Source organism: Notechis scutatus, chromosome Z, assembly GCF_049901735.1.
Source record: "Notechis scutatus isolate UNSWTSFEM ecotype Mainland chromosome Z, rNotScu1.2, whole genome shotgun sequence".
Taxonomy (NCBI): domain Eukaryota; kingdom Metazoa; phylum Chordata; class Lepidosauria; order Squamata; family Elapidae; genus Notechis; species Notechis scutatus.
The window spans coordinates 46,336,156-46,624,513 of record NC_142025.1 but is presented as its reverse complement, the minus strand read 5'-3'; the positions used below and the strand labels follow the sequence as shown (position 1 = coordinate 46,624,513).

Sequence of the window (288,358 nt, the reverse complement as noted above, 5' to 3'; positions counted from 1 at the left end):
CAGAGTCAGTCAGCAACTGAAAGAAGTGCATGACTTGAAAATTTGTGTGAGCAGTTTCAGTTGCATTGCCTGAATATAAATCAGTTCCATGAAAATGGCATCCTTTTCTAGGAGCATAGAAATGGACTGACCTGTCTACTCAAGCATTATCCTGACTAAAGCATCCTTACAGGAGAGGGAAGCTCTCCTTCAACGCATTCAGAAATGGCAGACCCATCATCTCATAAGAAAATTGGCTCCACCATAAAACTGCTTCTGCTCTTTAAAGCCAAAGGTGTCATTACCTAGAAATTCTGATAGAGACAGATTTAAGGGAAGGCATCAGGTAATGGAATGATGAATTAGGATTATATAAGGCGTGACAATCAGTCCTTCCTTTTCATTCGATATCCAATATTCGATATGAATCAGAAGTAGTGATTATCCATCAAAGGCAAGGAAGTGTATGAGGATTGCTACATCTTACCAAAGTCTTCACTCCAGTTCACTCTTTGAGCGGGAGCTGGAGCTGTCCCTGATTGGCTGATTCCGTTTGACAGCTCAGTATAAAAGGAGTTGTGAAACAGAATCAGCTGTTCTCTGCCAGCCGGCTGCCTGGTTAGCTTGTGGCATGGCACGGCTGTGTTACTTTATTCCAAATAAAGCCTGTTAGCCTTCACTTAGCCTCTGCCTCTTTAACTCTCATGCGCCAAACTTAAAACTGGTAATGAAGGTGGGATGTTAGCGCAGTGAGGCAATTCTGAGGCAAAAAGAGCTGAACTAACAAGGCTGAAGTCACTGAGCTGAAGCACTGTCTGAGCGGTCACTAAGCCATTTCAGATGGTGGTGGCACCTAACTTTCCTCCCTTCCACCTGGCTACTAAACCTGGATGTCCTACATAAACCGTTTCGAGTGCGTGATAGACACTGCCAACTTGACAGAGATCCCCACGAACAGGAAGAAGGCTTACTTCCTCAGCTTCTGCGAAGCCACCATCTTTGACACCACCATCGACCTGTTAGCTCCCCAGACCATAAAAGCTGTCACCTGGGAAGAGCTGCAAGAAGTTCTCAGCAACCACTATGTGCTGAAACCGTCCCGCAGAGCCCACCGTCATGCCTTCCAAAGAAGAAGCCAAGCGGAGGGAGAATCCATCAGTAATACATGGCTGCCCTCAGATTGGCTGCCCTTCACTGTGGATTCAGAGACCTGGACAACATGCTGCTGGATCAGCTAGTCTGTGCTGTTAGAGACCTCCGGTTACAGGGATGTCTCTTAGCCAAAGCTGATCTATGCCTGAAACAAGCCATTGAAGAAGCACAAGCCACGGAAATGTCAACACTTTCCGTGGCAGAAATCCAAGGCTCCGGCAGCTACCCAAGTGAAAGGACCAATGCTGCTGTCCACTATGAAGAAACCAACAGCGCAGACTTCTGTGAGGGTGAAGAAGATGTAAATCGCCTGAAGGGGCCTCAGCCAGCCCAACACAGAAGCAACCCAGATAAGAGAAGACAGATCACACCACAAGTCATCTGCCTAAGCTGTGGAGGCAGTCATCCCAGAGCCACTTGCCGCTTCAGAAATATGATCTGCTTCAAGTGCCAGAGAAAAGGATATCTAGCAAGAATCTGCCAAGCTGGAAAAAGTCTGAACCAGCAAGCTCCCTACCAACCTCAGATAAAAAACTTTAAGACTAAAGAGGACTGCTTTACCATTAATAAAACATGGCCTAGAGCTGAGTCACTATTTAACCAAACTTGCTTTAACATAAACAAAATTAATGTTGATGTTCTCTTAGAAGGTAAACCCTGCAAGATGGAGGTAGACCACCAGTTCCACCCTCTCCATACTGTCCTGGGACATCCTGAAGCACCTAGTTGCTGACATCTCTAAGAAGTAGCTGACACCCTGCAACCTGGCATTGAGAGACTACCAAGGTCAAGCCATCCCAGTCATCAGAACAGGCAAGTTCCACATACAATTCCGACAATTCAATGGACACCTCCCTCTAGTTATAGTGAATGAGTGCTTGCCTGCTAAGCTTGATTGATTTAACTCCCTAGGTTTACAGGTGACTGGAATTAACTCTGTCACCTCCCACCATTTGGAGCAACTGCTTTCTGATTTTTCTGAAGTTTTTGAGGAGAAGCTTGGCTGTTACAATGGCACACCCATCTCACTTAATTTGGACCCCCAAGTGGCTCCAATTAAACTCAAGCTGCACAGAATTCATTTAGCCCTAAGCTCCAAAGTGGATGCCCAGCTAGACAAGCTGATTGCACAATGGGTTCTAGAACCCATTGATTTTGCAAAATGGGAGACCCCCATTGTCATCCCCTTAAAACAGGATGGCTCCATTCGCATTTGCTCAGACTATAAGTCCATGATCAATAGGGGGCTCCAACCAAATGTCTACCCATTGCCTGTTATCCAACACCTACTGCATTTCTTAGGGAAAAGTTCAATTTTCTCCAAACTAGATATGACACAGGCCTACCAACAATTCCCTGTGGATAATCAAATGGCTGAGGTGCAGACAATTATCACCCATAGAAGTGCTTTTAAATGCAAATGCCTTCAATCTGGAGTAAGCGTAGCTCCTGGCATTTTTCAGGCAAATAAGGAGCGTTTGCTCTACAATATACCCGGTGTCATACCTTACTTTGATGACATCCTTATTGCGGCTGACAGTTCAGAGGCAGTTCATTTAACACATTTAAGAAAAATACTTCAGTGTTTCAAAGACACAGGACTGAAACTCAACAAGAAAAAATGCAAATTTGCTACTTCTCAAATTGACTTTTTGGGTTACCATATTGACTCTGAGGGTATTCATCCCATAGGTCAGGGCTATCCAAGAGGCCCCTGCTCCCACTACTAAAACTGAGTTGCAAGCCTTTTTAGGATTCCTAAATTTTTACAGTTCTTCTTGCCCCACAAGGCTACTATTGCTGAGCCTTTACACAGATTTTTGGATACTAAGACACCTTGGAAATGGGGACCTAACAAACAAGCTTCTTTTGCTGCCATTAAATCTCTTTTGACATCTAACAGTGTTGATGCAATTCAACAGTTCTCTTCCTCTGGTTTTAGTCTATGATGTCTCCCCATTTGGAATTGGTTCTGTTTTAGGCCACAGACTACCTAATGACCAAGTGGCCCTATCATGGTTTTTTGTAGAACACTTTCAAAAACTGAAAGGAATTATAGTCAAATAAACAAGGAGGCCCTGGCTGCTGTAGCCTCAGTTAAAAAATTTCATGAGTACTTGTGTGGCCACCAGTTTGAACTAGTCACTGACCACCAATCATTGCTTGGCATGCTAGCAGGCGACAAATCTAGTCCACAGATTATGTCTCCAAGAATGACACTCTGGACTATTTTTTATCTGCTTATAGTTATACATTGCTTCACAGACCTGGAAAACACTTGGCATAAGCAGATGCCTTGAGTAGATGTCTCTTGTCTAGTCTTGTAACTGACCCTGCGCCAACTATTTCCACTTTTCTAATTGAGGACCTGCAGTTGCTATTGACTGCTTCTGATATCACTCAGTTTACAGTCAAGGATCCACAATTGTGCCAGGTTCTGGACTGGGTGCTAAGGGGGTGGCTTAGGGAGCCTGTAGCTGCTGATTTTCGCCAATTCAAAACATGCCAATTTGAATTAAGTGTGCTTAAGGGATGTCTGCTATGGGGTAGCAGGTAGCAGGGTAGTTTATTCCTCAGCAGTTAAGGCCCCACATTATATCCGTACTACAAAAGGGACATCCAGGTATAACCAGGATGAAGGCTTTGGCCAGAAGCTACGTGTGGTGGCCAGGGCTGGATGGGGCAGTTGCTAACAAGGTACAAGGATGTCAGGCTTGCCAATTGTCCAGACCTGCCCCCCATCTGCAAACTCAGGGGAATGGGAAAATATTAAGCCCCCAGGGTCCAGGGTCCATATAGACCTGGCAGGCCCTTTCAAAGGGAAAACTTTCCTAGTTTTGGTGGATTTTTATTCAAAATGGATAGAATTAACCCTGCTGAAATCTACCACTACAGAGGCAGTGACTAGGGCATTGGACAACATATTTGGAACTCATGAGTATCCTGACACTCTAGTCTCTGACAATGGGCCCCAATTTACCTCCAGCCCTTTTGAGCTATTCTTGGCACAGAGGGGTATCAGACACATCCTTAGCTCCCCTTTTCACCCATCATCTAATGATTTGGCTGAAAGAGCTGTCAGGTCAGCCCTAGGACGAATAAATGAAGGGGATTGGTCCCCTAGCATGCCACTCCCAATTCCGTGACTAACTTGTCCCCTGCTGAAATGTTAATGGGAAAATGGCTAAGAACCATCTCGACCATCCTCACCAGGTCTATACCCCAGCAACACCCTTAGACTCAAACAGTAAAGTAAGAATATTTAGCATAGAGGACCCGATCTACGCCCGAAAATACTCAGGAAATCCTTATGGTTGCCCGGGTGGGTAGAAAGAATTATAGGGCCAGAGTCCTGAAGAATAAGGTTGGCCGATGGGAGAGTTTGGCCACGGCACAGTGACCAACTGAGGAGTCATTGGAGTGTCCCTACAGGCTTCCCGGGAGAAAGCCAAGACCATAGAGAGCGAAGCGGATGTCCCCAGAAGAGCAGTGGTCTCGCATGGAAGCCCTACCGTTAGAAGACTTACCGCCAACTCCTGAGGCCTTCGCAAGCGAAGATCTGACACCGCCCCCGGTGGAAACCACCAGCTCCGCAGCCGATCCTTTTCCATCGATAACTGGCTAAACTGAGGAGATCTGGGTGAGTGAGACATCGCCCCGCGTACCTGGACAGTTATGCATGTGCAGTTCTAGGGGAAGGAGTGCTACATCTTACCAAAGTCTTCACTCTGGTCCACTCTTTGAGCAGGAGCCAGAGCCGTCCCTGATTGGCTGATTCCATTTGACAGCTCAGTATAAAAGGAGCTGTCAAATGGAATCAGCGGTTCTCTGTCAGCCAGCTGCCTGGTTAGCTTGCAGCATGCCATGGCTATTTTACAATTAAAGCCTATTAGCCTTTACTTAGCCTCTGCCTGAAACCTGAATTATTTTTCTTCTCCCACTTTCTGGAATAACAAAAAGAAGTTTTGAGGCTGCAGATGGTCTTGGACTTGAGTTTCTTACTGCTAGACAAATAGAAAATTGCTATTTTTCTATCTCTGTTCCACATAAATTGGAATTATGTTTATCATATGGATATAAAGAGATCCAGCATGGCCTATGTATTCACTATAGCATGGATCAAAGATTTTAAAAAGCCATGAATATGAATCTCAAGCAAAATTTGTCAAACTTAGCAATTTTAAAATCTGGCTGATAAATTCTGGGAATTGAAATCTGCATAACTTAAAGTTGTCAAGACTGACAAACAAATAGTGGCCTAGAGGAAGGGGCTTGCAAATACAACATAATAGTTTAATCGAGTGGTGGGAATCAATTTTTTTTACTAGCGGTTCTGTGGGCCTGGCTTGGTGAGCGTGGCAGGGGAAGGACCGTGTAAAATCTCCAGTCAGAGGTGGTATTTGCCGGTTCTCAAACTGCTCAAAATTTCTGCTACCAGTTCTCCAGATCTGGTCAGAACCTGCTGAATACTCCCTCTGGTTTAATTGTATAACTGCTGAAGTCTCCATTTACATTAAGTACATGGATTTTCAAGAAAGAGAAAATACTCAAACTTTGTGGAAGCTAACTATAAACATGAAATGTATGATCATTTATAAAAGCTTTTTTCCCCCAGTGCCTAAAGGGTCTATTCTGAAAATACAAAAGACGCATTGAAGCAATGTGATTTTATGCATCCTGATGACATCTTGTGATTTAACTAAAAAAGAAAAGAGACTAACTTTAAAAAAAAGAATAAATTGCCTGGGGAACTCTTTTATTGGCATGCTGTTTGCAGCAATCATCTGTCTTCATTTTTAAGTTGTGATACTTCAAATGAAGGAATAAGAAAGAAAAAGAAAGTGACATGTTTTTGGAAATACAGCATTTGTCACATATAGATTAGAAGGAGAATATCAATGGGTTGTTTGAGCGCTGATAAAACCTTTCTACCTCAAAAAAAAAAAAAAAATGGAATAGTAAACTGGTGGACTTATAAAAAAACACCCCAAAGTCCAACAGAAAAGTAGGAAAGAACAATACAATGACTCATTTAGTAACTATTCCAAGTTGCAATGGTGTAAAAATGGTGTAAAACCACATCTTTGAAATCAGCCTTCACATTTACAACCATTTCAGTATTACATGGTCATGTGATCATCATTTGAGTGTTTTCCAATTGGTTTATGACTTATCAGCATTAATGGAGAACAGAGAAACAAAAATCATGTGATATCTCATTTATAACCATAGTGACTTGCTTAGTGATTGAATAGAAAGTCAAATTGAAGCCCATCATATTTATATGATTTTAGTGACAAAGTTGTCAGTCCCAATTATGGTCACAAAATAAGGATATTGAGGAGGTGATAAGCCACCTGGGAAAGCCAAGGGAAACCATCAAAACCACTAAAAAGCAAAAGTTAGAATATTTTGGACATGTGATGCAACACCCGGAAAAATACGGCATATTTCACTTAATCCTCCAAGAAAAGATTTAAGGCAAACAAGATCCAGGCAAAAGAAAAACATCATGGCTTCGAAATCTAAGGGACAGATTTGGACAAAACTCAACAGCACTTTTTCATGAAACTGTTGATAAAAATAGGATCATCAACATGATCACCTACATCCAATGATGGATATGATACAAGAAGAAGAAGAAGCAAGGATCACCTGTACATTAAAAAAAAATTCTGCTGTAAAGCTGGTCAGAGAACAGTACTTGAAATAACTCAGAAGTTATTATTTTCTCCAAAGATATGCAGAGGTGATATTTCAGGAACTGGGGACAGAGCTGAATAGGAACTATTAGTAGTCTATCCTCTTCATTGTGCAAGCTCGTGGAATAGTTAAATCCTCTAAGTCAGAGTTCTCCAACACCTGGTCTGCAGACTGCTACTGAGCCACAACCAGGGGTGGGCTTCAAAAATTTTAGCAAAGGGTTCTCTGCCCGGTTGCTGAGTGGGCATGGCCATGGTGGGCATGGTCTAGTCATGGTGGGGGGGCAATTTTGTCCTCCCTGAGCTACTGAGGCTTTCCTTGAGCCTACGGGAGGGCGAAAATGGCCTTTCCGGGCTCCAGAAGCTCTTTGGAAGCTGGAAACAGGCCCATTTCCAGCCTTCCCAAACTTCCAGGAGGCCCGTTTTTCACCCTTCCCGAGCCTCCGATGCAAGTACCTGCATCCAAAAAGGGCCACGTGGAAGGGTGGGGTGGGCATAGCCAGCCAGGAGTGGGGATTTGGGGTGTCTCCAAGCTGCACAGAATCTTAACTAGGGGCTCTCCCAAACCCCTGCAAACCCCCCAGCAGCCCCTGGTCACAACCTATTGAACCAGACCACAGAAGTGAGTGCATCTGCACATGTGTAGGATCTAGGTAACACGTGAAACCATCTCCATTTTACCCCTGCCCAGTCCATGGGGAAAAAAAATATTTTCTGGAAACTTGATTCCTACTGTAAAAAAGGTTGGGGACCACTGTTCTAAGTAATAGCACGTACTATTGCATTTCGGCCTTATTTGGCCAATCAGTTCCATAATTGACTTCTTGATAATAGGGTATTACGTTTGAATTCTGTCCTGTTCAATAAGATGAAAATAAACACCTTCAAATTCAGCATAGTAATTTCTTTTATTTTTGTTTTTTTTAAATGAGATAATATTATCTGTAAAATATCCCTTTCACAGAAGATGAAAAATGTCAGGATCCAAAGTCTAGATTCTGTCACTGTCTACATTTTGGCATGCCTCTATCAGGAACACTATTAAACTTCTATCTCTGTCAAAAAGGCTTATTTTAATATCATTTGACAATATTTGAGCCTTCATTTTAAATTTAATGCATTGTTAAAATTCTTATGCTTGCAACCAGAAAAATATTTTGAACAAAGCATGATCTGCTACTTAAAACATTCGTTCTTAGTGGTGTTGTACTATTCAACAAAAATATCTGCACGTACTAATGTGGATGAATCTTACTATTTGGACATAAATTGTTAATGAATTATATGGTTCACTTTCTTCTCACTTTTGTAATATGCAAGGTTGCATAACCCACAGCAATATTTTTAGCTGAAAGATGGATTTGGAAATTTGAATAGATGATGGTCATATTCTCACAATCCCTCACTGTCATGAGGTTATTTCTCCAGTCATAATAGGAAGTTTCTCCAATATGAGAGTTCTGATATGAATGGCCAATTCATCAAAAGGTAAACTAATAAGGCTGCGCTCCATCATTTTCCATAGGATTTCCATCTCAATCTATTCCACTGTCCATGTCTTTGTCTTGTTTTATATGTTTTATAACTATGTTTTTTAGAGAAAGCACTTGTCACAGTCATTCACCATTCTTATTTTGCAACAAATAGTCCTGAAATGTCTGTGTGGAGAGCAGCTTTTGACAACAAAGATAATGTTAAAAGCTGCCTCTTTGATTTATAACCTGCTATGCTCTCCTGCTTCATTGTTTTAAAATAAATATTAGGACAAAAGAAAAAAATATTAGTGAGTCATTTGGGCCAAAAAAACATAGCATGCAACCAAGGGAATTGCAGTGACACAGGTCTCCTCAAGTATAGCACCACTAATCCCAGTGTATCCAGTATTGAAATGTCTTCAAATTTGCTTTTACATAAAAGGTACTGTCAAATCTAGAGATTCATAATGACCTTTTTCCTTCTGCTTCAAATAACGTGAAAGCTTTCTTTGCAGAATGAAAAAGATAAAAAGAAAGTGATGCAGCACAGGGTGCCTTAATATTTCTGAAAGTGCATAGATTTTCTTCCAATATTTCTGGGCAGTAAGTGATACTTATTTTCTTCAAATGGAAAAATAAAATAAAATAAATGCTTGCCATGAAAGAGAAAATACAGGGTGTGGGAGAAGTTTTAAAAATAGATTCTTCTTTAGACCCTCTCCCATTTTTCTCTCCATTAAAATAAAGCATTCAGTTTTGCCTAGAATCAATTTTCAACAATAATTAGTATAACTTTGCTCATATTTGTGAGATGATAAGATCACCTTTAAAGCCATGTAACAATGAGTCTATGACAATTCACTTATATTATTTTCTTAACATTTTTATTGAGTTATAAGGTGAAACAAGGTATAAAATACAAAATAGGAAAACAATGGGGAGGAAGAAAAGTGGGGAAGGGTTAAGAAAAAGAAAAAGAAGCATTGATTTCTGACTCTCTCTGTTGCAGTAAGATAAGGCATTAACTTCAAATCACAACTTTTTTTTCATAGTAATATAAATTAGCCATTTCTAGAAAGGTCTGTCAGTCAAATTGGTAAAACCCAAAATCAAAATTTCACTCTTTTCCACTTCAACCACAAAGTTCAGAAGTTTTCTCCATGTGGAAACAAAAGTATTTATATACATGTTATTTTCATGAAGGCAAGTTTTAGATAATTTACTCAAAATTTATCTACCCAATCTACCCAAATTTAAACTACCCAAGTAAAATGTTTTTCATAAAGTAATAAACCAGAAATGTTTAAGTAAAATAAAAGTGTAATTGTGGATCATAACCAAAAATAAAATATGTAATATTTTAAAAATGGAATGTAGTTACAGTTTTCTCCAGACTAATTTATATCCTGTGCTGTACCAAGGTGAAACTGGTACTCTAGTTTTTAATAAAATACAATTAAGAAAAAATTCTATACTGCCCCACCAATCTTTTAGGGACTATCAGTCCTACTCCAGGATTTAATAATATGATAGATTGCCTTAGAAGCAGAACACTAACCATATAAATCATATTGATCTTTTAAAAAAAAATTCTGACAGTACAATATTTAACTGTTAGATTCCTGACTTTCTGCCAAGAATTCAGTGTAGTATATGTAGAAAATGTCTTCCTTTTTCCCCTCTCCACAATTTTCCTCGAAGATACATTGGGCAGACCAAAAATGAATGATCAAAAGTTACCCACTGCGGTGGGGTGGGCGTATATGTTCAAATCAGTGGTGATTCTGGTGATTGCCTGGAATATTGCCTGTAGTTGCCTGTAGTTTACCTGTAGTTTACCTGTAGTCTTCTTGGCAAGGTTTTGGAATTGATTTGCCTCCTTCCTAGTGCTGAGTATGAATGACTGGCACAAGTTCAAATAACTAGCTTTATGCCCAAAATGACACTAAAATTCACTGACTCCTGGTTTCTAGTTTGTTCCCTTACTGCGGTTCATAGTTGGGGCAAATTTTGATATTCCAACGCTATAAGTATAATACGGTTCTGTCAATTTTATCTACTGATTAAATTTTATCTACTTTTCCCTCCAGTTACCTAAATAGTATCATATAATCTGTGCAATTAATCAGAATTCATGTGAGAGACTTTCTGTGGATACAATATATTTCCACAGAACTATTCATATGTGGAGAGTCAGTGACTACTCCTGGTTGAGTTAAAGAGAGAAAAGGCTTTTCCATCATTCCTCACATTCTGTAACAAGGGAAAATGACAGAATACTGGTAATCACCAGAAGGCTAAGAAGAATGTTAGTTTAGCTATGTCTAGCAATTCAACTGTAAACCATGATTTGTGGGTAGCTGATAGTGGAGCATCGCAGTGCATTACTAAAAATAGAGAGAGGTTTGTAATGATGTCCACAAATAAGCAACATGTATCATTGGCAAATGGATGGAAGATGAAAGCATCTGGTGAAGGTACTGCATATTGTTCATGTATAAATGAGCATTTAACTATGTCATATGTACCTAAACTGAAATTTAATTTGTTATCAGTAAGGATTTTAGTTAATATTGGTTATGTAGTAACCTTTAGGGGAGATAACTGTATAATAGAGAAAGAGAGTAAAAGTATTACTGCTACATTAGAGAATGATTTATATGTGATACATGATGACCATTGCAGATGGCTAACTCGGTTTATAACAATTTTAAGCCACATGATGAATGTATACATTTACTACATAGACGTCTGGGGCACATTAATTTCAAAATGCTGAAGCAAACTGTTGAATTGTCAGAGGGAGTAAAATTAAAACCCTGTAGCAAGTATTTAAACTGTAATGCCTGTAGCCAGGAGAAAAGCAAGGTTATTCCAGCAAACAGACTTAATGGGTTTTAGACCAAAGAACCTTTAGAGGTTGTTTTTGCTGACATAATTGATCCTAAGAAACCCAGTTTGGGAGGTGCCTGCTATGTTTTGAGTATAATGGACTATTACTCAAGGTACGGTTTCTGTTATCTCATGAAAAACAAAACAGAAACATTCCAACATTTCTTTAATTGGCTAAGGTTTGCAGAGAGAAAAATGAAACATAGGGTAATTACTTTAGCTACTGATAACGGGACTGAGTTTATTAACAATAGATTCCAAACTATGTTAAAATTGGCTGGTGTCAAGCATAAACGTTCTGCACCTTGCAGGCCACTACATAACTTGTTTGTAGAATGAAGAGGGCAAACATTACAAGCCATGGCTCGCACTATGTTATCTGATTCAGGTTTGCCTGAAACACTATGGGGTGAGGCCATAATGTGTAGCAATCATGTGGTAAGCAATGTAGTTAACACAACAACTGGTGAATTGACATTCACTCATTGGCATGGCAGAAAACCAAATTTAAGTTATCTACATACATTTGGAGCACCATCATAGGTGCATATTCCCTCACAAGTAAGACCTAAAGGGCAACATAGAGCGAGGAAATTATTTTTTGTAGGTTACGAAGCCAACCATAGATCATTTAGATTTTGGGATCCAGGCATAGCTCATGTTTATTGTAGCACTAGTGCTAAATTTCTTGAGCAAGTCTTACTGCATATGCCCATAGAAGTTTTGCTACAGATGTAAATGCACATAAATCTACATCAGGTACTGTAGTATTATTAGGAAAGGTGTTGATTGGATGGAGGTCTATTTGACAGAAACATCTAAGTTTGTCAACAATGGAGGCGGAATTCTCATGTTTGTCTTTATTATGTACAGATTTAGTTTGTTATAAGCAACTATTGATTGATATGAGAATTGATGTAACAGATTCTATTGTTGTTTATGAAGACAATCAATCAGCAATACAGATGACTTCAAACCTTGCTGTAAAGACAAGAACAAAACACACAATTTTAAGATATTTAAATGTAAGACAATGTGTGCAAAGTAAGATGATTAAGCTGGAATACTGTATGTCAGAAAATAACATCGCAGATCATTTTACAAAAGCCCAAGGCTCTGTAAAACATAAGGCTTGCTGTGAGGATTATGGACTTAGAATGTAAGGTTGTATATATTGTCCTACCCAAAGGGGAGAATGTTAGGAATGTAAGTCACCTAACAGTTGGGTTGGAAATATATAAACCAGGATAGACATTTTAATACTGTCTTTTTAAGGGAATGCTAAAATTGTAATTGGGTGTGGTTCCTCAAACGGCCATAAGATGGAGCCAGAAACCTGTGTTGCTAGTTGGTCGATGTTCTGATGTTCACTTTTTTTGGTTCCTGCATTTCCCTATTGACTGTTGCTGGTCGTCGTTATTCTTGGATTTGATGTAAGTCTGTTACTGAACTGTTTATGATACTGGACTTTGTTATTGGATTATCCCTAGACTGAAAACTGACTGCTATAACCGTGTATGACTTGGACTGCTTGTTGGACTTTGCTTAACTGTTTACTGGAAGTAAAACCTACATTTTACTATTCAGTGTATCCGTGTGCTGGTCGTGTGTTATTCAACATCATTCTCACTACATCTCCCTGTGTGCACTCATCCTCCTAATGGGGAATTACCTCAACAACCTTCCCCAATAACCACACATTCTTGTCTATTTCAATTTTCCTGGATAATGTTACACCATTCACTCTCTGGTCAGTGTAAGCCAAACGTAACTATTGCTTTCAGAAAACTCTCAAAATGATGAATTATCAAAGGGAATTTCTGCCACTTCACAGAACATAAGTCTGAAAATCCCCTCAGAATGACAGTTTGGGGACAGCTTGTACTGTGGGAAATTGAACCAAAGAGCCACAAGCCTTCTAGACATTAGAAAAGAAGGCGAATCACGTACTCAGAGAATGTGGACATGATCATAACTGAGAATAAAGTATGATCTTGATCTTGGCCTTGGCTTTGCTGAATCAATGAAATATTGTCATGTTTGCCCTTGGTAAGCCATAAACAGTTCTTGTTCAATGTTTCTGGTATTCTTCTTAATAGCAGCAAACATTTTGAATAATCTTCATTGCTTCTTACATTTAGAAAGCAAAAGTATTGTATTTGTTAGATGCTGTTGGCAATAATGTTTTTGTTCTCACCCAGGAATATGTGCCAGGAGTATATCTGCCAATAATATATAAAGCCATACAACGCTTAGCCTTTAGTCCTTGAAATAGAAACTTCAATTCTTTCCCATTGATCAGTGAATACAATCCTTAATTTTTCTTGCTGCTACAAGTATTATTTCCAACTATGTTTATTATGATTACATTAGAGTATTGATAGAACTTACAGTTAACAGCAGACCCATATTCATTCCATAGTATTGACCATCACAAAGATGCAACAGCAAATGATGAGAAAAATGTCTGCTTAAAATACTGAAAGCGAATGTTTGATTATATGATAGGATCTCTTGCAGGATGGTACAGCAGGAAACAGCCAGAGAAGAAGGGAAATAGATATGTCAGTAGAAACTCCTACAATGGCAGTATCTGATACTGTTGGTAGCGCGGGTGAGGGTGGGGTGGTAAGCTTTGGATCATGACAAATATCATCTTTTAGTACTCTATATCTCTTCCTGTAATTGGTTATGTTATATACAATGGCATATACAATATACATTTTATAAGGCATGTAAAAATTTTCACCTTTCAATTTCCAAACATTAGAAGGTGCTCAAAAATTGTGACATGTCTTACGGATTGTAAAGGTATTTTCCTTATTTTAATACAATTTAGATGTGGTTGGTAAGTAACTACATAAATATTATAACTTTTTAACAATTTGTTTGTTTCACTATATGGTGACATATAAAATCATTAATTAATGGTTAGCTAATGAATAGATTAATTAAAATCCATTAATTAATTAATGGAAAGCACATAAATCATTCTGCAAATTGCGTATGGAAAGATCTAGTTCAATGATCATGAGTTGTCCATTAAAGTACTGAATGTTCTGTTCCTGGAAACTACCACCCCACCCCCTATAATATAGGTGGACACTATAGGTGTCTATAGGATGGTGAAATACAAAATGAATTCATAAATGAAATTGAGAAATATGTCTTCCAACAGTATTTTATTGGAAGTTACATTTACATTTACATTAATAACAAAACAGGTTTCGTAGTACCAGATGGGCAGCTATATCAGTTACATGCCAGGACTTGCCAGGGTTGGATTTACAAATGAATAGTACATCAGTAAATCAACTGGGACAACAGGGCATTTCAACCAAAATATATAATATTAAATCAGGAGAGATAGTAGTATTCTGGAATATTGCCAGATGAAAAAACAAATGTTTTGGTACTTCAAAGCTTGATACAATACTACTCTAAGAAATCCATAAATGGATTTGGAGTTAATAGTTTCATAACTTATTTAGTAATTTTTTTTACTATAAATAGAAAAGAGTAGATTATCCAGGTGATTTATTCTTCTTGTATTAGAAACAAAAATGTGCTGACCTAGCCATAATAATGAAATCTAATATATGCATTTTAATTTATTGTTAAGATGTTACTTGAAGTAACATGTATTTCAAGTCAATGCATATTTCTCCAGAAAATATAGAAATCAAGTCATAAGGTTGTAAGAAAAATGAAAATGTTCCAAAAATATTTGGGGGGCGGTCAGAAAAATGTATTGCTGAAGTAAGGAGATAATATCCAAAAGCACCTGTAATTGTAGCTAGAGAGATACATACTTGATTGGGCTGAATGCTACAAGTACTATATGTTAAATACAACAATGTGTGCAGTGAATGTGATGGACATGAATTGGTATCACTGCAGCACTCTAAGGATGAATGTTGCAATTAAAGAAGGGCATTGCCTGATTCAAATGATCAACAACCTAGTTCATATAAATGGGGTAGCAAGAGGTGATTGTTAGAGTTTGCAGCAATCCAACCAGCGCACAAGTAAATAAATCAGCAGGATTCATTTATAGAAGAAACTTGTTTATATACAATAATGTAAAACATTATTTATGTATACAATACCCATGTAGCTCTTTCAACGTGGTAGCAAGTACAAGAAGCAGAAGCAATCAGAACTACCAGAACTGAAGCACAGAAACACAGACGCTATATAAGCAGAGAAGCAATATATTTATACAGACTAGTTACCCTAAGCTATGCCCAGTCTCTGAGCCATTTAACATGGCTCACAACAGTTGCTGTTTCTTAATCAGGAAACAGTTCCCATTGGCTGACTTGTTGTTATGGCTATCCCAACTCATAATTTCTTAAATACTGACAGTGATGAATGCTAGGATTTCAGCATCTGGATAAGAAGCTACAGACTACATACAATATTAGTATCCCATGATTTTTTCAAAATCAGTAATTAATTTTGCAGAAGTATGTTTCCCAGATAATGATAACTTATCCTTAATCTTAGAATTACGTCTGCATGACCAACATATTCATTTAGATCAAGGCCCAGGGGCCAGATCTGCCCCACAAGGTGCTTAGATCTGGCCCATGGGGCTGCCCTGGAAAGAAGAAAGGACTGGCCTACAGTACTTCTGCCAGCACAAGCAGAGCTAGGAAGGGCTGTGGGCAGCCCTCCTGAGCTACATTTTCACTGGCAGCCTAAAACAAAGCATGTGGCCCTCCTGAAGTCCATTTTCACTGGCAGAGGGTTGCAGGAGGCCATCACAGCCAAAAATGGAGCTCAAGAGCCCGTTTTCACTGGCAGAGTGATTGAGCCACCACAAGTGCCCCTGACATGAGTGGCGACAAGCTGGCCATGCCCACTCTGGCCATGCTCACCTAGGTCAAACACAACCCTGATGTGACCTTCAATGAAATAGAGTTTGACATTCCTGATTTAGATGCTGATTATAGTGAGATTGAAGAGACAAGCATAAGGGAGGTACAATGAAGTGGTCTCAAAGGTTAGAAAACAAAATAATAAACAGACGATTTTCTTTATTAGTGTTCACTAACAGTTATCTCAAGGTCCACTGATTTGTTCATTGTTTATAACATACTTGTTTTTACAATATTGTTTTTCAACATTTTGCCTCCATGTTGCATCCTGGAAAATGCCTATGTTTTACACTATTTTTTTCTGGATGACCAGAGCCAAATATGAGAAGAAATTGGAACAATCCTTGATAGGCAATTGCTTCTGTTATATGAAATTATATGAAAACACTGATTTGAAACAAAAGAATATCTACTAGTTCCATTTTTTAAATAGCTAATGATGTCAGGCTCACAAAATTAGAAATCAGGGTTGTCCAAATGAGTGCAAGTTTATTCCATGCTATCCCTAAACAAGAATCTACTAATGGCCAAAGCAAATTAGTGATAGATAAGAGTCAATTGAACTCAAGGAGGGTTGGACTTAGATCTCCAAACTGATGATGCTTCACTTTTCCCCCAGGCTCAGCCTGGTCATCTCCTACAGGTAAAAACTTACATTTACTCCAGTAACCTTGGTTTCTCTCCTGGTGGGCAATAATTTTAAATCTTCTTGTTGTTTTCCCACAATTTATTTTACACTAGCCTTAAGACCATAGATTCGCAATGTCCATAAAGAATAAAAGTGGGTGTCCTAATTACCTATATTTTATGCCTAATAGCTATTCCCTGTCCTAATTTTTCCATTCAGTGATCATTAGACTTTGTTTTTAGCTTTAAAATAAATCACTATAATGAAAAGTACATCTTATTAAGCCACTTATTAAACTTGTATGAAGAAAGTTTTATCAACAAGAAGATTTAAAATTATTGCCCACCAGGAGAGAAACTACAATAAATAGAAATAAGACTTTTCTGAGGGGATGCCCTCCAGATGTAGTAGGCATGCAATTATTCGCTGGGAATTCTGAATGTTCTTATGTATCTGGAGAGTTGGAGGAACTATTATAAATAATTCAAATATTTGATGAAACAGCAACACCTCTATTCTAATTTTCTGCAACTACTAACTTCCTAGAAGGAATGGATTGTCTTTTGACTTTTCTTCTGTGATCCATTGAGTGTGGACACTGATGACCAATTAACATTGGAGTCAATTAATTATTTTAGAGGAATGTTGCTGTAGAACTATTATCATTAAGAATGAATTTCTTTCTGCAATCTTATTTATAAAATATTATAATAATAATGTCTTTATTCATTAGCCCTTGGGCCATATCAAAGTGCAAAGATCCAGCAACAATTTGTTACTACAATTTAATAAAAGCAATTCAAAATGAAATTTGATAAAAAATACAATTTAAAATGGAACTTGATAAAATACAATTTAAAATGGAATCTAGACAAAATACGATTATAAAATATTATAAATAATATCATTATGTGCTAAAATAAAACATTTAGCACATATGCTAAATGTTGAAGTATGATCCACCTTTGAAATGCTGCTATCAGGATATGACTGTACAATATACTCCATTGCATTTATTTGGACAAGTAATATTTCAAATTTCAGTCTGCAAATGCAACCTATTTTATATTCAGTACAAAAATCAAACTGGCTCTTCCCAGCTCCTCATTTGCATTTTATGTTGCTGCAGAAAAAGAAGACAAAAATAGTGGCTTAATCCAGCCTTTTGTTAATTTTCCCCTCATCAGTTTTTAATACAGATCTATTTTTCTGGATGTGAAAACAAATTAGATCCTGCATTCTTCATGCTTTCAACTTGGTCCCACATCCATCATGAATAGCACCAACTTGCTATCCATCACTGACAACATTTTTGCCTATTCACATTTCATGCAACTTTCTAAACATTAATTGTATCAGTTTGTGCGCTGGGATAAATGACGACAAACTAGATAGCAGCACTTATATCTTGAAATTGTACATTTATTCTGTGAGTATGGAACCTTGCAGAGTTAGTTGATACTAATTTTCATTATCCCCATCCAATATTATTCTGCTTTAAGAAATCTCACTGCCCAGAAAACTTGCAAAGAGGCTGAGTAAACTGTTTAAGGTTAATGGAGAGCTGCAAGCAAAGTCAGCGGAAGCATGAAATAAAGCCGATAGGCTCCAATCCAAGCTATTTTTATTTTTAAAAAGACTTGAAGAGCTGTTATGGCTTGTTTTAAGCAATTTGAGGGACTAACTGGTGTATTGATTGACATTAGATGAAGACAAGATAGAAGACTTGGAGTTTGTCTTTATGGACATGAAAAGATAGAATGTACATTTAATTAGCTTCTGATTTATTTATTGGTTTATAGCAAATTCACAGTAATGTAAGTATTTAATGAAGTGAGATCGGCGAGGTAATCTGTCCAAATACAATGGTACCCTTGAGTCAAAACAATGAATTGAAGAAAACATACCAGAAGCTGTTCCATTTCTCTAGTCATTATTTGAGTTTCCAACAATATTTGTTATTGCCCTAAGTATTGTAGTTAACATTGTTTCAGTTAACACTTCTACTACCATCTCTTGTAATATTCTTTAGGTTGTACTATCCAGTTGGTCTGTAGCTGAGCTAGCACTTTCACTTCCCCACTCCACTAACCTGCTTTCCAGCTCCATTCTCCTGTGCAGGGCAACAAAAGAAGACCCAGCCGATCAGCTGGGACTCAGGAGGCAGAGAATAGACGGGAATGGGGCCAGTCAGAAGTGGTATTTGCCAGTTCTCCGAACTGCTCAAAATTTCCACTACCAGTTCTCCAGAACTGGTCAGAACCTGCTGAATACCACCTCTGATTTGATACCTCCCTCCAGCTCAGCCTGGATATCTCCTACAATAATATTGAGCTAGAAAAATTCATCTTTATTCCATATGAGACCACTTTTTTCTCTACTACTATGGCTGTGAACTGTTCATATAGTGTGTTCGAAGATCTGCAGTTTTGGAAAATATAGGACTTAATATTATAGCATTAAGTAAATAATCCTGATAAGCAATGCAAGTTGCAATGCAATGACATCACATGCAATACAATGACATCGTGTTTTCTATTTGCTTAGTTATAGGAGATACATGAAAAATAAAACAATTGTTTGTGTTATTTTTTGTTGAAATATGTTTTTTTCTGTCTCAAAAGCATATTAACCAAATAGATGGAAAATGTCAGGATTTCATTTTGACAAGAAATCTGCTTCAGACATCAGGAAACATTTAAAATTACAGCAAGAAAATTATATTGCCCCTTTCTTATAAAAATAAATAAGTATTAACTCCTTGACAAAGATTCATTACATTATTATCATTCTTGATAAACAAGAATCATTAAAAATGATGTTACCTTTTTTTAAAAAAAAATTCCTTGGGAGCTCTGAATTTTTTCTTTTTCTACGTTTGAAATCCAGAGACCAAATCTGACATTATCAAGTTTGTTTCTTTTTCATTGATGGAAACCACAACAATGTCTCCATTTTTCAATCAACTCTTAAAGTAGTTTTAATCACTTTGTGTTCTTTCTTTGGGAAGTGAATACACTATTTATGTTTCAAAAGATGGATGAGAGAATATCAAGCAAGAAAAGAAGACTAGCCATCCGAAAGAAATTTCCTCTATGTTAGTTGCTGCATTTTATCTAAATTACCACTAGTGACCTTTATGGGAAAAATCTATAAACATGGGAAACATTTCGTTATCAAAGCAGGTTTATGTTCCATGCCCAAGTCCCATGTTCCTCCTTCTGCTAATACAAGATGAAATAATCCATCCATCTTATGAATTTACTATATTTTAAGTACTTTATTTTCTTTGCCATAATAGAATAATACATTTTTCATTTTATTTTTTCCAAATTTCATCATGTATTCAAAGTAAAAAGCTATTTATGGATTTTTTTTCAGCCAAGACCAGAAGAAACTACATTTTTAAAAAAGATTTTTTTTCTCAGAATCAAAGGTTGCATACTTGAACTCCTCAAGCAAAACTAAAAAAAAATGTAGACTTACATCTGAGACCTAATACATTTCCCCCAATCATTTCAAGTCCATTTTTAAACGTAACACGAAGAAACACACAATTTATCAAGAAATGCAGTTTTAATACTTTCAAAGAAAAGCCAGTTGAATCTGTATCTTTTTCAGCTTTTCCCACAAAAGTGGCTCCCTTTGAATGTACTGTATTGCACAAATCCCAAAATCACAACATGGAGAAGGCTTATGTAGATATAAGTTTTAATCAAATAATTACTTCCTTTATTTCTATTATTTATTTCTTCTTGTGGAAAGGAGAAGCACTGAGGATGGACAAAAAATAAACTGAAAAATATGAACTAACTTTCTGGGGTAGCTTTTTGCTAACCGCGTCAGTGGTTTTCCTGTTAGTACAGTGATACAGTGCAAATATGGTTTTCCTTTTCCCGTTATTTTTCCATTTCCCAAACTCCATATATGGAGTTTGAAGATACCGTATCTTAGTTATTCATAGCACTGCACTCCTCTGGACCGAGAGGTCTGATGTTCTTCCTGAGATCAGCCCTGACTGCTCCCACTACTGTGATTAAAGATGTTTCTTACCAGTGTCAGTCTTTTCAGTCAGTTTCCAGCAAAAAAAAAAAAAAAAAATCCCACAGGAATACATAGGTTTGCTTAATGACTATCACATCCACTCATCACTACAGCCTTTGTTTAACAACCTCTGTAAAAAGCGGCACAAAAATTGGGTCCATTCACATGAATGCCTCAATTTACAGTCATTGTGACTTTCTATGGAAATTCCAAGCCCCATTACAGTGGTAAATTGAGGACTGTCTGCACATAAACACCCATTTGTGAATGTCTTTGTATCAGTCTTGACTCCTGACATCTTCCTGGACTAGTTCCTGGAGGTCTGAATCAAAGATATATATATACATGAAAATATAGTATGATTCCCCCCGCCGCCCTTGATATCCTAATTAGAAAAGGCGGAAGTAAATATAAAGAAGTATGATTTTTGTGTGTGTGTCTTCAACTCAGTTTTTGATTCCTGGTGACTTTCTGGATAAGTCCCTGCAGTTTTCTTGGCAAGGTATTTCAGATGTGGTTCACCATTTCCTTCTTCCTAGGGCTGAGAATCAAGGTCACCCTACTGGCTTTGTGCTTAAGGCAGGGCTAAAACTCACACCCTTCCCATTCCTAGCCTGGTGCCTTAACTATTACATCAAACTGGCTTTGTCAACTGCTATCCTCCTTGTCAGGCTCTGAGAAATCCATGGCACTTCTTGAAAGATATGCAATCAATTTCAGCTACCAACTCACAGGAATCAAAGGTTGCCCTGACTTTGTTGTGCACTTTGTAAGATCTGCATTAGCAAAACTTTTCCATGGCCATGTCCCATTCCCAAAGCATCTTAAAAAAGCCCACACTGAGGGGACTTTAGTTCTACCCTCTATTTATGTAGCATGAAAATATCCCACTAAGATCAATGGGGCTGTCTGGTAGGATGATTCACTTTAACTCAACAGGGTGACTCCAGATGACAGCAAAATAATACAGAAAATCCTAACTCTTTGCCATTTGCCAGTGATTATCCAGATTCTTATAGCCCATAACTGGTAGCTTTATTTTGAAACAAACTACCGGCACCTCTCTTCTACCACTACCACTCTGAGAGAATGAATGTTCCATCAACTGAAATTACCACTGGTTCCTTCTGGTTTCTCCTGATAAGTAGCCTTATGTTTGCAAAGCCATAAGGACAGGGGTGTTAAACTCAATTTCATTGAGGGCTGCATCACGGTTGTGTTTAACCTTGGGGGCCGGGATGGACATGGCCAGGGTGGGCATGGCCGCTTAACGTCATTCGTGTTGTGGTGAGCACTCTATCAACGAAAACAGGCTCCTGAGCTCTGTTTTTGGCTGGGACAGCCTTCTGCAACCCTCTACCAGTGAAAACAGAGCTCAGGAGGGTCGCACGCAGCTCTCCCAAGCTCCATTTTCACTGGCAGAGGTACTGCGGACCAGTCCTTTGCTGTTCCAGGATGGTCCTGTGGACCAGATCTAAACACCTGGGCCAGATCCACCGCCTGGGCCTTGAGTTTGATACCCCTGCCATAGGACATATGACCAGATGTACCAATTCTACTTTAATGTAGAATGGTTGACAGAATCTTGCAAATCTGAAAGTATATATCTCCCCATCCTCTTTGCAGCCTGAAAAACCAGAGAAGGCCTTTTCTGAACCTCTTTGTTCTTCCCATTATCTGGGTGTGGCCTAATCTGTGACTGTTCCCTTGACAGTATGCCTTTGCCCACTCTCTGAAGCATTCCCAAAAATCATTACATTGCCCAAACAGGGGTTACTGAGGGGTAAGTTAGAATACCCCTGCCTAAGAGTTTTGCTTTGGACCCTTAAGAGTATTATTTGTACCCTTGAAACTAAAGGGCAAACTAGAGACAGAATCCAGTGCTAAAAGGGAAAAGTACCCATGCATGCTGTCCAATAGGATTGTGACCCATAAACCCTTTCTTTTTTATTAATTAAGTGGAAAACATTGACTGGTAGAGAACTAGGAATATAATCTCATGTGGAAGATTTGTGAGTTTCAGTTCTGGTGTTGATATCAATTTATGCTATGCCTGGTTCCACATGAACTCTATTCCTTCATTTTCAATATGCATTCACCCGAAACTCTACATCTGGTCAAAGATGGTGAGTCATGAGTCTTTTACTAAGGTGAACAACCCCTAAAGGGATTGTTAAAAGGTGCATCACCATGAAGTGAGAAATTATTGTTAATAAAATTATATCTAATAAATAATTAATAGTTATGGAGGAATTAGCATTTCTGAGTACTTATGGATGAGTTATTCTTTTCTCTTTGGTTTAATTTAATTACTAGATAGGCAACCACACAAATTTTCCTTCCTACAGAAATAATAAAATAGGTTATTCATGTCTGCTTTACTTTTAAAACATTCCTTGAAATTATATAAGGTCAGAAATCAAAGAATAGACTGACTATCTTGCATCCATTTATAAAAGTGCAGATTGAAGTTGGAATACTAAAACATTTCACTTCAAAGAAGACTTTTAAGAGCATCACCTGAATTGCACTAAATTGATGCCTACCTTTTCATAGTTTTTATAATTTCCAATGAAAGAGGTTTATTCATTTTATTTTATAGTCCAACCATGTCTTTTGTAGCCTTCAAGGTATATTGATTATTTAGTCCCATATCCTATTCAAGACTGTTTGGAAATGGAAGTATCTGGGGAGCCAAAGAAACTATAGCACAGCATTTCTCAAACTTAGCAAATGTTGGTGGATTTAACTCCCAGAATTCTATCCCCCACCCTCCCCAAAATTCTGGGAGTTGAAGTCCACCCATCTTTAAAGTTTTCAAAAAGGAGAAATACTAGTATAATTATAACAAACATTCTTTTTGATCAGATGTCCTTTTCCAATGTTACGTCCTTCTTGACATCTTTATGAAAACTATCTTAGTCATTAAATGAGCTTATTATTTTTCTACAAACCATTTTTTCAAAGTATAATATCATTGATGTTTTTATCTACTTCAGGAACACAGTATATTTTCTATTAGCTTTGATTACTCACTGTGGTTGGGAAAAATATTTCAGTTTGATTGAATTGCTCTTTCTCTTAGAGAAGATGAAATATACCATCCATTTCAAGTGGCAAAGAGCTTGAACACCAAGCAACTCATCCTCGTCCAAGCACTTTTCAGCTCCTGTTTGGGCTTTACTTTTTGAAATACAAGGTTTTTTTTTCTTTTATTTTCTTTTTGTTAAATGGACCTTTTATGGGATAAAAAGTCCATAATAAGAAATCATTTTTTGTTGAACACTATAAGCAAATAAAAGAATAATCTATAGTATTTCTCACATGGTATTCATTACCCAGTCAAACCCTGGGCTTATGGGCAGCCAAATATGTATTTGCAGCATTTGCTTCCATGCATTGATGGACTAGGTCACAACTAATTATCTAAAATCCTGAGATTATACTGGTCACTACAGGTACTTGCATGGTTTCTCATCTTTTCTATTCCTTCTGGTAAGTAAATTACTTTTAAAATAGTAATGGGGAAAAGCTAACAATGCCTAGTTCTGAGAAAATTGTTTTTATGCAACCATTGCCTAGTTTGAATGTTCCCATTTGTCCAATCACCTGCACCATTTAATACTTCATTGACACCAAATCTACCCTTCCTCTAAAAAATACTGTAAATTCACGGTCCAGAACTGTACACCCCTCTGAATGCTGTGAATTCAGTGAAATGATGTTTACTTTGAAATTCAAAGATACTGTTTGAAAAACCAAAAAGCTTTGTTTGCAATCTATAATATTTATTTATCTCTAACAGGAATAGAGATCAAGTGGCTCAGAAAAATCAAGATAGCAGTTGCACAATGCAATCAAATCCTCACTTATTGTTTACATGTATTATATATGTTACATATTTAAAAATGGTGGGTTAATGTGTGGTTATGACTGTCACCTTGATATTTTGATAACACACACACACACACACACATTACAGATTGCTAGGGGACTTCTTATTGCATGTATCTCAGTATGTCTTGAAACAATTGGTTATATAACATTGTGTATCCTTAGTATTAGTATTAATATTATTAATCTAAATGTATTAGCTGCCCAATTCCAGCGAACTCTGGAAGTCAGAAATTGTGGTATATTACTTTTCAATATTTCCCAATTTTTATTAAAGTTTTTAACATGACTTTTCATTCTTATTATAATAATAATTTTCAGATTTGTGCACAAAGTCTGGTTCTCCTAAAGTTGGCTGCCTTTTGATATCTTTCTAGCCAACATGTCCATTTCTCTTTCCCAGTTATCCTATTTTAATTGCTAATTGCTATCTGATCCAAATTTTATTCCTTGATTCCTTTGCATGTTCTTTTACTATTCTTCACATTGTTTCTTCTTCTGTGTTCTTTGCAAATCCTTTAAATATATCTATGCAAACCCATATATCACTATCTCAAATATTATAAAATGCAAATTCACCCCCCAAAACTCCTTTTGTGTTCAAATAATTTTACTCAGGTTCTCAGGAGACTTGTTCTAAATTTCTTTTATTTCCCTTTCAGAAACAAAAAAACAATCTTTCAGTAGTTACTCTAACATAAATATGTTACAAGAATTCAAATACCAGTTTGGAAAAACTGATCTTTTTACTGACCCTGATCAATAAAAAACATAGTAGTCTGTGCTGTACATTATGTCTGACTTATAAAGCTGACCAATCATCAGTAACTCGGAACGTATCTAGCTTCACTGGCAATACCTTTCCAATTTTTCAAGGGCACATTTTTTTCAATTTTTCTGAAGTTTTCTCTTCTGTAGGTTGAGTGCAAAATCCTAAATATTAGACTATTTTAGGCCAGACTCATTTTGTAGAATGATATGGGGTATATATGTTTAATAAACCAATTTTAATAAATAAATATTTTTCATCTCTAATCCAGTTGAATGTTCTTAATTTATGATTGACAACACAATTCTTTCTATCCTTTATGTGATACAGTTTTATCATAGACTAACCAGTCATACTTTCTGGTAAAATCAAAAGAGATGAATAATGTGAGATGCAATTCCTCATTTCATCCTGCTATGGGACTGCATCATTCAATTATTTCCTCATGAGAATCCCATATTATATGTCTCTCTCTCTGTCTCTGTCTCTGTCTCTGTCTCTCTCTGTCTCTCTGTCTCTCTGTCTCTCTCTCTCTCTCTCTCTCTCTCTCTCTCTTGTGGTCATGCTGTTTTATTATGATTCAGCAAAGCTAATTCAAAATATTTGCATGATTTCATATTTAAAATTTAATATAGTAAAGAATCATGGTTTTTTACTTCTATAAAAAGGGGAAATGGGTGACATTGTCAATTGAAACAATAGTATGCTGAATTCTTGAAGTTCCTGTTTTTCATAAGAGATTAATAAAAGAGAATAAAGGTAGCTCGGGGTTGAATTGTGTCAAAGAGAGTTCTAGTCTCTGGGCTTGATTGTTTTCTTGCAGATGTTTTATTACCCAACTAGAAGACCTCTTCAGTGTAGAAGAGAGCTAAGCCTTAGTATTATTCCATAAGTGCAAGTCAGTTGATCTCATAGGGCAGGGGTGGGCAAACTTTTTGGCTCGGGGGCCGCATTGACTTTTAAAATTTGACAGACGGTCCGGGTCAGCACAAGATTTTTTGGGAATCGCCCCCCACCCTTCCCCCTTCTCCTCCTTCCCCCCCCTCGGAGGCCCCGAGTCAGGAGTTGCTGGCGCAGCCCGCGCGCTCCAGTCCCGCGTTGCCTCAGGAAGGGAAAGGCAAAAAGGAAGAGCCGCGGCGGCGCTTTGCAATGGCAGCAGCGGCTCCTGGTTTTGCCTTTCCCTTCCCGAGGCAATGTGGGACTGGAGCCGCGTGGAGCTGCACCGGCGGTAGCAACTCCTGACAGCCCCAGCCGGATACCTGAGCGGAGCCCGGGCGGTGCGAGCGGAGGCCGCTGAGCGGCAGGAAAAAGGAGCTGGGCCAGCCACAGACCAGCCTCCGTGCAACACGCCGCCCGCCCGGCCCGGCGAGGAAAGCAGCGGGCACTCCCGGGCGCGCGGCAGGGGGTCTCTTTTGGCCGGCCCCGATTTTTTTTCAGAGCGGAATATCATGCCTGGCGCCCGCGAGTTAAAACGAAGCCGAAAGTTGCTGGGAAGTTGCTCGGGTGCTGGGAGCAGGCTTTTAAATTGCCGCCCGAGCAGGACCGCCGAGCCGGAAACGGGGCACCAAGGCAGGGCAAGGCTCCACCAGCAGCGGCCTAGCTTTAGGTGGCTCCAAGCAGCCCGCCCCGCCCGCCGGGTAGAACCCTTCCGCTCCTCGGCGGGAAGACGCTCCAGCCTGCAAGCTTTGCCTTTGCAAAGTTTAAGCCTGGAAGCCCCGGAAAAAAAGGGGGATCGGCGGGGACTCACCTTCGGAGAGGTCGCACTCGAAGGTGATTTCGAACTCCCAGCCGAGGCCTTTGCAAATTTCTTTTCTTTCCTACCCTAGATCGCTCCGCACTGTTTTGCAGCTTTGGGGGCCACGCGGCACAGGGCAATACGCCACACCCAGCGATTTTTTTTCAGGGGCGGGCCGGATTGGACAGACCAATGGCAGTGATTTTTTTTTCAGGGGCGGGCCGCATTGGACAGACCAACGGGCCGGATGTGGCCCCCGGGCCATAGTTTGCCCACCCCTGATCTACAGTATAGTTTTATCTGAAGAACAGCATTCCATAAGTATTTTAGATACATTGATTTTCAGCATTTTTCACTTTACTGGGTTTTGCCAAATTTTCAGGGATATGTGAGACCAACACCATACTATCAGTAGGTTCATCAATAACTTTTATGGCCATGCTAGACCAGGGGTGGGCAAACTTTTTGGCTCGGGGGCCGCATTGACTTTTAAAATTTGACAGACGGTCCGGGTCAGCACAAGATTTTTTGGGAATCGCCCCCCCCACCCTTCCCCCCTTCTCCTCCTTCCCCTCCCCTCGGAGGCCCCGAGTCAGGAGTTGCTGGCGCGGCTCCGCGCGCTCAGTCCCGCGTTGCCTCAGGAAGGAAAGGCAAAAGGAAGAGCCGCGGCGGCGCTTGCAATGGCAGCAGCGGCTCCTGGTTTTGCCTTTCCCTTCCCGAGGCAATGTGGGACTGGAGCCGCGTGGAGCTGCACCGGCGGTAGCAACTCCTGACAGCCCCAGCCGGATACCTGAGCGGAGCCCGGGCGGTGCGAGCGGAGGCCGCTGAGCGGCAGGAAAAGGAGCTGGGCCAGCCACAGACCAGCCTCCGTGCAACACGCCGCCGCCCGGCCCCGGCGAGGAAAGCAGCGGGCACTCCCGGGCGCGCGGCAGGGGTCTCTTTTGGCCGGCCCGATTTTTTTTCAGAGCGGAATATCATGCCTGGCGCCCGCGAGTTAAAACGAAGCCGAAAGTTGCTGGGAAGTTGCTCGGGTGCTGGGAGCAGGCTTTTAAATTGCCGCCCGAGCAGGACCGCCGAGCCGGGAAACGGGGCACCAAGGCAGGGCAAGGCTCCACCAGCAGCGGCCTAGCTTTAGGTGGCTCCAAGCAGCCCGCCCGCCTCGCCGGTAGAACCCTTCCCGCTCCTCGGCGGGAAGACGCTCCAGCCTGCAAGCTTTGCCTTTGCAAAGTTTAAGCCTGGAAGCCCGGAAAAAAGGGGGATCGGGGGACTCACCTTCGGAGAGGTCGCACTCGAAGGTGATTTCGAACTCCCAGCCGAGGCCTTTGCAAATTTCTTTTCTTTCCTACCCCTAGATCGCTCCGCACTGTTTTGCAGCTTTGGGGGCCACGCGGCACAGGGCAATACGCCACACCCAGCGATTTTTTTTTCAGGGGCGGGCCGGATTGGACAGACCAATGGCAGTGATTTTTTTTTCAGGGGCGGGCCGCATTGGACAGACCAACGGGCCGGATGTGGCCCCCGGGCCATAGTTTGCCCACCCCTGTCATAGGGAGTGGAGGAATCAGTAGTATCAGACTTGTAAAATCTTTAAGATCGTATCTCTCAGAAGCAATAATGAACAGAGAATTTATCCATTTTTTTTCTTTCGTTTTGTTTTATGTGGATATTATTCAGAAATACTCTTCCAAATCAGTAGATTTTTTTTATAGTTCACAATCAAAAAGAGTAGTAGAACAGAAATCAATAATCTGATCTTACCTTTGTTCAATCAATTCCTTTTCTTTAATCATAAACTATTTGCAATTTTCTTGTAGTTAAACCAGTGAACAGAATAAATTCTGTCAATGAAATATGAAGCTGGAGAAATTTCCCCGTTCTCTTCTTCTTAATCACAGTCAGGATGTTGCATATGACAGTGTTATCACAAAATTGCATTGAGAATATCTGAAGTTTAAGAAATTTTTAGACTTCCTCAACCCTGTGTTGGAGGTTGAAGCATTCTGTGTTGACATGTGAGTATTTCTGAGAGCTGGAATCTGATTTGAGTAATGATTAATGAATCTCATATATCACAGAAGTGATTTATTTATATACATTATAGAAACAACTAAAGCCTGGCTAGATATGTTCTATCAAGAGGAGAATCAACAAGTGTAAACTAAGAATAAGAAAGTGGCATGAGATTAGCAATTTCATTTTTTAAAAAAATAAGGCATGGACAGAGTGACAAAAATGGGTCACATAATCCATAACTCACTATCTATCTCTCATTGTCCCCTTGTAGAATAGCTCATGAGATATTAAGAGTCAGTGCCATTGCACTCTCATGTCTAACCCTTCTAATATTTTTAGACATTCATATCTACAATTCTCAAAATTCTTGTTAGTGTGACTAAAAGTTCTGACAATTGTATGCCAACACATCACATTAAGTTTCGATAGCCTGCTTAATAGCTTGTACAATAAATACAGTTCTGTTCTGCAATGCAATTGAACAAATGTATTTTTTGCTAAATTCAGTGACAGTACTTATGCTATGCCCATAGTTCTATGCCATATCTGCGTTCTAAGCATCAATCAGACTTAATTATAGCTAAACCTATTAAAGATTTAGCGTTTGTTTTATTTTGCCAAATCCTCCAAAACACAAAAGTCGAACTGGCATTGTTTTGAGATTCACATTCATGAATTTAACTCTTTTAAAGTTTTGCATGTATTATTTTTAATGATACACTTATTATGACAGATAATCATACACAGAATAAATTATAGTATTTGTAGTCCTATCATTTTATCTATAATTTATCTACATAATATCATGATTATGTCATAATGCAGCTGGTAAGGAAAAAATGATAAAGATGAGTATTTAAGCTCATAAACCTTGCAAGAATGGCGGACAACACAGATATACAATTAATTTCAGCTAGCAAAAATATCCCCACAAAGAATTTCATCAAGTGGAGGGCCTGACAGCATATTCCTTTCTCTAAGAAAGCTACAGTAAACATTTGGATGGTGCCGATTGATGTGGCTACTTGAATTACCACTGTTCAAATCATTGCTTTGTTGTTTGATTGTTTTATTGGTGTCATATGTTTTCTTGACAGGTAGCACATTATAGGTTCATGGAGCAAATTTAATGTTCATGTAGGAATTATAAAACAGCACTGAGGTTAGGATTAATGTTTCTGCCTTACGATTTTTGAGACATATTAATTGCTTTTTAACCTTTGCTAAATGCGTACTGAAAGAAATTTAAGAAGATGACACAATCTTGTTTTAATTATTAAGCAATCATGTCATAGCACATTATCAGCCATATGAATAATATCTGAGAATAAACTGCCATAAATTCAGTGGAATTTATCTCTGAAACATATGCAAATAGGTGTCACCCTTGCTTGCGGGTTCTTATGGTCATCTTGGAAAGCCAATTTACTTATTTTTAATCTAATTAATATGGTCATTAATCTACTAAACATACTATATATACACTATATACATACTATATGTTATAATAACTATGTTATAATAGCATAGGTGGTATATGGCTCAACAGTAATAATTGTGAGAAGGATCTCGAGTCCTAGTGAACAATCACTTAAATATGAGCCAGCAGTGTGCTGCAGCTGCCAAAACAGCCAACACAGTTCTAGGTTGCATTAATTGCATTAACATAGAATCAAGATCACATGAAGTGTTAATACCACTTTATAATGCCTTAGTAAGACCACACTTGGAATACTGCATCCAGTTTTGGTCACCAAAACTGGATGCAATAAAAAGATGTTGTGACTTTAGAGGGAGTGCAGAGAAGAGCAACAAAAATGATTAGGGGACTGGAGGCTAAAACATAAAGAACGATTGCTGGAATTGGGTATGTCTAGTTTAATGAAAAGAAGGACTAGGTGTGAAATGATAGCAGTGTTCCAATATCTCAGGGGCTGCCACAAAGAAGAGGGAGTCAAGCCATTCCCCAAAATTCCTGAAGGCAAGATAAGAAGCAATGGATGGAAACTAATCAAGGACAGAAGCAACCTATTGTAGAACTAAGGAGAAATTTCCTGACAGAATACAGTAATTAATCAATGGAACAACTTGCCTCCAGAAGTTGTGGATGGTCCAACACTGGAAGTTTTTAAGACAATATTGGACAACCATTTATCTGAAATGGTATAGAGCAGTTGGACTAGAAGACCTCCTAGGTTCCTTCCAATTCTGTCATTCTATTCTAATTTCATAAAACACATAACTTTAGGTACTACACATTGCTGCTCCACAGTAGCTGTTTGAAGCTGTTTTAGATTTACAAGACAGATTCCTTATGGCAAGAATTCCCACCTCATCCAATCTTTTTCCTCTGGATTCCCCTTCCTTCTAGAAGTGCCATTGCCATGATACTGTGTTGGCTTCTTTATTCCAACCCTTCCCATTGAATTTAAGGCAAATATAGTACTGCGCAAAATACAAAAATGTTTATTGTCAAAAGAGGGAGAGAAGTCAGTGGCCACACAAATCAGTCCTAAGTAAACCTTTAATGGTACCACATAAACCACATCTTGCTGTTCTGTGATACTGGATTTATGCTAATTCTTACAGATGGAATCCACAGATCAGTATTATGTTGTTACATACAGTATTTGATTTGTTTGTTTATATATTTCACTTAGTATTCCACCAATCATCAAAGTTTTTGCGTATTTTTCAGCAAATAACTCTTATAGCTAGAGATCTAGGGTTCAATATAATTCTCTGCTCTCCAATGCAGAGGTGATTTAATTATTTTCAATTTCATGAGACAGAGAACGAAAGAAAATGATTTGAATATAGTAATCCTAGTTCAATTAATCCATAAACTAATGGCATACAGCACTTCCAGTTCTCACCCTTGGTCATTTATGTAGTTCTGTGTTCTTTTCTTTTTGTGTTAATTAATATTTTCCTCTTTCAGATTAAAATTCCTAGCTTTTTTGATGACCCAATATAAGCCAGTACAGAGGGGAAAAAACTGTTTAAAATATATCCAAATCTGTATTTATAAAATACAAGGAAAATATAGAATGTTGATTCAAAGTCAGCAACTTAGAATAAATCACAACTTTTTTCTTTAACTATTGCAGCAGGGCTTTTCTCATGAAATGTTTTGCAGCCCAACAACTGATCTATTATTCCAGTGTTCAAGTCCATTGATTATACAGTCTGGGGCTATAATTCAAAGAAAGTTCATTAGTTTGCTTTGGGTGGTTCCTACACTGCCTTCCAAGATGTGAGCTTCTGACATGCAATTTCTGCACAGGTCTTTATCCTATGCTATGGTTATTTTTTTATATCTCTGGGACAAGGAGAACTATTTATACTTAACAAACTAAAGCAATGGCATTGCTTCAAAGATTTTCTTAATGTCTCTCTGAACATTTTTGTAGCTAAATTTACATGTAGATAAATTTAATTAACAGTGTTCCATGCAACTCAGCAATTAGTCATGCTGACCATATGACCATAGAAATGTCTTCAGATAACACTGACTCCCTTGGCGAAGAAATGGAGATGAGCACCATCCTGTAGAGTTGGGCATGACTAGTTAGGGGAAACCTTTACCTTAAATTGAACAGATGATCACATATTTTGCATAAGGCCTCTGATTCAATCCTAGGTTATCTTCAGTTAAAAAAAATCAGGTGATAGGAGGAATCTCTACTGGAAACAGACAGCTGTAGATAACATTGGTTCAAAATAACTCACAGTCTGACTTGGAATTATACAATATATGTCTTACAAAAGCTGCTTCTTGCAATAACAAACAAATGCATACATAAACAAGATATATGGCTTTCAAAATTCATATAGCTTTAGCCTATACTAATCTGCCATCCTTTTGCAAGCAAATAGGGAAAATGAGATCTGTAATTTCAGGAAAATCTAACTGATTGGTACCATGTAGTTGTTTGAAATCTCAAAACTCAACATTTTCTTAAAAGCAAACTTTTACAATAAATATAACTTTTTCAAAGCAAGGGCATTACTTTGAGCCTAGGGATATTTTTCTTAATTTCAATTCCCATATATAAGAAGTAAATTGATCAAAGACAAATTAGTTTGCAAACAAGATAATAAGGCATGGTGAATGGGTTATGAACCCAAAAACCAAAAGACTAACCTGTTTACCTTGAGCCCAAAACTATAATTCACAGAAAGCAGATACCTGTGTATTCTTTTGTGTTCACAGGCTTTATGTTTGCAAACATATTTTTTGAGAAGGAAATAAATGTTAACTTTTTATAATTCTTACAAATAATACCTTTAAACGGTTGATAATATGTTTCCCCTCATGCAGTGTATTTGTAATAGCTATTTAGCTCTATGTAATAATTTATTTAATGTATATGCCGCCCAATTCCTAGCAATATAGGATAATAATAGATAATACGTTTTAAATGGTCGCATAAAATGTCTTTTATTTTATGTTATTGCTCATTTTATTTTTCTGAGGAAGAAAAAGGCTGACAGTTAGTGACTGGGTTAAACTTCAGTTGTTCTTAACCTATCCTCTAATCATTGCATCATAGACTGTTATTAAATGTGGGCACAGGATTTGCTAGGGACAGAGCTCCTGGTCCTTTAACAGCTGATTAGAAATTCAGTGAATGGCACTGGTAATCTCACCTCCTGTGTACTTGCCCACTGGTGCCCAACGCATCTTTCCTCGGGCACATGTTATTTATGGTCCTGCTGTTCTTCCAGGTACCTTTCTTTCAGGTTTCTGTTTTGAAGGTAAAAATGATTTTGGAAGATTCCCAACTAGGCATGCCATTCTGCACGTTAGACCTAATACATATGAGGGCAAAGGTTAAATCTTTTTCCCTTAACCCTGGTAGTGCCAGTCTCTTTCATGCAAAGATTTCTATATCAAAGCGGGTGACAAGATGAACAAAATAACAGCACTAAACATATTCACCATCAAAAGCTTCTTTTAAAATTGTTGCAATATGTATTCAACTACTACTTAAAAGCCTGCTACTGAGGTCCCATTGATGGGATTTTTGCAGGAAAACATATTTGACTGTGCGGCTGCCAGCATGCCCCTTGAAAAATGTTTCTCGTTTCATTTTCTGCCTTTGATAATAAATAAGATGAATGCACTAAGAAGAAAAAGAAATGGTTCTTTGAATTACATTAAGCCTTTCTTCTCCAGTGGCAGAAAAATCCTGACAGCATACAGAATGTGAACAAAGTACATCTAAAACAGCAAACAAGATAAGATACATTTTCATAGTGAACATGAAAACCATATTTATTGTAAAAAGGGAAAGAAAAGCCATCTTTAAAAATATCTCAGTGCATAAATTTAGCTTTGCTTTTGGAAAGGTGAGTGCGAGTATCATGCATCTCAAGCGTCCATTTCCAATTTACAAAAAAACAGGCCTCTATCACTTTATCCAAGTATCAGTTTTGTTTTCAGTTCTTTCTGCTGACAAGGGGGTACAAGAAGAGGAAATCTCTAGCAGCATAAATAAAAACATAGAGGAAAATGCAAAAATTGGCATTTGGCTTAACTATGGATAGGCTTATCTACAAGGTATACGTGGTAATAATTTTTAAAAGTACCCATATATGCAGTATATATTCATGGATAAATCCATTCATAGATAAATCGAGTCTCAATTTTTTAATCAAAAATACCATGAAAAGATTAATCTGTTGATTATCCACAAATAAGGCACAATATCCACAAATTTATTTTTCAATTAATATTTTGGTGAAAACCTTGAAGTTTAGATTAATCTTTTTTTAAGTTTGCATGCCACATAAAACTAGCTATGACAAATGAAGGGAAATATATGAGTCCCAGCATAACTGCAGGATCCAATCTGGGTCAGTCATAGGGACCAGAGGTTATCAGAACCAGAGGAAGCTAACCACCAGATTATAAGAACATGAGTGAACATTTAGATAAGGGGACCTGTACTCATTGGTAGCCTCATATTGCAACAGAGCATGCATTTTATTTCACAGCTACTAAGATTGTTTGCCAAGTCGGAGCAAAAATAGCCAGATAAATTATTGAAGTTTGAGCTCCTTCTTAGTTAACAAGAATGCTGATTTACCACCAGTTTACCAGATATTTAGGAACCAACAGCAGCACAAGAAAACAACAATCAATGATTTAATAACCACCCATCCACACCCCAGTCAACAATTAAAAGCCACATACAACCAGGCACCACATAAATACTACATGCATAAAATAGACCATAGGTCTCCAAACTTGGCAACTTTAAGATTTGTGGACTTCAACAGTTGAAGTCCACAAGTCTTAAAGTTTCCAAGTTTGGGGACCACTAAAGTAGACTGTTGTATATTATGGGTACATGGGGTATCAATTTGTGTGTGAGTGTGAATTTGTCATTACATTTGTTTTTGAACTGTTTTTCATTTTTACTGGTTACATTTAACCATTATATGGTTTATTTTGCCTTTACTTAGCATGTATGAACACAGAGAACAGTCCAGTACACACGTCCTAGAGAATGACAAGTTCCTTGAGGATGGACTCCAGCACGAATCCCAAATCTTGGAAGAATAAATATTTGGTTCTGCTGGCCAATCCAGATTGGGTCTTGCAATATTAGTTCTAGACAAAATAACTTTTATACAGGAGTTTTCTGACACTCTTGAAAATTATTTCAAGACTTCTCCAAGGTCAAAAAGTTGCTGAAAGCTAGATGTTCCAGTCATAATAAGAAAAAGCATAAATTCCCTGCCATGAGTATTTACCTGACAAGAGAGATATTTTGATCATGGGTATTAGGACAACTTTTCCAGTTTGATACAGTTTGATGTGCTGGAATAGCACTTTCAGCATTTCTACCTGATGTCCAATACATCTTGCACCATATTTAGGAAGAATGCTCTCAATGGTTTCTCATGAAATAGACTGTCGTATATTATGGGTACACGGGGTATCAATTTGTGTGTGTGTGTGAATTTGTCATTACATTTGTTTTTGAATTGCTTTTCATTTTCACTGGTTGCATTTATTTATTTATTTTTATTTATTTCTTTAATTTATATTGCCACCTATTCACCATGGCGACTCGAGGCAGCTTACACAATGTAAAACCATATTTAAAATAAAAAAACAATAAAAACTAACAAAAAGAATCAAATAAATTAATAAAGTACAATAGAACAAAATCTGGAAAAATAAAAAATCACTCCCCAATTCCACCCCCCCGCCCCGACAACAGCTAATCACACTAGCCATTTGATGGGCTCCACCCCACTCTGTGTTCCCCGGGCCTACTGGCAAAACCAGGTCTTCAGTGCCTTCCAAAAGAGTGCTAGAGTGAGGGCCATTCTAATCTTTGGGGAATGATATTCCAGAGAGAGGGAGCCACCAGAGAAGGCCCTTCTTCTGAGTCCCACAAGGTGTATCTCCCTCAGGGATAGGACCCACAACATTCCTTGCCTCCCTGCTCTGATGGGTCGGGTAGATGTGGTCGGCAAGAGATTTATAATTTATAATTTAGCCATTATATGGTTATTTTGCCTTTACTTAGCATGTATGAACACTCATCTGATGCTTTTCAAATCATGGCTTATATTGAATGAACAAAGCAAACATGGATTTTATGAAATCATGTCTATCAAACCCTGGCTATGTGCTATATGTTCATTTTTGAATCTGCAGTTTCTCAAACCATATAAGATTCATGAAATTTGATGTACAAGAATCTGCTCACTTCCAACACAAAGTTTGTGGAGTTCATTCCATTGTAACTGAGTATCCATCACTTTTAGCAGTTTCAATTTTCTTTGTCAATATTCGTGTGATCCTGGAAGCATACATTTATTATAGTTGCCCATTGCCTACTAATGTGCTGGAAACATTTATTCTATAAATGCCTTATTAGACTAAACTATTTTTGCCCTGTGTTTGTAATGTAAATTGCTTTATTCTAGATAATTAAAATTTGGGATTAACTGGAAATTGAATCCATTATATATAATAGTGTAAATGAACAAGAAATTATTAATATGATGGAAATTATCTGGTATGGAGACAATAGTCAAGCAGTGAGATTAACACAAGAGGAGGAGGGGGGAGGGGAGGAGGAGAAGAGGGGAGGGGAGAGGAAAAAGTGGAGACTTTTTTTACATGAGCAGAACTAGTAAGTCTATTATGTCTTCCAGTAAGGTTACAGTCCTATAGCATCTGGATCATCTAGCAAACATAACTGAGCAATAATTTTGGCTATAGTCTGATGTTCAGATATTAAAATACAGCTCATTGTTGGCAAGCACATCAAGAAGACTTTTTATAATATTAAAGATGCCCCTGAGATATGCTAGCACTGTCTTTTAAAGTTTATAATGTATGTAGCCAGGAAAAGCCTAATTCCATTTCCAATCACAATTATGGGAGGGACAGCCATATAGTTAGAATTTCAAATTACTTAGATAGCTATCACGTACAAGCTACAAACCCACTATCAGAGAATACCTATTCCAGGAAAAAGAGCCATGTGATTAATCTATGGGTCTTTAAACATGAGCTGAATCAAAGAAAAAGGAGTCCAACTGTCCAGCTGTGATGTACAAATAACCTCTTAAGTTTCACCAGTAAATGAAATGAAATAAAATTAAAAAATGAAATGTAATGAAATTAATTTGATTTGGGTGCTACCTAACTTCATAACATGATAAATAAAATACAATATGAATAAAAAAGAGAAAAATAAACACATCACAGAAAACATATAAAAACACCCTATAAGTAACTTTAGCCCAGAGCCTGGAAGAACTGCTGGATCTTTCTTCAAAATGCCTTTGCAGTTAGCCATGCTGATCTTAGAGGGAACCTCATTCTACAGAGCACGCACTGCAAAAGAAAAGTTTCATGAGTCACTAAAGAAAACCCAGAGTGCACCAATCCAGTTGGCTAATATCAGCCATATGACACAACAGAAGATGAGTGGTCCTTAAAGAATCACGTTAAAGTCACGTTGCCAATTTCAAAAGCTGATACAAAAATTTATGCCACCAGATAAAGACCGAATGCATCAATTATCACATTAAACAAGAGGAAAACCTTCTAAGCACCAATTCCACCCGTGCTTTTTACAATTTTGTAAACAACAAACTAATAGACTCAAGGTCTATCCCACCCTTGATAGGACCTGATGGTAAAGACTGCAACGACGACACCACTAAAGCCAACATCTTTAACACATTCTTCAGCTCAGTATTTGTAAACAGCAATGGATCATGCCCAGTATTTCCTAGCCGTACCACAGATAACAACAATGATCTAATACATATCGATTTTACAGAAGACAATGTTGAAAAAGCACTACGCAACCTAAAACCATCTCTATCTATTGGACCTGATGGAATATGTGCCTACTTCTTAAAAAAGCTATCCACTGCCATAGCCAAACCTCTAAGCATAAACTTTGAAAAATCTTTCAGGACCAGCTCCTTGCCTAACCTATGGTCACAAGCCACAGTCATCCCCATCTTCAAAAAGGGAGACCCAAGCCTAGTTGAAAATTACAGACCAATCTCCTTATGCTGCGTCACCTGTAAAGTCATGGAATCAATTATTAACCAATCCATCATCCTCCACTTAGAGACAAACAACGTACTCTCAATAAACAATTTGGTTTCAGAAAAAAACTATCCTGTAATCTGCAACTCTTACACTGCAAAAACATATGGACGACACAACTCGACCAGGGCAAAGCAATAGACGCAATCTACATAGACTTCTGTAAAGCCTTTGATTCAGTGGTACACAACAAACTACTCCTAAAAATAAAATCCTATGGTATCTCTGGACAACTGAATAACTGGATAGAAGCATTCCTGGCAAACAGACAACAAATGGTCAAAATTGGGAGCGTCCTATCAAATTCTGTACCTGTCAATAGTGGTGTACCCCAAGGCAGTGTTCTAGGACCAACTCTCTTCATACTCTACATAAATGACCTCTGTGATCATATTAAGAGCAATTGCGTTCTTTTCGCTGATGATGTAAAGCTGTTCAATACCACAGACAATACTGCTACCCTACAAAAAGATCTTGACTATGTATCAGAATGGTCAAACAAATGGCAACTTCAAATCTCAACAAATAAATGCTCTGTCTTACATATTGGCAAAAAAAATCAGAAAATAAAATACAAGCTGAATAGTCAAGATCTTGTTGATGACCCAAGCTCTGTAAAGGACCTTGGAATACTCACCTCTAATGATCTAAGTGCTAGAGCCCACTGCAACTACATAGCCAAAAAGGCATTAAGAGTTGTTAACCTAATCCTACGTAGCTTTTTCTCTGGTAATATCACACTACTAACCAGAGCATACAAAACATTTGCTAGACCAATACTCGAATACAGTTCATCAGTCTGGAACCCACATTATGTATCTGATATTAGCACAATTGAGAAAGTCCAGAAATATTTCACAAGAAGAGTTCTCCACTCCTCTACTCATTGTAGAATACCTTATGCCACCAGACTTGAAATTCTAGAACTAGAAAACTTTGAATTACGCCTGTCTTTGGTCTGATTTAAGCATGGTATATAAAATCATACATTGCAATGTCCTACCTGTCAATGAATACTTCAGCTTCAACCATAACAACACAAGAGCACACAATAGATACAAACTCAAAGTTAACCGCACCAAACTTGATTGCAGGAAATACGACTTCAGCAATAGAGTGGTCAATGTCTGGAATACTCTACCCGACTCTGTAGTTTCTTCCCCAAACCCCAAAAACTTTAACCTTAGACTGTCTATTATTGACCTCACCCCTTTCCTAAGAGGTCTGTAGGGGGCGTGCATAAGCGCACCAACGTGCCTACCGTCCCTGTCCTATTGTTTCTCTTATTCTTCTTTTATTTTTCTTATATGTACCCATTTCATGTATTCACAACTATGTATACACTTATACTTATTATCTTGTAAACAATTGGCAAATCAAATCAATCAATCAATCAATAAATAAATAAATGAATAAATCACGTCATGCCCTATAGGGCTTTACCAGTTAGAAACAGCACCTTGAATCACACTCAAAAGCAAACTGGTATAGTGCAACTCATGGAGGAAGGATGCCCACACTACTGCCTTCGGGACTGGTTCAAGCTTCTGAGTAGTCTTCAACGGCAACCCAATGTAAAATTCATTGCAGTAGTTGAGGTGTGAGATGGATGAATCTAAAACAAATACAGATTATTCTGTCCTCTTGTTTGGTGATGGTAGTTTTTTTGATGTGGAATCTTCCTTTAAGATTTTTAATATTATTATTATTAACGACCATTATTTTTCAAATATCACAAAAAAGATGTCTTAGCTAAATTTTTGGGCTTTATGGATACTTTTTTATTATCTCAAAAAAAATCTTTTCTTTCTATAGGATATTCATTAGCTCCCTGATTCATATCTAAGATTGGCTTCAGAGAGTTACAACCAAGAAAGGATAGCTTTGACTTCTATTAAGTGGATTGAGGAGAAAACGACACTTTTATATCCTGAAAGACAGGTCACTGATGTCTACCAAGATTTTCTTGTGTTATATAACAATGACCACTAGAGAAGGTTTCATTCCACCAAGACGTCTTCAAAATGGCTTTTCAACACACACTCTCTCCCCCCCCGCACCTCTCTTCTAATGAAGTGTTAGTCATATTTCTGTTATATTAAAAGAGAACATATTAATGGGATCAAACATTTTGCTCAATTAATCTTGAGAATTTCATCTTTTCAGCTGAAGTGACAGATGTTATACCCAGTTACACAAGACTCAGGGCATGAAACAGCGTTCAAGAATCTTAGTAATAATAATAAAGTGTTCTTATTTTAATTGCTTAGTCTGCACTCTTATGGGAATGTTGCAAGCTGTTCAGTTCTTGGAAGGCTCACAGAAGGATCAAATGACTTGTTTATTCTACGAATGAACAGCATCAAAGGGCAAACCATAAATTAGAGATCAAGACAAAGCTTTTTAAAAGACGCAGAGGAAAGGACAAAGTCACCTTAATTCACCACCAGTTTGGGCACTTTATATCATATAGCAAACATATTAGTATAGCCTCATTTCTATCAGGCCATCCTGGATTAAGACCCTGAATTACAACATCCCTGTTCAATTCCAAACAATGACCTTGATACCCAATTGCTTCTTTACAGCACAATCTTTCTAACCTTGGCATGGTCAAATTGGATACAATTTTGAACTTTCAGACATTGATCTTTTCTAAGGTCTGACCATTTAATTTCAACACTTTGGGTTAGAACTTATTAAATGTACTATAATAAGTGCAGACAAGAGGGTATGATGCTGTAAGGAAACGAGTTATGGTGGTTGGAACTTTATGCTAGCAAGGGGCCTTATACAAGACAAGCTGCTTCCTAAAATTCCTGCCGCCAAAATCTTTTGTCTCACTTTACTTCCAGCCATAAGCGGTTCCCATTTTCACTACTTGCAGAAGTTGCAGTCAAGCTCAGAGAATTGCATCAACTCTCACTCTATGGTTTCCCCAACACACACACACACTGTCCCATTCTTCTGCCACTCTGTTGAAGCCTGGTTCATTTAATTCCAGGCTGATTTAATTTCTGTCTTCAATCTTCTGCCAAAATGGAAGATAACACCACTTATAGTAACAAGTGCTACCCTAAAAGTTTGACTCTTATTAAAAGATTAACAGATTTACTCTTAATGAAGAGGCTGAACGTGCAAGTTCAATATCTTGGAAATTCCAAACCACTGCAATAAAGCAAATATTACAATAAAGGGAGCCACACCCAAATTGTTGGTTTCCCAATGCATATACAAATTATGTCTACACTATACTTAATAGTTGTAGACTATTATGTATAAAATAGCATTATGCCAAAAAACAACATTGTACGTACCTTTTAAAAAATTTATTCCATTCAATCATGTACAATTTGCATAGTGAGGACAAGTTCCTGCAGTTTTCTTGGCAAGGTTTTTCAGCTTGCCACCTTCCTAAGGCTGAGAGAAAGTAACTAGCCCAATGTTACACAGCTGGTTTTTTTTGCCCAAGCCAGAACTAGAACTCAAAGCCTCCCAGTTTCCAGTTTGGTATCTTCACCACTATGCCAAACTAGCTCTCAATTTTAAAAAGTACTTTGTTGCTAAAATACTAATCATCTGATTAATAATAATGAATAAGTTTTTAATTACAATTAACTGATTTACCCAAATTTGTTTATTCATGTCAGAAACCACTCAATTATGTGAAAGTATGTTATATAATATAAAATTTAAAATGCAAAATGCAACATTAAATATGTAAACAAAGATGTTAAACAAATCTAGTCCGGAAACTAGCAACATTAGTTGCATTCAGTCATGCTGCCTGAGATCCTCTATGTACACTGATCAGGACACAAACACATACATATGTGCTGTTTGTATGTCACCGCAATTGCAAAGGGCAGAAGCCATTAGATAGCCCCTTTTGTTCAGAGAGTCTCTAGATCTTGTTATACCAATGCACAGTCTATTCAATGATTTCCATATTTCCCAGCATTCACCAGACTCAGGTGCCAGCTCCTCCGTTGGTTCCATCCAATATTCGTCCTTTGTAGCTTTCCATAGGTCTATGATCCTTTCAAATTCCTCAAAATTCTTACCCAGATATGACACAGAGACACAAAGTGAGCAAATGGGGAAATGGTGCTGATAAACTTGCTTGTCCCATTCATTTTAAAAATGCACAATAAAGCACAGCAAATAAAACAAAATATGCCTATATTTCTATTTTTGAATTAGAACTAGGCCTGCTAATTTCCTTTGGTAACCTAAAATAATAACGTCCTTAACCTCCTGAAAGTTATCCTTTTCATGCCACTTACATTTCAATATGAACTAATTCTTCTCATCACTTGCTAAACTCTGTCAATACATCTAGACCTCTGTCTGTTCAGCAAGAGCAGCTTGATCCTAGAGATGTCATCACTCTCAATTATACTGTACTTTAAGAGCTTATAACAGATTCATAGGAAGTATTATGAAATGGAAACACTTTTAATTGACTGCTGCAAATCCTCATTATATCGTTTCAGGATGCCTAATCAAGAATGGTACCAAAAGTCAAAGTGGAGAGGGCAGGATATTATCATCTCAATTGCTCATCACCCTGAGAGTAATAGCATTTACTTCATATATGAGAAATAAACGAAAAAGTATGTTTAAACTGGGAACAGGATTCAGAATCATCTTTAACAGTTCTTTAGTCTTAATCTAATCAGATATCAAAAACAATAGCCTAACACTTTAAAAAGAGCAGAAGACAAATTATACAGAATTGCATGTATTCCCTAATTTGAATAATTTCTGTTAACATGTCCAGGAACAGCAACTGGAGGATACACCTACTGTCTCAGTGAATTTAGGCATCACAGTGAGTATTTTCACATGGTTGACACCTTATGCCTGATGCCATATTAATGATAATAAATAAATACAATTTAAGATGGTCAAAAGAAATACTACTTGCTAAGAGTAAGGGAAATATTAGTGTGGCTATGTGTTTTTTTTTTTGTTGTTGTTGGGTGAAGGACTTCACCATGACTTTGGTCATTTAGGTATGGGGAAGGGAAAGGGAATCAGGAGGTCAGCATGATGCTGAACTTTGACTTTAGTTCAGCATTCAATACAGTCATTCCCTCCAGGCTGATCACTAAACTTGGTGACCTTGGCATCAATACTACTCTCTGCAATTGAATACTGGACTTCTTGACACACAGACCACAACATGTCAAGTTGAATAACTCTGTCACACTAAGTACTGGTGTTCCCCAAGGCTGCTGAGTCCCTTCCTGTTCTCTCTTTTCACCTATGACTGCAGGCCTGTGCATGGCTCTAACACCATTATCAAGTTCGCAGACAACACCACGATGATCTGACTCATCAATGATAATGATGACTCAGAGTACAGGGAGGAGGTGCAGAGCCTACTTACATGGTGCGCTGACGATAGCTTATTACTCAACACTAACAAGACCAAAGAGCTCATTGTGGCTTACGCACACTTTCCTATATATATCAACAGGAGAACGGGAGAACATGTCACCAGCTTCAAGTTCCTGGGGATCCACCTCTGAGGATCTGTCCTGGCAGATCAACACCACCAGCCTGATGAAGAAAGCTCACCAACACCTCTTCTTTCTGAGATTACTGAGGAAGAACCACCTTTCCCCAACTATTCTGATCAAATTTCTACTGCTGTGCAATCGAGAGCATCCTAATCAGCTGTATCTCAGTCTGGTATGGAAATTGTACCATTAAAGAAAAGAAGGCATTACAGAGGGTGGTGAAAACCGCCCAATACATTATAGTGATCCCACTTCCTGCCATTGTAGACATTCAGAGGAAATGATGTCTGTGAAAAGCCCACAGCATTGTTAAGGACTCCTCCCATGCAGCCCATAAACTGTTTACCTTTCTTCCATCAGGGAAGAAGTTCAGGTGCCTGCAGTCCAAGAGCAGCAGGCTAAGGAACAGCTTCTACCATACAGTGGGCTCCTTACTGAACTCCTCAACTTGTCTTTTCCCCACACACACACTGATATTTCCCCTGATAATATATAATATATCTTGTATAAACTCTCTGTGCATTATACGTATATTCAATATGTTCATAAACACTCTGTACAGTTGTATATACTTCATTGCTGTTTTGCACTTCTGGGTAGATGCTAACTGCGTTTCGTTGCCTATGTTCATATGCAATAACAAAAAAGTTGAATCTAATCTAATCTAAACAGTCACCTGGGCCACCATAAAGCCCCTGAAGGCATTCAAGAGTATCATCTTCTGCCCCTGGAGACCTGGAGGGCATATAAGAGAGGAGGTTGCAAGGGCTGTGAAAATTATAGTAATGGCCTTGGAATCATTATCTCAGCCTTGGATTCTTATGAGTTGATGGCAGCACTGGAGTACCAAGACTGAATGCATTTAGTGTGGCAGGGAGAGCAGTGACTGTGAAGCATGATCCAGTGAAGCCACTAGGCTTAGTGAAGATTGTGGCAGCTTAGGAGCCATTGCTAAGATTGCAGTGGGGGCCTGGCTTAGCAATTACAACAGGGACAAAATTCAGACAGACACATGCAGCCTATAAAGTGTAGATACATGAAGTAATACTTTTAGGGGTTTAATTTGGTCCCATTTATAAGGTGTAAGGAGATAGGTGGTACTTGGTTACTTTTTTCCTTTCAGAAGCTTGTCCCCTCCTCTAAAAAGCGAGTGCTTCAGCATATGCTAAGGGATGTTTGAGCTCCTGGTGAGGCAGACACATTGGGCTGACTTTGGTGGGAGGGGGGGAACTATGTATATATGCAGGGGTGGGCTGCTGGAGGTTCGCAGGGGTTCAGTAGAGCCCCTAGCTAAGATTCTGTGCAGTTCGGAGAACCCCCAAATCCCAATTCAGGCCTGTCCTTTCCAGAAGCTCCCATGTGGCCCATTTTGGATGCAGGTAAGTGCAAGGCACGCATAGAGGCTCAGGGAGGGCAAAAAACGGGCCTCCCGGAAGTTCGAGAAGGTCAGAAATGGGCCTGTTTCTGGCTTCCAGAGAGCCTCCGGAGCCTGGGGAGGCCGTTTTTGCCCTCCCAGAGGCTCGAGGAAAGCCTCCAGAGCCTGGGGAGGGCAAAACCCCCTCACCGTGGTGTAGGAGGCCGACTAGGCTACACCCACCATTGCCATGCCCACCCAGCAACCAGAGAACCCCTTGCTAAAATTTTTGCAGTTCCCTCCTCCCTGTATATATGTCTTGTCTTTGGTGTCTTTTGGATCCAGATGCTGCTTTTGAATACCAGATTGATGTGTAATAAAGCTGCCCTCAGTCATTAATTTATGATAGCACTAACCTGGCTTGTGCCTACTCAGGTCTACATTTTGCCACAGACAACAATATAAGGTAACCAAGGGAAAAGAAGGAGAGGTGGCTGTTGTCCTCTGTGATTAATTATAGGCTTCCAGAAACTCTGCAGGTGCCTGGTTGAAGTTAGGATTAAGGAACAGTTACAACTGCTGTTTAGTGTATTGTTCTCCCTGCTCAATGTCAATCCTGCCTAAGATACTGGATTCTGTCACTAGGCTGGGGATAGAATCCCCAAGTCCCCTATTTAGCCAGGGATTTTAATCTGCCATTTATTGGCTTTGAATCCAGGGTGACCTGGAAATTTGTAGCCTACTTGGCAACCAAGTACCTATGCCAAGTCATAGATGGCATGATGCACACATACTAGTAGACCCATTTGATCTGAGTTTTGCCTCAGGGCAATATAGAAAGCAAACTATCTAGACCCATTTTGGAAGGGTTTCAGATTGGCATTTAATATAGAGGACAACCTTAATTGTATTTATAGATAAACTTTGATGTAGCCAAAATAGAGGTGATATATTCATCTTTGTGCTCCTTAAACTGTCAGTAGTTTTCAATATTCTATCATTCTAGGTTGAGGATAAGGAGCAACAATCCCTATCAGTCAGTGTTGATTGATGGGCACAGGTCATTCCTTAGATCCCTCCTTTGTGGGATGCCATATGTTTCACTTTCATTCAATATCTATATAAAACTGCTCGATGAAGTCATCCACTAATTAGGGTTTGGTATTATCAGTATGCATGTCCTGAATGAGATATATCAAATACTAAGACTAGCTACCATGCTGAAAAGCATGGTAAATAAACTCAACACAGCCTATCATTATATATAATTTTATTACTATAATGTGCCCAAATCCCTATTTTCTGGGCCACCCATATTCTGGTTTGCAATGCTACTGAATCTGAATCAAATAGCTGGGATCCAATCCAAGAAAGAGCTAAAAAAAATAGAAAGCCAAAAACAGAAAACTATTGCAGAAATCCAAATCATGTTTCTAACTCATCTGAAATGGTAATGCCATGTTTTTAGAATAGTATTGAAACTACAAAATTGCAAAGGCAATCATAATAAGCTGTGCATAACCAAAATATCTGATTACTTAATGTGACATGTAAGAATAGACTCAAGATTAATCCCTTCTGAGTAAAATTAATCTTTCTTTTCTTCTTTAAAAGAAAATTCGGCTTGATTGCCATATGGCAGAGAAATCTATAGAGGCATGATGCCAATGATTTGACTGCTATATGCCATCACATGCAAATACCCAATTTGTACAGTTTCCATTCACAATAGTGAATTGACAACAGTTATCATTTATACTACTATCATCTCTGAAGTAACCATGTTCCCTTTTTCTCCCCATACCTTATGAATGAGTTTCATTTTTTTATTTCTTATTATAGAAGAGCAACTCAAGAAAGTAGTCAAGAAGAAGTTGTAGAAGTTAGGAAACTTTCAACCCTAGCAGTAGGATGAAATAGATTAAAGAACTCTCCTTTCATGTTTCTTCAGTGATCACTCTCTGAACATGAAAACAAGGATGTACCAAAATAATTTTATAACTTTTAAGTAGAAGTCAGCCAAATTCCCACTCCTTGCATCAACTGGAAAGTATATGGGATTTAGAAGATTTAGTAAATTCACTGCCTCTGCATGCTTTCTCATTGCTCCTCTGGTTATGAAAAATATCATATTTAAGGAATAAACACTTTCAATTTCCAAGAAATGTTTATGTATACAGCTCTACAATCAGATCTCCAAGACTAAGTAGTAAGATTAAACCCTGTTTTCCAACTTTATGCTAGCCATAAATACACAGTATTAGTTTGTCCTAATTGGTACCTTCCAAATGTAGAAAGGTCAAACTCTCCAGTAACTTGCCCAGTGTCCTAATCATATGGAGTGCATCAAGTTGGTCAAGCTATGGCAGATAGCTTTACAAGACATTCTTCCTGGGCCCCGCATCCCGAATATTAAAGAAGAAAAGCTCATAGCTGGATATCATGTAGTGAGTTGTTGCAATAGCAGCCAGTGACCTAAGAGAACTTTTGTAGTTTTATTTAAGGGCCTGTGTGGCTTGTGGGAAGGTAAAAAAGGAGAAGTCTAAGCTGGGAGACAGGTGGATAAACAGTGAAAAAGAAAGCAAAAAAAATCACAATTGCATTATCTTATGTTGCAAGATTTTAAAGATAATTGCAGATAGTTTATGACTCTTTTCAGACAATATTCATTTAATTTGCAAGCATTCCCAAGGCATGTATTGTTTTCTCCCCACCATCACTCTTACCCACAATATCTCCCAAAGGTATTACTGCCTAATCACCATGAGAAGGGTGTTAACTAGAAGGACTACATGTAACCTGGAAAGTTAGCCTGAGCTGAACAGGGGACTAAAATCTAGCCAAGTGCCTTTATTTAATGTCTCCTGTTTGAGGAAAAGGATGAGTCATGAGCAACAATTATATTTCAAAGGGCTTGAAGCCATATCTGAACTGAAGGAAAACTCAATATATATTTAAGAGAAAATGGGCAGGATCTAGAAAAGTTTGTAGTTCATCTTGCACCCTCACAGGATTGTCCCAGGCATCATGTTTCCAGCAGCAACTATGGAATTTTCTCCACATGTGATGGACCTCTTTGGTAGCCTTCCCCAACCTATAATCTCGATAGGTGATGCTTAAATAGATTAAAAATAAAAGCTTTGGGAATTTCAGTTTGGCAATTCCAACATAATCATATGTTATAAGCTGAGAAAGATTAGTATAGAATTATCTGAACTAGACCATTCAATCAGAATACTGAAGAACAAGGAGGAAACAGAAATCGTTTATCAGCTTTGCTGAAAAACCAGATAGGGAGAGATAGGAAGCAGGTCCATACTGATGGCTTTGCTGAGAGGGCATTTGAATTAATTTTACCTCTCCTTCAGCTGTTTTAAGTTAGACCAGTTTCTGAATGCTGAGAACAAGGACCTATGTTTACTCTACTTCCTCTTCCTTTCCTTGTCCTCTGAATTACAGAATTCTGAACTGCAAACATGTGTGCAAGGTTTCTCTTTTTCTCATCAATCTTATGTAAACCACTGCAAGATGTTTTTTATGTTTAAAGCAACAATTTCAACTATTTCTTTTGAAGAAACTACTAGATCATCGCTGACATCTTTTGAGGACTACCAACTAAAGCCAGTAATGAGCCAGCTACAGATGCCAGAATATACATAACTTCTCTAGATGTTAAGTGCAGAACCTTAGAACATAGAAGATACTTTTAAGTTTAGTTTTTCACAAAATTGTATGAGGTCACCAAATATTATGGGATCTTGGCATACCATGCCCAAATTTGTAAAATTTTGGTTGAAACAGCTAACATTCTATCATATATATTTATTCCCTAAGATTTATTCCCTAAAATTATTTTAACATTAACTTCTAGGATGTACTCCCTTCCAGTCCACAGGTTAGAAACTGTTAGTTTAAGCAAATATTAAAGATTATTATATGGCTTGAAAGTGAATGGTTGGTAGAACATTCCCACAGAATAAGCTAGTCTTGGTTAAAGATGCTGGCCTAAGGTTAAAGAAACTGGAGGATTGTGGATTCTAGTCCCATTTTAAGCATGAAAATCTGGCTGGGTGACTTTGGTCCAGTTACTGTCTATTTCAGCCAAACCACCACTCAGGGTAGATATTACGAAAAAAATAGGAGGAAGGAGTATTAGGCACGTTCACCACCTTGAGTTATTTATAAAATAATAAAGGAATAGCCAAAAAACTAACAAATAAATAAGCAGATGCAAAAAGTCCATCATATGGCAAATCTTAATTAATTTTACAACAAAAGATGAGTGGGAAATAAATAGGAATAGGAGTATAAGACTTTATAGCATAATGTATTCAAAGAACATTTAAATTAAGTACATAAAACCTTAAGATTTACAATTACAGTAATGCCAAATGCAATTATCAATTTTCCTCCCATAAAGAACAGATAAAACACTGTGGGGATCACTGCAAAGTAAAGAAAAACAAATCACAGACAGTTGTCCTGTGTTCCATTTCCATTCCTAAGTTGTGCCTCAAAAGCCTTCCTGAGCAAAGCTTAGACTCTGGGGAATCATTTAAGAAACAATTACAGTAAATGACACCCTGAGGGAATTGGAGTATTAAAAGAAAATGAAACTTAATAGCCTGAATTGACTTCACTTATTCCTTGGAATTTATGACATCCATAAACTGTAACACAAACACAGAAGTGGAGAGATAAACTATAGATGGGAAGGAGTTTGCTGGCTGTGGGGTTTTGCTTTGACACCTTCATCCGTTGCAATGTAGGACTCCCTCCCATAAAAGTACAACAATCCACATAATCCTCTTTAAAGATGTTTCAACCATCTCAGAATTTACCTCTGGGAACATTTAACAAGCAGCTTTCTTGCTCCAAATTTGGCACAGCTGTTGCTAATAGAACAAGTTTCATCAAGTGAGACATCTGGGAATTATAAAGGCAAAAAAAGAAGGAAAATTAAGGCTCCATAAGATTATTTTATTTTGAACTACATTTTAAAAAACCCATGTGTGTGTATTCAGATTTCATGGGACAGCATAAAAAAGGCTGCTGGAGTATGTATGGGTATGGGCCGCTAGAGAGGAGGCACAGGCCGTGGCCTGTTATTTTGAAGAATCCTTCTATTTGCTGCAGGATTTTAAGGTAGAGATTTTATAGATTTAATCTTCCTAAACTGAATTAGGTTTCCTAGAAGGCCTATTAAGAGTATAAAATCCAATTCCAAAGCATGGGGTGGAGGTCACTGGTAAAAAATGATTTGAAAAAGTATTGTGCAAAAGTATTGTGAGGTATGGTCTTTCAGTGGTTTTTAAATATGGATGTCAAATCTCAATATTTGGATGTCAAATCTCAATATTTGGAAATTTGTGTAACCAACACAAACATTCACATGTGCAGCAGATGAAATTGACTTTCATTGCTACTTCATTTTCTATATTTTGCTTTGCAGCCTTTTCCCATTTGTTTCCAGACGGAGGTGTCTGCCAACTGCTAGCGTCGTCTATCTTCTTTCTGATAATTAATACTTCCTTTAAGAACAAAAGGCAGAAATTAGTGATAGGAAACCATGGAAGCTTTCTGTATGGAAGCTAACGTTGGTCTGACTGCACTGTAAAAGTTTCTGAGTATGGTAGGGCAATCACAAAATGAAAGCATTATTTAGGAGCACTTTTGGGGTGATCCAAATATGTTTGTTGTTTCAGGATTATGGGAATATACTCCAACACATATGGAGAATACGAATTGGGAAGGTCAGTATACATGTGGATAATCATTTTTCCATTGAAAAAAAGGCTTGTTTTCATACTATTTTGTCATACTATTTTGGTATATTAAAAGAAACTCGATTTACATTACTTATAAATGCAACTTGTTCTAATACATCAGAAATATTATGTATCTCCTCTGCACCCAGCACAACTGTTACTGGCAAAAATTAAAATGTCAGTATTAATTTATACTTCTACATTCAACCAGTCTGAATATATCTAAATACCAACAGCCATCCTTCATGCTTCTCATATTAAATACAATTTATTAACAACCCTGTTAAACCAAGATTTTTTCATATTTTGGCATAATTATACTTTTTAAAACTTGCTGAATTTGTTGACCCCATAACCTGACAGGCAAGAGAGGGATTCTCTCCACCTTTCTTTAATCTCTGGCAAATTTCTTTATAAGACTGTCCTTGGGGCCTTCCTAGCTTTAGATATGCCAGCCTTCATTTTTATAAATTGTTATTTCTATCCTTACCAATTGCTTGCTGCCATGGATTGAGTTCTGCATCTGGCATTTCAGATCAGGCTGCTGGTGTTCAAGCATTTAGATTCAGAATGCTATCAAATTCAAAATAAGAAGCAACAAGGAAATGCAGTTTTTTACTGTTTGGAAATCAGCACTGGAGCTATCAGTCCACAGTCACACAGTGTATCAAGGCCTATTTGCGATAATGCAGACCCAGAAATGTCTTCATATTTCTCTTGCCTTTTAATTTACAAAAGCAAAACTGGATGTACTGAAGTAAACGAGACATTTATTTTTTCTTCCTCAGTCCAAGCAATCACATCGTGTTGGGCCTACCAGCACTTACCTGGTAGAATTAGTGAGTTATTGATGTTACAAAGAACAATAATTAACACAAACATAATAAAATAAATAAAATAAAATAGAAAGAAGCTTCTGATTTCCTTTAGCAAATATAAATAGAATTACAAAATTATCCCCTACTCTATAATTACAAAAAAGCTCATTTTTTCTATTACATATATTTTTTCCTAGGCATCAAAACCATGAATTATAATTGTTTACATTTCATACAAAAAAATCTATAAGGGATTTCCAGTCAACCATAAATGTAGTTCCTGCTTTCCTTGAGGTCACATTGAAAGTTATTGTTTAGCCTTCCAGAAACAGCATTTTTATTGTTCAGGTAGTCCTCATTTAGCTACCATAATTGGGAAGAGCATCTCAATCATTAAGTAAAATGGTTGCTAACTGAAATCATGACCGTGTTTATGACATTACAACAATTTTCATTTGCTTGATAAACCTGCAGTGTTAGGTTTTGGTCATCTTTGTAACTGCAAATGATCATTAAACAAGGTAGTCACTAAATTACGAGAACCTGTATTGAATCCAACTATCTATATCAGTGGTTCCCTCTGGGCACTGCCTCTTGCTCTAATTCTAACCTTTTGACTTCTAAGAATAAATGAAGACAGTTCAAAATGCTGAAATCTTAAATTCTAGCAACTTTTAGCTCTCTGAATGTTATATAAGTGATTGTATGGTGAGATAAGAAAATACAGGATTAAAGGAAGATGCATAATCAATTAAATTACTGACCACTGTCCAAAATACTGTATTAACATCAATTTCCCCAAGATGACGTTTCCCAGATCTGTTGGATTTTAGTTCACATAATATCCTGGCTGATATAGCCAAAAATATGATGGTTATAGGAAAGGCTATCACTTTATAGAAAGCTTGTCTATTCTAACTGACAATGGAGCTCCAGCATTTGAATCCTAAAAAAGAGCTAAGAAAAGAATGAAAGAACAGTATTTGTGAAATCTGAGATCACAGGCAAAGAAGAAACAGCTCAATAACAGCAGAAAACCAATCATTATGAGAATGACAAGGAATGGGAACTGTTCTAAGTTTAATGTAAATTCCACTGAGAAAGAAAACATATACCCGAAGATAAAATCCATAAATAGTGTATATCATGCTTGAGGGAACAATAATAAGAGTGCTAGGAAAAAAGGATAGAATCCAGAAATTCACTTGAAAACCTCTGACTCAAATTGTCCTTCTGCTGTTTGTTATCTTGATCCCAAATCAGACTTTGGCCAATCTGATCATGGAAAAGGGATTTATCCATGCATAAGGGAGTGAGTCCTAATTGGTTATTGAAATTGCTTAAATAAACCATTCAATTTTGTTGTTTGATTCTAGTTTATAAAATGCCTAATCTATTTATGTGCAAGTTCTTAAACTTTTTGACACTGGCTTCTGAATGCATCCTGTCCTACATCTTGTTATAGAAGCAGATTTTTCTCAGCATCTATTTTGATTTAGTTCCCTCCCCAGTGGAAAAATGGATCAAATGTAAATGACTTCTTCAGCTTCAACCACAATAATACATCAGCAAACAATCGATACAAACTCAAGGTAAACCGGCACAAACTCAATTGCAGAAAATATGACTTCAGCAACAGAGTGTCGATGCCTGGAATGTTCTACCCAATTCCGTTGTTACAGCCTCAAACCCTCACAGCTTCAACCTCAAAGTGTCTACCGTGGACCTCACCCCATTCTTAAGAGATCCTTAAAGGGGACGTGCATAAGCGCACCAGCGTGCCTATTGTCCCTGTCTTACTGTCCCCATTTATCTGTTTTTGCTTCCTTTGTTCATGGTTATGTTCATACCTATACTTGTTATCTTGTACATGTTTGACAAACAAATAAAATAAATAAATAAATTGTACAATAACAAAAGAAAGAAGTGTCAACAAACATGTGTAAAGAAATTATTAGGGAGTTCCTTACTACCATCCACAGATTTAGGTCTTTAGGATCAGATAAATTTTATCCAACTTTCCTTCAGGACTTTGCAGTTATTGTTCCTATCTTCATAAAAGGGAAAAAGTCAGATCTGGGTAAATATAGACCAATCATTTTAGTGTTGATATCATGCAAAACTCTAGAATAGCTTCTTGAGCAGTCTGTGAACATTTAGAAAATAATATATTCTTTTGTAAGGAGCCATCATGGGTTTGCCATGCCATCTCTCTTTTTAATAGCAGGACAGTTTGACAAAATATATCTTGACTTGCTCAAAGTTTTCAACAAATCTCCTATAAGACAAAGGTTGGCCAGTCTACATGGACATATAGCTGATTGAACAATCATATGCAACAAATGTACAACAATGACTCAATTTTCAACTGGATAGCAGTGTCAGGGGGACTTACTGTAGGACTCCATTTTAAGTTTTATGAAGTTTTATGAATGATAGGGATTCATAAGTACACTGAATGGGATGAGGAGTTATGAATCATTATCAAATTTGCACATGACAAAGGACAAATAGTGAGCAATTTAGAAGATAGTATTAAGATTCAGGAGGAAACTTACAAGTTGACAAGCTGGAGCAATGAAGAAAATTCAACAGCAACGTTATTACAAATTACAGAATGCAGTTCTACCTCTGGAGAATTAAAATCAAAGGCATGACTGTAGGTGGATAAGGATATATGGATAAGGATAAGAATATAGAACAAAGCAAAATCAACGCTAGGTTGCATCAAGGATACAAAAGTATAAGATCAAGCTTACTTATTGATCCTTTCTATTCTGTATTAGTTTAAATATACCTACAACATTGCATCCAATTTTGTACACTACATTCTATTGACAAACTGCTAAGCCATCACATTGATAAGAGGCTTGGAAGATAAAAATTATGAGGGATGGCTGGCAGCAATAGGTATGCTTATCCTGGAGTTACCTGTTTTCAAATATCTAAAGAGCTATCATGTAGAAGCAAAAGCAAAATTGTTTAAAGTTATTCCAAAAGACACAAGAACAAATTATGGGTTTAGAAGGAGATTTTGGTTGGTTATGAAGAAAACCTTATCAACAGTAAGAACTATTCAGTATTGGATCTGCTTTGGAAGATGATGGGATCTCCTCCTTTGTATCCTTTATATTCTTTGAAACAGCAGATTAATTGTCCACCGCCTTTCCAAATATTTTTTTACCATCAATTTCCATTCATTTTCATGAACTATCCTGTCTGTCTCCAGAGGTTACTAATAGGATCCCTTACCACCAAATACAGAAGCTTGGCAGTTGTGCAGACAAAGAAATAGAAGTTACGTTTGAGATATGGTGTTTCTTTTGTAAATTTTCCAATATAAATGACTATACAATATTTATGCCTGGTTGAAAATTTTAGAGACTTGACATTTGACAAGTCTTCACTTGTTAATTCAAAATACAGAAAAGTCCTTTAATCCTGACACAATAGCAAACAAAAACTCCAGTGGTTTTGAGGAGTGGTATATTCTTTTACAACATGATAGAACTTTTTTGCAAAGAAGTTCACAATTCTGCCTATAGAATATGATTACATACAATGTTTGAATGAAATGAAAACTTTTAGCAATGAATTTTGAGCAAAACTTTTAGCCAATGGATTTTTTTAAAGCCCAAAGGATGTAATTGGCCCCTTATGCTTTTATTATATTTATGAAAGATTTAGAAGTTATTGGCAAAACACAGATTGTAAGCACTGCTGCTGGAATGATATGTATCTTACATTGTAAAAAACTATCATGTGGAAGTATGCCTTTATTTTAAAAATATTCAGAAAGAACCCTTACACTATGTTAGAACACAGGTCTACCAAGAATCACTTCCATCCTTCATTCTCTTAGAGAGAGAAAAAACCCTAAATCCTTTGATTGTAAACAGTTGCCTTATCAGCTATTCAATAGAGAGGCTGAAATTTGCCTAAGGTTGTGGTATTGGTATTTTTTAAGGAACTAAATCCAGGTAATACATAATTGTTCAGAGGTTTCAGATGGAAACCCTAGGGAGAACACATAAAAATGTCAGAAAAAAATAAAGCTAAAGATAGAAATAGAGAGATTTAATCCCAGAAGCTATATGATACAGTATGTGTTAGAGGTAAAAAGCTAACCTTGGAGCAATCAATTCTGACTTGATGTCTAAGGCCAGCTAAGGAAAGGTCAACTCTTACTCTTACAGAGAAGGTGGGGAAGGTGGAGTAGGATGGATAGAATCATTAACAGCTGAGCTCTCATAGCCCTCTATCAAGTGCCAAAATACTAAACATCTAGGGCAGCTGAAGAGCTTATGCTAAATGTATTCCTCCTGCAAGCTAGATTCTTTTCTTAAAAAATAATTTTATTAAAGTCTATAATCAATGTAGTAAAAACAAATACAAATTAACTAGAAGAAAAAATAAATAGAGAAAGTATGGAAAAATGTGGGAGGAGAGATAAAATGTCAAAAAGATACCAAAGACAGTAATAAAGAAGTGGCATCCAACATTAACAGAATAATAGAGTTGGAAGGGACCTTGTAGGTCTTCTAGTCCAATATCCCACCCAAGCAGGAGAGACCCTACACCATTTTTAACAGATGTCAGTCCAGTCACTTCTTGAAAGCCTCCAGTGATGAAACTCCCACAACTTCCGAAGGCAAGCTGTTTCCATTGCTTGATTGTTCACACTGTCAGAAAATTTCTCCTTATTTCTAGATTAAATCTCTCCTTGATCAGTTTCCATTCATTATTCATTGTCTGGTCTTCAGGTGCTTTGGAAAATAGCTTGACACCCCCCCTCTTCTCTATGGCAGTCCCTCAAATATTGGAAGACGGCTATCATGTCTCCCCTGGTCCTTCTCTTCACTAGACTAGCCATGCCCAGTTCCTGTAGCTGTTTTTCATATGTTTTAGTCTTTAGTCTCCTAGCCATCTTTGTTACTCTTCTCTGCACTTTTTAACTTTTCATCCTTTCAAAGTTACAAATAAAAAAAAACCCTCATCTTCCCAAGCCTACCTTTTTATCTATATAAAATGCCATCATCTTTTCAATTTTGATTCAGCAAAAAGGCCATTCACAGTTACTGGAAATATCGAATATATAGTTTATCCTTGGTCAAATAGTCCAACTTTATATTCCTTCTTTTTTCTCTGTAAGTCTTAATCTTTAAATCCTTCCCATATCACAGGATATTTGATATTTTATCATACTTTGGCATTTTAAAAAAGTCTTTGAAGTTTTCACCAGCCTATTTTGTAAATCCCATAAAGAGGCATCATTCAGGATTTCTTGTTGCAACCAGTCCTTCTCCAGATTGTTTTTCTTTATTTGTCTTTATTTGTCTTTATTCCCAATTTTGTATTCTTATTTTTTCTTGTTTCCCTGCCTTCAAACTGTATATAGTCTTTGTCAAGTGGTTTTTTGTTCTTATCTTCTAAAAGTTTATCCATTAAAATCTGTATTTTTTCTGAGATATCAGTAATTAATATTTCAGATACAAAAAAAAATAAGATGAGGGAAAAAAGGTATAACCAGCCTTATCAAACTAACTCTTTTCTGCCTGGTCCTTTGGTTCCCTCTAGTGGCCATTTGCAACCTTCATTGAGTTTTGGTGCCTAATTCCTGAAGATTATATTCTTTAAAAGGTTTAAATTGCATTCCCCCTGAGATCTGAAGTTTCCAACCCTATTATTCTTCAACAAACCTTTGAAGACCTGGCGGTTTCCCTATAATTCTGGGTAAGGATCAACTGTATACCCATTATGCATTGTGCTTAACAGATATACAACTGATCCTTACCCAGGGTAATGGCCCACCATTTTTTTCTCTATCTTTTTCTTAGCAGTTTTAATATATTAATCTCTTATTAAAATTGTAACTTAGTCATTGGTGAGCAGGCTTAGACATTTAAAATATAAGAATATAAAATGTATAGTAAATATTGTATGCTGCACCTAGATTTAGGCTGCTGTCCTGTAGTTGGATTTTCTCCTCCATACTTGGGAAAGACTTTTGACCTTAGATTTCCTCTTCTCCATCCTAATTTCCTATCACCAAACTGGTCCAACTGGTTTATTAAAAAAAAAAAATATCACACATATGAAGGACCAAAAAAGACCACATATTAGGCTGTGGGTCTAAGGAACTTTAGTCTCCCTTACCTTTTATCTTACTTTGCAACCAGGGTAATAGAATATTAACTTTCAGGGCATGGTATTCAGCAGGTTCTGATCAGTTCTGGAGAACTTGTAGCAGAAATTTTGAGTAGTTCAGAGAACCAGCAAATACCACCTCTGACTGGAGATTTTACAGTATCCTTCCCCTGCCCTGCCCACCAAGCCACACACACAGAACTGGTAATAAAAAAATTTGAATCCCACCACTGGGGCATACAGACTCTCAGGGATTAGAATATCAGGAGAACCTTTTAAGACACATCTTTGGCTTGTCCTGCTGGCAGAATTTGGAAAATTTAACATTATTTACAAGACAGCTATAGCTGTAGCTCTTTTCTTTGAAGAACTACAAAAGACTGGACAATGGTCAAAATAAACTTGTTAAAGTATATTGTCCACCCTGTGTCAGTTTCTGCAATTGGATTTTTAAACCAGAATTCACTGAGGAGTGGGGAAATGGTTTTCAAAAGATTGTGCTTGTTGTTTTTTTTATATGAAGAACTGGCCTGATGTAAAGCAAAATATCTTTCTATTGTATACCTTAAAATACATCATTCAATGACTGGAAATTTTGAAATCGCAGAGCATTTTGAAGGTTCTGAGAAATGTTGGCCCATCTTTCAGCACTTGTTAAATGATTCCAAATGATATCATTATTTACAATATTAACAAATTTCACCCATGTTGATAATTAACATTCATTCTTTCCCTCCTATACTAATATATTTTCTAGCCAGTAATTATTCTTCAAGTTCTATTTATTATTGGAATGTTGACAACATTAATATCAAGATTTTAATATCCTGTGGGATAATGAAATTTCTGCCTGAGATTGGATCATTCCTGTCTCTGCAATGTGATAACTGGATATTGTGTCTGAATTATTGAAGGAAGTATTATTTTAAACAATACGAAGACCTCCATATCAGTAGCTTTCTCCAGATAGAGTCGCAGTGCAAACCCTGTTCCAACAGCTACAGTTTCTGGGTTACACTTCAAGGTTACTCTGCTGAAATTCTAGTAATTATTAAATATATTTAAAAAAATAAAGACAACCAAGGCAGGAAGCTGTTCCCGAATCAAACCAATTTCCTTAGGAATCTTTGTGATGGAAGCTGGAGATCACTGACAAAGAAGGAACGCATAATATAGAATAACAGAATTGTAAAGGACCCATGAGGTCTTCTAATCGAACCAGAGACTCTATACCAGCTCAGACAAATGGCTGTCCAGTCTCTTTTTGAAAGCCTCTGGTGATGGGGCACTCACAACTTCTGAAGGCAAGCTATTCCATTGTTTGATGGAACTAACTCTCATTGTTAGGAATTTTCTCCTTAATTTTAGGTTGCTTCTCTCCTTGGTTAATTTCCAACCATTGTTTCTGGTCCTACTTTTAGGTACTTTGGAGAATAGATTACCCCCTCTTCTTTGGGGTAGCCCCTCAAGCACTGCTATCATGTCTCCCCCAATTCTTCATTCCACTGTATTACAGGTAGACATAACCAATTCCCGCAACTGTTTTTCGTAAGTTTTAGCCTCCAGCCCCCAATCATCTTTGTTGCTTTTATCTGCACTCTTTCCAATGTTTCAACATTCTTTTTATATTATGGTGACCAAAACTGAATGCAGAATTCCAAGTATGATTTTACTACGGCTTTGTCAAGCGGTACTGACACTTCATGTGATCTTGATTCTATCCTTCTGTTAATGCAGCCTAATATTGCATTAGTTTTTTGGGCTGTTGCCACACACTGTGGGCTCATGTTTAGTTTAAGTTATTGAATACTAGGACTCTAAGATCTCTTTCATAGTTATTGCTATTGAGCCAAGTTTCACTCAGTCTGTACCTGTAAAATTGGCTTTTCCTCCCAAACTGTAAAATACTTTTATACAAACTGATTTTCATTTTGTTAGATAGAGCCCAGTGTTCAAATCTGTTGAGATTCTGTGGGATCTTGAGTGTATCTTCTGGGCTATTGGCTATTCCTACTAGCTTAGTGGCAACTGAAAATTTGATGAGTTCCCTTTCTATTCCCTCATCTAAATCATTTATGAAGATATTGAAGAGTACTGGGCCTGAAGCAGAATCCTGGGGTACTCCGTTGCCTACTTCTCTCCATGTGAACTTAATTCCACTAAGGACTGCATATTGTTTGTCAACCAATTACAAATCCACCTGGTGGTTAGGGAGCTCAGGGGTGGGATTCTAGAGGTTCGCACCTATTCGCTAGAACTGGTTGTTAACAGTCTAAGCAGTTTGGAGAACTGGTTGTTAGAAGAAATTACTGGCCTAATCCTGTAAGAAAGGCAGGAAGGAAACATTCTGGTGTTGCTTACAGAAACTGCCTCTCCGTTAACCCTTATTATGTTCTTGGCAGGACTAGACTTCCTGTCTCAGGAACCTCTCTGGAGTTTCCCCCCCTCCTTTGCTGGTACTTTGCTTGTGTGGAGTGACCATTCAAAGTTACAATGGCACTGAAAAAAGTGACTTATGACCGTTTTTCACACTTATGACTGTTGCAGCATCCCCACAGTCATGAGACGCCAGGTAGGGAGATGCGTCCCTCGATGTGAGTGATGTTGAGTTGGCCATGCCCAGCCAGTCACATGACCATCAAGCCATGCCCACCAACTAAGCCATGCCCACAGAACCGGTTGTTAAAAAATTTGAATCCCATTCCTGAGGGAGCTGGTTAGCTTCTCCCCAAGAAACAAAATCAAAAGGAAGATGAACAACTCTACATGTTTTTACTTTCGTGCTTTTAGCTCTTTTATCAATATTCATATGTATTTGTTGGTATGAGTGCACAGATGACATGTAACTCACTTGTCTTATTCTTCGCTGAATGGCTCTCTTACAAATGGATGTCTAAGCTCTAAGATCAGTACATTTATTTACAAATACAAAAAAATGAGGAATAACTTTATAATGAGGACCCAGGTTATTGGGGGCAATATGTAGACTCTATAAACCGCTTAGAGAGGGCTGTAAGGCACTGTGAAGTGGTATATAAGTCTAAGTAATATTGTGACAAACAAGTTTACACTTAAGTGTAAACATGCTGAATGCCAAAGTGATAATGGAAATCTAGAAATGGGTTTTGCATAAGGATTAAAGTGAAAAGTTAAATTCTGCTCCTTTGGACAACTAAATAATCATTTGTGTCCTTCGTTTGGAAGACTCATATATTCTCATACAGAAGTGGCATGAACAGCCACTGACTGCCCTTAGCTATATATTGTGAAATCAAATTTTCTCTTCAACAAGAATGGCATAGCAATGTCTGCTGATCATATTGACTCATATGCCAGGTGTTTCAGAAACTTGAATTTGGTCTATGTCTCTGAATTCAATTCTGGAGCAGGACTGTATTTTGTAGGGCATTTTATACTTACTCATTCCATCTGTCTCTTTTCCATAGCCCAGTGTACCAAATGTACAGCTGGTGTCCCTATATTCTTCAGCATTCATTATCCCTAAATTGTAAATATCATGGCTGACATCCAGAGAAGGTATTTTTCTTCTCTAGCATATAATGACAAGTAGTAATTTGTTATCATTGTATCCCCGTTATCAGGGAGACGAAGGACATCCCTGCATGGCAAAATAATCCTGTCTGATCTTTGTTTAATAACTACTAATCTACTATTTCTTTTCAGATTAGAAACATTATGCAAAATATTTTAAAAGTGTACAAAGTATGAACAAAGAAATAAAAGGCAGGAAATAAGTTCCTTTGTTCCTAATTTATTGAATAATCATGCAACTATGAATTATTTTTTCATGCACACCCACTACAATCTATATAACATTTATATTTCACACATGCAGGTTTAGCTTCTTTCTTTATTTGTGGAGTTGACAGGTATTTTTAATCTCTGCAGTTGACAGGTTTTTTTTTTTATCTCTGCAGTTCTACAAAGCTTGCTATCAGACCATTTTCTAATCTCCCAAAAATGCAGCAGGGGAAGAATATCAATATTTTTTTCCTTTTGCATTTGTGATTTTTATGGCACTGGCAAAACAGTCGCTTGAGATGGAGCACAGATTAAATGCTACTTTTCTGTATTTTCTGACTGATCAGCTAAAGGCAATATTGATTGGCTCATGCTGATGTGCCAGAATAATTTGCCCAAATATGAGGGATATACTGTATGCTTGACATAGCCAATCTGCCATTCACTCCATTATATCAAGACTGGCCTATATTAAAAATATCATTCTTTGAAATCTGAAATCAGACTGAACTTGAAGTATTCAAATTCAGTTCACGATATTTATTGGTTTCTTCACTGTCATACTCTGATAGACCATCTAGTTTATCTTCTGATTTGCTGCCTTCTGTCTCTTCCTACTGTTATATGATATTTTCCAGTATCATAACAATTTCGGTAAACAGATATAGTTAAAATAAATGTGATACTATATATACACAGATTCTAGAGCAGCCATTCAAAATTATTTCTGGTCTTTTATATCAAGCTTTACATGCTTTTCTGTAATATTGTGTAGTAAGGAGTACTTTTAATACAAGCATATTATTTAATTTCACTAATGTAAGGATTACTTTTAATACAAGCATATTATTTAATTTCACTAATTTTAATATGTTTAAACGTGCACAAACAATTCAGTTGGAAAGGCAGAGGCTGAAAATATTTTCCACTATTTGTGTAGTCTTTCCTTTTCTTATGTGCTATTTAAGAATTTGCATCAAATAATTATTTTTTAGAAGTTGGATTTCTAATTAAGTTTGCATTAATATCTCACTCCTTGTTCATCCCTGATGTGGGCCTGGATGACTTCTAAAAATGTAAATAATAGATAAAGTGTGTTAAAGATTCTAGAAGTCTATGTTATATTGCTATATCTTCTATATTCAGACTCTGCTGCATGTTAGAAGAGAAGGACATGGCACATGTTATGCTAGTAATTTTTTATTTCCTCTAATGCATTTAAATGTATGCATTTTATAGATGTTGGTTGTCTCTGCTTCATGAGCCCATGGCATTTATTATGTTGGAGTGGGGAAAAGTATGACAATATCCCTAAGGATATAAACATTTGAAGCTGATTTCTTGCACTTCCTTCAGTACAATTGTTTTAATTGATCACAGCAACAACAACAAAAATAAAAAAGATTAACTAAGTTTGGTAGAGTGTACTGTCAATAGGAAGAGACTGTAGTAAGCATTTCCAATATTGCTAAACTATTGAAACATGTATATAAAAATATGTGGATAACTATATAGTCTTAGTGGACAACCAGCTAAATATGAGCCAGCAGTGTGCAGCAGCAGCCAAAAAAGCTAATGCAATCCTAAATTGCATTAACAGAGGGATACAATCAAGACCAAGTGAGGTACTAATACCACTCTATAAAGCCTTAGTAAGACCACACCTAGAGTACTGCATCCAGTTTTGGTAATCACATTATAAAAAAGATGTTGAAACTCTAGAAAAAGTACAGAGAAGAGCAACCAGGGTGTTTAGGGGACTGGAGATTAAAACATATGAAGAACGGTTACAGGAACTGGGCATGGCTAGTCTAGTGAAGAGAAAGACCAGGGGAGACATGATAGCAGTGTTCCAATATTTGAGGGACTGCCATAGAGAAGAAGGGGTCAATTTATTTTCTAAAACACCTGTAAATAAGACAAGGAATAATGGATGGAAACTGAATAAGGGGAAATTTAATCTGGAAATAAGGAGAAACTTTCTGACAGTAAGAACAATCAACCAATGGAACAGCTTGACCTTGAAAGTTATGGAAGTGCCATTACTTGAGACTTTCAAGAAGAGATTGGATTGCCATTTGTCAGAAATGGTATAGGGTCCTCCCACTTGGGCAGGGGGTTGGACTAGATGACCTACAAGGTCCCTTCCAACTCTGATTATCTGTTATCTCCTTCCTTTGAAAACATAAAACAGGTTTCTTCATATTATAAACATAATCTTGAATAATTTTAGTTTGAAATGTGTAGGTAAGCTTGAAAGAGGGACTAAAGTAGCAATATGAATAATTTAAATTAGTTTATATCAGGTTTTTAAATTATTTGACTTGTGCAAAAAAAAAAGATTGGATTGCTTAAAATTGCAAAATGGCAAGATATTCAATTAAAAATTCTGTTTTATCAGGATGCATTAGCAGCATCTAAAACTCCAAGATTACTATCAGTATTGAGATATGTTTTAAATTATTCTTAATCTACAATGTTTTGACTGAGAATTGAAGACTTGCACAATATATGTTCATGAATACATAAAAATACATGCATATTTGCATTTTCAACAAGCGATTTAAAGACTGAATATGGTACCAATACATTGTTTTCTGTGTTCTTCTGCTGCTTGTTGATTTCTCTCTTTCTTTAGCAATAGGGTATAGCATTAAAGAGTAGACTCGTGTCCAGATTGACAGTTTATACTGTTTTGTTTTCTGATGTTCATTCCTTCATCTGTGACATTTTTAAATCAGCCTACCCATCCTCTACTTGATATGCTAGAGGAAACAGCAGGCCTGATAGTTACAAAAAATATTCAATATGCTAGCAGCTGCACATGGAGAGTGGAATACATGACAGTAGATCTGACAAGCATCTACCTTTCATCTCTCCAAAAGAAGGAACCAGAATGTGATGGATACATTATATATACTTGGGATAATTTTAAAAGTTCTCTGTAAGCAATCAATATAGTGCTTTAGGAGAGGCAATCTGTTGGTTGTCTGGCTTTAAACTAGATGGGAGGAAAAGAGAGAGGAGAATAGAAACAGAGAAAAAGAAGAAAACAAAAAAAAAGAGCTATAGTTAACAAATGGAATGGATAATCCCACTCAACTTGGGTTTTGGCCTTATCCATGGCTGATCTCCTTTTCATTCTCCAGCTGGCATGAAACTCAACAAATTATTTTGAAAAATATATTCTGTCGTAGCAGCCACTGGTCTGTTTTTTTCTAGACTGTCAGCACCCGCAATTGATATGGTACCCATTTCTTTCCAAAAATGCACTGCATTTAGCAACTTCAAATGAAACCCAATCAATCCATGGACTGAAATTATCTCATTCCAGAAACAAAGAGAGAAAGTAATAGACTTGACAGACATTATTATCTCTGAAAAATGAAAAAAGCAGCAGCAGCAGCAGCAGCAGCAGCAGCAGTAGTAAAAATACTCCTTTCATAAATATCTGCCTGGTATTGGAACTAGGTAGAATTAATGTAGTTAGCCTTTTGATGTGAAGAGTACAGGACCATTGGATAGGTTGAGAAATTGGAAACTTTAATATGTGTGGTCTTCAATTCGCAGAATTCCCCAGCATGCTGTCCACACATCTTAAAGTTGCTCAGGTTGAGAACCACTGCCTTAGGGTATCCAGGAGTGAAGCAGGACACAGTTTTATGTAAAATTATATGTAACATTGCAAAAATAACTCTTACCCACAAACAGTCCATTGTAAAATTTTGTACCAATCATAGTTCCTGAATTATCTCCAAATGCAACCCAATTCTTTTGAAAATGGGAATCAGTTTGATTTGTAAATGCACAAGAAGGGTTTTGTGGCTCCCAGTATTTTCTTTTCTGTGGGAAACAGGCAGAGGTGGTATTCAGCTGGTTCGCACTGGTTCCGGCAACCCGATAGGAAGAATTTGGCGTGGGTCGTGGAGCCGGGAGCGACTTATGGCTGGCCACGCCCCCGAACCAGTACGGTCGCCCGACGGTTGCTCGCACCTTCCGGATGCTCGATCATCTTTTCCAGCTGTTCAATGCTCGCCCTACCCACCCCACCCTATATATATTGCCTTTGACACATAGACCAGTTAATCGCCTCACCAGTTGCCTTGTTGATGTCCGGTCGGCTCAGCTCACCAAAGGTAAGCAATGCATGCCCCCCGCTGAGCCTTCGCCTTGGGTTGGGCCCCAGGGACATGCACTATTCCCTGAGGCCCTGGAACCGCTAACTGCCTTGGCTGGGTCAGGTAATATTTATTTATTTATTTATTTATTTGATTTGCCAATTGTTTACAAGATAATAAGTATAAGTGTATACATAGTTGTGAATACATGAAATGGGTACATATAAGAAAAATAAAAGAATAAGAGAAACAATAGGACAGGGACGGTAGGCATGATGGTGCGCTTATGCACGCCCCCTACAGACCTCTTAGGAAAGGGGTGAGGTCAATAGTAGACAGTCTAAGGTTAAAGTTTTTGGGGTTTGGGGAAGAGACTATAGAGTCGGGTAGAGTATTCCAAACATTGACCACTCTATTGCTGAAGTCGTATTTCCTGCAATCAAGTTTGGTGCGGTTTACTTTGAGTTTGTATCTATTGTGTGCTCTTGTGTTGTTATGGTTGAAGCTGAAGTATTCATTGACAGGTAGGACATTGCAATGTATGATTTTATATACCATGCTTAAGTCAGACCGAAGACGGCGTAATTCAAGGTTTTCTAGTTTTAGAATTTCAAGTCTGGTGGCATAAGGTATTCTACAACGAGTAGAAGAGTGGAGAACTCTTCTTGTAAAATATTTCTGGACTTTCTCAATTGAGCTAATATCAGATACGTAATGAGGGTTCCAGACTGATGAACTGTATTTGAGTATTGGTCTAGCAAATGTTTTGTATGCTCTGGTTAGTAGTGTGATATTACCAGAGAAAAAACTACGTAGGATTAGGTTAACAACTCTTAATGCCTTTTTGGCTATGTAGTTGCAGTGGGCTCTAGCACTTAGATCATTAGAGGTGAGTATTCCAAGGTCCTTTACAGAGCTTGGGTCATCAACAAGATCTTGACTATTCAGCTTGTATTTTATTTTCTGATTTTTTTTGCCAATATGTAAGACAGAGCATTTATTTGTTGAGATTTGAAGTTGCCATTTGTTTGACCATTCAGATACATAGTCAAGATCTTTTTGTTAGGGTAGCAGTATTGTCTGTGGTATTGAACAGCTTTACATCATCAGCGAAGAGAACGCAATTGCTCTTAATATGATCACAGAGGTCGTTTATGTAGAGTATGAAGAGAGTTGGTCCTAGAACACTGCCCTGGGGGACACCACTATTGACAGGTACTGGATTTGATAGAACGCTCCCGATTTTGACCATTTGTTGTCTGTTTGACAGGAATGCTTCTATCCAGTTATTCAGTTGTCCAGAGATACCATAGGATTTTATTTTTAGGAGTAGTTTGTTGTGTACCACTGAATCAAAGGCTTTACAGAAGTCTATGTAGATTGCGTCAATTGCTTTGCCCTGGTCGAGTTGTGTCGTCCATATGTTTTTGCAGTGTAAGAGTTGCAGATTACAGGATAGTTTTTTTCTGAAACCAAATTGTTTATTGGAGAGTAGGTTGTTTGTCTCTAAGTGGAGGATGATGGATTGGTTAATAATTGATTCCATGACTTTACAGGTGACGCAGCATAAGGAGATTGGCGTGTAATTTTCAACTAGGCTTGGGTCTCCCTTTTTGAAGATGGGGATGACTGTGGCTTGTGACCATAGGTTAGGCAAGGAGCTGGTCCTGAAAGATTTTTCAAAGATTATGCTTAGAGGTTTGGCTATGGCAGTGGATAGCTTTCTTAAGAAGTAGGCACATATTCCATCCGGTCCAATAGATAGAGATGGTTTTAGATTGCGTAGTGATTTTTCAACATTGTCTTCTGTGAAATCGATATGTATTAGATCATTGTTGTTATCTGTGGTACGGCTAGGAAATACTGGGCATGATCCATTGCTGTTTACAAATACTGAGCCGAAGAATGTGTTAAAGATGTTGGCTTTAATGGTGTCGTCGTTGCAGTCTTTACCATCAGGTCCTATCAAGGGAGGGATGGACCTTGAGTCTTTTAGTTTGTTGTTTACAAAATTGTAAAAAGCTCAGGTGTAATTGGTGCTTAGAAGGTTTTCCTCTTGTTTAATGTGATAATTGGTGCATTCGGTCTTTATCTGGTGGCATAAATTTTTGTATCGGTTTTTGAAATTGGCAACGTGACCAGATTTGTTTTTCCGCCAGAGTGATCTCTTTTTGGATTGAAGTTTCCTTATTGATATGGGTAATCTGCTTTTTTGTTTTGTTTTGGGAGTTGTTGTTGGAACATATAGTTTGATGACTCTTTTGACTTCAAGTAAAAATATGTTATAATGGTCTTCAACGGTATTGCATCCAGTGAATAGAGATTGCCAATCAAGGGATGAGAGATCGTTGTCTATAAGATCATAGTTGCCTTTTTGAAGTTACAATAGGGGATTACATCATTGTGGTGATTTTTGTGTGGATGTATGTTGAGACAAAAGTCAATCATATTGTGGTCACTACTGGAAAAGGGTTCTTTAGTTTGTATTCCGTAAATTAGGTTCAAACTGTTGCAGAAGATGAGATCGAGGCAGTTGTTTAGTCTAGTGTTGTTGATTACTAGTTGTTCCAGTCCCAGATTTGTAATAGCATTGTAGAAGGTTGTGTGTATGATTTCAGTTGTACAATCATTTAGGGTCCAGTCAATATGAGGTAGATTGAAATCACCAAGAAGGATAAAAGGGTATGGGCAGGATGCAGCCCATGTTAGTAATGTATTTAGCTTGTTTACATGTTCGATGTCATAATCAGGTGCTCTGTAACATAGTAAGAATCGAATTGTGATATTTGAGGATAGTTCACAGATGATGGTTTCAGGAAGGGCAAGCTCCTGGGTAACTTGGATATTTTTTAGATGTAAGGATTTTTATAGAATATAGCAACACCACCTCCTCGACGATTTTCACGATCTGATCTGTAAACATGATAGTCTCTTATTGTGGTAATGGAGTCGGGAGAGATGCATTGAGCCATGTTTCACAGACAAATATAATGTCGAAGTTAGCCATATTTAGGAGGAAGAGAAATTCAGGTATTTTATTCACGAGGCTTCTTGCATTGAGTAGTTTGCATTTAAGGCCGGCAGTAGTTGGAATTGAGGTAGTTGGGGGCGGGCATGCCTAGTCTTGGGTGATGGTGGATGGGTTGAGGTAGGGTTGTGGTTGAGGGTAAAAGCTGAGTATTGGGTTGCGTGGCTTACTTTTGATACAGTCAGCATGGTAGTCAATGTACAGGTCCTTCTCTCCATTGTCTAGACGGTTTTTGAGTTCGATGCGGAGTACACGGGAGCGGGCACGTTGCTGTATGGTTAGGTCAGGGCGCAACGGAGGTTCTTATGGTTGGTGTTGGTTTTGGCGAGTGAGTTTATAGTATAAATGAATTTATGTTTGCTTGATTCATTTTTGCAAATGACCCTGCACAAGCGTGGGGCCACAGAGCCGTCTCTATTTTTGAGCTCTCGGTCGATGCGGGAAATGTCAAGTATTTCATCAGCGGAGATGGTTGATGCTTGATAATTTCTGATGATGTTTCGGACAGTTGTGATGTCATCATTGACATTGATGTCTTCTAGACCAAATAAGATGGCGTTTGGACGTTTCCGTTCACGCTCAACGGCTTCTCTGATGAGGATTGGGATATCAATATTTGTCTGGGTTGTGTTTATTTGTGGATTGGGTTTTGGATTGGATTGTGGTTGTTTGGTAGAGATGTGGTTTGTAGCTATTGGATGTTCAGGTTTTTGCGTTGTGTCTTTTTTTTTCAAGGTTGGATATTCTTTCTTTTACGGCGTCCAGGGATGCTACTATGATGTTGAGGGATGTTTTAATGGTTTCGATGGTAGGGGATGTTTCAATGGTTTCGATGGTATCAACTCTTTCAGACAGATCCAGTTTGGGTCTGCATGATTTGCAGAAATATGGAAACTCATTGGATGATTTTAGGTATTGAATCATCTGCTCAGGTAATCCCAAGCAGTCATGATGAGTGTATTTTTACACAGAGAACATTTGATGGAGTTTTCATTATCCTTTAGATTTTTGTAGCATTTAAGGCATGTGCAGGAGTCTTGTGGTTCATTGGTGGGGATCATCTTCTCTTTAGGTTGTGGTTTGACGTAGGATTTTCTTTTTGGCATGGTAGGATTGTTAAAATAGTACGTTGATTGAATTAATTAAAGGAACAATTTTGGGTAATCTATATAGCCAATATTACATCAAACAATCAATTGCAGTAATCTCTCAAGTCAGATAATATTCCTGAGCAACAATCAGCCTGAACAATTAATTACTCTAATCACTAATCAATTAATTACACTAATCATTAATCACACTGTTCATTTAAATTCACTAGATCAATGATTTTGCTATTCAATTAAATTACATGAATTTTGATCTTTTAAACTAGTCAGTAATCACACTATTTGCACTAAACACTCTAATCACACTAATCAATTAAAAACAATAAATCAGTTAAACCATTAATAAAATATTTTATAGAAATTGATTATCTAATCGTTGATATAGGTGATGAGGTAGAAAAGTTGTAAGATTTGAGGTAATGAGGTAGTATTAAGAGTCTGCAAGGAACGGGTTAATTGTTTAACTGGCAGCTGAATGGGAGGAATTTATCGCTGTTTGAATAGCAGATCGCTATTATTCTGTAAACAGGAAGTTGTAACACAATGATCCAAGGGTTTTTATCTGAGTGAAGGAAAGATTGAACAGCTCACAGGAAACTATTAGTTTTTGTTTTCCCTTGATGAATGAGATGACCCTCGCCCGCTTGCCTTTGCGCCTCCGGGCTGTCTGTTTGCGCTCTTTAGTGGGTCGTGAGAACGCTCGCTCCGTGCCCGAACGAATCTTTGTATCTTTGTCTTCTCTTACTTTTCCCTTCTCTCGTGACGATCGAGGATGCTCTATCCGCCGTCCCGTTTATCTCTAATTACTTCTTAGTCCAGGTTTCTTCAGCTTTCACGTGGGCCAATATTGTTTTGAAAGGCCAGCAATCCGCCAAACGTTTACTCTAAACTAGTTCTATTCGAGTCTAAGTCCCGAGGGCGCCAAGCAAGAGGCCCCGTCGGGCATCTAGGCGAAGTTCGCCTGATGCCGCCGTTTCCCTCACCGTCTTCCTGCCCCGCCGATCATGGGCGCCGCCATCCGATCACGGGCGCCGCCATCCGAGGCAGATTCTTGGGGCGCTGATAAGATCGCGCCTGCAGTCCCCACTTTCTCTTGGGGGATTCTGCCGGCCCTTCCCGATCGTTTCCCGGCACTTTCTCTTTCCCCTCTGGGGCTGTTTCCTTTCCCCTCTCCAGGGGAAATCACCATGTGATTCCCCAACTCCAGCCTTGCTCCGGAGCCATTGCCCACTTGCCACCCGCTCTCCCTTAGGTATAATGCATCGCCTATTTTCCCCTCCTTCAGAGGACCCTGGCCTGGCCTTTAATCTCCTCACTTCCTCCCCTACGACTGCCTCTTTCATCGTCCATGGCTGCGACCTTACCTTCCTGGCTGCCAGGAAGGCAAGCCAGGGCTAAGAGCTGCAGGGCTCCCCGCCAGCAGCTGCTGCCTCTTTTTTTGGTGCAAGAAGTCTCCCAATTGATGCCTCTTTGCTAGCCAGAACCGAGCCGGTAGCCCACGCACCATTTCCTAGCAGGAAGTCCCGGGACCTAACATGTGCACATGTGAGGCCAGGACTTTCTGCAAGGAGAAGGCGCGTGGGCAAGTCCCTCCGGTGCAGCGGGCTCAATGGGGTGGATCTGCGTGATGGGCCAGTGCTTCTGTTTCCCTTGCTCTCTTCCAGGTTCCGGCGCACCAGCCAGCCTGCCACCACTGCAGGTAAGAGGGTGGCAGTAGTTCACAAACACAGCCATGCCTCTGCAAAAGAGCAGCATTGAGAGACGGGCGAGAACTGCTCTCGGCAGCGGCAGGAGCAGCTGACGGGGCAGCGTTTGTTGGCGGGGCATCAAATGCCTCGTATCTGAGCTGGCCAGTGTGCTGGAACCTAGAATAGCAAGGAGAGCAGAGCTGCCAGCCAGAACGGGCGGGCCGGGGTTTTCCTTCCTCCCCACCCAAGCAGGCTTTTTTCTGCTCTTCTGGGAAGGTGGGGCTGTGCAGGAGCTGACTCCACACAGGAGGAATATCTATCTGACTCCATGGTAAGAGGTGCTCCAAAAGTGAAGGTAGGGGGACTCTCGGGGCTGCCTCCCGTAGCAGCACCTCCACACCTGTAGCCGCTCGCTTTCTGCCTTCTCGCGCCGTCCCAGTCAGACCAGGTGTGTGTGCATGTGTGTGTGTGTGTGTGTGTGTGTGTGTGAGAGAGAGAGAGAGAGAGAGAGAGAGAGAGAGAATAAAAAGAAATAGAAAGGTAGAGAAAGAAAGAAAACTCTGCGCTATTATTTTTAATTGTTCCATTATTTATCATGTATTAATATTTTACACTGTCCCTGCACCTAGAGTGATTTTACAGCCTTTTTTGCCCAGGGCTACCACATATTTTTCAGGGATTTACATGCATTCAATGTCTTGTCCAGAGCATAAATACATGTGTGTTTATTTTGTACATCAGGTTGCATAAGTCCAACTTAATATGCTTTTCCTAGTATGTGATGTTTTGTATTGAAGGGAATAGTAATAATAAATAAAGAAGCATGTGAGCCATTTCCTCCTTTCAGTGGTCCATGAAAACACATCTATAGTACATAGATAATAAAGTCAAAAAAGGTGAACAACATTTTTACAAAACTATAGATACGTTAAGGCTGGGTGTGACAAGGGATGGCTGGGAGGGGAGGGGCCAGGCGAGGCACCCTTTGATGTGAGTGACATTGAATTGACCATGTCCACCCAGTCACATGACCACCAAGCCACGCCCACCAAATAAGCCACGCTCACAGAATCGGTAGTATAAATTTTTGAATTCCACTACTGGAAAGAGGTTCCAATGGCTCTTTGAGTGTTTGAGATTGCCGATTCCTGGTCTATCACATTAGTTCCAGGAAAAACACTTTGGTGATACAGTAGTTAGAATGCAGTATAGCAGGCTAACTAGTAACTATGCTGCGCAGTGAATGGCCCATGGTGAATGGGCCATGGCGAACGGGCCACGAATGCTGGGAGGAAGAGGCACATTTTAAAAAATTAACATAAATAGAAAGAGCAACATGTTCAAAATCCACACTGTCTATATGGATTTTGAACATGTTGCTCTTTCTGTATACACTAATAAAAAATAAGAGGCAGATTTTTTTTCTTGTTTTCCACCCCAAAAGCTAGATGCATCTTATACTCCAGAGCGTCTTATACTCCGAAAAGTACAGTATGTCTTCTGCTGTTCAATTCCAAATGTTCACTTGTCTGTTTTAAATTTCTTCCTTAACTATGCATATGAAAACCATTAGAAACTAAATTCCTTTCAGCCATTTGCACTTTTGGTTTCATTTTTCATACTCTAATATATGATTTACAACATCTGCATTAATCTTAACTTTACTGTACTATATAAAACAATGACATCAAAACTTCAGATCTTGCTGCAAAATACAACTTCAAATCAGGAAACCTCAATCCTCCTCACTCCTTTGCACCTTAGAGAACTCTCTCTCTCTCCCTCCCTCCCCCTCCCTCTCCTCCCCTTCCTTCCTCCCTCTCTCTTTCTCTAGCATTCTGGCATTCATGTTGTGTGGGAACAGACTAAAGCATATTCTTGTAAAAGTTAGCAAATGACATACAAGGATCTGACATACAAGCTTAGTTCTTTGCTACCATCTAGTGGTTTGCACAATATCACTTAATATGCAGAATATTTTTCCTGTTTTTCTGATTACAGACACTATGCCTCGGAAACAAGCACATTTTGTTATAGAGACAGACACTTAAAGTAAACAAACAGTGACTTAAAAATCTGTAACCATTTATAAGCATCTCTAAAGTATCATAGTAAAATGTTTAAAAATGGTGCTGTTTAGGTGAATGTGCCAGTCTTGAGATTAACAAGGAACCTTATCATTAGCTTCTGTTTGGATAATCATTTGACTGTCCAATCAAGATGGACAATGTATTGTATCATGACAATCCATGACCTCATCCATCTGTTCTTATGACATCTCTTTGCATTGTCTTATTCTGCTGGATGTATTAGAACAAAGTGTGAAATAGCATGATCACCAACATATTCTGAAAAGATAGAAAATGTTGTCCCCTTCAAACTGAACAGTCCTTTATAGATTTTCCCAGAGCCAGAACTTCAGAAATTAGGAACAGCTGGCTTTGAAGACTATTGGGATTTATTGAAGTTTGAATCTCATGTTGGATTTCTCTCTCTAAGATTAGAACTCTTTCTGTTTTGAAGGGAGAAATTAACATATCTTAAACCAGGGATGTCAAACTCAAGGCCTGCAGTATTTAAATCATGAGTCTCTAGATGGATTTTCAAATCTTAAAGAAGATTTATTAGGAAAAGACATGTCTGGCGCTGCCTGGGTGTAGCCGAATCTGAGACACATCATTCATTGTCACCTTTGACCCTGATTTTCCCCCACCCACTGGGTGTATCATAATTCATATTCTCCAATGGGACACATCCATAGCTAAAGTCATCAATCATACTCTCCAGTTAGAATTTTGCACGGCAGAAACTTCAGTTGCCTGGAAACTATCTATGAAAAAAATCCATGGAATGCAGTTTCGCTTTCGCAAGCTGCTACACTACCCCCCCTCCCCCCGCTTTCTGTTGGCAACTCTAAAAGACCAGAGAAATATTTTATGAGTTGACACACAGGCTGGATCCTGCCCACAGGGTGCTTAGATCTGGCCTGGAAACAGTGAAGGACCGGCTCGCAGTGTCTCTGCCAGCAAAACATGGAGCTCAGGGAGCTCCTTTTACAATGGCAGGGGGCTAGCAAAACAAACTAAAAGCAAAACAAAAATAAAGGAAAAATGTTTCCCCTTTTGCATTTAAGCATAGAAGAAGGGACAGGAAAGGAGAATGGGAAAGAGGAAAGACAAAGAAAAAGAAAGAAAAATGGGAAGAGAGCAAAAGAAGGGAAAATAAGCAAAGGGGAAGGAAGAAGAAAGGAAAATGAAGAGGGAAGGAAAAAGAAGAGAAGGAAGGAAGGAAGGAAGGAAGGAAGGAAGGAAGGAAGGAAGGAAGGAAGGAAGGAAGGAAGGAAGGAAGGAAAGGAAGCATTGCTTTAGCACCTGGCCCCCAGCAGACAGCAAGGCTTCTCTGGAAGAAAAGGGTTTGGTGCTCTCCCTGGTCTCACCTTCCTATGCTGGAGACAAAGAATCAAAGCCCCACCTGGGCCACCACTGGTGCCCCCGACATGAGTTATGTTGAGCTTGCCAAACCCACCCTGGCCACGCCACCCAGCACCTCGAGGTCAAGCACAACCCTGACGCGGCCCTCAATGAAATTGAGTTTGACACCTGTCTTAAACTGTAAGATTCCAGACCAACTATTGAACAAAGTTATGTATTTGAAACCATCTGTAACTTTATCCTTCAGGGGAAATCTGGCACTGCCAAAGTTTGTCAACATCTCTGAAGAAAAATTGCTAATATTGAATGTCTATGGAAATTCTCAGTCATCCAGGACTGAAGTCAAAACTGAAGAAACTTCTTGGATGAGAAGTGAAACATTTTCAAGAAAAAATAAGAAAGTCCAGTTGCCTTTTAAAAAAGCATCTTTGGAATTGCTAATAGTTTATTTTTAAAAGGTAAAAATTATACATGCAATAGCATGCTGATTAAAAATAGTTAACTATCCCTGCTAAAGATATTATTTGTTCAGGTTGTTTTGCTGCCCTGAATGAATCAACAATGTACTACTTCTTAAAGTTTCATCTTCTAACTCTTTTTCATAGATCTTACTAAATAGTATGCATCTGCCCCCTTGTGTCATTTTTATGCAATTACATCTATGCTTGGATAATGTTTTATATCTAATAGTATTTAATTTTTAATCCTGTTTCTAGGATGCTTTTATGTTGTTGTGTTCATCTTTTTAACATTCTTATTGCTATTTTAATTGTGGTGAACTGCATTAAGTGAGATGGACATCTATATAAATTTAATTAATAAACAATGACATTTTCATAATGCAAAGGGAAAGAAGAAAAACAAAACCATATTTTCCTCTCTAAAATTCTTATACTCACTGTCAACATATATTATGCAATGCCTGAAACAGGATTTAAGTGGGAGAAATAACTCTATGGATACAATCCAACATATAAAGGTATATAAAATGCCAAAGTTATTATACTGTAAAAGATATGAGTTAGGCTTAATTCGCAAGGAAAAACATGAGTTGGCTTTTAACATAATAAAATACAATTTGTTGTATTTGTACAATATGGAAAGACATATTTTACAGTTTAGAACCAAAGTAGCTGGTTTGCAACATGCTAAGCAGAAAAAGGCAACAATGTCATTGTTTGGTTTTAAGATTAAGAGCCAATGATTATACAGTCAATGTATAATCTCAGAACTCTTTTGTTCATCTCTGATACTACTTTTGACTATATGAATATAATGATTTCCACCTATGTTGCTATAACACCTTCCTCAAAGAACAAGACACATTTAGCTTACAATGACAGAACAAATCTGAATTTTAAATGCCAATCTTTTGTACATAGAAAAGTAGGATGCTATGATTGCCCTCAATTTGACAACTTTATAAAAAATTGGTGAATTTTTAAAAATTTTCTTAAATTATGCTTAATCTCTGTAATTTTGTGAATTATAATCTGTAATGTAGTTTTCTGAGTGGCAAAAGTAAGTTTGTTGTTGCAATTCTGCTGTTAGTGTTGGCGTTTCCTTCCCGAATTAGCTTATAGATTTAGGATTTTCTGGTGGAGTCCCATCCAAAAGCCAAAGATTAATCCAGATCAGTGTTTTTCAACTTGATGTACAGACTTCAACTTCCAGAATCTCCCTATTAGCGTGCTGTCCATACATCTTTGAGTTACCAATGTTGAAAAACAATGTTCTAGATCCTGACGAAGGGAGGGAGGGAGGGAGGGTATCTGGGATTTTCATCTACATTCATATCTTGCTCCCATCTGATTTGCATTATTGACTTGCTCATTGTAGCAGTTGTCTCCCTCAACTTCAAGTGTGGCTTCGACAATCAAAATTTAGTTTTGATAATGGTTTTATTTTGGTAATGGTTTTATTTATTAATGGTTTTTATTAAGTATTTTAAAGTTTTTAAAATTATTGTGTAATACTATACAATAGTTGCATTATTACAATACTAACAAAGTTACATTGAGCTTCCATGCAATTTTCAGGAATGGCATTCCTCTGGGATTTATTCAAATTTCTCAATCTAGCCTGTATGTTGGAATATCTCACCATCTCCCAAATTCTAACTAAATCTAACCCTGCATAGTTTTTGAGAGTAGTAGCATTAACTATCATCATGAACAACAGGACTATCAGTGGTTGCTGTTTATGTTGGCTATATATGATTTTTAGTTTTGGAAACAGTTCCTGAATAATTTGCCTGTGAGATATTGTGTTCCAGTCCTATGTTTATGGATGAACAGAATGTGACAACTGATCTTTTCCCATTTTTTTAAGCATTTATAGTGGAACAAATGGTATCACATGTGCGTATTTATGTAACATATAGATTGTAGATAATGCTACAGAGATGGATGAATAGTCATTTTTTGGGGCTTGGGGCTTTTCAACTTTCAAGTTAATAGATTTCAAATATATTCAAATATTTCATATTCATGTCTTTGCTTGCTTGCTTGCTGAATTGTTGCATTAAATTTTGAAAATCACTAATATTAAAGACAAACAGATTTGGTCACCTGACAATAGTAAAAATATGGAGAAGGAAGTTCAGTTCTTCAAAGTCCAAAGAAAAATAGTGAGCAAGAAAGTACATTGAAAGTCATCGAGGACAGCTACTTCTATCTTCCATCAAGATATCCTTCACAGGAAGCCATCCTAGATTTGTCTGTGGAGATTCTCAGAAATCCAGGTTGTGGTTCTTTAAAAGGTACTTTTTCAAAAGGCAACTGGACTTTATTTTTTTTCTCTGGAAGACAAGGAGCTTGTCCAGTTCTTCTTATTCAAGAAGCTCTATCCCTTCTCTAAACAGACTTTCTCCCACTACTGGGAAATACTTAATATATAGCCTTGATCCCTTCTTTTTAACTTCAACCAATGTCCTACCTTTCATATAAGCAGAGAACAGAACTGACTGTGTTGCCTGAAACAGCCTGTTAGCATATACTGTTCATCCATAAAGCAGGGCGAATAGATCTTTTCTGGAGAATAGCAAGGGAACAATTCAACTTTTCTCCAACAGTAGAGTCAACCTTGGCGGGGAAAGATTTTGAGAAATCTAATCCTAATGTGCTATTTTTTAATTCCTTAATTGTTTCCTTCTTTCTTTCCTTCTCCTATTATAAATAGATTTGAATTCAGCAAATGTACACTGAGAAGCCTTGAGTAAGAACTTGAAGCAAAATTTTCATTTGAGGTCTTCTTCCATTGCTTCCTTCTCACAGCACTTTATGTAACTTTCCCCCCAAAGTAAGTGATCCAGGAAAATAAACCCAGTAATAACTGAAGTAATTTTTATGAATATATTTTAACATTAGCCTTACTGACATAAATGAAAAATATTGACCAGTTAATTATTTTAAATATAGAACTGTGTTTTGAACGGACACCCTTCCAAAATTGAGATACTGCATTTTTCTCCATCTCCTAACAAGATTCTCATGTGTGTTATTGCTACCTGCAACACACAATTCTCCCCAAACTTAGCAGGAAAATTCCATATAATAATGTGATAATTGATTGTTCTCGTTTCCACATGAATCCAGATTTTTTGTCCTTGAGTTAAGGGTTCCATCATGATCCAGGTTAATTTGATGCAAAACTTGCACATGCACAACTTGTCTGATACTACTCTGTGTTCTCTTAATAAATATATAATTAACCATTGTCAATTGTCGCATGATTACAAGTTATTTATCTAAATAACTTTTTCCTTAATCTGATGCTAGAGAAATAGAGCAGAAGAATTTCTATTTAAGAAATTTTTATTACTATGAAAAATTGGAGAAATTGATTTTCTTGAACTGTAGATAACACACAATAGTCTAATTTTTTTTTATTCAGAAGGTGCATGTTTGTCTCATGCATAGATGCATGCATAGAAATGATGAAGTTACACAATCAATAGTTCTATCACATACATTTACAACTGTGTTTACAATACCCCTTGGTTTGACTTTAGTGAAAGGTTTTTTTAATGGCCAATTTTACTGCTCAATAATATGTTCTGTTTTATTTGGATGTGGCTTTTTTCTTCCATTTTGCAGTATTCTTCTGAATCCTTTGTTTGGAATAATGTCTCCTAGAAGCCAGATAATATAACCACTTTTCTTTTTTGTCTGTCTCATATTAAAAAGCCAGACTCAATTTAAACCATCAGTTTTTTTCTCTCTCTCTTTCTACAACTGACATTTCAGTTCCCTCTGGAATTAATTTTGAATCTTTTGCCATTAAGAGTCATGAAGAAGATTAGCATTCAAATTTGGGCTTTTAAATGTTAAAATGTTGGAATAATGTTGAATGGATTTTTTTCCCTTCTCCTATGTACTTGCATGTGAATTTGAACAAAAATACTGGTTTTAAGTCAAATAAATGAAATTATGCCAAAAGATATTTAGAAATAGTTACAGCTGAATGAAAAAGATAGAAACTCTTTAATTAAACTTATTATATTATTTCCCTTATTCCGATAATTATTATTTCATATGGAAAAAAGAATTTTTCAACAGATACTGATCATAAAAAACAAAGAGAGAGGGGTATTAAAGAACTGAGCATTTTTTACCTTTCAGTGAGCTATTAAAAAAGTAATGTAATTAGCTTGGTTTTGTAATTTTTAATGTTTCTCTCAAATCCAGTGTCATAAACAGATACTACTCAATAATATAACATTCATGCTCCTAACATGTTTTAATAAAAAGGGCTGATCTATATTTTATTCTGAATATTGTTGACAAAAATAGGACAGGGGTGTCAAACTCAATTTCATCGACAGCCACATCAGGATTGTGTTTGATCTCAGGGGGCACAGGTGAATGTGGCCAGGGTAGGCATGGCCACTCAACATCACTAGTATCAGGGGTGCCTGAGATGGCCCGAGCACTCTGTCAGAGGAAACGGCCTCACAAGCTGTGCTGTGACAGCCTACTGCAACCCTCTGCCAGCAAAAATAGAGCGCATAGCAGGGGTGGGATGCTCTGCTCGGGATTTATGAGCTTCCCTGCAGGCTGCAAGCCACGCACCTGTAAATCGTTATCATCAGCTGCCTGCAGAGAAGCAGCCTTTAAAACAACCCTCTTTTCCTGCTTTTCTCACTGCAGCTGTGCCTCGTTCAGCAGCTGAAGTTGAAAAATCAGGAAATAAAGATCAGGTAAGAGCCCGGGTAGGTGGATGGGCAAAAACATCAGCAGACATAGAACCGGTTCTATGTCTGCTGCTCTTCAGAGCTACCGGTTCTACAGAGGTGGACAGAACTGGTAGAAACCCACCCCTGGCGCAGAGGGTTTGGCTCATGTGTAATGCTAAGCCTTGATAAAGTTTGTTTATGATTTAGCCTAACCTACAAAGCCATCTGTTCACATTAGGTGTGAAACAGACGACTATGGCTGTTTAATAATCAAATGTAAAAATTCTTCATTGACTTAACGTTATGTGTAAAGATAACCTCTATGCAAGGCACTAAAATAAAATAAAAGGTAGTTTGAGAAGATTTTAATAGAACTTGTTTCAAAGTTGTAACCACTTTGCCATCTTCCTTCCCTCACATAAGCTCTGTGAAATCTTTTTTCTTCTTCTTCTTCTTCATCATCATCATTCATATTATCTGCATTACAAGCAGCTTTTGGTAGCTTGCTGTGCTATTGAAAATATCATTCCTGTGCACAGAAAAACCATTTTTATGTAAGTGTGTAAAACTTCTGGAACCCATACACGCATACACACATGCACACCTAGATGCAGACAAATGCTATCAGTGTAAATGATCTGTAGTAGCTTAATTATGAACAAAATCAACTTCTGCAGTCAAGATGTGTGAGTACACAATAATATATTTAGCGAGAAAAAGTTACAAATGAATTCAATGATCTCTTGCGATTAACAAAAAGAGCACATTTTTAAACAGACAGTGAAATTGAAACCTTTTCACAAGAAGGCAACTTTTGAGAATATTTTTGCCAACATGAACATTTACTGCAAACATTGTAAAGCTTTAGAAATGCCAAAGGAGAGGATTACAGAGCATACTATACAAATCCAAGCCACCAATGTACCTACCAAAATACCATCCAAAATAAAGCGGGAGGTATTTGTTTCAGAGTGGAAGGGCCAAACAATTCCAGGCTATCAGTGACAAATGTAAGCTGTTTTCCACTGTAGTGGTTTCTGGGCATGGTTGGGCCTTTCTTTTTACAATGAATTATAGAAAACCAACACCTCAATGTTATTCACGTAGAACAGTGGTTCTCAACCTGTGGGTTGCGACCCCTTTAGGGGTCGAACGACCCTTTCACAGGGGTCGCCTAAGACCATCGGAAAACACATATTTTCGATGGTCTTAGGAACCGAGCCATAATTTTATGGTTGGGGGTCACCACAACATGAGGAACTGAATTAAAGGGTCGCGGCATTAGGAAGGTTGAGAACCACTGACGTAGAGGAAGTAGATAAAATTCTTTCTTGCTCTATAATAGAAATTGTACTCTTATTAATAGTAGCATCTCATTTAATACAATAAACAAACAGCCCTTCTTGTAAAAACATTGGGTATTACATGATACCTTGCTATGTTGATTGTCTAACAGAACAAGAAAAAAAGTTAGAAAGTATTTGAAAAAGTGACAATGGTTCTCATGGTTTTAAAATCATTTTAGAAAGTACAAGGGAAATAATTGTAGGCTTCCATGTCAGATGAAAACCTTCGAGCAAGATTATTTTCTAATGGTGGAGGGGGGGGGGAACCCACAAAAATCCTTCTATAGAATTATAATCTAAGATTACAATGAAGTTCTATAGAAATATGACTTTGATGGATGCCTGAGGTTTCTGCAGTAAAAGAAACTATAGTGAGGGCTACTAATCCTCCAAAATTTGAGATTGTGGAGATATTGTTTCACATTGCCATTCCAGAATCTTGGAATTGCATAATTTGACTTTCAGCCACAAACCACAGACATTGAAATTAGGGTTGTCTTTCCAACACTTGTATTATGAATCCGGTGGGTCCTGCAGTCTTGGCATAATAAATAAATGGGAGTTCTTGTTCTGCCACATTAAGAATTATAAACAGTAATTTGTAAGGCAGTACTGACCATGCACCACATCTATTGTAATAATTTCCTAGGTCAGAAGAAGGAGCCCAGCTAAACAGTTGCTGCTACTTTGTTAGTCCTTCTCCATACAAGCAGCAAAATTGTATTGGGATCATATGAAGAATAATAAAGGCAAAGTGCAGTGTAATGAATTGTCTTAGGCTTATCTTGCCAAGGAACATCTTATTTTATTCTCTTTTATTGTTTTAGCTCAAAACAGGACAAGCAAATGTATATTTATTTCATATATTTGGCATTCAGCTTTGTTCGGGTATTTTCCCACATCATTGTAGTTGTGCTTTTAAAGTTGTAGCAACGTTTCGGCAGAATCTCCTCTGCCATCATCAGGCTTCTGATGGCAGATGAGATTCTGCCAAACGTGTTACAACTTTAAAAGCACAACTACAATGACGGGGAAAATACCCGAACAAAGCTGAATGCCATACATGTAAGTACCAGCGAAAACTTAAGAAAACAAATTTCATATATTTAATTCCACCACTCCTCTAGAAGCTCAGGCAACACACACATCTTATCCAATTGTTGTTATAACTATTGTGTAGTATAAAGTGATAATTCTGACTGATAATTCAAGTAACACTTGAATTTCAATGGCAGAGATGGGCTTGAACGCAGATCTCCCCAGACATAGTTCAACATTTTAAGCATTATTTTTGTAGAACAATATGCTGAATCACTCAACCATGATTCTTCATCCCTGTAATTTCTGTTTCCATTGCTTCCAAATAATCTAGAACAATAATAAGACATCATTTACCATATCCTAGCATGAGATAAAAGTTTTTGACACATCCCAAAATGACACATATCCCACATATCACAACTATAATGTAAATATCTACATCAGGTCTGGGTAACCATTTGGGGGCCAAAGGTCACCATATTTGCATAATTTGCTGTTGACTACACTCAAAAACTGACTGGGGCAAGGACAATAATTGTGAAAATTACCATTTAAATATATTGAATTAAAACTTAACTTTATCTGGATAAATAGGATACAGTATACAATATATTGCCACAGTACAGTGGCAAATGTCATCATCAAACATTATTTCAGCAATCGCATAAGTATGTTTAGATGGCTCTAAAAGCTGGAAGGCAGGTGTATCAACGAGGATGTAAATTGCCTGGTCCTGTTCTATGTCATGGAATCCAGTCATTTTCAAAATGTTTTTGATTGATATAATGCATACATTGTAGAAGCTTTAATACTGTACTTTAATACTTTCAATGCCATTGTATGTTAACTGCAAATATTTGACCAGAACCAAATAGATATTAGGTTGCATAGGCTGAAACTTCGGGTAAACAAAATGTTGCTTTATTCACAGTGAGCTGGGGAAAACAGAATTTAAAGCATTTCAAGTAAAATATATTTTAATTATTGATGTTATCTTTTTTATAACAAAAGCCAAATTTTTATAAATATATCATCTGATCCACTGAGAGTCCTCATTCCATTGAGCATCAATAGTTCTTCATAATTTCTTATAACCAAATAATATACAATTCTGAAAAATAACAAAGAATTTACATTTGAAGGAACAGTACATTATACTACAGCAATAATTTGTTTTTTTGCTCTTTATAAACTTGAAAAATAGTAGGTGAGCTTCATATCATGCTACAATCAATAAAAATTATTTCTGTGTTTTAATCAATTCTTATTTTCCAACGTTTACACAGATTTTCAGTGTACAGTATATAACTTAACGATTGCTTCAAAATAACAGGTTTTCAATTTCAATGTGATTGCATGATAGATACAATATTTTGTATCTGTATTTTCTATATGCTGGGTAAGGATAACAATATAAAGTTCCTCTGAGTATCCTTAATTGTGCAGGCAGAAGGAAAAATTAGCTCCAAATATTTAACAAAAAAAAAATGCAAATTTGACAATTCTACAAGATACTTCTGAGAAGAAATGGGTATTTTGAGACTCATAAACAGAAAGCTTTGCTTTTGCTTCCTTTTATTTTCAGAATTTGATTACCGTGGTTGTATCTAAATGATGTAATTTTTCATGACACTTTTAAAGGGGAGACCAGAAACTTAATTGAAAAACTGTTCAATGGTTTAGGAAAACATATTGAAACAGGAATACCAACTCTTGATGTTAAAAAAAAGAAAAAGCACTGCTTTGGAGGAAAACCTAGAAACCCAATCCTGTGGATTGGAGATACCGTCTAACCAAGTGGTTGGTCTGTAAGATGCATAATTAAATAAACAATCAATAGAGAACCAGGGGAAGAGAATTCTTTTTTTTTTTTTTTTTGCTTTTATAGCAACATGGGGGTGGTGGGTGCGGAGGGGCTATATTTTTTAATGGCAAACCAACTATTGGAATATTATCAGAAAAAAAATGGGAACAGACAAAAAGAAAGTTTGAAGCAGATCTCATCCTGAATTTTAAAGAGAGGTAGGAAGGCAGAGCAGAAAACCTGAGAATTAAGTCATTTTGTTAATGAAAGCTGAATTATCACAGTCACTCTACTGATGCAGTATTAATCATAATGCACTCTGCTCCAAGTTGCTTCTTTCTTTTATATTCGACTCTTTGTAGATGGGTAGATATTAAATGCTTTCTCTTCCCTTGGCCAACTATCCAAAAAGAACAAAGCCTGCAATAGGGAACAACCGGACAGAATATAAAAGTGTACTCTATTACAATGAGATAACATTCCCATAGAAAGGTAAAAAGAACAGTAGAAGCAAGAGTGGGAGCATCTGACTATCTGCAGATCTTTGCACATTATTTATCAAATTTCAGGGAACAGAGGGTTAAATACCTCCAGGTCAGTCTATATGGAGCATTGCTTTATCTGGATTACAATTGATGGAGCGTTTAAAGCAAGCTCAGGTAAATATGGCTCCAATATCTGTGAAGGCCTTTGGGTCAATCTACAAAGATCTTCAGAGGAGTTAAAGGGGGGGTGGGGTTGAGTAGAAATATGCTTGCCTTGATACCCTTCTACCTGTCACACTCTTAATTCAAGGATATTTGGAATGAACCAGAAAAATGAATTGTTGTTACAAGCATTGCCCTTGATTATGGCAGCAGGCCAAAATGTGTTCTAGATCCTCTTAACCACATCCAAGAACTAGAGATAGAAATCACATGTGATTCTAAAAACTGTTGACAGCATAAGATATTTTTATATAATAAAAAGGTATTTTTTAATTAATGTGCTTTTTTCCTTTCAGGGAAATAGAAATAAAATCCAGGTGCAGCAAAAAAAATAAATAAGTAAAGCCATGAAATGTTGATAAAAGATTAAGTTATTTATGATTTGTAACTTACAGAAGTCTATGTTTGCTAGTAGGATGTGTCTAGAAGATTTGAATTGTTCTGTATCACCAACTGGTTTCAATACACCAAATGCTAGACTAATTAAACACCAGCGAAAATTTATCCAGTAATTTAAAATTAATATTATACAAAACTCATAATACACAGTCAAATTAATATTTCCCTGTATGATTGTAACTAGTTATTCCTCGAATAGCAATAGCACTTAGACTTATATACTGCTTCACTAATTTAAAATGAAGAGTATATTGCCATTATTCTTTCATGGAAAATAAAGATCAAGATATTTTAATAGAGATAGGCCCCGGTCAAATAAGCTCTGGTTGGGAATGGACAAGGAATGACAGCCCCCATTTTGCAAATCTGAAAAATGACAGGCACCATATTTGTACATGTGAACAATTATTACTGCTATTATCATCTTATACATGGGTTCCTGGAAACGTTTGGGTAACCTGGATACTGCCTATATACCTTTTATTCTCAAGAAGGTGTCAAAAATGTTTTTCCAGTTATCCAGACTTATATATATTCACAGTGGGATTCTAAAAGCTACTTCAGATATTTCAAAATGATACAATTATCACTGAAAGCAACTTTGGCATGGCGATGTTCTAGATGAGCACTGAAAGCAAGCATTGCAAGGAGACGACTAGATTTCTATATAATGACTAATCAAAAGAAGATGAGTCCATACCCCATCACACTAATCCATATTATAGTTTGCTTAGATTTTGTAAAGCAAGTTGTGTAAAATCAGCCACTTTGATTTATAATGTATAGGTTTGAACTTAATATGTGCAAATCCAACCAGCTTTGGCTTTGTCAACAAACCATGGATAAAGAATAACCTTGTGTGGTTTGTTAGCACTGGGCATAGAATTCTAATAGGTAAGAATGACATTTTTGGTGGCAACTACATTGCCTGGATGCATGAAGCAACCTTATATACAAGTAGTACTTAATATGAAAAGTACTTTGCTAACATTTATTTAAATACTGGTCAATATTCTTGGAGAAGTACAATTCTTTTGAAATTGATATAGAGGTATTGAATGATATTAAATGCTTTAAGATGCTTTTAGCCATCCAGCTTCATCTCTTTCATTATTTCTTTCTCTTCCTCATGCAGATACTGTACTTTCATGCTTGATTTCTTTATTTAAAAAAATAAATAGGTGAATTACCACTTCATACGTGCTGCTCTCTCATAAGCCTGCCCTTTTCCCCCCTTCCATCCCAACTTCTTAGATGGGTAGGCAACAGCCAAGCAACAGTAACACAACATCCATCCATCCATCTTTCCTTCCTTCTTTCTTTCCACAGAATTCCCAAATTCAGGACTATGAAAGTTACTTGCATTTCAGGCTGCCTAGCTACAGAGATCATGGACCTGGTGACCATTGTTGGCATTTTCCCCTTGCAATTCAGTATCCTATTTAATAATATTGCTGCATTGCATACGGACCAATTAGAGCTGTGAAAATTGTTCCTTTCAGTCAATTGGAAACTATTTCAGTAATGGCAAAAGAAATCACCCATTTTAGTAGCAATGGATATTATTTGAAGGTGGAGGAATGAAAACACTGAATATAGAGTGCCCTGCTTCTCTATTAGCAGCAAGAAGTAAACCTCAAATCTGGCAAATAATTACTTATAGTAACATATGCTTTAAAAATACATGATGGATTTAAACAAACAAAATATTACTCTTCATGCACGGTTACCTTGTAATGGGACTTGCACAGCCCAGTAATGCTATGAGCTATTCTATAGGAGGGTGGATTCCCATAAGGGTCATTCATGATCAACAGATCATAGACAAGGTTAGTCTCAATATGGCCCAGAAGAAACATCAATTCACTCTAGTATTCTGTCAAAAAAAACCCAAATGAACATCCACAATCAAGATAACGGAATGAGTAGCACTGGTATTTAAAACTGAAATGATGTCCAGCTGCTGATATAACCAGAAGCAAAAGGAAAACATGATGCTACAAAGATATTCTCACACTGATACATGTAATGTAGGAACCATGAACCAAAAGAAATCTGGTGTTTTAGAGTAGAAATTAGGAATCAATGAACTAAAATTGACTGCACTTCATACCAGAGAAGTAGAAAACCATCTACTATTGACAAGGAAATTATAGAAGAAATGTAGTAGTCACCATTATTAAGTAAAGACTTGAAAAATCAGAACTCAGATGCAATATCCATTTGGATCCAAGCACGTTAATCAGTATTACGGTAATCCAAATCTATCCTTCAAACACAAATGTTGAACAGTTCAATGAAAACTTGCTAGAGTTTGTTAACAAATACAACAATGCACAATGCAATTTCATAAAGATGATGAAATATTAATCATGTTATGCTAAAGTAGGAAAACAGCAAATGTATATAGGTAATGCTCCAGTTACAACAGTTCACTTAACATCCATTCAAAGTTATGACATAATACTCCTCCCAATTATTTATGACACAGTCCCAAAGTTACAAATGTTGGAGCACCACAGCAGTCATTCACACTTACGAATGACCGCAGAGGAACTCTAACATTCACCCTGCCTATCCCCCCCTTTCCGGGTTTCCAAAGGCACTGGTCCTGTGGAGACTCACTTACCTTGCAACGATCTAATGAGCCATCAGTTCCTTTGCCTGCTTCAGTGCATTCATGGAAAACAGAGGCCTAAAGCAGTGCGAGATCACACAAGATCAATAGCATGAGATCTCATGCTACTGATCTTGCACTATCCTGCACTACTTCAGGCTTCTGTTCTCTGCAAATCGAGACCTGCATGAGATCCACAGCAAATCTCTAGGATCTGGTACAGGCATTTGTTCACAGAGAACAGAGGCCAAAAGTACTGTAGTGTGAGATCACGCAAGATCAGTAGTGTGAGATCTCGCACTACTGATCTCGTGTCATCCCACATTACAGTACTTTAGGCCTGCACCAGATCCAGCTGAAAAGCATTTGCAAGCCAATGAGATTTTGGGGCAGCAAGGCATTGCTGCAAGCCTCCCATTGACTTGCAAACACTTTTTTCTCCAAGACTGGAAGCTTCTGGGAGCCGTGATCTCACATAAGGTCACAGCCCCAGAAGCTTCCATTCTCCATGCAAAATGTGTTTGCAAGGTGATGGGAGGCTTGAAGCAATGCAATTTAGCTGCCCCAACATCTAGTTGGCTTGCAAATTCTTTGCATGCCAAGATTGCAAGCAAACAAAGAAACCACAGCAGAGAGACTGGAGAAGAGACAGTTTGAAAAATCTCCACAAGTTAAGTGACCCAGCTTGGCAGGATGGGGGAGAGCAATTGTGGGGATCCCAGAGGGACCATGACAGTGGGTCGGGGGAGGTCTTGGGTGGTCTGAAGCATGTGGCCTGTTCTATTGCTAGCCCCGCCCCACAGCCTTCTCACCCTGAGATACCTCATGTGCACTTAATGACCTGCACATTTGATTAGCAAATGTGTGGGCAAAAGCAGGAAGTGGTCATACTGTTTGTACGTGATTTATTCTAACTAATTCTCAGCTTACTAATGTAATTGGTAGTCTCCATTATATTTGTAACTTGAGGTTTACTTGTAATGCGAAAATGTAGCCTTAGCATACCCAATAAGTAGGACATTAGTAAGAGTTTTGCATAAAAATTCCATGGTCAAAGCAAATATTTTCTTCCAACAACCTAAAGCATGATTCTATAGGTGGAATTCTTCAGGTGAACAACATCAAATCAAGCTGGCAACTCCAGGCATTCAGCAAAAACAATACTTGGTAATGACTGGCATTCAAATCATGAACTCCTTCTTGCAAGATACAATCTAATCATATTTCTAGTGCATTGATATGAATGACTGAAGCAGTCTGGATTTAAATTCATAATTTCTTTTAAAAAGTAAATAAAAATATTCTGAAATCAAAATACCAAGCAAAAGAAAATAGGTATCTGATGTCTTGTAAATATTTATAGAAGTTCAGAAATCAAAAGCAACAGTGGAAAATATGGCCAACTAAATACTGATTTCCAGATAAGAGAAACAGAAATAGAGTAATTCTTCATGATCAATGCAAACAGAAACCTATATGGAATAACCAAGCTATATACAGTTGGAAAAGGAATGTGCCAAGATTGTATACTGTTACCTTACTTATTTAACTTATTTGTAAATATATCATGAGAAATATTGGGCTAGAAGAAGAGAACTGGAATCAAAATTGCTGGGAGAAACATCAGTAACCTTAAATACTATTCTGAAAGCTACAAATAAAGCTGACTTAAGGGTCACATCTTAATAAGTGATAAGAAGAGAATACTAATCAGGCAATGCCATTGCAAAGTCATTGCAAATAGCCAGACAAACAGTAATAGTCCTTATTCTTCTAGGGTAAAAAAAATTAATACTGCTGAAAAATTAATGTTGCTGCAGCCATGAAATAAAAGACATCTGGTGTATGGACAGACTATGACACATCATTGTGATCCAAAATAACATAAAATGTGTAAAATGTTTATATAATTGTAAAATCTTAAAATTAAGGTAATATTTCCAAACATAAAACAATAGCAACTGTATGAAATTTGCAAAGCTTTTGGAAATGTTAAGTTTTAATCCAATAAAATAAAACAAAATAATCATCCTGTTAGCAAATTAGTTATATGGGTAGGGCACAAATTGCTAAATGAAGATACTAAAGAAAGAAACACATTGATAAGAGTCCCAGGTTCCTGTAGGAGCAGGTTTGCTTTGCAGAAGGAATGTTGTTATATCATCCTTCAATATTTTGGAGGGCAAAGATCCAACAAAGAAAAGTTGTTGCCTTTGAATTGAATAGATGGCGAAAATTGAGAATATCTTGGATTACAAAATTACAAACTTATACAACACTTATAAAACCAGATTGCTTACTGGAAACACTCATAAGGTTTATATATTTGAGAGATTTCATGGGAAAAGAAAAATAACTGGAGAAGACTCTGATGCTTGGGAAAAGGGTAGGCAATAGAAAACTAGGCTGGCAGAAGACAAGCAGCTAGATAACATCAATGAAACACATGAATTTACAATAACTTCAGGGAAAAGGCTAACAGCAAACAATCTTGACAAAATAAAGTCCATCATATCATGAGAATGACTGAACAGCATTATTACATCAAAACCAGAAGTGGTATTCAGCCTGTTCGCACCAGATCAGGCAAACTGGTAGCAAGGATTTGGCGTGGGTCGTCGAACCAGTACTAAGTTCTGGCTGGCCACCCAGCCTGCCTGATGCTAGCCCCTTAAGGTATTTCTTTTTTTTTTGTCCCTCCCGACAATCAGCTGTTCATACAATCAGCTGTGCCGGGATTCCCTTTGCTGAGGCCCAGGAAGGCAAAAAAATGGAGGGAGGGGCTCAGTCCCCCTCCATTTTTTTCTTCCTAAGCCCCAGAGGAGTCTTCTGGGAGCAAAAATGCCCCCCAGAGGCTCTTCTGAGGCCAGGAAGGTCCCAAAACAGAGCTGAGGGGTTGCGGTGTGCCCCTCCCATGCTCTTTTTTAAATTCCTAAGCCCCAGAGGAATTAAATTCCTAAGCTGCCAGAGGCTCTTCTGAGGCCAGGAAAGTCCCAAAATGGAGCTAGGGGGTAGCTGCAAAAAAGCAAAAAAAACAAAAAAAAAAACACAACCACGCCTACCCAGTCACAAAGCCATGTCCACCTAGCCATGCCCACAAAGCCACGCCCACAGAACCAGTAGTAAAAAATTTTGAATCCCACCACTGATCAAAACATTACATGATTTTTAATGCAGATACAGCTATGCTATGAAAGTTCAAGGTATTCATATTTCTCAAAGAAATATTTAAGGCATGGTAATACATTTCATGACAATAAACATAATTTGTGTGTTAGGGAAACTATGCACATTGCTAGCAGAGGAAAAAGAGAGAGGAGTAGCATTATATATATCAAAGAAGAATTAGAATCGAAACTGATTTATAATGACAAGATTGGAAGAATATTAATTGTAGAGGTGGTTATACAAAACAAAAAGATTTTACTAGTAGGGATATACGCCCCCAATACAAATCACAGTGAGTTCTATAAAACTCTATATGCAAAATTAATAGAATTAGGCAACCCTATGATTTGCATAATTGGCTACTTTAATGCAATTTCTAACAATAAACAGGATTATGCCAGTGATCAAAAATATCCAAAAAAAAAAGAAGAAAGAAATACATTGCCTAAATGTTTTTTCGATATGGCTGAAGAACTAGATTTAGTAGATGCATGGAGGAAATTGAATCCAGAAGTGACCCAGTTTACCTTCTACTCCAGTCCACACAAATCCTGCTCAAGGTTAGATATGGCATGGATGAATAATGATTTACTTAAGGATATAAAATATATAGAAATATTAACCAACACTTGGGCAGATCATAACCCATTGCAAATAACTTGGAAAACCCAAACTTATAAAAAAGCTAGGTGGACACTTAACCCACAGCTATTGAAAGAAAAAGGATACACTCAAAAAATTAAGGAAGAATTAGAGATATTTTTTAAATTCTATAAAAAACAAGATACCTCGTTGCAAATTCTTTGGGACACAATGAAGGTGTACCTAAGGAGTATATCGATAGCCTATACAGCCAACAGAAATAAAGAAAAGTGGAAGAAACAAAACTTGTTAATAAAAAGACTAAAAGATTTGGAAGATAGACTAATGAAAGCCTCAGGGAACAAATTAAAAATGACTTGATATTACTTAAACATGAATTGAATTTATTAGACCAGGAAGATTTAATTAAGACAATGCTATACACAAAACAAAATTACTTTGAATATGCAAATAAACCCAGAAGATGATTAGCGTATAAACTGAAAAAAGAAAACCAAAAAAGAATTATATACCAATTGCAAGATAATAATGGGATATTAGAGACGGAATTGGAGGAAAAGAAAACAATCGTAAGAGACTATTTCGAGAATTTATATAACCAAGGAGAAATAGACGCAAATAAATTAGAAAGAAAGTACATTACTGCCATTAACGGAAGATAAAAGGGAGATATTAAATAAGGAGATAACTTTAGATGAGTTAAAAGAAGCGATTAAAAGACAAAAAAGCAATAAAACTCCAGGCCCAGATGGGTTGCCAAGCGAATTATACAAAGAGATCGGAGAATCACTAGAAAAGTTGTTCCTAGAGATTTGCAATGAGGTATTATTAGAAGCAAGAGTCCCAGAATCATGGAAGGAGGCCCATATTATATTGATCCCTAAAGAGGGTGCAGATACTACCCCAGGTAAAAAAATTACAGACCAATATCTCTTTTAAACACAGATTACAAAATTTTTGTGAGTGTGATGGCGGAAAGATTGAAGCTAAATCTCAATGAAAGAACTCACCCTGACCAGAATGGATTTCTTCCCATGAGACAGATTAGAAATAATACAAGAATGATAATTGATTTATTAGAATACTATGAAACACATCCAGGAAACCAAGTTGCTCTTGTCTTCCTGGACGCACAAAAGGCATTTGACAACCTAAACTGGGAATTTATGAAATGCCAAATGAACTTGATGAAATTCGGGGATAACTTCACAAATATGTTAGATTCAATTTATTTAACTCAGAAAGCAAGGGTAATGATAAATGGAGAATTTACCAATCCTTTTGAAATAAAAAGGGGTGTCAGGCAGGGATGCCCATTATCGCCTCTGCTTTTTATTACAATATTAGAAACATTACTGGACAGAATTAGAATGAATGAGGAAATTAAAGGTACTAAGATTAAAAGACAAGAATATAAACTACAGGCATTTGCTGATGATGTGGTCGTTATTATAGAGGATCCAATAGAGTCAGGAACAACTTTATTAAAAGAAATTGATAAATTAGGTAAACTAGCTGGGTTGAAAATCAATAAGGAAAAAACCAAAATGTTAGTTAAAAATATAACAAATTATAAACAAAAAGAACTGGAAGAAATAATGGGACTACAAATTGTCAATAAGATTAAATATTTAGGTATATGGTTGAGAACCAAAACAATAACTATGAAAGAAGACAATTATGTTAAACTAGTACAACAAATAGGAAGAGATTTGGAGATATGGAGCAAAATGCAGATTTCTTTATTAGGCAGAATTGCCACAATTAAAATGAATGTTCTACCCAAACTGCTTTATTTATTCCAAACGATTCCTATATTATTGGATAAATCGTTTTCAAAGAATTGGATAAAATTACTATGAAATTCATATGGGCAGGCAAGAAATCAAGAATTAAGAAAATTTATTTACAAGATAATAAAAGCAGAGGCGGCTTTGGTCTCCCTGCCTGGGAGACCTATTATAAAGCAGCAATGTTAATGTGGATAAAGGATTGGATTAAATTGGATAACAAAAGAATTCTAACATTAGAAGGATATGACTTACATATAGGGTGGCATGCCTTTTTGTGGAACCCGAGTAGTAAAAGTCACTCATACTTCCAGAGACATACTGTACGCAAATCTTTGATAAAAACCTGGTCTGATATTAGGAAAAATCATTATATTAAAGTTCCATTATGGTTGTCAACAATGGAGGCAATGTTCCACCCTAATACAATGGACACCAGTAAAAAGCTCAAATATTACCAAATTTTAGACAAAGAAGGAATGCTCAGATCGACCCAAGAGTTAGAAAACCAAAAAAAAAAAGAGATTGATCATTGGTCCTATTTCCAAATAGCAATAAGATATGAGAAAGATTTAAAAGAATTTAGAATAGAATCAAAGAGTACTAAATTTGATAAGATACTTTTGGGCCGAGACAAAAATATGATATCTAAATTATATAATTATCTATCGGAATGAAGCAACTTGGAAGGTCAAAAACAAAATATGCATTTACCAGAAATCCTCTGACCCCTTACCTTGCTTCTTATAGAAATATTGTGCAAAACCACGAAATTGCTGAACTAAGGAACTGGAAGTAAGCATGTTTCAGTGAATAAGGATGGGTCTGGAAAATAACAGAAATGTACTTCTCCTTTTTGGTATAGTTTAACATAAGAAACATAATGAGAAATATAAGAAACATGTGGATGAGAATCCTCTGTATGAAGAAAGGCGGAATCTGGATCATCAGGCAGGATTGTCTGTGATTCAGGAAACTGAATGCAGGCTGAGACGGAAACTCTGTGAAAAACAAAAAGAGGAAAATGATGAGAAGACTTTCAAAACAACAAGGGGAATTGCTTCGGAAGAAACGGAGGGAGAAGGATGGACACAAAGACCCTTTACTAATAGAAGTCAACCGACTGCAAGATAACATTGCGAAGGAAATAGCTCAGCTGAAGATGAATGCTGATGCTGCAGAGAAGAAACAATCTGAACTTGACAAGGTAGCCCAGATCCTGGGGATTAATATTTTTGAGAAATCCTGGAAACTATCTTCAGAAAGTAAAGAGTCTTCAGAAAATGCAAGGATTCAGGAGAAAACTTCTGATCTAGTCAAGGAACCAAAAACTAATAGTGACAAGTTCACTAAAGCAATAAGAAAGAAAGCCCAATTAGTGAAACCTCAAGTTAAATACTTAGGTTATACTATAAGTTAGGGCCACAGAGCTATAGGACATGAGAAAAAGGAAGCTGTGTGCCAAATTACAGAACTAACTGACAGGGGTTTCTTTAAGCAGCAGGCTATTGTAGAAATTTTGCCCTGCTAGCCAAATCACTCTATGAATCCACAAAGGGGGGAGAAAGGGAACCCTTTGTTTGGTTGTGTGAACAAAAACAGGTTTTTGAGACTTAAAAATAATTAGCATCTCACGCTCCTGTTATGGTACTTCCCAACCATGAGAAATCTTTCAATTTGTATGTGGACTCAAAGAATAATATGGCTCTTGGAGTCCTGACTCTAGAAAAGGGGAAGTGGCAACAACCCATTGCTAAAGAACAAAAAAAGTGGAGATTTAAAGGGACAAAACCTCCCCAGGTCTGGAAATGTTGTGTGTGTGAATGTGTCTGTGTTTAATCATTTCCAAACCTGGAGGATGAGACCCTCAACAGTAAAAAAAGAAAAAGAAAAAGAGAGGAATGGAGCTCATTGACTTGTGTGAAAAAGTTCTCAGAAGTGAATTGTAAGTAATGATTGATTTGCTTGGAGAAAGAATGTAAGAATGAAATGTAATTTTTGTGTGAGAAATTGGTTATGCAAGCAGTCTGATTACAGTATAAATGTGTGAGTACGTTGATGATGAAAAAAATAAACATTGGTGTAAATGTCTGTGTGTTGACCCCCATCCCAGATTAAAAGGGGAGTACTTTCATATAAAGAAATTGCCTGTATGAGGAAATGAGAAAGCTCTCATGGAGAAATGTGTTTGATTTACTAAAGCTAGAGACAGAGAGAGGAACAGAGAAAATTAGATGATAGAAAAATAAAATATGTCGGGAGTCATTGCATCTGAGGTTCCACCAAGAACACTGGTTAATATTGCAAGTGGGACCAAGAAATTGCAAAATTGAATTTTTAGAACTGGGGCATCCTGGACATCTTGAAGAATAATCCCCCTGGAATGCTACATTAGCCAGAATTCGAATTTCAAAATCAAAGAAATAAAAATAAACCCATGCCACATCAAATTTAAAATTATACTGTAGTATGTAGGGAGAGCGATCAAATATCTTGGACACTTGATTAGTGAAGGGAGTAGAAACATAACTCCTGCTAGAAATTGGGGAACTAAGAGAGACTTCAGAAAGTTTTAGGGACTGTTAGGCAATTGTCGAAAAATTGAAAACAGCACTTAAAACAGCTCCAGTTCTCTCACTACCTGATGGAGAGAGAAAAAACAACACCTTTCCACTTATTTGTAACAGTCTGTGATGGAATAACAAAAAAGGGTTCTTAGCTCAAAAATGGGGAGGCCTCTTAACACCAGTAGCCTTCCTGCAAATTAATGGACCCTGTAATACGGGGGTGGCCGGTATGTATTCAGGCTGTTGCCGCCACAACTCTCTTAGTACAAGAAAGAAGAAACCACACATTTGGGGAGAGGGCTTTGGTGGTTACAACCCAACATAAGATCAGGAACATCCTGCCTCGATGAGCTCACAGATGGTTGGCCAATTCTTGTATCCTAAAGTATGAGGGAATCCTCGTAGGAGACCCTAATTTGGTCCTCTCCATAAGCAATCATGTGAACCTTGCTCAATGCTTGATGAGAGGGGGAATGAGCGAAGGGGACCAACATGATTGTGTAGCACTACTTTATAGATGGAAGTGCCAAAGTAGTGGAAGGAGAGGTGGGATGTTGTTGGGGATCCCATACTCTGGGAAGGAGAGTTTGCCTAGAACTGAGTTAACAGACAAAATTGTGAGAACGTATATTCTTGAATTGTCCCAGTCTCTCTTTTGAGACAGAAAGGGGTCCTTGCACAAACACCACCTGGACTTCGTTGTACATAAATTTAAGGCAGGACAGTGGGTTTTGATAAAATCCTGGAGGGAGCAAACTGTACGTTCCTTTTCTATTTAGGACTGAGTAGTTGCTGATGTATTTCCCCAACATAAAATAACAACCACAGAACAAATCCCACTGCTGAATTCACCTGATCTTATAACTGTCTTGAGACTGGTGTACATACTGAATGTTTGGATGGTGGGGGTTGGGAAATTACATGTGAGGACTTTCAATAGAAGGGAAGGAGAGAAACTTTGTATCAAACTTTTAATGGGACCAAAGTGGCCTAAGAACATGTGAACAATTTAGGAACTTTGAAAAAGCAACACGACCAAAACCATGACTAACGATGTGATTGCAACTAGCCCCTACTAAATGGGAAAAGCTAACTCCAGCATCGGGAGCCAGAGTTGGGAGCGGAATATTAATTTGTAAGGCAAAAGATAAGCATTTAGGAAAAATGCTGAGCTTAAAATATAACTAGTAGAAGTATAAGCTTATTTATTATGCAACTTATTACAGGGGAAAGCATTTTTTGCAGATATATAAGTATAACTTACTGCAAGTCAGCTAGGTGTCGAAAGAACCTTATCACCGTGCAACAGGAAGAAGGGAGGAAGAAATTGTCTAAAATAGCTTCAACGGGACATTTCTGTGTTTTGCGTATGTGTATGTGGAATCAAATATGGGAGATTAATGGAATCCAACAAATTTGGATTGTGGGTGGCTATTGTGTTTTGCCCAATGGGACTGGACTGAGTGAAGTTCTAATAGAAAAAGAATGTGACTAGTGTGTTGTTGTAAGAATCGTGCAGCAAATAACAGCAACTGGATTACCCCAGAAGTTATGTATAGGGAATGTGAAAAATATGCCTATACTAGCCTCCCCACTGGGTGGGTTGGACCCTGTGTAATGAGATTCGTGAAGCAACATAGGGGAATCCCTATCGAAGGAATGAATTCAGGCTTGGGAAGCAGAGAGCCCTTGAATCCCTAGATACCAGTGATTCCCCTGGATGCTTGAAACTCTAAAAGGGCCTGCACTTGGTGGAGGATGGCACTCTGGGAGCTAGTGGACATACAATTAAATTTGACTACAAACTTAAAGGAGATGACTGCAGTCTTGGGAACCTAGCAAAAGAAAAGGGTGGTAAATAACATTGTGCAAAACCAGCTAGCCCTAATAAATTTTTTGGAGCATAGCAAATTGGGTGGGTGAAAGGTTAAACAAGGTCTGCTGTACTAGGATTCTGGGTTCTAATGTTTCTCTCCTGTTTGGTTCCCTTTATAAGAGATATAGTCCTATCAAAGTTTGAAGAATCAAAAGGAATAAAAGGAATTAGGTTATCTCCTTTTGAAATGATGTTTGGAAGACCCCCTGTCATAAGTACTAGTTTGAGAAATAATCTAGGGGATTTAAGTCAATTAGGGGATTCATGGGTGAGTCTAATGAGTGGTACGCTTGAAGAAGCGCCCCCTATAACTGCCCTACCGGCGATGGGCAGGCAACATACGGGGCAGAAGAGGCCTTACTGGTGTCACTCCGGAAGCTGACCCTCTACGTACGGCTGAAAATAAGAACAAGTAAAATAGATGTTAATGTGTTAGGGATAGGGTGTGTGGTGGAAAGAGATATTCTTTTGAATTCTTTTAAAGGATTTTATGTATCAAAAAGGGGGTTGGACTAGATGACCTAGAGGGGTCCCGAATGTTAAAAGCTGCTATGTTTAAAGTGCTTATCCGAGTTGAAGAAACCACAACATGTTTCTTGCTCAGTTGCCTAGCTAACAGTTTCCTGTTCAGTTTGGTTAAACGTCCCTGTCTCGATAGAATACCTAAACCGCAGATATGCTTTGCAAGGGGAACAAACTATAAATTGTATTGTTTAAAGAAAGTTCGTTTTTCCAACTTCGACTCATCTGAGAAGGATTTGTAATTGCCTACTTTTGCGACAGCATTAATCTTCGTCAGAACAATCTCCAAGAGTCTTTCTACGTTAGTAGGGAGGACGGCTACTGCTCGGGCTATGGCATTATGGGAATATGAGGAATTGAAAACTTGTGAAGACCTTGTCCCCATGTGTGAAACTCCACAGTAATCAGGACGACCCAGACGACCCTGATTTAGGTGGAGTTTCAAAGAGGGGAATGAAGCAACTTGGAAGGGCAAAAACAAAATATGCATTTACCAGAAATCCTCTGACCCCTTACCTTGCTTCTTATAGAAATATTGTGCAAAACCACGAAATTGCTGAACTAAGGAACTGGAAGTAAGCATGTTTCAGTGAATAAGGATGGGTCTGGAAAATAACAGAAATGTACTTCTCCTTTTTGGTATAGTTTAACATAAGAAACACTCCGGGCTAGGCTGAGGTTATGAAATGTATAAAAGTGACGCCTCAGGAAGAGCCAGGGGTTCAGAATTTGCCATTCTAATGCTCTGAACTTTGTGCACAAATAAAAACCTGTATTCTCCAACCTTTCGTGGTCTTGTGTCCTGATTTGGAAACAGGATCTGCTGCAACAGGTATATGAATTAGCAGAGGAAATTGTGAAAGGACCAATGATAGCGTGGGCAAGAAATTTTGGCCATAATATAGACTTAGAAAACTGGGAAGAAATATGGCAGAGAAATCTTACAATAACTAAATCTGTGTCTTATAAACAGAACTTATATAAAATGATATATAGATGGCATCTAGCACCCTCCAGATTAGCAAAAATATATCCAACATCCAATCCAACTTGTTGGAAATGCAAAGGGAACCATGGTACCTACTTCCATCTCTGGTGGACATGCCCAGTGGTCAAAATTTTTTGGATTAGAATCAAACTTGGTTAGAAGAAATTGTCCAGGGTGGATTGGAGTGGGAACCTAGATTGTATCTTCTGGGTATCATTAAGGAAGGTTATCCCTCCAAAGTAAAATATTTGATTATCCATATCCTAACAGTGGCACGTATCTCACTGCTCAATTTTGGAAATCGCCTAATATACCACCAATACAATTTATTATTCAAAAAATTTGTGAACGGGCAGAAATGGAAAAACTCACACTAAAATGAAAAGGAAAAGAGGAGATGGAATTTTACTCAACCTGGAATAAGTGGTATGATTGGCTAGAACATAAAAAAATGAAAAGGGGAATCAAGAGGGGAAAATAAACTTATGAAACAGACTACGATATATACAATGACAAACAGGAATCGTTAATGTCAGTCAGACTCTCTCGTACTTTAAACAATCAATAGAAGAAATTCATTGATAAAAATAAATAAGTATAATCCAACAACAAATATTAACAACAGAACATTATGTTTGATAGAACATAAATAACAGAGAACCTATAGGAAATAAGAAATAACTGCCACATAATATAATTTAGGAAATATTTAACTCACTGTCAAATGTATTAAAGGAAAGTTTAATTAGTTTTACCACAGAGATTATGGTAACGTTTGTATGAATCTTTGTTTTTTGAGTCTGTATATTTGTATATTTTAATTTTTTGGTATTCAATAAAGTTGATTTTTAAAAAATGATGGTGGCCAATAAAATCAATCAAAATTTTTCTTTACTAAGGAGACAAGGTCTTTTTTACAGAGATCAGGAATTAAATTTTTAATTTTTCCATCCTATATTCCTTAATACTATTTACTTAACAAAAATGTGCACACTGATGAGATCTTACATGTCTGTACTTGAAAATGCACCAATAGTTTTTACTGACCCTACTGATTAAAGTCCTCTTTCATTCTACATTTTGATGCTATCTATGATAGATTTGAGGTTGAGATTCATCCTCAAAACAAACAATTCCACACAGAGAAATAGTAGTATACCTAAGAAGACTCTTCTCTATCACAAAGCTATAAATAAGTAAGTCAAAAATTATATTATCTTATTAAAATAAAATTTCTTTTCCATGACTTGGGCCACAATCAGGGGTGGGTTTCTACCTGTTCTGTCCACCTCTGTAGAACTGGTAGCTCTGAAGAGCAGCAGACATAGAACTGGTTCTATGTCTGCTGATGTTTTTGCCCACCTGCCCACCCGGGCTCTTACCTGATCTTTATTTCCTGATTTTTCAACTTCAGCTGCCGAACGAGGCACAGCTGCAGTTAAAAAAGCAGGAAAAGAGGGCTGTTTCAAAAACTGCTTCTCTGCACACAGTGTGCTAATGACGATGTAAAGTGTTACAGCTTGCAGGGAAGCACATCATAAATCACCAAACCTCATAAATCCCAAACCGGTCGTTAACCCTGTAGTATCCCACCCCTGGCCACAATGCATAGCAAACTACCATGTACTCCTGATCAACTTGTATCACTTTTAAAAGCAGTAAGAGTCTGGTTCATTTTGTTGCCTTCAAGAAGAATAACTGTATTATCAATTATTCTTGAACTGTATTCACACACTTTGAGAAAGGTTTGATATCAATATCACAGAAAAAGTTCCTAAATATTTACTCATTTTCTGGATATTTGTTTTATCTCTTTCTTTTTTCTTTCTTTCTGTCTGTCTGTCTGTCTCTCTCTCCCCTTCTGATTAAAAAAATAACCTCTTTTAAATAATGATTTTATATCTTTAAAGCTTGAAAGAATAGTGATCTGTTATTTTTTGGCAACAACGTTATGACACATTGTTAAGAACAATTTAAATCTGCTTCTTCAGACAATGCAAAAGTAAAATAAACACAAGGGAGCCATCACTCTGTCAAAGATCAACATACCTTTCATTTCTATGATTTATATCTTTAGCAAAATATATTTTATCCCTTAGATACAAATAGGTATAAAATAATAAAAGAGCTTTCCGTGGAATTTTCTCTTCTCTAACCTCACCTACATTAATAATAATAATAATTTTACATTTCATTCACACCAGAAAAAATATGAGTTGCATATAGTTATTTAATCCAATATCCATGCCATTTGATAGCTAAGCCAAGGAAATAGAAAAATAGGATCTTTCCAAATCTCCCTTTTACATAATACCTTGAATATTATAAAAATACAATACAAGTAACATAATTCATAGCGATTCCTTTTGCAAGAAGGTACCTAAAAATTTGCTCTGGGACTCCCTTGGCAAAGAGATTGCAACAATTTGGAGATCACATTCCAATAAATAAAAATAATATTTTCCCCATGTTTTCGTCTATATTTATTTTGTTTTCTTTTCTCCACTCAACTATAACATTTGGAATAATAATAATAATAGGATGGATCCCAAGCTTTCCATCTTTTACAAAGACTGCTCCTCAAAGAGGAAGAAAGACATCTATGATTCAATCCAATACAGTAATTCTCAGCAGCAATAGCATGCATTAGAAAAACATTTTCTTTTTCTGTCCTGCTCCAAATCTGTGGGAGGCATGTCATTAATTTTTTGAAACTTCTTCAGAACAGGACATTAAAAAAAAACAAAAAAACGCCTCCCTCACTACCTTTTGGAGTTTCTCAAAATTTGGCTCCTAACCCTCCCACTTGTAAGAATTGGGCCAAATTCAGAAGCCTCACGTTCTTTTTAAGTAGTGTTATCAATGGCTTATGTTTCTGAAAGGTTTAAATACAGGTAATCCCTGAGTTACAACAGTTGATCACGTCCGTCACTCAAATTTATGAACAAAGGCATAGGCACTGCAACATTTGTCCTGCTAATCACCTCCCCGCCAGAACTCCACAGCCATTGCATCTATAGATTCACTTACTTTGCAATGATCTAGTGAGCCATCAGTTCCTTTGCTTGCCTCAGTGCATTTACAGAAAACAGAGGCCTAAAGTGATCACATGAGATTAGTAGTGTGAAATCTCACCCTACCGATCTCACTCTCAAAAAAAGCCTTTTGCTGCAGATCTCATGGAGGACTTGGTTTGCAGAGAACTGAGGCCTAAAGTACTACAGTGCAAGGTCAGGAGCACGTGATCTCATGTTACTGATCTTACGTGATCTTGCACTATGATACTTTAGGCCTCTGATCTCTGACAACCAAGGCCTGCACAAGATCCACTGCAAAAGGCTTTGAAAACAGAGGGAAGGTCTCTTCATTTGCAAAGCCTTTTGCCCCAGATCTCATGCAGGCCTCAGTTCATAGAGAACAGAGACCTAAAGCATTGTAGTGTGAGATCACGCAAGATCAGTATCCACAAGATCTTGCATTATAATACTTGAAGCCTCTGTTCTCTGTGAACTAAGACTTGTACCAGATCCAGCTGAACAGCACTTGCAAGCTGACAAGATTTTGGGACAGTGAAATTGCATTGCTTGAAGCCTCCCATCAGCTTTCAAATGTTTTTCATGCCAGTGTGAAGAGAGTTTGCAAGCTGATATGGGAGGATTGAAGCAATGCGATTACACTGCCCCAAATTCTCATTGGCTTGCAAATGCTTTTCATGCCATCCCAGTCTCAGTGCGAAGAGCACTTACAAGCCAACTAGACTTTGGGGCAGCAAAATCACATTATTTCAAGCCTCCCATCAGTTTGCAAGTGCTTTTCACACGGAAACTGGAACGGCACAAGAAGAGTTTACAAACTGATGGCAGGCTTCAAGCAATGCTATTTCGCTGACTCAAAGTCTCGTCGGTTTGCAAATGCTTTTTGCACTAATACTCTATGCAGGCAAAGAAATCATGGCAGAGAGGTTGCAGAGGAAGATTGTCATAAGGTAAATGACCTTGCGTGGCAGGATGAACAGGGAGCAATTGTGGGGACCTCGGGGGAGAGAACATGAGTTATCTCAGTGAGTTGGGGGAAGCCTTGGGTGGTCTGAAGCAGGTGGCCTGTTCCACTGTTAGGTCCCCATGGCCTTCCCCATCCTGAGATATCTCATATGCACTTAACAACCTACACATTCAATTAGCGAATATTTGGGTGAAAGTAGGGAGTAATCACAGTCAAGTTATGCGATTCATGCCTATGAATCCTCAGGTTACAAACGTAATTGGTAGGCTCCATTACATTCATAACTCAAGGACTACTTGTATTCATTTTGCTTTTTAAAGTTCATCTCATCCATTATTATTTTTTTGGAAGCTACAAATAGGATACTGAATGCTGCCAGTCACTTATCTATCTTGTAGTATGCTATATAAAGAGCCTCACTTATACTTTGCTTTAACTTTAAAACATAGGTTGCTATGCAAAGGATAGATAGGAATGGCTCACATCTGATTGAATTTGTGGAAGAAATATGATTTGAGTTTTAAAATGTTTAATTCATTATTGAAACAGTAGGGTTTTTTTCACATTATATGTCCTATGGTCCCAGGTTTTGCTTAGAGAAGCCTCCAAGCAAATAAAACTTCATTCATTTGATGAAAAGCTCACCTATACCAAGCAGAAATGGATACATCATATTTTCATTCCTTTGAGATTAATTAAAGGGAAAATGAAAGATAGGTGTGTGTTCTTTGATACAGCCTTAGCTACAGCTCTTCGGTTATGCATGAACCTCTAATATTTCATTTTTAGATGATCACATCAACTCCAATAGTCAAAGTTAAACCAAGAAAAACTTAGTTAGCTTAGGTTTAACCAAGTTAGAATAGCCTATGAAAACTGAACAAGAAAGAAATCTGCAGGCCATTTAGAGAACTTAAAATGCTGCCTTATTGACTGTTTATGACCTTATAAGGCTTCATTATTCTTTCCTTGTCCTAGACCATTCCCATACATTTACATTTGGAACTGTCTACCAATTTTTTTTACTAGCTAGCTCCAATGGATCTCATGAAGTCCAAATAACTTTTAGATATATCTACAAAGCATTTTGCTGTTATGTTTATATTAACCAGTGTATTTAATATCATACAACCTCTAAATCCTTAAGTGTTTTCTGAAAGTAACTTAAAAATCTTTTTGCAAAGACATCTTTCTGATGTCATAATTCAATTATTCAATTATTGAAGATATTGGTAAGTTATATTGACAAGGAAGAATGGAAGTCTCCTGAAAAATCTACCTTTTTAAAAATTAACTTGATGGAAGAATACTGCTGACTAAATTCAGATCTAAGCTTACATTCATGTTGTAACTAAAATCCAACACCAATCCATTACATTGTTGCAAATATAGTATACAAGTTGTCCTCAACTTAGGACCACAATTGGGACCAGATTTTTTGTGGCTAACAATATGGACATTAAGTGAGTCATCATGTGGCTTGGCCCAATCCAGCTTCCCCAATTGACTTTGCTTGTTAGAAGCCAGCTGGAAAGTCACAAATTGCAAGCACATGACTGCAAGATACTGCAACAGTCATAAATGGGAGCCATTGCCAGTTGCCAAGCACCTAAATTGCCATCATGTGACTGAGCATACAATAATTTCATGGAGGAATTGTAAGTCACTTTTTCTGAGGCCATCATTAACTATGAACTATCATTAAATGAATAGGTTGAGGACTACCTGTAGCTGCTTCCACTAAAAATTCCCATTGTGATAAAAGGAAATGTTAGATATTTGGATAATTTGAAAGATGCTTTAAATGATAATGGTTTCTATATAAAAAACTATTAATACAGTGGCAAATAAAAAATAATTGGTACTAACACAACAGAAAACATAGAATTTAACAAGAGCATTGTGAATTTGTCACTAACTTCCCTAAAAGACTCATACAGTTAATGATTTAGCAGTCATGTCAACTAGTGCTTTGGGAAGTCAAATATAAGCAGAAAGAGAACAAATGAGAACTTTAGAGTAAAGGTAATAGATCAGACAACTATAGGTAATAGGAATCTTTCATCATTAAGGACATGGTATGCAAAGCAATAGTAAGCAACTTTTGATCATGTCATTCATTACAACAAAAACATTGATTCGATGCACTTGGACTTTTAATAACTCAAACCTCAACAGTAAGCTATGCCTCTTACAATTTCAAAGTCACACAATAAAAAAATATCAGTTGCTTTATACTTATAATTCATATGAGAAACACAACCTACTAGAAAGGCAGGATTCTATTTGGGAGCTAACCAAAATTAATCCAGTTTCCACCATCAACATATTTTTTTATAAATCATTTAAGTATCATGCTTTCAGAGCTCAGTATTCCTAGATTCCTATTGGACTATATGTTGACTTTAGCATATGATCATGGATTGTTACACTAACAGGAAAATCATAAAGTTGTGGTTTTAAAAATACTTTGTTTAAAAAGATTATAGTTAAATCAAAATGCTCATAAAAGTTAATGCCGAACTAATTAACAAACTCAATGTAATTTGCTGGAAGCATTCCAGTTTTCCCAGTTCTCTGAACTGTACCATACATCCAACCATCATCAATCGGTTGTACATTGATGATGTAGTCACCATCTCTGAAGGAAACTTCATCTTCATCTTGGGCACTATAATCATACATAGCTCTATAAGTTCTCTGTTAACAGAAAATAGAAGAAAGTCCATTAAACAAATTCCATTAGAAGGCAGTTACTGGACCAGTTAATACAACAATTTCTGTAAGCATATATCCATTTATATATAAACCATCCATCTAAAAACATTTATGTGACTAAAATTGCTGGCTGAATAAATCTGCAAACATTCTCTTTGTGTAAAACATATTTCAAAGAAGATCTGTAATCATACAGGGATGTCCATAATTGTAGCCAAAAAATATCAAGATGATAGGCACAAACATGTGATCAAATGATCATCTTGACTGTTTTGTTTCATTCTTGGATGCCCATGTAATAAGAAAACACATTAATTTGTAGTATTTCTTCATACTAAATTTGAAATTTGCATCCTGGCAACTTTTTAAAGTATCAAGTATAGCAAAAGTATCTTTAAATATTGTTTAATTTAATACTTACCAAGCTAGCTGAATGTGGCTGTGAATGCATTGATCTCATAGATGACACACTAGTCTGGTGCATGTAACCATATCCTTGGGGCTGGTTTTGTTGGTAGGCCCCAGGAAGCACAGGGGCTGAATGGGAAATAAATAAAACTGTATTACTACTTCATACGAAGATAATAGTATGACAATTTGCTCTCCTGATTAAAAGATCACAGGATCTGCCTTGCTAGTAGGAACTGTTGGTGAAACTTTTGTGTTATAAATATTTCTCTTAAACAATAAAAATACTTTCAAAAGATACTTTCAAAACAGTATTATCCATGCATAGACAGACAGGCACAAATCTAGATTCAAGGAACAGTGTAAGCACAGAACAAAATTTTAGAATTATATTCCTATACTCTGATTTTAGAGCTGATAAAGAAAATAGTACACAATGCACATGTTTTAAAGCAATATTCAGGAATTTTCAAAAAAGATTCCAAAATTGGACGCAATGACATGGTGACCCATTTAATATTCACCATGATTTATGATTGTAATTCTGAGCTCAATTATATTGATAAATCACTCATATTATTCATTATTCATACACAAGTAGGTTACTTCAGCGCTGTCCATTTCCAACTCAATGGGAACACATTACTCCTCATTTTCGGATGCCAATAAAATTGAAATGTATATATTCTACTTCCCACAAAATTTTTAAAACAAATTACCTATTTATTGACTAGAAGCCTGAGAGATAAAAGAAAAATAATTAAAACAAAAAAGAGATTCTCTCAAATGCATTTTTAAAGAATGGTTATGTGCATAATGGAGACTGTAAGGTTAGCATAAATCATGCTTTGCTGGGATTAGATGATATGAGATGATGAATTAAGCAATAGCCTTAACTTCTCTATCTTATAATACATACTGCTTGTACAAAGCTGTGGAGCTACTGCTATTTTTAGTCCCACATCCATAGCCTGTATATTGTCTAATTCATTATTTCTCAACACTGACAACTCGAAAGTGAGTAATCTTCAATTCCCAGAATTCCTTAAGCATCTGGCTGGAGAATTCTGAGACTGGAAGTCCATATGTCTTAACGTTGCCAGGACTGAAAAACCCTGATCTAAACAATAATAAACAATAATTAATATTTTAAATAATGAAACACATTTGCTTGACAGTGAAATATTTTCTGAAGTGGAAAAGAATTAAAATTTATCTTTACTTTCTTTTGAAGTTAGAATCAAATATATATAGAAATTTAAATTACCTTTAAAAGACCCAGGGCTCATTTTTAATGTAAAGCTAAAAGCAGATTAAAAATTTCTTTTGTGCCCTTACTCAATTTTTGGTATCACTGTTTATCACACACCTATACATACCAGTATGGTAGTTTGTATATAATTGGTCTTGTTATATATACATATAAAGAAATAAGTAAAAAATTAAAACATGAAAGTCTTGGAAAAGATATTCAAATGTCATGTTGTTATTTAGCTACAATGGTCGGAATCATGCAAGTTATGGAAATTTCTGTGACATTATAAGGAAGTGAAAGTTGCACTTTGAAGAAGAAGCAGAGTATTGACGTTTTTGAACTTTGGCATTGGAGAAGATTCCTGCGCATAACATAGAAAGCCAAGAAAACAAGCAAATGGATCAATGAACAAATCAACCTAGAGTTCTCATACAAAGCACAAATGACCAGACTCAAACTGTCCTATTTCATGCACATTTTGCAAAAGATCCGGCTTTCTATAGCAGACCCTAATCCTGGAAAAGGAAGAAAGAAAGATGAAAAGGAAACCAGCAGCAAGATTGTAGTAGCAATGAGTCCACCATTGGAAGATCTGAAAATTTAATTTAGGGCAGATTGCCATGGAGAAAATTATGTGGCCACTAAGATTCAACATTGACTTGATGGCATATAATCAATATACATTGCTACGGACTGAAAGATATTATGGTGCAACCTTTCCCCTAGACATTAAGATGACCTCTTCAGACATAAATTTAATGTTTAAACATTTCTGTGTCTACAAAGACAATTTAAAAGCACTTTTTGGATTAATTCATTGATTACCACAGTTGAAGCAGGGATAGAAAATTATTTTTCCCCACATAATAATTGGTAAATTCTCAAATTATCAGTTTACTTCCAAATGCAATTATGGACCCTAAAGCCCAAAATAATTTGGCACAGCCAGATTCTGCATGAATCCAGATGAACAGTAAGGAAAATTACAAGCCCCCACCCATCCAAATTGATTACTACTCCACTCTTTGAAGCCCAATTAGTGTCCATTCTGAAGCAAACCTTTGAACTACTTCCATTTTGTGCAATAAGATTCATGTGATTTTCAGTTCTCAGACTGACTTTTGCCTTCCTTGTTACTAGACTTTGTTTTGTACTAGTTTTATTTAAGTTATTTTTACTCAGGATTGATTATTGATTGATTGACTGATACAGACAGTCTCTTTGGGATGAATACTGTTTTACTGTTAACCACAGTATCTGCTAGGTAGTCAAAACATGGATAAAATATTTTAGATTAACAAAGTATTTTTCTCCAATTCAATTCTTCTCATATAATACTTCTTCAGATTTTTTTGTATTAGTTATAGTAAGAAATGCTTCTCAAAAAACCTTACCTTCCATGTGCCTTTTATTTACAACATAGATGCTTTATCAAATTTAATTCTGAATGGAAATAATATGTATGCTTGGATTAAACATTTGAAAAATTGAGGAATCTGTGTTGGGAAATATAGTAAATTAATCTAACATGTAAGAGTGTTTTTTCAGATTTCATACTTTGGAACTACAGTGATTTAACTGTTCTAGCTAACTACAGTATAAAAGTAAGAAAAATTCTTCTTTTCAGCCTAACACATTTATTTTAACACTTGATTATTATTTTTTTACAAAAAAAAATACTGTAAGAAAAAAAAACTCACAAACCCAAACATAAAATATACCTTACAAATTAAAAAAAATCTTACAGTTTAAAAAACCCCCACAGCTGTCTGCTATTAATAGGAGTATTAAAGTTATTCCATTCTAAAACTGAGAATGGAGATGGCAAAGCATTGTTTAAATGATCTGGAAATATAATCAAGCAGAACAGAACATTGTAATGAATATTTCATAGACATACTTAAAGGTAATGCAAAACCCACTTTAAAGCTCTGACAAACAACAATATGCATACTTATTAGTGCCCCATGTATATTCATTTATGGAAATATGGCTTCATTTTGAACACTGGCAGTCTTGATTCACTGAGCTGGGACTCTCACTTTTCTGTTCATATACATCACTAATTTCATAAACATATTAACAATAAAAGAAAAAGTTAAACTATCAGTCCAAAATAAGATCTGAGAATTTTTATTGCACTTTTCAATGTAAGTTTGGGATAATAATCAACTGACAAACAGGTGATAGTACCTAGGAAGATAAGCAGGGCCAAATCTAGTTACCACCTGGATGGAAGACCAAAAAAATCTCAGAAACCCAAAAGAACGTAACAGAACAAGAGCAGCCATTTTGATGTCAAGACAAATCAACTTGAAGATGACGTTACTATTATCAATCTTTTATTTTTATTATCTTGGTTAATGGGTTGAAGTGTCTGAGTTGCCTCTTCGGTGCAGAATTGGAGAGACTAGACCTGTAACTGACAGTATAAAGAAGCATATGGGTAATCCTTGACTTATGACTGGTCACTTAGCAAAATTACAACAAACCTACTTTGGGGCTACTTATGACCTAGATTCAAAGTTCCGACAATCAAGTTCCCCATCCAATAGTCATATGAATGAAGTTTAAGGGGTTAGCAATACAGCTATATTTACAGTAATTGCAGTCCCATGGTCATATGACCATCATAAAACATATCAGGACTTATGACCATGATGTATCCAAAACCATCCCTATCTATTGGACTGGATGGAATTTGTACCTACTTCTTAAAAAAGCTATCCACTGCCATAGCTGAACCTCTAAGCATAATCTTTGAAAAATCTTTCAGGACCAAATCCTTGCCAAAACTATGGTCACAAGCAGGGGTGGGATTCAATTTTTTAAACAACCGGTTCTGTGGGCATGGTTTAGTTGGTGGGCATGACTTGGTGGTCATGTGCCTGGCTGGGCATGGCCAACTCAACATCACTCACATCGAGGGACACATCTCCTCGCCAGGCCTCTCATGACTGTGGAGATGCTGCAACAGTCGTAAGTGTGAAAAATGGTCATAAGTCACTTTTTTCAGTGCCATTGTAGCTTTAAATGGTCACTCCACACAAGCAAAGTACCAGCAAAGGAGGGGGGAAAAACTACAGAGTAGGTCCTGAGACAGGAAGTCTAGTCCTGCCAAGAATGTAATAAGGTTTAACAGAGAGGCAGTTTCTGTAAGCAACAAGACCAGAATGTTTCCTTCCTTACAGGATTAGGCCAGTAATTTCTTCTAACAACTGGTTCTCCGAACTGCTTAGACTGTTAACAACCGGTTCTAGTGAATAGGTGAGAACTGGTAGAATCCTACCCCTGGTCACAAGCCACGGTCATCCCCATCTTTAAAAAGGGAGACCTCAGCCTAGTTGAAAATTACAGACCAATCTCCTTATGCTGCATCACCTGTAAAGTCATGGAATCAATTATTAACCAATCCATTATCCTCCACTTAGAGGCAAACAATCTACTCTCTAATAAACAATTTGGTTTCAAAAAAAAGCTATCCTGTAATCTGCAACTTTTACACTGCAAAAACATATGGACTACACAACTCGATTAGGGCAAAGCAATAGATGCAATCTACATAGACTTCTGTAAAACCTTTGATTCAGTGGTACATGACAAACTAATACTAAAACTAAAATCTTATGGTATCTCTGGACACCTACATAACTAGATAGAAGCATTCCTGTCTGGTTTGTGTCTCTTCAGTGACAGACCGAAATCTGCAATCGTGCGCGGTTTCGATCTGTGCTCGCTGCTGGAGCGCCCCGATCCTTTGGATTCGGGGCTGAAGCCACCCTGTAGAGGTGGTGAAGAGGGGGGAGATTGCTAGCCGACTGGAAGGGAGCCGCATCTCTCCTTCTTGGCTGGTCTAAACTCCCTTCCCCAAAGGCGGTTGCAGCAGTGGTCAAAAATGGCCACCTCAAAGAAGAACCCGACTGGATAAGATTGTGCAAGAAGAAGAGGAAAAGAGGAAAGAGGAAAGCAGGGCAGACCGGGCTAAACAACAGAGAACATCTAAGCAAGGTACCCTGAATCTAAAAGTACCTAGAGGGATACTTCTGAAAGATCTTTAAGCGGCGAAGGAGAGAGAAAAGGAGGTTAAAAACCCTTTTTTAAACCTTTATATTGACAATTACAAATGGTATAGAAAGAAATTTATATTAATCTATTTTGACACTAATAGGCAACCTTAAGCTGAAATCTAAGTGTCAAAAGGAGAATAAAGATTTTTTTTCTTGGTCATTTTAAAGCCCTAAAAAGGAGAAGAGTGGAAGCAAAAGGGTGGGACTTGGAATAATGGAAAAATGGAGTGCCACCTGGAAAAATAAAGAGGATTAACAGTGAAACTTTGAAAAGACTCCTGAGGCTATATTGTAACTGAAATCTTATTTCAGTAACCCATGGAAAGGAAAAGTAAAGGAAAGAAACAAGAAGGAACAATCTGGGATCATTTGGTGATTTAAAAATAAAGTTTTTGGCATTGGTTTTTTCTTTCTTTTTCTGTTTTTACTTAAAGTCAATCGGGTGGTTGTTCAAAAGTGTTTAAAATGCCATCACTCCTGGAGGAATTGAAGATGAGTCTTAAAAAACAGAAGGAAGATGCAGAAAGGGGAGGAAGATCCTTTGGCTTTGTATTTGAATTTTTTCAAATGGAGATCCTGAACTATGAAAAGCAAAAGGAAAAGCTTCAAGAGCAAGAAGAAGGGCGGGACAAAGAAGAAGCCATTTTCAATGATCAAATAATGCAAAGTGTGGTAATAAGGGGAAAAGGAGGGAAAGGAGTTAAAAGTTTGAGATCAAAGGGAACAGCCAAAAAGAAAAATAGTCTGAAAAAGAAGTATAACAGCAAGGAGAAGCAGAAAAGAAAACTACAGAAGGAAAAATTAGAGAGAGAAGGATATAAAAAAAGGGATGAGAAAAAGGGGGGAAAGATAGGGAAAGAACTTATGAGGGACAAAAACAGGAAATAAAGAAAAAGGGGAAACGTACTAGGATTAAAGGTATTTGCTGAGCTAGAAAACACAGAGACAATGGTTAAATTAAGTTAATAGTGAGGATTCTGCAAAGGTACAAAAGATAGTGTTGTGACAGTAGAATACTGTAATGAGTTAGAAATGAAATAAGTAAATAATCTATGAGATAAAACTGTATTGTTATGTAATGGTATGTTTATTTATAATTAATGCAATAATAAAGAAGAGAGGGAAACATTGTAATTGTTTCTAAAGTTTGATAAAATGTTGAAAAGAAATGTGAAAGATTTATAAGGAAATTTATACCAGTTATTAGAATGAATTTGAATAATTATTTTGCTTATTAATAGTAAATAATTTATAAGATAAAACTGTATGACTCCAATGGTATGCTTATTAACAGTTAAGTAATAATGAAGAAGGGAGGGAAACATTTCAATTGTTCTCAAAGATTGATAGATATTGAAAAGAAACGTGAAAGATTTACAAGGTTCATACCAGTACTAGAATGATTTTGAATAACTATTTTGTTTGCTAATGTTTATATATATATATATATATATATATATATATATATATATATATATATATATATATATATATATATATATATATATATATATATATATATATATATATATATATATATATATATATGGTGTTCGGCTTGGTTGGGTATTTTCCCACGTCATTGTAGTTCTTTTAAAGTTGTAGCAACGTTTCAGCAGAATCTCATCTGCCATCATCAGGCTTCTGTATTGTGTCCGTCTGTGGGTCAGACTTTTACAGTGGTTTCAGATTTAAATTTGGGGCAGCCTATTGCTGTGCCAGAATGGTTTTTCTTCATCCTGATTGGTTGGGAGTCTTGGTCTGTGTTTATTGGTCTCGGAGTTTGCTGTGTTCTGCTTGATGGGTGTTTCTGATATCTTCTGTCTGTTTTTTGGCTCTTTTGTATCTTGATTGGCTGGCAGCATTGTGTTACTTTAATGGAGGCCTTTAGTGCAGCTTGGCTTCGGGTAAATGGACGGCTATCATTAGTTAGGAAGCTGGGTTTCATCTGGGTGCCTGGTTGGGGTGTGTTTGAGCTGGAGGTATCAGGGGGGATCTGTTTGTGCCCAGGTGTTTGCCTGGCTTGTGGTGTGGAGATTTTTTTGTTTGTGAGTGCAGGCTTCCAAATGATTGACAGCCTGGTGGAATCAACGCCTGGCAGACAAGACACACATTAAGGCTGAACTATGCACCCTGACTAAAGTACTGACAGCCAACGGCTTCCACAAAAGCAAAATCACCAGCTTGATCCACAAAAACACACTGAAACATAATAGAGACCCAGAAGATGAACAGACCTATGGAACAGCTGTCCTGCCCTACATAAGAGGTACTACAGACAAAATTAGTAAGGTACTACACAGACATCACATCAGGACTGCCTTCAAAACAGACAGAAAAATAGCAGCCATCCTTAGCAACCCCAAAGATAAAATTGACCTGGAAAACCAAGGCGTATACGAAGTCCCCTGTGCATCATGCCCGGCCACATACATTGGACAGACCAATAGAAGAATAAGTACCCGCCTGGATGAACACAAAAATGCAGTCAAAAAGCTGGAACACACTTCCTCACTAGTCCAACACATGGAAGCTACAGGTCATAGCATCAACTTCAATGGCACCAAAACCCTGGCCACTATGGAAAACCCTAGCCACAGAGTCATCAGAGAAGCCATAGAGATTGAAAAAAGACCAGAAAGCATGAACAGAAGAGATGATTCCACCAGGCTGTCAATCATTTGGAAGCCTGCACTCACAAACAAAAAATCTCCACACCACAAGCCAGGCAAACACCTGGGCACAAACAGATCCCCCTGATACCTCCAGCTCAAACACACCCCAACCAGGCACCCAGATGAAACCCAGCTTCCTAACTAATGATAGCCGTCCATTTACCCGAAGCCAAGCTGCACTAAAGGCCTCCATTAAAGTAACACAATGCTGCCAGCCAATCAAGATACAAAAAGAGCCAAAAACAGACAGAAGATATCAGAAACACCCATCAAGCAGAACACAGCAAACTCCGAGACCAATAAACACAGACCAAGACTCCCAACCAATCAGGATGAAGAAAAAACCATTCTGGCACAGCAATAGGCTGCCCCAAATTTAAATCTGAAACCACTGTAAAAGTCTGACCCACAGACGGACACAATACAGAAGCCTGATGATGGCAGATGAGATTCTGCTGAAACGTTGCTACAACTTTAAAGAACTACAATGACGTGGGAAAATACCCGAACCAAGCCGAACACCATACATGTAAGTACCCATGAAAACTTAAGAAAACATATATATATATATATATATATATATATATATATATATATATATATATATATATATATATATATATATATATATATATATATAGTTTTTAGAATTTTTCTTTTTACATTTTTAAGGGAAGTACCAAGCAGAGTCGGAATGATGAGATCTACATGCTATAAAATAGATATTAGAAATTTGAATGTTATAATTTTAGAATGCACAAATTCAGTGTTTAATGAGATTTCATATGATAATAACAATAAGATTTAAATGTATTTCACTTCGATTGGCAATCATAGGGGGAATTTTGCTTCTTAAGAATGTTGGAAGAGAACATATGAAATTGTAAACAAGACAGACAAAAGTATAAGTACAATAAATAAAAAGATATAGAAATTTAAGTAAAAGAACTACAATTGAATAAGAAGAAAATGAGATAACCATAAAAGAAAATTAAGAGAAGTAAAGGGAGAAATAGTGAGAAGTTGGAAAAAGAGTAATAAGATATGAAGTTGAATACATAAGATGAATATGCATATGAAATTGTGTCTGTATGGAAATGTGATAACCCAGAACGATACTGTACTCAAATAAGATGTTTTATTTGTTTTGTTAAAACTCAATAAAACTTTATTAAAAAAAGAAGAAGAAGCAGCATTCCTGTCAAACAGACAACAAATGGTCAAAATTGGGAGTGTCCTGTCAAATTCTGTACCTGTCAACAGTGGTGTCCCCCAAGGCAGTGTTTTAGGACCAACTCTCTTCATACATAAATGACCTCTGTGATCATATTAAGAGCAACTGCATTCTCTTCGCTGATGATGTAAAGCTATTCAACACCACAGACAATACTACTACCCTCCAAAAAGACCTCGACTATGTATCAGAATGGTCAATCAAATGGTAACTTCAAATCTCAACAAATAAATGCTCTGTCTTACATATCAGAAAATAAAATACAAGCTGAATAGTGAAGACCTTGTTGATCCAAACTCTGTCAAAGACCTTGGAGTACTCATCTCTAATGATCTAAGTGCTAGAGCTCACAGTAACTACATAGCCAAAAAGGCATTAAGAGTTGTTAATCTAATCCTACGTAGCTTCTTCTCTGGTAATATCACACTACTAACTAGAGCATACAAAAAATTTGCTAGACCTATACTTGAATACAGCTCATCCGTCTGGAATCCATATCATGTATCTGATATTAACACAATTGAGAAAATCCAGAAATATTTCACAAGAAGAGTTCTCCGCTCCTCTATTCATTGCAGAATACCTTATGCCACCAGACTTGAAACTCTAGACCTAGAAAACTTAGAACTACGCCGCCTTCGGTCCAATCTAAATATAGTATATAAAATCATACATTGCAAATGTCCTACCTGCAAATGAATACTTCAGCTTCAATCATAACAATACAAGAGCACACAATAGATACAAACTCAAGGTTAACCGCACCAAACTTGATTGCAGAAAATATGACTTCAGCAACAGAGTGGTCAATGTTTAGAATACTCTACCTGACTCTGTGTTTTCTACCCCCAAAACTTTAACCTTAAACTGTCTACTATTGACCTCACCCCTTTCCTAAGAGGTCTGGTGCATAAGCCCACCAATCGTGTCTACTGTCCCTGTCCTATTGTTTATTTTTATTTTTCTTATACGTATCCATCTCATGTATTCAAAACTATGTTTATACTTATACCTGTTATCTTGTAAGCTATTGACAAATCAAATAAATAAATAAAAAATGTACAGGGTCCATTAGAGTTCTGAGGACTATCTATCTTGGGAGGAACCATGTGATGCATGTGGGCCAAACTCAGAGATCTAGTGTGATGTAATGGTTAAAATACCATACTTGATTCAAGTAAAACAGCTTCTGATCCTGCCTCCATCAAAGAATTTCAATGAATGGCTGTGGGTTAGTCACCTTCTTTGCTTTATAAGATTATCCAGAGAGAAAAAAGAGGAAGGGCTATGGCTAATACCATTACCTCCTGAAGGAAAGGCAGGACATAATTCTAATTAAATAATATTTCAGGTTTCAAGGAGAGGCATTTAGAATTTGACATGCCCCGTTCTGAGTTCATGCAATAGCTTCATGTCTGAAAAAATTGCTTCACTTTTGCAACAGGCTTCTTTCAAAACATACATTTTAGAACATCTCTGTGCGCAAGATTACATAAAGAACTAAAGTCAGGCTTTGCCTATAGGAGAGGCTTTGGGAGACCTTTGAAAAGTTTGATTAAGTGGAATCCTGAGAATAATGGTTCTTTGGTGACACAGAAATGTAAAAATAAAAATCTAGGAGCTCTATCATTCTAAGGCAATAGTACAATAATATTTCAACCATAATGACTGCACCCATTCATCCAAATGAGTGCAGTCCAAAATGCTGTAAGGAGGAATATGCAAAGTATTTTAATATCAATTTGTTGTGATCTTGAAGGACCCCTATCCTGGAGAGCTAAATAAAGTAGGATTTTGAAATAAGTCTTACCAGTAGTTACTTCAGTGGTTTCTGACTGTTTCAAGCGCAGCATTTTTTGTTTGGTTTTTAGTGGTTTGTGTTGGCTTTTGGCTTTTTTTGCTTTTCCCAGCCAAGCCAGTATAGGAACTGGCTGCTGCTAATTTAGACTATATGGAATTATATGGGAAACGAGAAGTAATATGGCAATAAAATACAAAGACTGCTTCCAGGTTACCTACTTTTTCATTGATTTTTAAAAAATTCTTAGAATGCAATACTGCAGGCTACTTCTGCTGACTGTTGGCTGCCTGCAATTTGGCAGTTCAAATCTCACCAGGCTGAAGGTTGACTCAGCCTTCCATCTTTCTTAGGTTAATAAAACGAGGAGCCAGATTGTTGGGGGCAATATGCTGACTCTATAAACCGCTTAGAGAGGGCTGTAAAGCACTGTGAAATGGTATATAAGTCTAAGTGCTATTAGTATTTTGTATGTTGCATGTAAGTTGTATTGTATGCTGTACAATCCAGACAACTAAAAGAAGGGTGTGTTTGCATGCAATATTGTGCTTTCTATAGAAATATTGATAAAATAGTTAAATGCAAAGACTACTTGGTTATTTTGGTTGCTTTGTAGAATTTTGCTCCAGGCATGCTTTCTGGGCATGCTCTTGTAACCTGTTGGTGCAGAAGGGCACATTTAAAAAATAAAATTTCTGTCACTTTGAGCTGATTTGCTGAGCTTTGATTTATTTATTTCTTTTTTCTTTCTTTCTTTTTCTTTCTTTCTTTTTCTTTCTTCTTTCTTTCTCTTTCTTTCTCTTTCTCTTTCTCTTTCTCTTTCTCTTTCTCTTTCTCTTTCTTTCTTTCTTTCTTTCTTTCTTTCTTTCTTTCTTTCTTTCTTTCTTTCTTTATAAATTTTATTGGCCAGTTTACTATCGGGTAAACCTGTGATCGCCCTTTGTGGCCTTCCAATCAACCTTTGACAATTCACTTAATAACGATGTGATTCACTGAATAAATAAAATGATTTGCTTAACAACCATGGCAAAAAAGGGGTCATAAAATCAGGCATGACTCACTAAAAAATCATCTTTCTTAACAATGGAAATTCTGGTCCTAATTGCTGTCATACGTCAAGGACTACCTATATATGTAGACATTTGCTAATGTTTTATCTGAAAGTTACAAATAGAGATAGAATACTGTAGTATATGCAGAACGTACTTATCTGTTTCCTTTTTAGTTTCTAGATTTTATGGTTGCAAAAGTTTGCTTGAAAGTATGCAGAAGAGTTGTGTTCAAGTAAGTGTGTTTGTATCACAAATTAACTTGGTAAACATGGGTAATGGTAAAAATGTCAATGGCAAATTCCATTCTGTGAACAATTTCAAATTCAATTGATAATTCTGCTATTTAATAGGCAATTAAATAACATGATAGAGAACCCAAATCAGTAGTGAACAATCTAGAACTATAGTACTTGAAAACCACCAAGATAACTATAGTACTTGAAAACCACCAAGATTTAAGAAGTATGTATAAAGACAGTAGGTAGTTACCATCCTTGATGACCCAGGTCCAAGATTAACAAAAAAAATATTTTTATCTAATGCAATTGTCGATTCATTGGGTAAGTGAAGATTGCTGAGTTAATTTTTAAGATGTGCAAAGAATGAGCACACAGTGACAGTTAATGGTGGATACTTCCGTATACCTCCTCCTTCATTAGATAGCCTTGTTGCCTCACTGGAGTAAGAAAATATAGAATCATCTGATTTGTCATCTCCAACGCCAGAAGTACTGGTAGAATGCAAAGGGTATTGGCTACGTCTTGCTTTTTCTATAAGGAAAACACAATACTGCAATAAATAGTATTGTAATTTTTTAAAGAAAATAAGGGGACCTTTTATTTTAAAAATATTAAAATATAAATAAACACAATCAAGCATCATTTTGGTCACAGCAATTATATTTTCTCTCTCTGTCTCTCCCTCTCACACACACACACATACACACACAATAATACTTTAAGTAGAAAAGAGAATATTGAGGCCTGGTGCCATTGTTTATAAGGGACAGTAGTCATCAGGAAGAGCAAATTAAAAAAGAAAACCCCAACTTAAAGCGATTCAACCACATGCCATCAAAGGCCAAAGGAAAAAAACAAATTTTTATAGCTCATTTAAATCAAGTAAGGTGAGAGCTATACAAATGGAGGTACTGTTTCTTTTGTTTACCTGTGGAATTATCTTTTAAAGGCCGATTTTAGATCTAACAATTCATCTTTTGTGGCCTTATTAATAATTTTACTATATATAATATTCCATATTCATTTGCTTTGACACTATAAACAACTGCTGGTAAGTGTAAATATGAATTCAAACTTACAGAAAGAAAGTTGGATTTAACTCTGTGGAACTAGAGGTTTGTTAGTTTCCATACACTTAAGAACAAAATATACTATTTGAACACAGATACTTAAACATTAAAGTGAAACTTTGTCACTTAGTGCTATTAGTCAAAAGATACTTTGGTTGCCCTTTTTCTCTCAGATAGTTTTTCTCTAACCAGAAAAAAGAAGAAAATAGCAACAGAAAACATAAAAATAGAAAACATATAGTAAATAGAAAACATCAACCATGTGAATCCCAATAAAACCTTGTGAATCAAGCAAGGTGATATGGAACAATGGCACAAAAGACTTTCTGGAATCATACATTCTGTAAATAGTTTTATATTGCTATAGAAGCTGGGCAGATGATTAAATCCCAACAGGCCATTATTTTTTTTACAATCTGATGCCAATCTAATGAGTTGGTCTACATCTGACATCATCTCCAATCAGTCTCACTAAGTGAAAGTGAATTAGTTCTCATTAAGTGAAATTTCATTTGCAATAATATCCGTATTCATTTGCAATAATATTCGTATTCATATTCATGCAATCCTAGTAAACAAAACGATAGTATGCTGTTATTTTCACACAAGTGCATTTGCTAGGTCAATTTTACTTCCAGGACTATAACAAACCAATGCAGAAAACCATAATCGAACAATACCCAAAAGCACATGTAGACTCTTAGACTGAATATTATCTTCCAAAGGATCAAGGTCGAAGATGGAGCCAGGATCTGTGCGCCAAACTTTGAGATCTTTCCCCCAAAAAGAAACAACAGGAGAGTAGGTAAAAAAATCAAGGAGAAAATTCAGCTGCTCTATTATTAGAAAGACAGTAGCTAACTTGCTGTAGCTGAAACATACACTTTTCAATTATCAAAAGACATTATTATAGCAGTCAACACAGTCTGAATTTGTTAAGTTATTTTCAGACAGAGCTGGGGAACAATCTTCAATATCAAATTTCCTGTGTATATTGATTTTATCTAGTTATTTGTATCAAACAATGATTTATTTTCATTACTCCAGCCATAGGAATAGATTCATATTTTGTTTGTAGTCAAAATAGTAAAAAGTTTTCTTCTCAATCTAGAACAGTGGCATTAAACTCAATTTGATTGAGGGCCACATCAACATCATGGTTGCCCTCAAAAGGCCACTTGCATGTAAGACTATTAGTATGTATCATATTAATTCAGGAGTCCGTTATATCTAAGTCTCAGTAGGATGCTGTGAGGTCTTCTGGGGTATAAGGGGCCTGTGGGTCATGTGATGAGGTGGTGGTCAGTCTCTTCCAACAGGTGGATACATGATGGGATGGTATTCAGGTGGTTGGTCAGCTCTTTTTCCTCTCTCTCTCTCTCTACCCCCTCCTCTCTCTCCTACACTGCCTGCTAGGGTCTCTTTCCACAGCCTCTGCTCCTTTGTCAATTCTTCTGCTTGCCTCCCTTTCACTCAAACTCTTCTCTCCCTCAGGCTTGCTCCACAGAAGCTTCTCCTCTCCTCCCTATTGCCTTCTGTCCTTCTCACTCCTCTCCTTTTCCCGCTAAAACCCCCTCTTTTTATCTCCTCTCCTCTCTCCCTGACTCATCTTTTTCTCTCTTCTGGGCACATCACTCTCTGGAGCTCAGGCAGAGCTCTAGCATTTTCTACCCATGCAGCTGTTCCACCCATGAGGCTGATGCTACCTGGCTGGCCTTTGCATGCAAGTCTCATCAGCTGGAGCTGCATGCACTGATGCTGAATTCTCTGCTGAGCCCTGCCAGCTCCACAGGTCCAGCTGACTCCTTTCCCCAAGGCTGCATGCTGCTACCAGCCAACAGCTAAGGCTGCCAGAAGCACCAATCAGCTGGAGCCATGCACGCTGATCCCAGGGCCTTAGCAGAGCCCCAGCAACACTGCAGCTCCAGTTGACTTTCCCCCCAGACCTGTTTAGCGCTACTGCTGCTTCAGCTCACTGTCCTGCTACACACACAACCCAGCACTTTCCGTCCTTTCTCTTTCTCTTTCATTCCCTCACCAGCCACTTGCTCTTAGGCAGAGGGCACTGCTGCCACTGATAAGACACCCAAAGAAGCGAGAAGGTAACTACTCAATCACCTACTACTACTAATCTACTTGCAGGCCAGATCTAAACACATCACAGGCCATATCTGGCCCGCAAGCCTTGAGTTTGACATGTCTGGTCTACAAGCTGTTTCATAAGCAACCATATTTTTCAAAATAATTTGCTCCCCGTAATAATTCAGAATTTTAGCCATGTTTATCTCCTTCATTGGTATAATTCTATAACATAAAAACATAAAAATGTATCTAAATTTATGAACTATATATGCCTTGTCCTATATCTAAACAAATTATACTGTATGCAAATGATACATTTCTGCCTCTTTTCTTTTTGATAATTAAATTCATATTGTCTGCAAAAAAATACTATGAAACTTTCAAATTCTTATAAAAACATTGTTTATGTTCTGCAATTCAAATTCAGAAACAACAGTGCAAAACTGTGCTTAGCCATAACCCTATCCAGGTCTTCATTTTCTTACCTTGTCAGTGGTACCCAATGAACGCTAATGATAATATGAAGTCATCTCTGTTGACTGCCAAGTTGCAGTAACAGTTTGTGAGCCCCAAATCTACCTCTTCTTAAATGCCAACTCACAAGGGTATCTGAGGATAGTGTTGTCTCCATGATAGTACCCCAGTCATAAAAGACATGTTGCAAACCATTGTTTCACATGTATCTATAAATTTATCGATTTAACTTGCTGTTTTAAAATAATTTGTTACAAATGGTTTTTAATGTTTCACAAAAAAACTATGTCAAACTGATTTTCACTGGCAAATGAGACAAAGCCCTCAAAATAAAACTTGTAAGATGCTTACATATATGTGTATGAAAAATTCATAGAATGAAAGTGTAAAGAGACATTGACAACGACAGTCCAAACATTGAAAAAAGTTTGCATCTAATTCACTAGTCTCTAAAGCAATTTCCTTAATTCAGTATATTTATAGAAACATTGGACTACTAACTTATTCAGCTTTTCACTACTTGCCAATTCAGTGTTAAGTAAATATAATCAGACACTGTTCAAATGCTCTGATAAGAGTTTTAAACTAGTAACATGCCAAAAAATAAATAAAATTTATTTTCACCATGGTACACAGATGGACTATTTTCTTACCAAGTAAAGTAATATTTTATAGCAATTAAGTGCTGGTCTTACAAGATATTGAAATGGTACAACTTAATTCCATTCGTATTGATCTATAAAAAATGTCAAATGGCAATTTGTTCTGTGATTAGTTTCATTATTAAAATAGTTTTAATATTGGTCTTTCATATTAACAATTTAAATACTGATTGTATTATGTGTACTTTTTTAAAAAAAAACTAAGCTCTTGTCAAGCAATTTAATAATAGATTAATTTTTTTCATTATTGGATTAATTAATATTTTCATTACTTTAGAGGGCACTGCAATTAGCACTTTTCTGGGAAACAATTATTGTCTGATAATCCCAAATGACCTATCATTCTAATATGATAAATAAATTTGATATGACACAAAAGCATGTAACTGCAAGTGTCAATAGCATTTCAGTTATATTAATTATCTGATGTCAGACTCAAAAACTAAGACAAACACACAGATTCTTCTAAGCAATTTCCTGTATTGTTCCTTACCGATAGATAGAAAATATAGATAGTAAGGAAATACTTACACCATTAATCAGAGACTCAGAGAACTTTTAGGGAGGAGCTGTTCTGGCAATTTTCCTTCCACTCAAACTATCTAAACTTCTCTGTCTTTTGCTCCTCAGGAATGCTGTCCTTCTACCCTCAAATTACATTCCACCACATCTTATCACCAAAAAATGTGTAATTAGAGATGGCCACACAAGTGTTTCTGATTCGGTAAAGTTATAGAAGCGACTTACCCACAATTATTCCAGGTCTCCTATCCATTTCAACTATGTGTGGATGAACACCTTTGTATGCAGCATCACTAACCACTTGGGTATTCCTTCTCACCCGTTCAGTTATAGGATCATCCACTACTGGAGTGAATCCTCTGCCTTTTGTCTTCTCAAAATCTTCATGATATTTGACCTGGAAAAAATATGTACATTGTTTGAGATTCAAGTATTAAGAACAGTAAATAATTATTGGGCATTGCCCTTCGCTTGTATTCAACATTATTCAGAATTTCTATCATGCAGAAGGATGTTCTTCTTGTTTTTTCCCCCTGAATTCTCCTCAAATTGGCTCCAGTAGGTCATTAATAGAGACTACAGAGAGTACAAAAGAAAGGGATAACAGATTCACTTGGCAGATATTATTCCATCAGCCAGTGATAATATCCCATTTTATTGCTTATTACACAAGTAGTTAATTATCAACATGCAATTTTTCATTGCCAGTATATGCCTTTATGTCTATAGCATATGTCAGTTTCAGTGCTGATCTTTAAGAATATTTTAAGTAATTGCATCATTATAGTCACAATCAATTACATTCTCATGCAAGTGTTGATATTAAACAAATAGTGCTTCTTGTTAATCCACAAATTATCAAAGCCAACCCGGCTATTACAAAGTCTGTATACAGGTAGCTCTTGATATCTTCCATTATGCATATCTATGACTGAACCAGAGAGATCAGTCTTTGATAAACATGTAAAGTTTCAGCATGTTGCAATTTGGACCTTATTTTTTATTACTTTACAGATGGAAAAACATTATAAAAGGGTTTTTGTGTATGCATAAAGAACACTTATAAGAGTTAGGTGATCTATTCAGTATTCCTACATTGTTCTTCCTGGATCCTATATAGACAGCGAATCACAATAATTCATATGGCTTCTTTGCAGCAGCAAAGTCTGTCTCCCTCACAATATTAATAGAGAGGCCTTTCACTTGCACCACTGGATGCTAACACAGACCAGTCACAGTGTGAACAGTAGTGATCCAACAAGATTTGTCACAATCAAGTGATGAGAAAGAGGAGCACATGTAGGTGCATTGCCACAGAAAAAGTAGGGGATAAAAAGTTATAAAGCTTGTGAGAGGAAGAGAGAATGGTCATAGTCTCCCAAACCTAACCCCCAATTCCTGTAGAGTCAATATCTTATTTCTTATGACTTTGTTATTTACTGGTTTTATATACTGGAATAGAACCCACAAATAAGGAGAGTAACCTCTAATTTTTCAACCCTTCTCCAAGATCATAATATATTCTGCACAATCCATATGCATAACTTTGCAAGACAATCACAACAACCACATTCAGAATTTCACTTTCACACATGAACCTCTAACATGCACAGGCACAAGGCAGTGTGTGTCATCCTCTCCTGTTAATCTGGGATGTGGAAAGAAAAGCACCATGTGACATGTCTTTAAAAAGCCACTCAGTGAATTATTAGATAAATTATTTAATTAGTATTATAGGGGGGGAAATTACATTGTTAGCAAGTCCACTCCATCAACCACAGTGCAAGAAGAAATCAATTCCTACTTCAGTAGTGTGTGCAAAGCTTTCTCTGTTAATTCAGTGTACAACACAATACTGTTTCTTAGAACATACTACTTATGTGAAAAATCTATCCTACCATTGAGATGATGTTTTGCATTTCTTTGACATGCCTTAACTCGGGTGTATCTAGAATCACGCTAGGTCTACCTTTCATTTGCTGCTGATCTCTGCTGTACTTGACCTGTAAAATATATCATTACACAGAAATATTTTGACCACAGTTAACCTTTGAAAATATTAACATTATTGTTATCATCAGCAGGACTGCAATCATGTTCATTCAAAACCTGAATATCAATGATCCGATAAGTTACAGTTCATAACATTTGAGTGGCTAATGAATGTTATAAAGAAAGATTAAACCTCAGAGAACATCTTTCTGTAGTTATTTTAAAATGTCAAAAAGGAAGGATCCATTCTTGATCAAACAGACAAATTCATTAATACAAAACAACCAAAAGAAACAAGAGACAAAGGACTTGCCGAGCTGATAATTTCTTGATTCTTCTTGACTCTTTCCATTTCAGGAGTGACACTCACTGAAGTACCTTTACCAAGCTGCTCTTTATAGCACACCTGATAATTAATGATTAAAACACATATAACCTGTGATTGAACCATGTTAAATACTGCATTGCATTAAACAACATTTGATAGTTAAATTCCCTTTTGCCACTTTGTTTCAAGATTATTAATACTGCATACTAAAGGATAAAAAAATTGCTTTTTCTCTGGTTCACTATTTGAGGGGTGAAGCAAAATATTAACATACATAAATATTGCTAACATAAATCTAACTTACTTGAAGGTGAAAACATTGTAATGAAACTTATAAAGAACTTAGAAACTCATACTTTTAAAGCACTTAGAAAATTTAGAAAAGTAGTTTCAGAATAACAGTATTGAGAAGAAAGATTTCTCTGTACCAAATTATTACAGGATTTCAAATATGGATATACAAAAATATCTGTATTTTGGGTCTCTAATTCTAGTGCACTATTTTATTTCACAGCATAAAACAATATCACTAGTACAACTTTTACTATTCATGCAACACAATGTGTAGTACCAATCAAACTTACTGTGCTAATATTTTTCTGATTTTTCTTTACATGTTCAGTCACAGGGGTCTCTGCTACTGTTATGCCCGCACCTAATCTTTTCTTGTAAAGTACCTTCATTAAACAAAGAAAATAAAATAAACACAAATTCTAGGAAACATTTAGGTGAGTGGGGAAGGATCTATTTTATTATTTGAAATTTTTGATATATTTTAGTTTTTCATGAGATAACTAAATCAGCAGAGAAACTCTTCATTTTTTCAGCTCTTATCTACTGGAATTCATAGTAGTTAAAGTTTTGCATTAAAGGAACATTCTTTTAGGCTATAGCACTACTTAAAATCTCTTCTTCATAGGATACATGTGAGCCCAAAACAAAACAAAATCAGGAAATGATTAGAAGAACCATCCGTGCTGAAGACTGAAACTAATCATTCATTCAGATTTGGCTTCTAATGCTCCTATAGATAGATAACTTTGGAATAAACCTGAATTCCCTATTGAATTTAGCACGTAGGCACCATATCTCATAATCTGCCCTTAGACAAGAAATTGTAACAGTCTTATTTATATCAGAATTGCGCAAATAGAATATCTGTCTTACATTTCCTTTAACTTTTTTCATCTTCATCAAGAGGCAATCAGACTTCATCAAAGAAACTTTAAAGCATTTTAGATTTTACTTTGTTGTTGCAAAATGGTACAAATTATGCTATTGCCAATATTGTTTTTTTGTTATATGTTGCATATATCCATCATTCTATAATCTCTCTGATGAGTAATGCCATCATGGTGAACATAAGGATTGACAAACACTTTGTACAATGTGACAGTGTGGAGTATGTGGTAGAAGGCACAGAGAAGAAAAATTCTTATGGGGTTCTTAATTAGCAGCCATGTAGTAATTATAACATTGAGTGAAATGTTTCTCACTTTAGGATATAGAAAACACCATTGGGAGAAATATTAAATAATTTATTAAATAAATGAAAACCTCATAAAACTCTTATGATTCATTTCAATCTAGTGGTTTTCACAGTCCTAGTCTGATTCATGAAACTGTAACTAACTCCATTCACTCAGTGGTACTATAAACTTTTGAGCGTCCTGAAGAATAAAATAGAGTTGGAAGGGACCTTGGAGGTTTTTCTAGTCCACCCACTTGCTCAGGTAGGAAATCTTACACCATTTCAGACAAATGATTGTCCAATTTCTTCTTAAAAACTTCCAGTGTTGGAGCATCTACAACTTCTGGAAGCAAGTTGTTCCATTGATTAATTGTTCTAGCTGTCAAGAAATTTCTCCTTATTTCTAAGTTGCTTCTCTCCTTGATTAATTTCCATCCATTGCTTCTTATCCTGCCTTCAGATGCTTTGGAAAATAAGTTGAGTCCCTCTTCTCAGTGGCAACCCCTTAGATATTGGAACACTGCTATGTCACCCCTAGTCTTTCTTTTCATTAAACTAATCATACCCAATTCCAGCAACCATTCTTTATATATTTCCAGTCCCTAATCATCTTTATTCCCCTATTCTGTATTCTTTTTAGAGTCTCAATGTCTATATAAATCATTGCAACCAAAACTAGATGCAGTATTCCAGGAGTGGTCTTACTAAGGCATTATAAACCAGTACTAACTAACACTTCACATAATCTTGATTCTATTCCTCTGTTAATGCAGCCTAGAATGGTGTTGTCTTTTTTGGCAGCTGCAGCACACAACTACCTCATATTTGAACTAGGACTTCAAGATCCCTCTTACAGTTACTATACTGACCAGGTACTACCTATACTAGTATAAGTGTTCATTTGATTTTTCTTGCCTAAATGTAAGAACCTTATTTTTTTTTCACCATTTAATTTCATTTTGTAGATAGTGCCTAATAATCAAGGCTGTCAAGATCCTTCTGAATCTTAAGCCTATCTTGTGGAGTGTTGGCTATTCCTGCCAGTTTGGTATCATATGCAGATTTGATGAGTTCCCCATCTATCCCCTCAGCCAAATCATTGATGAAGATATTAAAGAGAACCGGCCCTAATTATTAGTAACTAAAAGTATTAAAAAATATAATTAGTAACTGAAAGTACTGTTTCCCTGTTAACTTTTTAAATAAATAAATACTATGATATGTCATTCATGCATTCTTTAGTTCTTGCCTTTCTGGCCAAATGTAAATGATTTTAAGGCAGACTTTCTTAGTCTGCATCCTAACATGTTTAAGACCTCAATTCCTAATACGCTTAGTCTGCTTGGACAAAATCCTACCATCTCTACTTTAAATACTTAAAATCAACTATAATGTATATTTCTTAGAAGTATAGATACAGGCTTTCCAGATACAAAAATCAGCTAACTAATAGAAAAAAGAGCTGAAGGGAGGATGGGGAGAAAGGGGGTGAGGGAGGGAGAGAGACAGAGAGAGAGAAATCAACAAAAATATCAATTTGCATTTACATCTTGATTGTGAGTTATGCAAATCTCAATTATTTGCAGTTAAGTAGATGAAAATTTTAAGATAAAGATAAGGTCTACCTGAATTAAATACATTTTAGTCACACGTTGACATATCCATGTTTTTTTTTCATGGAAACCATGTAAAACTAGTTCCCAGTTCACAATATTAATTCCAAAGATTCATAATATTAATTCCAGAGAGAGAATTTATACAATTTATTTGGAAATAATATGCATATTTCTACCGTTTCCTGAAACACAACAGAGTTAGTTAATTCAATGCTACATATTGCAAAATATGTCTATTATAATTACTGCTACTTACAGCACTGATATTTCTCTGTGCATTTTTAATCCTCTCAATTTCGGGAGTATTTGGCACAGCAGAATAACTAGACAACATCTTCACTGCTTCATCTTTGTACTTCTTCTGAAAAAATACCCCACTACTTAGTACACACACTTAATATGCCAACATTAATTGGCAGTTTAAATTGGCTTAAATTTGTTTACATCAATCTGATTACCATTAAAAAATTCTGTCCCGCTGTCAGATTTAAATAAACTGGGCATTAAAGTCTAAATAATTAATTCCAGACTATTCAGTTACCCCAAGTTCCAAGAATTATATGTGTAGTTCTTTGAAATAAGACTGCTATCAGAATAGGCACCCCCACACCCAGGAGAATATCCCTATTGTATGAATGATTCCTAAATATTGCTCACCTGACTCACTATTTCGGATGCCTTCCTTGCTCGCTGTATGTCTGGAGTATCTGGGCTTATCAGCATTCCTTTCCCTTTGATTTCAGTTTCCAAGTCCTTCATGTATTCTTTCTGCAAGATATAGCATAGTAAAGAATTCTGAAATATATGCAATCTTTAGTCATTTGTATCCATACTTGTATGACCTTTCAAATATTTTATTGTAACACAGAATTCTGATGTCTGATTGCACTTTCATAGGATTTAGTTTTATTATTTTTGTATGTTTTCTATTTTCAATTTCTTTTTTGTCAAAACACATTTTAAAGGATTATTATGCTTTATTTTGAATGCCATTGAATGCTCTGTTCTGGACTAACCTGGCTTGCGAGTTCATTAGCTTTCTTTGCTCGTTGTATATCAGGAGTATCCATGCCCACTTGCATTCCCTTTCCTTTAATTTCCATTTCTAGATCTTTCCTGTATTCTTTCTATAAAGAACAGAACATGAAATAATCAGATCTATAGCAGCTTCAGCTTTTATACGGGACTTTCTTTAACCTATGGTGCTTTTATTAATTGATACACTAGAACACTGTCAATACACTGATACGCTGTCAAAATCCTGGCCTGTGGGCCGGATGGGTTACGCTCTGGCCATACCCACACCCAGTTTAGCAAAGGGGTGGAAAGTCCTGATACATCACTTGACACCGCCATGATGACGTGAGTTTGACACTCTGGACTAGAAGATCAAAATGTTTTATACATTCAGAACAAGTGGACTGTAGGAAACAGTCGGATATATTTTTCATATCCTGTTACTAATTAAAAATAATAATTACAAAAGTCTACAGTATCCTATTCCATCTTGGACTTGTTTGCTATCCTAAGTTTTGGATATATATGAAGGTGAACACCAGATAAAGAACCAAACTGTGACTTCACATTGTTGCAAATAAATAATGTTAACAATGACAATAATTTATTACATTTATATGCTTTATAGTTGACTAGGATGCTGAATTGCATTCAAAAGTAAATTAGCAACAGCTTCCAAAGATTTTAACAGATTTAACAGATTAACAGAGTTGGAAGGGACTTTGTAGATCACCTAATCCAACCCTCCGCCCAAGACCCTACACCGTTTCTGACAAATGGCAGTCCAATCTCTTCTTGAAAGCTTCAAGTGATGAAGCTCTCAGAACTTCTGAAGGCAAGCTGTTCCATTGGTTGATTGTTCTGTCAAAAAAATTCTCCTTATTTCCAGGTTAAATCTCTCCTTGTTCAGTTTCTATCCATTATTCCTTGTCTGGCCTTCAGGTGCCTTGGAAAATAGCTTGACCCCTTCCTCTCTGTGGCAGCCCCTCAAATATTGGAACATTGCTATCATGTCTCCCCTGGTCCTTCTCTTCACTAGACTAGCCATGCCCAGTTCCTATAACTGTTCTTCATATGTTTTAGTCCCTAGTCCCCTAATAATCCTGGTTGCTCTTCTCTGCACTTTTTCTCAACATCTTTTTTATAGTATGGTGACCAAAACTGGATGCAGTACTCTAGGCATGGTCTTACTAAAGTTTTATAGGGTCGTATTAGTACATCACTTGATCTTGATTGTATCCTCTCTGTTAATGCACTTAGGATTGCATTAGCTTTTTTGGCTGCCACAGCACACTGCTTGTTCATATTTAGCTGGGTGTCCACTAAGACTGCAAGATCCCTTTCGCAGTTACTGCTATTAAGCCTGGTTTCACCCAGTCTACATATGTACTTTTGGTTTTTCTTGCCTCAGTATAGGACTTTACTTTTCTCTACAATGAATTTCATTTTGTTAGATAGAGCCCAGTATTCTAGTCTGCCAAGATCCATCTGGATCTTGAGCCTATTTTCTAGGGTGTTAGCTATTCTTGCCAGTTTAGTATCATCTGCAAATTTGGTAAGTTCCCCTTCTATTCCCTCATCTAAGTCATTTATGAAGATATTGAAGATACTGAGCCTAAGACAGAACTTTGTGGCATCCCACTGTTCCAAGGTTCCGTGAGCTGTTCAAGGTGAGCCGTTATATGGGCATAATGAAGCAGGCCCATAACTTTCTGCATTGATGTATTCTGGACTACCTTCTTCTTAGCAATTTTCAAAGACAGCCCCATGTAGTCAAGCTATGAGTTGACCAGGGCTTGAGTGACTGTATGACTGTACCATACACTGTTATAATATATAGACTTATGCTTTGAAAATATCTTAAGCAAACCTGGCTTGCAATTTCAGATGCTCTCTTTGCTCGCTGTATTTCAGGAGTATCAGTACCAACTTGCATTCCTTTTCCTTTTATTTTGGTCGCCAGATCTCTCCTATATTCTTTCTGTGAATATAAGAATATATATTGTAAACTCACAAGCATCATTTTGGAGATGGGAGGTAGGGAAGAAGATAATTTGTAAATACACATATATGAATATGTATGACCTATACATGCAGAATTGAGGATTTATTGTCTGAAATAGGCTGTTTCAAAATTGTAAAATGTATAGAAGTTTAAAATAAACATGTTTGAGAGTTGCCTATATAAAAAGTCATTGAGAGGTCATACCCCCCACTCTCCCTCCCTCCCTCTCTCTCTCCTCCCCCCTCCATCTTGTAACTTATAATGGTATTAATTTCTAGTAAGATACTTAATTTTGGTTATATTCGTCCACCAATAATTTAAGCATATAAGGAATGCTTCATTATTTTGAATGAAATTTTATATTATCTCCAGTATTATTTTCTTGTTTAAATATAAATAATTAATACAAAATGAATGCTTGTATAAATTATATTCTCATATACATATCTATTCTGACTACTCAAGAGCCATTATGGAGGATACAGGTCTCCCGTTTCAAATATCTGGGAGTAGACCTTCATTCTGCCAATAGTAGGAAACCTCATGATAAGAAGATACAAATAAATTGAGTAAATAATTATAAGCCTATAAAAGCTGGAAATTGGAATAAATGTATATATTTAAATCTTGATAAACAATAAATTTTGACAAGTTCCCATAAACATTTGTTTCTACACTGTTCATTTGTATAATAATAATTCAGCAATCTCATTTTTCATTTATCTACTATGTATAACTAAAAAAAACTGAAAAAAAAGGAAGATAGAATTTAAACAATATAATGACAAAAAAGACAATTTATCTTCTATTTGTAAATGTTACCTCTTTTAGTAAATCTGTTACATGTTTCACAGGTAAGAATTCTAGAGTCTTGTCTTGAATTCAAGAGTCATGAGGTAGGAAACGTCATGGGGACTATGTTGCTGAAAAGGCAGGAGCTTATCCCCCATCCTTAAATTATTTAAGAGGTGGCCATTATATACCTGCAGAACTCAAATTCTTTGAAGCAAAGCCAATAACTTCTTTATGGTATCCATCTGGGCCTTTTCTCCAATTTTGCACCATTAGAACTCATTTAATCCAAATTTCTAAAATCAGCCCTTCAGGCTCCACAATTTAATGCCACCATAAGACTAGAGCCAGACCTCATTAAAGTGGAGGCTAAAATGTGGGTAACAGTTACTCAACTATTGGTTCAGACATTCCCGTTTTCCCATTGGCCTTGTCCCACTAACCATGAGGAATGCTTTTCAGACTGCACGAAAAAAGGCAGTAGCAATTAAAATATAATCCTTGGGCTTGACTCCAGATCTTCCATTCATCAAAAAATATGATGAAGCCAAAACATTCATTAAACTGTGTTGCAGACACAGAGTGACAATTAGATCTAGCCGGAAGCCACAATTTTATTGCTAGTGACTCCCACAGACATGTTTCCTCTCCTATGGCATAACTAACTGATCTTGAAGTGACTAACCAATAGTCTTTATTCTAGTGTGATGTCATCCTCTGCCCTCAAGCTGCCCTTGAAGGTCAATACTGGAGATTTCCCTACCTGGAGAAACAATGCCCCAGTAGCTCTGGATACACAAAAAAAATAGATTATATACTTCTTACGATTATTGCATAAATATCTGGGACTCACAATTCTATACTTCCCTATTGCTTTCACATACGTATGCTGCTATAACATTCATTCATTCATTCATTCATTCATTCATTCACTCACTCACTCATTCACTCACTAATTTAATTTCTACAGCTATCCATCTCAGTCAATGACTCTGGATGAATTGCAATTCAAAAAATATATTATAATTAAAAATATTAAAAATATATTAAAACAATAAAAACCATCAAAAACATCCAGATTAAATACAAGATTTAATATTACCAGGTTCAGCATAGCAGTGTTTAAAATCGATCTAATGATGAGCATCTCTTAATGAGCATCTAGGTCATTATTATAGAGTGTTGTGATAAATTTAGTCTGCCCACATATTGCATTTCTGTTCCCTACACCCATCTCCTACTTCCCCTTTAGATTCCTTTTCCTGTTTTATATACGAATCCTGTTTATTCTGGTTTTTGACTGTAATAAAGATTTGATTTGAATGATTTGATCAAGTCAACTGCTCTGCTTGCCCTCTTCTCATCCTGACTTTTTATGGAGAAAGAGAGCAGAAATAAAATACGTACCTTTCTGCAGTGCTCAGAGGTGCAGAATTTTCCACCAAGCCTTGTGTCAGTGCCAACTTACCTAAAGTCAGTTCACAGGATACACTAATTCATAGTGGCAAAGAATCTGTCTGAAGCGTACTGTCTGGATTTGGGAAAAATACTGTATTTTTCGGACTATAAGACACACATTTTCCCCCAAAAAAGTGGGTGGAAATGTCTGTGCGTCTTATAGAGCAAATGTTGCCAAAGCCCTGCCCACCTGCTTGCCTCCACCCTTTGGCTTCTGCCTCCCAGCAATCTGCCTCTTTGCAGCAAACAGCAAACAACTGAATCAGCTTCAGCACAGATTGATTTAGCTGGACCATTTGCGGCTTCCACACATCCCATTTTTGGCCTGGTCCAGGTGACAGGGATAGGCCATGGTGGGGATCCTTGCCGCCTGGAACGGGCTGAAAACGGGATGCACAGAGGCCGAAAATGGGACACATGAAAGCGGCCATAGGTGGCAGTGGCAATGGGTGACAACAGCGCCGATGGACGGTGGTAATTCCTGCAGCATGGAACAGCTGATTGGCAGTATTCCAGGAGGCTGATCCAACCGCCAATCAGCTGCTCGTGCTAAAATCAGGCTGTGCTGAAGCTGACCAGGCTGTTTGCTGTTTGCTGCAAGGAGGAAAGTTGCTAGAGGCAGAGGCTCTTGTTCTCCTCCCCAAAAGTTAGGTGCTTCTTATAGTCCAGAGCATCTTATAGTCTGAAAAATATGGTAGATGCATGCATTTCTATAATTATTTAAAGAACATTCTCCTTTACTGACCTCACTAACAATTTCAGATGCTCTCTTTGCTCTTTGGAAGTCAGGAGTTTCTGAAAAAAGCTTCACTCCTTTTCCCTTTATTTCCTGTTCCAGATCTTTTCTGTATTCTTTCTATTATTTAAACAAAAGATATAAGCATATTCAAATACACACACATTTTCCACTTACTACAAAACTAAGAATTGATTTGATTTAGATACTTGTGTGGACAAACTTTCCATGGCATTTACTAAGCTTTACAAAGTGTACTTACCTCATTTAATATCTGAGATGCATTTTTTACTCTGATCAAATCTGGAGTATCTTCAAGAACTGCCAGTCCTTTTCCTTTCCCTTCTTCAAAATCTTTTCTATACTCTTTCTGAAGTAATAAAATCAGTTTTAAATAGTGAGCAAGATCTTAAAAAAGAAAAAAAATCTTTCATAGCAAATATTTTAAAGCATAGCTGAATTTTTCTATAAAATGTGAATTAAGGAATTTATCATAGTTAAAACAGAACTGAGAAATCAAAAAAATACTGTAAGATAATCTTTATCTTGCTCTTGAAAAAAAGAAAACATTCTTTTACTTATACACTATGGTACCATTACATGGTTATTTTATAAAATCATAAGAGCTTCTATTCTGGATGGCTTTCAGGATTACAGACAAGTAAATGACCCTGTCATTCAAATTCTGTTAATGCTATCATTATTCACAAAGGATCACTAAATGCACTTATCCACAAATCAGAGTTACATCGCACAATGAGCTCTTGTGATTGAAATGAGCACATAGATGGATATTATATTAAACTTGGCAGAAAAGGCAAGCCTTAATTATTTCAGTCTTGACACACTTTATCCAGAAGAGGAAATAGACAACTTATACTTTCCTCTCTAATTGTCAAACCAAGTGGTACCATTTTAGTTTTATCTTTTGGGCATCTTCAAATTCTAAGCAGAAACTCCATTCAGTCATTTTACTATGATAAGAAGATACAAATAAATTGAGTAAACAATCATAAGCCTATAAAAGCTGGAAATTGGAGTAAATTTATATATTTAAATCTTGATAAACAATAAATTTTGACAAGTTCCCATAAACATTTGTTTCCATACTGTTCATTTGTATAATAATAATTCAGCAATCTCATTTTTCATTTATCTACTATGTATAAGTACAAAAAAACTGAAAAGAAAAGGAAGACAAACAGATAGAATATAAACAATATAATGACAAAAAAAAACACGATTTATCTTCTATTTGTAAATGTTACCTCTTTTAGTAAATCTGTTACATGTTTCACATGTAAGAATTCTAGAGTCTTGTCTAAGTCCAAGGCTGCTTTCCCTCTGATTTTTTCTTCGAATTCTTTTCTATACATTTTCTGTATCCAAAACATTGTTGATTATCAAAAATATATATATGAAATATTATTACATATATAATATCAAATATATATGATCTCAAACATACTTTACAAAGTATAATTTAAACATTTGCTAAATATCAAAGTGTGGTTCTAAAATAATTACTGTAATTTGGGGAAAGCACAACAAGATCCAAAGTATTGCTTTACTCATTCCATATGTCTAAGAATACTTTTAATTTCTGTTTTCTGAAAGGGATGTGAAAGGGATGTGAGATATTTGAAAAAAAAGTTTATACTACATGCAGCTAATTTGCTGCTCAACAAGTCCAATCTTCTACTGAGTGAACCATGGATTCAAATATTGGATTGTTATTTCCCAAAAGCGATCACTCTGCAAAACAAATAATTCCCTCAATACTGTTCAACTATTTACAAAGTGTGCACTACTATTTGTTAACCTTCTCATCACTCCTTATCACCCATCCCCTCCTACTTGTGATTGTAGGACTGTAACTTTGTCGCTTGTATCCTTACGATTTATATTGACTTTCGTAGTATGATTTGATTGTTGATTGCACCTATAACTATCATTAAGTGTTGCACGTTATGATTCTTGATTCTTAATGAATGTATCTTTTCTTTATGTATAGTGAGAGTATTTGCACCAAGACAAATTCCTTGTGCATCCAATCACACTTGGCCAATAAACTATTCTATTCTATTCTATTCTATTCTATTCTATTCTATTCTATTCTATTCTATTCTATTCTATCAGTTATTCTGTTTCACAATAAATCACATAAACCTCTCATTTAAATGCTGCTTCAGCACAACACTTTGGTTACTACATTATACAGGTAGTCCTTGACTTACAACCATTTATTTAGTAACCACAATGGCACTGAAAAGAAGTGCTTATAATCGTTATTTATACTTACGACTATTGCAGCATTCGCATGGTCATGTGATCAAAACTCAAGACACCTGGCAATTGATTCATATTTATGATAGTTGCAGTGTCCCAGGGTCATGTGATCATTTTTTGCAACCTTCTGATAAGCAAAGTGAATAGAGAAGCCAGATTTGCTTGAAAACTATGTTACTAAATTAACAATTGCAGTGATTCACTTAACAATTTATGGCAACAAAAAAATCATTACATGTAGCAAAACTCACTGAACAAATGTCTCACTTAGCAACAGAAATGTTGGGCTCAATTGTGGTCGTAAGTCGAGAATTACCTGTAATAATAATTTATCAAAACATCACTTACCTCACTTTGAAACTTTTGAGCTTCTTTTGAAATTTTGTATATTGGTGTGTCCATAAAATCTAGCATAGACTTGCCTTTTGATTTTTCATATTTCTCCTTATATTTAACCTAATAAAAATATGACATTAATTTAAAAATCAATAACCCTTTAATTCATCTATATACTGATTTGAATCAAATTTCCACATGAAAAGGAATTCTCCTTTTATCTATAGAAAAGTAAATCTTTTGCATTGGCTCAGTGGTAGTTGGTGATTGAAATACATAAAGTAATATTGTTCCTGCTGCCTTGAGTCCAGAAGCAGTTCCATAGATATATTGGTGAGGTACCAAACTCCAGACTGCTCCTGAGTGAAGGAGTGGACCGTCTGACAGTTTGAACTGAGGGAACGGAATGTTAGACAACTGGCAGTTGGAACAGAATTCTTTTCAGGTGGAGGTGGAGTAGATTACCCATGCTTTGCCACAAAACCATGCGATCAGGACATGCAGGAGAAATTGGCTCAGTGGTGGTCAGTAATTGAAACACATAAAGGAATATCGCTCCTGCAGCCTTGAGTCCAGAAGCAGTTCCATAGATGGAAGTTGTAGATATTTTGGTAAGGTACCGATGTTTAGTACTGTAAGGAGCCCCAGACCACTCCTGAGTGAAGGAGTGGAATGTCTACCAGTTTGAACTGAGGTAACGGAATGTTAGACAACTGACAGTTGGAACAGAGTTCTTTTCAGGTGGGGAGGAGAATAGAACTCCTTAGCATCAGAGCGTGTTAATTATTGTAAAAGAAATACTAATGATCTGATGGTCATTAGTAAAAATCCTTTCTTAGTGAGCACTTAGAAGCCAAATGGAACATGCGTGCCAAATTTCAAGTTTGTAGGCTTTACAGTTCTTGAGATTTTGTGATGAGTGAGTGGTACATGCCTTTTATATATATAGATGTGGGCATACCTGACTTTGCAGAACTGCATTTTCTTTGTGGTGCAGCTGTTCAGCAGTATCCAGTTCAAAATGATACAGCCCCTTAGTTTTCACAAATACTTTCTTATAGTCATACTGAAAAAAGTAAATATCTTTAAATTTCAAAGTATACTTTGAATTTAGAGCCAGTATATCTTTGTGTACTTTAGGGTAGGGACTTTATGAGTATACATATATATTTCACCAAGTTATGATGCCCTAGAAAGAAGAGAGGTCTCTTTTTTTGACACAGAAGGAATCTGCAGCTGTCAGCTGTTTATACAATGATTACTTAAATGCATATGAAAACTATTGGGAGGGGGGAATCTTTGAAGCAGTTCTGTGAGAATTGTGCCATTTAAAATTGGTGTTTAAAATACTGATATTTAATACTGTTATAATATATTGAATATCAGGTGCGACCCCGGGGATTTTGTAATAAAAGTTATTGTATTATCTTATTTGAGACAATACAGCTACAAAATATATTTTGACTATTGGACTAGGTAGAAGCTTTAAAAGCTTTGTCAATATGGGAGATCACTTGCAATCCTTCAAGACCTAATCTGTAATAAGCAATGTATTTAAATATTAAAGTTTTCTGAATTATAGAAGCCAATATCTGTCTTCAGTGATCTATTAGAATCAATTAATCATTGTTTCAACTCTTTTTAAAAGTGAAAAAAGTACTTCCACTATGATGATTCAGAAAGATGGGAAGAAAGTAATTTTTAGAAGTAACAGTCTCTTCTGTCAGTCAGAAATTTACTACCTTCGTAATGGATATAACAAATCCAGAAAACAATGCAGATATTGAGACTTGCTAAGCATTCTGAAGCCTGTATCATTCAACAAAATAGAATCAAAATATCACCCCAAATACCTCCATAGTCCAATCTCTATTAAATTGAGGAATTATATTTTGCATGATACAAGAAGCTAATTTGATCTAGTGCAGGGGTTCCCAAACGTTTCTATACCCCAGGCCCCTAGAAAGCTTCTGATATATTCTCGCATACCTTAAAAATATGCATATAATTATACATATACATTATAATTTTGAAACTTCTAAACCCATGTTTTCACACTCCATGGATATCGTCTCGCACCCCAAGGTGGTGCGAGGTTGGCAAACCCTGGTCTAGTGATTAAGCCAACAGGCTAGAAAGCAGGAGACTGTGAGTTCAAGTCCCATCTTAGCCATGAAAACCGGTTGGGTGATTCATTTGTTCTCAGCCCATCCAAACCTCATAGAGTTATTCTTGTAGAGAAAAAAGGAGGGAATATGGATATGTTTGCCACATTGAGTTATATGTTTTATGAGCTCAAATTCATGGCTTGTGCTGTCCAGCCAGTTATAGTTAATGGGAATTGGTATAGTTAGTTAGTAATTGGGAGCTGTCCCCTTAAGGGAATGCATTATGGTAAATGTAGTTATGGTATCCTGGGAAATGTAGTCCATGTCATGTCATGCCCCTGGTGGAATCTGACTCTGAGGAAGAGGAGGAACAGCCAACAGGGAGTGGGAGTGTGGCTCCAGAGGTAGTAGAGGAAGCTGGGGAAGGGCCATCCCCTATTCATCCTAGGTCATGCAGGGAGGAGAGGATCAAGGAAAAGCGAGATCTACTCAAGAGGAGATTACCATGATCCTCCTCATGGCTTGCAGGTGGGAGCTATGTATATAAGTTTCCAACTGCGCAGTTAGAATTGCTGAAGTCAATTAGTGTTCACCTTGAAAGAGGCTTATCTTTGCTGGTGTTCTTCCCATGGACTTTTCTCGGCTTCCTAGAGTTTATAATTAGTTATCTTGGCTTGCTTCAGAACTCTCATCAATGCGGTTTGTTTTAGTTTTCTGTTTGCCTCCTTATTTACTTTTGTGACTTTGAACTGTGCCTAATAAAACAGTGAAGTTAAGTTGAAGGCTTTACAGGACTTTAATATATGTTTTGGGTTTGGGGTTATTTTGAGAGACTACGGGTCATCACATTTTGACTTCAGCCACCCCTTCAACTTATTTTTGCTTTTTGTGGGGTGACCATGGATCAGCTCAGAGCAGAGATTGCCCAGTTAACCCAGCAAGTGGCTCTTTTGACTGCACAGGTGGCACAAATGCAAGCTGCCCAGCCACGCCGAAAATGCCCAGTGGCAGTGCCAGATAAATTTGATTGTTCGCTGGCTCAATTTCCAGCATTTCTTTGGGCAGTGCCAGCTTTACATAAGCCTTCGGCCTGAAGGCTTTCCCACTGACCAGGATTAGGTGGGGTTTTTGATTAGTTTGTTGTCAGGCTCTGCAGCACGTTGGGCGACGCCTCTGCTGACCCAGCATAACCAGGTGTTGGACAATTACGCTGAGTTTTGCCATCAGTTTCAGGCCATGTTTGAGGACCCTGTTCGAAGCCAAACAGCAAACAGACGTTTGAGAGAGCTGAAGCAGGGGCTTGGCTGGATTATATTGCTAGTTTTCGGGTGGTTGCTCAGGATGTACAATGGAATGAGGCAGCACTATTAGACCAGTTCCAGGAGGGTTTGTCATCGGAACTTCTGGATGAGTTGGCGCACACTGAATGCCCTCGCACCCTTCAAGAGATCATGCATTTGTGTCTTTGTATCGATGCTAGACTTCAGCAGCAACAGGTGCGATGATGGACAGAGACCGTATCTGTTTCCAGCAAGTTGGTGCCCTTGGTGGAAGTGCCTTTGGAGGAACCCATGCAGTTGGGGGCTGGCTGCCCTTGCCTGAATCAAGTAGAAAAGAATAGATGTCGTTGTGATGGTTTATGCCTCTATTGTGGCAATTGAGGCCATTTTGCGGCCAAGTGTCCTGTTAAGACATCCACAGCAGCGACACCTGCGGTGGCGGGAAACGAGCATTGCTTGGCTTACGGGGTTCTGCAGGTCGGGGTATAAAGTCCATAGGCCCGCCATCTTCACCAATCTTGCCACCCTCGCCACCTTTGACATCTTCGACATCTCCACCACAGTCGCTATTGGTGAAGCATCTTGTGCTGCCAGCAAGTGTGTTCATGCCTGGTGTGGGAGCGGTGGAGATCCCAGCTTTGGTCGACTCAGGAGCCACAGCCAATTTCATGGATGCTCATTTTGTCAAGCAGTGGTTCATTCCTCAGCAACAGGTATCCCCACCAGTAATGGTGGAGATGATTGATGGTCGGCCCCTTCATTCAGGACCTGTGGTTGCTGCAATCAAACTCCTTTGCATGTGTATTGGGCAACATGTGGAGAAAACTGTGTTTTATGTTGCTGCAGTGCCTCATTTTCCGGTGGTGCTGGGTTTGGAGTGGCTACAGGCCCATGATCCACAGATTGTCTGGTCTTCTGGAGCTGTGCAGTTCCTTGATAGGAAGTGCGCCAACCATTGCTTGCGCTCCTGTGCAGGGAGTGTGGCTACACCCATGGACCTGGATCTACTTGCAGAGTTGGTGGACTTTGCTGATGTGTTTGGGGAGAAGGAGGTGGATCAGTTGCCTCCTCATCGGGCATATAACTGTCCAATCAACTTGTTGCCTGATGCCAGTGGGTTGGATATATTCCCTGTCGGAACCGGAGTTGGCCGCGTTGAGGAATTTTATTGACAAGAAGCTCCGGAAAGGGTTTATCCAGCCTTCTACCTCCCCATTGGCTGCACCGGTGCTTTTTGTGAAAAAGAAATCGGGGGAGCTACGTTTGTGTTGTGATTACCACAAGTTGAATGCAATCACAGTGAGGAATCGGTACCCGCTTCCCCTCATCCCTGAACTGATTGAGCGGCTTCATCAAGCTAAGATCTTTACAAAGTTGGATTTGTGTGAGGCCTACAATCTGGTTCGCATTCGTACAGGGGATGAGTGGAAAACAGCTTTCTGGATGAGGTACGGGCATTTTGAGTATACCGTGATGCCTTTTGGATTAACCAATGCCCCAGCTATGTTCATGCATTTCATGCACGATGTTTTCCGTGATTTGTTGGATCAATTCGTGGTCATTTATTTAGGTGACATTTTGATTTACTCAGACTTCCTGCAAGAACATTGGCAGCATGTGCGGCTAGTGTTGCAACGTTTGCGTGATAACCACCTGTTTGCTAAACGTGAGAAGTGTCAGTTTGCACAAATCATGATTGACTTCTTGGGACATCGTATTTCACCTGCTGGAGTGGAAATGGACCCAGAAAAAATTCAATCGTAGAGTGCAACTATACGATTTGGGACAAGCAGCTATTGGCGGTTAAGGTTGCTTTTGAGACATGGCGGCACCACCTGGAGGGGTCTCATCACCAAATCGAGGCTCGGACGGATCATCACAATTTGGAACACCTACGTACAGCTCGGACATTGAACCAGCATCAGGTGAGATGGTCCTTATTCTTTGATCGATTTGATTCCCGGGTGACCTATGTTCCGAGTGGAAGGAATCAACGCGCCCACGCCCTATCTCGGAAGCCCGAGTATACCTGAAGGGAGGATAAAATCTTGCCCTGTACGGTGATTCCGTTGGAGCGGTTTACAGCCACCGAAGAACCTGTGGACCTTCGAGTGAGGATTCAGGAGGCGCAGCAGCAGGACCCATTTGTGACAGCTCGACGTCGAGAATTGGATGAGAATGGGAGACAAGAGACTCCTTGAGCGTATATTGGGGACCTATTGCGGTTCCGTGATCGCATTTATGTGCCTGGAGGTCCACTTCATGGCCTTATCCTACGTCAATGTCATGATAGTCTGGTGGCAGGACGCTTTGAGGTGTTCAAAACACTGCACCTCATCTCTAGGACATTTTGGTGGCTGAGACTTAAACATGATGTGTCGGGATATGTGGCGTCCTGTGGGATCTGTCGCCAAACCAAGTATGCTCCTGGTGCGCCGCCTGGTCTATTGCAGCCTTTGCCCACACCAGAACGACCGTGGGAGGAAGTTTCATTGGATTTCATCGTTGAGTTACCACCATCGAATGGTGCCACAACCATTTTGGTGGTGGTGGATATGTTGACTAAAATGGCCCACTTTATTCTGTGTGCGGGTCTTCCATCGGCCAAGATAACGGCTCAATTGTTTATCTCCCATGTTTTCTGGTTGCATGGGTTACCAGACTGCATGGTATCAGATCGGGAGTACAATTTATGGCACGCTTCTGGCAGACCCTACTCATGAAACTGCAGGTTCAGGCATGTCTGCTCATCACCCCAAAACTGATGGGGGGATAGAGAGAGTGAATGCTATTTTGGAGCAGTACCTCTGCTGTTTCAGCAATACTCAACAAAACAATTGTGTGGAGGTGCTGCAGGTGGCGGAGTTTGCTTATAACAATGCTCAACATGCATCTACCCGTGTGTCCCCTGTCTTTGCTAACTATGGGTTTCATCCATGACTTTTCCCTTTAGCCCCGTCTGATTCCCCAGTTCTGGCAGTGGATACGATTTTGCAGGAGTTAAAAGCCGTGCACCACATGGTCTGCGATCAACTACAGAGAGCCAAGGAAGACTATAAACGGTTTGCAGACTGACATCATCGCGATGTTCCACCTTTAGCAGTCGGCGATTGGGTTTGGCTCTCTCTACTCGATATTTACCAACGACGCGACCATCGAAAAAGCTCAATCACCATTACTTGGGACCTTTTCCGGTCGAGGCGGTGATCAATCCTGTGGCTTATCATCTCTCCCTGCCATGGACCATGCGTATTCATCCTGTTTTTCATCGTTACCTGTTAGTCCCTGCCTCACCCGACAGTCCGCATATACTGGCTCCATCACAGCCGGCGCCAGTAGCCCCTCTGGGAGAGGAGGAATACAAAATGGATAGCATCCGAGATTCATGCCAGTTGCGGGGCTGATTTCAGTATTTGGTGGCATGGAAAGGTTATGGACCAGAGGACTTTACCTGAGTTGATGCCACTGATGTTCATGCTCCTCGTTTGGTCCAGGACTTTCACGCTCGGTTTCCTCAACGTCCTTGTGCACCTGGTCCCGGGGGAGGGGACCCTGCAGGGGAGGGATAGTGTCATGCCCCTGGTGGAGTCTGACTCTAAGGAAGAGGAGGAACAGCCAACAGGGAGTGAGAGTGTGGCTCCAGAGGTGGTGGAGGAGGCTGGGGAAGGGCAGAGGCTGGCTGAACAGTCAGAGGAGGATCCAGGCCCATCCCCTATCCATCCTAGGTCACGCAGGGAGGAGAGGATCAAGGAAAAGCGAGGTCTACTCAAGAGGAGATTACCATGATCCTCCTTGTGGCTTGCAGGTGGGAGCTATGTATATAAGTTTCCAACTGCGCAGTTAGAATTGCTAAAGTCAATTAGTGTTCACCTTGAAAGAGGCTTATCTTTGCTGGCGTTCTTCCCATGGACTTTTCTCGGCTTCCTAGAGTTTATAATTAGTTATCTCGGCTTGCTTCAGAACTCTCATCAATGCGGTTTGTTTTAGTTTGCTGTTTGCCTCCCTATTTACTTTTGTGACTTTGAACTATGCCTAATAAAACAATTAAGTTGAAGGCTTTACCAGACTTTAATATATGTTTTGGGTTTTGGGTTATTTTGAGAGACTACGGGTCATCACATGTCATGTGGTCACATCTGTAATCCTGATTGGTCACTGAATTGGCCCTTGGTGCGTTGGGGGAGGTTTTTTCACTCTTGCTCGGACCCTAGCATAGTGCTAGCGTCTCTCCTTTGGCTCTACTATTATGGGATGAAATAGGCGAAAGATTACTATCATTTTACACTATGATTTCAACTATGCAAAGAATTGAACATTAGATGCATCTTGACATAACTGTGAGTTACCTTGAGGATACCTAACATAATCCAATAAAAGAAACTTTGTACGGAAGAATTTGTAGAGTTATCTATCTGTCTTTATATTCAACAATTGAATCAAAGGACAGAATAGTAAAATGATAAGTAGATCTGAATTCCTGCAATCCCTCAGTAAAAGGATGGCGGAAATTTGACTTTGGTTTCCCAAAAAGTAAAAGCTATTTGAATTCGTGTGATAAAGCAAAAGTATATTGAAACCAGGACTCCCAAGTCAAAGCACAATGTTAATCTAAGTCTCCAAAGCAGAGATATAACTAATCAGATTGCCTGAATTGTCATTCTCTCTCTCTCTCTCTCTCTCCCCCCCCCCCAACGGAAGTTTTACAGGCTGTTTGGATGGTTGGGAGGGGCTAAGAATTCCCCATTCTGCAAGAGACAAACAAGTAAACTCCTCTCTGGGTCTTTGCATCTCTGTTTATCTGCTATCTCAAAGACTCAATTTGCATAACAAGAAGGAGAGTGTTTGCTGATTGCATGTGTTTTAAAGAGGGAAGCGGTTTGAGAGGGGCTTGAAATGTTTTCCTCTGATCAAGTTTGAAACCTGTTTGCATTGGCTGAATCAATGTATTTTGGCAAAAGGAGAAAGAATTGAGACAAGAAGCCAATATTTATTTTATTTTTTATTTATTTGATTTGTCAATTGTTTACAAGATAATAAGTATAAGTGTATACATAGTTGTGAATACATGAGATGGGTACATATAAGAAAAATAAAAGAATAGAGAAACAATAGGACAGGGACGGTAGGCACGTTGGTGCGCTTATGCACGCCCCCTACAGACCTCTTAGGAAAGGGGTGAGGTCAATGGTAGACAGTCTAAGGTTAAAGTTTTTGGGGTTTGAGGAAGAGACTACAGAGTCGGGTAGAGTATTCCAGACATTGACTACTCTATTGCTGAAGTCGTATTTCCTGCAATCAATATCTCCCTAGCTCTTCAGCCATAAACTATGAGGAAGGTTTTCACAGGAAGCGAGCAATAAAAATACCTTGCATTTCTTGTCACCATAGAAATGGACTGCCAGCGAGATAGACAGCCATTGTCTTCAAACTCTTACAAATGCAGATGTGAGAGGACTCACAAGCTTACTTCCTGAAGAGGAAGTGACTCATTAAAAAAAAAACCTAGCAGCTAGCCATCTCCATAGAAAAGGGTGGTGACCCCCCTTTTTTGAAGACAGTTTTAAAGAGGATTAATTGAAAGGTTGCCTGTAAAATTAAAGCATAAGAACCTACGCAGTTCAACAAAGATAAATTATCTACCCACAGGATTTATGCAATGGATTACAGTATTACATTTCTTAAATGACTTTGTACAAAAGTATTCCATCTTTTTAATGACTTTTCCTTCCAGTCTAATCGGCTACCATTCAACTGCTAGCTTATAGCACCATCTGGTGGTCAAGTAGAAATTTCACAGAGAATTCCAAAATTTTTTTACCCCTGCCACCCAACTCAAGGGTCTAGCTCCACCACCGAAGAGACCAGCCTGTGTGCAACACCAGTGTCTTCCAGACCTAACAAGCATCACTAACAGGCCAAAACTGTGCACCGCACCAGTGTCTTACAGATCTAGCAAGTACCACTAATAGGCCATTTTTGTGCTCTGCGCCAACATCTTCCAGATTTCGCAATGCACCCCCTAGCAGCCAACCAGTGTGCTTCGTCAGCATCTCCCACACATTGCAATGCACATCTCTAGTGGTCAACCACTGAAATCTTCTGAATTTTCTCAAATTCAGCCACACGCCTGCAATGCTACCTACATGGTCAAGTACAGAATTTAGCAGAAGTTCCTATGTTCTGCTACCTGCTTGCAGCGCACCCTAGTGGAAAAAAGGGCATCGCACGGAAAACCACTAAATTTTCCAAATTCACCTTTTGCTAATTTGAAGCATGGCAAGTTCTTCCGCCATGACAGATATCTCTGATGTACCAGAGGACTCGAACCCTCCATCCACCCTCGATGTAAACGTGGAGCCTGGTTCCCAAAACCCAGTTTTAGATGTCCAACCTCCGGAGAAGCAGCGATACCTCAGAAATTCTATGACCTCAGACAGCATAGGAAGCTCACCAAACCTATGGAGGCATGCTATAGGAGGGATTGGGACAGGCTGTATCACCACTATACAGACTTATGGTCGGAGCTCCTGGATAGCTGCGAAGCCCCAACACGCAAGCTGTCTCCTGAGGAAATCTGCACATTGCAGAACGACCTAGATGACCTTCTCCTATGGTGGAAACACAGCGAAAGTAAACTCAAGTACATCCAGTTGAGGCTGGGTGACCCAAAGCTCCAAGTGCACATTCAAGGCTTCAATGAGATTAACAAGGAACATGAAGAATGCATTAAGAAAGGCAAAAATGCCCTCCAGGCAGCGCTCAACAATGTGCTATGGTTGGAAGTAGTGTCAAGGGAACGGGGCAGATCCGACTTAGCTCCTCGATCACATGTGTCTTCCTCCCACTATTCCAAGAAAGCTTCCTCCCTCCACCCCAAACCAGCTAGATCTAAAGCAGGTCCCAGCATCTCACAGCAAATCTCTGCTACTGGCTCTCACCATCCTTCCAGAGCATCCTCCCGTCATAGCGTCGCATCTAAGGCCTCCAAAGCAGCAAGTTATGCCGACCAAGCTACAGAAGCTGAGATAGAAGTGGGGGTAGCAGAAGCAGATTTATGTATCATGACGGAGGTGACACAACAGAAGGCAGAAATGGTCAACCAATAGGCAGAAATGGCCAAACAACAGGCAGAAAACTCAGGCCCAAATGGAGTTGCTTGAACGACAAAGAGAGACAGCAGCAAAAACAGTGCGGGCCACAGCTTTGCAGAAGGTAGCCGACAATGCCTCCTTCAACTTCGACCTCGAAGAGTTGGGAGAAGAGAGCCCAGACACATGGGTCAAGGCCTACGTGGATGAGCAGCACTCGCTACGAAATGAGCAGGCGGAACCAGCACAATTAGTTGGCAGTCTCCCAGATCCAAGGGATCGAAGGAGAGAATCTCAACCACAGACTTTACACACCAGTCACAAAACTGACATTGTAAGACCTAAGACTCGAGACTCCCTTTCCAAAGGCAGCAGACCTACCCCAACATCCCAAGACCTGCTGGCCAAGCAACTTTCCCTTCCCAAAAACATCAAACCTAACCATACACCTCCAGTCCTAGAAAGTGAGCAAATTAACCCACCAGTTGCTATGCAGATTTCTCAACATACCTCAAGCGACAACTGCCACACTCAATCCACAGGCAGTGGCATTCTTGCCACAAGCTCAACACTACTTGAGCTCACAGGTACAACAAGATAACCGTAGCCGTCCTACACAGCAACGTGAAGCTCCACCATCGTCTATGGAATGGCAGGACAACCTTCTCAGTAAGTACTGGGAGGAAGACTACAACCCATTGTTGGGATACAACCCAGACCTACTCTACAAGAATCCAAGGGGAGACCCCTCTGTGTCAATGCCCCTCACACCCTCTACTCCACCTCTACTCCACACCCACAACCTCTACTCCACCTCAGCAGACGATCCAGCATAATGGAGAGAGTTGGCACTAAGGAGAGGAAAGCTAGATAATGGTGTATACAAATTCTCTAATGAGTCAGGCAGAGGATATCTGCTATGGAAGAGAATTTTCATGCGCAACATTCAGGCACCATACCTGAAGCCCAATGAAATACTCGTACACTTGATAGCATGGCTGGGGCCACGGTCTTCCAGAGCAGTGAAGGAACCTTATGCATCCCACTTACACAACCCAGACACTGCCCTTCAGTTGACATAGAAAAGACTTGACAAAGAGTATGGCACTCCCACAGAGGTGAAATCATCACTCTTGGATCGCCTCAACAGCTTTCCTAAAATTCCTATCAATAAGCCTCATCAGCTCAGGGACCTCTCTAATATACTTATACATCTGAGAGCGGCACAATGGGATCCCAAGTTACCGGGACTCGCTTGTCTTGACCATTTCAATGCAAAGCAACATCATTCAAAAACTACCATAGGTGCTAATTGAACAGTGGATCCAGTTGTAGGGGGCCTTCATGGCCAAGGGTCGCCACAAAGGTACTCCCTTTACCCTTCTCGAAGAATTTGTGGCCAACCAGGCAACATTGTGCAATGACCCCCGGACCCACAGACTCAGAGCTGTTAGTCCTCCAACTGAAAAAAGATCCACCAGCAACTATGTGCCGTCCACAGGCCCTACGCACACTGCAAAGGGAAAACCCTTCATGTCTGTACACAAAACGGAGATTGCTACCTCACCCGTTCAAAGTGTGGCCAAAGAAACATCAGAGACAAACCAAAATGGACTTCCGTTACACAACTCTCGACACACGCTGAACAGGTGGCAGGTATTTGCACAGAAATCCCTAGACCACAGGAAAGATTTAATAAGGGCATACAGATACATTTTTTGTATCGAAAACATTGTTGATTATCAAAAATATATAAATCAAATATTATTAAATGTATAATATCAAATATATATGATCTCAAACATACTTTACAAAGTATAATTTAAACATTTGCTAAATATCAAAGTGTGGTTCCAAAATAATTACTGTAATTTGGGGTAAGCACAACAAGATCCAAAATATTGCTTTACTCATTCCATATGTTTAAGAATACTTTTAATTGCTGTTTTCTGAAAGGTATGTGAAAGGGATGTAAGATATTTGAAAAAAAAGTTTATACTACATTCAGCTAATTTGCTGCTCAACAAGTCCAATCTTCTACTGAGTGAACGAAAGACTGGATTCAAATATTGGATTTTTATCAGTTATTCTGTTTCACAAAAAAATCACACAAACCTCTTATTTAAATGCTGCTTCAGCACAACACTTTGGTTACTACATTATACAGGTAGTCCTTGACTTACAACCATTTATTTAGTAACCACAATGGCACTGAAAAGAAGTGCTTATAACCGTTATTTATACTTACGACTATTGCAGCATTCGCATGGTCATGTGATCAAAACTCAAGACACTTGGCAACTGATTCATATTTATGATAGTTGCAGTGTCCCAGGGTCATGTGATCATTTTTTGCAACCTTCTGATAAGCAAAGTGAATAGGGAAGCCAGATTCGATTGAAAATTATGTTACTAAATTAACAATTGCAGTGATTCACTTAACCATTTGTGGCAACAAAAAATCATTACACGTAGCAAAACTCACTGAACAAATGTCTCACTTAGCAACAGAAATGTTGGGCTCAATTGTGGTCGTAAGTCGAGAATTACCTGTAATAATAATTTATCAAAACATCACTTACCTCACTTTGAAACTTTTGAGCTTCTTTTGAAATTTTGTATATTGGTGTGTCCATAAAATCTAGCATAGACTTGCCTTTTGATTTTTCATATTTCTCCTTATATTTAACCTAATAAAAATATCAGACATTAATTTAAAAATCAATAACCCTTTAATTTATCTGTATACCGATTTGAATCAAATTTCCACATGAAAAGGAATTCTTCTTTTATCTATAGAAAAGTAAATCATTTGCATGTATATTTCCTTCCTTTTATATGTATTCATTATCTATTCAGGAGAAATTCGGTTCACAATCTGTTGGCTCAGTGGTGGTTGGTGACTGAAATACATAAAGTAATATTGTTCCTGCTGCCTTGAGTCCAGAAGCAGTTCCATAGACATATTGGTGAGGTACCAAACTCCAGACTGCTCCTGAGTGAAGGAGTGGACCGTCTGACAGTTTGAACTGAGGGAACGGAATGTTAGACAACTGGCAGTTGGAACAGAATTCTTTTCAGGTGGAGGTGGAGTAGATTACCCATGCTTTGCAACAAAACCATGCGATCAGGACATGCAGGAGAAATTGGCTCAGTGGTGGTCAGTGATTGAAACACATAAGGGAATATTGCTCCTGCAGCCTTGAGTCCAGAAGCAGTTCCATAGGTGGAAGTTGTAGATATTTTGGTAAGGCACCGATGTTTAGTACTGTAAGGAGCCCCAGACCACTCCTGAGTGAAGGAGTGGAATGTCTACCAGTTTGAACTGAGGTAACGGAATGTGAGGCAACTGACAGTTGGAACAGAGTTCTTTTCAGGTGTGTGGGGGGAGTAGAATGTCTAACTCCATAGCATCAGAGTGTGTTAATAGATCGCAACTGGCTGTTGGAACAGAGTTCTTTTCAGGTGGGGAGGAGAATAGAACTCCTTAGCATCAGAGCGTGTTAATTATTGTATCAGAAATACTAAAGATCTGATGGTTATTAGTAAAAATCCTTTCTTAGTGAACACTTAGAAGCCAAATGGAACATGCGTGCCAAATTTCAAGTTTGTAGGCTTTACAGTTCTTGAGATTTTGTGATGAGTGAGTGGTACATGCCTTTTATATATATAGATGTGGGCATACCTGACTTTGCAGAACTGCATTTTCTTTGTGGTGCAGCTGTTCAGCAGTATCCAGATCAAAATGATAGAGCCCCTTAGTTTTCACAAATACTTTCTTATAGTCATACTGAAAAAAGTAAATATCTTTAAATTTCAAAGTATATTTTGAATTTAGAGCCAGTATATCTTTGTGTACTTTAGGGTAGGGACTTTATGAGTATACGTATATATTTCACCAAGTTATGATGCCCTAAAAAGAAGAGAGGTCTCTTTTTTTTGACACAGAAGGAGTCTGCAGCTGTCAGCTGTTTATACAATGATTACTTAAATGCATATGAAAACTATTGGGAGGGGGGAATCTTTGAAGCAGCTCTGTGAGAATTGTGCCATTTAAAATTGGTGTTTAAAATACTGATATTTAATACTGTTATGATATATTGAATATCAGGTGCAACCCAGGGATTTTGTAATAAAAGTTATTGTATTACCTTATTTGAGACAATACAGCTACAAAATATCTTTTGACTATTGGACTAGGTAGAAGCCTGAAAAGCTTTGTCAATATGGGAGATCACTTGCAATCCTTCAAGACCTAATCTGTAATAAGTAATGTATTTAAATATTAAAGTTTTCTGAATTATAGAAGCCAATATCTGTCTTCAGTGATCTATTAGAATCAATTAATTATTGTTTCATCTCTTTTTAAAAGTGAAAAAAGTACTTCCACTATGATGATTCAGAAAGATGTAATTTTTAGAAGTAACAGTCTCTTCTGTCAGAAATTTACTACCTTCGTAATGGATATAACAAGTCCAGAAAAGCAATGCAGATATTGAGACTTGCTAAGCATTCTGAAGCCTGTATCATTCAACAAAATAGAATCAAAATATCACCCCAAATACCTCCATAGTCCAATCTCTATTAAATTGAGGAATTACATTTTGCATAATACAAGGAGCTAATTTGATCTAGTGCAGGGGTTCCCAAACGTTTCTATACCCAGGCCCCTAGAAGGCTTCTGATATATTCTCGCATACCTTAAAAAATATGCATATAATTATACATATACATTATAATTTTGAAACTTCTAAACCCATGTTTTCACACTCCATGGATATCGTCTCGCACCCCAAGGTGGTGCGAGGTTGGCAAACCCTGGTCTAGTGATTAAGCCAACAGGCTAGAAAGCAGGAGACTGTGAGTTCAAGTCCCATCTTAGCCATGAAAACCGGTTGGGTGATTCATTTGTTCTCAGCCCATCCAAACCTCATAGAGTTATTCTTGTAGAGAAAAAAGGAGGGAATATGGATATGTTTGCCACATTGAGTTATATGTTTTATGACCTCAAAAAGTAATTCATGGCTTCTACTTTAGTTGCTGAGGGCTACAATAAGATTAGAGGAGGATATGATCACAGGGAGGGCAAGATTGATATTTTTTTATTTTTCCTTTATTTTGGAGGTATATAGTTCAAAATGAAATTTATTTAGCTAGCTTAATTTTCTCTTTCTCCCCTTCCCACCTAAAACTTGGCAAGCAACTGTAAATTTGGCAACTTATCACTGCTCTTGCATAACACAATCTTAGGCAGCTGTGGAACCAAGAGAAAAGATGTTTCTCAGACTGATCATAGCCTAAGAATTGCCTTTTCCTGTTTTGCTGGATCTGATCATTTAAAATGAGACAGCAAGTCTTCTTAAAGTTTGTATAGTCCTAGCACATATAAATAACACACACGAACACATCACTGTTGATTTTCCAATTGATTAGATTAAAATTGTTGCACTAATGCTAGTTTCTGTTTGATATCACATTGCTGGCTGGATTGGGGAGCTGAGTCAGTTTATTACTGAATTTACAGTGATGTATTTGAAATTTAATCATTAGAATTTGAATTACTGTGGCAAAACTTTTGCATAGATTGTCTTTTTTTGAAACTTTGCCTCATCTCTTCTGGATTCAAAACAATAATTTAATCTTTCCTTCATTATAAGTTTCATTATCATATTTCTAGCTACTAGATCCATTATATGGAATGTAGCTCTGTCTCTTTCTCATTCGAACCACCTCAGTTACTTGCAATCACAGTTACAGCTATAGCAAAAGCACTTACAACATGCTTTGAAATGCAAAAGAAATGATGGTCTTGAAGCAAGGAAGCTTCTCCACTAGTTAGACCTGTATTTATTTATTACAGATCACCACACAAATGTATGCATTATGTAGGGAAAAATTAGACCAGGTAATTTATTTATTTTGTCTTGATGGGATGAGGGAATCTGTATTGCTCTTGTTCTAATGTTAGTTATATCTAAAAGACCAGGAGCTGTTCAATTAGTGGAAACATTGATTGACTCATGTTTCCTGAATTCAATCAGCACTTCAAGACAAGCATCTCTGAAGACAACTTCTACCCGTCTTAAGACAACAGACTTGCTTTAAACTGTTTTAGTTTGTTTTAAAATTAGGATGAAATTGTAGTGATGTGAAAATGCCACTAGATGTCCAGACCTTCTTTTTTGTATTTACCTTTAAAAAGAAAACAAGTTTCTTTGGTGAAAATACCAAAAAGCAGAAAAGAAATAAGATTTCCAATTTCCTTGCTTTAAAAAAAAATCAGAATGTATTTATTTCATATTTATAATGGCCATAAGATGGCACTCATTTACTGCAGAGCACCAAAATGTAATCAGAAAACATTCCATCTAGGAACAAATTAAAACTTTTAACATGGACTAGACTCTTCCAATTAAAATTTGAGGAAATTATTCTAGGAATTGAAATGCATACTTACAATATTCATTACAAGTAATGTAGTGAAATGTCCCCCCCCAAAAAAAAATTCCACTTACATCACTTGCCAATACAGAAGCCAATTGAGCTTGCTTGAAAAAAGCACTTTCCAGAGGATTGAAGCAATGATTCTTTATTTCTTTAACAAGCTTTTCTTTATATTTAACCTAAAGAAATAAATATATTACTATAAATAATACATTTATGAAGAAGTCATATATTTATTATCATTTTATTTAGTTTATTTTAGCATACCAAAAGGAAAAAAAGGATACCAAAAGGAAAAACGAGTAGTGTTAAACTTTGACCACTCAAATAATATTGATCAATCTTTTAATTATATCACTAAAAAGCTACTGTACAAAAAAAGGAGACATCTGGATGACACCATAAAAGAATAATATTTTTTAAAAGTCCCATTCATGCTAAATATACGGTTCTACATATGACAAATTTCAAATTTCTAGTATATAATTCAAATCATTTTCACATATTTAAGTCACATTATTCTTCCTAAAACAAACATATGGGTATATTTAAATGTCACCTCCATTATTTTATACTTTCAGTACAATGACATTGACAATGAAGCACTTTTAAATGTTTGTCCAAAGTGTCCATGAAAGAAACTTGTTGAATTAGAAACACTTCAGTATGGTTAATAATTTGCAAGGTTCAGAAGCTACTGAAGTAAAATCAAATTATGTTTTATGATTCTGATTGTTTAAAAACTTGATTGGCAATAAGTTGATTAAATACATCTATATAGTACATACCGCATATTAACCCACGAATTAAAAACAAATAATTATCTGCAATTTTCAAATAGGACCTATCCCCAAATGTAGGCTTGTCAGATGCATAAGGGTCAAAATTATATTTTTCTGCTAATATCTACTAAGGATGCTGTTAATCCTTCATTAAAAAGATACCAAGCTCCTGCAAAGATATCAAAGGATCATGTAGTTGGATTCGATATAGAAACAGGTAAAATTGCATGCTGCATAAAAGTTAGAAAAGTAAATTTCCTCATCACTATATGGCAACATACATGCCTATAATATAAGAGGTAACTAAGAAGATAAAACAAATCTAAATTCTAAGAATGCCCAATCAAATGTAGAATAAACACACAATGTTCTGAAATTGACATTTATCCAAAAGCATCAGATATGAAATTATCTATTGAGATCATCTACTTTCTATAAATAATCTAAACAAGATACTTTTAGGAATACTGGCACAGTAATAATATTAGAATTAGAATTAGAAGAACTTTATTGTCATTGTACAAGTACAACAAAACTGTGGATGCACCCCAGCAACTGTTTGCAATACAATAAAACCAAAGCACTTAAAAATGAAGATAAGAAAAATAGAGTACCCCATGTCTCCATTTGCAATTTGAGAGTACACTATCTACGAATTCTAAATTATTTGATGTTGAATTATTTAATTTAGAATTATTTAATATTCTAAATTATTTGATTTTGGGGGTTGGGCCTAATATAAATATACCCCAAAAATATACCTGGGGGATGTGAGTGGCCAGCACAAGAGGCAGCAAGCGCATGGGGTCTAACAGTGTCTGGCAGCAGATGCAGCCTGTTGGTCCCTTGGTGCAGCATAGATAAGTCCGAGCACAGAGGCAGAGTCACGGGGGAAATAGGCGATCTAGACGTGCTGCGCAGCTGCCAGCTCACGGGAGGCTCATGGGAGGCTTACACGGTGGCACTGGTAGCAGGCAGAGCCATAGGGGAGGGGTTGCCTGCCCAGCACGGCCACGGGCAAGCTAAGAGATGGTGGGATAGAATGGGGGGGGCACATTGGGCACGTTGGGTTCACCTGCCTCCCCCCGTGCCTCTGGCTCTGCCATGCACTTTTCAGCCAGAGGGAGAAGAAACTTCATCTGCTTGCAAATGGGATGCTTCAAGTGTCCATCATTTCTCTATGTGGGCAAAAAATATGTCTGCACTGGAAAGTCCTGTAAGCCACTGCAATCGCAGACAAGCAGAAAATGGGAGGGAGCAGGCAGCTGCCTCCTCCCTCCCCCCCTCCCATGCCTCTGCCTCCACTTGGTGCTGGTGCCGCCGTGCAAGCCTCTTGCAAGCCTTCCATGAAACACAGCAATTAGCTCCCTTTCAAAGCATCCCATTTGCAAGCAGACAATGCTCCATCTTCCTCTGAGTAAAAAGTGTGAGGCGGAGCCAGGTGGAGGTGGAGCCAGGTAGAGCCAGAGAGGGGAGGCAGGCAATCCCAACACATTTAGCTCCGTTTCAAAGTGTCACATTTGCAAGTAGATAAAACTTCAAGTCTCCCTTATTTCTCCATCTGGGTGAAAAGTGCTTCTGCCCTGGGGAGTCAAGCAAGCAGATGGTGGATAAGGCACTTCTGAAAATAAACCCTGTGCTTATTTTGGGGGTCAAAAGAAAATAAGACTGGTCTAAATTTTCTTTTGGGCTTAAAAATAAGTGCTAGGGCTTATTTTTGGGGAAACACAGCAGATATATGGTCTAGAATCCTATTTTTTACAGTTTCTTGCAGTATTAGTAACATACTAGTATATAATAATTAGTATATTAGTATATAATAATTATACTAAAGAACAATTCCACGCTGATTTAGTGTAAGATGGAAATTAGTATATTTTAAAGCATTATTATCAAAGAGCAAAGTGGCAAAGTAACAGTGGGATTTTCTGAATAAAACCTTATTAAACTGTAAAAAGAAATGGAAAATACAAGTTAACTGCATTCAACCATTGTATATGATAATAAATTATGTTTTAATTATTTAACTTGCATATCAGAGGTGGTATTCAGCAGGTTCTGACCAGTTCTGGAGAACCGGTAGTGGAAATTCTGAGTAGTTCAGAGAACCACCAAATACCACCTCTGACTGGAGATTTTACAGTATTCTTCCCCTGCCAGGCCCACCAAGCCATGCCCACAGAACTGGTAGTAAAAAAATTTGAATCCTACCTCTATTGCATATGATCATACAAAAAATCTTCACTTTTTCCTGATTAACTATTTTCTTTTCTAAAAAGTTTATTGTTCCTACCTCAAGCTAATTTCTGCAACACTGTCTTATTAGAGATGGCTTTTAGATATGTTGCAAGTTTTGTTCCTATATTCCTGAGCCACAAACCACATTGACTCAGAATTATGGATTTGAAGTTAATATACTTGGAGAGCAACAGCTAGAAAGACTGCTATTGTTTAATTGCCCGTTTACAAGATCAGAACTTAGCTAACTTCTTGCTAACTATCCTAAACATACTCTGTCTACTACATGATATAATCCATTTGTCACTTTACTAAATTTGGGCCTAGATTTCTGGCTGATCAAGATTCAATAAGAAATAGTAACTATGCATAACATTTAAACAATCGAACATCTGTCCCATAGTAGTCATAGCCACTTTTAATTATATTCTTTTCAACACTCCCCCAACCACACTGGTTTCTCTCTGATAAAAAAAGATTCTAGAGATCTAGAGAATTAAGTTGTTTCCAGAAAACCATCTAGCATTTAACTGTAAATATTATTTTACGTCAATTTTCTGATTTGAAGAATCCTTCATACTGGATTTAGTGTTATTTGGTGTCATATAACATGATACAAAGTCAAGTCACCTTTTTTTAGATTAATGGCCATATTGAGCTGTAGTATGTGCTTTCATCTCTACTGAAAATGTTCCTTGTTTTCAATACAATTTAAAAAAAATATTTGCAATAACAAAATTTATTACTATGAACACAACCTAGCATACCACATGCTATGTGGAGAACATCAAAATATTATAATCCGATCACCTTCTGCAACAAAACTGACATTTATTATCCATTTGTGAGCTGCTGCTATTGTTTCCTCAGTAGTGGCAGTTATATGCATTTTTTCACAACACAATTTTAAAATGTTACTGAAGTCTTATTCTTCATGCATTTTTTTAAAAATTACAACTTAAAAAGAAAACATTGGTTTTATGTTTGGGAAAAACATGTTTCTGTTGAATGTAAAATTCATCAAACCTTACTTGACTTGACAACTTGGATACTTTCTGAGCGTGGTTAAAGTCTAGTCTTCCAAGTACAGTTGGCTCTCTGCTCATTTCTTTTTTTTCTTTTGTATATTCAGCCTTCAAAAAAAATGTAGGTATATTAATACTCATCAGCATTTAACTTGGCTGGGGAAAAGACAAAACAGGATTTACTCAAAGAACTCTATATAAATATTAAAAGATGGACAAGAAAAAGCAAAAAAAATAACCTATTTTTTATATGTAATTCATATATATTGGAAAAAAACCTAGTGCATTTCTAAAAAAAAATATTGAATACTTTCTTATTAACTCTCACTTAATCAGATAAAAATAAGAATTTGCTTTTGAAATTTCTTTCAGTGTAAATGAAACAGTGAAATCTTCATGCAGAACAACCCTTCTATTTTATCATGAAAAGTTTTGAAAAGACATCTAGCACTGGATTTGAATGACCTTTAACAAAATAATTCCCTCTCTACTAGACTATTGACTCTTTGGAGAACATAATATCAAAAACAAGCCAGCAATAGACAATAGAAAAATGTTCTGTGGAGCTTTTTCAGCATGGAAATAGCAGATAGTCAAGGAGATGCTATTATGAGGAAAGATAAAACAGCAACACCAGTGGCACTTTCAAGAGTAAAGTAAGTTCAGAAATACCACCAACAGAAATTAGAAAGAGATCCTCAAACATAAAAATAAAGTAGGACAAAAAGAAATTATTTTGTGGAAGAAAAACATTTCTAATAAATTGAACTACAAATCATAATACGATATTAAAAACACAAACAAGATCTTGCAGAATTAATGACTGTTTGATGCTATGTTAATCAGTGGTATATATAAACCTAAGATAAGGTGAGTCAATGAATGAATCTGTAAGAAAATTTAGGAAATTATGAACATAATATTTTTAAAATGGTCAATTAAGCAAATTAGGAAGCAATATTCAATGTTCTGTATTAATAAATGTTTTATTTTCAGACATGTAACTGTTCAAAACATTGTATAAATATTGGAAGTTTACTATTTTAAAGATACTATCAAGAAGGAAAGATATGTTGGAACAAATATTTTGAGTGTCTAAAACAAAATACATTATTGATATTAGTCCACTTTCACATCGTATCATCATCAATGTGAATGTAAGTCTAGAGTTTCAGTTACTAAGTACAATTACCATAGTTAATCTGTACCCAATGCAAATGTGATAATTGCATGTTTTCAAAAAAAAATTATAAGAAATGTCATACATTGCTTATTAGCTTTGTTAGCTTTGTTGCCATCATTATATCTGGTCTATTGGAAACTTCAGTATATTTGTGATTATCCTGGAGATCTTTTTTATATGATACCTGTAAAATAAAATATTATGAATGTCTTTTGATAACCAGTTCTATTAGAAACATAATAATATACTAGCATAAAATGCTGTTTATTAACATTATTATATTATGCACAAGTAGGAAAAATAAGTGTTAATGTATGTGATAAAATAATACATCCATTTTAAAAACAATATGAAAATGCTGTATATTAAACACATTAGAATGCATTGTTGTTTGAGATGATAGCAAATATCATTTTATGACAATACTGAAACAGCTAAATTGGCTTCGCTTCAGGTTTCTAGGCATACTTCAAGGTGAGTGTGCTATCTTAATGCTCTGCATGTATTGTATGTAAGAATTTTAAAATATTTCTTTTTCAAGCCTCTTCACTGTGTAATACTTAGTAACTAGACAAGGCCTTAATGAGAACAAGACTCTAGAATTACCTGCCACTTCATTATCACTGTCATTTCAGCACTAGAAAAACACGGATAGTTTTCTGTCAAGTGCAAACAACCATATGTATGGAGTTCAAACAAAGTACTTTATTATGTTCCACCTAAAGTACAACAATCTCCCCAGTCTGCCAGTTCTCCCTTAGCAATAATTAAATAAGGCCCCAATGAATTCAGGGAGGATCAGTTCTGGCCCTTGTACAGTTACACAGTGACTCTAGACCAGTAATCCCCAACCTTTTTTATGCCGCGGCCCGGTACCGGCATCAGCTGGCCGCCGCCATCTTTTTGATGAAAAAGTGCTTCCGGTGAGCTTTCTACCCGGAAAGCTCACCGGAAGCACTTTTCATCAAAAAAGATGGCAGCACCCAGCAAACCAGCGGCCCGGTAGGACTTGTTCCACGGACCGGTACCGGTCCACGGACCGGTGGTTGGGGACCCCTGCTCTAGACCCATGATGGCGAACCTATGGCATGCATGCTAGAGGTAGCACACAAAGCCCTCTCTCTGAGTACGCAAGCTATTGCCCCAGCTCAGTTCCACCATGCATGCGTGCCTCCCGCCAGCCAGCTGGTCTTCATTTTCTGCTGTGCATGCACGGGGATGGGGCGCATGCGTGAGGGGGTGGAGCATACACGTAGGGGCCACATGCTCATGCACGGGGCACATTCATGGGAGACACAAGCACATTGCATTTTGGTGATGCACACGCACACGCTTTGGGCACTCAGTGCCAAAAAGGTTAGCCATTACTGCTCTAGATTAACTCCATGCTTCATTTCTTTCCCTACCAAGTTGGGTGATTCTCAACTTTTTAATTAAAAACAAATTCTCCCTCTTCTTATTTAGTCTATATTTCTATTAGTTTTATTTAATTTGATAACCATGTTGAATGCATTTTTATTTTTTTCTGTTTTCTTTTATTCTTCACTCACACATAGAAACAACTTATTAGATGCAAAACCAACTGTTTCAACAAAGATATATATCTCTGAACTATATTAATTTGTATTAGAGCTGTATTACGGCAAAATAAATAAATGGTTTTGAAGAAATTATTAAGATTTTATACAACCACCAGGGCAGAATATTTTTGCTATTCCACTTCTGCACAAGTTCTGGAAAAATACAGCTGCTTTAATGAACTAATTCAGTGCAAAATGAAATATTAACAATAATATTTAAGAAAATAAATAAAGCTTCTTCCAAAGAAAAGAATTACAGTGTCCAGTAGACTTTGGGTGGGGGAAGCAATCGCTGCTTGAAGTTTTAACTTTTAAAATAACTTCTAAAACTTCTTTAAAAAGATAAGATTAAAATAATGGCAAGTATTATTTATTAAATAAATAGTGTCCCATCCACTACAGGTGTACAAATTACTGAAGTAATTTCCTAGAATGAATCAGAAAGTAGGTCTAAGGCCCTGGAAATTAATAATAGTTCGCAAAAATTGATGAGATGAAATAAACACCATAAGGGAAGCAGGAGCAGAGTTCTTGAAGGGTGTTCATCTTCCATATAAATGGTGAATTAAAACAAAATATCTGGACTCCAATTAAGACTGAAACAATCAGGTATAGACCTAGAGATAAATGTCAATCTTATGGTAAAATATGTGGCAAATATTTATTTTATTGCTCTCCCATGACAGATTACTATTTATCTGTAATCTAAAGAAAAGAAAATAGTAACAGATTACTATTTATTTATTATAATTTACTATTTAGTAATTGAAATAAGGTAGTGTGGCTAATTTCCTAGAGACAAGATGGTAGAAAAATCATACAGTTATTATTTCATCAGATTTAGTACCCAATCTAGTTCAATATTTTCTACCGTGTTTCTCACATAATAAGGCCGGGCCTTTTTTTTTTTTGACCCCCGAAAAACTGGCTAGGCCGTCTTTTGGGGGTGACTTAATTCCCCCCTTGCATCCTCGGGTGGGCGGGCGGCGACAGCTTGGATGTTCGGGAGACCTTCCGCCACCGTTAATTTCCCTTCTCCCTTGCTGCCGTGGCGTTACAGCAACGCCGCGGGCGTTTGGCGCAGCCACGTGCAGCCAGTCAGGGCTCCTCCCTGCAACCGGAGCCCTGAGGAGACTGAGCCAGGCGCTCCTGTGGCCGCCTTCCCTTTGCCTTGAAGGTAAAGTGAATTATTTTAAAAACCTCCGCTCATCCTATCAGGGCCGTGCGAGCTGAGCAGAGCCGGGAAAGCAAGCCGCGGGTGTTTCCTGGTTCTGCCCAGCCCGTGCGACGACTCTGCTGCGCCCTGGCGGGATGAGCGGAGGTTTTTAAAATAATTCACTTTACCTTCGAAGGCAAGGAAGGCGGCGCACAGAGCGCCTGAAGCTAAGTATACCAACAACAAAAGGCAAATCCTCAAGGTGGGCTGGAGGGAGGTGGCTACGTGCCCCCGGGCTGCTTCAATGCAAGGTCCTGACTTGCAGCATCCTGCCGTTGCCGCCGCATCCTTTCGCTGCCGCCTCCTCCCTCTCCGACTGCGAAACTCGTGTGCTTCGCCAAACGCTCCGAGCGAGGCGAGCTCTTTCATACATAGAGAGGGAAAGATGCCGGCGTGCTCCGAGAGGCTGGTTCTTTTCTCTAGCCGAGGCTGACATCTGACTAAATCTCTATCCCGCTCCTTTATCCTCACGATGGGGTCGGCAGTGACGCTCTCTGGTGTGGCCACCTCAGCTTGCCAGCCTTGCCCCGCTATGAGACAATACTGTGACAGCCGCTGCTGCCGCACTCCTCTCTTTCCTCGCCTCTCCTCCCTTCGCCGGCAGGAGTGTGCGCGCCTGCTGCCACTGCCGCCGCTCCTGAGGCCATCTGGGGCGGGCAGGTGGGAAAGCAAGCAAGGTGGCTGCGCTGTCTCCTTTTTCCTCAGCGAAGCGCCGCCGCTTGCCGCCGCCACCTGCGATGGGCGAGGAGGCGGCAGAGGCACCCGAAATGTCACCAAGGCAACGAGTGCCTCCCGCCGGGCCCTCCGCTCATCCCGCCAGGGCCGTGGCAGAGCCGTGCGCGCTGGGCAGAACCAGGAAACACCCACGGCTTGCCTGCCACGGCCCTGGAGGCACTTCCTGTCAGCCTCGGCTAGAGAAAAGAGCCAGTCTCTCGGAGCACGCCGGCGTCTTTCCCTCTCTATGTATGAAAGAGCTCACCTCGCTCGGAGCGTTTGGCGAAGCACATGAGTTTCGCAGTCGGAGAGGGAGGAGGCGGCAGCGAAAAGGACGCGGCGGCAACGGCAGGATGCTGCAAGTCAGACCTTGCATTGAAGCAGCCCGGGGGCACGTAGCCACCTCCCTCCAGCCCACCTTGAGGATTTGCCTTTTGTTTTTGGTATACTTGAGCTTCAGGCAGCTCCTGTGGCCTTCCCTTTGCCTTCGAAGGTAAAGTGAATTATTTTAAAAACCTCCGCTCATCCCGCCAGGGCCGCGGCAGAGCCGCACGGGCTGGGCAGAACCAGGAAACACCCGCGGCTTGCTTTCCCGGCTCTGCTCAGCTCGCACGGCCCTGATAGGATGAGCGGAGGTTTTAAAATAATTCACTTTACCATCGAAGGCAAAGGAAGGCGGCCACAGGAGCGCCTGAAGCTAAGTGTCTCCTCAGGGCTCCGGTTGCAGGGAGGAGCCCTGACTGGCTGCACGTGGCTGTGCCAACGCCGCGGCATTGCTGTAACACTACGGCAGCAAGGGAGAAGGGAAATTAACGGTGGCGGAAGGTCTCCCGATATGAAGTGCTCCACCAACGCAGGCAGCACCATATCCGGGCATGCAACAAAGTACTTCCCTAACGGCAAGCCCCCGCCATTCCCCCATTTCGCATGTTTAATATGAGCCTTAATTTGGGGGAGGGGCTTAATTTGATTTTATGCCAATAAATCATGCTGTGGCTTCCTATTGGTGGAGGCCGTATTGTTGGAGAAACACGGTAGCTGTGAATTCTTACTCTTCCAGCACACGGGTAAAGATATATTTAAGTTGGAGGGAGACATGTATTTTTTAAAATATCTTTCATAGTGTGTATATTGCTATACCCCATTGAAAATACAGAGAACATGGAACAAAATAAAGACTGACAAAGAGTATGGATTTTCTAGTCGCTCAGTAAATATCACAAGGTTCAGGTCAGAATAACAACATGCTGTTATCAAATATTTTGGCCTACTATGAAAAGTGCCATCCTCTTAATCACTTAAAACATGGTACAAAATGTTCGCATATTGTATGAAAGGAACTGCCAAGAAATAAAAGATATATATCTTGCTAAGCAGTCAAACTCATACTCTTGTGCATTTTCATTGCTTGCTTTGAGTTGCAATCCATGGCATGACTAAAACTAGGCTCTATAATACATTCACTGATCCATCCATTGAATGTGAAGGTAATGCAAGCTTCAGAATCACCATCAGCAATTCTGATCTCATGGCCTAATTGTCTGGAATCACTGAAAGACGAAGACATAAAGAATACTTTAAAAGCTAACAAATACGGATGAAATATTTTATTGAATCAATCTCCCAGATTTTCTCTAAACAGGTATCTTCTTAGAAATCTTCCATATGTTTATCCCTACAATATTCCTGCAAAATTCTCTCTGATGAAAGAATAACTAGTTAAATATGATTAATTATCATATTCATAATTCATATGAATTATCTTGCAGCTGCAAAATAAGTATGCACATGCTAACAATGCTTAGGATGATACAACATAGATTATAGCCCTATATGGAAAAAGAGATACCAGATGTTCAAGATAACTTTTAAAAAGGTCAAAGAACACAAGACATTATTGTTGATAAAGACTAGATAACTGAAAAGGCCAAAGAGAAGTCCCTATATGTTTCACTGATTATGGAAATCCTTTGATCATGTAGATCATGTTGGACTATGGAATGTGGTTTTAAAAATGGGGACCTCAGAGCATGTTATTGTCTCTGGAAAATATGTCCTCTATATAGCCACATAAAGAAAGCCTCATCACAGATAGAACATGATGAAATAGGGCGTTTGGTACTTACCTGACACACCTGTTCTCCTTGAGCTGCGAAGAGCATACAGTAGTGGGAGGTGCTTCAGTCTCTGCTTATCTAGGCTGGGCTTAATTTGCGGAACACTCCTCCTCCTCCACGGGACTCCTCCCCAGCGTTCCCCAGTTTTGGTGAAGATGAGAGAAACAAACACCCTTGCACTTAATACTGTAAAAATTCATTGGCCGAAACAGGACCCCACCAGATGGAAGAGGGTGGGGCTGGATGCTCTTCACAGCTCAAGGAGAACGGGCGTGTCAGGTAAGTACCAAACGCCCTTTCTCCCACGAGCTGCTCAGAGCATCCAGTAGTGTGACATACCAAAGCTTGGCCTGTCCTATGGGAGGGACTCTGTCTGTCTTGGGATCCCCTCCTGGTCCCTGTTGCAGAACCCTTCTGCCAAAGGAGGCCTCGGCTGATACAAACACATCTATTTTATAATGCCTAATGAAAGGCGATGGAGAGGCCCAGGTTGCGGCATGACAGATGTCAATGATTGGTGCCTGCATGGCCCATGCTGCCGATGTTGTGGTGCTTCTTGTTGAATCAGCTGTTATGCCCCTGGACACCTGAAGTGCTTAAGTCTGATACGTTTTCGCTATTGTGGCTCGTAGCCAACGGCCTATTGTGGAGGATGAGAACTTGCATCCCTGATTGTTGGGCTGAAAAGACACAAATAAAGCCTCCGTTTTTCTAAAAGAGGCTGTGCGGTGAATATATATTCGTAACGCTCGCCTCACGTCCAGCTGATGCCATTGTTGTTCCAGCCCTTGGGATGGCCTGGGACAAAAATTAGGAAGTATCAGTTCTTATGCCCTGTGAATGGCTGAATTAACTTTGGGTATGAATGTAGGATCGGGATGAAGGACGACCCTGTCAGAATGGAAGACGCAAAGATCTTGTCTGATCAACAAGGCTGCCAGTTCCGAAATACAATGAGCGGAAGTGATCGCTACAAGAAAAACTACTTTATACATCAGAAATTGGAAACTTGACGATTGCAAAGGCTCGAAAGGGCACTTAGTGAGTGCAAGAAGGACCTTGTTAAGGTCCCAAGTGGGATAACGGTGAACCGTTGGCGGGTGTAAGTTTGTGGCTCCTCGAAGGAAACACTGTATGTGTGGATGATGGGAAAGAGATAGGAGACCTTCATAAGTGACTGACGCCAAGGCCGCCACTTGTCTTTTCAACATATTAGGTGATAATCCCCTGTCAAGCCCCTCTTGTAAGAACTCTAGGATCTGAGCCACAGATGGAGAAATGGGATCAATTTGAGACTTGGTACACCATTTGCAGAAACGTGGCATTGTAGATGCGAGTTGTTGAGGGGCGTCTGGCAGTTTGGATGGTGGCGATAACTCTGTTGGAAAACTTTTTACTCTTCAGACGACTCTGCTCAACCTCCAGACGGTCAGGTGCAACCATTGAGGGTCCGGATATTGAAGGGGTCCTTGGGTTAACAAGACCCTGCCTGGCAGAATTCTCCATGGTGGTGATACAGATAGACTGTAGAGGTCTGCAAATCACGACCGTCTGGGCCAATAGGGAGCTACCAGAAGCAGTTCTGCCCTCTCGTCGAGCAGCTTCTGGATGACCTTGGGGATCAGTGGAAGTGGCGGGAATGCGTACAGTAGCCCCAGGGGCCAATGGCAATGGAGCGCATTGAAATTCTCCGCTCCTTGTGAGGGGTACCTGGAAAGAAATCTCGGGAGCTGAGCATTGAGGGGAGGATGGATGTATCGTGGCCCTGCTTAGCCAATCTGCCTGTGTATTCGACAGTCCTGAAGTGTGTTCTGCTCTGATGGAAATTGTTCTCTGCCCAATGACACAAACGCTCTGCTTCTCGCATGAGATGTTTCGGCTGAGTTCCCCCCTGTTTGTTTACGTTGCGGTTGTGTTGTCGGTCAATATTAATATGTGTTGGTTGTGTACCTGTGGAAGGAAGCTGCGGAGAGCCAGGTGTACTGCTTGAAGCTCCAGCCAGTTTATGCTGTGCGATCGTTCTATGGAGGACCAGCGGCCTTGGGCTGTGAGCGATTGAAAGTGAGCTCCCCATCCAATCAGGCTGGCATCGGAGTTGATGGTAAGTCTGTGGGGCTCTTTGAATAGGCAACCTTTGTTTATGGCTGGTCTGGTCCACCAGAGGAGAGATATGAGGACCTGTGATGGAACTCTGACCTTGTATTTGGAGTTGCTTTGGCCAGATCGCTGGTACGGGAGCAGGAACCACTGGAAGGATCTAGTGTGGAGCCGGGCCCAAGGAATAATAGATATACATGAGATCATCTTGTCTAACAATTTTGATAGATCAGCTAGGGACACCATCCTATGAACCCTGACCTCCTTAACTAATTGATGAATGCTGTTTTGTCTATCTGGTGACAGGAAAACTTTGCCTTCCACTGTATCTATGACTGCCCCCAGATGGATTAATTGAGTCGAAGGTGTTAAATGACTCTTTTCCCAATTGATTGAAAACCTGTGTAGTTGTAGGGAGTGTAACCTGGTCTGAGTATCTATGACTGATTGATGAACAGAAGATGACAAAATTAAGATATCATTGAGGTAACACTGCAGTTGTATGGGGACACCCCGGAGATGAGCAGCGAGAGCTGCGAGAACCTTTGTGAAGGTCCTGGGGGCAGAGGCTAGTCCGAAGGGAAGAGCCACATATTCAAAATGGAGATTATTATAACAGAATCATAAAAATTTATAGTGGGAAGGCCGAATTGGAATATGTAAGTACGCCTCCGTCAGATCTATAGATGTAAGGACATCACCTTTTCTGATACCAAGTAAGATAGATTGTAGGGTGTGCATTTTAAATTTGCGATATACTAAAAATTGATTAAGGCGTTTCAAATCCAAGATTGCTCTCCACCCCCCCTGAACTTTTGGAAACAATGAAAAGATGTGAATAGAAACCTCGCCCTCGTTGGTCAGTAGCTACTGGTTGGATGGCTCATATGTCCAGTAGGTGCTGAATAGCTGTTTCCATAAGATTTCGTTTAACCAGATCTCTGGAAAGAGGGTATGACATAAAGAAGTCTGGGGGAGCGGATTGAAACTCCAGCGCGAGGCCGAATCTGATCATGTCTCTGACCCAGGAATCAGACTTTGAGGAGTCCCATTGGTCCACGAATAATTTAAGGCGGCCGCCAATGGGAGCCGGGTCCATGGGGTTATCTTGGACGCCAGAAAAATCTATTTCCCACTCCTCAGAAGGATTTCTTGGGTTGGCCACCCCTTCTGTTCCTATCCCCAAAGCCTGACCTCTCTGGCTGTTGCCCTGGTCAGAAAGGTGGGGGTCTCTGGTATTTGGTTGAGAACGGTCCCTAATAAAAGGGCCGAAAGGTTCCCCTCCAAAAGGACTGAGGGTTTCTCGGGTCTGACTTCCGAAAAAGGGAGGGTAAAATTTTCTTTTTGTTTCAAGTCTCAATGAGTAGCAGATCGAGGGAAGGGTCAAACAGTCTGTCTCCCACTAGAGGAGATGAAGCGAGATTGCATTTATGTTTAATATCTGCTTGCCAATTCTTTAACCATAGCAAGCGTCGTGCTGTGACATGTGAAGTGATGGCTCTGGCTGGAAATTTAACTGCATGAAAGGTTGTGTCAGCTGAGAATTCGGCGGCTGCTATAAGCTTTGCAATGTCTTGGTGTACTCTAGTGTTGGAATTGGGGACATGCTCCCGTAATAGCCGGAGCCATCTAAGGGAAGAACGGGTAAAGAAGGAAGAGGCCATGGCCGCTCTGATGGCTCATGCATCAGACTGATGGGCCCTGCGTAGGGCTAGCTTGGCCCATTTGTCCTCTGGCTTTAATGCCTCCAGCACTTCACTGGGAATGGAGGACGAGGACGCTAATCCCACAATGGGTTCATCTACCTCAGGAGTATTCAACAATTTTAAGAAATCTGGGGCCAAATTAAAGAATTTCCTGTCATAACCAGTGGGGGCCGGGTACACTGCTGCAGAAGCCCACTGTTTCTGTACCAGGTCTGCAAACATGTGAGAGACTGGAATCACGTCTGCCTCAACTACAGGTTGGGTGAAAATGAGATCCTCTGGTCCCTCGTCTGATGGAGTTGGAGTGGTAGAAGGGGCCAGCTTGTCCAGTCGCGCAGTATTTTTGGCCTTGAACAATAGAGATTTGAAAAGTTGTGGCCGGAACAAGCCTGTAAATACAGGTTGGTCGGGAACGAGGCCCTCATCCACAGACATCCCCCTTTCTAAGGGGTCTGCTTCCGATATAGCCGGGTCAGTATCATGCATTGATTCTGATTCACGCTGGTCCATGTGCTCAATGTGTTCCACCTTTTCTGTCTCCTCCTCCTGCTCCTCCTCCTGCGGCTCCTGTAGGAGCATACCCCCTTGACACTGTACCTGGGTATAGTGTAGCTCCGACCTGGCCAATGACCAAATGGATTGCGAATCATACTCAGCGGGTGCGGCATGATCCCTGGTCAGAACTGCATGTTGCAGGCCTGCTGCGATTCCCTGACGGATAGCCATCTCCATCCAGGTCTTCATTCGCTCTGGCACATCATCTGGAAGAGATTGTTCCTGTCGAAGACCGGCAGCCATTGATGTGAACGTCGCTTCGGGTATTCTTCGCATGGTTGGTGATTGAGCTGACTGGGCCTGTTGACTCAGGAGAGCCACGCTGCGCCTGGATGAGAGGGAGAGATCTAGGGGGATAGGAGGGAGGAAAGAGGACAGCTCTGGACTGTGGGGTGAGAAGGCTTAAGAGGTCCTGTGTGCCTCCCGTGTGCACTTATCTATTTGTTTTTCCAGTGCCTTGTGGAGCCTGGTGGCATCCTTTTGTGATGCCTTAGAAATCCCCCTTTTTTTTTGCTTAGGATTGTGTTGAGATTTGGACTTGCCCCTTGAAGTTGAGGAGTGTGAAGCACTACCCCCTGCCATTGTGATTGTGGAAGGACCAGTACGCTCATTATTTAATGCTATATTGTGTAGGTGGTTGGCGCGCCCAGGGACCTGGCCAAGAATGGACAGGGTGCCCTGAAATCAAATCCCCCATTTTGTTTTGTTCTTTTGTCTTTGTTTTTTTTTTTAAAAAAAATGGATATCTGCTTCAAAATTGAGTTGTATCTCAACAAATAATTTATTATTGTTATGAAATTGCCAGTATTATTATATTGGTATGATTAATATTATCAGAGCGTATGGGTATGCAAATATATATCAAATTTGGATGTCCCAATCAGCTAAATTGAGAACGCCTAGCAGGCCAAATAATCACTCACAGGCCTTCAACAGCTTCCCTGCACAGGCAGATGCTGGCCTAGGTGCTTGCTGTTGTGCCGCTGGATAGGGAGAACTGTGAGGGTTGAGCCAACAACACGAATTAACAAAAGCCTCGAATATGTTGGAAACGAGGTTGTAATGATTCCTCAGGGTATTTTGTGTAAAAAAAAAACTTCAATCTGGAATAAGGATTACCTCACACAGTCTATTGAATTAGCACTCACGCGGTCCCTTTACAGTAAAAAAAATGGGGACTGGACGTTATTTGTGGTGCGCGTGCCAGCAGCAATCTCCCGCCAAGAAAAAGAGATAAGCTCCAACAGCCATCCCTTAGGGCTAAACCAGCGGGGAGGGATGAAATAACGAGGCGATTACACCTCCACCCCTAAACGGCATTCTTGGTGGGGGGGAAAACTGCGATACGACTCAGGAGAGAGAGAGAGAAAAAAGCCTCGCCGTTTAAATGATAAAGCGGCTCAGCAATCGTAATGGCAAGGGTAGGGCTAGCAGTTGGGCCAAATGAAATCGAAGCCTCCCTGCGCTTAGGAGCGCAAGGAGCGCTTCCTGATAATGCGATCCCTGACGGCCAGATGGCAAGGGCAGTGTCGGTAAGACAGGAACAATTGACAATCTGCAAACCTTAAAGAGAATTATCCTGTTTCGGCCAAGGATTAACGAGAAGCACTGCCTATTTCTCACGAGGCTGAGCCAAAAACTGGGGAACGCTGGGGAGGAGTCCCGTGGAGGAGGAGGAGCCTTCCTCAAATTAAGCCCAGCCTAGATAAGCAAAGACTGAAGCACCTCCCACTACTGGATGCTCTGAGCAGCTTGTGGGAGAAATTCTGGTTCTGTTGGCAAAGCAGAGTTGGCAAATTGAGTATTCTTCCCTTATGTATTGAACATAGATGCTGAGTATATATTAAAGAAAACTGGATTAGAAGATGATGAGTGTAGATTTAAAACTGGAGAAAGAAACATCAATAATCTTACTTCGCTTGTGACATCCCTTCGATAATTGAAAATGCAAAGGATTTGCAAGATCTAGTTAAAAAGTCCAGGCACAAAGTTTAAAAAAAGGAACATTAAATAAAAAGATGTACAATAACTAGACTTAGAACTTATAATAAAGATACTGAAGAAATGTATAGCTTTTACTTTTTAGGATTAGCCATCAACCAGTAGTCAATAAATATGCTGCAGACTAACACTTCATGGCCACGAAGACCTTGGAAAAGATACTCAGGTTCCATGATGTATCAATACCTGCAAAGATCAGAACTAAGCAGACAATGGTATTCCTGGTGGAATTGATATTTGGAATATGATGAAGCAAGATAGAGAGAGAGTTTTTAAATTTGAGGATGGAGAAGATTCTAAGAATAATATGAACACTCAAAAATGGATCATTAAAGAAATCAATTTAGAGTTTTCTTTTGGGACATAAATGACCATTCTCATATTATCCTGCTTCAGACACATTATGTGAGGACTGAACTCTCTGGAAAAGGCTTCACTGATGGAAAAGCTGAAAGAAAAGAGACAAAAAGAATGACTAGCAGCAAGATGAATGCACTAAATTATAGGGGCAATGGGTGCACATTTGGAAGACATGAAGGACCAAGTTACGGACAGATCATCATTAAGAAAATCTATGTAAGCATTAGACAATGACAATAATCAGTGGATCACATAGGTAATAGAGACTCTCCCTGGACACTCTTCCTAATTTCTTCAGAAGGCACTATTTCAAACAAAGAAAGAAAGCTTCTATGTAATGCTTTTCTGTCCAGGATTCCTCTTTCATCCCCTTGATTAGAGTTTCACATCAGGGAAGAAAGAAGGAAGGGTGTGTTGAATTCTTAAGTCTTAAGTTTCTTTGTATGGGTTCTTTCAGTAAGATGAGAGCTAAACTAAGGGAAGCCTTGTTCAATATGGTTCCTCTGAAGCTAGACAATTTTTATTTTAGCTTTTTTAAGTATTAGTGCTACTTCTTCATATCCTTCTGGAGGCATTTCTCTGACTTACTCCCCATTTCCTCTCCCAACTCTTTTTCTTTACTCTTAGCCTGTATTCCATAAATAGATAATGCCTGACTACCTTCTTTTCCTTTTTCAATTTCTTTTCCTTTATTTTCTCCTGCCTTTTGAAATCCTCATATCTTTGTTTTATCTCCTACTCTTCATCTGTAACTCTTATTTGAGTCTTGCTAAAGCAAGACTAGCTCTTTAGATGTCATTGAAGTACAACCCTTTTCATTCTTGGCTATTTGTCATGTTGAAAGGACATGATGAGATTTGAAATCTGATATCTGGAGGGTGGCAGATTTCTTAGCCCAAGTATAATCCATATACTCAAGGCAATTGCCTGTCATGTTGCTTAAAAAGTATCTACAGTTTTGTCAGCAATTGGTTTCATTTCTTCAAACTTCGAACTGCTCTGTTTGAAAACCTCTTGTTCAACATTGGTTTTCCACATATTCAAGAAACATATGATCAGAACGCTTTTCAGGAACTTGAAAATAGCTAAGTAATTCTTTAGAACCTGTCTCAGAATGAGCAGCATAGTATTTCTATGTTTCTATTCGGGAGGAAAAATACTGACTTCACTTCATGAAGCTTTCTCTTCATGAAAGTATATGTAATTTAGGAGCCGTGGTGGGGCAGTGGTTAGAATGTACTATTGCAGTCATCTTCAAAGTAAACTGAAATATCTAATGGGGTGCTGTAACATCCAGTACTGCACCTGGATTATCAAACATAGTTTCAGATTATCATAGAAATAACAGTATAATCTATATTTGCCATATTCAGCCTACAGTAAATCATATGTCCAATCCTTGCTCACATTAAAAAGAAATTCAGAGAAAGTTCAGAATAGATGCAAAAAGAGCAATGAGAATGATAAGGGACTGAAAATTAATATTTTGAAGAGAAATTACAAAAACTAAGTATGTTGAGAAAAGATGACTGGGAGAAAAATATGATAGCAATTTTCAAAATACTGAAGGGGTATTGAACAGAAAGCCAAATCTATCTGTTATATCAGAGCACGAGATACAATATGCTGCTCTTAAGTTACAGCAAAACAAATTGTGACACAATTGTTGGAATATATTCCAAGAGTAAAAACATTTGACAATGAGGATAGAGAGGGATTTCTGTAGCCAGATTCAATTCTATGGTTTTCAGAAGAAGCCACTCGCCTACAGCTGGTTAAAATGAGATGCCTTGCTTACCTTTTTCTTTTCTTTTCTTTCTTTCTTACATAACTTTGCAGCTTATAAATCTGGTAGCTTTACTGATGTGTAAAACTGGTACAAGAACTCAAACCAAATACATTGCTGTAAATATTTCAAATAAAGTATACAATATCTTGAATGCATACTTCATTTAGTTTTCCACATCTGTATACAAGTTGTTAATTATTAGTTTGTGTTTAAGTCATCCACGTTTTTTCCAATGTAAAGACACTGCTAAATCACAATTTAAATAATCACATAAAAGACAATTATTTACTCATCAACTTGTCAAATACTACAATATTTCATTTAAAATACACACAAGAACCTAATTATTTAAACTGAGCAAATACTCACATTACTCTGGTGTTTACTAATTTCCATGGCATGCTTAACATCTGGAAGTTCCTTCATCTGTGCATAATTTGATTTTCCTTTCTCGGAATCATATTTTTTCTTGTAAAGAACCTAAAAATGATAAATATTATTAGCATGCATACAGAAATCAAGGTAGAATACAGACCAGGGTTTACCTACTATTGGGATAAGGGGAAAAACTTTTATACATTCATTTTATAAATCTCCAGAGTTTTACTTTCAAACCCTTAGCTATTTTAAAAGTTTCATAAACCCAGAATATAAATTATTTTATACAAACTTATATAAATAATAGTTTTAAACTTTAATCCTGACAATATGTGATAATTAAAACTGAGAAGTGCATGTAACTGCATGCTTGTTAGAAACAAATTCTGCTGTGGCCTACATTTTAAATGAGGGGAGAACACGTACAGGTGAAACTTGAAAAATTAGAATATCGTGCAAAAGTTCATTTATTTCAGTAATGCAACTTAAAAGGTGAAACTAATATATGTAATAGATTCATTACATGCAAAGGAAGATAGTTCAAGCCGTGATGTGTCATAATTGAGATGATTATGGCTTACAGCTCATGAAAACCCCAAATCCACAATCTCAGAAAATTAGAATATTGTGAAAAGGTTCAATATTCTAGGCTCAAAGTGTCCCACTATAATCAGCTAATTAAGCCATAACACCTGCAAAGGATTCCTGAGCCTTTAAATGGTCTCTCAGTCTGGTTCAGTAGGAATCACAATCATGGGACAGACTGCTGACCTGACAGTTATGCAGAAAACCATCACTGACACCCTCCATAAGGAGGGAAAGCCTCAAAAGGTATTTGCAAAAGAATTTGGATGTTCCCAAAGTGCTGTATCAAAGCACATTAATAGAACGTTATGTGGAAGGGAAAAGTGTGGAAGAAAAAGGTGCACAAGCAGCAGGAATGACCACAGCCTGGAGAGGATTGTCAGGAAAAGGCCATTCAAAAGTGTTGGGGACTTTCACAAGGAGTGGACCGAGGCTGGAGTCAGTGCATCAAGAGCCACCACATGCAGACGGATCCTGGACATGGGCTTCAAATGTTGTATTCCTCTTGTCAAGCCGCTCCTGAGCTAAAGAAAAACAGAACTGGTCCGTTGCTCAGTGGTCCAAAGTCCTCTTTTCTGATGAGAGCAACTTTTGCATCTCATTTGGAAACCAAGGACCTAGAGTCTGGAGGAAGAGTGGAGAGGCACACACTGCAAGATGCTTGAAGTCCAGTGTGAAGTTTCCACAATCTGTGTTGATTTGGGGAGCCATGTCATCTGCTAGTGTTGGTCCACTGTGCTTTATTAAGTCCAGGGTCAACACAGCTATCTACCAGGAGATTTTGGAGCACTTCATGCTTCCTTCCACAGACGAGCTTTATGGGGATGCTGACTTCATTTTACGTCAGGACTTGGCACCTGCCCACACTGCCAAAAGCACCAAAACCTGGTTCAATGACCATGGAATTACTGTGCTTGATTGGCCAGCAAACTCACCTGACCTGAACCCCATAGAAAATCTATGGGGCATTGCCAAGAGAAAGATGAGAGACATGAGACCGAACAATGCAGAAGAGCTGAAGGCCACTACTGAAGCATCCTGGTCTTCCATAACACCTCAGCAGTGCCACAGGCTGATAGCTTCCATGCCATGTCACATTGAGGCAGTAATTGCTGCAAAGGGGGCCCAAACTAAGTACTGAGTACATATGCATGCTTATACTTTTCAGAGGTCCGATATTGTTCTATGTATAATCCTTGTTTTATTGATTGCGTGTAATGTTCTAATTTTCTGAGATTGTGGATTTGGGGTTTTCATGAGCTGTAAGCCATCATCATCACAATTATGCCAAATCACGGCTTGAACTATCTTGCTTTGCATGTAATGAGTCTATCTCATATATGAGTTTCACCTTTTAAGTTGCATTACTGAAATAAATGAACTTTTGCACGATATTCTAATTTTTCAAGTTTCACCTGTATACCTATTATATAGGATTCTCCACTATTACTTCATTTTGGTTTAAGCAACATACATTTGTTAACATGGTTTTGGGGAAAGCAATTGGATGTAAAAATGTTATGTCAATCTGATATTGAATTATAAGAAAATCTGGATTCAACGAACCATTTGGATGAAAGAAATCTCCATTAAATCTAAAAATCCTTTCTATTGTTCTGTTCCTTTCCAGAGGCTAATTATAAGACAGCTCTATAAAGTCATCATAAGACTACTGAAGGATCTTTTTTTCAAACTTTATCAACAGGGAAACGCTGATTGAGGCAAGAACCTGCATGGGAGAAGGTGTCACAGTACATTCAAAAGAGTTTTTGCTCATCCAATCAATCTTCTGAGCATCATGAATTCTTCTACTAGGTATTCTACTATCGTATATCTCCCAGTGTACTTCCTACCCAGTCAAGCTTTTGAAAACCTTCCAGCCTGTATCCTTCAACTCCATTGACTTACCTACCAGTCATTATCTTCAATATAATGAAAGAACTGAAAAGTATTATTTGTATAGTTAATATTTAATACTGTATTTAAAAAGTGAGCTATTTTCTATAAGATGGTATATTCTGGGAGTTTTCCCTTTCCTGTTTCTCCCATTTTTTATTTATAGTTTATTATTATTTTGTTTCTTATTAAAGAAAATAAATATTTACGAACAGAAAGAAGACTTACTTTTTACTAATCTAAAACTTTAATGCAATCAAATAATGTGAGTGAATCTGCACTGAACTATATTAGTTAATTTAAATTCAATTGATTCTCAAGTTGTTTTGTTCAACTTGCACATATATAAGGAATCTATAGGTATTAATTTGGGGCTAGGTATAATTAAGCAATGGATAGGATCTAATCAGTGGTGGTATGCTACCGGTTCGGACCGGTTCAGCTGAACCAGTAGGGGAAAAAAGTTGCCGATCAGCAGAAAGGAGGGGAAAAAATCCTCAGCTGGGAGGAAAAAGAAGAGAAAAATGCAGGATCAGCCCTCCCAACTGCCCCTGTGCTTTTCTCTTCTTTATCCACTCAGCTGATTGGTGCTGCAGGTCTCTGCTGGTGTCGGGAACGCTGCGCGCCAGCATTAGGCAAAGTACACCCACCAAGCCACTCCCACCGAACTGGTGGTAAAACAATTTCAATCCCACCACTAGATCAAATCCATTCTCTCTTTTCATTTTCTAATAGTTTTTGATGCATATTTTCTGATCTCTGTCCATCTCTCACTTCCTTCCCACCAATATGGAAGCGCTCTCAACTGATTAGTTGAAGACAAGTTTAATCACCATTTGAAATGCACCCTTGGGGTGAAATTTCCCACTCCCAGATCTATACATAACTACAAAAATAATGGGCAATAACTCAAGCTTACCCCAGCTTATTTTTAAATCCAAGGTAATTTGTACAAGCTAATATAAACACAAAACAAAAGTATAAACTGTGTCTGAGAAAAGAAAATCTAGTATAAAGATCAATGTCAAAGATATAGTGTCACTATTATCTTGGGTACTGAGTTTGTAACTTAAGATTCATCAACTTCACAAACAAAAATATTGCTTCAAGCACATTTGCCAAGTACTTGAAGAATTTTTTTAAAAAGAACCCAATGAGCAGGCCCTGACATGTTCTTGTTTTTTATTTTTCTTGGGTCATTGTTTTCAGTAAGGAACCACCATTGGAATTTTCTGCCAAAATAATGTATAAGTTATCTTTTGCCACACTATCCATTCATTTCTTCATTTTTTAAAAAAGCTTTGCCTCGCCTATGATATTTTTAGAATTTTTTCAGGGAAACAAGAAACTCAAAAACCTTTAATTTAGTTCCTAAGTTTATCCTTAGGGAAGGGAGAGGGGAGGGGAGAGGAGGGGAGAGGAGAGGAGGTGACAATGGTTTGACATTGTTGATTGCTTCCTGCAGCTTGTTGTGCCCAATTGTATTGAGCCTACAGTATCCAAAAACTGTATCAGGCTGATATTATTGCATAAAACATTTAGGATTTTGCTACCAATCAGTAAGTCAGTTAAAGAAAGGTTGTTTTTTTTAACATCCTAACATATCTTAAATCGTAAGATTTTGTTGTAAGAAATTGAATATAATTATCCTACATATAATTTCCAAAAAAAAGTAGTTGTCCAGTGATTTAGAATCAATAATATTAATTAGCCTGATCATAAATTAATTTCTTTGTTCTGAATTTCCTTGATTTTGCTTTTTGCTTTGATAGTAGATTACTTTCTGCTGCCTACAAAACTGCCTTTCAGCTGGTTTAATTTCTCCCAATATAATATTGCATTCACTGTTTTTGCAGGAAGATATTAAGTTTTGTTTCTAGAATTATTTTTTACTTTATTATACTCTTTATAATCTGCCTTTTAGCTCCAAATCAGAAAAGATACAAAAATTATCCTTTATGTAATATGCATCTTTAATTTGTATTGATTTATTGCAGTGAATTATGAGATCTATCACAAAATTTTGCTGAATTAAATTTTCAAGAAAGACAAAAAATGTTGACAATACAAAACATGATAGTTAAAAGCAACACATGATCAGAATGCACTTTTAGTAACTTTTTCATAGTAGAGACTTAAAAAACCATCAGGAACTAACATTTTTTTAAAAATCTAAGAGTATTTAAGTATAAATACCAGCCATTAAGAACTTAAGAGGCAGGATTTAATTATTTTCTCATCTACTTCCAGAATAGATAGAATCACTCCTTGGTCGCTGAATTTTTAAGGTAGAAGTTTCCCATTAGATTCTCTGTTCTATATCTCTAAAATGGCTTTTCTGTCTTCTACTATACCTAACACAGACTCACCATCCATATATTCAAGGCTCTCTCCCTTCCGTTTCTATATTCTTATAGCCCAACATAGTTGTTTCCTAGGTCTGCTCAACTAAGCTTAACCATTCAGAGAATTTCTACTATCCTTAAATATTTTCCCTGCTTGCCTCTCATGATGAATTTTTCTTATATCTGGGTTACAAAATTCCAGATGACCACAAAATGTTAGCATAGGATGATTTTGTATCTCTCTTGTTGCCCAGGCATGTTTTCCTGTCTATCATCTCCTGTCTATCATTACATGCCATGTAATTAATTTTAGACTAGATGTTAGACCATTCTTCAGCTGATATTACTTTTATTTCCTTAAGAATAATCCAAAATGCTTTATTTCCTTAAGAATAATCCAAAATGTAGACAGGAGCAAGAGGTGCTCCTGTCTACAAATAATGTTTGGGTTTATAATTAAATACTTCAGTGTTAGGAATGTGATATTACCCTTATCTGTTCCTGAAGGCAGAACACAGACTAAGAAAGAGGGATACAGGACAGCTGCTTAATATAAAAAACACTGTGGTTCATTCTTTCATTAAAAAAATCATTCTCGCTACAAGCAACTGTCCCAATATGTCCATTGTAAATATATTCCTACTATGGGATAGCAAGTTACTCATCAAGGACACTTTATAAATCATAAACTCTTCAAGCAACTCAAATATAATCACCAGAAAATGTGGATTCTAATTCAATCTTTTTAATAAAATATTTTTGACCAGCTTGTTTCTTATCTCATTGTCAATATACTAGAAATATAAGTATTATTCATACTATTATTACCAATCAACTGGTCACAAATTACCTTCATTTTCAACAATTACTAAAGCAAATTAACCGTTGAGAATTACAAGTTTGTTTATATTTTCCATGGCTTTACCATAAATCAAAAAGGGCATTAAAACCTCTATAAATATTGAAGAACAGGACAAAAAACATGAGGGACCAGAATATAAATATTATCTTTCTTCTCTCTCCAGCATATGTCAAAATCTGTCTGTACATGAATGTTGTGCATTTGGAATATGAAGGTCTAGACAACAGTTTTTGGGGAAAAGGGCAAGTCCCAGCTCTGTTGTAAAAGCCAACATCTCCTCTTTCATTTTCTTCACAGGCATAATGTTTGGAAAACTCAGTGAGTAGAAATTATTCCACTTTCTGTCTGAAGCAAAAAGCCATGATTTATGTTACAGATGGGAAATAAATGTGTCTGCACATTTTACGTTTTATGCTACATCTAGAATACATTGTGTATGTCCTCTTAAAGCAGATGTGTGTTCCAGAGTAAGTCTTAAATGGTACAATTGTATATTTAATACTTTTATGAAAAGAGCAAAATATATAGGAGGTTAGAATTGTCTGAAAAATGAATATCACAGCCAGCTCTGTCCTGTGCTACTATATCTGTGGTGCAATAGACGGAGAGACAAAATATGGTTTAATAGCTGCAAAAAAACCTGTAATCTATGAATATTCCAGACTAGATTTTAAATCCTCTCAAGGGATAACTGATTGACTATGGAAGGGGAAAGGCTAGTTCAGTTTCTACCACAAACTAAAGCCATGTCTCAAAATGTCCATACTGGCCCAGAAGAGAAAGTATACAAGGTGATATGTAACTAAGCTAGAATTTCCTGAACAGATTTCTTTTAAAATATTATGTCTTTTAAAATATTATGTCATTTTCTCAATAAAGAGCTTAACTCTTAAATTAAGCAATTTGCTTCCTAGGTGTAATCATTTAAAGCAATTTGACAAAAATTAAACTTTTTTGCAGTGTTATTTATAAAATTCTTCATCTACAGTATATGACTAGCTACCAATGTAAATTTGTTTGTTTTTATATCACACCTTTATTATTTTTATAAATAAATAAAAGCATGAAGATATATAATATTCTTTTCTCCTATTTTGTCCAGATCTTTCAACTCTGGGAAAAATGTCCAAATAAAATCAGAAATACAGAGATTTTTTGACAGTGCTAATTATCTATATCTATTTTATTTGATCTTTGAAAACAGGTGTAGGAGATAAATATTTTGTATTTCCTGCCTTAGACTTACTAAAAATGTAATTTTCTGATTCTTGTCAGTGTTTTCAATTTCCAAAGCTTCAAGAGTTCTTGGGACTTACAAGAGCAGGTTTTTAAGTTGTTGTTCTAATGAAATTAAAATATTACAGAAAAACATTTTGGAAATCATATGCTCTAGGATAGGGGTGTCAAATTCAGGTCATCACGGCTGCATCACGTGACATGTCAGGACTTTTTCCCCCCTCACTAAATTGGGTGTGGGCATGGCCAGCATCTGACACATTGCCCGTGGGCTGGGGGTTGGACTGGGAGCCCTGCTCTAAGACATGTATGGCAGGTAAGTTACTAGGCATATTTGGTATTTCCATTTAGTCCAAGAAAAGTAGTCAACATTCTAAAGCTTAATGCTACAGGACATGATTTGTATGTAAAAACACTCAATATTCTCAGTTATCCAACAATTCCAAGTTATTATTTATACTATGTTATAAAGATGTTGAGATTTGTAATGGAATCAATCATGACTTAAGTTCAGTCCAGAAACAGGGTAAGTACTGGCAACAGGTGGTGTTGGATAATTTTACTAATTGTACTAATTATATGGGTTTATTAATATCTATGTTAAACTATTCAATTTCAGGGTTGTTCATAGACTTGCCTAATATTTCAGAGCATTGGTCAAATATTTCTCCCACTTAATTATAAGTAATATGTTTGCAAACTCTAAGTAGGAATCTTAGTTAATTCTACCTAGTACTAATATTGTTGCAAGCACAAAAACAAAAATCATCATATTTTTATTTTTAGGTTCCTCATATTTATTTATTCCAGAGATATATCCTACTTTTACTCCAGGAATTTAAGCTGCTATACATAGCACTCCTTAATTTCTCCAATGTTTTAATTTCTCCCTATGAAAATTACCAAAGCAGCTTCCATTATTAAAATGGATTTGGTGCTCTTCAATTGATTAATTAATCAATTGAATTTATATTGCCACCTATTCGCCCATAGTGACTCGAGGTGGCTTATGGAATGTAAAACCATATTTAAAATAAAAAACGATTAAAACTAACAAAAAGAATCAAATAAATTAATAAAGTACAATAGAACAAAATTCAGGGGGCGAAATAAATAAATAAATAAATAAATAAATAAATAAATAAATAAATAAATAAATAAATAAATAAATAAATAAATAAATAAATAAATAAATAAATAAATAAATAAAAAATCAATCAATCAATCAATCAATCAATCAATCACCCTCCAACTCCCATCCCCTGCCACGATGATGGCAGATCACACGAGCCATTTGATGGGCTCCATCCCGCTCTGGGTTCCCCAGGCCCGCTGGCAGAACCAGGTCTTCAATGCCTTCCAGAAGAATATTAGAGAGGAGGCCATTCTAATATCTGGGGGAATGATATTCCAGAGAGAGGGAGCCACCATGGAGAAGGCCCTTCTTCTGGGTTCCACCAAGTGTATCTCCCTCAGGGGTGGGACCCACAATATTTCCTGCCTCCAAGTTCTAATGGGTCGAGTAGATGTAACCGGCAAGAGACGTTCCCTCAGATAACCTGGTCCCAAGCCATGAAGGGTTTTAAAGATGACAACCAGCACCTTGAATTGCACCTGGAAGCAAATTGACAACCAATGCAGCTCCCGCAGGAGAGATGAAACATGTGCACACCGGGGTCTGCACAAAACCATATGGGCCATTGCGTTTTGCACCAACTGGAGCTTTTGGATGTTCTTCAAGGACAGCCCCATGTAGAGTGCATTGCAATTATCAAGACATGGGCATGAGTGACTGTGAATAGGGATCATTGGTCCAGGAAAAGGCGTAACTGATGCACAATCCGCACTTGCACAAAGGCCCTCCTGGCCATGACTGCCACTTGCTCTTTGAGCAGGAGTCATGAGTCCCCCTAGATTATGCACAGGGTCTGTATGGGGTAGTGCCACCCCATCCAAGACCAAAGGTGGCAATTCTCCCTGAGCCAACAGGGTAGTGCCACCCCAAACCCAGAGCCACTCAGCCTTGCAAGGGTTTAGTTTCAACCTGTTGCTCCCCATCCAGTCCCTAACAGCCTCCTGGCACTGCAAGGGAGACTGAGGACATGGCAACACTTAATTCACCAGGGTCAAGACATACAGTTGAGTATCATCAACAACATATTGGTGATACCTCAGTCCATGGTGATGGATGATCTCATCCAGAAGATTCATATAAATGCTGAACAGGAGCAGAGAGAGTACCAAGCCTTGCGGAACCCTGTTAAGCAGTGGGTAAGGGCTGGATCTCTCCTCTCCTATCAAGACTGACTGAGAATGACCAAAGAGAAAGGAAGTGAACCAGGACAGCATAAGGCCTCCCATTCACATCTCCCAAAGCTGCCCCAGGAGAATCCCAGGGTCAATGGTATCGAAAGCCACCAAGAGATCAAGTAGAGCAAGGATGGATATACTATCCCCATCCTGCTACCACTTTCATCCAATGCTGTTTCTGTCCAAAATCCAGGCCTGAATCCTGACTGGTAGAGGTCGAGATAATCTGTTTCATCCAGAAACCTCTGGAACTGCTGCGCGACCACCTTCTCAACAACCTTCCCCAGAAAGGGACAATTGGAGATAGGTCAGAAATTATCCAACCGGGTGGAGTCTAGTAACGGCTTCTTAAGAAGAGAGTGGACCACAGCCTCCTTAAAATGCTGGGGCACTGTGCCCTCCTATAGGGAAGCATTAATCACAACCAGAGTCCACCCACCTGTCACCTCCTGGGAAGCTTTCACAAGCCAGGAGGGACATGGGTCTAAAACACAGGTGCTTACGCACATACTCCCTAGAATCCTGTCTACTTCCTCAGGAGCAACAGGGTCAAACCATTCCCAGATAACAGGGCAAGAACCTGCCTCAGGAGCTTCCATTGGACCAGCAACCATGCCGCATCTAACTGGGAATGAAGTTGAGCGATTTTGTCTTCCAGAAAATCTGCAAATTCCTCAGTGCGCCCCTTCAATTTCCTCCTTCCCTAGGAAGAGACAGTTCACCTTAAAGAGGATCACTGGGCGATTATCTGTAGATGCAATTAGTGTGGAGAAGCATTTATACTCTGCCACACAAATCGCCACAAGGTAGGCCTTAGTAGCAGCTCTTACCCATGTTCGATTGAGTTCACCTTTTCAATTAATACTGTTTAGTATTTTTTTAGAAAAGGTAACATATTTCACCAGGAAATATATTATGGTGCATGTTTGTGAAATTACCTTGCTCTGAAGATTCATGATTTGTTTTGCAAACACACTATCAATTGTAGCAGGCATTTGCTGGTAGAATGAGTTAGAAAGTTCTTTCTTAGCCTTTGCTTTGTACTTTGCCTAGAGAGCAAGAGAAAAATAAAGTAACAATTATTTTTTGCAGATTAAGCTGATATTCAATGAAAAACTTTTACATTAAATCTTTCACAAATTAGATATAAAAATAGATGTTTACCTAGCTTGAACCCAGAATAAAAGCAGGTTTGATTCTGCAGTTCCCATTCCACTACTAAAGGATTTATCTGTTTAGATAAGTATTTTTCAGCCTTCTTAATATTCTGGATTTCAGTTCCAAGAATTCCCCAGCCAATCATTCTGGCTGGAGAATTCTGGGAGTTGAGTCCAGACATTTTAAATTTTCCAAGGCTAACAAACAGTGGTTTAGTAAATTAGACTTTCCTAGATGTTGGGGCAGGCCAAATTGGGTGAGTTTCTGTTTTTAAAAGCTACATTTTCATAATGGAGAAATATTGAATAAAATGAAACCAATTTGTCTCCTAATTTCCAAAATTACCTTTGAGAACAATTTCATCATTTCAATCAGCCTTCACAACATGAGCTTTTCTTAAAGTTACTTACCTAATCAATCAATACCCTATGTTAAAACCTCAGCTATGTAAGGTCCATCTGAATTGTTTGAACTGAATGTGTTGCACAACAAATTTTTAAATCAGCAGATAGCAGATTTTTAAGCTTAACATTTTAATGCAGTTAAAAGCAAAATATTAATTAACTACATCATTTCTTTGAAAAGCTTTTTTAAAAAATCAGAGTAAATTAATTACATTTTTATTATTTTTATTCTTTAAATGTATTAAACCATGATTTAATCCAGCTAGGGAACATTAGTTGTTAAATAGAAATGAAAATACTTAAAAAAAACACAGATGACTAAATTTTCTAATACTGTCACTCTTTCCATCCTTATCAGGTCATGCCCTGAACACAATTTTTTAATTCTGTATTAACTTTGGTCTCAGTGATGGCATCATGTCATAAAGGAAAATTAACTAAATAGTATCATAATGTAATTCCATGAACTGTGTGACCCCTGACAGGCTGGAACTTAATAAGGAGGGGGCATAATGAAAGAAATATGAGAAGAGAGAAAAAAGGTCTGCATTCTTGTGATAAGTGCTACTTTGTAAATCATAGAACCATCAATATAACAAATGAAGGTTGCAAATGTTCTGCCTTACATCAGAAATAAGAGCAGATATATTTTTCATATGTGTCAGCTGTGCAGTATCAGGCACATGTGTCCACCTGCCTTTTGATTTTTCATATTCTTCTTTATAATGGACCTAAAGAGGGTTTAAAAAAATGGGTTAAAAGAAGGAACAGAGAATAAAAGGAATTTCTATTTTGACAGGGCCAAAGAAGAAAAAAGGAATATAACCTTGATTAATAGTTCCTGATTAAAATGAAAGAGATGAACGTTTAATATAATTTAATTTTAACTAAATTTTTTTTTTGCATAACTACAAGATCACACAAGTTTAGAACAGTTAACAGATTTTAAATGACAGGAAAACTCATATAGACAGAAGCTATGAAGTACTCATAATTATGGCCATTTTATCTGTATCACTGAAGCATTTTGCTGTAGTGGAAGTGCTGTAAGGGGATTACCCTAATATTAAATCATGCATATGATTACTGTAATGTATCCCTTGAAAGCAGGACACCTAACTTCATGGGATTCTATTTCTTTGTTTACCATTTTTATTAGCAAACTGAAAGACACAAATCTAAAATAAAAATATGATTTGCACTAACAGATGGAATATTTATTGAAGGAATTAATCTCCCACTGCAATTGACACATATTTAAAACCACTAGATGATTACTAGCTGAGTATGGACTGCTGGTATTTCTCTTTCTGCAATGTAAGAAATAAATCCTCTATTTTCTTTGCAGCACTGTCCGCAGCCGGTGACAGGAGGGTTAAAATTGGAAGACAATATTGCAACACTACAACTCAAGCCTTACCCTTTCAATGTATGCATTAGCATATTGTTTAGATATACACAAGAGATGAAGCTTGTGCTACCACACTGCTTTCATCATTTTGCCATAAGTAGCAAGATCCTGCAAATGTGACAATTGTCCTTGAGGTACAATGCATTAGTATTACTATTCAATGACTATCTATTAATTGCAGTGCTCCCAGGATAGGGGAAGAAAATCAAGGCATATTTTAAATTTATGTCTAGATTAGTGATGAACTTTAAAGAAACATATTTTGCCCCGTGGCTTAAATCTACCTCATTCAGAGAATAAGATACAAAGCTTGAGCCAATGCTAGAAAAAAAAAAGAGGGTAAGCAAGGACATCTTAACATTTTTGTGACTGCCACTTAGATTGTGTTGGCTGAAATCCAACAGAGTTCCATTAAGCCAGAGCAAAGAGCTTTGGAAAAATCAATGGTCTATAGGCAGAAAGCTCTTGATGAAAGGTGATTATTTGTTTCATATTATCCATACTAGTCCTGACAAGCTCCAATTCTTTATAAGCAATAAAAGCAATAACGACAATCACTGTCCTACCAGGCTCACTAAAGTACAGAATTATTTGAAGCATTTGGCATTGAAATTCATGGAACATTAAAAAGGGAAAGGAAAAAAGTAAATGCTACAAGCATTAAGTTGCTTTTAGTACATTTTTATCAAGAAAAGTCAGCATTATTATTCCTCTATTACCATTAGCAGCTCTGCAATTCAGATTAAAGATTATAATTCAGATTACGTCTTCCAAACCACAGTAATGCCACACTGACATGTTACGATGACACAGACAAGCTCTGTCTTTTCATAGCTGTGATACGACACTGTATGCATGTTTTATCACTTGTCACTCTTGCTTCTCTCCTGCATGTACCTACAAGTAGTCCTCAATTTATAATCACAATTGAACTGTAATTTCTGCCATGTTGGTACAATCATAAAGCAAGTCATTATGTGACTAGACCCAATTTTATGACCACTTTTATCATGATTGTTAAGTGAATCCAGTTTCCCCAACTGACTTTGCTTTATTGGAAGCCAGTTGGGAAAGTCACAAATTCACATGGCCACAAGAACATTGTAAATGTGAGCCAGTTGCCAAGCACCCAAATTGCAAATACATGATCAACAAAGGATTGTGTAACACTCACAATTTCAAACCAACATTAAATGAATAATTATAAATCAAGGGTTACTTGCGTAGCTCTGACTCTAGCTAAATCAGTATGCACAAAGCTTGAATCGATATAAACCAATTCTCTTTTTTACAAAGGTAAATTTTACAAACAACTCAAAATAGCAAAAAGCCAAATCAATATGACCTAAACCAAACATAAAAATACCTGACAAGAATATTTAATAATTTGCTACAGCATTTCCAATTAATCAAGTAACAAAATAACCACTCAATAAAACATAAGAAAATTAAATTAAAATTAAACAGGTTAGACAAAAAGAATGGAAGGAATGAATTAATCTCTTAATTCTGCAATATTCATTTAAGGAAAATTATGAAAGAATTTGCATTATTTTAAAACTTATCCAAATAGTTTACTAAAACTTTTAAAACTGACAAGAACAAAGGTTTTTTTGACTATGTCTAAAGTAAATACATCAAATGGAAGGTTACAGTACAATGACAATTTAAAATTTTAGATTTTTTTAATGGTATAATCAAGAAAAACAATTAAATAACAATACTACTGGACAGAAGGAGATAATATTGCAAAGATCTGAAAATCAGAGTTCTGAGAACACCTAGGGGTATTTTAAATATCTTCCTCTTCAGACAAAAAGATCCCAATATACCAATATGTTCTGAATAATCCTTTATTAGCTATGATAGGGTAGGGTAGGATAGGATAGGAGAAAGGGGAAGGTAAAAGGGTACATCCAATTCCAGAATATTAGGGAATAATACAGATATTTTGAATAATACATTCAAAATACATACCTTGCCCCTTGAAACTATTTAGATTCCTAAATAGACACCTGTAAGTCCACTAACATGCCTATTGTCCCTGTCACATTTTAATTTCTTTTCATTTTGCTTGTCTGAATTTGTAATTTTCATTGACGAATAAATAAAATACATAAAACATTTTCAATATCAATTTTGCTCATATTTTCTTAGAGTAACAAATATATTTGAAGCAATATTTACATATCTAAATATCTAAATATAGAAATGTTATGTAATGAATTAAACTAGCACTGAAAATCTTACTTACATTACTTATTAACTCTGTGCATTTTCTTGCAAGTTCCATGTTTTTATCCTCAATGACAGGTTTAAGGAACACCTATGGGGAAAACATTTCCAAAAGTGAGTACAAATTATAAAATAAACCTTTTCACACTTTACAGAACAGATCACAGCCACCTACTGTTGCATCCTCCTCCTCTTCATCCTCTACCATTTCCTCATTTTCATTCTTTGTAGATTCCTGAAAAGCCATTCTCATTTTTTGTTCTTTTAGAAAGATGGCAAGGTTCAGTAATAAAGCAGCTTATGTCCTGTACCACTTGAATTCCTTGTGTCACTATGGTCTCATGGCTAGCTTCATCTCACTGAGGGTTTCTTCCTTATTTAGACAATTCTTGAAAGTCTTATCTGAACAATGTACTATGAAGTGAAAAGCATCAGATGTCCTTCGGGTAAACATTCTTGCAAAACAGCCTTCCCTAACTTGATGTCCTTGAAATGTATAGACTCATGAACTACACTTCCTATAATTCCAAATAAGCAGAGCGAAAGATCATATTTGGCATGACCTCTTTAAAACAAAAAATAATTTTTGGAATTAGTTTAAGTGTCTGAAGATCTGCTAAATGAAGTATGAGCTACATAAGTTATGAAACTCATTAACATGAATAAAAATGAATTATTAAAATAAGATGGTTTACAAATAATTTGCTGGAGTTGGTACAGGTGGTTTTTGACCACACAATTGAGCCCAAAATTTCCATTGCTAAGTGAAGTTGTTAAGTGAATTTTGCCCCATTTTACAACCTTTTTTGCTATGGTTGTTAAGTGAATCATTGCAGTTGTTATGTTAATAATATGGTTGTTAAGTGAATCTGGCTTCCCCATTGACTTTGAGTTTGTCAGAAGGTTGTAAAAAGGGATCACATAACCCTGAGGACACTGCAACTGTCATAAATATGAGTCAGCCCCGCCTCCCCCAAGCAACTGAATTTTGATCACATGTCCTTGGGAATGTTGCAACGGTCATGTGTGAAAAACAGTCATAAGTCACTTTTTTCAGATGTTGTAACTTTGAACAGTCACTAAGTGAACTGTTGTAAGTCAAGGAATATCTATAATCAAAGCTAAATCTTTAGAGAAGTTTATTAAAGATCTGTAAACTTCTCCATTACAGAGAAGAGTTGCATATAAACAAGCATTACTTTACAAATATTTCTACAAGTTTCCAAAAACTTGAATTGATCTGTATCAAAGATTATTGTAGCAAAAGCTTCTTTACATCATGCCTAATTTTCCTGTGAACATATAACTTATTCAGTTTTAATTAAGTCAGTTTGATCATCTTAACAAGCAAAGTGATTCTACAAAAGGATACCTATATTCTTCTTAAAGATATTATAATAATTCATAGAATGCAAGTTTTTCATAATAACTTTGGTTCTGGAACTGCGACATCAGTTCAAAATGCTAGAGTATTCTGCTCTGCTACCATAATTAAAATATAAGCTCCATTGCTCTCTCTCATTCTCATTAAACTGCTTAAGTCTGCTTATATTTCTTTGAGATTGGCCTTCAGAATGAAGACATTATTCCAGAAAAGACTCAGTATATGTTAGTGTTTTAAGAGTGCATTAACTTCTTTCTATCCATCTTATACATTCTTCATCTCATATCATGATAAATTCAGCACAGTTTGCATGTTCATATGTTAGTCATTACATTAATTCATGGCAGCACTGGATATTGTTGAAGTAAATGATAGACAATGAACTGAAAAATGTAATAGCTAGCAATAATTAGGCAAGAATTTAGGCTCCCTACTAAGAATAATACTCAATAAGGAAACATGGTTACCTTGACAACTAGGACAAGATGATAAATATGGCTCTTTTCTTCAGCCTCCTGAAAACATAATCTTATCTACGCCTTGTCAAATATATATTTTATAATGTCTATATGACATTCCAAAAGGCAACATTGCTACAACTCTACCATACAGTTAAGATATTAAATGGTTTGAACTGTTATTAGAAGTTGGCAACAACAAAAAAAGTGCTGCCTAGAAACTATTTCTGTAACTTTTGTTTTTCATCTCCCACTTAGCATGTTCTGTTTTGAAAGTCTTTAATCAAAGTGCATGAAGCATTAGATTTTACAGCTGACAAACATCTGTTCAGGAATATATTTGGTGTTAGCTTAAGATATTGTAACCAGTATATCAAGGTATTATAAAAAGTATTCTGAGCATATTTTTTTCTGAAAACGGTGCTCCAAAATTCCTAAAAAGATTAAAGCTAAAGGGAATTTAACTCCCCCTCCATTTTTTAAATGGGCCATTTTTCTTTCAGACTTTTATTCCAATGTCTCATGAAACTTTATAGCAGGATGTGTAGCAAAGGCATTTTCGATGAGGGAGGAAGTATAAGGGGGTCAAAAAAATTGGCACCCACCCTGAAGTTCAAAGAAGAGTTAGAATCATAAGGATATGTCTATCACTGGTTTACATAATTATAACTGAAAGAAAGGTTTAAATTAGACTTAAAAATTTATATCCAAAGAATTTTGGATATAATATAATGCTTGAACAAAGGGAAAACCTGCGGACAAAGGGTTTAAAATTTATATTAAATTGTAATTTAAAATCATGTACTGTTTAACATCCAATAAATTGTCAAAGATATATAAATTTCATAAATTTCAAATGTGTCTTGAAAATGTAAATGTAAAGAAGGAACTTTTTGTTATCTTTGGTGGATTTGTGATAAAGCAATACTGGGGTAAGATTCATAATTTTATACAGAAGATTCTTAAAGTGAATATAAAAATCAAACCAGAGACTTTCATTTCAATCTCAATGGACAGAACTTGGGGAAAAAAATCTGGAACATTGCTGTTATATATGTAGCAAGAATGCTTTCTGCAGAAAGATAAAAATGTACTTTAATACCCACAATGAATGGCTTGAAAAACTGATAGAACTAGCACTAGCACTAACACAAATTAAGTGTTTTAATCGAGAAAAGAACTTTCGAACTTTGTTTCTATTTGGAAACCACTGTTGTGTTTTGTGCTTGAGCTGGAAAAAATGAAACTTGGATTTTGCTGATTAGATAAGTTTGTTGTTATAGAAATAGCTAGTACATTTTAAATATGTAAAAGTAAAAAGTTGAGACTGTAATGTTACCATTTTAATCTACTTTGCTAAAAAGAGTTGGAAGCCAATGTTCTTTTTTTTTTTACCCTACATTCCTTTGTGCTGAAATAGTGTTTGATATTTTTCTCTAGCAAACAAAAGAATAAATAAAAGAATAAAAAAGAATAAAAACATAAATAAAATTTGGAGTGACATGGTGCTCCTGATGCTTTTTAAAACTTATTTAACAATGAAAACTGAAATTAAACTTTGTAAAAGATTTCACATGTGTATCCAGTTCCAATCTTTAAGCAGAAGGTAAAAGTTGGGGATTTTTTTAGTACTATAATATAAAAAAGAAAAGGGAATTTGAAACCCTATAATAAATAATTATTTATGGTATGAACACAATATATAATAAATCATGTTTGGGCTACAGAACACCGTGCTAAAAGCGAAGGGGGGTTAAAAAGCAATTTCTTAGAAGGCAGCATCATTTTTTAAAGTGCAGCATTGTAATTATCTCAATTTTCAAGAACTATAATAATTATAGTGCTAAAAATGCCTTGTTTAAAATAAAATGTATAGGGTTCTCTAAGCTAGAACAGAAAAACCAAAAATATTTTCAGAAATCTATAAAAAAAGAGAAATATTACATTTACATTTCAAAATATAAAAAATAAGTGGAATAAATTTAATCATGGTAAACTGGGAGAAGCTTTCAAGAGGTAGATGAGAAGTTCAGAAGAGAAAAAAACAACTAACCTCAGTAACAGACTTTTTGATTACTGAGAATTGAATGAATAGGAAGACAAAAGCCTAGTGTGAACACAAAGTTATTATGGTAAGATTAAAAATAAGGAGGAACAAATAAAAAATATAAAATGCAATCCAAAATAATACAAACTGAAAAGATAAGTAGAATATTTTTTTTTCAAACCAAAAATTTATTTATTAATGTTAACATATTCAGACTGTCCCCAGAAAGTTAATTTCCAGGAAGGCTAAGGGCATAACTGGGATTAGCTTTTAGGCTTTTATCACTGTGATGATCTCATAGCTTGCCTTTCAGGGTTTTTTTCTAAAACCTAATGCAGTGGCTACTTGAATCTGTAATACCAAGCTCTGTGGATTTTTCTAGACCAAAAAGAGAGTTTTAAGTCTCAGCACAAGCCTGAAGATAAAAACCTGTAAATCAAAATGGCAGGGTCTTTGCCAGAAGACAGAAAAGGGAAATGTCAAATCTTATTTCTTCATAGCTTTTTCAAGGTGAAACTTATTTCCTAACATTTAAATCTAGCATTCATTAATCTTGCTTCCCCAAATTAGCTACCAAGCAATTCCATATTTAATATTCCCTAATTGAAACTAGAAATCCAAGTTACAAATTATTTGAGAACAAAATAATTTGGATTTTTTCTTATAACCCATCTTCCATTTTTAAAATTTAATTAATGTCCAAATGATGAATGGTTTTAAGGGAACAATGATATTTTCAATATTAAACCACTTTTTCTTTTTTCTTTTTTTGTAAATTTTATTTGAGTTTTCACACAAAAAAAATACAAATAAAACATCTTTTTTGAAAGTAGCGTAATCCCGGGTTACATTTCTTCGTACAGACACAAATTCAATTTCATGCTCATTTTTATGTTCTATTCCATATCTTATTACTGTTTTACATTTTCTGCATAGCTTCTCCCCTCTTTTAATTTTCTCAATTTTATTTTAATTATCTCATCTCAATTCAAATCATTATATTTATATTTGTTGTCTGTCCCGTTTCAATTATCTATTATCTTTTCTCATTAAACAAAGTTTCTCCTGTAGTTACTGATTGGAGTATGACGCCTTTATATCTTTTAAGTTTATCCATTTAACTCTTATTTAGGCTTCAATATATACCCTAAAGTTATAACATTCAATATAATACATAACTTCCATTCGGATTCTGCTTGGTACATTCTTAAAATACACACTATATTCTTAAAAAAAGAAAAAATTATAAATATATGTAATTAAAACAACACATTCCATTCCAATTCAATTCTATCATTAATGTTAATATTCATTAAAATCTTAACTTCTTTAACATTACTTTTCAATTAAATATCATACTTCTATGGGAACAATTATAAGCTTTCCATAATTAATTCCCCCCCCTTCACTTATATTTTATAAAACATTAACTAATTAAAATGTTCCTGTCCCTTCCAAATTCAATTTTCTCATTTATTTTATTTCCCTTATTTTATTAACAAACATTTCACTAAATTACACTAACTATTTTATCCCTCATTTTAATCATACATTGTTTCCAATTTTCTAAAGTTATTTCTATTACTAATATAACAATACAATCTTATGTATCTTTACAGAATCCCTTTTTCAGTTAAATTTTCATCCATTATCTCTAAATAGGACCTGTTTCTCTATATCTTGTTCCAGTCCTTTGTAACTTCTTTTCCTTTCCTTCTTCCCTCTCTTCTTGTCTCTCCCCCTTTTACCCCCATGTCTCTCTACCTCTATTTCTCTCTTCTGTATTCCCTCTTTCTGTTGCTTTCCAGTATTATACTTATTTTTTGAATTATTTTTCTTTTCTTTGGTTGTTTTTTTAAGTCTTAAATTCTCCATTCTCTTTCCCCCCCTTTCCTTTTTCTTCCCCACATAGAATTACTTGTTCATTAAAGATGGCTTCTTCTTTGTCCCAGTCTTCTTGTTTTGCAGTCGTTTCTTGTTGTTTCTAATAGTTCCAAATCTCCATTTCTAAGAATTGAAAACGAAGCCAAAAGAACCTCTCCCTTCTTGTGCATCTTCTTTATACTTTTTAAGTTCCATTTTCAATTCATCCAGAAGTAGTGCCATTGTATAAATTTTTAAACAACCACCCAATTAATTTTAGTCATTCAAATGCAATAACCAAGAATCCAAAGATCACCAAGTAATCCAAATACACACAAGCTGTTTCTTTTTGCTCTTTTTCTTCACTTTCTCTTCCTGGGGTTCTACTGTTTAGTTACAAAGTTTCAGTTAAAATGTATCTTTTAGAAGTCTTGTTGAAGTTTTACTGTAGATTATTTTTAATTCCAGGCAGTCTCTTCCCTCTTTCCAGATCCTGCCTTTTTATTCTTTTTCTCTGCCTTCCTGCTTATGAAAAAAAAAATTAGTGTCCAGAAATCTTTATTATCCCTTTGACATTTTGTTTTATTTTCAGCTTAATTGCCTGTTGATGTCAAAGCGGATTTTTCCGATTTCTTATTTAAGTCTCTTAGTTGTCAGCATAGGGAAAGGGAGAGGAAAAAAACCACCAAATCTTTCCCTTTTCACTTTCCTTCACTGCTTCCAACTCTTCTTTGGGAGCGATGTTTTTTTTTTTGTAAATTTAAATTCCAGGGTACCTTAGTTGTTGCTTTTGCAATTCAACCCAGTCAGCCAAAACTTTCACTTCTTATCTTCCTCCTGCACATTTTTTTCCGGTCGAGTTCTTCTTTGAGGTGGCCATTTCTGACCACCACTGCAACCGCCTTTGGAAAAGGGAGTAATGGCCAGCTGAGGAGGAGAGATGCGGCTCTCCTCAACCCTGCAGGCAGTCTGTCCCCTCTTCGCCACCTTTACAGGGTGGCTTAGCTGGCTCAGGGCGCTCCAGCGGCGAGCCCAGACTGAAACCGTGCACGATCGCGGATTTCTGTCTGTCACCGAAGGAACTCAAACTGGAAGGGCAATATTAAACCACTTTTTGATCAAACACATTTTACCAAATATAGAGAAACCAAATCCGCCTTGCATTCCTGACTTTTTAAAAACTCTTTCACACATAAATATGTATACCCAGGATGTTGCTCAAGAATACATTTATAAGGTTCTTTAGACCTTTGGGTTAACTTGTATTAAAAAAATTATATTCTCCATTCACTGTTCCAATATGAATCAGCAGAAGCAAAATCAATAATATAATCTTGTGGAACTTATTATGATATGAGTTTACATACATTAGAACCAGCACTTTTAGATATGTACTTATTTTTATGATGTCATTTTTTAAAAAGTATTTGGGGACAGTAAAGCAGGGAACAAGAAAAGAGCCAAGTTCCGATTCATAATCTAAATCAAATTTATGTAATACATAAAGAACTGGGCTGGATTTCCACTAATCAGGGAAACAGATGCAGGAAGATAATAAGCGGTAGAGAAAATTACATGTCCCAAGCTATTCTGTACCACTTCTTCAGTACAGTAGAAGAGGATTATTCCATTGCCAGTGTTGAAAGAAGTCCTACTGTGCAGGGGTGGGATCCGACTGGTGTAACTACCGGTTCGATGATTTTACGGGTGGATGGGTGGGCCAAAACAGCAGTAGACATAGAATTGGTTCTATGTATGCTCTCTGTTTGCAGCTCTTCAGAGCAACCAGTTCTACAGAGGTGGACAGAACCGGTAGAATCCCACCACTGCTACTGTGAAACCAAGAAGTTTCTAAATGTAGATGTAGGGTATTCTACATATGGAGTAAATGTAGATGTAGGGTATTCTACATATGGAGTAAATGTAGATGTAGGGTATTCTACATATGCAAGTTGCATATGGAGTTACTTTATATGTGTCATGGTATTATCTGCTTCAGATATAGGCTTTCCATTGACAATTATTTGCCCTTTTAATGGGAAACATCAGTGATTGTACCTCACATAGAAATCATGTCCTCCGTTTAGAAGGTTTTATTAAGACTTTATAATAATTCAAAATGATTATAACCATGTTTTAAAGCCTTATGTAACACACTGCACAATTTCAAAGTAGAAAAATTCTGTATTGTTTTCATAACGCCCACAAGACCCCATTTATGGACCCTAAGCTGTATTTTTAGAAGACATAATTATGAGATCTTTCTTTAAGTAGACAAAATTAAAGACAACTCTGCTTCATAACCTAGCCTAGAGCAATACACAATCTCAGTGTCTGATATCATGAAATATATCGTCAGAGTAACGATAGGGATAATGGCTGCTTCGTTACTGTGTGATGATTCATGCTAGCCTTTCCACTCACATCTTGACCCTGTCTGTCCTATAACAGAGAAATGTGTTTGAGTTGAAGATATATTATAGTTGTTATTAGATTAAATGCATTACATTTGCTTTACTAGGAAGCTACTGTTCTTAAAAACAAATTACTTCCCTTTTTTTTTTCCAGCTCTTTGGCAATTCCTATCTTTGTCATATTCTTGGAGTACCCTATGATACTAAAATTAGACTCATATATAACAGTAGTTTTTGTTTTGTTTCAATTTCTGAGACGGGTGTGAAAAAAAAATCCCAACTGTACAGTCAATATATTGTTTACAATGTTACAAAAATGTGACCATCAATCAGAAAACCTATTTGTATCACTGATATTTATGTTATACATTCAGTGAAATATATCATGCCTGTATTAAAATCTGGAAAGCCAGATTTATTTAGGATTCAGGAATTATTCACTTTGTCAAGCTTTTAACTGTTAATATTCAAATTGGGAAAAATTGTGAAAAACATCAATAAATTTTTATCTAAGCCAGGGATGTCAAACTCACTGCGTCATGGCTGTGTCACATGACATATCAAGTTTTTCTCCTTTGCTAAACTGGGCATGGGCATGGCCCACGCCTGACACACCCGATCCACAGGCCGGTAGTTTGACAGCCTTGATTTAGGCTATAATATAAGGGAAATATGTTATAAAAGTTTATAATATATATTTACATAAATATATAAATGTAATTTTATATATTATTTAAATATATAATATTAAATATTTACAAAAGCCCCTGAAAATGTAATTCTTCCAGCAAACTTGGGGATCCAATTAGGGACCTGTATGATGATTGTACTGTGCTTAGTTGGATACTTTTCTTCCTCAATCTTACTTTTATTTATTTTTTAAGAGTTTGTATACACTGCCCAGTCACATGCAGTGAGATAGGCAGGCAGTCATGTAAATTTGTTAAATAAATAAATGAATAATATATTTCATAGATGGTTCATAACCCTGTCAATAATAGCCAAGATAGAAAAAGCATATAACAACAAATATTGGAAATACAGTAAGAAGTTAGGACATTTACATGGTAATATAAAAGAGCTCAAAAATACTGGAAACAAACTGATCGGAATATTTTTTTTAAAACCCTAAATATAAAATTGAAACTGAAGTCACAGATATTTTATTTGGTATATTTCAGGAAATCATATCTAAATTAATATATTAGAAAATTAATAAATGAAACATATTATAATTTATTACATTGGCAACAACGCTGAAAAAGAGAAACCTTGCTGACAACATTAGATTGGGAAACTAAAATTGATGGAATATGCTACAATCAAAATTGACAGCATTACAGCATATATCTGTAATGAAAATTTAAAATCAGATTCAAGCAGCACATTGCAGAGCAAGACAAATTTTGACACTTGGAATATGATTTCTAGGATTTAAGTAAAAAATAGCAACAACCTTTAATGTTCAATATAAAGTATAGGTATACAAATAACAGGGAAAAAGTAGATTGTGTGACCAGAAAATATTTTCATAATATTTTTAATTTATATTCAGTATCTGTTTTGTTTCCAGCTATTTTTCATTTCCTCTTTTACATTTCAACAATATTTTTTTAAAGGCATAGAACTAATTCTCAGTTACTGCCTCTGAATATGTTTTTGAGTATTGCTGTTCTACTGAATAGATAATTAACTGGGCAACAGATGTCCAACTCATCCTAGAATATATTTTTTCCTCTCCTGCTGTGGCCGTCATTTGCTCCATATTACTAATGAAATTTATTTTCTTTTAACTAATATGAAGTACTTCCCAGGTATCAATTAAGATCACTTAAAAATAATTATCATAATAAAATATGTGAAATTTACACATAAGAAAAATATATTTGAGTGCAAATATTCCTCACAAATACAGTCACAAATGTGATTGTGATTTTTGTTGCTAAGTCATGAAGTCATAAAGCAAGATGTTTGCCAAGCACTAATCCCAACCCAAGCCAGTCCAGGTTTGGTCCCTCCCAGCACTGAACCTCACTAGGGCAAAGTCCTTCCACCTACCTATTTCCCCCACCACAATCTCTGCCCTTTTGGCCACCCTGCATTTTGCCTTGCAGCAAGCAGCTTCAAAATTGTGCAGCTCTGGGGCTGCTTACCATGCACATGGAAGCTGCTGCAACTGTCAGGAGAAAAAGGAGTAGCTGCTGCCACCATAATGGTGGTGGTGGTGGTGGTCGTGGAGTGATAATGGAGCTGGAGCAAGGGGGAAGGACGGAGGGAAGGAGTATGAGATAAATTTTTAATTTTGGATACATGAGAACTTGAAAACTGAATATTTTACTTCTGTGCCTTTCAATATACTACAAAGATCCTTTTTCCACTGTATTGGTTGTTGGCGAGGTAAGAAGGTTCAATAGGTGGCACGGAACAGGTATTCATTAGCTTCACATAAAAAAAATGCCTTCATGATGCATAAATTGTTGGTAACAAAAATATGCCTGAAAACATGTAATTTCTATACCAAAAACTTAGACCATTAAAAAATAGATTGTAAACTGCATGTTATAATAGAAACATGTTAGAATTTCAAGTTATTTCAGATTTTTTTTCTTTCTGAAACTTTTATTTATTTGTTTGATTTGATCGCTTGTTTGTTTGTTGGTTAGTTCATTTATATTTCCAGCCAATTCATTTCCCTCAAGGAGGGGCTCTTTTCCCCTTAATTAATTGAATGATATTTATTTGAATGAAATGTGATATTGGCTATAAATAAAATGTGATATTGTTGTTATTTTTATTATACGACATCAGTACACTTAACTTCTGCAGGCTTCTTTTTATAAAAAGCCAGCTATTATTAATTAAATAGCAATTTACATAAAATTTCCAAAAGTATTTTCCTAATAGTTATACATGCAAAAAAAATTAAGAAGCTTCTTCCAAATGAATGCAAGGTTTTCTAGAGAGATTTTCTAGATCATTATGCTCAAGATTTGAGCCATTCAATTTTGTTAGAACATCTCCAGAATGGGTAAATCTATCTTCCCATTTGGGGATTTCAGTAAATTTACAGATGCTTAAAATAGTCATTCCACACCTTAAATCTCTCAAAAATGCTTTTCAAACAAGACAGTGATCTCAATGCTTTTAGAGGACAGTCCTGAATAACCTGAACAAACTAGGGAGTGGCTTCAATATCCTAGGGTAAATTCAATATCCTAGGAAAAATGACACAGTTCCTGTTTTGACAAGACAGAAGCCAAAAGTCTCTTGGTCTATCTGCCTGTATCCTTTTAACACAGTAAGATATTGTACATGAGATTACCATACAAACTGAATATAGCCTAGATCAGGGGTGGGCAAACTACGGCCCGCGGGCCACATCCGGCCTGTTGGTCTGTCCAATCCGCCCACCCCTGAAAAAAATAGCTGGGCGTGGCGTATTGCCCTGTGCCGTGTGGCCCCCAAAGCTGCAAAACAGTGCGGAGCGCTCTCGGGGTAGGAAAGAAAAGAACTTTGCAAAGACCTCGGCTGGGAGTTCAAATCACCTTCGAGTGCGACCTCTCCGAAGGTGAGTCCCCGCCGATCCCCTTTTTTTCCGGGGCTTCCAGGCTTAAACTTTGCAAAGGCAAAGTTTGCAGGCTGGAGCGTCTTCCCGCCGAGGAGCGGAAGTGTTCCGCCCGCGGGCGGGCGGGCTGCTTAAACTTTGCTTGGGCAGCACTTTAAAAGCCTGCTCCCAGCACCCGAGCAACTTCCCAGCAACTTTTGGCTTCCTTTTAACTCGCGGGCGCTGCGCCTGGCCCTGAGCCGCACGGCGGAGGGGAAGCCCGGCAGGCGGGCGGGCTGCTTGGAGGAGGCAACCCGGCGGTGCTCCGGCAGCAGCAACAGGCAGTTCCGCCCGGCTCCACTCAGGTGTCCGGCTGGGGCTGTCAGGAGTTGCTACCGCCGGCGCAGCTCCGCGGCTCCAGTCCCGCGTTGCCTTGGGAAGGAAAAGGCAAAACCAGGAGCTGCTGAGCCTGAGCCTCCGGTGCCACTGCTCCCGTTGCAAAGCACCGCCGCGGCTCTTCCTTTTGCCTTTCCCTTCCCGAGGCAACGCTGGGACTGGAGCCGCGCTGAGCCACGCCGGCGGTAGCAATTCTTGACTCAGGGGGCCTCCGAGGGGAGGGGAAGGAGGAGAAGAGGGGGAAGGGGAGGGGCGGCGATTTCCAAAAAATCTTGTGCTGACCCGGCCCGTCTGTCAAATTTTAAAAGTCAATCGGCCCTGAGCCAAAAAGTTTGCCCACCCCTGGCCTAGATGGTAAATCTGTGCCTGCATGCTAACTGTTCGGGTAAAACTGTGCCTGCATGCTCAGTTTTCAGGTTGCAGAATCATCCCAGTGCACAAAAATAAAAATAAAAATTGGGAAGTATTGACCTCACCCCTTTCCTAAGAGGTCTGTAGGGGGCGTGCATAAGTACACCAACGTGCCTGCCATCCCTGTCCTGTTGTTTCTTTTATTTTTCTTATATGTATCCATGTATTCATAACTATGTTTTTACTTATACCTATTATCTTGTAAGCAATTGACAAACAAAATAAATAAATAAATAAAATCAGCCAGGCAAACATTCCATGACAGTCTACTGCAATCAATTGATGGCAAGTATTGTTTATTCAATAATTTGAATAAATGCACGTGCAGTCCAAATTTTATGCAAACTATTTTCATTGACTCTAAATAATATTTAATAGTTTCTCTGAAAGTCTATTCTTATATTAATAGTGTAATTCAACCTACATAAATGAAATAAGAAAATTTAAAAGTATTCCAAATTTTTATCACAACCTGTCTACTTATTTAACAACTTTGATTTCCAATATCAAGAAGACATTAGTCTAGACTCTACAAAGACACTCAGATTGCAATCACATTGTACTAATTCAGCAAGTTGTTGTTCCATGCATAATGACTATAGATTTGTAAGCCACTTTGATGAAATTACTGAATAAATATATAAATCCAAATACATACATAAATGGAAAATCCTTCATTTATGCAAAATAAAATCTCAGTTATAAGGCAAAGACTTCCAAAAATGAAAAAAGTCTTTTAATGCAGATTAAATGTTAACACAGCCAAGTTGTTCCATAAGAAATTAAATTTTTTAAAAAAACCAACCATAATAGGAAAATCTTTTTAAAGCTTTTTTTAAAAAGCTTTTTTAAAAAAGTATATTACTCTATCCCAGCCAGCATCTAGGTAGAAAATGGAATTCTATTCTTATTTTATACCCAAAGCCATTGAATAACTTTGGGCCAGTCTTAGTCCTAAGGAGAAAACAAAAGCAAACCATTCTGACAATTTTGGGTAGAAAACCATAGGGATTTTTCTTCTGGCATCTAGATTGACTCAACACACAAAAGTTCTATATGTATCTGTTTATTAAATTCTCTATTTTTCTAAAAAAAAATTTTAAAGTTACTTTGATTTCATAATAAAATACATATTTCCAAAATTCAAGTTCTGAATTTGAAGTTTAAACAATTTTAGCAAGGCTAAGAGATAGATCTGTGCCTCAAATCCAGGAGAAGCTTTAGCTGAGCAGAATACTGTCTATATCAGCAATGATATATCAGCAATATCAGCAACATCTATATCAGCAATGATATATGATATATAAACAATCAGAAATGCTGCTTTTCCCAAGCATAATTTTTTCAACAAGTGAATTTCATATTGGCTAGAAGGGAAGTATGGTCAACAAATGTGGAAGTCTGTAAATGAAGGAAGCTAGGCTATATTAGGAGTAAGGACAATTTAACACAGCTCTTTGTATTTAAATTGGTTTTTATTTTAAAAATTAAGAATAAGATTTGCAATTAACCCCTAATCTTAAGAATTGTTGACACAGTTGGCTCAATTTTTCAAGAAATCCAGTTAACAGAAATATAGAGCTCTCTCAAAAAAAGGGACAGGGATTCTACAAATAGAACTGAATTTGACTTTAAGTCAAAGATTAACTTACTACACTATGAAATGAACTTAAAGAGGGAGGAAGCAAGAGAGGTTTTCAAAAGAAAATCATCATTTTTCCTGATTTCACTTCATCTTAGGCTTCAACAGGAATATAGCTGAGTACATAAAATACACAAAAGAGTGTATTTTAGCTAATAAAATAGCTAATCTGGCTAGAGAGTACCTAACAGAGAGACTAAGGAAGCCTTTTGGTAGTTCTGTTTCACAGATGAAAATCTTTGAGGGTAAGGGTAGATTGATTGTATCTTTGTTGTTAATATAGTATCATTCAACATATCTCCAATATTTGTATACCAAGATTGCAGACAATACAATTTCTTCACAAGAAAACAGAATCTCTCCATTTTATGCTATTGTGATTTGTAGATTTATATTAGCCTCCATTCTCCTTTAAAGAAATTCACTTTTCTCTTTAGCTACATTCTTGTTGATTAATGTACATGGCACTGTATTATATTACATCTTGCATCAACCTTAAATCTCACTACTGTCATGATGATAAAAGAATTCAGTCCTTCTTCAAAAATGTGTCAGGAATCAAGAGTAGCACTGGGTTAATAAATAAATGAACAAACAAAAACAGGCCCAGTCAAATTCTATTTGAAGTAGAATGACAAGATATCAAATATTATTCATCTCTATTTCAATGTTTTAACACAACATATGCTTTTCTAATCACTAGGCAGATGAGAATAATAAAAATGCAATAAATAACTCCAAGGTCAAACATAACTAGTCAGTAGCTGATGAAAAATAATTTTACCCTCTTTATCTTTGTCTCCCCTTGATCCATTATTGTATGTTCCTCAAATGTAAACTTTTCTGACCTTGGAGAGGAAAAAAACTAACAAGTAAGTCAGAAACAATTCAGTCTGCAAATAACGTCTTCTTTTTTTATTTTAAAGTTGATTTGAACAAGAATTCTAATGAATCAATGACCTCAGAAATTTTAAGCAGGTTATATACAGTAATCTTTTTTCATTATGACTACCTTGACAAGTGGCAGATAAAGCAATCCATATTTACTTCAGTCCCTGTTCAGATGCAAACATTTTCCTTTCCTTTCAAAGTAGACCTGTATGAATGTTATTTGTTTGGCATTGCTAGCTAAATTATGCTAGCTAAAATTATGTTAGCTCAAAGGAATACTTCAACAATTATAAATTAAAAAATGGCTGAAAATAGTGTATGCTAACTTAGTCACAATAAAGGTACTGTATGGTTGGGCTCTTCCCCATTTACTGCTACCAGTCATACTGTATGGACAAACAATTTAGAAACATTTCATTACAGATAATTATTTTTCACAAACTGATATCTATTATTACTTTAAAGTAAGCTAACAGGAAATTATGAATGGTTTGTATTAAGCTAAACTAATTCTCAATTAGCACCCAAAATAAATTTTAGTAAACTCCAAATGAAACCAAACATTTCCAAAATGTTCTTAGCCACATGACAGAAGAAAAGGTACGGTGAAGTTCACAAGCCCAAATATGAAGCTAAATTCTTTCCTATAGTATTAATCATGATTTAGCTTTACATTTAAATGTGTTGTTTTTATTACAACAGATAAACATAGCTATCTCAATATTTTATCAAACTTAACTTATTTTTAAACCAATATATTTTCTAATCAGTATGCATTTCATAATAAACCAATGTTAATGTAAAGCCTTGAACAAATACATTTCTGCAATTCACAGCATTAATACAAATACATTTATATTAATTATACAATTAATGGCTAGAAAAAATATCCAGTAACACACAATCTATCAAGCATTAATTCTAAGAAATTATCCAACAACTAGGCTTGAAAATATTCATAAAATGAAAGCAGATATTAAGTTTCTGAACTGCATTTCTTGATAACTTTTATGATCATCAAGGAGAAAACTCACCTCAGTAAGTGCAGAACAAAAATATTTTCCATTTAGTTCAGCTACTTCTTCCCATCAGAAAATTTAAGCAAACCTCTGGCTTCTTTAGTGATTCTTCGCTAATAGCACTACATGGTATCAAACCAACAGAATTATAAAATAGTCATGGAAACACTATATATGAAAATGCCAATCACATGTTTTTTTAAAATATAATTTAAAATCTCTTACTGAGGTAAACAATGATTTCATAGGATTTGATTTCATACCGTATTTAAAATATAATTATATTCATTTTCTCATACTATTTTTTCATTTTCAGTGCTCATTATAACATTTTTATTAAACACTAAAAAAAAGCTAAACAGTTAATTTTTTTATTGTGAAAATATCCAGCAAAGCAAAAATTATAAGTAACAAGGAAAAAAAAATGTTTCTGATTATAAACAAAAGTGTAGTTTGCTGTATTCTTGAATGAACATCATAGGCAGACTTCTTGAAAGCCAAAGCAGTGTACTCTACAGGAAAAAATAATAATATTTTGACTTGAAATATTGAAAATACAATAATTTATGAGCATTTCAAACTACACTACACAAATTGAAAATGCACAGGCAATTTAAAATGTTCATTCAACCATGAAAATTGAACTAAAATGTCCAAAACTGGTCATTAGGAAAAGCAGTTAATTTATTTAATACTCTTAGAACAATCCATACAAGACATTGAGTTTTTTACTACTATGACAATAGAATTCTATCAAGTCTCTGATCTTGCTGCTAGGAATTTCTTCTTCAAATGACCCCGGTCCTATTGAATTTCAGAGCCATTCCTTTTCCTAGTTATAAAATTATGTATTTGGCATTCAGGTTTTGCAGATCTTTTAATGACAAAATTTCATCTTGATATATTATTATTCTGTAACCTTTTCTCAAATTTCCTCAGTATTTTTTTAATAGCATAAGACTTTAGTGTAAATTTAACATTTTCCAATTATTAATAATTGTTAATACGGTTGTATATCATTGTATACCACACCAAGCAAAGAGTTTTGAAGACTTTTGAAAATAAAGCTGTTCTTAAATGCAACAGTTATAGTTTTAAATGTTGCTAATAGCATATTGTTCCTCACATATCTTTTTAATATCTTTCCAAAATATTCTAAAAACTTACCTCCATTACCTCAGAAAACAGAGGGGAGAAACACACTCCACATCTCCTGAATAACAATTGGGATTATCACACAGCTATTCTTTTATATCAGACTGTATTTGTATAATACACTCCTTTCTTATCTTTCCTATTCCTTGATGTTACCAAAGGCTATAAACAATCCTTCTATAACCTTTTATATCAATCTAAACATGTTATGGATCCCAGCAGTTCCACATAATCCAGTACCAGCTTTTAGCACAGACTTATCTCCTCCAATTACATCCTTAAATAAATAAATCAAAATGTCTTTCTGCATTTGGTTAGAGTGAATAAGAAGTTATTGTCTATTTGAATATCTATTTTTCATATTTCAAACTACAAATTTCTATAACCCTTTGGATTTTCATGTTTGTTTTGTACCATTTTCATTTTGCAGATTATATATTACAGTGGACGTAGTTCAAAAAACAGTATTGACAATGGATTAGAACTAAAATTGCTATCAAAAAGCATCCCCACTCACTCTAAAAAAATTTCCATCTTATAACAAAAGAACATTGCACGATAGCAGTATCCTCAGCCGTGTTCTGTTACACAACTTCTTTAAGACACACAGCATTTTTCTTAGCAAAAGTATTCATACTGTCATAAATCCCAATGTATTATGGTATTCCATGGTAAAAAGTCTTCTATTAGTTCCTCAGCCAAATTCTTAGAACTTTTTCTTCCCCCAGTGACAATCCTTTCCATCCAAGCCAGTATTCCTATTAAATAAAGTAATTCTGCAAGCTAAAGTTATTTGGAAAGTAGTTCTATAATGTTTAACTTATCTAATTCACAACAGAAAACTATTTGATTGCATTGCACTGAAGCTTACCATAAATATATTAATTTGCCATTTTAACATAAAATACCTTTGATAGGTAATTCCACCTTTAATTTACTTGGAGAGGAAAACACACACTACCAATGTGCTACTAAGTAAAACAAAATTGGGAGTACAAACACACAAAGCACCAAATAATCAATTTTCTGAAGCCATACAGACTCAGTTCTTGAAACAATCACCCAAGTCACTGTCACTTCCATAACACTTTTTTTATGCATGATCCTTGCCACATACATTACTGATTTGCTCCTGAGTTCTTTTCAGTCTTTGTAATTCAGGTGTGTCAGTAACAATACTGAAACCTCTTCCTTTGCTTTCTTCAAAGTCTCGCTTGTACTTGACCTATAAATAAGAAAAAGAGAGAAAGGGCAAGATGTTATGAACTAATGTCTTTGCTTCAAGGTAATTTTAAGTATGAATACAGTGAAGAGTTTTAATCAACAAAATCCTTCATTTTTCATCATGTAGAGGTAGTTATTTCAAAACGATAACCAGCAGCACGAATGGTTTCAATTACAGTAGCAATGAGTACACCGATGCAATACCTGAAAGATCACATTTCTTCATCTTTAAGAAAATTGATCTATCAGGTTGCTAAAAATTGACATCAATTGATGGCACATTGATTTTTTAAAAAATCTGCCACAGAATTTGTACTGCATAAAATAAGTGGAAATAACTCTTGTCTATATTTTCTACCCTTCCTATTCCTTTTTAAAGGTTCCATGTTCACAATTCTGGAGAACTGACTGAAAAAGAAATATAATGGCAGTAATGGAGAAAAGGAAAACAAAAAATGAAGAAGTCCCAAAAGATCTAAAAGTATAAAACCTAAATACTAAAGGCTTGGATGACAAGAGGAGCAACTGAAATGTCTGCCAAATCAGAACAGCTTGGCCAATACCATCCAACATCTTGAGTGAGGTCCAGACACTGGCAGCAGAAGAGAATCCCAACGGAACTTGCATAATTGATCAATAACATCCAAGAGAATACAGGTAAGTTCAGAGAAGTCCAGCAGCACTGCTAAATCTTTTCCACAAAAAAAGGCTTGGACACTAACTTTGGAAAGGCTTAGGTGCCACAGAAAAAAATAGTCCAAAACATGGGTGCTAATGAAGCTTTATGGAAAGAAGCCTAAAGTACTTCATAATAGTAAAAGCCTTCCAAAGAAGGCCTGCTTCAAGTAAACAACCCAGATGGCCTTCGGCAAAGGGAGTTGGAGGAGGGCTGGCATTAGTAAGAAAGCCAGGAGAAGGACAACATTAAGGCAAAGACTACCTAAAGCAAAATGTTGTACACGATGGGGTAAAAAGTGTGTATATGGAATGGAGATCTATAAAGTAAAAAATGTAAATTAGATAGAATATAACATAAGATAGAGAAAAATAAAAATTAGAGAATTTCTAAAAATAAGAAAATAAAAGTTTAGCCCTCAGCTTGCAAAGAAAACATTCTTATATTTTTCTAATAATAATCTCAATTGAAGAAAATTGTTTTGCCTCTAGGCTGATTCTATCTCCCCCCAAATAGGACTTGTACAGTCACTTGTTCCTCAAGGTCATGTAATGGTGCTGGGGCTAGAAAAGATTGTGGTCAACCAATGTCCAGCTTAAATGCAAAAAAAAATAAGTGACTGAAGGTGCTATATTGTTGAGCAAAATAATATCAATGAAATAAATCAAGAGACATCTATAATATTTACATGCATCCATATTAATATCAGTACTTGTTTTAGCATGAATAAACATGTTCAGTAAATGAAATAATCCATAATAAGAGCAGAAAGGAAATTTTGGAGAAATCTAATGTGTTAGACTACTTTTTTCTCTGCATTCCAATATTATTTGGATACTATTTATAAACAGATTGATTTTTATCAATTCTTCCTCTCTTCTCACAGACTTGATGGTTAGAAAAAGAACACATTTGGTGTTAGCTTTACACTAAGTGCTATCATGTTTTATCAACCATCTGGTGTCAGTGAGGAGCACTGAAACTAAGACACCAAAACTATTTTATTTTAAAAAAGGCAAAAAGAAAATGCAGTCATCAAAATGAAAAGAAATGTGAAACAACAGAAATTGACAGACATTAAAAGAAAAGAGGGTGAAGTTTCTTACATTTATGAGACTAGAATGACAGAATTTTAGTTCATGATTCAATAAAATTTGGATTTTAGATATAAAGAAATTTGTGCGGTTTTTATAACTATAACAAATAACCAATTTTAAATCAAACATTCATTCTCTTAAAGAAATATTACTAAACTAACAGAAGTGATATAATTTATGTATTTATGTCTCACAGCATAGTACAATAGATAGAACATAATCCTATCACTTCCATGATGATATCATGAACCATATAAGAAGCATCTAATTTGTTTATTTAAATTTTTTATGTGGCCACCGATATTAATATATAATTCTAGGCATCTAGCAATCTATTTACAAGATGGATGGATGGATAGAATTCCATAAATATAGTTAAAATAATCCAAAAAGGGAAACGGAGAGAGCACATAACAAATTTACAAAACACACACAGACATCAAATCACCTGGCATCTCACCCCTAATATCCAGGGGAAATGCCAGGTCTTAATGGCGTTTCCGAAGGCCAAAACATTATTATAGCTTATAACAGATGTTTATGATACCAAAAATCCATTAAAATAATGCAAATATGCCCCCTAAACTCAAATCCAACATTTTTTATCACATTAGAAATTAAAATATGATAATTTTAAAAGAAAGTTACTTTCTCTTATGCTATTTGACTTAAAATAAATTACCAGATTTTGAATTACGGGATATAGTAGATACTATTATATTGCAACAAATGCTATTTAAAATAACTTGAGCAAAATGGTAATGTATAATATTGTCCATATTGAAACCTAGAAGTCAACTATCTTAGTGTGAAAAATTATGCATGAACAGATTGGATGTGTTTGGGATGAAGAAAATATGAGAAATGTAAATATTATCTCTACCAGTTCATAATCAAGAGAGGGTCCTGAACAATAGGCATCTATAAGAATTAAAATATAGTCTAGACTCTAACTTACAATCAAAAAATTTTAAATATAAAGTTCTTGTATACAGTTGTAACTATGGAAAACCATATATGTTCACTGAACCATATAAGTGATTAATTCATAAGGTGGCTAATCATTATAATCATACACAGGTACCAAAATTTAAAAAGTGAATATATTTGTCCTATATAATATATAAGATGTGGAAAAAGTATTTAGAACAAATATTCATCCGTATTTCTTTGATAGTAAATCTTATTTCTCCATTTCAATTACATCTTTCTTACCTTTTTATATATTTCATCTCTTTAGAGTTTTTTTTGTCAAAAACACCACCTTTATTCACACTTCACTGTTTTCAAATTTCTATTTTCATATCAAGATTTAACATAACACCTGAATATTTTCACACCAGTGAATGTGTAAATTAAATGCTGTAGTCTTTTCATTAATCATCTGACTCTCAGTGGACCAGTGACTCATCATTTACAACCCTAAAACCTAAATGCTAAATCAGAAGTGCATGAAAGCATCAATTTCATAATACACCATGACTATCCTATCTGGACTGCAAAAACCCAGATGATCAATATATGGCAACAAAGAGTGGAGGTTTCCATATCCTTTCTATATTATCAAGTGTTTGTCTGGAATTTTGCAAGATATAGAAAAATATCTTCTAAAGAAAGGGAAATTAAACATTGATGTAAAAAAAATCATTCAGCTTTGATTGTGAATATATACTTTGTGTTTTTACAGGAGCAAAAGATTATTTAATATAAGCTATTTTTTAAGAAAATTATAGGAAAAAGCACAATGCAAATTTGACTCACATGTGCATTCAAACTTCTCTTGTGGCCTTAAGTGAATATATGTAACTAGGTTGACCATTTAATCATTTTATCTTACTTTATTCTATATTGTGTGAATGCCTCTATATACTCATACCACATACTAGAATAAAGTGTAGAGTGGGGAATTATATATCTATTCTTCCTCTTCTAAAGAAGTCCATTGTTTTGAAATGAAACAAAAATAATTACACACATTAAAGAAATAACATAAAAATGTAAATAATATTCAAAAATTTTAAAAGATAATCCAGAAGCAATTCTGCTTTTCTCTTCGGTATTTCCTTCATGACATGGATGGAGAGGGGAAGGAAATAGTTATCAAAACTGGTGGTCATACAAATTTGTTAGGATTATAACAAGATAACAATAAATTAGAAAATGGCTTGTGAATAAGAGAATAACCAGTTGACTCAATTCTTGTACTCTATTAAATTGAATGTATAAATAAGCTGTGGCAAATTATTATCTTGGCCACTCATTCAAATGTCATATATATTACATATATAAACAATCATCAATATAGCTAACAATTGTTTCTTTTTTTTCCAAACATGAATACATGAAAAGGTCAAAGTTTTGCAATCTCCAAGAAAGGAAGCAAAATCATTTTCGGACATCTGAAGGGCATACTATTATCTCCCATAAATTCTGGGATTCTAAACCTTTCATATGAAAATTGTGTTTGATGAGTGACTGGCAGATATGATGTCTCCACAATTAGGTAGAACATTTGAGAAGAAAATTAAATATTTAGGTAAGATAAATTATCAAAAATTTCTCCTTTGATTTGTTAGCTTTAGTTAACATATGGAAGAAAAAATGATAATTTCACCAAATCAAGATGTTATCAGCCTCACTGATCAGGAAGATCAATGTTTCCTGGAATTAGCTATCAGTTAAATTCTTAAGTCATGGTCAAGTGAGTTAAATTTGTAGTCAGTAATTAGAAAGCTTTACAACAAGAGATTCCATAGATATTCTTATCAATAAATAAGAATATTATAAACATAATATAATGAAGAAATATAGAGATGAGTCACATCTTTGAGTTGTTAATGGACAAGATAAAATAGGAACAAAAACGCTTGTATCAATTAACTCTCCATCCTATTGGAAGTGAATAATCAGTAAACATTTAATTATTAATTAAATAAGTAATTGAAGATCATTTTAAAAATGGCCCCAGATTATCCTTCATACATTTACAAAAAATAATGCAAAGATTACCTGACTTTGCAATTCACTTTGCTGTTTTAGTCGAATATTTTCAGGTGTATCTGCCACTGTAGTAAAAGACTGCTTTGGATAGTGTCTGGAAAATAATAATAATAATAATAATAATAATAATAATAATAATAATAATAACAACAACAACAACAACAACAACAACAACAACAACAACAATTCTTGTGGGACTTAAGAATACAGACAGGTTGTCATTTGGAACACAACACACCAGATATCACAGTTGTCGGAAACCAAAACATACAATTTATTGATATCGCTGTACCAGACAGGAGACACCAGAATCAAAGAAAAAAAACTGGAAAAAATAACGAAATATCACAATCTGACCATCAAAACTATGCAATTATGGACAAAACAGTGATACCCATTGTCATTGGGGCACTTGGTATCATGTCCAAGAATTTTGCAAAATACATCAAAAAAGTTGCAGTTTCCTACAATAACATCAGCGGAACTACAAAAAAAACAGCACCACTTGGAACATTGTACATTTTAAGAAGATACTTGATTGATACCTAGGTTGCTGGCAGCAACCCATATCAACCATCCATGCCAGTCAATGATATTTGTGATACATTTTTAAACATTCAGTTGATTGAACTTCATTTTTAATGAATAAAATAGATAATAATATAGATTCTTGGTTAGGATTTGAATTCTTGTCTTTATCACTCTCAGACTGAATGGAATTGTAGATTAAATCTTTAATAACAATAATAACAGCAGCAGCAACAACAACAGTTATAATTGACTGGTAACATATTTGTTCTGAGCCTTGTTCTGGCTCATTACAATAATTTAAACCAATTAGTGATTGTACTTATTTTCAAATGGCAGCTTGCGTACCATGGTGATTTTTAATAAAGAAAACAATAAATAGAATGGGATTCTAAAGCCTAACAATTTCACCCTTACTTATTCACAGTTGTATTATTCTCTTTTTATTTAATAAATTCCTTTTTCAGACCAAAAAATAAAAGCAGAGAAGAAGTTTCTGAGTTAAAAAGAATTTGTGATGCTATTAGTGTTTCTCTTCTTTTATCACACTATTCTTGTTTAAATTCTTTTTAGGTACATTTTCTTCTGAAAGGTTATTCCAAAACATTTATATTTGTCCTGTTCATAAGAGCTTCCTGAACGACATGATTTTCGTGGGTGGAAATTTTCATATATAACATTTTTATCAATTACAGTGATATCTTGGTAAACATCAGCTTTGAAACTTATCAAATTTGGTACTCAATGCATTTTGATGTGAAAATTTTCTCCCAATACTCATTGTTTGTTTGGTACTTGAAGCACATGCTAGAACTTGTCAGTGTCAACTAGTGAATCAGCTATGACTCACTACATTATTGGGGATTGGTACTCATCGCACCTCTCAGAGCCAATTAACGATAAATACTGAGGTACCACTATATCTAAAAACTCTTGATTAATGAACAATAAAATTTTAGGAGTAAATATGCAAAGGACTCTCATTCCCTTACACAAGCTGGCCCACAAACATATCATATTTTTTTAAAAAAAATACTGTTCTCACTCAGTTTTATAAATGAGCCATTTTTGAAAACAATTATGATAGTATTCATTTAAATCACTTTAACATGTTAAATAACTGTTGCACTGTAGAACACACTCAAACTATTCTATTTCAGAAATTCATTTGCTATTATTGAAGCTAATCTGTATGTTACACCAAAAAGCAGGTGATATTATGCCTTTTATTTTATTGTTTTAAAATTAAGCATTTACTTTTAAGAAAGTGCAGGAAACTTAGTGCCAATGACAGGGATTCATCTGATTCTTTGGTCTCCCACTATAGCATCTATTCTCCCATTTTTCTAAATATATGTCCCGGGGGATCAATATAAATGGTGGCCATGATCTGTATTGCAAATATAGCAAAGGCTGAAGTCTCTCTATTTCTCAAACTGAAACCTTAGTTCAGACCAGTTCAGTAGACCCCAGTGCTTGTTCTAGACCAGGGGTGTCCAACCTTGGCAACTTTAAGCCTGGAGGACTTCAACTCCCAGAATTCCCAAAGCTGGCTGGGGAATTCTGGGAGTTGAAGTCCTCCAGGCTTAAAGTTGCCAAGGTTGGACACCCCTGGTCTAGACTTTTTTAAAAAAGAGAGGAATCACAATCCTCTACCTTACTGGGCAAAGACTTAGCAATTTCGGAAGACGATGATTGGATGGTGCAATAATAGTTAGTGGAAAGTTTATGTCTATGGTTGTTTTTATTTTATTTTTATTTCAATCTTTCCTGTAATATTCTGTAAGCTACTGCAAGCCTATGGTATTTAGAAGCAGAAGAATTAAAGTAAATAAATAGTAAAGTAAATAAAGTGTTGGTCACACAGTGTTCTTAGTAATAAGCAAAACATTGCATATGCATTAAGTTTGAAAGTATAAGAGGAAGAAAATAAAACATTGTTAAAATTGAAGATAAATAATCAAAAGTAAAATTAAGGAGAAACTTAAAACCAAGGTAGCAGGATTTTTATCATTCAATTGTTTCCAATTCTTCAATACTGCCTGGACGAGTCCCTGCATTTTTCTTGGCAAGATTTTTTTCAGAAGACATTTGCCATTGCCTCCTTCCTACAATAATTCCCATGGTTATCTAACTGGCTTTGTGTCTAAGGCAGGACTAGAATCCATGATCTCATGATTTCTAGCCTAATGTTTTAATCATTTCACCAAACTGGCTCTTAAACCAAGGTAGGAGAGAGAGATAGAGACTGACAGAGAAAATTATATATCTGTAAACATGAAAATCTAAGAAGCAGTTTGCCTTCACTAATCAGTATTGTTTCTACTTAAAACATGTAATAAGCCTGCGGGGGAGACTCTTCATCAAATGATTTTCAATGTCTGGTTGAGTATATACAGTTTTGTCTTTTACTATCTTGATAGCTGTCTTTTTAAATGCAAACTCTGCGCCTTTATGAACTGTGCACAAAGGTTCACTCATATTCCACCTTCTCAAAGGTCATCCTTATTAATGTTAATAAGGTCAGCACCTTTCCTTCTCATAGATAGGCACTGTGCTTAACAATAACTGCACCATAAAGAAAATCATATCTTTAGAACATTATCTTCACTCTGAAATACTACTTTCCTCTCAAATACTATTACATTTAATTTAGTAATCCATTGGTGCCACACAGATCTTCACTCTTACAAAGCTTGTAACCAGGAGATTTTATTTTATAAGTTATCTATAATTATCAATATTAAAAATATTTTTAGAAAGAGCTACCATTTAGATAACAGTATATCTCCATTATAATGCTAAGTTACAATGTGGTTTGCCTGTTTCTCTAATCTGACATTTACTACAATCATTGTTGCTTATTTTCTAAGAGTTATATAAATATTCAACAATTATCTTAGACTTACATATATGTTCATATAATGAGCAGTTAATGTGCACTTAGTTAATTTCCCTAATTTTAAAGGAGGTTAAAAAATGGGAAATTAATCATATAGAATATATTCAAACCTAATAATCGTCAGGTTAATATTCCTGGTGATGCAATGCTAACTCAAATTGCAGACAAAGATAAGTTCCTTAGGCTATGATATAATTTATGGAGCACAAGGCTCCTTCCACCTTTATACAATTCAGCGCTATATAGAAATCAAAATACTACAATTTGTTCTAGTTAAAAATATTCAGGATTGTTTGCTGAAGAAAAGACAGAAGAAAATTTAATAAATTTTCCCAGGGATTTATATCTTATAGCAACTGCAATTTGCTGATTGACCTCTATGGGACATGTATATGACAAACTTTTTTTTTTTTTTGTTTCCAAGCTTTCTCAATTAATCATCACATATTTCTTGCAAGCAAATAACCCCACCTACATTAATACAATAGAAATACAGGATCTAGTGCAGACTAATAATAGAATAATTTACCACAAAAAACCACTTTGTTTAATTGGAGGTTGGACATTCTTTCTGTTGTCAGCCAACTCTGGGCAACATTAAGTACTTTTAAGATTTAAAATGTTGTTAATTATCACAGAGATCTAATGAGATAACTTACAGTGACAAAAATCATAGTATTTAAGTCTATTAGTATGATTTGATAGTTTTCTCAATAAAAGGTCCAGGAAACATAAACAATCCACATTCCAAAGGGTTTCTTCTTCCTAATGTACCCCAAGTATTAAGCATAATACAGGTAATCCTCGACTTAGAACAGTTCACTTAGTGACTAAAGTTACAATGTCATTTTGAAAAGTGACTTATGACCATTTTTCACAGTTACCACATTTGCAGCATCCCCATGATCATGTGATCAAAATTCAGAGGCTTGGCAACTGGTTCATATTAATAACCACTGCTATGTCCCAAGATCATGTCACCCCCTTTTGCGACCTTCTGACAAGCAAATTCAATGGGGAAGCCAGGTTCACCTAACAACCGGATTACTAACTTATCAACAGCAGTGATTCACTTAACAACTGAGGCAAGAAAGGTCTTAAAATGGAGCAAAACTCACTTAACAAATGTTTCGCTTAACAACAGGAGTTTCAGGCTCAATTCTGTTCGTACGTTGAGGACTACCTGTATATTGGGTATGAAACAATGCAACTGGGTTGAAGCATTGATTAGCTTACATTTATAACCCTCTTACATCTAATCAGGTCAGTCTATGTCAAGCTCTTGTTCTCAATTCAGGAAGGCTCAAAATCTTGCTTTCTTTCAACCAGCAGCAATATACCGCTTCTTTCAGCCCTTCAAAATAGGCAAGATCAAACAATAGGCAGAGCAGACGCGTTTCAGGAATACAGGGTTATTTATGTAGGTTATAATAATCAAAATGTAATAATTTAAGTGTAATTACTAAAATTTTAAAGTTCTCCCTCTTGTGCCAAGAAAAAATTGAGGTGGTGTGATTTGGAATTTCTTGTTCACACTTTCCACTTTCTCAGGATAGAATAGAATAGAATACTTTATTGGCCAAGTGTGATTTGTCTTGGTGTAAGTACTCTCAGTATACATAAAAGAAAAGATACATTCGTTAAGAATCAAGAATCATAACATAGAACACTTAATGATAGTCATAGGGTACAATAAGCAATCAAATCATACTAGGAAACAGTCAATATAAATCATAAGGATACAAGTACAAGTACAGTCACAAGTGGGAGGGGATCGGTGATAAGGAGTGATGAGAAGATTAACAGTAATAGTAGTGCAGACTTTGTAATAGTTCAACAGTGTTGAGGGAATTATTTGTTTAGCAGAGTGATGGCTTTTGGGAAAAAAACTGTTCTTGTGTCTAGTTGTTCTGGTGTGCAGTGCTCTATAGCATTGTTTTGAGGGAAGGAGTTGAAACAGTTTATGTCCGGGATGTGAGGGGTCTGTAACTATTTTCACAGCGTTCTTTTTGACTCGTGTAGTATACAGGTCCTCGATTGAAGGCAGGTGGATAGTAACTGTTTTTTCTGCAGTCCCAATTATCCTCTGAAGTCTGTGTCTGTCCTGTTGGGTTGCAGAACCAAACCAGACAGTTATAGAGGTGCAGATGATAGACTCAATAATTCCTCTGTAGAACTGTATCAGCAGCTCCTTGGGCAGTTTGAGCTTTCTGAGTTGGCGCAGAAAGAACATTCTTTGTTGTGCTTTTTTGATGACATTTTTGATGTTAGGTGTCCATTTTAGGTCATGTGATATAGTAGAACCTAGAAATTTGAAGATCTCTACTGTTGATACTGTGTTGTCTAGTATTGTAATAGGTGATAGTATGGGAGGGTTTCTTCTAAAGTCTACCATCATTTCTACAGTTTTGAGTGTGTTCAGTTCCAGATTGTTCCGGTTACACCACGAGGCAAGTTGTATAACATCCTGTCTGTATGCAGATTTTTCATTGTCTCGAATGAGACCAATCACTGTTGTGTCATCAGCAAACTTCAGCATTTTAACAGATGGATCATTTGAGATGCAGTCATTGATATATAGGGAGAAGAGAAGTGGAGAAATCACATAGCCTTGGGGGGGGGGGGGCTGTGCTGATTGTACAGGTATTGGATGTGATTCTGCCTAGCTTCATCTGCTCCTTTCTGTCTGTTAGGAAGCTTATGATCCACTTACAAGTGTGTTCAGGTACCACTAGTTGGTTTAATTTACTTAGAATAGTGTCTGGAATGATGGTATTAATGCTGAACTGAAGTCTACAAAGAGGACCCTTGCATAGGTATTTGGAGATTCAAGGTGTTTTGGATGGAATGCAGAGCCATTTTAACAGCATCATCTGTCGATCTATTTGCTCGGTATGCAAACTGTGTGGGATCTAACAGCAGATCCATGATGGTTTTCAGGTGGGACAGCAAAAGCCTTTCAAAGATTTTCATAACTACAGATGTTAGAGCAACTGGTCTGTAGTCATTCAGTTCCTTGATGGAGGGCTTCTTTGGCACTGGGATGATGGTAGAGCATTTGAAGCAGGAAGGAACATAGCACATCTCTAGCGATCTATTGAAGATTCAGGTGAAGATGGGGGCTAATTGGTCAGCACAGACTTTTAAGCAAGAAGGAATTATCTTGTCTGGCCCTGGTGCTTTTCCTGGCCTTTGTCTGTGTAATAGATCTTGCACTTCTTTTTCTGTGATCACCAGAGGTTCTGAGCCCAATGGATTGGGGCCGGTTGTAGGAGGCTTGGCTGTTGTTGGTGTGTTTGAGATATGGGTTGTGGAGATAGGTAGCTGTAGTTTCCTTTCAAACCTGCAGTAAAACACATTCAGGTCATCTGCTAGTTGTTGATTTCCTTCTGCCTGGGAAGGAGGTTTGCTGAAGCCAGTGATGTTTTTAAGAGTTTTCCACATGTTTGCTGGTTCATTTGTTGAGAACTGATTCTTTGACTTTTCAGAGTAGCTTCTTTTTGCTGCTCTGATCTCTTGTTAATATGTTTCTGGCCTGATTGTATAGCATTCTGTCACCTTTTCTGTAGGCTCCCTCTTTGGAATGACGTAGCTGCTTAAGTATAGCTGTGAACCAAGGTTTATTGTTACTGTATATTTGCAGGTTCCTTGTTGGTACACATAAGTCTTCGCAGAAGCTGACATATGATGTTACAGTATCTGTGAGCTCATCTAGGTCTGCAGAGGCATCTTCAAAAACATTCCAATCAGTGTAATCAAGGCAGGCCTGGAGTTTCAACTTTGCCTAATCCGACCAAGTCCTCACTGATTTAATTGTTGGTTTCATGGTTTTAAGTCTTTGTCTGTAGGCAGGTACAAAATGAATCATGCAGTGGTCAGAATATCCCACAGCTGTTCATGGCAAAAATCTATAAGCACTTTTTACTGTTGTGTAGCAGTGGTCTAAAGTATTTTTGCCTGTGGTAGGACAATTTACATGCTGGAAATATTTTGGGAGCTCTTTCCTTAAGTTTGCTTGATTGAAATCTCCTTTTTTCCCCCTGTTTCAATGTCTGTTGTATCATTTGTTCATTGAGGCTGGCCTCTTCTTTAATCAACTCCTCCCCTTCTGGTTCTCCTTGTTAGTCTTTGTTCTCCAATGACAACATTTCTAGCATTTGTAAAGCAATACTGCACAATTCCACTTTTCTCCATATCGTTTCCCTTATACTTCTTAAGTCCAATTTTATTTTCAGACAGTATTCTGCCATTTTTGTGCACCTCTTTTAATTTTAATTTTTCTTTTACCTCTTTCTTCAGCATTTAAGTCCAGTCCAGTCGTCCAGTAGTTAATTTAAACCAGCCTCTAACCATCCACTTCTGTTAAATCCTGTTTCAAGTTTCCAGGGTCAAAATAGTCAAATGTTCATATATTTTTATTATTAAGTTCCTTCAGTTGAGTTTTTAATTTTTCTCAAAGTCACCCAGTATTCCCAGGGTTTGGACTTCTTTCTTCTTCCTTTATAGTATATAATTTCACTTTTTCAGGGTTTCTATCTTATTGTTTCAAGGTTCCTCTTACTTTGTATCAAATTCCAGTTTTTAGAGAACCAATCACTTTTTAAAGAGTCACTGAAATTTTCCCTTTACCATTAGGTGGCATTTTCTGTTGTGTCCAAGTTCTACCTTTTCTTTTCATTTTCCTTTCCCTTTTAGGGCTTTTACGTTTGAAAAATCAATAAATCCAATTATTGCTTTTTTTTCTTTTTGGCACATTCAAGTTCAGCTTTTAAGTATGCCTATTTAGTGCCAATTATATAATTTAGTATAATCCAATTTACACAGAAATTTTCTTCTAGCTTCCTCTTTCAATTTAATTCTTTTACAGTTCATAGCACTTTCACTTATTTTTTTCCCCACTCTCTCTGGTCACTGCTTTTCTGATCTTTTTTTTTTTTAAGTCTCTTTTAAAGTTTTAAATCCAGAGTACCTTATGTTTGGATATTGTGCTTGATTTGCCTGGTCTCCACACTGTCCGCTTCTTCACCGCTCCTGCACAATCTTTGTCCTCTTCTTCAGGGTGGCCATATTTAGCCACCATTGTAGCCCGTTTTCGGGAGGAGTTTACCTAGCCAAGGAGGGAAGATGTGGCTCCCCTCGACCCGACAGGTGGTGTCCCCCTTCCTCCCCCTCCAAGGTGGTTCTAGCCCCCATTCGGAGCCCTCTAATAGGTACAACACGGATTGAAGCCACGCACGATCACGGTCTTCGGTACATCTTTGAAGGAAACACAACCAGAAGTCTGGTTAAAAGAGAAGTTTCGAGGACGGAGAAATAGTGGAACAACCTACTGAGAAGTTGATTATTATAATGTGTCAACACAGCATGAATTGAGTGAGTTAGAAGACAATGGAAAATAATTTTCTGATGGAATTCATACAATAACCAACTTGGCTTTGACTAATTAATGTTTATCAAATAAATCATATTCAATTGTGTTTTCACAACCAAACCTTAGAAATCTGACTGTGTTAGATTCACTGATTGCTCTATAGCATCGGAAAACTGGAACTGACCTTCTTGTAAAACACTCAATGAACTTTTCAGTATCTTCTGCTGAACATTTGACTGATTCTATAATTGACAAAGTAGCACGTTGACTCTACAGCATAGTTTGAGTTAATTCTGAATTCTTCTGTTAAATCTTACATTGCAGAATTGGGTGTGTACTGTAGATCTAATAAAGCAAACATTTGAAATCCAAATCTTTTTCAATAAAATCCCAATCTAAAGCTATGGAATTTAGATAAACAAACATTACACCTCTTCAGTACTTAAGACCTTAGTGTGATCTGTATACAATAAAGAAATATAGAAATAAAGCAATACAGCTGCATTTTTTAATACCAACAGCTGATACTTTTTAGAAGGCCAATTGTATCTCTAATGCTCAATATAGGTATACAATGCAAGCAAAATGTGGGGATTTAGATTTCAAATGTCAATCTAAGAGTATCCATAGTAATCTTTGTCTTCTTCTAGCTATTATTATTATATTAACACTGATATTTTGATATGGTAAAAAAAAGAATAAGAAGGATTGGATGGAAGCTAGAATCACAGATGTTTTGCTCCTGATCATTTGAGAGAATCATACAATTCTGACCTGGATGTTAAACATTTATGAGACGTAAACCTAAAAAAAAGAAAAGCTTGGTGAAAATTGATATCGCCTGGTACTGGACATAATATGTTTTTTAAGTCAGAAATTGTCTTTGAAGTTCCAGTTTGAGATTATCTTTCTCCTGTGCTTTGAAGTTCATCATCAGAGTACATCAGATAGCAGAAAATCTGTAAAATTAGTTTGGATACAGGACAAATATACACAAAATGCTTTGTGTATAATGCTAAAGCTGTAAAAACAATGGATCATAAAATAAACATTAAATTCAGATAAACATTTAATTTAGATCCTAGAAAACCAGGGAGGAAGGTACAATTCTGTAAAATTAAGTAAGCAAATGTGTCTTTTTAACTAAACTGAAAATTCAAACACTGCACTACGATGTCAGTTTCCCTTTAGTTAATTAAAATAGTGAGTTCAACTCTGAAAAGATGAAAGAACTGGCTGCAGTACAAAAGAGATCTGGCTAAGGAAGAAAATAATTACTTAAAGCTTCATAAGAAGAGAAAAGAAAATGCAGGGAAAATTGATATAAAGTGAAGGGCTGCAAAACCATGGGGGGGGGGATTAAAAGATTTTTTCCAATCTCATCAATGGCAACTTTTCATATACATGGAATAACAGGACAAACCATTATGTTTCAACGATAGCTCATACTTGAAACTAACATTTGGAAAAAAATCTTTTAATTCCCCCCTAATGTTTTGTAGCCCTCTTATTTTACTTTAAGGAGAACATCTTGAATTATTGATTAATTCAAAATTAAGAATCATAATGGATACTTTTCCAACAAAAACTAGATTCTACCTTAGGGATAAAAGCACCAGTGTTTCCTATCACTGCTGCCACACACACACACACACACACACACACACACACACACACACAAATGAAGAAGGGAATGTATCAATGGGACTTGTAAGGTTCATGAAAGATGTTTCATTCCTTTCCAATAATGCTTTTTTATGTGTACTAGCTATTTCAGAAAAGCACAGCCAAATCCTGTTCATTGTACCAACAAATTGTACCAACAAAATGGAGGAGAAAACTATTTTTATATTCTTATGGTATGCCAGAAAAAATATATTTTTCTAATGTAGGGGAAGAAAGTCTGTGGATTTATAACTTCATGCAATCTTCAGCATAATTAAAAAAAAAAACCAGAGGTATAAAAATAAAATTATTGCCTGCTAGTTGGAAAAGAAAGAAAGAAGAAAAGAAGGGATGTCAAAGAAGTGTTCCTCCTTCTGCCAACAACCAATATGGCTTGTTTCAAACCTGCCTAGCAGGCAGCCACTAACAGATTATACTCCCAAAAATTTAGGGGGGGGAGCGGATTTCCTAACCTTGTTCTATGTAATTTATTAGCCTGCAAATAACAATAAAGAGCAATGATACAGCTGTGATGGCGAATCTATGACACATGTGCCACAGGTGGCATGCAGAGCCATTTGTGGCGGCACACAAGCCGCAGGCAAACTTACCTCACTGTGCATGCACGTGCCGCACAGCTGATTTTTGGCTGGTTTGAGGCCTTTTTTGGCCTTCCAGAGGCTTGAAAAAAGCCTCTGCAGGCCAAATAGGCCCATTTCGTCACTTCCTGTTAATACCAGAAGTGATGAAATTGGCCTATTTGCCCTGCAGAGGCTTTTTTAAAGTCTCCAGGAGGCCAAAAAAAGGCCTCAAACCAGCCAAAAATCAGCTGTGAGGTGCAGTGCAGGTAAAGAGGGGGCGTGGGGATTGCACACCCATGTGCACGGGGCATAGGGGGACACACATTGCCTTCTGACTGCTGGCACACAAGCACACAAGTGCCAGCGTACACACAATTTTTGGCACAGGAGCCCAAAAAGGTTAGCCACCACTGCTCTACAGAGTAAAAACTGAACAATGCAGACTTGGCTCTGATCTACAATCTAAGTTTATAGTTGCAGTATGACTTTGTTTAACTATGATTTATTAAACACAATTAACTGGATTCATTTAAAATGGTAAGCCATAAATCATGGTTCATAAATTTAATAACTGTTCTAACATTAAAAACTATAAGGTAAAATCCAAATAAACCCATAATATGCCTGTCTGCAACATGTGACCTCAGTTACAATTTTTCCAATATTTCTGCTTTATGCATTCTGAAAGCCAGAATATCTACTACAGTTTAATTTTATATTGATGCAACAATGTCTATACAAGTCAATCAGAGCAGACAAGATTTTAAGAGCCGTGATAGAATGACAATATCCCATAAACCTCAAAGAAATCCATGACTCAGAGTTAAAAATTGAGTGGAGCTGATCAAAAAGAATTTCCAGGTGGTGTAAATTGACATATATGGAAGATATCAGATTTAGGATATACATACATACATAGAAGTATACACACATACATCCAGCCAGCCATCTATTCATGCAAGTGGTGACACAGATGAGCCTGTGCACACATGCACTCGCCCACCATTTCCATAGCCCGGTTGCAAACAGATCACAGCCCACTAGTGGAATATTATCTTAACTGTTCATTTCCCACTCTTGGGCTTCATGAGACCTGGTCTTCCCTCATTGCTATTAGCCTTAAAAAGAACTTTACAAACAACAAAAATGCCAATGTGCTTTCTAATAAAACATTTGACATCACTTACCACATAGGCCTAAGGTTTAAGAAAGAGTTAGAATTAAAGCTATGCCAAAAGCTTCACAGAACAGAGGGAGTAAAACCCTGGCAGTACATGTTAATCATTATATTATTTATTATCATTATATTATTTATTATTTATATATCATTATATTATTTATTATATATGGATAGAAGCATTCCTGGCAAACAGACAACAAATGGTCAAAATTGGGAGCGTCCTATCAAATTCTGTACCTGTCAATAGTGGTGTCCCCCAAGGCAGTGTTCTAGGACCAACTCTCTTCATACTCTACATAAATGACCTCTGTGATCATATTAAGAGCAATTGCGTTCTTTTCGCTGATGATGTAAAGCTGTTCAATACCACAGACAATACTGCTACCCTTCAAAAAGATCTTGACTATGTATCAGAATGGTCAAACAAATGGCAACTTCAAATCTCAACAAATAAATGCTCTTACATATTGGCAAAAAAAATCAGAAAATAAAATACAAGCTGAATAGTCAAGATCTTGTTGATGACCCAAGCTCTGTAAAGGACCTTGGAATACTCACCTCTAATGATCTAAGTGCTAGAGCCCACTGCAACTACATAGCCAAAAAGGCATTAAGAGTTGTTAACCTAATCCTACGTAGCTTTTTCTCTGGTAATATCACACTACTAACCAGAGCATACAAAACATTTGCTAGACCAATACTCGAATACAGTTCATCAGTCTGGAACCCACATTACGTATCTGATATTAGCACAATTGAGAAAGTCCAGAAATATTTCACAAGAAGAGTTCTCCACTCCTCTACTCGTTGCAGAATACCTTATGCCACCAGACTTGAAATTCTAGACCTAAAAAACCTTGAATTACGCCATCTTCGGTCTGATTTAAGCATGGTATATAAAATCATACATTGCAATGTCCTACCTGTCAATGAATACTTCAGCTTCAACCATAACAACACAAGAGCACACAATAGATACAAACTCAAAGTTAACCGCACCAAACTTGATTGCAGGAAATACGACTTCAGCAATAGAGTGGTCAATGTCTGGAATACTCTATCCTACTCTGTAGTTTCTTCCCCAAACCCCAAAAACTTTAACCTTAGACTGTCTACTATTGACCTCACCCCTTTCCTGAGGTCTGTAAGGGGCGTGCATAAGTGCACCAACGTGCCTACCGTCCCTGTCCTATTGTTTCTCTTATTCTTCTTTTATTTTTCTTATATGTACCCATTTCATGTATTCACAACTATGTATACACTTATACTTATTATCTTGTAAACAATTGGCAAATCAAATAAATAAATAAAAATAAATAAATAAATATTTCAAAGTTTAGACAAAGCTATCCTTCTCAATTTACTGTAGACTGTGATGTGCTTTTTGAAAATAGCACTGTTGTTCTGAACCAGCTTTCCTGCCCATGGGCATAGCAAAGACTTTACAAAAATAGCAGCACAGTTACCGTATTAGAGTGGTACGCACTCATACACTAGCCTAGCTATAGCCTTTTCAAGAAAGAATCACACTTCTTGAAACTTCACAATTCAGAATGGAATTAATATCAACATTCCATTAAATAATATTCTATTCTCATAAGACTTTTCAAAAGGTCATCTTACAGCTTCTTACTTTCAAGACATGGCTGCTAGAAAAATATGGATTTTCTTTTATATTAAGAAGCTCTAAATTTCAATAGTGGTTTCTTGGAGAGTTTACACACTCTGGCAATGATGTTTATTTTACCTGTATTCCACTTCATCATGTGGTCTCAGAATGGCTAAAATAGCCCACCCACTCACTCTGGTACTTCTTCAGTTCCCAAGAGAGTAACAATATAAAGTTATGAAATGTTTTTAGAGATAAGAAATTGAATTACATTAAAAATTATACTGTGAACATATGGTTTTGTGGCAAGCTAGACAGTTGTTTTCCTTTATTTTTATTCTAATCATAAAAAAGTATATTTATAGACAAAGAAATGTGAAAAATTAATTTATTGGGAACATATATCAAAGTAGGAATGGTGCCCACAAAATAGAGTAGGTAAGGATTTATTGGCTGGTGATTTGAAAAGATAATTTATTAAAGATGATTTATTATACTTTCCATACCACTAACTGTAAACCATGCGTTGTGCTGGGAAATGGCAAAAGAGACAGAATGAATTTCCTACTCTCCAATGCAGCTCTTGATTTATGGACAGCTAACTCCCCTTTCTTCCAAATCACTTTTTTTTTTAAACCATGGGGTTGAAAAGTCATAATATATTTGGATCAGACATAACTCTAAGCCATATTGGATGGATTTACCCATAATACTGAACCAAAAATAAATAAACTATATTATGACTTAGTATTATAAATGCACCAGACCGAAGTGGTATTGTGCTCCATCCCAATAGCCAAAGCTAGTGCCACACTTGTAGAGAATTGGTTATGTTTTAGTGGTATTTCAAATATTCCTTCAAGTAAATGCGCAAGCTGAAGACACAGACAGACAAGTATCCTGCTAATTACTTTTCAAATGTTGAATCGATACATTCTTATAGCATAACAGTTTCTAACCATGCAAAGCTTTGAAGAATATATCAGGCAAAGTAGTCATTTCCCTTAAGATCAGCAAAGATCCATTCATAGAAATATAGGATTCTGCAAAGTAATAAACTTCTAGTATCATCTTCATTTTCAAGAGTACTTCAAGATCCAATTTAGACTTTAACTAAAAGGTATTCATAGAAATTCTATTTCTACGCGTCACAATTTCCACTTCCTGGAAAAGGCATTTTAAAAACAATCTGCTGTCATTTTTTTTACTTTCACCATCTTCAAAACATTGCCAACCTTGGCAGCTTACATTCTATGGACAGATGGCAGAGAAATAAGCCAAGAAGTGGAATGAAATAAGTTTATACCAATGAGAGAATGGGGTACTCATGAAACCTGCAGAACTGCATATTTGAACACCAGCATTGTTTTGATTTCAACACGCTATAGCAAAAACCCAAGTCAGTTTTCAAACTTAACTGACATTACAAAATCAATCCACTTAAAGAGCTGATTCTGATCTGGTATAAAGATGCTGTGTGGAAGTGCTCTCAAAAAATAAAAAATAACAAGTGACTACAGCCCAACTGCTTTGCTTAAAAGTACACTCATCGACTTAAAAGAAAAAGATAAAAGAAAGATTAATTGAAGAAAACATCCCCGGGGCTAATTGGCAAGGCTGAAAGCAGCCTCACTACCTTGTCTTCCAGTAAATGGGTGTTTATGAAAGGCTGTATTCATGACATCAGCTGTTAGATCATCCAACACCATGGCAGCTTTTTTATTTGACTTATCAAGTCCAAATAGTCTCAGAGATCAAAATAGTTGCCTCTTTCTGTGTTAGAAACAATGTTTTGAACAAAACCTGGAAAACTACTGGGAAAAAGTTCAGAACTTGCAGTATAGAATAAGAGCATCCCGGTGTACCAGTTAGTAACTTGATTGTTTCATGTTTCACTAAGTGAAGCTTTTACTTATTCTAGGAAGTCACCCACACAGGAAAGGCAATGAAAAAAGGGAATATGAAAGGAAAGGGAGAGGCAGGAACACTCAGACCATCAATCATAACCATGAAACTTCACAGGCCTATTTGCAGAACAAGGAGAGCCAGCTTGAAATTCCAAATATTAAGATAAAGACTCTCCGGAGTCAAGCTCTACTCCTAATGGCTACACAGACACCTCCTTGTAGATATTTTTGGCACAATTCATAAGTGATTTGTTGTTGCCTTCTCTCAGGACGTTTTCTCTCTAAATACTAACACTATCTCACCCTGTTTAGCTTCTCAAAATTAGTCAGATCAACAGTTGCCACATGCTGGGCTCCAAATATTAAGATACCTCAAAATATGGTATAAAATGGCAGAGCAAGTATGTTGCAGCCAATAACTGAGAAATGTTTATTATATGAGATCAATTTGATGAACTCTCAAAGCATTTATTACTGTCTGTGATTTAATAAACAATCTACTTCTATTAAAAATCTTCTCTAATTACTTGGCTGGTTATTTTGGAGCTGTCTTTTTAGGTAGAGAAAAGCTTTGCTTTATATACTGCCAGAATTAGGAACAACAATGCATAGATAATTATTAGAAAATTAAAAAACTTAATTCTTTTTCTTTCAACTCAGACTTGAATATCAAGTAGATCACACTTTTCACCAATTTCCATCATGTTTCCTTAATTTAGATGTTTGAGATAGTCCTCTGGAGAGAAAAATATCTGTTTTGCTTGTTGCTATTCTCAGCAACATGAGCTTGGAAATCTGACAATGATGGAATGTGAAGAAGTGTGACCTTGTCAAACCTGGCAATCTTATAGCTCATTCTACTATGCATACCTCTCTCTGACTCCATTTCCTTTCTAAAGTATGCTGTTTTTATATTTTCATAGCAACTGCATCTCACTCTTCTGGAGGAATTGAAGAGGTCTGGAGATAAGATCAGTATTCCATATTGGTTAAACAAGATTAAATTTGCCATGTGTAAGTGCTATAAATAATAAAATAATCAAAGGGCAAAACATCAATTCATTTTTTTAAAAAACCAGCATGTCATCTTCTTTATCTGAAGACCTGGTATTATATAATGATATACTGTATCCTGACATTTTTTTAAAAAATACATCTTTTGCTATGTAAAAAAGAAGAAAAGAATAGACTATTTCATTAGGTTGCAATTACTTCTAAATGTCAATTCTTACACAATGAAACATCAACTTCAATTCTGCACAGAACAATTATCTGGTATGCTATGCCTAAAAAACAGTTAATGACATCAAACATATAACACCCATTTCGGAACGGCCAGTAATAAAAGTAAGTCTTTTAACAATTTACACATCATAAGAAACCCAGATTAGAGCTACAGCTTTGATATTTAACTATTTGGCGTGCATATGTGCTTAAGCTTTTTATATAGGTTACAATTCAATTTTATCAGACAACTCTCTTAGTATAATGCCAGGTAATTCATTCTAGCATTTCTCTTTCTGATACAGCAACATATATATTCTCATGATCCAATTTTATGAACTAACAGTTTGGCTTTTAAGAGGCAAACTGTTAAAAAGAAAGGGAATATGATATTTTGGATACATCAATATTTCTGCTACTACCCTCCAAAAAGACCTTGACTATGTATCAGAATGGTCAATCAAATGGCAACTTCAAATCTCAACAAATAAATGTTCTGTCTTACGCATTGGCAGAAAAAAATCAGAAAATAAAATACAAGCTAAATAGTCAAGACCTTATTGAGGATCCAAACTTTGTCAAGGACCTTGGAGTACTCATCTCAAATGATCTAAGTGCTAGAGCCCACTGTAACTACATAGCCAAAAAGGCATTAAGAGTTGTTAACCTAATCCTAGGTAGCTTCTTCTCTGGTAAAATCACACTACTAACTAGAGCATACAAAACATTTGCTAGACCTATACTTGAATACAGCTCATCAGTCTGGAACACATATTATGTATCTGATAGTAACACAATTGAAAAAGTACAGAAATATTTCACAAGAAGAGTTCTACGCTCCTCTACTCATTGCAGAATACCTTATGCCACCAAACTTGAAACTCTAGACCTAGAAAACCTAGAACTACGCCGCCTCCGGTCCGATCTAAATATAGTATATAAAATCATACATTGCAATGTCCTACCTGTCAATGAATACTTCAGCTTTAATCATAACAATACAAGAGCACACATTAGATACAAACTCAAGGTTAACCACACCAAACTTGACTGCAGAAAATACGACTTCAGCAACAGAATGGTCAATGTTTGGAACACTCTACCTGACTCTGTGGTTTCTTCCCCAAACCCCAAAAACTTTAACCTTAGACTGTCTACTATTGACCTCACCCCCTTCCTAGGAGGTCTGTAGGGGGCGTGCATAAGCGCACCAATCGTGCCTACCATCCCTGTCCTATTGTTTTTTTTTATTTTTCTTATAAGTATCTATCTCATGTGTTCAAAACTATATTTATTTTTATACCTGTATCTTGTAAGTGACTGACAAATCAAATAAATGCTAAAAAAAATACTAAATACTAAAAAATACTAAAAAACCTCAATATCAAGCATATGAACGACAGGCAGTCAAGCTTGGCATCAAGCTCTTCAGAACAGTTCTAGCAAGACCACAATCCTCCCAGTTTTCCATCAAGATTCAACAACCATCTGATGTTTCTTTCAAACCCAAACAGTATAAGCTGTGTGCTGACATGTCTACATTTACTTATGAATTGATCAGTAACTAATGATTTCCCCAATCTTAATAACAATTATTATTTTGTAACTATTTTAGATTTCAAGAACTGCAATCTAGGTTCTGTAGCTCAGTTGTAATTCACAGTACGGTTGGGGAAGTGTAATGACAAGGCAGTCGAGTTGTTTGATCATGATCAACTGAATCATGATGATCTTTATTAGAGTCTAGTCTTGCATTTATACACATTTTTAATTATCCTCAATCATTGGTTAACTTTGGTTATTGCTTAACTTTCGTTACTGTTTAGCATAGTAATTAACACAATTAATTATCTCTAATTAAAGTCTAACATATGTTTACTTCCTCTCTCTAATCCTCCTTTAGATTAGTGACTTTGTTTGCCTGAGTTGTATTTGCTTGGAAACATTCTTTATCTGAGGTTTGCCATCCGAGATAGGAACATTCCTGCAATTACAACTCTACAGGGAAGGTTCAACGGAGGAATAATATCAGGGAATCTTCTGGAAAAAAAGTACAGCATAAGTTGTGCTCAAATGCAGTATTAAAAGATCCTAAATTGGCAACTGAAAGGAATCTCAGTTGAAGCATTTATCTGCAAGACATTTGAAAGAACACTTTTTTTTAAATTCAAAAGAAATTCAAATTACCGCACAGCCTTTCTATCAGTAGGTTCTCAATCTAGCTTGGCCAAGAGCTTACATGAATGAGTTTATCTTAATGCTAAAAGATACAGACCTCCTAAGAGCAAGGATTTTTTTTAGTATGATTCTTGGACTACCAAACTTCTTTACTCACTGATGGATTTTTCTATGGTAAGAAAAAAGAAAAAGCAGATGGAAATAGCATTTAAGATTCCATAAAATTTCATAAATCAGGCATGGTGGCACAGTGGCTAGAGTGCAGGCTACTTCCACTGACTGTTGGTTGCCTGCAATTTGGCAGTTCAAATCTCACCAGGCTCAAGGTTGACTCAGCCTTCCATCTTTCTGAGGTTGGTAAAAAGAGAACCCAGATTATTGGGGGCAATATGCTAACTCTGTAAAGTGCTTAGAGAGGGTTGTATATAAGTCTAAGTGCTATTGCTATTGCTATGGTGATTGCACTAAAAAAGCCTTCACTTTAAAAAAAATCTGGTAGGTGGAAACCCTGTAAGATGTAATACCCAAAGTGTGCCAGTTTAGAGATGACTGATGGATATAGGATGTTAAAAAAAAGGAAGCTAATTCTTGAATAGTGAAAGAAGGCCAAGTTATGAGTGTTTTATAAAAAAACAGATCTTCTCACCTGAATTGAAAACTGTTACATATATCATGCTTCAGCAAGTCACAATATTGCAGACTGTAAGTCACATAAGAGACTTCAACTAACAAATTGTTGAGGACAGCTCTTTAAACAATATAACTGGCAGTTGACAAAAAAAAATGCTAGCACTAATAAGCTTGAAAGAATTCTTTCTTTATTTTTTTTGCTCTTAACAGTCTTTTGCAGCTGATAACTGCATTTTGTCACCTAAACTCCAATGAAAATAGGACGTAGCACCTTAGGTCAATGGAGTATTAATAACCCTGAAGGCCAATGCTTGAAAACCTAATTTGATTTCTTCTTCCCAGATTGATACATATGCACAAAAAATATACTTATGTAGATAATTCTTATAGCCAAATAGATTTGGTCCAGTGGCCACAGGTAATTTGTAATTTTTGACTACAATTGAGCCCAAAATTTCCTTTTCTAATCAAGACAGTTGTTAAGTAAGTTTTGCTCCATTTTTTACAATATTTCTTGACACAACTGTTAGGTGAAACTTAGCAGTTGTCAAGTTATCAGCAGAGCTCTGGCTTCCCCATTGACTTTGCTTCTCAGAAGTTCACAAAAGATGATCACATGACCCCAGTACACTGCAACCATCATAAATACATACCAGTACCACTTACCAAATGTCAGAATTTTGATCATGGGACCACTGGGATATCGTAACAGTCCTAAGTATGACAAATGGTCATAACTTTGGACAGTGACTAAACAAATGGTTATGAGGACTACCTGTACTCTAATCCAGGGGTCACCAACCGGTGGGCCGCAGCCCACAGGTGGTCCACAAGAAAATTTTGGTGGTCCGCAGAGAAATGTCACTCCCAGAGCACGCCCAAAGCAATTAAAAAAGGCTGCGCTGGCTACATGGCCTACAGGAACACAAGGCTTGCGTCACTTGCATTGTGAACAACACAAGGTAGTGAGGGGGGAAAGGGAGGGGGAACTTGCCCCACACACCCCACACGCCACCTGGCCACTGGGCTTCTTATTCTTTTAGTCCATGCAAGGAAAGTCCAAATTCTGCCAGGAGAAAAAGAAAGACTTCTGTTGCTTCTGCTGCTTTCCTTGCATGAAGCCAAAACTCTCTCCCCCCCACACACACTAAAAACAGAGCTGGAAATGGTATCCTGCGATCCCAGATAAAGAACGATCTATCAGTAGGAAAACAGGGTGGGGAATTTTCCTGCAGACTTTTTTGGGGATTTCCCCAGTCTCTGTCTGCAGAGACCCTGGGAAAATCCCCCAAAAAGTCTGCAGGAAAATCCCCCACCCCATTTTCCTACCAATTACAGAATACCATCTCTCTCTCTCTCTCTCTTTCTCCCTCCCTACCCCTGAGAACTAATGGTCCGCAGGATTTAAAATTATGAGTTTGGTAGTCCCTGAGGTCCAAAAGGTTGGCGATCCCTGCTCTAGTCAAAGGGTGGACCAGGTTAAGCCATATAACATTATAGGTTACCAGGTAAAGAGAATAGAATTAGTCTTACCCATCATCAGCTTGAGAATATTTCTCAACTTTCATGAATGACCACAGTAAAATGTCTCCAAAACTATCTCATAAGCAAATTCATGTTTAGTTGCCTTGAATTTTTCCATGAAAATTAAAGGGTCACAGCCAGTGGTAGATTGGCAAATGTTTAACAACCAGTTTTTCTAGGTTAGTTGTCAAACAAACTGGCTGGTATGCTAGGCATTGTGGCTCAGCTCTGCTCTCAGTTGTCTTGCAAAATCACAGGAAATATAACTATCTGCTCCTGTGAGTAGTTCTCATGGTCATCTTCTTGGACAAATCCACTAAAGTTCAAATCAGGTACATGTGATCCTCATTTATTGATTGTCTTATTCATGACCATTTGCAATTTCAACAATGACGCAAACATAACTTTACAACCAATACTTACATTTACAATCTTTGCAGGTCTGCAGGGCAAAGAAAAGGTGAAATAAGATCAAAAACGCAATCGCAATTTCACTTAATAAATGTGCACAGTGATTAGAAATAAAAATTTAAAAATTCTTGCTGTATGTCAAAATCAATCTAGAAATTCCCACTACACTTCGAATTAATGGACAAAATCTTTCTATTAAGGATTTGCAACATTCATTGGAATTGGAACATTTAGTGAATTTTACACATTACCCTCATTGCTTTTGAAACAGTAACCTTGTTTAATACATTTCCTGTTAACAAATGCCATTGCACAAAACAATTGTATTATTTGCTACCAGCACATAAATTAATTTTTAATTTCTATCACACTTTTCCTTCACATTAGATATAAATGTCAGATTACAAATTCAATCCAATCCAGATCAAATTTTGTTTAATTAATAAGTGTTACGTTGTCATATCTGTCACTGTTTCCGTTGAAATTTATATGTCAACATCTATCAGCAGTTTTCCAAAACATAAGTAATAAATACATCATTTTCAGAATCTTGTAGGCCGGAAGATCTGTAGTTTGCAGACTGGGTAAATGGGAACCCTGACTAAATTTAGCCAGCATCTATGGGAGTCCATTTGAAGACATTTCTCTACAACTTTCCTTACAGTAGAATGAACGTAAAATTGGCTCTGTCATGATGCAAAATAAAGCTACAAATGAATCATAGAAATTGTTTGTGTGTTATAAACAAGCTGTAAACTGTTAATTCCTTTATTTTTCTGTCACAGAAGGAAACAAATTTATACTTCAACTGCTAAAATATCTTGACCAGACTTGGATAATATCCATGTTCAGTTATGTGAAGATGTACTATTTCTTTCTCTGATTAAGACAGAAAAACATTTCTCAAAGAAAATAAAGCAAATATAAAAATTATCATATAACCATAGATTCTGTGTTTCAAAGTCCAGTACAATGCATCATATAGTATGAATAAAGTATGACCACAATTGTTTAGTGAATCACTGCAGTTGTGATTGTTGGTAACACAATTGTTAAGTGAATCTGGCTTCCCCATTGACTTAACTTGTCAGAAGAATGCAAAAGTCACAAATATGAATCTGTTGCAAAGCATTTGATCATGTGACCCTGGAGATGCTGCAACAGTATGAAAAATGGTCATAAGTAATATTTTTCAGTCCCATTGTAATTGAATGGAGACTAAATGAACTGTTGTAAGTCAAGACTATCAGTATTGCCGTGTTTCTCACAAAATAAGGCCAGGCCTTTTTTTTTTGACCCCCGAAAAAACGGCTAGGCCGTCTTTTCGGGGGTGACTTAATTCCCCCCCCTTGCATCCTCGGGAGGGCGGGCAGCAACTGCTTGGATGTTGACCTCGGAGTTGGTGGGGCACTTTGTATCGGGAGACCTTCCGCCACCGTTGCTTTCCCTTCTCCCTTGCTGCCGCAGTGTTTAGAGCAATGCCATGGCGTTTGGCACAGCCACGTGCGGCCATCCAGGGCTCCTCCCTGCAACCGGAGCCCGGCGGAGACACTCGGCTTCAGGTACTCCTGTCACCGCCTTCCCTTTGCCTTCAAAGGTAAAGCCAATTATTTTAAAAATGATGCCCTACTACAATAAAGCCTCCCCTGCCCAAGAGGGCAGCCCAACCCCATGTGGTGAGGCGAATCTCCCGGGGCCGCAGCGTAGGATCGGCCCACCTTGGGAGAAGCGCCCAGCTGCCATCCCTGCCTGGCGCCGGGCAGAGCACGAAGAGCTTCGCCTGGGGCACCCAGCGCAGCTGACAGGCGGGCCCTCCTTCCTGGCAGCAGAGTTCTCACCAAGGCAGCAAGCGCCTCCCCGTCGGACCCTCCGCTCATCCCGCCGGGGCTGCACCAGAGCCATGCGGGCTGGGCAGAGCCAGGAAAGTGAGCCGTGGGTGCGTGCCTGCCTGCCAAGCAAAAGAGCCGGGCCGACCTGAGCTTGGCTTCCTTCCCAAGTCCCTCCAGCACGAATCTGAAGGGGCCACCGGGAGAGGCTACCCGAGCAGTGATAGCGCCCACCCGTCCGCGGACAGGGAGGCGAGGTGATGGCAGCACTGCTTCCCTGGCCAGCGGAGAGAGCCTGAAGCCGCCCGTCCTTTCCACCCCTCGCCCAGCCCATCCCCGTCCCCACGCTTCTCCAAATGCGCCAGCAGCTCCAAACGCTGCAGCGGAACAGGCATCAGGCAAAGGCACTGACTCGCACGGCTCAGCTCGGAGAGGGACGCGGCGCAGGCCGTCACCTTGCCTTCCTGTCCACGGATGGTGGGCACTATCACTGCCTTGGGCAGCCTCTCCCGGTGGCTCCCTTCGGGTTTGGGCTGGAGGGACTTGGGAAGGAAGCCAAGCTTGGGTCAGCCCGCCTCTTTTGCTTGGCAGGCAGGCGTGCACCCGTGGCTTGCTTTCCCGGCTCTGCCAGCCCGCATGGCTCTGGCGCGGCCCTGACGGGATGAGCAAAGGGTCCAGTGAGGCGCTTGCTGCCTTGGCGAGAGCTCCACTGCCGGGTAGGAAGGCCCACCTGTCAGCTGCGCTGGGCACCCGAGGCGAAACTCTTTGCACTCTGCCCGGCGCCAGGCAGGGATGGCGGCTGGGTGCTTCTCCCGGGATGGGCTGATCCTGTGTTGCAGCCCGGGGAGATTCCCCTCTCCATGTGGGGTTGGGCTGCCCTCTCGGGCAGGGGAGGCTTTGTCATACCGGTAGTAGGGTGTTGTTTTTAAAAGAATTGGCTTTGCCTTTGAAGGCAAAGGGAAGGCGGCGACAGGAGCGCCTGAAGGTGAATGTCTCCACCGGGCTCTGGTTGCAGGGAGGAGTCCTGGCTGGCTGCGCGTGGCTGCGCCAAATGCTGCGGCATTGCTCTAAATGCCGCGGCAGCAAGGGAGAAGGGAAAGCAACGGTAGAGGAAGGTCTCCTGATACAAAGTGCCCCACCAACGCCAAAGTCAACGCAGGCAGCACCATATCCAGGTATGCAACAAAAGTACTTCCTAACGGCAAGCCCCCCCTCCATTTCCCCCCCATTTCACATGTTTAATATAGGCTATAATTTGGGGGGAGGGGCTTAATTTGATTTTATGCCGATAAAACATGCTGGGCCTTCCTATTGGTGGAGGCCGTATTGTTGGAGAAACACGGTACTAGCTTTCTTTCCTGCTGAAAGCCAATAACATTTGTTTTCTAACTGTTCTAAATTTAAGCTATGTACCATTATTTGATTATAAAAAAAGTAAAGAAACTGGTAATTTAAATGGGAAGGTATTTTTTTAATTTAATTTTATTGAAAGTTGCATTATATAGGATGTGCTACTGTTTATAAAATAAAAGTTGCATTATAAATAATACGTGAACATTGCAGTTTGTTTGCAATTTTATCATGTAAAATTGATATCATATTTAATTTCCTACAAAACAAGGAATTTAGCAGAGCAGATGAACATTGGTTTTACTATTAAAAATGCTGATAGCTGTTTTAGTAAAGGAAATTCCAGTTTGCGGTGACAAAAACTGAAATACTTTCATAAAATGCCAATGCAATTTGTTAAGCTTTTAAAATAGAATTTACATAAGCAAGCAAAAAAAATGCAGGATAGTCCAATATATGGGTACTAAACCTAAATCTAATCAATGAATTCTGCTTTCAGCAACAGCATCTCTTTCCACTGACTCCATTGATCCATTGTGCTGACTCTGATTAGCTTTGGCTTCCAATGTTGTGTCAGCCCAATGCTGTTTGTAAACTAACGTCTATGCCTAAGTATATTGTACCTAGCCTATTGTAACCAGCCTAGTACCTAGAACAAGGGTTAAAAAAAGACATATAATGAGGTTTATATATGAGACAGACGGACACCAATTCATTTAAGAAATGTTAGTTCATTCTACATTTAGCTTATCAAACATTGTAACCAATGCAATCAGATTTGTCCTGGAATAATTCAATTTTGTAAAATGTTTTGTGAAACAATCATATGCAGCTAAAACTCAGTATTTTATTATATTTTGATAAATCAATTTATTTTGACTAATCAGTTTTAGTATGTATTATAAAATAACTAATAATTTAAATCTATATGCTAAAATATACCCAATCCTTTTTAAAGTTACAATTATCTAAACATACAATACCTTTCACTTTACTCTAGGCCCGGGATGTCAAACTGGATTTCTTTGAGGGCCGGATCAGTTTTGTACTTCTCCACCAGTCAGCTATGGGGGTGGAGGGGAGACGGGACCTTTGCATCCTATAGCACCCTGCCAGCCAAAATGGGATGCAGGGGGACTACATGTGCCTTCTCCTGCACCCCATTTTGCCTGCCAGAGGCACCACAGGTCAGTCCTTTGCTATTTCCAGGCCAGCCCCGCAGACCAGTGTAAGCACCCTGTGGGCTGGATCCAGCCTGCAGCCCTTGAATTTGACACCCCTGGTCTAGACTATTAAAAATCCCATGGAAATGACTAAGAAATCATTGATAGGAACTCAAACCTATACAGTTGAAAAATGTAATTGGCTCTGATAAGTATTTTGTTTCCATAGTAATTACATTTCAATAATTTTAGTATAAATCCAAGGTAAAAATCTTTGATAGTGATTATGACAAATAGGTAGAATCCTACTGCCTACATAGTATTTATGCAATTAAGTGTTCTAGAAATACTGAAAAAAACCTTTCCATGAAAGTCTTTTACAAATCTAAGAATAGTTCATGCTTCTGTTAAAGAGTCAAGAAGAGACCTAATCAACTTCTTCCCGGCAGTTGGAAGGTCTCTGTAAATCCCATAATAGGCAATTCAAGCCATTACTCTCCATAATTAGCCAATAAACAGGCCGAGTCTTCTGGAATATCAGTCACTTTCCTCTGTTCATTCTTTCTGTTCCTTCCAAACTAATCCCAATACCAAAATGCTAAAATTATCCTGAGTAGAACCAAATCCTTAAAATCCTTCAAGATCTTATTATTAATTTGTCATTCCATAATTTTAAATTTGTTCTTATCATATCTTCTTCAATTGACCACTTAACAAACAAAAACATGATGTTAAGGAATAGTTTATTATTTGGGAATAATCTCTGAAAATAGTTATAAAGGCTATCCATATGGTGACCATTTTATCATGCATTTCATAGCACTCCTTCAACCAGTCCTGGCTTCTACATAGGGGTACTAAATGGACAAATGTTTGGAACTAGGAAGAAGGAATGTAGCACCTATAGCAGTGTTGGCGAACCTTTTTGGCATTGAATGCCAAAATGGAAGCGTGCATGGAAACCAGAAGAGCAGCTCCCCAATTCACATGCACACCAGCCACCTGGTCTTCTGGTTTCTGGAATGCATGAAGACCAGTTGGTGGGTGATCCCATGTGTGCAAAGACCAGCTGACCAGTGCGCATGTATGCACCAGAACCCAAAAGAGCAATGGGCAATGGCTGGTGTGCCCAGAGAGATGGCTCTGTATCAGAGGTGGTAGCAGGTTCTGACCAGTTCTGGAGAACCAGTAGCAGAAATATTGAGTAGTTTGGAGAACCGGCAAATACCCCCTCTGACTGGAGATTTTACAGTATCTTTCCCCTGCCACACCCACCAAGCCATGCCCACAGAACCGGTAGTAAAAAAAAAATTAATCCCACCACTGCTCTGCATGCCACTTCCGGCACACGTGCCATAGGTTCGTCATCACGGACCTATAGGATATCTGAGGTCTTCCGTCTTATCTAACTTTAATTAAAGTTTTATTTAAACCCCCTCACAAAACTGACATAGCACTGTGCCAGCTCTATCTGTAATTACAAGGAAGCCTCTTTAGCCTCTGAAGAATTCTTTAAGTGTGGTTCTAGACTAAAGCTTTGTTTAGAAGGGAGTCTACCTGCTTAGGAAAGAAAGGCAAAAACTGGATGGTAAAATATCCCATGATTACAGGAAATTTCCTAAATAGCTTGCTTCCTGGTAAATTATGCATTGTTGTTAGACATACCTTTTGAGATAGAAACCACATTATGTTCTTTGTTCCAAAACTTTGTTTTCTGAAATTGTCTACTACTTGTGGTGTAACCCAATGGTAGGTAGAAAAAATTGTGAACTAGAATCTATTTAAGAAGGTTTTCTTCTAGTATTTATTTCAGAAGATGGTGACAAATCTATCTTCTTCAATGAATAGCTAAATTTATGCCTGAATTTCATCATCATCATTCTTATTATTAAAATATTATCACATTCTGGATGCAAAAAAAAATATGTGCTGTACTAGAAACATTGTTTCTTGTCAGCTCTTTTAAGCCCTTTTGTAAGGAGATGGTCAAGTGCAGTTTGGAGATAAGCAGGTCTTCCTCCTGGAAAGGCGTTTTTTCCTCCTCAGCAAAACAATTTAGGTTGCAGGCTGCAATAATAACAGCCTTAACTCAATGTGTTTATTTTACAAACAAGGTTTTCCTTTTTGTTCTTTCCAAAACTAATTACTTCTAAAATAAAACTGAATGCATTATTTTGTAGGATCCTCCCTGTAGTTAAGGAGAATGAAACTTGCTTTCCTACTGTTTTTCTTCAATCCTTCATTGTTATAAACATACTAACTTAATGGCTTACTAAGAATTGCAAGGAAGCTAAAGAATTTCGGCACTCTCTGCTCCAAATTCTTTAGGGCTATAATTCTTTAAGTCAAAGACATGTTTTCAGCAAGGGCAACTGCTAGAGAGACTCATTTTCTTTTTAACCTCCAGGTCATTTTCTCCATTTTCTCATTGGATTAGGAAATGAAGCCTTATGTTTCTCTGCAAGTGTCAATTGGCAATGCCAAAGACTGCTGTGGATATTGGGGAGGGGTGGACTGGGAGTGTGAGGAAATTAACAGAATACCTTTTTCTTTCCATGGGTTTTCGGAGTTTCAAGAGAACCAGATGGTTTTCCTCCTTCCCTTTTCAACCTATTATCAGACCTGAGATACAATTTCTTGCTGTGAGTGCAATGCTGATTCACGCATACCTTCCTTATATAACTGAGCAGCTGATCATTGAATTTGTTAACTGCTGCCATTTAAATTTTAAAGGGGACAATTACTGCATTAAATACATTCCAGCAGTTTCTTATGAGAAAGTCATGCTCAAGAAAGAGAAGCTTGGAACAGGTCTCATAATCCAGTCAAGCTAAGTACATGAATGAGCTCGTATATTCTTCTTCATTTCTGAAGATGATTATTCCTTGGGGGGAGGGATGGCACCTCTAATTAAAAAGTGCTCTGAACTAATACTAACCAACCCAATGGAGACATCTCATTCCTTTCTTCTACTATCTATCCTCTACTGTCATCTTTGAGATTATGACACCCAAATTTTGGAAATCCATAAGGTGTTTGAACATCTCTAAATGTATAATTAGTAGACAGCCATTATGATGCAACTGCATATAATTAATTCAGGATTGTACAGTGGAGAAACAATGTATACAATCTGTTAATTGAACATAAGAATTACTGATATCCTCCTCAATTAACAGGAAACAATTTGATTTCATTTTGCAATTCTGACTCTTCTGGTGTTTGGTCCTAATGATAATGGTCAGTTTATTATTTTGAACAACCTGGCGAAGATAGCATATCAGGATATTTGAAAAATAATATAATGGCTTTTAAAGAGAGTGAGTTACCTAAACTTTTTAAAATTCTAGTCAACAGGTAAATATAATTTGGTCTGCTTCAAAATGATTTAAAATGCTTGAATGAAAACTCCCACAATTTGAGATATGATGACTTTATAATATATAACACTACTAATTTGTATTTTATAGGTAGGATAACCAAAAAGGGTGTTAAAGTGCATTAACAAATATTTATTTTCCTGGAAAGACTTCCCATTTCTAAATAAAGGTAGCAACATTTTCCTCCCAAAATAAAGTCTGTTGGGCTCCCTCCTCACCTATCATAACTCAAATAAAGACTTAAACACATTGTTTAACAGAAGATTCCTGTACTAAATACAAAATTGCAGGACTTGGGAAAGTTGTTTGCTATCTATTATTTGGATGTCAGAGTAGCAACAAAGCTTCTTTAGCTTGTTCTTGAGGTTGTCTATTACACAATTTCATGTGTGCGAGTTGTACTTATTCTTGGACTGGGAGGATCTGCTCACAGTAATTTACCTTGGTCAAATGGACTACTGAAATGTGCTTTACATGCAACTTATACAATGGTACCTCAATACACGTCAGTAATTGGTTCCAGAATGTGCAATGAATACCAAAAATGATGAGTACCAACCAAATTTTTCCTATAAGAAATAATGTAGTAAGTCACAAAGCAGCCGACACCAAGTTCTAGCTTGTACATTGAATATCAAACAATCAATGAGTACCGGGACAAAATGTTCACATTAAAGTGCATTCAGTACCAACTTCAATGAGTTTCAAAGCAGTTGAGTACCAAAGTACAACTGTACATGCATAAATTCATATTCACATTTTATATATATTATCAGGAATTAAGATTAAGAATACTGGCTAATGAAGGTACAGTAATTTAAATCACAGAATAATTAAACTTTGGCAATTTACCATATAACATAGAATTTTAAATAATTAAAAAATGAAAATCCTCCTCAAACATTTTTAAATTCTTCTTGGGATACTGCACCTTCTTAGAATGCAACAAGCTATGCTTTGTTAATCCTTTAAGAGACTATAATTAGTTATTTATTTTATTTATTTATTTGATTTGTCAATTGCTTACAAGATAATAGGTATAAGTATATACATAGTTATGAATACATGTAAGGGTACATATAAGAAAAATAAAAGAAATAATAGGACAGGGACAGTAGGCACGTTGGTGCACTTATGCATGCCCCCTACAGACCTCTTAAGAAAGGGGTGAGGTCAATAGTAGACAGTCTAAGGTTAAAGTTTTTGGGGTTTGGGGAAGAAACTACAGAGTCAGGTAGAGTATTCCAGACATTGACAACTCTGTTGCTGAAGTCGTATTTCCTGCAATCAAGTTTGGTGCGGTTAACTTTGAGTTTGTATCTATTGTGTGCTCTTGTGTTGTTATGGTTGAAGCTGAAGTATTCATTGACAGGTAGGACATTGCAATGTATGATTTTATATACCATACTAAGATCAGACCGAAGACAGCATAATTCAAGGTTTTTTAGGTCTAGAATTTCAAGTCTGGTGGCATAAGGTATTCTGCAATGAGTAGAGGAGTGGAGAATTCTTCTTGTGAAATATTTCTGGACTTTATCAACTGTGTTAATATCAGATACGTAATGTGGGTTCCAGACTGATGAGCTGTATTCGAGTATTGGTCTAGCAAATGTTTTGTATGCTCTAGTTAGTAGTGTGATATTACCAGAGAAAAAGCTACGTAGGATTAGGTTAACAACTCTTAATGCCTTTTTGGCTATGTAGTTACAGTGGGCTCTAGCATTTAGATCATTAGAGATGAGTATTCCAAGGTCCTTTACAGAGCTTGGATCATCAACAAGATCTTGACTATTCAGCTTGTATTTTATTTTCTGGTGTTGTTGTTTTTTTTGCCAATATGTAAGACAGAGCATTTATTTGTTGAGATTTGAAGCTGCCATTTGTTTGACCATTCTGATACATAGTCAAGATCTTTTTGAAGGGTAGCAGTATTGTCTGTGGTATTGAACAGCTTTACATCATCAGCGAAAAGAACGCAGTTGCTCTTAATATGATCACAGAGGTCATTTATGTAGAGTATGAAGAGAGTTGGTCCTAGAACACTGCCTTGGGGGACACCACTATTGACAGGTACAGAATTTGATAGGACGCTCCCAATTTTGACCATTTGTTGTCTGTTTGACAGGAATGCTTCTATCCAGTTATGCAGTTATCCAGAGATAACATAAGATTTTAGTTTTAGGAGTAGTTTGTCGTGTACCACTGAATCAAAGGCTTTACAGAAGTCTATGTAGATTGAATCTATTGCTTTGCCCTGATCGAGTTGTGTAGTCCATATGTTTTTGCAGTGTAAGAGTTGCAGATTACAGGATAGTTTTTTCCTGAAACCAAATTATTTATTGGAGAGTAGGTTGTTTGTCTCTAAGTTGAGGATAATGGATTGGTTCCATGCCTTTACAGGTGACGCAGCATAAGGAGATTGCTCTGTAATTTTCAACTAGGCTGGGGTCTCCCTTTTTGAAGATGGGGATGACCGTGGCTTGTGACCATAAGTTTGGCAAGCAGCTGGTCCTGAAAGATTTTTCAAAGATTATGCTTAGAGGTTCGGCTATGGCAGTGGATAGCTTTTTTAAGAAGTAGGCACATATTCCATCCGGTCCAATAGATAGAGATGGTTTTAGATTGCGTAGTGCTTTTTCAACATTGTCTTCTGTAAAATCAATATGTTATGTGTGAATTGGGTTGCAAACTAACTAATTTGAACAGAAATTGTAGAACTAGCACACCCAAAATTTGGTTGGAATACTGTCTAACTCAGGGGTGTCAAACTCACATCATCACGGCAGCGACACGTGGTATATTGTGACTTTTTACCCCTTCACTAAACCGGGCATGGGCATGGCCAGTGTGTCACACATCTGGCTGTGGGCCATGAGTTTGACACCCCTGGTCTAATTATTATAGATGAACTATTATAAAATGCCTGAAAATACAGATAAGCTACAATGTAATCAAAATGTCCTTTAAAAAAATAAAGTAAGTATAAGTATCACATGCAGATATTTTTTTCTATGTTTCAAGGATCAGGGATCAGACATATTCTGCATAGGATAAAACTATACATTTAAAACCACAATTGAAAGTGGGAAACAAAATGCTGCCTATACATTAATATTGTTATATCCATTTTCTAAAGAAAGGCAAGAGCTGTAGCAGGATACCACAAAGCTATGATGAAATTCAACACTGTCATTTACTCCCTTGGAATATCATTTGAAATGCAGCTTGATTGTGAAATATGGGCTTCCACTGAATCAGTACTGCAGTCAATATAGAATTAAAAAAGAAATGAAGACACAGAGAATGAAAAGAAAATGATCATTTTAACTACAGACCGAAAAACATTAGTCTTTCCCATAGAAAAATTGGAAGGTTGTACAGAGGGTCCTCAAGTTACGAATGTAATGGACCCTGCCCATTCCATTTCTAACTCAAGGATTCATAGGAGTGAATTGCATAACTTGAAAGCATCACTCCCTCCTTTCGCCCACACATTCGTTAATCGAATGCGCAGCTCATTAAGTGCACATGAGGTACCTCAGGTTGGCGAAGGTCATGTGGGGCTTAGTGATGGAATAGGCCACCTGCTTCAGACCACCCAAGGTCTCCCCCAACCCACTGAGATATCTCATTTTCCCTCCCCACAATTGCTCCCCCTCCATCCAGCCAAGCCAGGTCACTTACCTGATGAAGATCTGTTTCTTCTCCAGTCTCTGTTTCTTTCCCTGCTCCCTCCTTTCTCATCGGTAAAGTGCTTCATGAAGGCTTCAGTGATGAAAAAGGAGGCACGGAGGGCTGCGCATGCCCTTCCAGGCCTCCTTTCTTGCTGCCAAAACTGCTTGAGGATTGCGTCCCTATACGCTTCAGCAGCCCTTTTCAAAAAGCCTTTGCCACTAAGAACAGAGATTTAGAAGGACACATCCACCCCTCCTAAGTTCCGCTGGTGCCAACAAAGGCTTTTTGCAAAGGACTACCAAAACCTACAGGGACACAATCTCCCTGCAGGCTTCATCAAGGAAACGGCAAATGGAGGGAAGGCCTGAAGGAGAGAATATTCTCTTCACAGAGAATAGAGACCTAAAATGCGAGATCATGCGAGATCAGTAGCACGAGATCTCACACTACTGATCTCGCATGATCTCGCAGTATTTTTTTTTATTCATTTATTTTTGTCAAGCAATTATAAGATAATAGGTATAAGTATAAACATAGCTATGAATACATGAAGTGGATACATATAAGAAAAATAAATAGGACAGGGACGGTAGGCTCGTTGGTACATTACAGAGTTAAGTCAAGTGAGCCTCCACAGGCTCAGTTCCTCTGAAGACCTGGCTGGGGGTGGAATAGACAGGGTGAATGTTGCAGAACCCCTGTGGTTGTTCGTAAGGGCAAACAACTGCCGTCATGCTGCAACTTTCATAATTTCGTAAACAGTAGGGGACACTTATCATGTAACTTCGGACATTTGCTAAGGGATTACCTGTATACGTCCATATAAGTAGTCCTTGATTTACAATGACAATTGAGACTGCAATTTCCATTGCTAAGCAAGGCATTGTTAAGTTACTCGCAACCAATTTAACATACTTTTTGTCATAACTGTTAAGCAAATCACTGCAGTTAAGTGAATTATGCAGTTGTTAAGTGAATCCGATTCTCTGCTTGTTGGAAGCCAGTTGGGACAGTCACAAATGGTGATCACATGACTCTGGGATACTGAAAATTCACGTCAGTTATCAAGCACCTGAATTTCAATCATGTGACTATGCTGGCAGTTGTAAGTGCAAGGACCAGTTATAAGTCACTTTTCCAATGCTATTGTAACTTCAAACAGCCACTAAAACAAACGGCTGTAAATCGAGGACTACCTAGACAAGATTTGATTCTCCAATTACTAATCTATTGTTAGCTGCCTAATACTATTTATGTAAATAATTTGAAATAGTGTACCAAACATTTCAAATTTAATATCATTTTGAACTGAAAATACCCTGTTTTAAGTATTTGATATTATTGCTTCTGATATTAATACATGAAATCCATACTTATGTGAAACTCATTAGTTCTGTTCTAACAAGATACTTAGGTAGTATCCTACTAAATCTCCTTATCAATGAGATCAATATTGGGATAAAAATGAGTGTTTCAAGAATACAAACTCCCTACCCACTTTCTCTAGAAAGTGCCTAACAATTATGAACCCTTAGAAGACTACGGGAAAGAGTTCACTATTTCACTAGAACTTTCCCCATTGGCCAGGGGAATGGAGGAGTCAATCTGCTTGGGCAGTCTGTTCTGCCTTGACAATGAGAACTATAATGAAGAGGCCAACTTTTTCAGCGACACTTACTTGACAGTTCTTTTTCTTGGAGTTCTGATTGTACAGAAACAAGTCCATTGGAAATCAAGAATCTTTTCTGAATTGCAGCAAGATACAATTATATTAAATATATAAGTAGACTAGAACAGAACAGAACAGCAGAGTTGGAAGGGACCTTGGAGGTCTTCTAGTCCAACCCCCTGTTTAAACAGGAAACCCTATATGATTTCAGACAAATAATTTATTTGATTTATAGCCAGATACACACTTTCTGTTTGCCCTGTTGCCAGTCTGGCTGCTCACCTTGTCCTAAGTGCAGAAACAGATTCCCCTTCTTCCCATTCATAGATTATTGCAAATGCATCCTGCACAGCTATTTTCCAGCTGTAATTCAAAACTGCTATTTGGCAGCTTAGAATATTAATTACAAATGCTGTGTTCTGCTCTAGTAATAGTTCCACCTGTGTTTGATACACCCTCCCCCTTCCAGCAGCTGGTCACTAGTTGCCTGCATGCCATGTTTTGTGCTGGTTGACAATTGCTGATTTGTTTTGAATAACTTGCAATTGATCCACTGAGAGACATAAAATCAATAAACTATCCACAACCATAGATGTTCATGCTCCATCCAACATTTAACATTTATTTATTTTTATTTAGTCATTATGTAGTGCCCTGGAGAGTGGGGGTAGAAATCAAGGCAGTGTGCATAGTAATCTTCCTCACAATTTTTTTCCACAACAACCATGTGTGGTAGGTTGGGAGGGGAGACAGAGAGAGAGAGAGACAGAGAGAGACAGAGAGAGAGAGAGAGAGACAGAGAGAGAGAGACAGACAGACAGACACAGAGACACACACAGAGAGAGAGAGAGATACAGAGAGAGAGAGACACAGAGAGAGACACAGAGAGAGATTGAGATTATCTATCTGGTTTCTGTGCTTAAGGGTGAGACTAGAACTCATGGTTTACACACATTAACCACTAGACCAAACTGACTTCTTGCAACAATGGGCACTACTTCAAGAGCCCAATGGGCTCTCCAGACTGCTTTCCCACCCACATTGCCCACAGAAGTGTTTTTTAAACATCATTAAGTCACAATGTAAGAACTTTCTATTTTGCTTCAATGAAGCTGAATTATCTGTCTTCCTCTATTAAGTTTCTAAAGACCTATTGAGGAAGTCAGAACAAAAAGGTCTGGGTTATTACAAAAGAAATAGAATAATGTGAGAAAGGGAGGTGAGAGCTCCTCTGTGTGCAAACCTCTGAGCTAGTAAAGAAAGGAGTCAAGGAAAAAAGACTTGGAAAGTAAAAAAGAAACAGACTGGTACACATTGGATCCAGTCGGTGATCTTACATTCCCTGCATGGTTGGGATGGGCAAGAAGCATGAATACAACCAATCCTGGAATTCCATAGTTCAGACTGAGCACCACCCCAACCACTGCAATCCAGGCTGAAATTTCTCAAGTTCGCCTCAGAAGCCACTGGGGGCCAGGCAGTAGACCAGCAGCTTAGATTGCAATGAAAAATTTACCTACAGGTTTCCTTGAGATGAGTGACAGAATGAAGTAAGTTTAGCTCTGTGCAGAGCAGTCTCTGTTGGGGTTGCATTTCATATTATTTGACTGAGTCAATTCACTACTTTCTGGTTGTTCCTTTAAATACAGTAAATCTTCTCTTTACATACTGACCTAGCCATTGAAAGAGAGTTGTTGAAAGACAATTATTGGGAAGCAGCATACCACCGTGGTAAAAATGCAAGTAGATTCAGATAGTACCAGAATGGCCAACAAAAGTTCGAAGAATTGTAAATATTCCACACATAACTAAATTACTTGGATTGGATGTTCATACCTTAGCAACTCCCATTACCCTCCCCAGCTAAAGTTTTTGCTGTGATAACCAAGAAATGTAGAAATTGTATTTCTGAGTACAAGGTAAGTGCCATAAAACTTTTACTTTCACTTATCCAGATGATGCTGAAATAAAGAAACAAACATGGAATATAACAAAAGTTTCTTTAAAAATTCAAAGTCATGCACACCGTTCTTTCATTTTGAATGGCTTAGTAATGATATTTTCCAGCATGAATTTTAAAGTTTTCACTGCTACCTTATTATGAAGCAAATGCAGACAGCTTTGTGCTGCTTCTTGCTTAATACTGTAAGAAAAGGCCATTTCAGAAAATTATCTTCAAAAGTCAGTTCTCTTTATCAGTTTCAAAGTGTTAAGGCAATAATTAAAGCGGGCAGAATTAGGTTGCTAAGCAACCTGTTAGCATCTAATGCAGAAAAAATGAATGTGATGTATGTCTTCTGTGACACAACAGACATTAAATTAAGCAGCATCCAACCTTCTTATGCCACCTTAGCAAAGTTCTATTGGCAAGGGAAGCAAATAACTTCTATTGGGCTTCCATTTATACTGTTTAGTTTTCAGAGATAAACCAGCACAACCTGTCTGCCTTCCATTTATCATACCCTGTAAATTTTGCCCTGGAGACCACCTTGCTTGTTAGTTTCAGGTTTTTCTTAGATAGTTCACAAAGAGTCACAGTAGTTCTGTAGTGCTACCCCCACCCACCATCACTCATAGTTTGACTGGGGGCTTAAGTGCAGCAGCCAGCATGGAAATTCCTCCTTGGCCTGAAGGAACTGTCATACAGGAATTTACTTTTATATCTTTTGCTCATACAAAGCCACTATCCATAAAGTGACTGGGTCGCATCAATCAATTACCTATCACTGCATTCTATGCAATCAACATCCTTGAGAAATGCCTTTCTCCTTTGATATCTCTTTATAGCAAACAGTGAATCTGTCAATCTCCTCACAAATTGTGTGAGTAGAAGGCTACAAACAATGTTTTTCTTATTATGAAGTTACAAGGATCAGATCATTCCATCTAAATGTTGGCCTTAGGATGATTTACTTATATACCAGTTTATCATCCAATGCATACTTATATTTTTACAGGAAAATTCGATAATTAATTCTACACTGAAGGAATTATTGGCTATGAATGATCTATACACTATATATAAACAGATTGTATTTTTAATATCTCTTTTTTTAGGAATTTCCATCCCCTCTATTCCTACGACATTAAAATCAAGTAAAAAATGTGCATTCATTTATACATGGCTTTAGTATTTTCATATATATCCATCTCTCAAAAATCTTGTTCTTCTTCCTCAATTAAGTCTTCTATTTGTTGACACTGCTATTGTTTAGATAAGGATACCCAATTCTCTTGGGCCTCCCTTCCTTTAGCAATTGCGAAAAAGATAAATTGTCAGCAAGACAAATCAGGAAGGACCATACTTGGCAGAGTCTGTCTCTCAACCAACAGTGATATAATGAAAACCTCCCATTACTATAGCTATGTACTTATTTGATAGATCTGTAATTTGGTTTCAAAAGCCTCATTCATGTTTTCTCCTTGATTGAGAGAGAGTAATAATAGTATTAGTGATAATAGTATTACTTACCAATAATATTATTACTTTTAAGGGTTCTTTTGTTTATTTTAATCCAGTTGCTCACCACAATACTGCCAAATTCATTAATTTGGATTTTCAAGTAAAAATGTTTATTCTTTATATACAATGCAGCTCCTTTTGTCTTTCTACTGCTCTTCTTTCTTTTGAATAAATGGTATCCTTCAGTTGCTGTTTCAACCTTGAGTGTCACTTTACTAGATGTATGCTAGATCATCTTTGCCTTTCTAAACAAAACATATGAAGCTCATCTTGTTGATTTCCAGTAATCTGAGCAGTAATATCAAAGGAAGATGTGGATTTTATCAGCTATGTGTTTTATGTATTTATTTCTCATTGAGTGGCTTAAGTGGCCCCATTTTTCACTCTAGATATGTCGTGCAAGCTCAATGAACTGTGCTCATCTGGACAAACCTGGATATTTGGACAATCTTCTTGTACTTGACTCAATTGTCTAGCCAGAATTGATGGGACCTCATATAAAACTACTTCCAGTACTAGACAAAATCAAGCATGGAAACCCTTGGAGATTTAATTAAAATGGAATTTTTGAGGCAGTAGTGCAGAAATAGTTGCCACTGCTTTCTTTCATTATATGAAAGTTGGATATCAAGATAGGTTTGAGGTTTTTACAGTCTTTTTGAAGACTTCTCCCATCCTAGATTTCCTGGACATTCTATATCCAAGTACAAACTAGACCCAAACCTATATAACTTCAGAGTCAATGTCTGAGTTAACCACTATCCAAATTGTCCAAATAAATTCGTAAGGCAGAAATCATTAAAACAATATGAATAGCCACAAAATTATAAGCCTTGAAATCTGGTAAATGCTTATAATGTGATTGTTGTGAGAAGTAAACTGCGAGACTAGGATTAGGTATTTTATTATATATTGAGAAGGTGTATATTCTGTCTTTCCTCCAGGAAATCAAGGCAATGTACATACAAGTAGTCTTTGATTTACAAACATTCGTTTAATGGCTGTTCAAATGTTATAACAACACTGAAAAAAGTGACTTCTGTTTTTTCACACTTAGGATTGTTGCAGTATCATCCTGGTCATGTTATCAAAATTTGGCAACTGGCATGTATTAATAACAACTGCGGTGTCCTGAGGTCATGTAAACTTCTGATTACACGATGATAACCTTCTGACAAACAAAGTTGATGGGTAAGCCAGATTCATTTAACAACATGTTACTAACTTAACAAGAAAGATTGTAAAATGGAGTAAAACTCACAACTGCCTTGCTTAACAATGAAAATTTTTGGCTCATTTGTGGTCATAAGTCAAGTAGTACCTGTACTAATCTTTTTTTTTTTTCATGTTTCCCAAATGCACTTGTGATATAGATCAGGTTGATAAACAGCTGCAATCCCAAAGTCATTAAATAAGATCCTACGAATAAAAATTGACTATAAACTGGATTCCCCCAGCCCTTTAATTTCCTCTCCTCAGGATCAACTATTATAGCACATTGATATCTCTCTTCTGAATCATAACATTTAAAGAGATTTGTTATTGTGTCATGCAAATAGCTTGATGATTTCAGCCTACAAGTAAGCATGGATGACATTTGTCTGATTATAAGATGATACACATTTTATTTTGATCCCATTGTGCTTTACTATAAATGCCACTGACTGTACTATGACTCAGAACAGAGAGTAAACAGCCTGATGTACATTCCAGAGCTCTTTAATACCATACCACTAAAAACAAAAGCAAAAATTAAAAATCATTTTTCCACCAGAAAAGGAAATGTTCAATAACGGTGAGCCTCTAATAAGTCTAAAGTTTGGAAAACAATTACACAGTATCTGATATTAAGCAGAGTAGGGGAGGATGAAAATTTGCAATCCATTCTCAAACAAAAGAACAATAATCTTTAAGCCATCCTATATTTATATTATATTATATATTTGTTGTTTTATATTATATATTACTTTTATTTTATTAATTTCGTGTCATGATACGTACTGTAAATTAAGCTGGCTGGAAATGGATTGCCTGATAAATAGTACATCAATAAATATTATACTTGAAATGTTGATCAATGTTCTAAGCCAGGGGTGTTAAACTGCAGGCTGGATGCATCCCACAGGGCGCTTAGATCTGGCCCACGAGGCTGCCCTGGAAAGAGCAAAGGACCGGCTCGTGGTGCCTCTGCCAGCAAAAATGGAGCTTACAAGGGCCGTGCACGCCCCCCCCCCCGGGCTCTGCCCCCCCAGGCTCCATTTTCACTTGGAGAGGGCTAGCAAAACAAACTAAAAACAAACAAAAGAGAAATATTTCCCCTTTTGCATTTTAGCATGCAAGAAGGTACAAAAAGGAAAAAGGGAAAGAGGAAAGACAAAGAAAAAGAAGGAAAGATGGGAAGAGGACAAAGAAGGAGAAATAAGGAAAGGGGAGAAGGAAGGAGAATGAAGAGGGAACAAAAGGAAGGAAGGAAGGAAGGAAGGAAGGAAGGAAGGAAGGAAGGAAGGAAGGAAGGAAGGAAGGAAGGAAGGAAGGAAGGAAGGAAGGAAGGAAGGAAGGAAGGAAGGAAGGAAGGAAGGAAGATTATAATGAGAAAGAGGCAGGGTTTGAGGGAAGTCCACTTGGCCACCACAGGTACCCCCAACATGAGTGATGTTGAGCTGGCAATGCCCACTCTGGCCATGTCCCCCCAACCCTCTGAAGTCAAACTCAATCCTGATGTGGCTCTCAATGAAATCGAGTTTGACACCCCTGCCTGTTCTAAGCAATGAAATCAGCAAGCAGTTGCCAGGACCAGGCAGAACAACATAAATCAGGTGCCTCTGAATTTCAAAACAGAGTTAAGACAACAGCAATGTTTTAATTGACTTAAAAAGATATGGAAAAAAAACAGAAATCTCTGTATAGACTTTGACTTTAGTTTACTGTACTTCAAATAAGTAGTTCTTCTGTGCATATGGTTTTGTTATCTGTAACAAATAAACAAATGTAGCCCTGTCACATATGCAAACTTTCAGGCAATTAACTATTTCCTGAATATAGAATTATGTGTCTTGAGAGTCAGAATATATTGCTGTGTCCGGCATGAGGGCTGACAAAAGTCTTGCTTCAAATTTTAGGTATTTTCCAATGACAGAGTCTTATAGTGTTTTCCCCATAACATTATTACCATTCAAGATACATTCTGGTTCAGCTACCTTTAAGTGGGGAGTATGTATGAGGGGTGTGTGTGTGTGTAATCATTTATATTTTTACTTTTTCATCCACTTCACTTTCAAACTAATGGAAAATAAATTGCATTTCAAGGAAAATAATCAACTGAGAAGAAAAAGTCATTGAATTGTTAAAATGGTGTGTGGGCTTTTTGCATTTATTTCAATCATAAAATCATTGAAAAGCATGTCAGAACCTTGTTTCTTTATGATGCAGCAATTGCTCTCTAGCAGTTGCTAACATCTCTTGTTTCCCATATTCCAACAAAAAGCCCAAAGGATAAGGAGAATATCATCAACGAATTACCAAGGCAAGATCAACAAACTGGGTAATGTGCTCACGAGGCTGGGATCCCCAAAATATGCAGGCCACTACATTTTGAATTAACTGAAATTTCTAAATATTCTTTAAGAGCAATCCCAACTAAAGCAAATTATAGTAGTTTAGACAAATGAGGATAGGGCATGAATTGCAGTAAGTTTGCAATTGGTGCACCATTTGGAGCTGGGTGCAATTCCCTCTGGCTATGGCTTCTACCTGCTATCCAATAGGAGTCATGAATCCAGAAGGATCACCTTGTTGCAAACCTGGTCCCTGATAGGTAATACATGCCCATAAGGAGGTGCCCAAGAACTTCAATATATCAGCAGCAACTCTGAATCACCAAGATTCAACTTCAGTGTGCTCTCTCTCCCCAACAGACTCTGAAAGTCTCCAGGCCTCAGGAAAGAGAGTTGGTAGCATCTTGGTAATGTAAAATTGTATGTCATCATCTTATTGATGATACTACATCCGAAGTCATCTAATGAACTTCCCCAATGGCTTCATTTAGATGAAAACTAAATGATACAAAACGGATGTCTGCAGTATTCCACAGTGACCACCATGCCAATTTACATCTCCCACCAACTTCCAAACCCCAATCTTCACCAGTAATCCAAAATAATGTATGGCTGATGTTACAAAAGATATCAAGATATTTTATTAATCACAAGGACCATGATTTCCTATCCAGATCCTGATGCAGGTCCTCCAGGAGAGAAACTAATGCTACCTCTATTCCCAAACTATGCCTGAATTCTGACTGAAAGGGGGCCAGATAATCCACTTTTCTAGGTTTTATTTATTTTATTTATTTTTATTTATTTGATTTGTCAATTGCTTACAAGATAACAGGTATAAGTATAAACATAGTTGTGAATAGATGAAATAGCTACGTATAAGAAAAATAAAAAAGAAACAATAGGACAGGGACGGTAGGCACGATTGGTGCACTTATGCACGCCCCCTACAGGCCTCTTAGGAAAGGGGTGAGGTCAATAGTAGACAGTCTAAGGTTAAAGTTTTTGGGGTCTGGGGAAGAAACCACAGAGTCAGGTTGAATATTCCAAACATTGACCACTCTGTTGCTGAAGTCATATTTCCTGCAATCAAGTTTGGTGCGGTTAACCTTGAGTTTGTATCTATTCTGTGCTCTTGTATTCTTATGGTTGAAGCTGAAGTATTCATTTACAGGTAGGACATTGCAATGTATGATTTTATATACTATATTTAGATCAGACCGAAGGCGGCATAGTTCTAGGTTTTCTAGGTCTAGAGTTTCAAGTTGGTGGCATAAGGTATTCTGCAATAAGTAGAGGAATGGAGAACTCTTCTTGTGAAATATTTCTGGACTTTATCAACTGTGTTAATATCAGATACGTAATGTGGGTTCCAGAGTGATGAGCTGTATTCAAGTATAGGTCTAGCAAATGTTTTGTATGCTCTAGTTAATAGCGTGATATTACCAGAGAAAAAGCTACATAGGGTTAGGTTAACAACTCTTAATGCCTTTTTGGCTATGTAGTTACAGTGGGCTGTAGCACTTAGATCATTAGAGATGAGTACTCCAAGGTCTTTGACAGAGTTTGGATCAACAAGGTCTTGACTATTCAGCTTGTATTTTATTTTCTGATATGTAAGACAGAGCATTTATTTGTTGAGATTTGAAGTTGCCATTTGATTGACCATTCTGATACATAGTCGAGGTCTTTTTGGAAGGTAGTAGTATTTTCTGTGGTGTTGAATAGCTTTACATCATCAGAGAAGAGAACGCAGTTGCTCTTAATATGATCACAGAGGTTGCTGTGAAGTTAATCTGTCACTGAATTTTAACAACTTTCCTTACAGAGAAAGGCTGGAAACAACTTGATTTTTATCTAACTCTACTGGATTCAAAGATTGACTCTTCGCAAGGGATATACCACAGCCTCTTTCAGCGATGTTGGCATCTCTTTCTCATGCCATAAGGCATTGACAATCTCAGGCTAGTTGCTAACAACTGCAGTTAGACCAGGGTGTGATCTGATCATGGCAACAGTATGATGGAAACATCCTCCATCTCCAGAACATTCAACGTTTTCTCGGAGACAAAACAATATTCAAATATAACCACTCACCTGTTCTGGATCTAAGATAACTTGGACAAGCCTATAATAGTCATGGAGAATATGAACTCTCAAGCTTTAACCAAACCACCCCAGGGGCTAGTAGATTAATGTTATCAACACCAAAAGGTGTAGGTGCTCCATTGCCAACCCCAAAACTAGATCAAACAACTCAAGGAATGATCAATATACATACAAAATCCCTATCTTGTTTCTACAGCTCGCAATACAAATAGGCACATATACCCAATATCTCCAAAGATGTGTTTCTGGTCATAGTCAAAGTCTTTCTTACAAACAAACACATCTCCCGTCCCCAGCCATAATATCAAGGCTGACTAGGACAATTTCCAACATGATGACTTTGTTGCCAAAGTTCAGCCAGGTTTCAGTAATGCATGCCTCATCCAACACTAAATAATGGAAGAAGATGAAGTTATTGCAAACAGATCTGGCATTAATATCTGCACCTTGAGGCCAATAGCGCCAGAGATCTGATCACCAAGTTCCCAGAATAGGCTAAACAATCCAGAAATTGTTATTTCCAAAGAAGAACTGGACGTTTCTTTCCTTGGGATTACCTGCCGAGCACTCCCTGCCATATCTCCCTTGGCCAAACACTCCAGGAATGAAACTGTCAGCCCTACCCTCTGGAAGCAGCTAACTTTCTCTGTGCTCTAAACCTTCGTCCCAAGCAAAATAATCCTCCGCCCCAAGGCTAGACAGCTCCCTGCAATAGAAAGCACCCTGAAGCTGGCTTCAATTCACATTGTTAACCTCTGATGGTGTTTGGGTGCAAGCCATTTTCCTATTAAAGAGAGATCAAGCCTCATCAGTTTTCTTCTGAAATTGGTTGAAACTGACAACATTCTGTTAGTTTCCCTTCTCTTGAGCAGAAAATAAAGTTCATGCAACTTGGTCTTTAAATATTTATTTCACTTAATTTTTGTATAGAGAAAGCAAGATAATTTTAGTGAATGAGGGATCTATGGAAGCTCACAGCAGAACATTTCTGAATAGACAGAAAGAACAAAAGACTTTCCTGACTCATTTTCACATTGCTTTTGAGGATCAACAGTCACCAAGTTGAGTAACTTAGCTATTGGGTGATTTAGTGTTCTGAGTCGTTAGTACTTTTTAAACAATTCATAACAAATTCAGTAATGAATTTTGTAACGTTCATAAGATTTAGCTGCTGTTATTGAGAAAACAGTGGGATTTTATTCTAGTTCAAAAATTTTATTATAAAACAAGTTTTATTGATTTTAAAGACAAATAAAACATAAGACATCAAAGTATAAAACCTCCTTTCTCAAAAATTACTTATAAGTTTTAACAAGGCAAATAAAGCATTATTTTTTAAGGCATAGTTCCACATTATCACATTTCCATTTAAACACGTATATATCTTTTCCAAATTTCTCATTGTTTCTCCCTTCACTTTTATTCAATTATATTTCTTTCTATCAAGGTTTTATTAATTCTCAATCAAGCATAAACACACAAAATACAAAACATAAAACAAGACATAAAAAGATAAAACCTCCTTAATTATCATTTATACATGTCTTTTCCAAATTTCTCTCCCTTTAGTTTTATTCTTCCAAGGTTTTATTAATTCACAATCAAAACATAGCTAACCAAAACACAAAACAAAAAACATAAAACTTCTTTTGAAAAGTGGCTTAGCCCCGGGTTACATCTTTTTTTACAGACCTAAATCAAGTTCATGCTCACCTTATATACCATTCATATCTTATTAACCATTCTATATTTTCTATATAACTTCTCCCTTCTTTTCACTCTTAATTATATTTTGTTTATTTCATCTTATTTCAAAATAATTATGTTTGTATCTTTTGTCCGTTCTTTTCCAATCATCTATTTATCTCTTCTCTTTAGCAAAGGATTTCCCCTGTAATCACTTTTAAGGTGTGACGCCTTTCCCTAAAGTAACACTTAAAATAATACATAATTTCTATCCTGATTCTGCTTAGTACATTCTACATATTGCATTTTGGGGAAAAAAGAATAATAAACTTATAGTATAGTTAAGTATATAATTTCCGTTCTAATTCTAATTAATAGTATAACTAAGCATTAATCATTTTACACATTCTCTTTGATATTTTATTAAATATTGAAATCTATCATTATAAAACATTTTAATATTTTGTTAAATCTTATAATATTCCAATAGACTATTTCAAATGCAAATACTACAATACTATCTTATGTACTCTTGCAGAAACTTTCTTAAATTATACACTGTCCTTTATCCTTTATCTCTAAAAAAGATATCTTTTTTCAGACCGTGGCTTTTTTTCCCTTTTTCCCTCCCTTTCTTCTCCAGTCTGATCTTTTTGCCCCTCCTCTCCTAACCTCCACCTTTTTAACTTCCCCTCTCTATTGTAATTCTCTTTTCAATTGCTTTCTAACATTATACCTTTTTTTCACCTTATTTTTCTTTTTCTTGGTTGTTTTATTGAATCTTAAATTTTCATTTTTCCTTCCTCTCTTCCTATTTTCTTTCTTAATCGAATTTTTTTGTCCATTAAAAATGGCTTCCTTTTCTTCTTCTTCTTCTTCTTCTCCTTCTCCTTCTTCCTCAAGTATTTGCTGGTACGTAGAAACTGCCATTTCTAAAAAGTGGAAGACAGCTCCCAATGAATTCTTGCCATTTTGTTCTCTTTCTTTTAATTTTTCATATTCCATTTTTAGTTGATCCACAGATGGTGCCATTGTAAATTTTTAAGAACAACCCAGATGTTTTTAATCTTAAAGTAATTTGCAAATGTCAAAGTTATCAAACAATCCAAACAGACCGAAATTATTTCCTCTTCTTCTCTTGCAACTTTTCCTCCTGGGGCAAAATCCCAAATATATTTTAAAGCCGTATTACAATTAGTTGTTGGTCTTATAATCTTCAAAGCGTCTCCTCCAACAAGTTTTTAAAGATTTTTTTTTAGTCCTCTCCTTCCCACTTATAACAAAGAGCTTGTTTTTACCTCAAAGAAGCAGGTTTTTCTGTGCTCATTTGCTTTCTCCGTAAGGAAGGGGAGTGAACTTTCCTTCAGCACTTTCGCTGCCCGTAACAAACTTCTTTTGGAAACAAATGTATCAATCCGAAAGTCAGGTTTCCAGGGTGTTTTAAAAGTAACTTAATGTCCCGGTTTAGCCAAGAAAACTTCTCCTTCTGTCTTCCTCCTGCACAGTCTTATCCGGTTGAAGATTCCTTTGTGGCTGCCATTTCTGACAGCCGCTCCACCGCCTCAGGAAAAAGGAGTCTAGCCGGCTGGGGAAAGGGGGTGCGATATCCCCAGACCCCTGCCCGGATCTCCTCTGTCTTCCGCTGCCTCTTCGGGGCAGCGACAACCCCCAAATCCAGTTGGATCGGGGGTACCTCAGCGGCGAGCGCAGCAGGAACCCGCAGAGAAGCGGATTCCTGCCACCGCCGAAGCCTTGCAACCGGAAGTCCTAGTTCAAAATTTAATATAAATTAATTTGGGAATGTTTATACTGTAAATAGATTTGGGATGTTATAAGTAAACAAAAGCTTCAATGTACGTCTAAAATAAATATTGCATTAGATTAAGAAATAGAATATATATAAAAGAAAATGGCAAGTCAGTAGTTCCAGTTTTAGCAAGCAACTGTTCAATGTTATTGAAAAATACAATAAAGGAGTGAGTGAAATATTTCTGTCACGACTAGGATAGTCTATATTTACAAATTAAAAATATTTAGATCTGAATATTTTTCAATAAACACTAAATGGCTAAACAGAATATATAGTATCTTCTGTAACTCTCTGTATTCATTACAGAGTTCACATCCAAAACCTGAAGGAAATTAATTAGGCTTCCCCTTGAGCAAGTTCTGATAAACAGAACACAATGAAATGCATGAAGACAAAGAAATAGAAAATGATTCCTTACAAAGATTAGTTTCCTTTCTAATGTGTATAAAATCTCACAATGTGAGAAATATAACTAATATCTGAACTCCAAGCTTTTTATTTTTTGGTCTCCCCGTTTATAAATTTATAAATCAAACAGAACGTAGGCTGTCCTGCTTTCATCAGCTATAAAGATGGGTTTGTTCTTTAGAAAAGTATGTTTCTGATTTTATTTTTTTTAAGGTCAGTGAGGCAACAGAGTATGCAGTCCTGGGAATGTCTACATTACCTACCTTCTAACAGAAACAGTCTTTTAATATTTTGAATCCAGTGGTGAGCTTGGCAGGTGATTAAGTGAACACCAACGTCAGAAACAAAAATGCATGCACAGATCTCCTGCCCTTCTCTTGTTAAGTTATTCATTTCCTAAGAGAGATTTTTTTAAAAAAGGTGGGGGGGACTGATCCACAGGGAACCTTCATTGCTTTAGGCAACTTCAAGATCCTCACTTCCCAAACATGAAATAAATGCATCAAATGTATTCTACTTAAAAATGGCAGTTATCCAGTTTTCTGAAGCTATTATTCATTGTTGCCCCAAGCAAGGAGCAATTCTAAACAGACAATAACTGTTTGTGTTTCTTGCTTTTCCAAAAGTGTAAATGCCAACTTCCCATGGTGCATTCAATCTTTCACTTCAAAGCAAAAGTAAGCTTAATAGAACAAAGCAGGATTTAAAGAAAAATGAAAGATGAAATTGGACTACCCATCGGATAAAATTAAAATTATTAAAAATACCTCAGTAGGATAGCTAGCTGTGGAATACAAGGAATCACTGGATTTCTTTCTTAAACTCTTTGAGTTATTATTTATTTATTGCAATTGCTTATAACCCACCTTTCAGGATTAAAATCATGTCAAAACAACTTACAAAAAAATTAAATAGAATTCTTGCTTTCTCTCCTGCCTCTCTCTTCAAGAATGTATACGTGCAAAACCAAAAGTCTCCAGAAAATTCCAGAACATTCTCTTCTTCCTCCTGGCAACACTAATTGAGTTGTTCAGTAGTGGTTCAATAGTTTTCAGGAAGTTCTCAGAACATTACATCTTGGATATAAAATGTTTTGAAAAATACTCTATGCAATTGATGATGATAACCAAGAGAAAGTAAAATTCTTTTCACTGCAAGTTTAAAAGTTAGGAATTTGCTAACCTCTTTAAACCTTAGAAAGAGATTCAAATATTTTTCTTTTTTCATTGCCCCTTCAATTTCTAACTTACAGGTGGGATTTGTTGCTACCAATAGTTGTGACCTTTGGGCTGAGTAGCATTGTTTAAGTTAGGAAAAGCATTTTTTTAATCTACATGCTGTATCTGAGCAACTTGCTAGAGACTGTGAACTTTAAAACTAGAAGGGCAAATAGGGAGGATATAATAAAAATCTCATTTAATTTTATTTAAATTACATGCATATAATAGTGCTATTAAAATTTTAACCTCCCAGCAAGTTTTTCAAACCTTTTAGTCAATTGGGGGTCTACTTGAACCCTTGAGTAAAAGTATGCCCAAATAAGTAGACAAAATCTATTTTAACATACTTTACTACAATAAAAACAGCCATGCAAAATGTAATCCTAAAATCTTTTTATTCACACAAGGTAATTGCATTTCAGGAACCCTATTGAGATCATTTGTCAATGATCTCAATGATTTTTCCCCTCCTTAATGTACCATAAATGCCTAGAGATACATATAATATGCTTGGCTGTAATGGGAACTAGAAAGTCTATGGGTGGTCCTTGAGTTACTACCACAATTGGGACCAGAACTTCTATTGCTAAACAAGGTAATTATTTAAGTAAGTTGCACCTGATTTTACAACCTGTTTGTCACCATTGTTAAGTGAATCACTGCTGTTGTTAAGTGAATAACACAATCATTAAGTATATCTGGCTTCCCCCATTGACTTTGCTTGTCAGAAGCTAGCTGACAAGATCACATTACCCCAGGATCCTGCAACCATTGTAAATACATGCACTTGCCAAGTGCCCAAATTTTGACCATATGATTATGGGGATGCTGCAACGGTTTTAAATGCAAGGACTGCTCATAAGTCACTTTTTTCAGTGTTGTGGCAATTTTGAATGATTGCTAAAGGAATGGTTATAAATCAAGGACTATCTATATATAGGACTCCTTTATTTCAATTTTTTTTTACTAAATCCATTACTCTGTTTCTTTTTATTAATAGATAATCCCAAAAAAGGATGCAACGAGCTAAAAAACAAAATATCAATATGAGCATGTAATAGGTTAAAACCATTGTGAGTAGCTGGAAACAACAGAAGTAATAAGAGCCTATGCAATATGGTGGTTAAGAGATTAACAGCAGGGAGATTCAGATTAAAATCCCTTCATAGTCACAGATGCTTACAGAGTGCTCCTAGATCAGCTATTGTCTTTCAATCTAATCTACCTGGCAGCATTGCCATATAAACTGCTTTGATCTCTGAGATAAAAGGCAGGATATAATTTAAGAAGAGGAGGAGTAAGGGTTAGATAACAGGACTGTCTGTAGGAGAGTCATACAAATCAAGATGGAGGCCACAATTATGCGCTGAAAGCCCCAGCTCCTTTTCTTTACATATTCTAGTAAACAGTAAATAGCTAATGCGTCCATACTCTTTAGATTTGCTGCAAAATCTTCATGTTGATGTTCACAGGTTCAACTAAATTTCCCAGGGAGAAAGAAAAGACTGGATAGGGTTACATAGCACTATTTCAATATAAATCAAGCCGGGGCGAAAGATGGATATCTTGATACAATTTCATCTTGATGGCTACATGTACAATAGCATGTACCAAGATAGCATGGAACATTACAGAAACATCTTAAAAGGAAAAGTGATGGACTCCATTTACAGTTTACCTTTCAAAAATTTGCTTATCTCAGAGCTAACACTAACATCTGATTACATACTTTATCATCACAAATTAACTTGCTTAAAAAAAAAAAGTATATGAGTTACCAAGCAACTATTTCCAAGAGCTCCTGTAATTGAAATTAAAATTCCAAAGTAATATTATCCAAACATTAAATTTAATGATGTTCATGAAAATGATCAGAAACATATTTTTAAAGCTAAATTATACCTGATCATTGCTGATCCACTTAGGTTAGGTAAAAAGAGAAGACACTGTATATGTCAGGAAATCTTACATGTAAATAAACTGTAAATGGCTACTGATCCTAAAATAATATTTGCAAATCATTAATAAAACTCTATCAACAGAGTTCAAAGTTCAATAAACAGAGTTCACTTATTTCCATTACAATTCACATTCAACTGTAAACACCAATATTATCCAAAATATGAATTTAAGCTGTAACATTATTATTGTTCAGTTATAATAACAAGCTTGTTATAATAACCCCAAATGATGTCACAAATGTATAATGAAATTACTATGTCCTGTTCTGGTTGGGGGAAAAAATCTCATGAGACCTAGTCACCACCTTCCAAGCAGAGACATGAAGATCTAAGAGGTGCCTATGCCAGAATTATTAGGGCTCATTTTGAATTTTAATAAATATGAATGAAATCATTGTTCCCCCTTTTTAAAGCAATCCAGAACCAACAAGCATAGGTAAAGAGAAGTAAGGAAAAGGAATAATATTTACTCCCGGCACCAATTCCCATCATTTGTCAGTTAAAGTTTCACAAGTAGAGATACTGTATCCCAACTCCCACATCTGGGGTAGTTTTCTTAAGTGTTAAAATCACAAATCAAATTATTAAAAATATTCTGATAATTGATAATACCATTTGTGGGGATCTAAAAACTGGGCAGGTAGAGATGTTTACAGTTGTCAGAGTTGTCAGATTACAATTTGAAATATAACAGAATTATCGCTATCCTCAACAGTATCTACAAAAGTTTTAATCTTCTTTAGAGGATCCTGAGCATATTCTCAAGAAGGCAAACTTCCAAGGAATAGCCATAAGGAAGAGTCTTCCACGGGAAAAAAGTTTGCAATCTCTAGAGACTAATGTACAAATTTTATCAGCAACCTTTTTTCAATGCTAAACAAAGTTTTTAACTCTAACCAAGTGTTTCTCAACCTTAGCAGCTTTAAGATATACAGATTTCAACTCCACATATTAAAATTCATACATCTCAAAGTTGCTAATTCTGGAAAACACTGCTCTAAGCCAATAATTCTCATGTCAGTAATTTTGTATGAAAATGTTTAGAGGGACAAAATAAGAAAAAAATATTTAGAAAAAAAAACTATTTCTTCAATTTTAACTGTTCACAAAAATTCATTTCCCACTCAGTTTCACATGTATACTAGAAAAGGAATACAGATATGAAAGAAATCTGTGTATCTTGCAAAATGTTGGCAGTAATTCCATTAAAACATATCCTTGGCCTGACATTTAATTATTCTATTAACTTTGCTTTCAATATGTAATAAAGGCCAGTATTCATGTAGCAGCTTGCATTTCCAAGTTTACAGAGGAGTATCCAAATTTTATTTTGAGAAGTAGAAAACGTTTGCCAGTGTTTTCTGCTTACGGAAGGAGACAGAAAATCTTACTTGCAAATGTTTCTATTTATATTTCAATAATTGGCAGCATTAGGGCAATGCACGTCCAGTTTACTCTTGTTTTAATAGTTTTATTTCTACTGATGTTTCTGCTTTCAAAAACAGATAGCTGTAACTTTACAATTTAATCCAGACAAGTATTAAAGCTGCTTTGCAGAACTGGCATCAAACAAGCACAGCTATGTGGAAAATGGAATCACTGAAAGCTTAAAAGCATAACATCCTGTTCTCTGATATTATTTCCATTAAGCCAAAGTTGATAAGAATTTTGGCAATTATTTTAAAAATAGGTAATAATTTTTTTAAATATAATTCAATATATTCATAATTTAGAACAGCAGTCCCTGAGACCCTTTCAGGAAGTCCGTAAAATAAATAAATAGATGCTGTTTAAATTTTTCAGTTTTAATTTCTAATACATTAAATATTGATAAATGTAACCTACATAAGCCAACATTCTTTGTGATCTTCAATCGTATTTCAGAATGTAAAGGATTCTAAGACCAAAATGTTGGATAACTGCTACTTTAAAGCAAGCGGTTATCTATTCATTTCATTTAAACACATGAAAAATGTGCAATTTGCTGATTGATGAAATGAATCTATTAATAAAATTTTCAGACATCTGTAGATAGCTTTTCCACTATAGGGTTTTTCTTATCAATTATTTATTTTTGTGGCTAACTAGAAAATAAAAAATGAGTCCTTTACATTCTATAGATTTAATTCTACTTTCTCATAACATATACATTTCTCAAGAATATATAATTCATTTCTCTTTTTCCATAGGGTTTGCTTTGTTAACCTTTTAGAGCAAAATAGTGTACAAACAAATATATGAACTTATTGTTGAGAATAAAATTATCCATGCAAGTTTACTTCATAAAAACATATGTTAGCTTTAAAGCTGCCATGAAACACTTTGAAATCTGTCTCTGGCACTCTATTTTTTATTTTAATTCACAGGAATAGAAATACAGTATATGTTTCTATTTGACTATATGATGTCTTCCTTTGTAATCCAAAATGTGGAACTCCCTATTAATCTAAGGCAGGGGTAACAATCTCAAGACCTGGGGACCAGATTCATCCCACAGGGTCCTCAGATGTGGCCCACGGGGCTGCCCTGGAAACAGTGAAGCTCCGTTTTTGGGGGAAGAGGGTTGAGGAGGTTATCCTAGTCAAAAACGGAGCTCAGGAACCCATTTTCACTGGCAGAGTGCTCGGGCCACTAAGACACCCCCAACACGACTGACTTCAAGCTTGCCACGGCCATCCTGGCCACACATACCCCAGCCCCACAAGGTCCAACACAACCCTTATGTGGCTCTCGATGAAATCAAGTTTGACACCCCTGATCTAAGGCATTGTCATCTATAGGCTCTGGCTGTTTTTTGTCAAAATGATAAAAAAGTATCATGCCACAGGTCCACTCTGTTTGGATTATGTGCAATGTCAGAATGCTTATAAGAAATGGGAAGTTCCATTGGCACATGCATATAACAGTACTGTTATTGGAATGACCTATCAATTAGACCACCACTAGCATTATCACTCTCACAGACATTGCTTCTCTGAAGGATCTGGAAAGAGGACAGACAATTAAACACTCCTCTTCCATTCCTTTGAAATGTCAGCCTAAGACTCATTGCAATGGAGCATAATGGATTCAGCATTAACAGGCTAATGTTTTACTGGTAAAGGTACTGTGCTTATCCAGTACCAATCATCATACAAATTAGGCTAATAGCAACACTGTTCCTCTTCCTGTCTCTGAATTATAAAACAAAACAGCACTTGACTGAAAATACTAAGAAATTTCCAGGCTAGTAGCCAGGACTTAGTCTTTCAACACACAGCTACCAACATCCATACTTAATGTTACAGCACATAGCAACCAAGCATAGCAAAGCAATTATGAATTTGCAAGCTTTTGAAGAACAAAAGGGTATTGAAAGATGGGCAGAGTAGCAACTGAGACCTAGATAATATAAAGTTTCATGAAATGCAGAAATGAACTTAAATCAAAGAGAATCAGATTCAATTCACAGTCCTGATGCTCAAGGTCTAGAGCCATATCCAACGGGGCAAAGAGAACATTTGCTTCATGCCTTCAATAAAGAAGTGCATCAGTAGCAGTAATGAACTCTATTACATTTTAGTATTTGAAATGTTCAGAAGATTCTTTTCAAGGTAATAACACTTGTCAGTTAAAATGTATTCCCAGGAACAACAGTCCCTTCAGAGTTCCCTAGAACCTAGGGCATTCTATTTACTGAGCTACTGACTTCAGCAGAGAAATCAATTCTTCTTGCTTTCTTTCTGAGCCCTCTTTATAGATTTGCAAACAAGGGCTCACACTCCAAAGCATTTTTATAGAATTAAATCCCAATCGTTTCATAATTTTTGAAAAATATTTTATGTTAGTCCTCAACTTACAACCATAATTAAGACCAAAATTTATGTTGCTAAGTAAAGCAGTTGTTAAATGTGTTGCACCTGATTTTATAACCTTTTTTACCACATGATTGTTAAGAAAGTCACTGCAGTTGACCTGGTTGCTAAGCAAATCTTCCTTCATTGACTTTGCTTGTCAGAACAAACTGAGATAGTTACAAACAATGATTGGATGATCCCTAAAAACACTACAACTACTGTAAATACATACTGGTTGCCAACCATCCAAATTTTGATCACATGACTATGAGAATGCTAGGATGGTTGTAAGTGTGAGGAAGGTTGGATTCTCTTTTTTTCGTCTTGTAACTTCAAACAGTCACTAATACTTGTAAGTTTAGGACTCTCTATTGTATTCCTAGGAAAACATATTCAGGATAAATTTATTTCCACGGCATGTTTTTAGATGAATTGAGACAACAGGCCAGTTATAGTATCTTGTTGTCTAGTTGGGAATTTAGAGAATTTCCATTATAATGAAAAATTTGGAAAAGATTGTTTTAAAATATCATGATAAAGCTCTTGATTCAAAGTATACAGTACCAATTTTTGATGATTTACCTTCATTGTTTCATTTCGTTTTGTTTTTTAAACTTCAAATATCTGAAATGATAAGTTAAGACTGCTGATATTGTTTTCTTTTTTGTAGCTATCATAATTTTTTTCATATAGCTTTATTTCTAATACTTTTGCAAATTCTGGCAAACATGTGATTTCTCTTGGAAGCAATGGTAGTTGGCTCTCAGCAAAAGATTTTTTTCTCATATTATTTTTGTCTGGATTTTTATGTAGTTAATAATCTTATCTTCATTTTTGATGCTTTCAGAAAAGCAGATATACTTTGGTTACGAAGCAGACCAACAAATACTAAATGATTTCAATGCTTTAGTGTCAAAAGATGAAGATTTTACTTTAAAAAGGCATTGAATTTAAAACATTTCCTACTCCAGAAGCAAGAGCCGATATAGGGAAAGAAACATAAATGGTTAAAAATCTTATGCATTTTCCCTTCCTTCTAACTGGGTATTGCTAACTCCAATTAAAAGCAATCCCAAATATCTCAACCATTGCTTTTTCTTTCAGTTTTCTCACCTAGAAAACTGAGGTGGCTGTGTATTCAGATTCATACAAAAGAGCTTTACATATACAACAATATACCATAGATACAGAAATACAAAGGTATTTACAGGTACACTTAGTATGCCCTTTCCTTCTATTAGAAAGAGCCAAAAACAAGAAGAAAGGGGAGAGATAAGAAGAATGGGTAACTAGACTGGAAAGAGGATGGGGGATTAAATATTTTTTCATTCATTTACATTAAATATATACAGGTAATCGTCACTTAATGACCATTCATTCAATGACTGTTCAAAATTATGATAGAACTGAACAAAGAAACTTACAACTGGTTGTCCAAGTTCTGGCTCTTGAGGTGGCCCACAGTCACGTGAACAATCTTTGTCCCACCAGCATTTACAAACACCCCTGTTGCCAATGCTGCCCCTTCCAACTGATTTTTGTTGTCACCGCTCCATAGGAGTCACTATCCTGATCATTTGTGAGGGAAGCACCATGGAAATGTCCCAGAGCTGGCAAATGAATGCTATAGATATGCGGATGTGTACTGCCTTGTGTGCTACTCCTGGCCAGGTCCTTCTTTTGTTGCACGAGGAAATTGTTTCATGTGCCGGCCAAGGCTTCCTTTCACTAAAGAAGGACTTGGAAAGCAGGTGAAAGAAGGCCAATGTGAAAGAAGGACAGGCTGTATCAGCACAAAAGGATGCCCCAGCTAATTTTCAAAAGAAGGCCACACATGAAAGAAGACCCTGGCTAGTAGTGCCACATGGTACAACGGGCAAAAGAGAGGCAAGGCCAAGCCAGGAAGCATAGCTTGTGATGGCAGGTAGGCAAGGCCCAAAAAAAGAGATGGGGGAGATGGAAGGATAGGGAGACTTGAATGACAAGATCCCTTACCTTCTTCCAAGAATGAATTGGATCCAAGTGAGCCTTTACCTAATGCCAGAGGAGGATTTGCACAACAATACTAACTCGGATTTCCAGAACTGCCATCACAAAGCAGAGCACATTTCACATGACATTGCTTAGCAGTAGAGTTACTGGTCCCAATGAGAGCCATTAACTGGAGATTACCCGCAATCACATGAAACTGGGGATGGCACTCACTGTCGCTGGGGATGGCACTCATCAAAACTGCATTGCAATATAGTGCTGTTATACTGTTGTTACATTATGTATGACTTAGCAGTTGACAGCACCCGGTTGTACATATGGAAGAAAAGTATAATTGGTTAACAATTATATGGGAGATCATTTAAGGGAACAGCCAAACAGGATCGGGAAGCTGAAAAAAACATTCTGAAAGAAACCAGTGGCAATTGACTTTCATACTGTTGTCCAGAAAAATAAACTAATGTGTCCATGAAGTCAGCAAAGGTCAAGCTCAAAGGACATTTTATTTATAAAGACATAACTCAGAAGAGACTTTATTTGCATGTGCAGAAAATAGCACAGCTTGCACATGTAGTGAATAGACCATTCTTTTTGCTACATTAAAGGAAAAACAACTGAAAGCTTAAAGAAACTGGACCTCTATAATTTTGTAAAATTGCCTATTACAGAAAAAGTTTAGTATGCTGTTTTATTTTGTTTTAGTGTCTTGATGACACAGAAAAGATTCAGAAAATTATCAGGTGCCCAGAAAACTGTAACTTGGAAAGTCTAATCCTTACCAGCCAAAAATCAGTTTGAGACCCTATTTTGTGTAGATACAGTTACTTCTTGACTTATGACCAATCACTCAGTAACCAAACTTATGGTGAAATCCTCCCCACAGGGATCCAACAGCCACCACCCCATCACATGACTGCTTTTCAGGCACTCAGCAACCAATTCTCATTTACAAGACTACTTGTGTTCATGCAGTCATGTACTTTAAAAAAAAAGTTAATGCCATTAAAGCAAAGACTCTTTCCAAAGATGTACGAGCAGACTGTAGAAATTATAGAATGTACATTTTTATCTTTCAGTCCTTCCACTCAGACCTCATTCAAATGTTCTCAATAAAACTTTGATTTAAGAATCATATTTTCAGATCTTGTCTATTTTTATCTTATTCTATCTTGATCTAGCATAAATCTTAAAGTGTTTTTATTCCCCAAATCCATAGCATTTACCCCCAAAACAATGCATTTATATATACTTTGATAAGAATAAATAATAAAGTAATACAAATAACACTAAGGTTATATTTACTTAACATATACAGGCAATCGTTGACTTCAAAGCTTATGCCAAGCTCATGATACTTTGGAACGTTCAACCTCAATCAGTAAATTGTTTCTCTAAGCCTGTGTTATCTGGTATATTTTGATCAATGTGGTATGTAAGTTTAATGTGATGTACTATAGAATGAGCTTTCTATAAATCTACAAGTTTTAATTTATTCCACTGGTATTAACAAATCTGCTCGAAACATGACTAGATCCAATCATAAATTCATAAGTCAGTTTTACAGGTTTATATTGTAGGTTTCTGTTTTCTACTGGAAACATTTAAGCTTTTGAACAATGACTTGTCTTCAGGTGAAAAAATGATAAACAATAATCAACTAAACTGCTCTTGTTTTGTTATTTGGATTAAGCACATAAAATATTAAATTATTTACTGTTGAATTGTATGAGAGATCTTTACAGAAACATCTTTGCAGAAATTTGTCATGTCTGTGCTCAATTTCAAATTTTGATATACAACACTGTTATTGAATGATTTGCAATATCCTAGGGTAAGTGCCAAAAATGAAATTAAACCTATGAAGGTGTATTTACAAATCTGACAAAGTTAGCAGAAGCTAAAGTTCACAAAGGCTGGCTGTTTCCTGCACTCCATGGGATGAACTGAAAGAGTGAAAAGATTATTTTCCTTATTATTCGACTTCCTGAATCATACCTCAGTGCAGAATAAGGCTTGGTTTATAATGAGGATCATGTTCACAAGAGATATTGACTCAATTTGTCAGTTTCCTATTTGATGATCATGGTGTTCAAGGTGGTGATATTTAAGCATTCAGAAATACCATTCACTTTTTTCTAACATAGTTAATATCAAACATACACATACACCCAAGGAAAAGAGCCTTAAAGGCGCCCTTAATATAGCAACCAGTGAATAATAATGTAAGTACTACAGTCTCATCTGCTCACGAACCCAGGAATGAACATCCCCTGGGTAATTCAGATTCTATATACACATTTCTGAAAATGCTCACATTTGAAACAGCAATTTTATAAGAGGCTCATATCTACTATATGAATAAGTAAAGCCTTCAGTATTAAATATGTAAGTAACATATGTATTAAAATCACTCTTCAAGCAAGGGGGTCCTTTGCTCTCTGCGATAATTAGAATCTTAAAATTTAAAAGTATAAGGAATATTAACACCAAATCCCAATAAATAGTAAGAAATTCAAGCTACTACTTGAAAATTAACCATTTAGCCTTTGGTTTGGTAAAGAATTGTAAAACTTTCTCAGATAGTAGGCAATATTTTAATGCCTAACGATGCATCTGTTGTTATTGTGGTTCATCACACAGTCAGCCAAATGTTCAGACTGGATTTGGCATTTTTATGCACCTATTGAGTCCTTCCCAAGGACTTGAGATGTTGATATTTGTCCCAAGGCAGATGTTATATTTGATGGTATTAAAAATATCATCACCGAATGTAAGCTGTTTCAAGTAAAGCTGCCTTTTACAACTGATGGTGATTTTGTCAATCACAGCCAGATTGACTTATCACAATCAGATGTCTTCTTTAATCTTTAATCAGAATAGAGCTAGAAGGGACCATGGAGGTCTTCTAGTCCAATCATCAACTCAAGTAGGAGACCCTATATCATTTCAGACATGTGGCTGTCCAGTCTTTTCTTTAAAAACTCCAGTGATGAAGCACCTACAATTTCTGAGGGCAAGCTGTTCCATTGGTTAATTGTCCTCACTGTTAGGAAGTTTCTGCTAAAGTCCAGGTTGTTTCTCCCATTGATTAGTTTCCATCCATTGTTTCTTGTCCTGCCCTCTGGTGCTTTTGAAAATAAGTTGACCCCCTTCTTTGTGACAGCCCCTCAAACACCGGAATACTGGTATCCTGTCACTCTTATCCCTAGAATAGCATACCCAATTCCTGCAACTGTTCTTCATATGTTTTTGTCCAGGCCATTAATCATTTTAGTTGTTCTTCTTTGCACTTTTTCCAAAGTCTCAACATCTCTTTTTGTAATGTGGTGACCAAAACTGGATGCAATATATCAGGTCTTACTAAGGCTTTATAAAACGGTATTAATACTTCACATGATTTTGATTCTATGCCTCTATTTATCCAACCAATAATTGTATTAGCCTTTTTGCTGCTGCAGCACACTGCTGGCTCATATTTAAGTGATCATCCACTAGGACTCCAAGGTCCCTTTCATAATTAATGTTTTTGAGCCAGATTTAGAATGTTTAGAATGGATTTGGTATTTTTATCCACTTATCCAGTCCTTTCCTATGATCTGAGATAGTCAGATGTGTATAATGGATGGTATTAGATGTAATTGCAGGATGTAAGCTATTCCAAATAAAACTTTTTTGCAATTGAATGATAGTGATTTTATTAATGCTTGTTGTATTCAATTGCTATTCCAGGTGTTTTGGAATTCCATCAAAGTGCCTCTTGGTACTACCTTTGTTTTCTTTTTCTATAGTTATTCTATTTCTAGGTCTTCGTATTTTGTTATCTTTTCCACTTCTTTCTCTTCTATTCTGCTGCCTCCAGGTTCTGCTATGTCCATATCCAGACTTTTTTGTCTTTCTTATTGACAACTGTTATATCCGGGGTGTTATGTGGCAAGTGCCTGTCTGTTTGAATTCTAAAGTCCCAGAGCAATTTAGTTTCTTCATTCTTCACTTTCTCTATTTTATAGTCCCACCAGTTCTTGCTTACAGACAGATGAAATTTCTTTCAAATTTTTATTAACTTTATTTTACTAAAGAGCAGGCCAGTTGTAGAAAGGCATTCACTGTCTCCAGAAGTTGTGGGTGCTCCAACACTGGAGGTTTTTAAGAAGAGATTGGACAATCATTGGTCTGAAATGCTATAGAGTTTCCCGCTTGAGCAAGGTCCCAATTCTGTTATTCTGTTATTCAACATCCATTCTCAAAAACTCAGTTGCCTGTGCCTCAATAGGGGTTCTAGTATCCTGCTAATATTAAAAGGAAGATTTTAAAAACCTATGAAAAGCAACCTAGTTTTGTTTTACTAACCAGATGAAAAACAAAAGCAGGTAAATAAATTACAAAAATAAATTACAAGCAGCAAAAGTCAACTTGCCCTTTTCAGGAATCAAAAGGGAACTTTCTGTTTTCTAAAAGGCAAACAAACACTATGCATACTAAACTAGATATATTGAGCACACATCCCAAGTCAAACATTTTAATATTCCATGTGTTCCAAAAGAAGCTTTGGGGAACCAGTAGGAATAGATTTAAATGAAAATGTTCCATTACCAGTATGCAAAAATGGATTTAAAAAATATCCAACATCCAATTAAGGAGTCCATTATCAAACTGAAAGCATTTAGGTTATAATGGAGGAAATAAAATGTTCACTGGAAAAATCACAATTTATTCCTGGAGAGTGGTTATTTTTTAATCTATGTGGGCAGTACATTAGAATTGCTTCTAATTTGATTGCATAGATATTTTGCATTGAATAAAGATATATTGCATTGGATCTAATTATGATTAATTATTTTTGAGTTTAAAGTATCTTAATGATTGGATATTTTATACAGTGTCTAAAAATTATTATAATTCACACAGTCATATAGAATCATAATCCTTATACCATTCTGGACAAATGGTAGACCAGTCTTTTTCTTTTTAATCCAGCAATGATAGAGCACTCACAACTTCAGGAGATAAATTATTGTTTAAGAGCTCTCACAGTCAGAAAATTTTCCTTAATTCACATTTGGACTTCTCACTGTAAAATTTGCACCCCTGTTCTTGTTTTACTTTCAGATGCTAAGTATTTGAATCTACTCCCTTTTACACCCTTCTGACATTCCTCAAACAAACTTGAACACTCAGGAAAAAGGTGGGATATAAATGCAAATATATATACCATATATGTGCGTTTATGTATATATCTATTTGTGTGTGTATGTGTGTTTGTATGTTGACTGGAAAGCCAGCAACCCAGGTTTGAGACCCAAGCACCACTTGAAGGGGTGAGTTTCTGTCCTTGCCCTAGCTCCTGCCAAGCTAGCAGTTCAAAAACATGCAAATGTAAGTAGATAAATAGTTACCACTTTGCTGGGAAAGTAACAGCACTCCATGATCTCATGCTGGCCACATGACTGCAGAAATGTCTACAGACAGTGTTGGCAAAATGGCCTTGAAATGAAGATAAACACCACCACCACCATAGTCAGCAATGATTAGCAGAGTAAAACTCTACAAGGACTCCTTTACCTTTTTACCTACCTGCAAGGAAAACTAACTTTCCTCCAAAAATGTACCTTTAAATATGATTATCCTGGACTTACTAACAATATAGCAATATAGAAAGCTAGTGATTTTTTAATTTTGTTTTAATCTCTGTATTTATATATATGGTTGGTGTGTGTGTGTGTGTGTGTGTGTGTGTGTGTTAGATAGATAGATAGATAGGCAGGCAGGCAGGCAGGCAGACAGACAGAAAGACAGACAGACAGACAGATAGATAGATAGATAGATAGATGTGTGTGTGTGTGTGTGTGTGTGTGTACGTACGTATGTATATGTATATATATGGTATATACTCAGTTTTCATAAAAAATTTCATAAAACATATCTACTAACCTTTGAAAGTCTTGGCTCCAAAACCATGAGTGGAAACTCTTCATTGATTAAGAAATTTTATACGATTTCATTCTAATAGGGCCATTAAAACTCTGGAGAATGATCATGTACAAATTTTTATACAAACTGTAGTCATTCCTTCTGAGTTAGGAGGTCATCATTCTAAAGCAAAGTGTTTTCCTGCTTAAATAACAAATTTCCTGAACAATAAAAGACTTCACGCTAAAGAACTTCGCAGAGATTGAATTAATACTAATTTGAGAAGTTTCCCTTTGATAATATACCTATCAAAGCCAATATCCATCCTGTCAATACATGTAAGGTAAAATCTTCATTGAGTAAAGTTTGACTGCTGGTAACTTCAATTAACACATATATGTAGACCTTGACAACAATATGGAAGTGGTTTGCCTTGCCCATTTTGTGGAATTTTTGTTTTACTTTTCCACCTAGCTAGCCTATAATCCTTAGATTTCTGATTACATCCCATCCAAGAAATAATCAGGCTTTACCTTCCTTCTCTTTTTTTTCAAAATCATCCAAATCACCGAGGTTTTCCCACCTGAGCTTATGAGTACATTTCTTTAAGTTAACATTTTAACACTTACGCGTTGCAGTAAGGCTTCTTTTCATATCCTTTGTAGTTGTTCATGTTGAGAGCCATCTTGCAGACTTCACAATGGAAACATCCCTTGTGCCAGTACTGAAAGAAAATTTGTATGGTTATAAATGGTACCATTGCCAATATTATTTATGGAATGAGTGGAGATGCTCCCTTTAAGATCTATTAGTTTTCAGGACTATAACAGTAATTTTGGACAGTAGATTTCATGGTATTATAAAGTAAATGTATATCATTTCAAAATGTGGCAAAGCACCCTATTCTACTTAATAGATTGTCTGCTCATTCTACTTGGACAGAGGCCTTCTCATCCATAGAAAATTTACTTCATTGCTTAAATCAAAAGCTGCTGGTTTACAATTTACAAATGCCACTCAATCTCCTGGAGCATTTTCATTCATGTTGCTGTTGACATAGCTTGTGATAATGTTGTAAAGCATTTTCAAGTTTTTGGAGCATTTGTGAACTGAAGTCAACAAAGTTATAATGGACTGAACTTTTGCTCATCCCAAATCATTTTACTCGACAATCCCAAGTCCATGTTTTTCATTGGCTTTTTCTGTGTTCTTGCTCCAATGTACACACAAAGGAGGAATAAATATTTTTATTAAATTGACCCAAATACCAGCATTTCCTTTTGTTTATTAAAACTTCAAGTACAGTGCCTTGAAAGTGACCAGAGATATAAAGTCTCCTCCCAAAATAATAATACGCCTTTAATCTTGTAACTATCAGCCCATCATGTCTTTAATCTGCCTTCTTAAATATTGTCTACTAACTGAGCATTTTGTTACTACATTAATCAAGCCCAATGTGACTGGCATCTTACTAAAAAAAATTTAAAAAACCATCATATTATCAGGCCCTTTATAGCACATCATTATTATAGGTAGTTTGACTTTAAGGGTTCTTTTTCTCCCTCACTCCAGAAAACATGGTCCCTGTTATTTTGAGTAACAGAAGGACCTGAGATTAAAATACATAATTTCTCAAGGCCCACCCCCAAACAGAAAGCATCAACGTCACCCATTTATGTGAGTATTCACAGAAAACCATTCTAATGCCGACCAAAAATCTGTTTATTCCTCCTTCTGGGTGGGAGGAGGCATTTTTGTCACAGCCTCACTATTTGCAGATTCCTTCAGACAATCGCACTTTTGTGATCCCCAGCGGGCCAGACAGAAATCATTTCGCCGAGAAGGGCAGGCTCGGGAGTGATGTACTCCTTGCCCCCTCACGAAGCTTTGCCCACAGAAGCCGGCGGGCGGGCGGGCAGCGTTACGTAACAGCTGCCGCCGAAGAAGCCCCTTCTGCATTGCAGGGCTGGAGGCGAGGAAGCCGTTCGAGTCCCAGATGAGGGGACTCACCTTTAGGACTTAGGGAGGTCGAGGGGAAGCAGTCCCACAGCTTTCACATGGCAGAAGGAGAGGAGGCCTTGTCTCCTCACTCCCTCTGAAGCCTATCCAGACGAGCGGGTTTGGGGGATGAGGGGCCTGAAGGAGATCCCTTGGAGCCTGACAGGGAAGATCAAGCTCGGTACAGTCCTTCGCCTCCTCCCGCAAGTAGGGCTAGCAATGCGTCAGCCGCAGGGTGACAAGTTCATTACTGAAACCAGCGCCACTGCAATACTAGGTGGGGGAGGAGGCGCATGGGCTGCCCAGGCGACTTGCTCGTCGGCTTCAGCGCTTCCGCTCATCCCCGCTCCCGCCGCAGCCCGGTTCCCAAAAGCAGAAGGAAAATCCAAGCCGGCGCAGTGCTGTTCAGCACCGGACCTCCTCTCTAGCCGCCTGGCCCGAAAGGCGCGCAGGCTTTTCTCTCTATCCATCCGCCCTTCCCGGAACCGCCGCGCAACCACGAGGCTCAACCATCTCTTCCTTCCCCACTCTCCGGTTGTTCTGGGGAGCTCGACACCAACACTTTTGCCCCCGCATAAACTGCACTGCTGACATCGGGGGAAGGGAGGGAGGGAAAGAGATGAAATGGCAGTGGCGGGAGCTGCCATCCAAGACAGGTGACAGGTGTCCGGTAGGAAAGGCTCTTCCCAGCCTCCGCACATAATTGCAAATGACATTCCTTTTAAGTTCAATCTCGCCCACCCCAAAGAATGCTCCTCCGCAAAAAGAAACGAGGGCCTCTAAAATGTCCCAGTTTGGAGTCCTTCTACTTCTGCACACGTAGAATCTGAGACGATGCCGGACACAGAGAGAAGGGAACGAAGCCACCCCGAATCAGTTCCTCGCCCATCCCTCCTCCCGCATGCCCGCTGGGTTCCCTTCCACCTATTCCGGCCGCCCCTCGCCCCAAGCAGCAGCTGGCCCGGCCACCTGGCGCGCGCGCACCTTATCCAGGCAGTTGACTTTCTCGGTCGGGTAGACGACTTTGCCACAGCGGGCGCATTGAGGGTTCATGGTCAGTCTCCCCGCTAAGCGTCCAGGCGGAAAGAGCCGCCCAGGAGATCAGGGGCATGCCTTGCTCGCCGCAAGCGAAGGTGACTTGCCGGGGGCAGTCAGCCGGACTGAGTGGAAGGTCAGCGGCCGAGAATGCGCGGCTCTTCCAGCTGGCGGCGGCGGTGGCGGCTCGGCAGCATGTGCGAGCGAGTGGGAGGGGAACTTCTGCCTGGAGCCGCCTGCGCCAGCCTCCGCCTCGTGCTTGCGCGCTCGGCTCCCCCGCAAAGTGAGTTCCGCACTGAAGGGTCGGGCGCCTCCCTTCTCCAGGCCTCCAAGAGAGGAGTCATGGGGCCTAACCTGGCAGGTAAGTGGGTGCCGGCAAGAGAAGGTGTGCTTTTTTTAGATAAAGTTTTATTCATGGGGGATGAGGCGACGAATACATTGTCAAAGGCACCAAAAATGCAAAGTAAGCCATTCACTCTTTATAAAAATAGGGTCATCTGTTCGCAGTTCATGCTAGAAGCTTGAAAAGTATTGGGACAACTGCTTACAATAGACATAATCATAAGTCAATAGACATAAGCCCCAGAATAAGGTATTGTATAGTATAGAAAGGTAAGGAAACAGATATGTAGTGGTGAAGGGGTTGGATTGGCTCAGATAAATCAGCTTTAAGAGCTCCTTCAGTCATGGAAGTTCATGGTGATTTTGGACAAGTTCTCTCTCAGCTCAACCCAATATAGAGGGGCAGTGGTGTGAGGAAAAATGGGAGGACTATAAAAGCCATCTTGAGCTGCTGAATGAAAGGTCAGACATAAATCTAGCTAAAAACACAGAGGCATCAAAATGAGCAAATCAGTATATAGTTCAAAGTGATTGGGCAAATAAAGTAGCCTGCAATTCTATTCAGTATTCACCGAATTAATGGACATGAGAAACAGCTATTTCCAATACCTCTGTCATTCTATTCTGATTAGGCTTTATGGTCTTCATCCAACTCACTTCCTGTTACGGCACCATTCTAGCTCCTGGGCAATTTCACCTGATTTTCTCAGCACAGAGACACAGCTCAAGCTTCCGCATTATCTCATTCATTTGGAGCAATATGGGCAACCCAGCCCTATGCAATCACAAATTGTCATTTGCAGATCCCAGGACTTCTAGGTCCATAAAATGTCATCAAATGGCAGTAGCCGAACATATACCAGCAAATTTAGGCAGAGAAGCATTAATTTGTTGGATATGCTAAGTGCTGCTTAAGCTGCACAAGGTGCTTTAAAATGGACCAAAAAAATATGCTGGCATGTTTTTACATGATATATTTGCATCTGTGCTCTGCCTCCTGTGATCCCAGTCAGGGAAATGATTGCAGGCTCCAGCTGATAACACACACAGGATATAATGAGACCTTTCAGGAACCTATAGCATAAATAGCATGGAATCAAGATAGACCTCATTTTCACTGCTACCCACTGCCATGTAACTAATCATGGGGTTGTTCAGTGAATCTAGTTTCCCCGATGACTTTGCATGTTGGAAGCCGGCTGGGAAGGTTACAAATAATGATCACATGACCCCAGGATGCTGCAACTTTTGTAAATGTTTGTCATATGCCAAGCACCTAAATGTTGATCATTTGAGCACATAAATGCTGTGATGGTTATAACCAAGAGGGCCAGTCACAAGTCACTTTTTTCAATATCATTGTGACTTCTAATGATCACTAAACAAATGACCATAAGCTGAGGACTCCATATGTACTGTAGAGAATTGGGTTCCTTATGTTAATAAGTTCCTAATGTTTCTTACCAGACTCTACTAAGTTAGGATATTGGACTTGGCTGTTGACTTATTCTGTACCTCAGTAATGTGGGCTGTATGGTGAACACTGGTGTAGTTATTTTTAATTTACTTTTTATCCCATGGGAATTGATTTGAAACAAATTTATGTCTTGAGGGTTTGCATTATTTTAAAGATATGCTGAGACCCAGAAACTCCTGCAGAAGTTTTTGTTTTTGTTTTAAGGTAAAAGATATTGTCAACTACTGTAGAGATTGCCTCGGCTCCTGGTGACTTCATGGATGCATCCTTGCAGTTCCCTTAGCAACAGTGTGGAAATTGTGTATCACTGTTTCTTTTCCAGCCACATTTTTTTTTTTACTTCCTAGTGTCTAATAACCCTGGGATTAGTGGTAGTTTTCCCGAGTATAGACTTTGCTTACCTTCCAAGCCTTAATATGATTGGCCAGCTGCTGAGATTGTGCAGGTACAAAGATAAAAATCTCTTCAAGTTGAATTTAACTGTAATGATTTCATGGACATGGATTTTCTTAATAACAATATGACCACTGCCATCCTTCTCCTAAGGTATTTTTTTCCCTGTTTTATAGTGCTGAGATTTTCTGATTCTCTCATAGATACAGACTGATTATAGTCAAAGCGACTGAGTGTTTCACGACCTACCAAAGTTAGCTAGGTGCAAGAGTTCTTTCCTCTGCTTCTCCCTAATTTTCCCACACCTCCATTCTTATCCTGCTGGCTATCCCACCATTTTGTGACTATTCAACTAGCAGATATTTTCCTGTGAAACCAGAAATCCAGCAAAGGGTTTCATCAATTGACTAAAGTACTTTCTTTGCAGCCAACACATTTTAGATTCCACTGGCATAACAAGTTTTCATCATGCACAGTGACTTCTCAACCAGCAAACCTTAAAGATAAAATTACTATGTTACATGAGACAGCTATATTTCCTAATATGAAAGCAGCAACCTTAATTATTAGTATTTGCTATGTGAGAACATCATCGTGAATACTACAGGTCTAAATGCTGCATTAGCATTAAATCCTATTAGTCCAGCAGAAAGCATAAGGTTGTCCGGTTTAAATCATTTCCCAATTTTCTAAGTCACTGAAGCAATGGAGTTATTGTGTAATGTGAAGATTAAATTGCCTGCTATATTTTCATTTGTGATAACGAAGAGACTGAATTAGATGTATGTTATTTGCAAACTTCCTATTATATTGTTTCATCTTTTCTTCAAATCACTTGGAGTTATTAAAATGTCTGTTTCTAGTGCTGTTGTTTTAATTACCGCAACTACTGAACTGAAGTATTTTTATTCTAAGCATATATATCAGGAAATGAGGGGAACTTCATTGAACTTCTGGGGTTTATTTTTTAGGTATCAAAGATTTTTCCACTTGAACATCATGGTATACCATGAAAATAAAATACTCTTAATTCAGATGTGCTTGCAGACTTTTTCATATATACTTTTATTTTTGCATTTGCTAACCATAATGTAGTAATAAATTCAGCCTTACCAGCAAACACAACTGCTGTTACCAGGGATCAGATGCAATGCTAGAACAAATTGCTTGCTATTACTCATGTAAATCAGCTGAGGTGAAAACTAAAGGCAAAATTAGTACTTTCTATTGAGTAGCAACAAATACTATGGGAAAGATAATTTCTCTTTCAAATTGTTCATGTCTGAATACTACATAATGTACCATATGATGTAGTTAATTCGTTGTTTTTGCCAGAAAGAATTTTTATCAAAGAAAGTTATCTTTCCCATTATCTTTCAGTAAGGTATACAGAACACCAATCATGCTAGTTGACTTAATTCTTTATCCCATAATTTAAATTAATTTACACTAGTGATCCAGCATTCAAAAAAACATTCATTCTGAGCTTACATTTATAAAGGAAAATATTTATTGTGGTTAGATGGTCAGTTTATCTTGTTTGTGTAATGTGATGTTTTCGTATTTTTTTATCAGCAGATTTGCTCATTCAAAGCATCACTAACTCCTTGAACTATGTACTGAAGATGGATTCCTTTAAAATGCCAGTAACATCTATTCATATGACTGTATACTTCATTGCTTGCTTGATTTCTAGAAGTCCCTCACTCTCATTCTCACACACTTATACACACACACACACCTCATGAAAAGTTGTTGGGACTGATATCCTAACAGGCCATCTGTCTGAGGGAACCAGAAGTAAGTGTCATAAACCAAAGAAAACAATAGGGCCCAAATGTTAAGTGATAAGGATGAGAAATAAACAAGCAAGTCATCTCCAAGGCAGCACCATTTGTCCTATAAGCCAAAGACAGATGACTCTGTGGAAAAAATGTAGATTGACAAATTGACCATTTCTGAAGCAGTACATTATAGCAGGGGTCTCCAACCTTGGCAACTTTTAAGACTTGTGGACTTCAAAGCTTCAAAGCTGGCTGAGTAATTCTGGGAGTTGAAGTCCACAAGTCTTAAAGTTGCCAAGGTTAGAGACCCCTTCATTATAGCAGCCCTTCATGAGTCTGTGTGACAAGTCACTCCAAACAAACAACAAAACTCAGAACAATTACAGAAACCACCAAAAGGCTGGTCCACTGGTCCAGATCATTGACTCAGCTGAACTCGTAATCTGGGTCTTTGGAATAACAAAGATCAAGAGAGCTCTTTCTGACATCTATAAGTATGAGTATGTTGTGGTCAATTTCACTCACCTTCTTTATGTCTGGAAGTGCTGGCAATGTTCAAAGGGTGGGTCTTTGATCATGGTGCTGTGCTTTTTTTTTTGTACACCCACGAACACCCAATTTGCTTCCACCTGCAAATTTTCCTACTGGTCAAAAAACACAGCATTTGGATAGCCTTATGATTGAATTCTTCAACCTGGGTCTTTAAGCCCTGCACACCAGGCAAACTTAAGAAGCAAGAGCCACACAGATTTCAGAAAGGCACCTTAAATGTGAAAACATATGAAAATTGTAAATGTAGTTTTCCCGGGCACGCTCAGAGCAAGCCAATTAAGGAAGGAAATATTTTTTTCCCACCAACCCCTGAGCTGGACTGCTTCTTTTTATACCCATTAAATTCCTCCAGCTGGTTACTACAGTCTCTCACACTGCATTCCTCCAGAAGCAGTCCTGAAGAAAACCCTGGCAATAGTGACCAACATACTTTGTCACCCTTTGGTCAGATTGCTAAATGATGATGGTGTGCCATCAAATTGCTATTGACTCTTAGAAATCACATGAACAGATTTTCTTCAGAATGGTATGTGCCCAGCCAAGTCTTTCACCATTTCCAACACTGTTGTAATTGAGTCCTGGCACTTTGCTATTGGCCATTCTTGATCCAAAATGCAACATCCCCCTTCTAGGTAGGTAAGAACTACTATTTATATGCTCTGTATTGACTAGAAGTAAACTTTTAGGTACAAATTAAAGCTCTGTATAGCTTGGCCTCTTTTACTTGCAGAATCAACCATTTTAAATAGATCATACTTTTGTACAGTGCACACATCTCAGATTCGGATGGCAAAGATTCTTCCTGTGTTTAAGATTGATGGAGAGAGCACAAACTTTTTTCTCTCTCTCATCAACCCATGCAACAGTTTCCCACTTTAAGTCCATATTGTTTTCATGCCTCTGGGCCTATACAAAAGTCTATACAAAAGTGAACTGTTCAAAACAGCCATTCTTTAAGCTTTGTCATCAATACCCTTGTTATTTCTGTTATATCTGTTTATATTGATGTTATGAAAAGTTTTGACAGTTTCACAGATTATAATTTCTGTGTCGTTTTGTTTTTCTGCTATGATGTTATACTGCTGTGGTACCATGTGGAGCGTAAAGATGTATAAATAAATAAAACCTGTAGAACTCCAATAATTAGCCATGCAAAATTGAAGTTCTGAGAATTGCAATAGAGTGCACTTGAAGGGCTCCAGAATGGAAAGAGATTATTTTAAAAAATCTGCTAGAATTAATCACAAATCAGCAAGCACTGAAGTGCTCTAAAAAAAATCATGCTGAAATGTATAATTTGCTTTATTTAAAATTCACTGTAAAAACATAGTTCACCATCATACAGACAGAAAATATGAAATAATTCAAGAAAAAGTCTTTATTCTAAAGGGAAAATTATATGCAATATTATTGAGCAATATCAATAGAAACCAGCAGCTGGCATTTGGAATTTAACCATGGGAGAAAGGCTGTTTAAAATAAATATTATAGTGTTTCAACTAATAAGTGGCTCACCCGGATTATACAAAACATTTATTTATGTATTTATTTAAATATATTGGCTCCCAAACTTCAATGGACTCAGACAAAGCCCAAAACTAAACATGACATATAAAATCAACAGACAGCCCAGGCTAATAATGAAATCTGCAAAACAAAACGGGCCATTAAACAAATAACAAACATAAACCTCAGGCCTGGGATCAAAGCCAGGTTTTCAAAGCTCTGATAGTTTCCCTAAGAGAGAGAGAGACTATGCCATCTTTATCTCTGGGGTGTACTGTTCAGAGAGTGGGAACCACAATAGAAATGGCATATTGCCTATATCCTACAAGATGGCAACTTCTGTTGGAGGGAACTTCGAGGTGCACCTCCCTGCTGGAATCTATTAGGCCAGGGGTTCCCAACCTGGGGTGCTCGCACCCCCTGGGGGTGCGAGATGATATTCCAGGGGGTGTGAGAAAAGTCCAGGTAAATAATAGGATATTGGCTATATGTTGGCATTTTTATTTATTATGCAATGGATTAACTTTGTTTTCATTTTAGAGTTAAGTATCGTTATTTAGTGGCCGTCACATACATAGCTGAAAAGATTCAATCCTACCATATATTCCTAAAGTCTAAATTTCAGGGGGTGCAAGGTTCGAGTGAAATTTCTTTAGGTGTGCGGGGCGAAAAAAAGGGGAACCACTGTATTAGGCTGTCAGAAGAATTTGTAAGGAGAATATACTGTAGTATGCTTGAAATATAACAATCAAGTACCCTTTAATACATTTTGTGTGCATGTTTGTTTCTTTGTGTCTGTATGTGCATATATGTATGCATATATATTTATAAATAATGGATATGTAGAACAGGATATTTATATGCATATACATTCATATCATTAACAGGACCTAACTATTCTTTGCTGTGATAAAACTAGAGCATACATGATGAGTATAATATTTTCTACTTCTTCCAGCAAAAAGTAATCTTTTGTAATATGTTAGCATAAAAGCATACCTACTAACTTCAGGGTTTAAAATGTGGCATGCGGTGTTTATTAAGAATCCTCCTAGTTCTTCCTTCTTTGAGAAGTTTGCTTAAAATGTCTTTCTAAAAATTATCTCTGCTTCAATAACACAAACAAACAATAACGCAGTGTGAAGCTTTTTAAAATTCTGCCAAAGAGTAATGTGAATTAAAGTTATCAAGGGAAACCAGTAGAAACAAGCATAAATACAAAAAAATAAAAAATAAACTTCCACTGTTTGTTTTAGGAACCTCATAGATATTCAGAAGAAGGACCTCAATTTGAAGTTGCATCCCTAAGGAATGTCACATCCAAATGTGTTGGATCAATTTGAGTGACTCATGACCTCTCTCTGATATTTTGGAATATCAAACAAAGTAGAGATGAGATAAATAGGACATTATATAAATCTGGTGCAGAAAAATATGGCTTCACCAATTATATTTCCATAGCAGTTTTTTTCTTTTTAAAATATTTATTCTGATTACTTCAATCAGAATAGACATTTTAAAATATTTCATAGTCAAGATTTGAAAAGGATTATACTCTGAAAAAGGCAATGATAGCAATAGCAATAACTTAGACTTATATACTGCTTCACAGTGCTTTACAGCCCTCTCTAAGGGGTTTACAGAGTCAGCATATTGCCCCAACAATCTGGTCCTCATTTTACCCATCTTGGAAGGCTGAGCCAACCTTGAGCCTGGTGAGTTTTGAACTGCTAAATTACAGGCAGCTGGCAGGCAGCAGAAGTAGCCTAGAGACAGATTCTACCTATACCTGGGAATTTGGTTTTTCTTGCCTAAGTGTAAAACCTTGCTGTCTATGGAGATTCTCAGCCATCTATGTCATCCTTGGCCCAAAAGTGCATTTTCAAGAGGCAACTGGACTTTCTCGTTTTTCTTTGAAGACATTTTGCTTCATATCCAAGAAGCTTTTTCAAGTCTGACTGGTTGGTAGGGAATGGAAGCATTAACATTTCTTGCAGACAGTTGGTCATTTGCATTCTTTTATGGAGTCATTGAGGCCACTTGGAGGTTTATCTGTGTCCTCAGGCTCATCTGAGTAGTGCAAATGGGTGTGGAGCCTTTTTGGAACTGTTGAAAAAATTGTGTTGTAGAGAGAGATCATGTTGTATTCCTCCCCCTTTGTTGAGAGACGGCTGTTCAATGTTGACCCCTCTTTCAAACCACTTCAGCAAGTATATTGTTTTTATATATGCTGTATTAAGAAGTTAGGTTTAGGGAAATGTACCAAGTAATGATGACTGAAAGAAGCTACATCTCTAGATCTTTTCTTCACTCTACCTTTACATGCTTACCACAATTCCACACGTAGAGTCAGTTGAAAGACAATCTTAATGAGATCCTATCAAAAGTAATACTTGACTGCACAGATTGAATTCCCCACAAAACCCATTTGGCCAGAGAAAAAAACCAGAATGTGGCCTATTTGCTGATAGGAGTGAAATAAAAAAAATTAAAAAAATAATTCAGGTCCAGTGTAGTCTGAGGAAAGCAAAAAAAATAAAAATCTTTCAATGTATCCGTATTGTGTTTTCTCTGTTTATGTTGCAGCTACAACTAACCATTAGCTACAATAGACACAATGGACTGACAACAATTATTCAAGTTAAACATCTTTTAAAAATAAAATCAAAATTTATATAGCTTGAAATTAAAAATATTTATTGCTTTGTAATATACATACATGCATTAGTCCTCACAACCATTTAGTGATCATTCAAAGTTACTAAAAAAAGTCTCATGACTATTTTTCACACTTATGACCATTGCAGCATTCCCATAGTCAAGTGGTCAAAATTTGGACACTTAGCAACTGGTTCATATTGCAGTGTATCAGAGTCACCTTTTGTGACCTGATGAGGAAGATCAGTGAGGAACCCAGATTCACTTAACAACAATGTTGCAAATTAACATCTGTAGCAGTTGTGGGTTTCAATTTTTTTTACCACCGATACTGTGGGCGTGGCTTGGGTGTGCTTTGCGTGCGTGCAGAGGGTTTGCTACTGACCTACAATCCTGCACTCTCCCTGTGTCTTCAACAGCTGACATGCACCAATCCACTGTGCCACGCAAAGCATCTGAGCTTCAAAACCAGGAAATAAAGGTCAGTATAGAGCCGGGGCAGGCGGGCCCAACAGCTGATCATCGAAGTGAACCAGGTTGCTCACAGATGATCCTTGGAGCTACTGGTTCGGCTGCATGGGCCAAACCAGTTACCACCACTGATCTGTAGTTATTCACTTAACTGTAGCAAAAAAAGGTCATAAAATAGGTCAAAACTCACTTCTTGCTTAATAATGGAAATTTTGGGCTTAGTGGTGATCATAAGTCAAGGACTATCTATATGCACTTCAATTTTCTGCAAGTCATTGAAGAAAATGGATCCAGAGAATAGTTTTATAACCCTAGCATTTGGAATGTTGTAGCAATGACAGCTTACAAAGCTAAGTGTGTCTGAGGCCAACAAGTATCTCAATATGGCCCTGATTGTATTCAACTACTCTAAATGGCTCATATTACAAGGAAAATAAAATTATAGGTTGGGATGAATTTTCTTCCTTTTTTTTAAAAAAGGCCCAGATTAGTCAGACCAAAAATCTACATAAATATACATATCACATTCATTTTCTCTATTATAGGGTTTTGCAGTCTTCTCTGGGCTGGAAGCATGCCACATGTTGCATTTCAAAATATAGTAGGTGATGTAGGACAAAAACAGCATTTATTTCACTGCCATTTCCATTGAGTTAAGTAGATTAGATTTCTTTCCAGA

The 288,358-nt window shown here is 37.2% G+C and overlaps 1 protein-coding gene across 3 annotated transcripts; it reads right to left on the bottom strand.

The window, feature by feature from the left end:
* Window positions 1-106,172: 106,172 nt before the first annotated feature.
* On the bottom strand, window positions 106,173-278,702 carry NEBL (nebulette). 3 transcript variants are annotated; one of them, XM_087948325.1, is made up of 27 exons: window positions 189,699-189,806; window positions 189,543-189,614; window positions 186,504-186,608; window positions 185,254-185,364; window positions 175,073-175,183; window positions 160,651-160,752; window positions 159,392-159,493; window positions 155,412-155,519; window positions 152,582-152,686; window positions 151,479-151,586; window positions 139,382-139,486; window positions 138,433-138,540; window positions 137,064-137,174; window positions 136,058-136,165; window positions 135,805-135,915; window positions 132,675-132,785; window positions 130,804-130,914; window positions 130,445-130,555; window positions 130,044-130,148; window positions 127,285-127,377; window positions 126,686-126,778; window positions 126,279-126,383; window positions 124,606-124,777; window positions 121,321-121,413; window positions 119,976-120,101; window positions 107,264-107,379; window positions 106,173-106,824 (listed from the first exon to the last, which is right to left on the bottom strand). In XM_087948325.1, exons 1-27 carry the CDS (start codon window positions 189,774-189,776, stop codon window positions 106,648-106,650), a joined length of 2,958 nt encoding a protein of 985 aa, XP_087804451.1. In that variant the 5' UTR covers window positions 189,777-189,806; the 3' UTR covers window positions 106,173-106,647. The 3 variants fall into 3 exon arrangements, with proteins under 3 accessions (XP_087804451.1, XP_026531506.1, XP_026531507.1); XM_026675721.2 differs by lacking the exons at window positions 126,279-126,383; window positions 126,686-126,778; window positions 127,285-127,377; ... (17 more) ...; window positions 189,543-189,614; window positions 189,699-189,806 and adding exons at window positions 207,865-207,972; window positions 212,754-212,838; window positions 276,093-276,187; window positions 278,446-278,702; XM_026675722.2 differs by lacking the exons at window positions 119,976-120,101; window positions 121,321-121,413; window positions 126,279-126,383; ... (19 more) ...; window positions 189,543-189,614; window positions 189,699-189,806 and adding exons at window positions 207,865-207,972; window positions 212,754-212,838; window positions 276,093-276,187; window positions 278,446-278,702.
* Window positions 278,703-288,358: the final 9,656 nt, after the last annotated feature.

Bases quoted from the DNA above. Each gene is read 5' to 3' on its own strand.
- NEBL (XM_087948325.1), bottom strand. From the start codon at position 189,776: ATGAGAATGGCTTTTCAGGAATCTACAAAGAATGAAAATGAGGAAATG. The intron at 152,687-155,411 runs GTAAGTGGAATT...TACTTTTTTCAG, and splicing joins CTTCTGTATTGGCAAGTGAT to TATGACTATAAGAAAGTATT. The intron at 138,541-139,381 runs GTATGCCCACAT...TATTTTTATTAG, and splicing joins ATGCAGTTCTGCAAAGTCAG to GTTAAATATAAGGAGAAATA.